General features: G+C 38.0%; 3 protein-coding genes and 1 pseudogene across 7 annotated transcripts; all 4 read right to left on the bottom strand.

Moving 5' to 3' along the window:
• Window positions 1–20,327: 20,327 nt before the first annotated feature.
• SYTL5 (synaptotagmin like 5) lies at window positions 20,328–243,269 on the bottom strand. Of its 5 annotated transcripts, none has more exons than XM_009438939.5 (18): window positions 243,178–243,269; window positions 114,748–115,222; window positions 94,374–94,583; window positions 76,630–76,745; window positions 75,092–75,200; window positions 72,089–72,223; window positions 59,215–59,356; window positions 54,380–54,509; window positions 52,570–52,670; window positions 46,388–46,480; window positions 45,731–45,796; window positions 42,051–42,229; window positions 40,124–40,223; window positions 38,341–38,502; window positions 28,709–28,817; window positions 26,959–27,094; window positions 23,647–23,855; window positions 20,328–22,565 (listed from the first exon to the last, which is right to left on the bottom strand). In XM_009438939.5, the coding sequence occupies exons 2-18, from the start codon at window positions 114,864–114,866 to the stop codon at window positions 22,423–22,425; spliced, it is 2,259 nt and encodes a 752-aa protein (XP_009437214.1). In that variant the 5' UTR covers window positions 114,867–115,222; window positions 243,178–243,269; the 3' UTR covers window positions 20,328–22,422. The 5 variants fall into 5 exon arrangements, with proteins under 5 accessions (XP_009437214.1, XP_009437209.1, XP_009437216.1 ...); XM_009438934.2 differs by lacking the exon at window positions 243,178–243,269 and adding an exon at window positions 242,753–242,980; XM_009438941.2 differs by lacking the exon at window positions 243,178–243,269 and adding an exon at window positions 242,753–242,980 and having other exon boundaries at window positions 75,092–75,197.
• On the bottom strand, window positions 153,570–154,641 carry LOC129138892 (histone H2A-like 3). The gene has a single exon (XM_054677164.1). The coding sequence runs from the start codon at window positions 154,587–154,589 to the stop codon at window positions 153,984–153,986; it is 606 nt and encodes a 201-aa protein (XP_054533139.1). The 5' UTR covers window positions 154,590–154,641; the 3' UTR covers window positions 153,570–153,983.
• Window positions 157,497–158,083, bottom strand: H2AP (H2A.P histone). The gene has a single exon (XM_003317422.4). It carries the CDS (start codon window positions 157,969–157,971, stop codon window positions 157,618–157,620), a length of 354 nt encoding a protein of 117 aa, XP_003317470.2. The 5' UTR covers window positions 157,972–158,083; the 3' UTR covers window positions 157,497–157,617.
• Window positions 202,079–202,633, bottom strand: LOC104003867 (methylsterol monooxygenase 1-like; annotated as a pseudogene).
• Window positions 243,270–258,415: the final 15,146 nt, after the last annotated feature.

Raw genomic sequence — 258,415 nt, 5'->3', positions numbered from 1 at the left:
GGGACAGCACGCTGGTCAAGATTCAAGTGGAGCAGCACAGACGTGGGGTCATCTTTCTATTGAGGGAGCCCCGAACAAAAGGCTCTGGCAATTTTACGGACCCTGGAGTCATGTGGTGGGGTAGGAGTGGAAAAGTCCTGGGCACTGAGGCAGAGTGAAGGAAAGTATCTTCAAATTTTTTCCCTTTTCCTTACCCCATAAGATCTCAGCAGAGGAACCTGAAGACCTCTTGCCCAAGGCCTCAGATAAAGGGCCTAGAAATGAAGGCACAGGGCTAGGAATGTAAATATGTGAAAGAGCATGATTGGCCAGGGGGTCTGAGTCTTTGACTGCAACACCCCACAGAGACTGCCATACGCTGGCTGTGCACCAAGTCTGGTGTGTGGAGGGCAGCTTTCCCAGTGAAGCCTGCCAGGTAAAGTCTTCGTCATCGCCTATGATCAGGCCTGAAAAATCACACATTGGTTTTTAACCAGTAGCCAGACTCCTCAATTCTCCCATGCAAATCTTGAAATTTTTCCTCCATTTTTAGAATATCAGTTTGGTTCACAATCTATTCCTAAACAAAATGACTAAGTGAATGATGTTTCCCACTGGTTTCCCACTGAAAATCTTGCAGAACTTTTCTGTGCACCTTTTGGACCTTATAGAAACAATAGATAAATTCTAACATACAGAGAGTTAACACAGAAAGCAGATTTAACAATTTTGTTTTAATATTAGGCAGGGCGATTGCTGAACTGCCAATAGGTTTACACTCTATTTACAAACATGATTTTGTTCACAGAGCATACTAGAAGCCAGTTTTTGACTTCTGTCTTCTTCAGATGTATCAGAAAGGTCAATGGCATGGCTCATAGAGGAATGTCAAATAGTGACCAATTGGAAACCATGAAAAGTTCAAGAGGGGTGGGAAGAGGGTGAAGGATAAAAGACTACAAATTGGGTTCAGTGTACACTGCTCAGGTGATGGGTGCACCAAAATCTCACAAATCACCACCAAAGAACTTACTCATGTAACCAAATAGCCACCTGTTCTCCAAAAACTTATGGAAATAAAAGAAAAAAGGAAAAGTTCAGGAGATCATTTGTTACAATTAAGCAAGCATATATCTGCCTCTACCTTTGTTAAAGCTCTCTTGCTTTGACAAGTCAGCCTGTGCCCTTTGCCCCATACCCTGAAAGGTTCAAACCTTGAAGATGAGCTGACATTTAAGGAACTACCTGGATTCCTTCAAACCAATTTACCTGATGACTTGGAATATTGCAAGCACTTTTCCCAACAAGATCAACAGACTATTTGAAGATCAATGAATCCACTATGGTATTTTAAAAGTAAATACCCTGCATCAAAATTTGGGGACATTTCTAAAGATTAATTAATAGCCTCTCTCTAGAGAACCGGTTTCCCACTGGAAATCTTGCAGAACTTTTCTATGTACCTTTTGGACCTAATAAAAACAAACAAACAAACAAAAAAACAGTTCCTAATTCTGCTTGCTTACAGTTTGGTACTGCAGAACTTCTACACATGTATGCAGGTTGTAGTATACACACACACACACACACACATATATATATATATACATATATATGTGTATATATATATGTGTGTGTGTATATATATATGTATATATATATGTGTGTGTGTATATATATATGTATATATATATGTGTGTGTGTATATATATATGTATATATATATATGTGTGTGTGTATATATATATATATATATATATATATATATATGTATATATATCCAGATATAGTTGTTGTCTGTGGGAGGTTAGTCCAATAGAAACCATTATTAGAAATCTAGTAGTGAAGGATGAACTAGAAGGTGGAAGAGTCCAGTCCATTCACAGAGAACTGCAGATTTACCTCTACAAACTCTCAACTCTTGAGCTTAGATCATTGGAGTGAGCAGTGAAGGAGACGAAAGGCAGTGCACATTGAAGCAAGGATTAATGCTCAGGATGTTGATACCTATACTATTCCTGCAGTAAAAATTACCCCAAAAATCAGTGTCTTAAAACAACAAACATATTATCTCTCACAATTTCTGTGGGTCAGGGATTTGGGAGCAACTTAGCTGGCCAATTCTGGCTTGGAGTCTCTCTTGAGATTGCTGTCATATCTTGGCTGGGACTGCAGTCAAAGGATTGACTGGGGCTGGAGAATCCGCTTCCACGGTGGCTCACTCACATGACTGGCAAGTTGGTGCTGGTGGTTGGAAGAGATCTCTATTTGTCTCCACATGGATTTCTCCACAGAGTGTTGCATGAATGTTCTCATAACATGGTAGTTGGCTTCCTCTGGTAGAAGTGATCCAAGAAAGGGCAAAGTGGAAGAGGCAATATCTTTTATGACATAGTCTCAAAAGGTACACACTGTTACTTCCACAGTATCCTGTTGGTCCAACAGATCAGCCCTATTCAATGGGGAAGAGGACAACACAATAGGATGGATACTAAGAGGTAAAGATCACTGGGGCCTATTTTGAAGGCTAGCTTCTGCCGGTTCCCATAGCTGCTGACAACTTCTTAACTGGGGACATGGCTATTTATTTATTTATTGGCATAAATTTAGAGGGTACAAGTGCAATTTTGTGACATGGATATGTTGCATAGTGGTGAAGTCTAGGCTTTTGGTATCATTATCACCCAAATAGTGTACACATTATACCCATTAAGTAATTTCTCATTTCTCATCCCCACCCACCCTTACCCTTCTGAAACTCTATTATTACTCCACACTCTATGTCCATGTGTACACATTATTTAGCTTCCACTTATAAGTGAGAACATATAGTATTTGACTTTCAGTTTCTGAGTTAGTTTACTTAATGGCCTCCAGTTCCATCCATGTTGTTGCAAAGGACATGATTTCATTCTTTTTGTTATGGCTGAGTAGTATTCCATTGTGTGTGTGTGTGTGTGTGTGTGTGTGTGTGTGTATCACATTTTCTCTATCCAATCATCTCTTGATGCACACTTAGATTGATTCCATATCTTTGCTCTTGTGAATAGTGCAGCTGTAAACATACAAGTGCAAGTGTCTTTTTGTATAATGATTTCTTTTCCTTTGGGTATATACGCAGGGGTGGGATTTCTGGATCAAATGGTAGTTCTATTTTTAGTTCTTTGAGAAATCTCCATATTGTTTTCCATACAGGTTGGATTAATTTACAATTCCACCAACAATGTATAAGGATTCCCTTCTCTCCACATCCTCGCCAACATCTTTTATTTTTTTGACGTTTTAATAATGAGGGACATGGCTTCTTTATGGTAGAAAACATGGAGTAGTTCTAGAATAAACAAATATAATTGTGGCTTCCCGAATTGGTAGGAAAATTCCCAATTTTACAACTTCTTAGCAGTTCCCTTGGCAGTCCCAGGTGGTTTAGGGACTTTTTTATGGAAGGTCAGCATAAAGTCTATTTTTTTAACCTTCCACTCTAGATAAGAACAATATCCTTTCTCTTTGAACTAGCTTGCGTTGACTCTATTCTCTGTAATTAAGTCCTTAATAATACAGACAGTAAAATTAAAAGCGTAGTCTTGAAACACTGGATTTCTTGGACTTCTCTTCCTTGCAATTCCACAGTTAACAGTGATATCAAGCATCTCTTGAAGACATATCTTATAAGCCATGATAAAATCATTCAGTACAATTGACCATTTTTCTTCAGCAATGCTTAGTCACACAGGTTGAGGAAGAGAGAAGGCATACTGAAAGAGTAATCTGGGGGTAGATGGTTGTGACAAAGGTATGGTGGCAGGACAAGGGGAGGGAGTTGGTTGTAGTATTGAGAAAATGGATTGTGTGATTACACACAAGGACAAGAGTTAGTCTAAAAAGAAACTCGGGAGGCTGAGGCAGGAGAATGGCGTGAACCCGGGAGGTGGAGCTTGCAGTGAGCCAAGATCGCGGCACTGCACTCCAGCCTGGGCGACAGAGCGAGACTCCATCTCAAAAACAAAAACAAAAAACAGTAGTGGCACTGACCTATTCAAAGAATATAGGGAAAGGCTAATGATCCTAATGTGGTTTAAGAGTGAATATAATCAGTATAAAGATACGAGAGATTTGGAAGAGATGAAGAAAATATCATTGAAATTGTGATGTTAGGAAGTTGAATAAATTATCCATATGGGTGATGTGGATACTGGCAGGAGTTAAGGCAAAGGAGATGAGTGAGAGTCAAATTCCAAGGATATATAGAGTGGAGGAGATAACTGTGTATAGATAGGTGACTGTAACGAGAGCATGATGGAAAGTGATATGGTAGATGGCAGGATTCTCAGAGAAGGTCTTTTGCTCAGATTAGGAAAGAATGATCAATTAAGAAGGAGCTGTGGGGAATTGAGCAGATGTTGACATTACCTCTCAACCAAGTGATATTAAAGTATGAAAGAGCAACCTGCTGTAAGAAAAGCGACAAAGAGGAAAACAAGAATTTACTCAAGAATATTTTGAAAAGATGCTAAAGCTATAGGAAGGTGCTATGGTTTGGATATATGACTCCTCTAAGTCTCATGTTGAAATTTGATTCCCAGTGTTGAAAGTGGGGTCTAATGCAAGATGTTTGGGTCATAGGGACACATCCCTCCTGAATGGCTTGGTGCCATCCTGGCAGTAAGGAGTGAGTTGTTCCTCTGTTAGTTCCTGTGAGAATTCTCCTGAGAACTGGTCATCAAAAAGAGCCTCCAACTGCACTCCCCTCTCCCTTGTTTCCTGTCTTGCCATGTGTTCTCTGTACATACCAGGTCCCCTTCACCTTCCTCCACAAGTGGAAGCAGTATGAGGCCCTCATCAGAAGCAGATGCTGGCTCTATGCTTCTTGTACAGCCTGCAGAACCATGAACCAAGTAAACGTAAACCTCTTTTCTTTATAAATTACCCAGCCTCAGCTATTCCTTTGTAGCAACACAAGTGGACTAAGGCAAAAGGTCACTTTACTATGAAATGTGTGTGTGTGTGTGTGTGTGTGTGTGTGTGTGTGTACGGCAATAGTCCAGAGGCATCAAAGTCTGGAAGAGAGTTGGGCAAGGGGACACTCAGAGCAGTATGAGAATGAGACAACAACAAGACCAGTGAGGGAGACAGCTCATGCCTGTAACTGGAGGATTATAGACATCAGAGACATGGATGAACTTGATAGGCTTTGAGGTTTCCATTTTCAGAGGACAATGTTTTAGTGCCAGAACTGACATTCCTTGTGATTCCTGTGTAACCTATCTTAGACAACCGAGACAGGAAGATTCAGGTCCAGTCCCCTACCATGACCAGAACTGACCTTATGGTGGAGGCTGGGCCTGGTTCTTCCTGCCTTGGGGTATCTAGCACAGGTTACACAGGAATCATCATCAACTCCACAAGGAGACAGGACTTCCTAGAGAGTATTTGGCTCTACGTGTGGGCAGGGAAATTCAAAAAGAGCCTGCTGCTGTTGTCAAAAGGCAAGAATATTTTCAGAGGTAACCGAGGTAATATTTTTAAAAATATTCTTTCGTCTTTTGATGGACTCTTAGTTTGATTCCTTATCTTGGCTATTGTGAATAATGCCACAATAAACATGGGAGTGCAGATATGTCTTCAACACACTGATTTTATTAGATTGTAAGACAATTGGCCAGGTGTGGTGGCTCACACCTGTAATCACAGCACTTTCGGAGGTCAAGGTGAGAGGATTGCTTGAGCCCAGGAAATCAAGACCAGCCTGGGCCAACATAGCAGGACTCTGTCTCTATAAAAAATATTTAAAAATTATCTGGGTGTGGAGGCATACACCTGTGGTCCCAGATACTTGGAAGGCTGAGGTGAGAGGATCACTCGAGCCTGGGAGGCTGAGGCTGCAATGAGCTGTAACCACGACACTGCATTCCAGCTTGGGTGACAGAATGAGACCCTGTCTAAAAAAAAAAAAAAAAAAGATTGTGAAACAATTGGATATGTTATGATGGCCTTTGGCCCAACATCAGAACCACCCCGGCAAGAGGATATAAAACCAGACTTGCTGAGTGGATTGTGGGGAAATAGATTTTATAGAACACTGCACAGATGAAGGAGGATATATTGTTCAAGGGTCTGGTATGGCTCTGCTGTCACCCCACAGATGAGAACGTGGCCTTGCTAATCTTAGTTCAAAATGGGAAGACACAGGAATTAAATTTCATTTAATGGCAGACTACCCCATATCATACTAACCTCCCTGCTGATAACAATTATAACTTTGGACAAAATAAAGAAAGAGAAGTTACTGGAACTCTTTGGCACTCAACCAAAAGCAGGCAGAGTCTGAAATAACTATGACCTCGAAAGAATGTAAGCACATTGGGTAACATGCACATTTGGTTGGCTTTTCCCTTGAGGACTTTTCCATTTGCTAGTGTACTGGATGTGGAACTCAAGCAGAAGGCTGTACTCTTACTGGGCTGAGGATTCAGAGGATGAAGGCAGGATGACCAGAGAGTGTGGAAATGGAGGAGATATGTGAAAGGAGAAAGCCAGTGGGTGGGATTTGGGAGGGGGAACCCAAATGTGCATATAAATTGCCCTTAAATCTTTAACTGACCCCTGAGCTGTGCATGCACAGAGTGAGGCTACAAGAAGTCCAGGAGGAAAACAAAATAGCTGAAGGGAAAGACCTGAGCTGAGCAGTGATCTCAGCAGCTGATCTGTGCTGGAGAGATAGTTTGGAGGTCAAATCCTTTCAAGTTAAAGGAGCTCAGTGAACAGGTTGAGCTTCCACTGAAAATTCAGGACTACTCTTCAAAAGTAAAGAACAAGATTCAGGATTAAGTTAAATCAAAGTAGACCTCCTTAACAAAGCCTAAAATCAAGCTTCCACAACACCAAGCTGGGTGAATTAGTAATTTAACTGTCTGCAGAAACAAAAATGTGAACAGCCTAGGTCTATAAAAATTTCCTTAAACCAGCAGTTCTCAAACTTTTGAAGGATTCCAAAGTACTTTTCTTTGTGTGGGTTACATCTCTCAATATTTACCAGGTTAGAAATCAAAACAGAGAAATTTTAAAAATTATATTTCGATGCATTTCAAAAAATAAATTTATTGCATGATGATGTAGATAACATATTTTTGAGAAAATCTAAGTATGTTTTGCAAAACCAAAAAGTAAGATGAGCAGCATTATTTTACATTTTTGCAAGTCTCTTCAAGTCTGGCATAATAGAAGATAGCTAGTTTCTCATATATGCTTTCCTATTCAGTCTCTTGCAATATGTTATTTTGATTGAAATATAAGAAGAAAATCTGGCTTCACAGATATACACACACACACACACACATACACACACGCACATATATGTATTTGGAAAAGGGAGGAGTATTTTAATAGCCTATTTAGATAACTGTGAATATTTTTTTGACACTTCACCAAAAGTCAACAAGTGGTAGTTCCTTAAAGATTAATGGTGATATGAAAACTCTTTGTACTCTGTTGCATTAAAATCCACTGGTCTATCTTGTGCTTTGAAAGTATCTTTTATCTATGCACAATTTTGTAACTCATGCATCCATCATTTAGAAAACACTGGTTCACTGAATCAAGTAGCTCTTCCAAAGATTGATAAATTTTGTTACACAATATTAGAATATCACATTAGTTAATGTCATCACCAATCTTATCAGAAAAGTGTATAAGTATTAGGAAGCTGTCACAGTCACAATGGTAGATACAAGTTTTCAAAAATTCTAATTTTTGCTTCAAAGCTTGAATGTTATCATTGGCAACAAGTACTGCCAATTGTTTTCCCTGAAGTGACAGGCTCACTTTGTTCATTTTTGAAAAAATGTCTGCCAAATTCTCAAGCCTGAATAACCCGTTATTTGTTCTTTAAAATAAAAAGAATGCTGAAAACGCATCATACTTTGGTATGCACAGAAAATATTTAAAACATATGTATTTAGGGTCAAGATTTAATAAGACTATTTTTTACTGCTTCATCAGGGGTATTCTTAAATAAAACTGGTATTTTACTTTTCTTACTATGAAAGCATGAAGATAAAAATATGCACTGCCTTGATTCCTGCCATAGTGCTACAGTTTTGCACAGTGAAAAGAGCAAGTAAGGAAGATAGTTTTGTCCTTGCTAACCCCTTGAAGAAGTTTTAGGACACCCAGGAGTCCAAAGACCAAACATTGTACTGCCTTAAACTGAAGAGCCCCGTTTGTTAATATAATTCTGGAATTGTGATGGAATCTGGAATAGAAAGGAGTGGAAAAAACCCAAAATTTGGCATCTTTCTTAACTCTGGTAGGTCTTGTGGGGACTGTTCCTAATAGCTGTGTGCCTTGTAGAGACCCCACACTTAAGGGAACATTTCTCCACATGTGCTGCATCTGCTCCTGTTCTTTGCAGCTATTTTTCTTTTGATAGGTTCTACATCCTTAGCTAAATTAATCAGAAATGAAGAGCAGGGATGAGCGGACCCTTTTGGTTCATCAAGACTCTAAACTGTGAGGGAGGGAGAGCATCAGGATAATAGCTAATGCATGCGGGGCTTAATACCTAGGTGACGGGTTGATAGGTGAAGCAAACCATCATGGCACACGTTTACCTATGTAACAAACCTGCACGTGCTGCACATGTATCCAAGAACTTAAAATTAAATTTAAAAAAATCTAAACTGTAACACTGCGTTCAAATTATCTCATTTAATCTTCACAAGAAGTCACAAATATTTCATCTCCTCTCAGCTTTACTTGCTTGTTAACAGCATTAAAGCTGGGACTTACAGTAACTGAAGAAGGGACACTGAGGGCTTCTTGTATAGCTGTGTCCTAAGGGTTGCTGCAGTAAGGGGAATGTCTTTGTCAGCAAGACTGCAAGCACGACAACATTGGCCTACCAGCCCTCTCAATACACTTTATGCCTTAACCTTGGATATGCATTCAAATTACTCGGGGAGCTTTAAAAAATACTGATGATTTGGTGCCACACCCAGAGATTATGATATAACTGGTCTAGGTGCAGACAGGACTTGAGGGATTTTAAAAGCTTCCAAGGGGATTCTCATGTGAAGCCAAGGGTGAGAACCACCATTTTGGTCGAGGTGAGAAAGATGCCAGGTATAACCAATGATGGGAATACACCTCCCCCTTTGGAGAAACACTTGTTATTGCTTCTCTGCCTTTGGCCAAGGTTTTTAGTGTTTGCATTACAAAGTTAAACTTATGTTTAACTCATTTAAAATATGGCACTTGTTTCTCCTTAGGACAAAGCCACAGGAATGTTGCAAAGCACCTAGCTTTGTTCATCAGAATCAATTTTACTAATGAATGTGCAGGGTACAGATGCATTTCTGTTACTATGGTGTCATTTCTGAAGATGCTCAACAGCTTAAGGATTTGTTTTTCTGTTTGCTCTATGGCTGCATTGGAGCTTGAAGAAAATTTAATTTCTCTGCATCGTGTTTGAAATGTTGTATTGTCTCTCTCTACATCAGAACAAGTTTCTGTGAAGGATGGTGCTGTGCTTAGGCAGCAGTGCTGTGAGACTAACAAATTGACTTCAAATGGAACTGAAATGCCATTGTTTGGTCACAGATCAAATCTGAATCTTTCTCTCTTGAGTACCTTCCAATGTGTCGCTTAGTTTCATGAAATTCCGTTTGACTCTTGGGCAGGCTAAGTGGATTTCTGATGCCTTCTGAGACTAAGCATGAACTTCCAGGCTTCAAAAGAGGAGTTACTTCTCTCTCTCTTGAAAAACCAGAAAGAGAAGAAATACTTTTATTTCTCAACAAGTGGCAGCAATATAGCACAAATATATGAACTTTGTGAAGGGACTGAGTTCCAAGACCCTCTAGAGCAATGCTCCTCAGAATGTGGTCCTTGTACTAGTTGCTGGTCCCTGCACCATTTATTACTGGTTTACAAGGAGATAAGGAGTTTGCCCAAGACTGGAAATCAACAGTGTCAATAAATTTGTTATTTAGTTCAGCTGATGTTTTTGATTGCAAAACTTTCCATGAAGGAAGCCACACACTGATTTACATTCTGATGCAAGCTCCCTATCTTATCATGGGCCAGCACCTTGAGTAGCATTTCCCTAGAGGAGGGCCAGAGGTGAGACACTTGTTCCTTTGTCTCTATAGACACCAATTAGTAAATTAGAAATTAGGAAAGAAAATGCAATGGAGTTTTTCAAAGGCACAGTAGCTTTTATTCCAGACTGAGTAGTCTCAGTCGTTACTAGTCGAGAGCCCATGCAATTCTGATTAGCAGTTTTGCTAAAGGATTGGTGAGTTATAGACTCTGAGCCTAGACTAAATAATATCTTAGAAATAAAAGTGATAAGAAAAACTGTCTTGATTTTTGGCTACCTTATATTTCTTCCAGTGAACAGAGGCACTACGATTGGAAGACATTTTTTTGGTTTGTTTTTTATTCAAAGACGTTAACATGTACTATGCACATATTAATGTGCCAAGTGCTGGGAATGCTTCTCAAATATGTGAGCAATACAATCTTGGAATTCTATTTTGAGAGGCTGCTTCCTAAAGAACAAGCCTAATATCAATTACTGTATCAATTAGGGTCTCAGCAGGAAACAGATGGAACACTGAAACTGTGGCTGCAACACTGAGGAAAGATTAGTAGAGGGATTATTTATAAAGGTGCAGTCAGAGTCAAGGGAAAACAACAAGGGATGGTGATACTAGCAACAGCTAGGAGCCTTTACCACTAGTAGGCCTGAAAGATTGGAGGGCAGGAGTGGCTCTGTGGCTCTAGCTGCAGGAGAAGGTAACCTAAAAAGAACTATAGCCCTGAATAGAGGAATGTAGCCACTATCACTTGGTGACCCAGCAGGAGGGAGCCAGGCTTGTAACTATACCAGTCTCACTTTCCTCACACCATTCAATCTCCTACTGCTGGCTTTCTTTGTCCAAACCCAACCAAAATCCAGAAGGTAAGAGAGTCACATTGAAGCAAATCATTAAGGTTCACCTCTTAGGCATAAAACAGTGTGAAAAGAGCAAAGAGAAAATATGCAGGAACAGATGTAGAATATCCAGAGCAACATCTTAAAAAATTATAATTGACAACATTTGTTTCTTCCTTTGTGGTATGTAAAGTAAGGCTGCCTCTTACAATCAATGGTGTCAAAGAGTAAATTAATTCTAGCACATGTAAGTTGTCATAGGACTTTAGAGCTTGAGCAGACTTTGAATATCACTTAGTTCAAGTCTCCCATTTTATAGATGAGAAAACTGAGGTTCAGTGAGAGAACTTGTCTTGCTCAAAAGCCACAGCAAGTAGCACAGCTTGGAGAAGGAGCTAGGTTTCTTAACTATCAACTCAGTGTTCTTTATAATACATCATCCTCTTTCAAGTTTGGGTTAACCAAAATGTACTTTTGGGTTAAGCCTCACATTTATCACTGACTTAAGCCAACTTGGTATCCAAATGCTTTTCTCTACAGTTCGTCATCAGCAGCAACACAAATATTGAGTCTTGATTGAAAATAGAAGATACCAGCTAGAAGATGTTTGATTAGTACTATGGAATAAAGCTTTCAGGGACTATTTCCTCAAGTTTAGGGGAGACTGTGTCCAAAGTCAGTTGGTCCTCATTCTATTTAGCAGGTTATCAGAATCGTCTAGAATAAAAAATATTTAGGTCTTTCATTTCAAGGACTCTGAAATAAAGTCAGATTACCTGGCTGAGGGATGTCATCAGGATAACCACAGGAGAAAACACACACACACACACACACGCACACACACACACACACACACAAAGGATGTTAGTAATCAAGCATGTGTGTATGCCGAGAAATAAAAATCAAGGAATAAAAGGGACTCAAAGAAAAGACTGGCAAATGGAAGGATCTTAGGACAATGTTGGCATCAACTACAACTGACAGGTGATAGTCTTAAGTGTCAATATCAATTCTGCCATTTTCTGTACACCAATGCATTCCACAGTTCATTATTCTTGCAAATCAACTAAGGATCTTATTATAATGAGCATTGTGATTTGGTGGGTGTGGGCTGGGGCCCCACATTGTGCATTTCCAACAAGCTCCCAGATTTTGGTAATGCTGTTGGTTCATGAATCCCACTGTAAGAGGCAAGTCTCCAGCTCATGACAAACACAAGGTTTCTAGTTGGGTTGCAGTTTAGTGTAGTGCAAAGAAATTGGGCTTTGGGATCTGAACTGGGAAGCTCCATGTTGGGTGAGGCTGTAGTACATACTATCTTTGAACTTGGGCAAGTTACTTAACCTCTATGAGCCTCTTAGGTCTTTTTAAAAAACAGCCTTAAATTAGGTAACAATTCGTAAAGTACTTGACACATAGTAGATGCTCAATAAATGTCATTTCTGATCCCTTCCCTTGATTTATTGAGGGGAGGGCAAAGGGAGTAATTGTTTCAGAGTTTAGACTTACAGGAAGATAAGTGAGCAAAAACCGAAATGGGAAGGCAGATTCAATAGCTGAGCACCAAGAAGAGTTGTTCAACATCATTCTATTTTTAAAAACAGCAACCAGACACCCATCCAATCTGTGTGTCAATTCAGCAAATGTGCTTTCCTTCAAAGACAAATAAATATAAAGACACGAGGGATAGGTGACATATAATCCATCTTCAAGAACCCAGGAATAAGAAAACCAAATACCATATGTTCTCACTTATAAATGAGAGCTAAACATTGAGTGCACATGGACACAAAGAAAGGAACAACAGACACCAGGGCCTACTTGAGGGTGGAGGGTGGGAGAAGAGAGAGGATCGAAAACCACGTGTCAAATACTATGCTTATTACTGGGATGACAAAATAATCTGTACACCAACCCTGTGGCATGCAATTTACCTATATAACAAACCTTCACGTGTACCCCTGAATGTAAAATAAAAGTTAGAAAAAGAACTCAGAAACAACTCAGAACATGTTAGAGATATTAGGAAAGTAAATTTAATGAAAAAATCCCAATTTGCAGCAAGTTCAGGGTGGCACAAAGCTTTTGTCTGGGATGCATGTTACATACAGAAGCTTAGAAGTAGGCATGTTAAGTATTTAAGTGTTACTACTAATTTTGCAATTAGTAGCATGGTAAGACAAGCAGTTAGTAAATATGGCAAGGCAAGCACACAGGAACAGTTATTTGTGGCCAATAATAACAAAAAAATCTAGCAGGATAAATAAATAAAATAAATAAATAAATAAATAAAAGAAAAATAAACAATTTAAAAAATTGTTACTGTTTCCTCAGAGTTCTTCTGTCTTTTTCTCTATTTAAAAACAAATAAAAATACTATATTTTACACTTAAAATTTAAGAGAGTAGATTTCACATTAAGTCTTCTTACCACAATAAAAAAGAAATGAACTATCAAGCCACAACAAGAGATGGAGGAACCTTAAATGCCATATTGAAAAGTAAAAGAAGCAAATCCAAAAAGGTTACACATTGCATAATTCTAACTATATGATATTCTGAAAAAAGGTAAAACTATGGAGACAGTAAAAAGATTAGTGTTTGCCATGGTTTAAATCACAGGAGATGTTTTGGGCAGTGAAACTACTCTGTGTTACAATGTAATTGTGCATATATGATATTATAAATTTGTCAAAACAAATAGAACTAAAATACAAAGAATGAATCCTAATGTAAAGTATGGTATTTAGTTAATAATAATGTATCAATATGGCTCATCAATTGTAACAAATGTACCACATCAATGCAATATGTTAATAATAGGAGAAACTCAGAGGGAAGGTAGTATGTGGGAACTCTTATACTTTCTGCTCAACTTTTCTGTAAACCTAAACTGCTCTGAGAAATAAACTCTATTAACTAAAAACAAAGAAAAGAGACCAACGTCCTATTAGAACAAGAGTGTAGGAGAGTAAATTGGCAGCTGAAGCAGGTGAATGCCATGACAAAGCAGAAATGAACATACTCACATGTAGGTGACCCACCCTATGGCACAGTTTGGAAAATTATCCCTTATTCCTTTCAAAGAAGAGCCCCCATTCCAATGTTTCAGCGACCCAGTGATTTTAGATGTTCTTAGATATTGAAAATGTGTCTTCCTTCTCCAGCCCACTAAACCTCTGAACTTATCTTCAGGTCCCAGAGAAAAAGTCTCCTCATGACTATTATGTTCAATCCAGGAATGGAGACCTGGTGCATTCAAAGAGCTGGGCCAATACTTGGGCTGATTATGTCGTGCAATTCTCAGATGCTCTGTAAGAATTTGTACGACATATATTTTTAGGTGGGCCTGCCTGGTGGAAGAGATTTGAAAGAAGTCCCCAGTGAAGGCAAATGTCCCTTTTCCCTATGTCCTTCCCAATTCCTGTGTTGCCCAAGGTTGCATGCCCCATTCAGCAAAACAAAGGCCCCACATCTAAACAGATCTGTCTTAGGAGGCAATTTATCAGCCATAAATTGCTCTTCACGCATGAGCTCCTCACCCCATCTATCTATTCAAGCAGACATTATTTCTTCCTGCTAATACCATATTCTTCCTGAGAGGAGCTCTCCACCTCATTACATTTTCAGGGATGTTTAGCACCCTTTATAATTTGGCACCCTGGGAAGCTCCCCAGCAGCCCACTCCTAAGCCTGGCTCTGTGCATTCAGATGCCTTGCAAGCAAGTGACTCTAACAGAACTGGGCTCTGAGGTGAAAGGAAAGAGCTAAAAATGAAGAATAATATTTCCATAAGCCCATGTGGAAAAAAGCATGAAGGACATCTCTTAAGATTCTGGTGTGCATGCCATCAGCCAAGGGACAATGTAAGAAGATATTTAGGTATTATGGAAGACAAATTAATGGAGGTGGCGGGGAAGCTCAAAAATCAAGGCTAAGGAAAAGTCCAGATATCTCTTTCTTCAAATCAACTGAAAGCCAATGATCTCTCTTTTAAAATGTCCATTTATGAATAATAAATACTAAGAAAGGATGGAAACAAATATACATACCCAATCCCCAATCATTTCAACTACGGGTTCAACCTTGAATTGATTGCCATGACTGCTTTGTGATGGAATGGCTTCCTTCCTTGTTTCCAAAGGAGAAAGGTTTAAAAATAAATCTACTTATTGGGACTTATGGATTCCTGTGGATTTGCACAAACGAGCTTCAAGTTTGTAAAGACAAAATGAACTATTGACTAAGTAGAAAAAATGTTTGGAAAGAGAAATCAGAATCCTTCCCCAAAGTAAATGTATCTCACAATAAAGTATAATAATAATAATAAAAAGAAAGAAAAAAAGAGGTAAAAATAAAATATTTAGATTTAAATATCTATCTAGTTCTTTGCCCTCCTATAAGAAGACATCTTTTAGAAAATTCCAATTATTTAAACTTTTGCTTCAATTACTGTAATAAAATATCTGATTTATGTGCTGTATTAATTTCTGTCTCCTTCAGAGAAAAAGGAAATCAGAGACAAATCTTTATGTGTGTCAAAATACTTGAGAGAAAAGTATGATCTACTACCCCATATGAGTGTTTTGGCATTTATAGGCAATACTAACCATATATTCTACTTTAGTTTTCCAAGTATAAAAGAAACCCTCCCCCAGAAAATTTGGATAAATTCTAGTGAGGTAAGTGAGGTACAATTCATTACTCATAGCGACAACAGCAGTTTGCATTTCTATGGAAATTGCTTTGACAGCATGGTAAATTTCCTTCTGTACATAAAGAACATGACTCTACACAACATTATTGTGAGGCTAGCAGGTTTTATCTTCCTGACATAGGGTATAGGGAATGGGCCATAGAAAGCGATGGTCATTACACTGGAAGAGAGTGTTGAAGAAAGGGGAGGAAAGATGGTTTGCTTGCAGGTTCCATAATCTGTGGACCAAGAAACCGACCAATTTTTCTCCCCATGATATTAAACATTTTCTGTAATATTTATTATCTAATCCAATGAAGTATGAAATTTCAGTCTAAAATAAATATATTACTATCACCCACAAGGGGTAACCTAGCATAAAATACAGGTTTTTTTGTGTTTGCTACACCTAAACACTGGAGATCACTTAATTGTACATAGAATGCTTAAGACCTAACCCAGCATCTAGGAAAAGAGGGGCATAAGAAATTATGAACCACAGAGTAATAGAACTAGCTCACCAATAATGACCTTTTTAAAACAATGGATTAGAATTTGCAAAGCATATTTACATATATTACCTTATTTGATATCTTCAGTTACTCCAAAGTAGCCTATTTATTCCAATTTTACAGGCAAATAGACCATAGCCTATAAAGAGTAATTAACTTGACTGAAGTCTCATGGTTGGTAAGTACCCAATTCAAGACTTGAACTAGTATTCTCTGAGTTGAAGGTTAGACTCTTTCCACCCCTTCATGGTTGCCTTGCAATTAATGATCTCTGGGTATACAGAAGATCGACTATTTCAAGATCAAATTCAAGAAGCCATCATGATGTAGAGTTGGTTTGAAGAATAGAGTTGATATAATTTGTCCTCTAATGCAGTGTTTCTCAAACTCTGATCCATTTGTATTAGATTCACCCAAGAAGCTTGATTAAAATGATTGGGATTGCTGGAGATTTTGTTTAGTAGGCTTGGAGCAATGCTCTGGAATAAATGTATTCAATTCATCCTCCAGATGATTCAGATAGTCCTTTGGAATCCTTGATGCAGTGCAATTTTCCTGGCTATTGTTCAAACCTTTCCAAATCTAATTTTTGTTGTACTTTTGCCTGTATGAACATTCCCCTCCTATTTTTCTTCAATTTCAGAGGTCATACATGACACTATCGTAGGAGTAAAACCCTTCTGGTAACTTCTAGAGACAATGTTCACTTTAATGTGAAATGTATACATGGGAGAAAAACAAACATTGATCACAGCCCAAAATGCTACTAGTTCTCACTTTCAGATGCTTCTAGGACTTGATATTTCATTACACTTTGCTTCTAAAGGTGGGGTTTACTCTAATTACTTCCATGGCTTTCTCCTCCCTCACCAAAGGTAAACCTTGGGCTGGGCGCGGTGGCTCATGCCTGTAATCCCAGCACTTTGGGAGGCCGAGACGGGCGAATCACGAGGTCAGGAGATCGAGACCATCCTGGCTAACACGGTGAAACCCCGTCTCTACTAAAAATACCAAAAAAATTAGCCGATCGTGGTGGTGGGCGCCTGTAGTCCCAGCTACTCGGGAGGCTGAGGCAGGAGAATGGTGTGAACCCGGGAGGTGGAGCTTGCAGTGAGCCGAGATCATGCCACTGCACTCCAGCCTGGGCAACAGAGTGAGGCTCGGTCTCAAAAAAAAAAGGTAAACCTTGGAGTAGTAGGTAGTGATGACACTAATATGACTGTGAATCAGGTGGGCTCCATTCATTAATTACCTAAGTACTTAATGATTATTAGCTATACATTTGTGAACATTTCTTAAGGAAAAAGAGGCCGAGAGTATGAAGTTACTTCAAAATATCTTTTTTTATGGTGTTTTCGTGACCTGAAAAATCTACATCCTGTTGAGTCCAGCGACAATAACAACATAAATGAAAGGAGAGCTGATTAACAGAATTAATCTACCACATCCTGTATGTGTTATTTATGTATGCATGGATAAAATCAGCCTTTTGGATTTGTCCATGTCCCTTTCCAACTTGATTTATCTGAGGGAAAAATGAGAGTTGAGATCTTCAAAGAAGGAGTAGGACATTCCATGCAAGGCTGTGGCCTCTTCTTCTGATAAGCTGACATGCGGGGCCGGAAGCATACTTTGTGCTTAGATCTATACTGAGACAAGCCGGGCCCAGCAGTCTAGGGTTGTATCTACAGTACTTGTTGGAAGGTTGCTTTTATAAAAATTAATTTTATTTTTAGTTGATAAATAATAATTGTATATATTTATGGAGTACAATGTGGTGTTTTGATACACATATACACTGTGGAATGAGCAAACCAAGCTAATTGGTATATCCATCACCTCAAATATTTATCATTTCTTTGTGATGAGAACATTTGAAATCCTCTCTTTTAGCTGTTTTGAAATATACATTATTTTTAAGTATAATCATTATGCTGTGTCATTGCACAGCATGGTGACTATAGCAAGGTGGCTTTTAAAAGACCAATCAGTAAACGAATTCAGACATTTTTCTTGATCTATGTGGGCCCCAGTTTCCTTATCTGTTAATTGGGAGTTAGAAATGGTGGTTTCTAAAGATGCCTACAGTCTAATATTCTATGATGTTACATTAGTTTGTTTTTGCTTGTTCCACAAATATTTTTTGATTACCTACTGTGAGCTAAGGACTGGGATATGGCTGTAAAAAACATAAATATTGTCTCTGCCCTTCTGAATCTTACATTCTAGGGACATGGCAGGGAGGAAACAGACACAGACATTAAAGGACTCATTACGTTAATAATTTATTATAATTGTGATGTGAGCACTGAAGGGGAAATAGAGGCAGGCTGCCGTGACCTAGTTCAGTAGAGAGTGATCAGGGAGGGTTTCCCTGAGGAGGTAACATTTTAGACCTGGATGACTAATGGGAATCAAGCTGAAGAAAAGATGGACCAAGAAGACTCCTGGCAAAGGCCATGAGGTGGGATAGAGCCTGGCACAATTGATAAGTAGAAAAATGAATTCTGTGGCTGAAGAGAAGGGGAGGGGAGTCATGGCCTGGGAGAAACTGGCAGTGACCATCTTGTGCAGGGCCATGAGCAGGAATTTATATTTTATTCTCAAGACAATGGGAAGCCATGAGGGTTTTACAGATTGCTCTGGGGATGGACAGATAGATCAATAATGGTAAGCAAGTATAGTCAAATGTGAATGGCAGAGCTGAATTTGGGTGGTGGATATAAGAGTGTTCACTATGAAGTTCTTTCAACTTTTCTGTATATTTGAACATTTTAAAATAACATGCTGAGACAAATCACTCTGGCCACAGTAAGAGGAATGGATTGAGGGAGGACAAAATTGGTGGCATAGACGGCAGCTAAGAGACTGCTGCGATAATCTTGGAGAAGGGTGATAGTGGCTTGGACTAGGATGATGCCGTGGAGACAGTGAGAATTGGACAGGCTCTAGAGATATTTAGGAGGCAGACTCAATATGATTTCCTGATTGATTTTTGCCTCAGGATAAGAAAGAGGCAGAAACCAAAGATCAATACCAGGTGTCTGGTTACTGTTACTGGGTGGATGAAGGTACCAGGTACAGAGATAGGGCATGCTGGTGCAGGAAGACATGGGTGCGAGGGAGACTGTGAAATGAAGAGTACAGTTTTTAATATGTTGAAAATATGAAGTATCCTGGTGGAGATGTCATATGGGCAGTTAGATCTGGGTCTGGGGCTGACAGGAAGGGTCTGGGTTAGAGATGTGAGTTGGAAGTGAAAAGTGTATGAAACCTTGAGAGCACAGTACATGATAATGCCTAGAAGGCTGTATAAAGTGAGGAGAAAAGAACTGAGCACTGAATAATCCAATTTTTAATAGTTTTGTAGAGAATGAGTAAAGACAAAGATGAAGCAGTGACTTGTGAAGCAGAAAATCAGGGTCATGTGATATTATACAAGGCCTTTATTGATGGGCTTTTGGATTGTTTCCAATCTCTTTCAATAAATATCCTTGTATGTACTCATTTCTCATATATGCACTTACCTCTGTAAGAAAAATACTCAGAAGTGGAATGGTTGGGTAAGATTTATACCTCATTTTGAATTTCAAAGTGTTTATTCTTTGAAGGAAAAGTTTGCTTAGAAAAGCCATTAAATATAGATAGCTTGGTTAACCATATTTAATGTGGTAGTGGGTTGGACTGGTTAAATAAATTTGATACATCCCTATAATTTAATATCTTGTAGCCATAAAGAAGAATGAGACAGTCAATATTTTCTGATATGGAAGAGGAGAGAGGAAGACTTAACTTTTCACAATTTTGAATTATTTGAATTCTGTGCCATTCACATGCATTACCTATATTTAAAAATACTGTTTGTAGTTCTAGACCATACTTTTGCCTTTTATTTCCAAGAACAACACCAATAGGTTTCTGATGGATTTTTGCATACTTAAGTTTTGCATTATGGGAATACCTAGTTAGATGTTGGATTTTATGAAACCATGATACAGAGAGTTGCTCTACGTGTGGCAAAGATCTGAACACATAAAGTTCATGCTCTTCTTGAGTTCAAGTTATAAATTTTAAAATTTATTATTTTTTCATATTTATTATTAATGAATAAATCCACTTCGTTGTGTCTATACCAGAGATGTTTCCAGACTTCACCATCACCACCCTCTTACCTCCCCTAAAAATGTAACTGAAGACAGAATGAGTCACATCAAGTCTGAAGACATTTTATTTTTCCTATGTGGGAAGCAATGATGATCTTACACTTTTTGTTTTCTGTTTTTAAGAAGGGCAGCACAAGGATATGTGCAGATTTTCTTTTAAGTACCTTGCTAAGCGACACTAGACTAATAACCATTTTCTAGTATTAGGTGACCTACTTCTGAATAAAATTGAAACTGGATTGCTTATTCCCTTACTAATAATAATACTAAATATATTCTTAAATCAGTTTTCAAAATTCAAGATGAAATCTAGAAATATGGAACAACTAGCAGGAATAAGCCCGAAGATGATTCTAGCTCCGTTACTACTAAAACCTAGTTTCTAAACTTTCGAGGATTTTATATGAACTCGCATGAAAAAATGAGCTCAGAGGAATATGTTCTGGAATATGACTCCAGAACATACCTTGGTCGGGTATGTTCATGCTCAAGTAATCAGACTCTGCTCCAAATTTCTTGACATACGCCCTTTTATCCACCTTAATAAGCATAGCATTATGCCAAGGACTACATTGAAAAAAGAACACTGGCCTACGATTGATAGTCTGGATTTAAGTCCAGATTTAGTCACAGCCTCTATATGGCCTTGGGCAAGTTATCTCAGCTCTCTGAAATTCACATTTGGAATCTGCAAAATGAGCAACTGGGCCTGAGGTTCCTTCTAGCTTTAACTTTCTTTGCATCTAAGTTTCGTAGCTCAAGCATCTGGAATTCCAGGTGAGAGAAGGTATGGTAGATTGAACTGTTGGCCCCAATTCTTCATCCCTTCCTGCATCCTCACTCTTGTCATGGCTTCACTGTGGGCAGTGCATATTTCCCTGCCTCTTCATCTTGGCCATCTGACTTCCTTTGACCAATGAGATATCAGTAGACATGACACAACCAGGGGCTGAAAATGTACCCGAGCAGTGGGGCTCATCTTATTGCACTTCTGCCATCAAGATGCTCTGGCTATCCCTTTGGCTTAAAGAGGATGAGGCATAAGAAGCCCTAGAACCTCAGGCCTATAGCAGGAAGCAGAGGTGCCATAGCCAATCTTCATAACTGTGAGAAAAAGGATGGTCATTTTAAGCCACTGACATTTGGTGTGTTTTTTCATTCAGCATTATTGTGACAATAGTTAACCACTGCAAAAGGAGATAAGAAAAACTCAGTGAAGGAGAAAACAAGGGGGAAGAGAGCAGATGGAGTCTTTGATTCTCTCCCATAACAGGGCAGAAGAGAAACAGAAGTAAAATAGCAGGTAGAGTACCTCCTTTTTCATTAAACTAGTCTCGTCAGTGAACACAATGTGAAAAGGTATATCAATTGACCATTATATCTCATTCCCTTTTAGTTAATGGCTTAGGACATTTTATAAAATAAATGTTTAAAACAGAGCTCTCTTAGGTCATCAGTAGGGTGACCCTACATCCCAATTTTCCCAGGTCAATTCTAATCAACATCAATCATTCTGATGTAGTTATTTAGCTCTCTTTGTTCTAAAAAGTAAACTGATTTAGATGATAAATTCTATAGTAATCATAGAAAGCCCTGTCAATCCATCTTGAAATACTACTTGGTTAATCCACAAGTTTGCTGCAATAACAGGACAATCCCCTTGCTCAAGCAACCATCTCCACCATGCCTTCTTGAGATCATATGGATCCCTAGGGTGAGTAAAAGTTGGCCAGTATCCTTTCTTCTGACTTTTCAAGTGATCTACCTTCTCAGTGGTCCTCTTTCTCTTCAAAGGATTTGAGGAAATCTAAAGTAACTTATAATTAGCAAATGGAGGCTTGTGCCATTTCTTTTATGGTATAAACCATATAAGCCTTTGCACAATTTGCTTGTTGACAGGACAAGTAGTACACTTTCTATCATCCAATCAAGAAGGCCTTGATTGGATGGAAATATATGTTTTTTAGGCACTCAACAAGACCCTAAATGTTCATACTACTGACATCTCTCCCCTCATGTCCCAACACTGTCAGGTGAGAAATGGCAGGGAAGCAGAATCCCAGGTCTCAGTTTGCTAATGGTAGGAAAAGACAGCCAGATAGGTCCTGGTGGCCTCATTCTTGGAGAACTGGTCCCTTTAGAGCCTACATTTTCCCATGCTGGAACGAAGCATGAGTACACCCTCAAAGGGAGTTCCAGGGTTGTTGGCCATCTTCTGCCAAAGGCGCTGCTCTTCCCCCTGAGAGTCCATCCAATCCACGTTCTTCCCATGGCTCACACCTGAAGAGGCGAAATGGGAAAATTATATGTCACACATGAAATGCTTTGCTCTCCTGCAAGGTATCTATCAACTTCTGAGCAGGCCTTTTCACCAGAGTACCTTTTACTGGCTTGTTCTCACTTAGTATATATAGTGAGTGGTGTTAGAATTGAATCAATCAATCATTTCAGTCTGCACTATTCTCTAATGCCTAGGCCATATGAGGCAAATCGGGGTGGCCCTGGTGACTCACTTCCTCCCTACTTTAGCAGAGAGCTGGTTCATCTGGACTGTGCTAACATGACAGAAGAATGGGATGAATTTGGCTCTCTTTTTCTAACAAGGACACTTTTCTGACCTGGGGAGTTTTCCTTTTAGTGGTATAGATATTTTTGGCTCCCCTTAATCTATAAATAAGTAATTATCATAGTGATAGGACCTTCCTCAACAGAAATGTTTACCATGGTGTATGCTGATGGTCTCATCTATGTCTGGCTTAGGCTATGGGATAATGAGAGTTAGGGGAATGCACGTGCTCTACTACTGTAATCCCTCTTCCAATTCACCCTGTTACAGTTGCGTCTTGTGGCACCAGTGGTGGGTTTCCTTGATCTGTTTTTAACAACACTGGTGTTATTTTTATGAAAAAATGATTTCCTTTCAATTCAACCAGTATGAATAATAGCTGCAAGTGCTGGACAGAACTGAGAAGATGATGAAGTAATGTTGGTCTTGAAAGTCGCTCTCCTCCCATCAGAAACCTATGCCGTCTTGGTAATCATCTCCTGAGCCAAATATGAAGCAAGGCCCAAGAAAGTACTTACAATTCACTTAGACTAAGGTGTAAATGCTAGTCTATGAAAGGATTGAATATAAATATGATATCTTCCAATCTTCTAGCCTAAGGATACAAAGTTACTGTAGTTATATTTGTATTTTAACAATGAATAGATCCTTAGCTAAAGGAATGAAGTATTTGTGGTAATTTCAGGATTTAGCTGAAACTATATATATACATCCACTGCACATCACATCTGCAAGAATAGCGCCCCCACCTGGGCCTAGTCACAGACCATCCCTGTGGGTCCCCAAATCCCTCACCACTTCCAGAATTCAAACGAACTCCTCCCAGAAAGATGTTGCTGGAAAAGGCCTCCTTGTCCCAGATAGTAAGTTCTAGGCAAACATTCTTTATATCCTGGGGATGGATGCCACTGAACATGAATGTATGATTCCACTGAGGGTTAACACTCTTTTTTATTACCAGAGTTTTGTGCTTGGTGGCTTTGCTATCATCAGGGAGCAGGTAGCTGCATGAGAAAAAACAATCAAATCATCAATAAGACAGCAGACAGAAAATGTCAGCGTGTACACAAGTGTGATGTGTCTATTTGATTTTCCTTCCCAGGCTTCTATATGCTTAAATCTGGATTTATATAGTGAAATGACTTATTATTTCTTCCCAGTGGGACATTAGTAAAATGCCCTCACTCCCCTTTCTAATCCTATTTTGGTCCTTCCCTCCATCTTGAAAAGAAAATACCTCCTGTAATAGACACTATTGAATGCCTTGCTTCACATCTTTTTGGCCTCCTTGGAGCTGACTTGCAGCCAGGATGGGAAGTTCCTGATATACTTTCAGCTTCCCACCTCAAGTGCTTGTGTCTCTTGATACAAGGAATAAATTCCTCTAATTAAGGAATTTATCTGATATTGTGTTAGCTGGCTCAGCTTATGTGTAGGAAACTCTGGGATTACTTGGAATTTAATACCCCTGGGGCAACTTTTAACTGATGAGTTTGAGAAATTGGTGGATAATTTCCCCATCTTCCCTGTCCCTCAAAGTGACAATCCTAAGGTATATTCCACAGAGTTCCTCACTGCTTCCCTAGTGGAATCAAGCTCCAGTTGCCCACAGTGGTAACCTGCCCATTAACATATGTTTTCATCAACTTCTCTTTCTTCCTCGTTTCATTTTCTCCACTACCTCACTGGTGTTTCCTGAAATCTGTCTTCAAATAAAACGCCTGTATCCTAGGTTTTCTCGACTATGGTCAAAACACTGTATGAGGCTCTAGGTATGTGATAAAAATGGCTGTTTTCCCCCTTCAGGGAGCATACTTCTTTAGAAAAGAAGACATATGTACATATGGAATTAGTACATGGAACAAAAACAAAAAGTGCTACAAGCAAATGACTTTACAATAAAGAAGATACATTAAGTCACTTAAGATTTAATTTCATGTACCAAGCAAAGACTGCTTATTATCTCCTAATATCCATTCTCTCCTTATATTCCTCTAAAAAACTGTGTTTTTATTTGAGCACAGCGTTGCCCAGAATAAAGAGTACATTTCCCAACCTCCCTTGCAGCTGGAATAGCCATGTGACTGAGTTCTGGCCAATGGGATATAAGAAGTAGTGCTTATAAAACTACTTCTTACATTTGGAAAGTGTCCTGTCAGCTGGAATTTGTGTGGGATAGCTGAAACAGGAGCAGCTATCCTAACCCATTAGGTGGATACCATAACGAGATGGAAAAATCCTGGGTCCCTGATAATCATGATGCTTCCATACCTGCACTGGGGACCTTACCTTCAGTCTTTGTTTACATTTAAGAGAGAAAAAAAAACTTGTCTTGTTTAAGCCACTGTTCTTTTGGCTCACAGACCGACCTAATGTTAATGGATATATTTTATATTATTAAACTTTACAGAGGGTCTGTTCTTGCTCCCTCACTGTCTTTTAAAAAAATCTCATGTCTTTTTAGAATCAGCCTAATATTTAAGTATTATTATAGACAGAATTTACCGGAAAGTTATTGGCTTTTGTTTTTCTTTCTAGAACAAAAATACTGTCTTTTATTATTTCTGCTTTATACATTTTCCACAAGATAAAGTGAGTACTGCTCCAGAAGATGTCAAGTACCATTGCAAGGTCACAATGTGGCCACGGGTTGGGAGTCATCTCCTCATTCCAGCAGCAGAAGCTTAAACTGGATGGTAGAGCTAATGACACAAATTGTAACTGCAGTATCCAAAGAAAGCGTTTCTTCTATGCTTAAATCTACTGCAAGGAAGAGTGAAGGGAAGATGTGCCAGGATTCAGGCATACACACTCACCAATGGGGAGGCCCCAGAACTGCTTCTCCCCACTACTGGCTTTACCAAAGTTAGAACATGTGGCCAGGCACGGTGGCTCATGCCTGTAATCCCAGCACTTTGGGAGGCCAAGGCAGGCAGATCACTTGAGGTCAGGAGTTCAAGACCAGCCTGGCCAATGTGGTGAAACCCTGTCTCTACTAAAAATAAAAATAAAAGTAGCTGGGCATGGTGGCACGTACCTGTAATCCCATCTACTCAGGAGACTGAGATATGAGAATCACTTGAACCTGGGAAGCGGAGGTTGCAGTGAGCCGAGATGGCACCACTGCACTCCAGCCTGGGCAACAGAGTGAAACTCTGTCTCAAAACAAAAACAAAAACAAAAACAAACAACAACAACAAATAACATGTGAGAGTGAGCTCAACCCATTTCCTTGTAGGAAAAAATACTCTTTTCCAATACAGCATGCGAAGAGGAACAATATTGCCATCTGACTCAAAGAATGAACCTCATGGTCTGGCATCATGGGAATTTGTTTTACCTTATGTGCTTTACGGAGTTCCATGAGGGCAGGGATAATATGTTATTTTTGAAAGCATAGCACCTGGTGCTTGGCACATGTGCATTTTGTGTTTGTTTGAATGACTGAAAAATAACCTTGCAGTCTTAGTTTCTCAATTTCCAAGAGAAAAATATCCAGTAGTCAGGAATCAAAAGGGATTTGATGTTTGAGTTGCCTAGAGTTAGGCAAAAGTATCCATTTTAAGGGCTGCATTCCCTCAGGAAGCTGCCCTTTGCTCCACAACTTGGGCACAAATGCCTAGCAGGTGGTCTTGGAGCCTCTCCAAAGCACTCGACAGTGAATAAGTCCAGCAAGGATGCTCTGACATCTCTACTTTTTACAATTTCCCCCAAGAGAGAAAAATATCAAGGATCTGATATTTTGGTGATTGTTGCATATTGCCAGGACAAAATGATAATAAAGAACAATATAAATACATTATACATAGGAAATCATACTTTTGTCCACTTTCGATAAATGAATCTTACAGAAAAAAGTTGACTATCTTGAGAGTAAGAGTGATGGGAATTCCTGAAATATGTTGGAAACAGAGTGACAGCTAGAATCAGCAGTTCCCTCAACACTTGTGTTATTTTAGATGTAAGAGCCAGCATGTAAGGGTAGTTCTCACCCATACACTTCTAGTAAACAGAACACGGAAGGCTCACAGCCACCAGTGGCTTGTGGATCACAGATCCTTTCATCTCCTATTAAGTATCATCCAAAAAGAGCTAAAACAAAGTTACCCCTTCACAAAGCTATCAGAAGTGCCTCCTGACTTCACTGCTGTCAAATTCTTTGCCTCTTTGATGAACACTTCTAGTATTCCTCCAGAGATTACAGGTGACTCCTTCTTCTTTCCCTTTTTAAAAGTCTTATTTCCTGTGTCAGCCACCAAAATGAGGGAATGGTGGAGAAAGAGAAAAAAAAAATAGATAAATCATGAGTTCCATTTCAAAATTTACAAAGATCATCTACAAACATATATTTCATTTGCTGACTAAATTGGGCCTTTACATTATTGTATATTTTTATTCATTTAAACATTTTTGTCCCCATTGGATTCCTTCCAGATAGGTCTTTCATTTGTATTTGTTGAAACAAATGAAGAAATAAATTTAAAACTTTAAACACTCCCTTACAAAGCATATCTTTTCACAGGGTATAAAGGCATGGAATGCCTAAGAGTTTCCCGGAGCACCATTCCTGCTCTTAGTGAGAAATAACTATGATGAAGACAATATACATGCACCAAAACTCAAAAAGAGAAAATTCCATAACTCCCTTTGATATTTTAGTCTTACAAATAGTCAGTTTTAGTCAGAGCCAGCTCTAGAGGCTACAGCCCAAACACAGTTACGTTTTAGGGTGAGAGAAATCTCTTTTCCACCTCACTTTTCTTTTCTTATGAAATACATTCAACATGAATGATATAAACCAGTATCACAACCAGCACCTTTATTTAGTATTGTTTTAAGCACCTTACATATATGAACCTGTTTATTCTTCACAACAGCCCTTTGAAGTGAGGAAATTGAGGTCAGGTGATAGTGAGTTACTTGCACAGGGTCACACTGAAAAGAGTAATAGTGAATGGGAGGACAGAGGAGGCTGCCTGCAAGAATTGATGGTAAAAGAAGGGCAAGATAGTTTGGATGTTATCCTCACCCAAATCCCATGTTGAAATGTAATCCCCACTATTGGAGGTGGGGCCTGGTGCGAGGTGATTGGATCATGGGGTGGATTTCTCATGAGTGGTTTTGCACCATCCCCTTGGTGCTGTCCTCATGATAGTGAGTGAATTCCTGTGAGAGCTGGTTGTTTAAAAGTATGTGGCACCTTCTCTCTTTCTCTTGTTCCTGCTCCTGTCATGTGAGACACCTGCTCCACCTTCACCTTCTGCCATAATTGTAAGCTTCCTGAGGCCTCCTCAGACACAGATGCCTGTTTTATGCTTCCTACATAGCCTGCAGAACCATGAGCAAATTAAACCTCTTTTCTTTATACATTACCTAGTCTTGGTATTTCTTATAGCAATGCAAAAACAGCTTAATACAAAGGGGAAGAGAGATTTATAAATTGACTCCATCTGATTTTTTCCTTTAAATCCTGTGTTCTAGATCAACTTCTTCCTCAAGACTCCCTGAATAGCTGTGAATGTCATAAATCCATGGAGCAGTTTCCTATACTTGCCTCCAGCAGCCTGCCTTCCCCCAACCCTGGGGGAAGATCCTATATCTTTGGGACATAAAACAAAACTGACCACCAAGGCTGGTTTCTAAGTATGAATCTTACAAGGATTCCTTGTAAGAGTCCTGCATTCTTCCATATATACGGTATACACATCTCAACTCTCCCCAAAAGACAGTGACACCAAACCCTTTATGTTTTGTTTGTGTAATATGAAAGAAATATAATGCAACCAATCCCTGAGTCCCACTACCACACTTCTAGAAACAGAATGCCATTGATCAAAGTCATTGATTTTTACTCTACCTTGGAGTTGTTCTGGTGGAAGCATCAGGTTCTCTTCTGGGGGAATGTAACGTAAAACAACTGTCAGCTCTCCTTTGTATTGAAGGCCAATATCAGGAGCAAACTCCACCTGGCCAAGGAGAAACAAGTAAATTGAAAGAGTATGGATGATTGGCTTAGTATTGTAGTCCACATTTGAATGTGCAATATTTACTTAGTGGCATAAATGTGACAATCCATTCCCATTTCAACTCTGTTCACTCTCACTGGTTTAAGAGATGACTTAGGTAAGAGAAAAGAAAGGCTGGAAAACTCTATGAAGGCATTTGCATATAACTTTTAACATTTAAGTAAAAGGAATTTGAAAGAAGACATATAACTTATATTTGGCCAGTCAATAGATATTGAGCACCTGTGATGCATTGATGACTGGACCTATCACTGAGTTTACATATATAGTTTGGGATATGAAGAAGCAGGAATAAAAATGCCACTGAAAATACCTCCAGAAATTACTTCTCCCTGTCATCTTTGATGTCTTTTAAGTCTTTCCCAAGTGATCAAGAAGGGAAAAGTAGGCAATAATGCTTGATTCACATGGGGCTGCCAGCCATCAACTGTTAAAAGCAATGTTGGTAATTCATATAATCAAAATTCAACATGGAGAAAGTGGTTCACTCAAACATTGTTGGTGGGAATGTAAAATGGTGGAGTCACTCTGGAAAACAGTTTGTAAGACTAAACATGCAACTACCATCCAACCAGAAATTGCACTCTTGGTCATTTATCCCAGAGAAATGAAAACATTATATCCACACAAAACTTGTATAGGAATATTTGTATCAGCTTTATTTGTAATAGTAAAAACTGGAAACCACATGGATTTCCTTCAACAGGTGAATGGTTAAACACACTGTGGTACATTCATACCATGGAATACTATACATTAATAAAAATGGAATAGACTATTGATAAATGCAACAAGTTGAATCTCTAGAGAATTATACTGAGTGAAAAAAGCCAGTCTTAAAATGACATATACTTTATGATTTCATTTATGTAACATTCTTGAAATGACAAAATTATAGAGATGGAGAACAGATTAGTGGTTGCTAGAAGTTAGGGATGTGAGTAGTGGGAGGGAGTTAGATGTGGTTATAAAAGGTCAACCTGAGGGACATGTGGTATTAGAACTGTTCTGTACCTTGACTGTGGTAGTAGATACACAAACCTATAAAGGTGATAAAATTGCATAGGATGAAATATACACACACATGTGCACACACACACACACACACAAATGAGTACCAAACTGGGAATTCTGAATAAAATTGGTGGATCACATCAATGGCAATATCTTGGTTGTGGCTGGGTGTAGTGGCTCATGCCTGTAATCCCAGCATTTTGGGAGGCCTAGGTGGGAGGATTGCTTGAGCCCAGGAGTTTGAGACCAGCCTGGGCAACACAGTGAGACCCTATCTCTCAACATATATATGTATATGCGTACATATATATATATATATATATATATATATTAGCTGGGCATGGTGGCATGCACCTGTAGTCCCAGCTACTTGGGAGGCTGAGGTGGGAGGATAGCTTGAGCCCAGAAATTTGAGATTATAATGAGCTATGATTGTGCCACAGTACTCCAGCCTGGATGACAGAGTGAGGCCCTGCCTCTAAAAAAATAAGCAAAACCTGGTTTGATATTATAGTACATCTTTGCTATAGGTTACCATTGGGGAAAATCAAGTATTGGGTACATAGGATCTCTTCATATTATTTCTTGTAACTGCATGTAGATTTATAATCATCTCAAAATATAAAGTTTAAATTAAAGAAAGTCAATGTGCACTTGCACCCAGAACCTCTGTTCTATAGGTCTCCCACTTGCCATTGAGTCAACTGAACTTTGAGTTCTTTCACAGGTAGAGCAGGAAAGGCAGTTTACTTTGTCAGGCTTTTCCTTTAGGGATCTGACTTCTGAGTCAAAAGCAGAGAACTGCTCTCTCAGAGAGGGCAGAATGAGAGTTCTGAAACCTAGCTCATTCATAGCCAAGCCAGAGACTGTTCAAGACTTGGCATAAATAAGCAAATAAACAGTAAAAAAAAATTAAAAATACTGAGACTGTTACAAAGAAAAGGAATCCTTGCCTGACTTTCCCTTTTCTTTCCTGCTGGTGGTAGTAAAACTTACTAGTAAGGGTGGGAAAAATGCTTGAAATATTTTATTCAACCTTCTTACCCGGGGCAAAAATGAGATTATATGGTAAAATAGACTATCCATCTAATATTTAATCTGATTATTTTAGATCAGGTTCCTTGTAACTGGACTCTTCTTTTTGTTTTGACAATCTCAGTAAATTTTAGTTTAGGTGACTATCATAAGTAGAAAATTATAATGGATGTTATGACAGATTAAAGATGGTTACCACTTTTTTGGTACCGTCATCAATGAGAGATGGGGTATTTGTGACCTCTCTTTGGGTCTGTGTGGGCTCTGTGATTGCTTTGACTAGTATTATAGAATATGGCAGAAGTGACAATGTGCCAGTTTTGGGGTCCAGGTCTTAAGATTGACAGCTTCTACTTTTCTTTCTTGGAATGGATATTTCTGAATGCTTCCTCTGGGAACTCGTACTAAGAGAGGCTAAAGCCACAGAGAGAAGCCGCATGTAGGTGCTCCAGCTGGCAGGCCTAGCTGAGTTTCCAGCCAGCAGTCAACATCATGTGTAAGACATGGAAGTGAGCCAACTTGAACAATCAATGCAGTTGAGCTTTCAGATGACATCAGCCTCAGTCAACCATCTGGCTGCAGTGGCGCCAGAAACCCTAAGTGAGAACTACCTAGATGAGTCTAGTCGACCCACAGAATCACGAGAGAGAATAAATTCTTGCTGTAAGCCCCGAAGGTTTAAGGTAGTTTGGCATACAGCAACAGTTAACCAGAGCAGGCTCTGTTTGCTTTTTGAGTGAGATCTTCGGGTATGAAAATACGCCAGTAGGAAAAAGTGATATGTGTAGGAATCACATACTAATATATAGTGTGCTACCAGAGATCAAAAACATGCATTACTGGGACTTACCAATGTTCCATTGGTTTTTAGCTTAAAATATACTGTAGACCCCGTATAAATATAGACTTCAAGTCTTATGAAAGGAAAACACAATAATGATGAAGCTTGTAGCATTATAATCACATATAAAAAATTAAAGCAGGGGAGTCATATTGCAGCCTGCACATGTCTAATGTCTTAGGGTATTTTTGATACTTATATTTTGCCAGGAAATTCCTAGGCAACACCCTCTCCTGGCATACCACCATTGTCATTATCCAACCCACTATTACTCAGAAAAAGTTAGCAGAATCCAATCATATTCAATTCAACTCTACCAACACATATGGAATGCTTACATTTTTATAAGGCACTTTGCTAAGTGCTGTGGGGACACAAAAGACAGACCCTGCTTTCAATGAGTTTTCAGTCTATCTAGTAGACATATTTGCAGTAGCAGGATCTGTTAATTCACACTTAGTTAACTGCTGACTCATCAGTTTAATTAGTGTTCTTCATCCCTCGTGAATAGCAGAATCCTTTCTGCAAAGAACATGCATCTGCTCCCATCAGTTCAATTGTATGCACACTGAGAGTCAGCTGCGTTAGTTAGTCCCCTAAGCTCTTTAGGCCAGGCATATTTGTGATTTTAATTATATAGTTTAAAGTCACATAAATTGATGAGTGCAAAAAGACAGCTGCTACTATAACAATTCAGTTGAATAGAAGAACTAAAGATTTGAAAACAAAGTTGCTATTGGATTATATGTGGGCTTGAATCTATAAAAGGTTAGAAAAAATCATACATTTTTTAGAAGAATTTGCATTTTGTTTACTTTGAAAGTATTCTTATGTTCTTGTTTCATTTGAGAAAAACTCAAATTAGAATCTGCTGATGATGATGCATTAGGAGGAGAATTTATGCAAGGAATAATATATGGCAGAATTTTACTTACTGAACGAAATTCAAACAAAATTAATTGCCTCTATATCAGAAGACTTGCAAATGAATGTACATTTATTTGGTTTAAGTTAAAAATAAATGTTTAAGAAATGCATTGGGAAACTATAGTAATCAAAACAGCATGGTACCGGCATAAGAACAGATACATAACACCAATGGAACATAATATAGAGTCCAGAAATAAATTTATGGTCAATTGATTTTCAACAAAAGTGCCAAAAATACACAATGGGGAAAGGACAGTCTCTTTAATAAACAGTATTGGGACAACTGAATATCCACATGCAGAAGAATGAAATTGGACCCTTGTCTCACACCATATACAAAAATCAACTCAAAGTGGATTAAAGACTTAAGCATGAGACCTGAAACTGTAAAACGACTAGGAAAAACATAGGGGAAAAGCTCCACAACATAGGTCTGGGAAATTTTTTTTTGAATATGACCCTAAAAGCACAGGAAACAAAAGCAAAAATAGGCAAATAGGACTGCCTCAAACTGAACTTCTGCAGAGCAAAGAAAACAATCGACAGAGTGAAGAGACAATCTGCAGAATGAGAGAAAATAGTTGCAAATCATACATCTGATATAGTTTAAGTTAAATCATTTAATATTGAAGATACATGAGGAACTCAAGCAATTCAATAGTAAGAAAACAAATAATCCAATTAAATAATGGGGAAAGGATCTTAACAGACATCTCTCAAAAGAAGACATACAAATGTCCAAAAGTGTGTGACAAAATGCTCAACATCGCTAATCACCAGGGAAATGCAAATTAAAATCGCAATGAGCTATTACCTCATACCTGTTAGAACGGCTAATATCAAAAAGACTAAATATAGTAAGTGTTATAGAACTACCATATTTATGACCTAGAAATCCCACTACAAGATATATAGCCAAAGGAATTGAAATAAGTATCTTAAAGAGATCTCTACACTCCCATGCTCATTGCAGCATGATTTACAATAGCCAACATACAGAAACAACCTAATTGTCCATCAATGGATGAAGTGATAAAGAAAATATGGTATATACACACAATGGAATACTATTCAGCCTTAAAAAATAAAATCTTGTCATTTGCATTTGCAACAACATGGATAAATCTGGAGGATATTATGTTAATTAAAATAAGCCAGGCACAGAAAGATGAACACTGCATGACCTCACTTATATCTAAAATAGAGATAAATCTAAAATAGTGGAATCTAAAATAGTTGAATTAATAGAAGCAGAGAGTAGAGTGGTGGTTATCAGGGGCTGGGGGTGGGGAGAACTGGGTAGATGCTGGCCTAACAAAATAAAATGTCAGCTAGATAAGAGGAATAAATTTGAGGAATCTATTTTACAACATGGTGACCATAGTTATTAATAATAACAATGTTTTGTATTCTTGAAAATTGCTGAGAGTAAATTTTATGTGTTCTGACCACAAAAAAGTATGTTATGTGAAGTAATATATATGTTAACTAGATTGATGTAGCCATTCCATAATATATACATATTTAGAAACCATATTTTACATGATAAATATATACAATTTTTATGTGTCAATACAAAATAATTAAAAATAAAAGAAATACATTGTGTGTGTTTGTATGTGGGTGATTTCTGTGACTTTGTCTATTAACTGACCTACTACTGGTTGTAATTTCTGGGGCAAGAGGGTTTCTACTATACAGAAAGTTCAATGTAAGATAAATGGTGACAGTTATTCCAACACAAGTAAAAAGAAACTACTATGGGAAGAGAGAGATTAATCCAGATTGGGATAAAGAGGTGGCTCTTACCTGGTCCTTAAAGGATGGGAGACATGATGACAGATGAAGATGGATTGGGAAGGTTAGTCCAGGTTGAGAAAGCAGTATGAGTAAAATATGATGGGGGTTGTGTAGAATATGTTTAGGGACTGACAGAAAGTCAAATGTGATCAGGGGAGTGTGTACAGGGAGGTAGTAGCAAGGAGGATGGAAATAAGGTGTCAACTCAGGGTTTCCCAGACGATGCTAAGGCACTTATTTAAGTTATAGTATTTTATTAGGAAGGGTACTGGGGAAGGGGGACCGAAAGTGAAGGAGGCTTAAGGATGTGATTTCAGGCAAAGTTCCATGGAGAGTAACTGTTGTTAAGTCCCATAGGGGTACTCTGGAGATGTGACAGATCACACTTCAGAGCTGTTCCAATCAGAGGCAAGAACGTGGGAGTATTGACGTTCCTTAATCCACCAGTCATTGATCAAGGCTCTGCTCACCCCCAGGAGACTTAAATACCCAGGCTATGTTGGCTTTTCTGGCCTGCAAACCAAGCCCTCTCTAGCAGCCCGAAGGCTCCCCTCCTACAATGATTGGCAGGGGTTGGCTGGTGGGAGTGAAAGAAATGGGGAGCCCTGTTTGCAAGAAAATGGGGATGGGTAGAGAACTAACATCTTTGGCTGCTACAGTAGGCTGGGCCATTCAACAGAACACTGAGTGCCAGGGTGAGGGTTAGTATTTATTCAAACCGTATCCAAAAGTAGTAGGGAACCACTGAGACTATCTGAGCATGGATGTGAAATAAGCAGATGACACCCACCACCTCCTGCTTTCTGAAAAAAAGAGAGGTCCACTTTCCATCGGAGTGAGAAAGAGACTCCCAGTGCATCTACAGGTGTAACACAGAGTAAGGAATTACAGACAAAAGTCTGCCAAAAAAAGAGAGAGCCTTTAATCTAGGTATAATTCCAAAGGAACATACATTTACTCTCTACCTGAAGGCAGAATAAGAGAACGTTTCCTTGGAAAACCACGTAAGCTTGCTGTTGATTTTCAGATGTCCTTGTTTTTATAATAGTACACTCTGGGAAGGCATGAAAGGCAATTCATACTGATAAAACCTTGTCTAACTACCTGACATGCCTTTCAGAAGGCTTTACAGCTAATAAATAATCCCATGCCATGAAGTAAAATGGAAGTTATACTGTGAAACTACAGTATGTTTGGCATCTTGAGTTCTTTCTCTGCACCAGCCTCCTCACTGGCTTAGCACTGTAGGATCTAACCCATACAAAGATAAATATTGAGGAACCTTCACTAATAGAGTCAATAAGCAATAAGGCACCATGCCGTTCTGGCACTCCTAGTGCAGAAGTATGTCAGTATTTCTAAATTATTAAGGATTATTAATTCTGATCCCCTATTACTAGGGAAATCAGTATGTGTAACTCATGTTTCACCTTCTCGACTGCATAATCTATGAGAAACGTCAAGTCTCCAAGGCTGCTCATACTACATCTGCAGCTGCTGGAGTGACAATTGCATTGAAATGACTGAGGCAGGAAACTGAAACTGAAGTGCCACTTCACATAGCTGGCTGATAATCAACCACACAGAGCCCAGCTCAGCCTGGGGATGAGCCACTAATGAAGCACAAGGCAGCATATAGAGCATGATAGAGCATGCCTTTGTGCCTGTCCTCCCCATTTATGGAAGACATGATGTCTAAGCACGTTTGCGTCTTCAGCTTTTCTTCTATATAGAACAGAGGAAGCTGGGCAGAGGAAGATGGCAGAGATTAGAGACACTAACTTCTGTTGGGTTCTTCAGAAATAGACTCTAAGGTGAAGATTCTTATGAAGTGATTTATTAAGGAAGTTCTCTCAGAGAGACCAGTAAAGAGGTATGGGAAGCAAGTCTATAGGGACAAGTCTAATCTTGGGCAAAATTCCATGGAAGATAGCTTCCACCTGATGTGGTAGTATATGTAACACTTTGGAGTTTTTCCCACCTTCAGTAAGTGGGCCTTCATACTCCCCCACCTATCAGTTATTGATGAAGGGTTGTCTTGTGGCAGCGGGTATAAAAATTCCCAGGACTTCTGGCTCTCTGCTTACGTAGGCAAAAAGCTACAGTAGCCCGAGGGAAGTCTTCTAAAGAGAGTCTCAGGTGGAGGCTGTTGTGGCAAATCTCCTAACAGACATGGTTAGGAACCTAAGGGTATCTGGCAGAGGACCCATGGTATTCCACAGTGAATGCAATCAGAACTTTTCTACCTTCAGTAGACTCAGAAAGACTTAGAGATGCTTCCCTCTTATGATAGACTGTGAACCACTCATTGACAATGTGGAAGTGATTACTGTGGAAAATGTTGATTTCTAAGCACAAAGGATGCCTAGGAGAGGTCTAGGGGAGCTTAGATATCATTCCAGCAAAGTCCTTCAACTATTTCCAGGAAATTGACTGGAAGGATGCTATTGTTCCCTTCTTCAGAACCAGGGTATATTCTGATTGTCTTAAGCCAGCTAATGCATCTCACCTCCCTGGCCACAGTCAATAGCTTAGAATAGGCAAATGACAGAATTATAATTAGGAGAACCAGGCCCAATGCACTGATTTGGCTGTTGGAGGAGGAGGAACTCTCTTCTCTTCTGAACAGTGTGGTGCAAAGATGAAAGGCTTGCAGCCACTGTAGTCATTAGAGAGGCATGCTTGGAGCTAGTCAGGGAGGGCAACACTGCATGGAACCTGAAAATGAAGCCAATGAAGATAAGAAGAGAGACCAAGAAATTCCAAGACTTTGTTAAGATTTGAACATCTGGATCAAGCCATGCCTAATCACTGCTGGCCAATAATCTCCCTCTATTTTTTGAGCAGTATTAGCTGGAGTTTCTGTCTGTTGTAATACAAGGACTCCCAAGTAACACGTATACTATCTAACACTTATTGAGAGCTTACAATGTTCCCAATAAAATGCTGACAGCCATGCATAGAATGTTTATTCAAGCTTCACCGCAGACCTATAAGCTACATCCAACGATTATATTATAACTGAGGACACTAAGGAATAAAAAGTTAAATAATTTGCCCAAGGTCACATGGGCAGTCATGAAGCCAGGATAGAACCAAGTAAGTCTGATTTGAGTCCACTGTCTTCATCATAATGTGCTTTTGCCTTTCTGTATATAAACAATAATCTTTGGCTGCATAAATGTGACCTTTACTCACCTCCATTTTGGCTTAAAAAGTACTGTAAATGCATAGAGACTCCAGTCACTTAAAGTGAATCCAAGGTACTGTTGGTCTAGATTAGAACATGCTATACAGTATTGGCATTTAATTATCAGCTCTAAGATTTTTTTTCTGAATGTAACTCAAGGCCTGGGTCATGAATCCCAAAAGTAGGAAAGTAAGAAAATCAGATACTTTAGCTACTGGTTATTCCCTCATATAAGCAAAGGCAAGATCACTCCTGTTTGTGGTATGAATTGTGGAGAATGAGAAATAAAGGTAATGTTTGGAGATTGTTCATGCTGTATGAATTTGGTTTCGCCTATGTGAAAATGAAGACTCTCTAATAAGATCATATAATGTGTTGCTTTCAGTTATCCAATGAGACTGTCAAATAATAAAAATTTTTAACAAAAAAATGATTATGTAGCTTTCATTATACAGATGATCTATATTGACAAAGAATTTCCAAAACGGTGGATTTACAACATTTTTATAATATTATTCCAAAATTTGCTGCACTAATTTTTTGCAGATTATCACTTGAAATTTGAAAGTCTTCAAGTTCTTTAGGTCTGTGACATCAATTTCGCTCATAACTTGTCTCATTGCATAACTGACTAATCTGAGAGCATTTCCTACCTTGGGTTGAAGCACAAACCACTCGTCAGTTGGATTTTCAAAGTTCCATGAGTCAAAAGGAATCTCTACTTCCCCGAGGAAGCTATTACGTCCAAATCGATCATAGTGCCAGACTGAGAGCTGCAGAGTTCTTGTTTCCAGCTGGGTATGGCTGATGGTGTACTGCGAATGAGATTTACAACATTACACTCCACAAGGAGGGCTCTATCCAATTCCAGGACAGGTAGAAATTTACTTCCAACATCTTTCAGATCATATGCATCAGTAATATGAACAAAACAAACACAAAGAAAACTCTTTGTTTTTCTTTGTTTCTGCTACAATTGAAGTTCTATGCCATAAACTCATTTTGTGCCAGACTTTGCATTGAAAGATATATACACAAATTATTTGAGGTAGAGATAAACTCCATATACTGCATAAAAAGTGTTAGGTGATGAAGCTTATCCTCTTTCCAGTTTTATTGGTTTTTCATTTTCCTTAATTATTTTTTCATACCTACTTTGTAAGCTCAAGGTTTAATATATAAATTCTCCACCTTCTCTCTTATTTTATTCATAATGAGAATCCCCAAATCCAGAAAAGGATTGACAATGAGAAACTCGCAAACACCAAATTTTATAAAGTCCAGCCTAAGTGCAGAGGTGAAAAGGTGTACATGTATATTAAACAGAAAGAAGATATTGCTGGGCTAGCATTTTTTTTGTTTTTTGTAACAACATCATCCAGGGCCACATGCTCACACACCCTCCAACCTTCTGCTTGTTCTATGCAACCACCATCTGGGACACACTTCACACTGACTGATTCCTGATCTTGGATTAGTGCCTATTCTTGTCCTTGCTGTTACTGTCATAATTAACCTTGGCTCCCTGCTTCCTAAATTTACCCTCTCACTGTGTTTGGGCTCATCTTTCCTATCCTGTTATGGCCATTGAATTTACTCTCTACCTGTATTTATTCATTTTTCAGTTTGTTCTGTCTTAATATTAGTTCCTGCTTCCACACATGCTCCCACTGACACATGCAGGCTTGTGGCTTTCTGCCTTTACCAATTTCCTCCTAAAGTGGACTCTGACACCATCACTCTGGGGCACAAGCCCATAAATTTCCATAGAATTGGCAATAACTTCTGCTTTCCATCCTCCCTGGGTGTTTCTTACCAGGCCAGATTGTTCCATAGCAAGAGAAGGGGTTAATTATGTGAAAGCGCATTGGAAAGAGATTTCTATTTTCTGGATCATTGACCTGGATTGGGCCATATTTTATCTAGGCTACTTTTGCTGAGATTTCTCAAATCTGGCTCTGCATTTTCACTATTCATTAACCACATACCTACATTTGGTCAAATTCTGAAATCCTAACAACAAACAGTATAGACCTATGCTATGTTAGCAGAACAATGAATGCGTGCAAAGTGACTCATTAAGTAGTGTCAAAACTGTGACAAGCTTCTTTTACGGAAGTCAGAAAAAGCACTGTTTGCCCAAAGGTAAAACCGATTTTTTAGCAAGAAGCATCAGCACCGATGCAGTTTGGCTGGATCCTCTCTACTCAAGGTTCAAATTCAGTAGCAGCGTAGACTTAAATAGAGTAAGAGTGTTTTCTTTTTCTCAAAAGATGTTAGAAAAGTCAAGATTGTTATGTTAATTTATTCAAATTCTAATTTTCTAAAACATATACAAGCCTTGACACACAAATAAAATATTCTCTGTAGTTACTTCTAAACCATTGAAGTTGTGAACAGTATCACATGAGTTACTATGAGACCGTATTTATTTACCTTTAGTGTTTCATTGAATTCTGGATTGGTGCCTGTTCTGATTTTGGTCTTACGCTTGTTGTTCCGGGACTTGTCAGGAAGAAGGTATGACTTGACATAACTATAGATAAGAAAATATAAATGTAATTATTGTGAAACATCTATTTGCAAGAAATGTTCAAAGACTTCGCTGTGAATAAAAGGGGCAAAGGGCCAGTGAGCATGAGCAGAAATACCAAAGAGAATTTTGTCTATATAACAGGATACCTTAAAATAGAACACTGGGTCTTCCGTAAGAGAGAAGTGGTAAAGTATAATGATAAAAGAGTGTGGGTTCTGAAGTCAAGCCACCTGGTTTTGAATCACTCCATGCCTCAGAGATTTGGTGACCTCAAGAATTTACTAAATAACCACTCTGTGCCTCAGTTTCTTCATCTGTAAAACTGGGAAAATAACACTGTCTAACTGATGGCCTTGTGAGGATTAAATTAGTTGACACATCCAAGGAGCTACCATATTGTACTACTCAATACATGTAATACACTATTAATATTAATGGTCTCACAAATTTTTCTGGGATTAGATGCTTCTCTATTACTAGTCTTGCCTTCTGATGTCAGAGAGTGGGGTCAATGGTAATGGGTGAGTAAAAGAAAACAGTGAAAAAGGCAAAATAAAAAATAACAACCTGAAGTAGTGATAGCAATTCTACCCAACACTTTAGCTTGAGCTATCTCAGGAGCCTCTTGAAGCAGGGTATCACAGCAGACTCAGAAATGTACAAGATGTGTACAAAGCTGAAATGTATAAGATGCTACCAAAGTTCTACAGAATATCTGTTGAGTTTTAGAAGACCCCTTTCCATGCCACTCAAAATAATTACATTGGTCCTGTAGCCCTCTGAAATATAGCTGAGGAGGCAGGTGGACCAATCTGTAGTCAAAATCCACTCATTTGTCTATCTTAGGGGATTTGGAACCAGGTTCACTGAGTTATTTATTGGACTTAGGTCATCTATTGTGCAGAAAAGAGTTAACATAGTGGGCCTGAGACTACCATTCTTCTAAATGCCTGCTTACAAATTTGGCCCTTGGGTGGCATCTGGCAACTTGGATTTCAGGATTCCCACCATTCCCAGAACTGATAAAAGTGGCTCGTTGTTCCTAAATTGTTTGTACAAACAATATGGCTTATGCTGAATGGGTTCTTTTTCTCCTGAGAGACTGGAAATTTGGTATGTGACCAGCTGAGTTTCTAACAAGCTTCCTTGGCAGACAACATTTCACAGATGTTGTCAGAACTCATCGCCAGTGGAATTAAATGCATCCCATGTGACTCCACTGGGAAAGGACCCTTGCAAAGCTTGAGCCTGATCTCTCCTGGACTTTGCCCCATGTGCCTCTTTGCTGATTATAACTGCGTGCAGAGTCCTAAGTCCTCCTAGTGAATCACTGAACCTGGCAGTGGTCTTAAGAACCCCTGACACACCTTTATATCTAGCTTCTCTCCAGTGTGCAATGGTCCATACCTGCCCTCCCAGGCTGATCTCTAGAATCCTGAGAGCCTCATAATTGCCCTTTTGAGTTGTTTAATTGGGTAACAGCTTGTAATTTTCTCTGGAGGATTTCCCAGAACAAAAATCGACAAGATGCTTTTGTACATCCTGGGTGTGCCAACATGTCAGCATTCTACTTCAAAGAGCTGCCTCTGTGTAAATTGCAAATATGTCAATCCTGAATTATGTTTTAAAAATCAGTTAATCAAAGACACAACCAGTATACATTTGCTTCAGAGAATATTTAAAAGTGTGGTATAGGAGGAACATGACAATCAACTCTCTGAGAAGACTGAATCAAGAAGAATGCTAAGACTCTTTTGAAAAGGAAACACACATACAGACAAAAAAGGCAGTGACTGAAATAGTCTGAGGAACATGCTATGTGCTTACGCATCTGTCCTCTGTTTCTTTTCATCTCCTATGGCCAGATTTCTGCAATTCTTGACAAAAATGTACAGCCCACCAGTTTTGTAGCAGTAGCTGATATGGAGAAGGATTTCACCACTGACTTTCACGTTGCCATAGTCTCCCGTTTCACTGTAAACGCTCATCATGCTGTTAAGGCTGGTCTGGAATAAACAAGATGGAAAAAGGCTTCTAGTGTCATTCTAATGATCTCTTCACAGAATCAACTCATTTCATTCAATTATAGTTCCTGTTCTTTATAATGAGCATGGAAGTCTAGAGTGAGGAAAGAAAACAAGAGTCACTTGTTTGGCTGGTGTTGTATAAAATCCCAGCTGGAGAAAAGACAACAGATCTAGTACCATCAGGAAAAAAGGCAGAAAACTTGCTTAGAGGGGAAGCATTTCCTTCTTGGGTTAGAGAATACCCTTTGCTTACTCACTTCTACTAATGAATACAGGGTAATTGAGGCATTTCAAATCTCACTTCTCGTCCATCTCTGCAGCTTTCTCCATTTTCACTGGTAGACTCAAGTTCAATCTACTATAAGGTGTAGAATACATTGATTGGGACAAAGGATAGCTTATCTCATATACTGTGCTAGCAGGAGCCACATACTGCTTTCTTTGACACCTACATGGAGCATCCCATCAGTCTCCGGGGAGCCATAACTACAGCTTTAACAAGGACATATCAGAAGAACATCACATACCCACAGCTTCCATGATTTCCCTCAACTGAGTAGCTAGCTGTGTGGCTACATGAGTAGTATATGACCATGGCTTTGTAAATCTGTATAAAGTAGCAGCCCACAAAATAAACCACTACACAATAAAATCACACACCAACCAATCAGGAAAATAAATTTTAAAAAAGTCCAAATCTACCAGAATGAATGAGGCTTTTGACAAGACACTAATGACATGAGACAGCTTTTAATTTATAGTAGTCCCCCTTATCCACAGTTTCACTTTCTGTAGTTTCAGCTACCCATGGTCAACTGCGGTTCAAAAATATTAAATGGAAAACTCCAGAAACAAAAAATTCATAAGTTTTAAATTGTATGCTGTTTTGAGTATGTGAAAGGAAAATATCTTGGGCACCCAAAATCACAAAGCTAAAGGAAAAAGTCAAGCTGGGAACTGCTTAGAGCAAACCTGCCTCCCAAACTACTCAAAGTCATCCCCCTGCTCACTGAGATAAGTGCATATCTAACTGCCTCCTTTGGAGAGGCTACTCAGAAACTCAAAAGAATGCAACCATTTGTCTCTTATCTACCTATGACCTGGAAGCCCCCTCCCCACTTCGTGTTGTCACGCCTTTCCAGACCCAACCAGTGTTCATCTTACATATGTTGATTGATGTCTTATGTCTCCCTAAAATGTATAAAACAAAACTGTGCTCTGAGCACCTTGGGCACACGTTGGCAGGACTTCCTGAGGCTGTGTCAGGGGTGCCAGTCCTCAACTGTGGCAAAATAAACTTTCTAAATTAACTGAGACATGCCTCAGAGTTTTGGGGTTCACAAGTAGCATGATGAACTCTCACATCATACTGCTCCATCCCACCCTGGATGTGAAGCCTCCCTTTGTCCAGTTGGACACACTGTAGGAGCCACACTGCAGATGCTACTTGCCCATTAGTCACTTAGTTGTCTCAGTTATCAGATTGACTGTCCTGCTATCACAGAGCTTGTGTTCAACTCATTCTTATTTTACTTAATAATGACTCCACAGTGTAAGAGTAATGATGGTAGTAATTTACATATGTCAAAGAGAAGCCAAAAGTGCTTTCTTTAAGTGAAAATGTGACCTTGGTGTTTCTTGGCTAGGGTTTGGTACTACGCGAGGTTTCAGGCATCCACTGGGGTAGGTGGAATGTATCCTCTGTGGATAAAGGTGACTACTGTAAATGTAATAAAATTATCCTTTGGCACTAGAAATGAAAACTATGTATCTTAGTAACTGTCACAAAAGACCACCTGGAGGTCTTTCGTGGATGACCCAATAGTTTCAAAACCACTTTTCTGTGAACCACTGGGAAGTCAAGACTATGGTAAATACACAGGGACCTTAGACTGTCCTCTTTTTCATAATTTGCTTTTGGTAAAAGCCATTATGTTCCACCAATTTCTGGAAGTAGAGACTGACCAAAGAACAGGATGTGGGTGATGTGGCCACATGTCTTCTAAGCTTCTTCACGGGCAAGAGCAGACCAATAATTCCATAATTATTTGGAAATTACAGCTTAAAGAAAGCCAGTGAGTGACCTAATCTGTCTTTCTTATTCCTAAAACAAAGCAACAGAATTTTCATGTTTAGCAGGTGGCTTTGAGCAGCACCCAGATACCTTTTTAAACTGAAAATGCTTATCTCCTCAGTCTGGGGTGAGGTCTGAGATTTGGCTGTTCTAACAAACTCCTAGGCCTGCAGTTCCGAAACTGTGTATCGAGGTACCACAGAGCACCACAGCAAACTCACAGGGGAATCACAGAAATATTTTAAATTCTCAAGGGAAACACAACAACACCTATCAGACACCATGTAAGCCACTAACTAGTAATTCACAGTGTCAACTTTAAACCACACTTTATTCTTTTCGATGAACTCCTATTTGTCTGAAGCTGAGTTTTTGGCAGTTGCTGCAACAAAAAGCAAGTATTGCATAAAAATCAATGTGAAATGGGAAATGAAAGTAGTGATGTCCAATCAGATTCCAAGATTTGGTAACTGTGTAGTGCTCAATAGGCACACATATCCTATTAGTGGTAAGAAATAGGTGCTATTTAAGGATGAAATAAAAATACTATTTTTCTTTCAATTTCTTTCACTTGTAGCATTTTTTTACAAATGGCTAGTAAGTTGTTAGGATACACTGCTTATTACATTATTTGGGTCTAACTACTTAATAAATGGACTAGTCAGGTGCTACTTTTAGTGTAGGAGTGCCAGGAAAGAATTACTGAGACATTAGGGGCTTTTTGAACTGAGAAAGTTTTGGGGTATCTGTTCCAAGAGATGCAATGTTGCTGGTCCATAGAGAATGCTTTGAGTATCAAAGGTTTCAAGAATAAACCCCAACCTCCTCATGTTACAAATGAGAAAATTCTGGCTCACAAAAATTGTTGGTAGGGCCAAGAAATTAAGCAAGATCTCCAAGTTTCTAGTCTGAGGACTACCCCACCATACCTGATTACCTCCTTATATCACTGATTTGTGTCTATACTAGATCTCTGTAGCCACATTTTCAAAGAAAATCCTCTGTAAGCAGAGGGCCCCTACGGATAGAAGGAAATTTAGGAACCCACAAATATGGAGGCTTGTGAGAAACTAAGACACCTATGGCAATTTTACTACTAACTAAACTATATGCTCTTAACCAACCTAAGGCTGTGATTTAAAATAGTTGTTTACTTCAAAGGTTTTGTTGATAGTTAATCATTTTAGAGCATGTGTCTTTTGAGTGGTGTTCAGATTCCAATGTTTAATGAATTGGAATACTTGGGTTCTGATAATCTCATCAATCTTTTAGAAGATAACCTCTGGTTAATTGTATATAAGTCGGAAAAAGATAAATATGGGACAAATTGCTTAATCATAGTTCCCAGACCATGAAATTTGTGAAGTATGGTTGGAAAGAACAAAAAGGAAAGGTTGAAAACTCACAGTGTCTGAGTCAGCATCAGGCACATTTAGGTAGGTCCACTTCCTGTCAGAACCTGCTTGAGAACTCTTTAGAGAAGTCATCCAAAGATCAAAAGAAAAAAAGCATCAGAGCAACAGAAATCAGAGAAGCCAAGAAAAAGACTTACACACAGTTAGATACAAGGACACAGGGCCTTCCTCTCAAAAAAGGCCTTGAACACTAAAGTAAGAAAGGACTTTATTTTGTAGGCAGTGGGAAGCTATGGATGGGTTTTGAGTAGAAGACAGACCTGATTGGGCATGTGTTTTAGGATAAATGACCGGCAGCAGTCTGGAGGACAGCTGGGAAGTTTAGAGAATGGTGTCAGGGAAATGTGTCAGCAGATAATTGAAAAATAATTTATAGGCTTGAGCTGACTGAGCCTGAACTAGGGAGTGAGGAGATTTTAAAACCTGGGTGAGGACTGTGGAAGAAGGAAGAAATCAGGAGCCTGAGAAAAAACCCACACCAAATTAGACTGAAATGTACTCTGTGGGCAAAGGGCAAGCAGGATCTTACAATGACTTTTAACTCATTATCACACATTTTCCTAAGAACATTCATATCTCCTTTGGAAATGCACAGAAAATCAAAAAGAGGGAAAAGAAACTTTCCACATGTCCTAGTGAACTGCTTACAGTTGATAGGCCACTTGCCAGACTGTGAGTGTTTGTAGATAACTGCGAGGACACTAAGGCATCAATGCTTTCTTCAGTCTCTTCCAAGGAGTCCTAAAAAAGAAAGGGAAAAATCAGTGGGTTGGTTGATTTGTTTTTCTAGAATGTTTTTTCACTTGAAAAACCACTTTCTTTCATAAATATTTGAGAATCAGATAAAAAATTTCTAGAAATCACTCCATTCCTAGGTTTTTCTCTTTTCCTCTCCGGTCAATCTGAATTATACCATCGGAGAAGTGGGCAGGGATAGGGGGTGGAGAGTGGGGTCTCCTTTCTAATGGTGCTTACTTTATTGAAAGAACATGAAATTTGGAATCATACAGACCTGGGTTCAATTCCTACCTCTAAGGTGATTCATGTTGGGCAATGTACTTACGTTACTTTAAAATTAAAAAAAATTTGTGTGTGTGTGCAAACACGCACACACACACTGCCAAGATGGTAAAGCATATCTCAAAAATCTCCCCACTAGGATGAACTAGATACTGGACTCTCATCTCCAATCCCAGATTCTACTTTTCCTTTCCCATTTCTTTTTCTCCTTCATGATAAAATGGCTTTTTTTTTTTTGCCTAGTTATTTAAGTGATGTATTTTCCTAGTAAAATTATTTCAAGCAATATAGATAAATGGAAACTAAAAACTTAGGTCTCTCATTAACATATTAATGATCAAATTTCAATATTTTTGATTATATCATCACATATATATATACACACACACACATACATATATACACATAGATAGATTGTATTATGCATACTGCTTTTTATTATGGGCACTTTTCTTTTTTGCTTCTCCTCTCCTCCTTCCCCTCCTTTCACACCAGGTGAAATTAATATTTAGCATCCTGCTGCACATGTTACATTCCATGTCTTTCTCCTTGTTTATGTGAAAAATCATATAAAAACATACACAAATCTAAGTATAAGTATACATTCATGGGAATTTTTTTAACTATAGTTTTACAAATCAGGATTATGATGTACACTTCTGGTCTTGCTTCAAAAAAAGTCTTTATTATAAGATACAGCATATTAAAAAGTACATAAAACATAGATATATAGTATAATAACAAAATCAAATGATGAAGCAGAAGCTCCCTGTGTATCCTGTCCATATCACAAGCCCCTTCTCCCCTCGGGAATAATTAATATTTTAACTCTTATGGTTAACCACATTCTTGCTTTTATTTATAGTTTAACTGCATAAGCGTATACTCTGAAACAAAATGATTTTGTTTTGCCTGTTTTTGTACTTTGTGTAAATGTAATTAAATGCTATATATTCCTTTGAGTTTTGCTTTTTTTGCTTAATATTGCCTTAAAATTCATCAAAATTGTGGCATATTTTTGTAGCCTGTTCATTTATATTGTCATTTAATATTCCATTGTATGATATCCAAAACTTTATCCATTCTCTTGTTGCTGAATATTTGGGTTATTTTCAGATTTTTTTCTATTGTGACCAACACTGATATGTATATTCTGTGAATATGTATCCTGGCGCATATACACACACCACAGTATACACACAACACAGTATATATGTTCACACACTTGAATATATACCAGTGAGAGGAATTGTCAAGTCAAGGGGTGAACATATCTCCACATGCTTATCTATATCATTTTAAAGATAATGTCAAATTTTCAGAAGTAGTTATACCAATTTACAGTCTAACCAGTAGTGTATGAGAGTTCCCTTTGCTCCACTTCCTTGCCTGCAAACAGATGGTATTGTGAGATATTTTTTCACTTTTGCCAATCCAGTAGATGTTTACAGTCTTCATGATTTTAATTTTCATTTCTCTTATTACTAAGTTGAATACCATTTTGTGATAATCGGCCAACTGGATTTCCTGTTTTGTGAAATACTTGTTCAAAATTTGCTTATTTTTATATTGGTTTATGGTAAGTTGTCACTTAACGTCATCCATAGGTTCTTGAAAACTGTAATTTTAAGTGAAAGGATGTGCAGCAGGTCCTCAAATAATGTCATTTCATTAAAACATTGATGAGGAAAAAAATGGTTTTGTTATATGTCATTTTGCTGAAAGTGGCAGTTTCCAAGAATCTGTTGATGATGTTAAATGAGAACTTATTGTAGCTGTCTTTTTCTCACTGATGAGCCCACAAGATGAGCTGGAATATCTTGTAGAATAGCATCTTGTAAGAAAGTGCTGGCTTCATGGATGAATTCTTCTGAACATCTGAGGAAGAATTAATGCCAATTCCTGTCAAATTCTTCCAAAAATTGAAGAGGAGGGAACACTTCCAAACTAATTTTACGAAGCCAGCATTACTCTGATAGCAAAGTCAGACAAGGATACTACCAAAAAAAGGGAAAATTGCAGGCCAATATCCATGATAAACCATAGATGCAAAAGTCCTCATCAAAATGCTAGCAAACTGAATTCAACAGCACATGAAGAAGCTCATTCAACCTAAGTGGGATTTATCCTTGGAATGCAAGGATGGTTTAACATAAACAAATCAATAGTTGTGATAAACTGCATTAACAGAATGAAGGATAAAACCCATATGATCATCTCAATAGATGCAGAAAAGGCACTTGACAAAATCAACATCTTTTCATACTAAAAACTCAACAAATGAGATAAAGAAAAAATTTACCTCAACATAAAACCATACATGAGAAGCTCTTAGCTAACATTATACCCAACATTGAAAAGCTAAAACCATTTCCTCTAAGATCAGAAACAATACAGTATGCCCACTCTTACCAATTCTACTCCATATAGTGCTGGATGTCCTAGCCAGAGCAATTAAACAGGTAAAAGAAATAAAAGGAATCTAAATTGGAAAGGAAGAAGTAAAATTGTCTGTTTGCAGATGACATGATTTTATATATAGAACACCCTAAAAACTTCAGCAAAAAGCTGCCGAAACTAATAAGCTCTTTAATTCTGAAAAAATGCATCCCTATTATCCGTATTATTTTTTCAAATTGCCCCTTTTCTATATTTTTATGTTTTGCTCTTTCTTGGTATACAATTACCCAGTAGTCATCACATAAAGTACCAGTCTTCATATTTCTTTACTTTCTTTTCAAAAGTGGATATTAAAAAATGCAATCATTCACAAAATAGAAAGCATAGCATAATGAACCCTTATAACTGATTACCTAGTTTTAACAATTATCACTTTTCCAGCTGTTTTCCTTGCTGCTAATTTTTTCTCCCACAACTTTATAGAAGTATGACTTACATACCATAAAATTTACCTATTGTATGCATGTAATTCAGTGATTTTTAGCAAATTTATAGTTGAGCAAACTTCAATATAATCCAGTTTTAGTACATTTTCAACCCAATGAGCTACCACATGCCTGTTTGCAGTCAATCCCTACTTCTTCACTCCCTGGCAACCATTAATCTGCTTTAATTTCCCTATCAATTTTCCTTTCATTGACATTTCATATAAATGTAATTATATGATATGTAGTTTTGCCTGGTTTCTTTCATTTAGCATAATATTTTCAAGGTTCATGCATGTTATAGTATGTGTCAGTACTTCATTTCTTTTTATTTCTGAATAATATATCATTGTATTCCATCTATTCACCAGATATTATTATTTTCTCTTTTTGGCTATTATAACCATTTGCGTGTAAGTCTTTATGTGGACATATGTTTTCATTTCTCTTGGGTAGATACCTAGGATCAAAATTGCTATGTCATATAGTAAATTTATGTTTAACTTTTAAAGAAATTGCCAAACTCTTTTACGGAATGGCTGTAGGTAGCATTTTTCATCACCACTAGCAATGTAGGGGGGTTCCAATTTCTCTGCATCCTCATCAACACTTATTATTATGTCTTTTTAATCACACCCATTCAAGGGGGTGTGAAGTGGTATCTCATTGTGATTTTAATTTTCATTTCTCTGATAACTAATGTTGCTGAACATATTTTAATGCAGCTATTAGGCATTTGTAAATCTTCTTGATTAAATGTCTATCCAAATCTTTTTCCCATTATCTAATATGATTATTTGTCTTTTTAATATTGAATGTAAGGGTTGTAAGAAATATATTCTAGATACAAGTCCTTTAACAAATATATAATTTGAAAATACTTTTCCAGTCTGTGGCTTGACTTTTCACATCTGTAGTGGTGTCTTTTGAAGTGTAAACATTTTTCATTTTGATGAAATTTAATTTACCAGTTTTTTTTTCTTGAATACATGCATCATGCTTTCAGTGCCATATCTAAGAATTCTTTGCCTAACTGAAAGTCATGGAGATTTTCTCCTAGGTTTTCTTTTAGAATTTTATGGTTTCTGTTCTTACATTTAGGTTTATAATCCATTTTGCATTGCTTAATTTCTGCATGGTATATGTTAAGAGTCAAAGTTCTTTTATGTTTTGTGGTATTTGGATATCCTGTTGTCCCAGTATGATTTGTTGAAAAGGTTATTCTTTCCCCACTGAAGTACCAAAAATCAATTGGCCATAAAGTTCTTTTTTTTTTTTTCTGGAATCTCAATTCTATTCCACTGATTGCCAATGCTTATGCCAATACTGTGTTGTACTGATAGCTATAACTGTAGAGTAAGTTTTTAAATCTAGTAGTATAAGTCTTCCAACTTTGCTCTTTAAAATTGATTTTGTTATTCTGGGTCCCATATATTTTCATATAAATGGTAGAATAATAATTTATATTTCTACAAAATTATCCTGCTTGTATTTTGACTGGGCTTGCATTGTCTACAAATTTATTTGGAGAGAATTTCCATCTTAAAAATATTGAATCTTCTAATCCATTAACACAGAATATGTTTCTGCTTATTTATGTCTCCTTTAATTCAGAAATATTTTTGTTAATTTCAATGCACATGTATTACACTTTTAAAAATGAATTTATTCCTTACTTTTGAAAAATATTTTTCATGCTATTATGAATGGAATTATATTCTTAATTTCATTTTCCAATTGATCATTGCTAGTATATATAAATACAGTTGATTTTTGTATATTGATCTTATCTCCTGCAACCTTGCTGAGCTTGTTTATCAGTTCTAGTCATATTTTTGTAGATCCTTTAGTATCTTCTACATACAGAATCATGTCATTTTCTTCTTTAGTATATTGATATAAATTATGCTGACAAATATTCTTATATAGACTCATTCTTCCACCCATACTTAGCATAAAACTTACTTATTGCTATTTTTATTCACTGCTAGATTTTAATTGATATTATATTTAAAGTTTTGCATGTATATTCGTAAACTAGTTTGACTTGTAGTTTTATTTTTCAAACTATTTTAAAAATCAAGTCTGAGTGTCAAGATTATACTGGCTGCATACAATGAATGAAAAGATTTTAATGGTTTTCTAAGATCACGAATAGTTTAATAGTTTAATAATGTTGGAATTAGTAATTCTTTAAAGGTTGAACATGAGTAAACTTTGAAATAATTTAATCTCACTGCCCATCTCTCTTTTGGAGGTAGATTTTAAAGTATTTTCCCAGTTTTTTGTACTATAGAAAATATGATTTCATTTTAGAACTCTAAGTTTCCTAGTGTGCTTTGGAAAAACTATCAATACCATTTTACATTTGTGTTCTATTTCTTCCAAGGAGTCCGTATTTTATTATAGCAATTAGAGAAATCTGAATATCAGAATATTAGACTGGGAAATAACCTTTACAACAATCTAATTTAACTTTCTCATTCTAGAAATGAGTTCACTGAAACATTAATTTTCACATAATTTTGTCTCAGTTTAGAAGTGAATTTATTGGTGGTAACTTGAGATATAGCAATGTTGATATAAATATGTAATCAGATATGTCTAATAATATTTGGCTAAGGAAAATGTTAGGATCTCTCATTTCCCAGGTTTAGATTAAGTGATAAGACTTTAGCCAGAAATTGAAATCTCCAACATGTGTTTTCTTAGACATAACCTTCACTCATTAACATGATTACCCATTATATTTTCTAAGTTATTCTTTCAGTTTTTATGTGTTGACTGTGAAGACTAACAGGAAGAGATGATTGTATATCCTCTCTTTACTCTCAACTCATCATCACCTAAAAGTGTAACCACTTGGAGCAAGATTATGCCCTTATTTCCTCCTCTTCATTATATTTTCTTCCACATCCAACTTACCTTGTCTAAAGCCCCAGGGACAGACTTGCTTCTTATGCTTACAGTATCCTCTGAGTCTTCTGTAAATGACTCACTCAAATCTAACTCAGATCGACTCTGATCTGGAAGGTGGAAAGGAAAAAGAAAGACGTAAGTCAGCCTGTTTTGTGAGAAAATTTCATTTTTTATTCCAAGTGTTTCACCTTTATTTCAATTATTTTTAGGCACAGATCATAAATAGTGCCATGAAAGCAACAGTCGGAGTCAGTAACTTCATGCTGTTTATGATAACATACTTCTATTTTTAATAATATTTTGGTAATTGCCTTGGACCGAATTACACTTAGGTGTTCATGTTTCCTTCTATCACAGGAGGTTAAATGTTCTACTGTAAAATGCTATGTTTTAAGCTGTTTAAGGCAACTGCTTTGCTCCTAGACTTTAAAAAACTCTCTTAGAATGGGCCCTTAAATTTAGAAAAAAAAACATTAACAATTCTTGCTTGCAATATTTAGAGAATTCACTGTGTTTTCAGATTTGACATAAAATGCAAGGCAACCTATTCTAAACTGCCACTTTGAAGTGATATAGCAAGTTCTTTTCACACAAAAATGAGAGGCTATAGATGCAATGAGAGGAAGTTCTATTTCTTAATGGACCAGAACAGTCTTTCATCAGAAGAACATCTTGTTTTCACTTTTTGAAAATATAAGTTACAGAGCAATGCACCTCTTAGTAATGCTTTGGACAGCTTACCAAGTCAGGACAGCTTATTTCCACAAAATAGTTCTATACCAAAGCACTACTGAGATCAATATAGTTACTTATAAATGAGAAAGATTGGAGAGAGTAATCAAGTACTTAAGTTTGAATTGATGAAAAAAATAATGCAGAAGTACTTAGCATAGGCCTGACACAGAGTATGTACTCAATTAACAGGAGCTGTTGAGTAGAAGTAGTAGTAGTAGACCCTATGATGTTGGTTTCTAAACTAGTTTAAAAATTTAATTAACAGGTGAACAGCTTTTTTACTCCTGAGCAAAATGTAGCAATAACCACACACATTTAGAAAATCCTTTGGGAGCTGGCTGGCTAGAAGAGACCCCTCAGTTCAGCAAACAGAATCCTGCCTTAGGCTTTATGCATATATAATCATTAGGTTACAGGTAGCTTTTTAATGTTGAAGACTGCATCATGATTTTTATTCCATGTATGGGACATAAGCTTCAAAATTACGACAAATTTCTCCAAAGAATTTTCTTAGTCATAGGTATTAACATTTCAAAATGAATAATAGCTGCCTCAGAGGACTGTTGTGATAATGAAGTAAAATGACATATTTGAGTGTACCATGCAAATGAAAGGGGTAATTATTAATACTTTAGTGCTGCTTGCAAATAACTTCTTATTTAAACCACAGAATGATTTTCTTTTGTCTATATGTAGGGAACTTCTGACTACTATATCAATTGAACTACCATTTCCTTGAACTCTGAGCAAGCATTCTTATCTGTTATAGCAAATGTATCCTGGAATAACTTATATTTCCTTCATTCAAATATTGATATTCTGATGTAGCACTGAAACTCAGTGATGATACCTGGCAAGAGTATGTACTAAATAAATGGAATTTTCATGAATGTAAGGTGTCCAAAGCTTTACCTGGGTCTATCTTCAAGCAGTTCTTATGGAGTGGCCTACCACCATAGGTCAAAGAAGGGAATGCTTATTTTTTAAAGGATGAAACATCCACTTAATACCACACATAGCAGTCAATTCCATTTGATTTAGTCATTTTAAACAACAAAGTAGGCACATTGTAAATACCCACCTGAGGAGAGAGAGGTTCCAGACACTGCTATGGAAGGTGTGCCAGAAGTGTTTCTGCAGTGACTCTTTGTGAGCTCCTGAGAGGTACCTTCAATAGCAGCCAAATCCATGGAATTTTCAAAACCATACTCCTTCCCACAAAGTAAAAATGAGAAAAAAATTATACTGACTGTAATTTACTATAAAATTCATCTACATAAATATACTTCAGTATAAACACCTTTATATGTATTATTATTTAGGAGGAGCTAATTGACATTTGAAGGACCCTCACCAGGAGTCCATGTAACTTCAAAATTTACCATCAATAATTGCTATCCAAAATCCATTCCAAGAGGTTTGTTAATTAGTGCAAAAGGTATCCGGACAATTTCTCATTCCCCAAATCAATGAGTGTTCTAATATATGATTAATAAGAAAGATTATACAGGTACCCTCAATCTTACATGAGGGATGTATAATAATCTGGCAAGATTCACACTCTCAGAGTAGCACTCAAGCTTAGAACTCTGTTTGGTCCTATTTTGTTCCCTCTTTCAACATACCCTCTCTTCAACCATCCCTTACCTCTTCCACCCCCATTTAACAGAATATCATGTACCTTTTCCATCTAGAAGGCTGGCTGGTCAGAATATGGGTAGTTACATCTATTTTGGAATGACTTTCATGCATGGTACTTACCAACGTTCATAAAAAGATAAAGAGAGAAAACTTCCCAAGCTCACAGGAATAGTTATTTTTTTGTGTGGTGTCTGCTTGTTAATAAATGCTTGTACATGTGGCAGAATTCAGTCTGGGACTTGCTTTTATTGTAACATATGGTAAAGAAAATTCTGTCCCAACTTCGCTCATGACCATAGACCCAACTTTGTCTGTGACCTTTGCCCTGCCATAGACCAAGGCAGGGCTTGACTGCTGCCTCATCCGAAGCTTTCTTGAGTGTTAAAACAACAACTATAACAAATTTTGGACCTTTCCAGAACTGGGCTGAGGTTAAGTGTCCATTCAAATTACATCATGGTATGATAATGATCAAATCTAAAACAGATTTTTCAATTCTCCCTTCTGTAAACAATCAAAAAGTGCCTTTTGAAATCCTAGAGGAAGAATTCCCTCCTTGTTGCCCATATCTTAGACATTCAAGGACACTCTGATGAACTCATTACAGTGAAATGTGGCTTTCACTTGCTTAACATGCTAATTGATTCAGCTTCAATTTAGACTGTTTTTAGTATCTTATTATTCTCCAACACATAATACCTGTAGCTGGAGGTATATAGCTCCTACCTTCCTCTAATTGCCATAAACAAGAAAAGTTTATCAGGAGTGTGACAGAGGTCAAACTGATAAATTAGTTTAGGTCAATTTTCAACACCTCTTCAAAAAGTTGTTCACACATGGAGTCCTCTAATGAAGCAAGACCAAGTTCCTTGGAGGCAATTATGTTAATGGCAAGTTTTCCCACAGGTGATCTGTGAGTGTCATTAGTATTGAGCACTAATAGGCCAATTAATATTGCACTGTCATTAACAAGCAATACATACCCTGGAGGTTCAGGGTGTCAAGCCTAAAATTAATAGGTTGCATCATAGTAGAGGACAGGTTAGAGACTTTCATGCTCTAAAAGTTTTCTGTGATGGTTAGTATTAGGTGTATACTTGATTGGGTTGAGGGATGCCTAGATGGCTGATAAAGTATTATTCTGGGTGCGTCTGTAAGGGTGTTGCTGGAGGAGACTGACATTGGAGTCAGTGGACTGAGAGAGGAAGACCTACTCTCAGTGTGGAGTGGGCAACATCCAATCAGCTGCCAGTGTGGCTAGAACAAAGCACACGAAAGAACAGGGAAAAGCGGCTTGTTTGCTGAGTCTGCTCACTCTTTCTCTTCCCAAGCTGCACCAGACACTTGGCTTCCCCTCCTCCTGCCTTTGGACATCAGACTCCGGGTTCTTCAGCCTTTAGACTCTGTGACTTGCACCAGCAGCCTCCCAGGGGCTCTTGGGCTTTCAGCTTCAGACTAGGGCTGCATTGTCGGCCTCCCTGGTTTTGAGGCATTCAGACTTGGATTGAGCCATCCTACTGTCTTCTCTCTTTCCGCAGCTTGCAGACAGCCTATCGTGGGATGTTGTCTTATAATCGTGTGAGCAAATTCTCCCTAATAAACTCCCTTATATATATCTTATCAGTTCTATCCCTGTGGAGATCCCTGACTAATATATTTTCTTTCATGCTAGAGCAGAAAAGAACATTGAAACAAAGAGATGCTAAGAAATGGGAGAAACTGAGTTGTTACCTTGCTCATCATCTAATGCTATATACTTGCCATCTAATGCTATATACTTCCCTTTTAATGAAAGAGCAAATGTACTTCATAAACTACTGTGCTGTCTTATTTTTATTCAATAGAAAGTACTTCTCTTTGTTTCTTTTTTTTTCTCTCAGAAAAGACCAGCTTAGACCAGCTAGATTGCAAGAATGAGATCAGCATAGGCACTGCCTACGTATATGTATATATACTCTACTAAATTGCAGGGAATTTCTGTTGCAGAGATCTAGGTGCTGTTTAACAAAGAAATACACAAGTAGGGGCTGTTAGTTTTGAGGGTATTAGCACATGAAAAGGGTGATTTCCCTCCTAATAATCTCAAATTGTACTTAGAAAGATAAACCTTGTTGTGAGAATAAACTTGATTAACTTATTGGTCATTGGACTGATTGTCAGCTGCTACCCACTGGGACAACTGTACTAGATGTTAAATTTTTAAAAATACTTCTGTGTCAGTTAATAAACAGCACTACTCCCAGTCCACCTCCCACTTCCCTGTGCTCCCTCTCATCTATAAGCCCAGGTTTCCCCATAATTCAGGTTTAGTGCATGACATAGAAGGGCCCCCAGCATACTGCCCCAGCCTTGTGCCAGTGTCTGTTGTGATTTCTCAACATCCCTGCCAGACTGGTCACTAAGTGGTTTGAATATCATTCCTTTTTAGATTCCAAGAGGTGAGTGTATTCGTCAACTATCCATGCACCTTTCTAGCTATTGAACAGAAATGGCTTGCTGACCTTAGCATAAATATTTATGAAGTTTTAAATATGCCTTTTATCTTCACAACTACAATTTAGACTATAGATGTTTAAATAAATCTATTACTGTTTTTCAGTCTGTCTGAATGCTTTAACGGAATTTGACTACTCGCCACCTCCACTATCTCTTTGTTTCAAAACCCAATCTCTCACATGGGGTATGACAATGGCTTACTGATTGCTTTTCTGGCTTTCACTCTTGTTCTCCTACAGCTGCTTCTCAGCACAGCCCCCAAATCCTGCTTAAAGATAAGGCAGATTGTGTTACTCTTCTGCTCTAAAACCTCCAGTTTCCCCCATCTTAATCAGAGTGAATGCTGACTGCACACAGCACTCTTCAAGGCTCTATCCAGCCCTATGACCTCTTTGGATTCATTTCCTAGTTCACTTTGCCTCATTCATTCACCACAGCTGCATTGGCCTCCTTCCTCTTCCTTGAACATACCCGGTGTGCTCCCACCTCAGGGGCTCCACACTGGCTGTTCTTCTAGAGGCATTAAAAATATTTTAGAAACTGGCTGAGCAAGGGCACTGACCAATCAAGATGGAGGCCAGCTACAAGGAAGTAGAGCAGCCTTCCCTGCATGTACCTGCTGAATATCAGTGCTGTCTCTGCGTGGTGGAACACCTTGCCCCAGAAAACTACATTGCTAATTCTTTCACTTCCTTCAAGTCTTTGCTTGACTAGAGCCTGTCATATAGTAGGTTCTCATTAAATGTTGGTTGAGTCAAATAATTGTTTGTATTGTATGAACTCACTGCTCATATAAAGATTTATCAAATATAGATGCCAGCAATGTGGATGGAGCTTCCTGCTAAATAAAAAAATCTCATAAATGCTAATTCATTCCAAATATAACTTCCAACAGAATATTTAATAAAAGAGAATATTTTTCCCCAAATACTTTTTTCATATTCTCTTTTAAAAGAGAAAACCAGTAGAAAATATAATTGATCACATATATATATATAATGCAATTTAAGCCTTCATTATGTGTTGACCCCTATATTAACAGATGTATAGAAAAGAAAATAAAAATTTCTACTTTAAAAACTAGATAAAAGTTCTACTTTTCCAGATTTAAATCCGTTTGGAAAAATTTGTGCACTCAACCTATGAATATTTTCTCTAAGAAGTAACAGAGAGGATCAAAATCAGAGCCTTCTAAAATGTTTTATATTTATTTAAGCCATATAGCAATTTAAACCTCCATCATACAAGTGCTACCTTTGAACCTGGTCTTTCTCTTCCCTTTTTCATTTTGGGTTTCCTGCCAGGAGCTAAGATGCAGGAGGTTCAGTCCTGATGAAGCTTCTACCTTTCAGCAGCATAAAGAACATGCTCTGATACAAACAGAGTTGAAACCTAGCCATGCTGCAGTGGTGAGGTTGAATTTCAGAGACTGGGTGTCTGATACGGTTTGGCTCTATGTCCCTACCCAAATCTCATCTCAAACTGTAATCCCCACAATCTCCACGTGTCGAGGGAGGGACCTGGTGGCGGATGATTAGTGAGTCATGGGGGAGGCTTCCCCTGTGCTGTTCTCATGATGGTGAGTTCTCACGAGATTTGATGGTTTTATAAGTGTTTGACAGACTCCTTCTGCCATGATTGTAAGTTTCCTGAGGTCTCTGCAGCCATGCAGAACTGTGAGTCAATTAAATCTCTTTTATAAATTACCCAATCTCTGGCAGTTCTTTATAGCAGTGTGAGAATGAACTAATACAGTGTTCATCAGGTTTGTGTACTTACTCTACTGATGACTGAGGTCACAGTTCGTGTGCTTGGGGCTGGTGAACTCTGAGTGCCTGGGGTCACACCATTGCTCCGACTGCTCTTCGGGGTTCTAGGACCAGGTTCCTGGTCATTGAGATCTGATGAGCCAGTGCTTCCCCTAAATGAGAAAGCATATTCTGACTTTAACATGGAAGCAGAGCAGCAACCAAATACACAGGCAGAGTAAAGCTGATGAGGAAACTGATAAGAACATGTGAACCACACTGAGTTCACAAGAGTCACACTGGAACTGCTTAGAAACTATCATGTCACCTTCCTCCTCAAAGGCCCTGAGGGGATCACTAGGTTTGTCCCCATTTGCCCCACAGTAATTAAACTTCACCCCATCTTTCTGATTTTGTTTCCTTCTGCTTACCAGCATTCTCTCAGCCAGTCTGGGTTCCTTACCATTTTCTCAGCTCACCATCTTGACTTCCACCTCCTGAGGCCTTTGCTTACCTTGTCTCCACTTGTTATGCCCTCTTAACCACTCTCTGTCTATACAAATCTTTCTCAGTCTTCAAGGGCAAATGAAGTCCAGCCTTCCCCATCAGGCCTTTCCTGTCAAGCATAAGCCTTGTCAACCTCTGTTCCACTCAATTCCTATTGACTTACGGTCTTTGCCAGACTACTGTATTTAGCATTTGACTGCAAAATGTCTTGTTTGGCTCCCTAATGGATCCACATATGTGAGCTTGGGTGTTTCATTAAACTATGAACTCCTTGGGAACAGAGTCCATGCCATAATTATCATGTATCTCCAGCAGCTTTGTAGTGCCTTAGTACAAAGAAGCCACTCAGTACATATTTAATCAAAGATTAGAAGTTATATTTCATTTCTCTGTGTTGTTTTAGTGTCTAATTCATGGTGCACATTTAATAAATATGGTACAAAAATAATGACATTTGGTAAATGTGCTTGAATCACTTTCATGTGTGCTGAAACTATTCAATTCAATCCAATAACAATAAATGAAAAAGCGGTTCCTGCCCTTGAGGTGTTCACAATTTTCTTATTAAATGAGCTTCATAAGTCAACATAAATTTTGACAAGTCGGAGTTTAAGAGAAGTGTTTGTTCCCATTTTATTCTTTTCCCTCAGTGGGCACAAAATATGCTAAGTGGTAAAATAGGAGCCCTTATGAGTTTTACTCTCTCAGTTACTGTCTTAATGAGTTACAAATGCACATATAATAGTACACATCTTATTGGTAAAGCATACCAGCAGTGGTTAATAGTGATGAGGACTTACGGTTGAGCCAATAAGAGGAAAGGCTAAATAGAATAAAGGAATATTTTTTAAAAGAATGTTTAAATGTGCACATATCATTACTAGAAGATAAATCAGGCAGAAGAATAGGCAATGACCATTGGATAGAACTGTCAACCACAACTCCTAAGTTTTTTCAAAGCTGTGCACCAGAGAAGTCACCAAAACCAAATTTCTTTTGGACCACATTACCAGCTACCACCACCTTCAATAATCATGAATAGCAGTGGCATTTACTTAGTATCTTCTAGGTGTTAGCCATTTTCCATCCCCCAATATCCTTGTAAAATATGTTTTAGAATATTATTTAATATTTTTAAATGAAGAAATTGAGTATTGGAGAGGTTAATTATTCCATACATGTATGCATGTACACAAACACACATGCATACACACACCGACATACCACTATGCTATCATACAGTTAGCATGTGATAAAATCAGCATAAAAACAGTATTGTCAGTCTACCCAAAGCCTGTGACCATTCTAGTTTCTCATACTGCTTACTCATCATTTCACTAAGAACAAATCATTCCAGCCAGGCAGGTTTTGCATTTATAGAATGAACTATCAAACAGAAGATAATCAAAGGAGCAAAGAGCTAGGAATTAGTTTCTTGGGACTTGATTAAGAGAATTATGAAAATTTTCTATGTTACTAAAGAGTGGTTACTAAAGGGTGGCATTTCTTTTTTACTAAACAGTCTCTGCAGAAAGGATCTCTGGCTTCCTCTTTGTAGAGATAGCAGTCTAAGTAAATTACAGTGCTATGAACTCAGCTGAGAAGATGTCTAACACTGTGCCTGTTGATTCTGACAAGAGAGTAAAATTTTGTGATTAAGTAAATTGATACACTTTGGAATTCTAATTTCTTTGGTGATTTTCCTGAACCCTTCTACCTGAAGCATGACATTTCTACATTTGACAACAGTTAGCCCTATTTGTACCCTTCCAAGTATTCTGCTCATCTCAGAGGTCCTACTTAGGAGAGGCATAGAGACTTTCCCATTGATGCTGTACTGTGACCATAGGTTCTCTAGAACAATGTTAACACAGAAATATGTCTCCCTACTGTTTCAGGTAAAATCTCCTTTAAAAAGAAAGGGCAGGGGTCAATCTTGCAGAAATGACCCAAGAAGTTATGAACCAAAGGGACTCATGTGGGTGTTTCTGCTTGTGTGTGTGCGGAAGGTCCTCCCAGAGCCAGGTGGTTTTGAGAAACGCCCCATCATGGATTAGCCTTGCTGAAACCAAAAGTGCTACTTATGTAGAAGCTCTGGCAGAAGTTGATTAATTGTGGTGATGACATTCAAGAAGTTATCCTGTAATAAGGAAAAAATTCTTGTGATTGTAAGTCAGCTACTGCAAATTATCATTGCCAGCAGCATTATCTCAAAAATGACATAGAATTTCACATTTGTCCCTGACATTTACTGTGAGCTTCTCAAAAAATTTTTTCCAGTTGATTAAACTCAAAAAAGGTTTAGTCTAATAAGGCATATTGTCATAAATATTTGTGTGCCAACTCATTTAGAAGGTATGTAAAATATGACATAAAATACACGAATCTTTGCCACTTAAATTGGAAAAGGATAAAAGCTATGTCAAGTCAACATTAAAGTTGTGAAGTGTAAAGGTCAACTAAGAAAAAGCTATTTTTTGATCCAGCTATAATGTTACTCAGATTTAAATAAGAAGTATGATAAATCAGTGCCAACAAACCTTCAAGCTAAAATGTGGTTAAGTAAAAACCGGCAAGAAAGAGATACATTTATCTCATTGTAAAAGGCCCAAATGTGGGGATATGTCACTGTCTGGGAGTTTGGATATTCTGGGTTGCTGAAAGACACATTTTCCAGATTAGGAAAAAGTTTCATTTACTTTACCTTATGAAATATACTTTAAAAGCCTTCTGTTTTGTTATCTCTAATTCCATGGGTAGGGGAAACACATCTGACAGCAATCATTTCAGTATACTCTTACAATGACCCTGTGTGGCAGATGCATCTGAATGTTTGTTCCAAGCTAGGGAATCCAGGAGTGGCCAGCCCTGAGGTTTGTTTCTTACCTATGAAAAACATCTGAGCCCCTGGCCCTTCTCATGGAACACGGGCCATACCGGGGATTGAGGTCCTGAGTTTTGGGTTAAATGAAGGTTTCCAGGTGGAGGTCGCTTAGGGGGAAGGTTTTAAGTGAAAATGCTCTATAAACTGCATTGTTATTTGCAAGCGGTTATGGTTTTCCTGCCCAGCCCACCACTGCTGGACTCTGTCCCCTGTGTGTAAGATGCTAATAAAATTGTATGTCTCGTTTGCTGGCTCTGAGTCTCTTGAACCTGGCAGTTTCCCTATTGAGGTTAATAGGGGTTCAGCACAGCACCATGTTGCTCCAAAATCTTGATAACAGCTTCCCAGATACATCCATTTCTAGACAGAGGATCCAAGGATAGGGGGTAGAGATTACAATGTAATTGCCTTTCTGCTTTACATAAAGGTCTCCTAGGAGTTGTAGCCAGGAAATAATTTCCCAGGATCCAACCTTCCCAGAGTGGCTGATAGTGTTGAGCCTGTTCCCATATGGTTAAATGTGTGCTCTCCTAAGGCAGCACGAACCTGAGAGATCCTAAAACTCACTGGGACAATGAGACTAATGTGCAGTACAACACAGAGACAATGCAAAATATTCTCTCTGAGGTTTATGAGCTTTCCTAACTTCTTATAGTTATTTTGGATCTACAATGAATATGCAGGAAAGATGGCCAAGGAAGGTTGCAGTTAGAAAGTGAGATAAGCCTGCTAAATGGGAAAGAGATAACTAAAAATGAATGTAGCTCAATCTTCTAGTCTTTGGTGATCCCCAAGTGCTGTGTCTTTATTAATAGTCTTATGTGAGATGAGTGGCCCTCATCCTCAGATGCACATTAGAAACTCCTGGGGAGCTATTAAAACTCCCATGTCCAGACTATACTGAGGCTAGTCACATGGGACTCTCTGGGTGTGGCATCTAGGTGCCAGGATGTTTTAAAACTCCCCAGGTGATTCCAATATGAAGCCAAGGCTGAAAACCACTGTGCTAAGCTGTGGATAAAAGTTCATTGATCTCAGACATCTCTCCACCTGCATTGCTCCCTCCGCTTCTACCACTATTTTTTTTTTTAATTCAACAGTACTGACATGAAAAGAGCTAAGCTGTTCTTGTGGTTCAGACTGTGATACACTGAAGGACACTTTGTCTTAGTGAGTGAATGTGTTGCACTAGAAGTCAGCAAACTATGGCTTGTGGACATATTTGGGCCCACCAAATGTTTCTATATACCCGTGTGCTTAGAGTAGTTTTTACATTTTTAAATGGTTGAAAAAAATCAAAAGAAGAATAATATTTTGTGACACATGAACATTATATGAAATTCAAATTTCAGTGCCCGTAAATAAAATTTGATTGGAATTCAGGCAGCCCATTCATTCATGTACTGTCTATACTGCTTCCATGTTCTGAGAGCAAAGTTGAGTAGTTGAGACAGAGATCATATGGACCACAAAGTCAAAAATATTATCTGTACCTTTACAGAAAAGGTTTGTTGATCTCTGTGTGTATGCCAGTTTGGGGAAAAACTCTAAGTATGTTTTTCCTCTGCTCTCACAGTACTACAACAATCATCGATCATCACGGAAGTCTCTGGTGAACAAAGGTGTGGGGTTTTTCCCCACACACCAAGCAGCAGACACCAGCTGGGTGTCCTCTAATTAAATTCTGACACTATCTATTCAAAGAGAGTGTCAGATCCCACAGGGTGAGGACTCAGTCCCCAAGACTGTCCTCCCCCAGACACCAGTCACAAGTCCGGGCTTTTAGAACTTCTGACCAACTGTCTTCAATTTGGGGTTCCCATGACCCCCTCTTTGTGTTTGATTAGCTGGAGTGGCTCACAGAACTCAGGGAAACACATCGACCAGTTTATTATAAAGGCTATTACAAAAGATACAGTTAAAGAGATGCGTAGGGTGAGGTATGGGGATAGGACTGCAGAGTTTCCATGCCCTCCCTGTGCGTACCACCCTCCTGGCACCTCCACATGTGTGGCTATCCAGAAGTTCTCTGAACTCTGTCCTCTTGGATTTTTATGGAGGCTTCATTACATAGGCATGATTGACAACCGTGTAAAAATGTGATTGGACAGAAAGTGCATGATCTAAACCTAGCAAGGCTTGTCTGTTCAGACTTTTCTTGGTTTCTCTGTGTAGCATTCCTTCCTCTAGGTTATGAGGCAGGGTTTCCGGAATGAGGGTCTTTTGAACCATAATCAGGTTAGAGTCCTGCTTTGGCAGGTGAAAGAAGGACAGCAGAAGGTCAGAGAGAGAGTTTATGTTTTCTGAGGCCTAAAGTGACCCAACAGTATAACAAGGACTATGGAAGTTGGGAGGCAGGAACTGTGGATGAAAACCTATATATATATATATTAACACCACAGTGCCTATGCGCACACACACACACACACATAGATGAGTCTATTTAAAAACAAAACTCTTTGGAGAAGCTAATACACCCAAAAGAAGTAAATTTCAGGTATTGGGTGTTTGTGTGTTAAACTTAGGCCCAAGTGAGCCATCATAGGATCACTTCAAAGCAGAATTAGGGAAGCAGAGAGATGAGAAAGACATGGAAATTCCTCAAGCAGCTTCTGTAGCTGCAATGTCCCCTGAAGCCACTGGCCTTCTATGGCTTACTCGCACATATCTTCTTTTTCCTTTTTGGAAAGAGGACAAGAGTAGTATAAGGTAGTGGGCACTCAATGAAATTGTGCCAAACGAATCCTAATGTTAATTATAGAAATAGCTTTATAATTCGACTTAATAAAACAAAAGCTGCTTTGTTTGAGGGTTTTAAAATGTTTAGTGTTTCCTTAATGGATTTGTTCCCTTTAAGAAGACTCCCTCTAAAATGGAGGAGACAGTTACCATGAGGAAGGGACTCCAGCTGGGTATGAAGAAATAGATCTTAAGAACAGGTGGTACTCTCAACGTGATAATATTTTTGTTTTTTAGCATCCCATTAAAATTCTGATCTAATTTCTTATTTCTAAATAATGACCAGAAGCCGTTTTGAGGAGAGAGGCCAGCAGCCATGAAAAGCCTTGGGTCAATTAGAAGTCGGGGGCAAGAAGAAAGCCAACTACCTTCCCCCATAGACACACAAAAAAGGGGAGTGTTTAACAGAACTTAACTTTCAGCAACTAAATGGAACAAATACTTACTCCATACTTAGTAGTTCACAATTGCCAACCTCTTGTTCTGAGTAGGATGTTATATTGCATATAAGAAGATAGGTATTAAGGCATCCAAAGCCAAATACATCCTGGTCCAACTTACCTCTCCATCTCCTCATCTCTTGTACACCACACTTCAATTTTTATACTCTAGAAACTCTGAACAGTTTCTTTTCAGCACACAGTCTACTTTATGTCTATTTTCCTTTGTACTTTTTATTTCCTCTGTGTAGAATGCTCTTCCTATCTTTCTTTACCTGGCCAAGTCCTCCTCATTTCTTAAAAGCTGCTTAGGGATCACCTCAATGAAGCTTACCTGAATCCTTTGGAAGGATAAATGCCTATCTTTGGTTTTCCCATAGCACGCAGAACATCTTTTTAAAATCGTATTACTATATTGTATTTAAATTATTTGTTTAGTTATCCCAGCCTTCCTGCTAAATTGGAAGCTCATAAAAGGGTGGAACAGTATTACTGTCTAAGAACTTCCACATTTACCATCTGGCATATATAGTACTAGGTCAATAATGTTAGCAGAGCTGTGTGTTGAATTCATTTGTATGAATAGAATGCATAGACGACCAAGTCACATATCTCTGCTCTTCAATGATCTGTAGAAGAAGAAAGGCTATCTATTGTATCTTAGCTACCCTGAGAGTGGTAACATGTCACATAATACATATTTAGGTAGCAGTGAGTAAAAGAGCAATTTATTAAATTGGAGGAGGGGAATGTGTTAGATTTAGTTCATAGAAATAGAGCATGCCAAGACAGTGAATCCATGGGAAACAATTGGAGAAACAGACAAAACAGCAAGGAGGAGGCTTCAGGCTTACAATCATTTGATCACAGGAATGAAGCATGGGTGTGGCTGAATTACTGAGCCTCCATACCTTCTCACATTATTGACATTATAATGAGGAAAGTCACACATAATATAAAGTAAACAGAAATCAGGGGCTGAACAGTGGTCTGACAAACTGTGTCTTTGAAGGAGGTCTGAGAGCAGTTTGGGAGGGAGGTTGTAGCAGACTCTCAGTGTCCCTGCCCATTTGCCTTCAGCACTTACCTCTACCCACAGAATCTTGGTTACTGGGAATACCCAGAACTCCCTGCCTGAGGAGTTTTTTGACTCATGGGAGCATGGAGCCCCCGTGAACAGGGCAAGTCGGAAGTGCCAGAGAGTTAGTGCCCTAGAAGCAGCCCTCAATAAATTTTGAACAAAGAGCTGCTGTAAAAATACCCCAGATTCCCTATCTCTTAACTGGATAACTCTGAGGTACATTCAGCACGGTTTTCTAGAATTGGCCAGTGAGATTGAGCTCTAGTTGCCCACAATAACAACTGGCTTAATGACATATCCTTTTTGCCTGCCTTCCCTTCCCTGGCTCATTTCCCCACTCTCCTATCTCTGTTTCCTTAGACCACATCCTGAACATATTACTTACTCTTGAATCCTTATTTCAGGATTGTCTTCCAAAGGAGCCCAAATCAAGTGTATATTTGTGCATATGGTGGGCAAAGGATGAGTTTAGAAAAGGATGGCTTTGAGTTCTAAATAGAAGTTTCTAGCTAAAGTTCTTTTTTTTTTTGCAACTTCAGACTGTGTATCTCCCACTGATAAGGTCACAGCATAACAAAATACTCTGGTGAATTCATGTTTCCTCTCCTGTTTTATCATGTGTCAGTTGCTCCCTGGAATTAAAATTCACTTTTCTCAGGCCACCATGGTTTTGCGAATTGCTTTAGGCTGTTAGCATTTGCTACAGCTTGTGGCTTTGATTGCCCACCCCTCGCTCCTCCTAAGGAGGGCTGAGCTTACCCAAAGGAGATTAAAATGGAAAAAAAGGAATTAGCAGTGACAAAGGAGGGAAAGGCACAGGAAAGAGGTGAAAGTAATTTTCCTTTGGAGAACAATGCTCACAGCCTTTATCCTGTTGAGTCACCGAACGATCATTATAGAATAAAATGTACATACTTTCAGAGATATGCTATACATTTGAACATTTTTTTAAGCCTGGTAAGGAATGGAGTTTGCTAATAGCATTAGCAACTAGCTATGTAATGTTTTATCTAATACACAAAACAGACCATTGTTGACTTTGTGGATGTGGTCCTGACTCAGAGTTAAACACTCCCACCTTGCTATATTCAAATTTCTAGTAAGAGGCTGCCACCTAATTGGCACCTTAATTGCAAAGATGTCAATGAAAATTACATTCAGGACAGGAGAATAATTTTATTTCTGATGAAAAAGAAGGTATCATTTAGTGATAGAATGGGTTTAATAAACTCACTTTACTAAAATAATAGATATGAGGAATGGATGATTCTTTAAATTCATGATAATATCCGAAGTGCCATATTTCCTGGACAGAGAGAGAAAGAGAGAGGGGCAGTGCTTGAAATGAGGACAAGAACTAGCTAAGGGCTGGTTTGAATGGTGTGGTCTCTGCTTTTGGTGGATCACAGCCAAAGCAAAGCAGCTTGTGAAGCTTCACAGAGACTGTGACCATCAGTCCCAGACCCCCTGGAGAGCAATTAGGAATAACTGGATGAAACTGGTGTGCGTGGAGTGGAGGAGTGGGAGGGCAGAAAGATGAGAACCTAGTTGGTTACGAGACCAAACAAGGTCCCACCGTCTGTTCACATTCCATGTAAATATTGCCATATTCTCCAATGACATGATAGAAACGCTACTGAGAAACAGCATCATTCTTCCTCCATTTTTACTGAACAAAATGCATTTTAGGTTCAAAGTTCTAGTTTTACTCTGTTTTTAAAGATAACATTGTTGGCATCTCCCTCAGATTCCTTTTACCAGCTGTGCATGCTCCTCCCTAGATCCTGAGTTCTTTTCTGCTAATGGATGTCACCTGCCACCTTCAGAGACCTTCCCTTTAGCCCTGGAGCTGGAGGCCTAGAAATGCCCTGGAGTTTGTCTCCCCCTCACCCCTATAGAAGAGTTGTCAGATAAAATACAGAACTCGCAGTTAAACTTGAATTTCAGATAAAAAAATTAATTTTAAGTATAAGGATGTCCCAAATATTGCATGAAACATACTTATACTAAAAAACAGTTGTTAGTCTCAACTATATATACCTGGGCATCCTGTATCTTCACTTGCTAAGTCTAGAGACTCTATTCAAGGGAGGCCATGGTCAATGACTGACTGGTATAGGAGTGCAATGGTCCAGCTCCTCAATGTGGAAAAAGCTCAGGGATATAGTTTATGCTCTAGAGTCTCCTACAGGATCAGGCTGAGTCCTCAGACCACACTGGAGCTAGCACCATTGTTTAGCTTCTTCCTCTTCTCTATTCTGTCTCTCCTACTCCCTTCCTGGTTTCTCTTGGAACCACTTGATTAATAATAAATCACTTGCTTATAAATCCTTGTCTAGGGGTCTGTTTCTGGGAGAGCATGACTTAAGTTAGAGATCTTGTAAATCATACCACAGTGACAGCTCATCACAACTTTGTAGGGATTAGAAATCACTACCTTGAATAATATTGTTTATTAACTACAGCTTACATTTATTTTCCTAAAAATATTCTTTGTCTCATGTGTCAAGTCCCTAGCAACTGGTGAACATCCATTTGACAAGCTCTTCTGAGAGGCTGCTAGGGCTTCTTTAATCTATTCATACTTTCCCCTGCTTTGAAACTACTGAAAAGAAAGCCAACTGCACATCTGATAAAACATCATTTACACTCTTATATGATGTGAGCCTTAAAAAGGAATGCCGAAGCCCAGCTGCTCCGTGAAAATACCAATGATCCATGAAAAAATATGCATTGTAAAGGAAAAAGGGGAATTATTAGTAAGCTGGGTCAGGCAATAGACCAAAGAGACTGGGATCTTACAGTCTCTTCAGATGATGGAAGTTAAGAAAAGATGGGCTACCTCCTGCCTCAATTTTCTAAGGACTCATTTTGAAATAATGGAACTCATCTCACTGTGGCAGTCCATTAATGAGTCATCACTGTGATAAATGCACGTTCAAGGGAAAGGACATTTTGCTCTATTGATCTCCTGAGCATCTTTACTCACTTTCTTAGTGGCAAAATATTGTTCTTAACATGCTTAAGCCAAAGCACTCCTGGCTACTTCTGACTATGTGTAAGCCATTTCAGGTATTTACAATTTAAGATAAAGTCTACTTAGGGACTTTCTTTCAGCTTACAAAAAGAACAAGAAGCTCCTGGGTCAATATACCAGTACTTGGTGATGCATGTCCATATGGCTTTATAGTTTTGGTTATTTATGCCTAGTGGTAGATAATACACAAAGAGTAAACTGAGGCAGATAGAGTCCATTACGGTATAAGCACTGATACTGGAGACCATGCTCCTTATTATTCTTGTTGAGTAACTGTAAGACATATAACTTAAAATAGCACAATCTAATTTTGTTAGGCTGGCAGCCTTTTTTTTTCTTTAACAAGGAACATTGGCCGGGTGCGGTGGCTCACGCCTGTAATCCCAGCACTTTGGGAGGCCGAGGCGGGTGGATCATGAGGTCAGGAGATCAAGACTGTCCTGGCTAACACGGTGAAACTCCGTCTCTACTAAAAATACAAAAAATTAGCTGGGCGTGGTGGTGGGCACCTGTAGTTCCAGCTACTCGGGAGGCTGAGGCAGGAGAATGGGGTGAACCCAGGAGGCTGAGGTTGCAGTGAGCCGAGATCGCACCACTGCACTCCAGCCTGGGAGACAGAGCGAGACTCCATCTCAAAAAAAAAAAAAAAAAAAAAAACAAAAACAAGGAACATTGTCTTTCCTCTTTTTGTATATATTGCCTTTCTTAAATGCTAAGCCTTAAGTGTTAGCCAAGGTGGCTCATCCATGGAGTCCCAGGAGGCTGAGCAAAAAGAACACCAAATTAGTTGCTTACTGTCTCTAAATAATTTTGACCACTACTATCTCAGAGTCAGGAGTCCAACTATGAAAAACAAAAATGAGATTTATTTATTCATTTTTTTTTTGAGACAAGGTCTTGCTCAGTCACCCATGCTGGAGTGCAGTGGCATGATCATAGCTCACTGTAACCTCAAATTCCTGGGCTCAAGCAATCTTCCTGCCTTAGCCTTCTAAAGCATTGGGATTATAGACGTGAGCCACTGTGCCCAGCCAAAATGAGATTTTTATAGAAAGTTTTGTGGGACACAGCATGAAGCTACCGCAATGGAAGACAAATGAAACTATTTCAAGGATAAAGGCAACCATAGCTTAACAGTTTGTAATCATAAAAGGGAATATATCAGCATTCTTGAAAGTTTGGGAAATACTGAATACAGTATTAATATTTTGATAATGGGTGATAAATGACTTTACGCTTCCTTGTAATTTTTTTTTTCTGTATGGTTTTACATAAAGTAACGCTTGCTTGTAGGACTGTTACAGGGACAAAAGAAACAGCTATGGAGAGTCACCATGAAAAAATAACCCAATAGTCAAAATAGTGTCCCCTCTAAGGAAATTTTTTGGTCTGCATTCTAAAATGGATTACAGGGAAGAATGCAATTCTGCTTGCATTCTTCCTAACCTAAGGAGAAAAGAAAATCTGCTAGTTGTACTATCTGGCTTGCAGAATTACCCCAGATACAAGCAAACGAAAGGGAGTTAACAATTGGACAAACCAGTGAAATATGAGGGTGGATATTTTTTTCTCATTGCTAGCTTTGATAATACACTAATCATGAAAATAAGTCTTGACTATGCTCCAATAGGATACAGAAAATCACGCCTGATATAAAATGACTATGCTCTGGGCTATCCTTTGTGTTTCTCATTATTTTTCTTGACAAGTGATAGATCTGTGGATAGGACATTCTCAATTGGCTCCACTGATAATCTCCTCCAGTTAGAAGAGGTGGAACTAGAAAGGAAGTGAAATTTATGAAAAAGTCTCTGAGGCAATTCAAATTTAAAATTATTAATAATTTTTTAAAAGCTGCAAGGAATGTATTTGACACTCAGAGGTTTCTTTTTTTCAGGAGCTTAAATAGAAAAAGCTCAAGAAGTCAATGAAAAACATTTACTTGCCCTGTACATTTCCATTTGAACTGCAGCCCCAAGTGCCAGAACATAAAGTTTCATCCCTGCAGGTGACATAGGCAATTCCAATAGCTGTAATTCTAGAAGTAGGGTACGTGCTTTCCATATCAACTAAAAAATATCTTCCTGAATTTTCACATTATGTGTTAGGAGTTCTCCAAGTGGTAATATTTCACAGATACCTAAAATCCCCCTATGAATGGGAATATATCAACATTATCCTCAGGCTACATCATTGCTCAATCTGTATGACTCTTACCTGTCTGAACCAGGAGGTGATTTTAAACTCCGAAAATGTTGACCGTCTAAGTCCAAGCTATAGCTCCGCCCAGTGTCAGTTTTGGGAGTTATGATTTCTCCTCTGGTTGCTGATCTGAACTTGCTAAGAAGAAATCTGAAATTATATATATGTATTTAAAATTAGATAAGAAAGAAAGCATTTAAAAATATCATTTCAAGAATACAATTTCTAGTACTTTTAATAATAAAGGATTCTTCAATAAAGCAGCCTTAGGGCCGAGAGGTTCTGGAGAGTTCCCAGTGCCTCTGCAATACAGTATCAAGGGTGATAATGGGGAAGGTTACGCCATTCTCTCAAGACCGTACCACTTGCTGGTAGGTCACTACTAAGCAAAAGACTGCCTACTCTGAGAACTCAGCACTGTCATCTGAGAAAGAAGATGCATTCCCTGAGTTGGGCCTGTTTGCAGGAATAGTGAGAATAGAGAGTTTGAACTCGCTTTGCTCAGAGAGGGGAGCCAGGATGATCCTCTTGGACAAACTGAGGTAGCTGCTTATTAGACTGCAGCTCCATGAGAGCAGTGACTCTGCCTTTCTTGTTCCTTGACAGATTTCCTGAGCCTAGAATGATGCCTGGCTTATACTAGAATCCAACCAACTCTTCTGGAACGAATGACTAAACTCATCTTTATTATCTTCCATGACATTTATTCTTGTGCCTCATGTTGGATAAAATCTGATTACCTTCCAATTTCACTAAATTATTTGGGGTTTAAGCAGAAACAGCCTTTTAGGAACTTAAAGTCCTGATCCAGGATACCGTGTGCCCAAAACATGGGTGTTTCCAAATGTACTTGAATAAGAAAATCAAAGCTATATTCCTTTTTGTAATGGCATTGGGAGATACACTTCATTTACATTCTACAGTTTTCTAGAGGAAAACATGGATTCCAAAGGTACTGGCACAATCTTAATAGAATCTGCCATGTTGTCCCTGTTTCAAAGACTCCTGGAATAGTGTCATTGTCAAAGCATCTGAAGCTTTAATCTACTGGAAAATTACATTTTTTCTTTGGTGAGAATAGCACTTAATATAATGTCAAGGTATGCTGCTCTGAGAACCACCTCATGCATGTCCTCTACTTAAGGTATCTCCTCTGCCTGGAGTCACTCTTCCTCTGTTTTGTGATCCTGAACCCCATTTATCTCCTCCTCAAATCTCATGTACAATTTGATGTCTTTCTGGATGACTCCTATACTCAACTGGCACTTATTGTCCACCTACTTATTTATATGTACTCAGTAATTTATAACCTTAGGATATCTCTTGTGGTGAACACCCTCCTCTGCTTTAGAAAGGCTTTTAGGAAGCTCACATTGCCATCTTAAATTTTCCTGCAATTCTTTTATACTTAGTAACTTTTCAGGTGTGTACCTTTTCTCCCCAAATAGATGTTATATTCCTTGATGACTGAGAACAATCAGAATCTAAGGCTCAGCCCAGTGCTACAATGGTTTCAATGATTCAGAATTTGCATAATTGATTGTGATGGTGAGTTAGTTACTGTCTCCTATCTCCAAGTCCACTATTCTGTAACCTACTCTATGATGCCTGAGCTGGGGTCTGCAAATGACAACTCCTAGAGGGATTTGTGGGCTCTGAGTTACTTATTCAATCAAGCCACTGATTGTTTTTGATGAGTCAGGTGCCATGCTAGATACTGCAACACAGAAGCAAAGAAACCACTGGTCTACCACTAAAGAAGCTTACAATTAAGTGTGTGCATGTGTGTGTGTGTGTGTGTGTGTGTGTGTTGAGGGGGTGTCAGAGTGCAATATGATTGGTGGTGCAAAGGCACAAAGCATTGTGGGTGACCCAAAGAGTGATAAATGAACTCAAGATGGTAGGAAGGATCAATACGTAGGATAGGATATACAGGATACTCTAGGCTACCTTTCCAACTCATCTCTGCTCATCAATGAAAACATGGTTTGTCATGAGTGCTTGAGTTAGATGACATTTAGATTGTATTCCTACTGACAGCCCAAGATTCTAAAAGAACCCTAGACATTTTGTACAGCCAGATAAAGCTTCTAACACTAATGCCCTCTCACTTTGCATTCTACTGAGAGAATGAAGCAATGCTGTCTGAAAAGGACCATAAAGTTAGCCAGGCATGGTGGCATACAACTTGTAGTACCAGCTACTTGGGAGGCCAAGGCAAGAGGATTGCTTGAGCCCAGGAGTTCAAGGCCAGCTCAGGCAACATAATAAGACCCCATCTCAATAATAATAAAAAAACAGAAAGGACCATAAAATGACTTGGTGCACATTGGAACTCTCACTACTTCAGTCACAAAAACTGGCCAATAGCTGCATGAGAAACAAAAACTGAAAAATGCAGTTTCCTTTTGGTCCTTATAGCCTATATTTTGGGATCCACTTTCCTCCCTTGAAAGAAACTTCTTGCTCCCTTATGTACCTCCCATTCCTATTCTCAGTACTTGACATCCATATTCTGTATTCATTTACTGAACTAAGTTACTGTGGTGGCCAAATGTGACTTTTTTTCTTAAGGAAGCCTGAATTTTAAATAGGGAATATGGTGTTTTAAGCTCAATTAATAAATCTTTATTTTGGATAAAATTATATATCAGCACACAGGTTGGAGGGGAGGAGTATTGACATTGTATAACAGAAATTGTTGTCACCTCTTTATAGACTGACCCTGGCATGAAACTTTCTACTTATAAGTAATGGGAACCATATAGTGCAAGACTGGATATGTCAAATGAAAGGAAAACTCTTCTGTGCTTAGGTCAGACAGGACTTTTATTTACTTGTTGAAAATTATTAAAACTGCATTTCCTGAGGAGAATGATAAGAAAGTGTTACTTTGTTTGAGTCTCTGACCTCCTCTGGGTCATTGAAGTGACATCAAACTTGAAAAATTAAGGAGTCTTCATTTCAGAGGTGTCTGGAATAAAGATCAAAAATTCCCTCAGAAAGACCATGTCTTACCCCTTTCTCTTGGGCCCATCATGGCTGGCCTTCTTCCCAGCAACAGGTGAAGTGTCTGACTTTTCCGCATCCTGGCGGGTTTGCTCTTGGCTCTGTACTTCTTCAGCTCCTCATTAACAAACAATCAGAAGAGAAATTTACATATAAAATGGCCAGAAATGAGAGCAAATTTATATTCAGCTTTCACTTTCCCAGATTAGCTCAGGGCAAGGAAGTCTATAATAATTGGCAATGCCATTCCCATCCCAAGTTTTTCTGTCACACAGTTAGTTCTAATTTGTTGAGTGTTCTAGAGTTAACTGAAGACAAAGATCCTGAACTCATCTGTGGGAGGTTTACTGAGATAACCTTTCTAGGGATGACTGCATCAGCCTTCTGTTGATATTTTTAGAGCAGGGGAACATGGTCTCCTAAGATCTCCAAATCCCTGGAGACTGAGTTCTAGCATGAGGTTGTAGAAATGATGTCCTAATTTCTGGGCATATAAGCCACACTTCCTGGGAGGGTGGGCATCTGTGCAAATATATTGTGACTTGAGGAACTGCCTACATTCTGGAAGGTACTGAGGTTTGAGTGGAAGAAGAGGCCATGGCTGATTGCCTAATTCTAACTGTACTCCACACCATCTCTCTGTAGTATCGGATCTGTGTGACCCATGTGGAAAAGCCTTTCCTTGCTAGTGCCACACCCAGAAGTACCACTGGAATCAGTTCCAAGCCTTCTCGCCATATGTGCCAGACTTAAATACAAGGGCACTTGTCTCCTCTGGATGAAAGACGAGATAAGCCTAGAAACAGGCTGAAAGATGTTTCTTCCGCTTTTACTACACCATATACTAGAAACATGCTCCCAATCACAAGGTTTATTCCATCTTTAATTAACTAAATTGTAATTTGAATGCACCAAAAGGCACTGTCAAGGTAAAGTGTTATTTTCATTTGGTGCCAGTATTCATTCAGTAAGACTATGCATTTCAAGCCATTTAGCATCTCTGGCTCCTTCCCACCAAATGCCATTGACTCACCAGTCATTGTGACAACCAGAAATGCCCCCCTTGCCTTTCCAAATGCTCCCATTTTGAGGGAGGGAGACAAGGTACATATTATCAATCTTTGGTTGAGAACCACTGGATTTAAAAAGTAACATTGAAAGGAAATCGGAAATAAATATTGTTGAAAAATCAAGGATTGCTTTCACAATGTGAATCATTTAATTCATCTGTTTTATGTTACTTTAAGTGTTTAGTAAAATATTGGATGTGCATTCAGAAAGAGAACTGTCTATGATGGAGACAAATGGTTTCTTTGAAAATCTTAGTGGGTGAGATATATGGAAAATCATTGTGAATTTTGTTTTCTACTGACTTCTTCTTGTCTTGTATGAATTACGTATTTAGATTTCATGCTACCAAGTTGTGAAATGCCCTAAGGGATTCAAGAAACTCATTTATGCTGATTAACTACATAACATAGAGAAGTTATTTAGTTAGCCAAATGAGGATGAAAACAGTTGTGAAACCACATAATTGCTTTAATTACCTGGACTTCTTCTTAAAATGGACTGTCGGACAACATCAGTGCCGAGAACATTGACTTGCTTGAAACGTTTTGCCTTTTCTTCAAAAAACCACTCACCAGTTATAATCCTTAGCTGCCTACTCAAGGGAAAAGGGAAGAGCATTGAAATTCAATTATTTAGCCACGTAATTAACTCTCAAAAATCCCTAATAAACTGAAAACAGCAAATTATTTATAAAGTTTATCTCAATCTCTGGAGTATTTTATGGTGATAATAATAGCCAGTATTAATTGAATGTTTACTATCTGCTAGGTACTTGCTAATTGCGGTTCATACTTCATATATTTTTATCCACATAGCAACCTTATGTAAACACTATTATCCTAATGTTATAGATGAGGAAATTGGGACTTAGAGCAATAAAATAATGTGCCTCATATCACACAGCTGGTAAGTAGCAGAGCCAGGATCCCATCCCAATAAGTCTGACCTGGGGCTCAAGTTCTTAACCACTGCATTAGTGGATAAGTGATCTTCAATGCAAGCAATAGGGATCAAGTAAAGGTTTGGAATGAAAAAGAGGTCATGATCAGACTCTGTGATCAGACTCATGATCAGATCTCTGTGATGAAAAGATTCTTTGATATAACATGTACAGTGGGTTAGACTGATGAGAGAATAGGATAAAGAGACAGGTTGGCCATTGTAATAGTCCAGGAGACAGATGATGGCACCCATGCTAGGGCAATGGTAAGACTAAAAGAGGAGTAATAAATTCAGATCATAGGTGGTGGAAGTGCTTGCCTGGATTTGGTAATAAGTTCAATGTTAAAGATGGGAAAGAAGGATCCTTGAATAGTCACACCCATCTTTTAAACCCTACCTGCAATGGCTACATGAAATCACCCCCATCTTCCCTCCTGAAATGCTTATAATCCCCTTCTTTGTCTGTACTTCTCCCATTACTTATAGCGTCCTTCAGTATTATTTCTACCCTCTCATTTCGACTGGGTTGTAAATGCTCTGAGAACTGATTTCTGTCTGCTTCATCTTTTTTTTCCCATAGTACCTACAAGAAAGTCTTTCACAGACCACGATCTCAATTAATGTTTTTCAAATGAATGACTGACTACTCTCCCATAATTTTAACACATTACCCTTCTTTTCATATCCTCATAGTTCTTATTATCATCAGTGAAATGAGGGCAGGGACCTTGGCTGTGTTGTTCACCATTTCTAGGAGCAGTAACTGGCACTCAGAAAATATTTGTGGAATGAATTAGAATACCTGGAATTCAACCTATAGTAGTTATGCTGCTATAAAAGTCCTTTTCTGGCATATCACAAGGATTTTAACAGCTGTAGAAGTCATTCGGTAGACTAAATATATTTCTAATTAAAAATTAAGAAATGGCTTTAGCTGATTAGGTGAGCACTACTGTCCCAAAACCTCTACGGGCATGTTCTGAAAATAGTAAATAGGACTATGTAACTACAGTAAAGGATTTGTGGATAATTCTATTGAAAACTGGAGTTAAAAGGTAGGATTTGGGGTCAAATATTTGAATGCTGAGGTAAAGAGGTGGAATGTCATTCTAGCAGTTTTTCTAAAGTTCAAATTGAATCACATAATCTCTGGCTAAATATATGAAGAAGAGAGAAACCAGAGGTAGGCAGGCAAATTAGAAAGTTAAACAATAAAGAGGATAGAAAATGATGAAGATGCAAATCAGGGTATCATGGAGGTGAGGAGTAAAGGGAAAGACACATACACTTGGCCCACTGAGAATGAGAATCAGTAAGAATTGGTGACATGTCTGATATGGTGGCTGAGGAAAAGCAACTGAGAGTCAAATAGGCATTTCAAGCCCCAGAGTATTATATCCATTTGATTCAGCAACTTATTGGACTTGAAAATCAATAGCTGGATCTCAAATAGAAAAGTCACTCTTGAAAAATATGTCAACCTTCTTCCCCAATTATCCTGAAATCTGCTTGTTCAGCAATTATCCTGAAATCTGCTTCGGAATCTGAGGCAAAGGTAAATTATATATGAAACACCATTCCACTACTGGCAAAAAAGTGAAAATGTTAACCTTGGAGAAAAGTATTCATTGAAAGGTAAGACCATAGTTTGTCTACCATAGATTTACTCCCAAGTGGTTATATTACCTATTGAGAAGCCCAGACTATTGGATAAGCTCCATAACAGTAACTATATAAAATACGCTTATGGAATACGGTCAAATCTAAGATATAACCTACCAAAACCAAAAGCTTGAATGGGTTAAGTTATTTCTGGATACATTTCAAGTGATCTATAGACTTATGTATCACAGTGTTGGAAATCCAGGTGACAATTGTGGTATTCTAAATTCGAAAGATGTCTCCTGTTTCTTGGCTATTCAATCAAACACTAATCCAGGTGCTGATGTGATCAGACATTACAGATGGAATTAGGTTACTAATTAGCTGACCTTAAAATAGTGAGATTATCCTAGCTTATCCACATGGGCCCAAAGCAATCACATAAGCCCTTAAACACAAAGGAAGAAGAGGAAGTCAGTAAAGACAATGCAGAATGGAAAGTCAGATTGCAAATATGAGAAAGATTTTATGTGCTGAGAAAGCTCTGAGGTGTAGAGGTCCACAGGCAATGACTGGAAAGTGAGACCTCTATGAGCTAAGAATGGCTTTCCGTGAACAGTCAACAAGGAAATGAGCACCTCATTTTGACAGCCACAAGGAACTGGATTCTGTCCACAAGAATGAACTTGGAAGTGGATTCTTCCCAGAATCTCTTTATGGAAAAAAGAACTCAACTAGCCAACACCTTGATTTCAGCCTTACAGAACCTGGAGTAGAGAAACGAGTCAAACTCGTTTGAGCTCCAAAACTGTGAAATAATACATTTGCATTGTTTTAAACTGCTAAGCTGTAGTAATAGTTAAGGTAGCAATAGAAAACTACTATGATAAGTTAACATAGAAATATATTTGTTCTAATATTCAACTCAGGAAATTGCATAGGTTGTAAGAAGATGAATAAGGAAAATTCAGAAACAAAAGGGAAAAGGTAGGCCCACTATGGCCCATGGGTCAAATTCACCCCATCATCTATTTTGTACAGCCTGCAAGCTAGAAATGATTGTTACATTTTTAAATGGTTGAAAAAATCAAAATAAAAATACTTAATGACATGTGAAAAGTATATGAAATTCAAATTTCAGGGTCTATAAATAGGGTCTTCTAAAAAATAATTTCAACTTTTATTTTAGATTAATAGGGTACATGTACAGGTTTGTTACGTGGGTATATTGTGTGAGGCTGAGGGTTGGGGTATAAACGATCCCGTCGCCTAGGTACTGAACATAGTATCCAATAGGTAGTTTTTCAACCCTTGCCCCCACCCCCAGGAGTCCACAGGATCTATTGTTGCCATCTTTATCTCCATATGTACCCAATGTTTAGCTCCTACTTATAAGTGAGGACATGCAGTATTAGGTTTTCTATTCCTGCATTAATTCGCTTAGGATAATGGCCTCCAGCTGCATCAATGTTGCTGCAAAAGATATGATTTCATTATTTTTATGGCTGCATAGTATTCCATGTTGTATATGTACCACAATTTCTTGATCCAATCTACTGTTGATGGGCACCTAGGTTAAGTCAATATCTTTGCTTTTGTGAATAGTGTAGCTGTGAATATATAAGTACATGTGCTTTTGTACAATGACTTTTTTCTCCTTTGGGTATATACCCAGTAATGGGATTGCTGGGTTGAATGGTATAATAGTTTTGTTTTTAGTTCTTTGAGAAATCTCCAAACTGTTTTCCACAGTGGCTGAACAAATTTACATTCCCACCAACAATGTATAAGCATTTCCTTTTCTCCACGACCTCACCAGCATCTGTAATTTTTTGACTTTTTAATAATAACCATCTGACTGGTGTGAGATGGTATTTCATTGTGCTTCTGATTTGCATTTCTCTGATGATTAGTGATGAATATTTTTTTCATATGCTTGTTAGCTCCTTGTATATCTTCTTTTGAGATGGGTCTGTTCATGTCCTTTGCCCACTTTTAAATGGGATTATTTGCTTCTTTGCTTGTTAACTTTATTACAGATTATGGATATTAAACATTTGTTGGATGCATAGTTTCCAAATAGTTTCTCCCATTCTGTGGGTTGTCTGTTTGCTCTGTTAGTTTCTTTTGCTGTGTAAAATTTTTTAGATTAACTAGGTCTAATTTGTCAATTTTTGTTTTTATTGTAATTACTTTTGAGGAATTAGTAATAATTATTTGCCAAGGCTGATATTCAAAATGATACTTCCTTGGTTTTCTTCTAGAATTTGTATAGCTTGAGGTCTTACACTTAAATATTTAATCAATCTTGAGTTAATTTTTGTATATAGTGAAAAATAGGGGTCTAGTTTCATTCTTCTGCATGTGGCTAGCCAGTTATTCCAGCACCATTTATTAAATAGGGAGTCCTTTATTCATTGATCATATAAATAAAGTTTTATTGAAAGATATCCATGCTCAATTGTTTATGTGTTGTCTTTGGCTGCTTTTGTGCTACAACTGCAAAGCTGAGTGGTTGCAGCGGTAGACCACATAGCTCTCAAAGCCTAAAATATTTGCTCTCTGGTGTTTTATTAAGAAAAAGAAGAGTTTTTAACTTCTGCAGGAGGCAAAGAGTACACAAAAAGAAATAAGAACAAGGGGGAATACTATAGTTCAGTGACTAAAAATTGCTAAATAGTGGCATGCCAAGGCCTTAGATCTTTTTTTTTTTTTTTTGATATGTTCTTTGGATGTGAGATGGAGTAGATAGCATACTGACAGCAGTTTCATGTGTGACAGAAGAAAGTGGACACATCCAGTCTACGTTCTCCAGGAAATGGGCCTCCATATCACTTTTACCATGCATGCTTAGAGCTGCCAACACCTAACACAAATAAGATCTTCCCAGAATTGTTAGTCATTACCTCTTGCTACCCTTGGAGAATAATAACTATAAGTCTTGTATTTGTTCAACTCAGATAATGCACTTGAGTCATTTGTCATTTCAGAGAAAATATCAGAACAGATTGTTGAGATTATGCCTTTGTCACCCTCTCAGGTGTCACGTCTTGTCAGGAGGCAGACAGAAGGCTTGGTAGAACAGGAAACTAATACTTAGTGAGTGCATATCAGTCACCAAGTAATAGGCTAGTCACTTTATATATGGTATCTCTAATTCTCACTATAAGCAATGAAGTATCTATTACTATTACCAATTTACAGACAAGGAAACTAAAGCTCACATAGGTTAAACAATTTGCCCAAAGTTATAAAGGTATTATGTCAGAGACAGGATTTGTATTGAAATCCCACATGCTTTATATTTGGAAAAATTGTCTGAAGAGAACTCATACTTGTCAGCTATAACAGGGCTTTGAGGAAGGGTGAAAACCTGTAGAGTCCAAGGAATAACAAACATAGCATTGCATATGATTGGCTGTGATTGTGGGGTGTGTGTGTGCGTGTGCATGTTTGTGTGTTGAGGGTGGAGTGGTAAGAATACAGAAGGGGTAAAAGACAAAAGAAAATAAAAATGCCACCCACTATAAAATTTATATCCCTCTCTGTCACGTCAATCTAGTATTTGAAAAACACAAGACTTGACATAGACTTTATGCACTCTAAGTCATACTCTGAAGAATGGGCCTGATTAAAATCACAGTGGGCTATACTTATTTGTGAATAATGATTACTGACAGTTCAGGATTTGTTTTGTCCTGGTTTTCTTTAACACTAAACCTCTGGGACTTTTCAAGCCTTCACTTGGAAGCTTATATGAATGTAAAGTCAAATTAAATTATCTATAGTTTTACAGGGGAAAATAGGTAATCTTATCTTAAAAAAGAATAATGACCAAAAGATTCATTTTGCTCCTTTATTTTCTATTAACTACTGGAGACATCTGCAACAAGATATGCTTATTAGATACTCTGAGATAAGATATTAGTTCCTTTCTATTATTCATAAGGAAACTAATTCAAATTTTTTATACATTTATTAATTACAAAGCATTTTTTTTTTTGAGACAGAATCTCACTCTGTCACCCAGGCTGGAGTGCAGTGGCATGCTCTCAGCTCATTGCAACCTCCACCTTCTAGGTTCAAGCGATTCTCCCGCCTCAGCCTCCCGAGTAGCTGGGACTACAGGCATGCCCCATCACACCCGGCTAATTTTTGTATTTTTAATAGAGATGGGTTTTCACCATGTTGGCCAGGCTGATCTCAAACTCCTGACCTCAAGTGATCCGCCCACCTCTGCCTCCCAAAGTGTTGGGATTACAGGTGTGAGCCACCACGCCCGGCCTGCACAGCAAATATTTATTGCATTTCTACTATGTGTCAGGCCCCGGGCTAAGGCTAAGAATACAGAGGTGAAGAAGACAAACAAGGACCTTGGCCATATGAAGATGCTGGTGTACATTTATTCCTTTCTTCCTTTCCAAGCAGGAAAAGTGAAAAGAAACCCCTAGACACATTATGGTGAAACTATAGAGCACTACAGACAAAGGGAACATCTTAAAAGTAGCCAGGAAGGCAAAAGGAAACCTACAAAAGAACCACAATTAGCATGACAGTTGATTTTTAATAGCAATGATGAAATCCAGAAACCAATGACACATCTTCAAAGTGCTGGGAGAAAATACTATCAATCTAGAATTGCATATCCACAGAAATCACTGTTCACGAATGAGGATGAAATAAAGAAATTTTCAACAAAATGAAAACAGATAATTTATCACCAAATAGATTCTCACTAAAGGAACTTTTAAAGACTATACTTCAGGAGAGGTAAAATAGGTCTGAGGTATAAAAAGAAATGGTGAACAATGAAATTGATAAAATATATAAAAATCTAAACAAACATTGATTTATAAAGAAAAATGAGATGACATAAATTGTTGGATTATACAATAAGAAATGTCTAAAACAAAGGACAAAAATCATGTATCAGCCAGGAAAATAATATTTAGAATTCAAGAATACCAAGTTTCTTTTAGCTATTGATTTGCAAAGTTAAACATAAATGTTATAATTTCCAGGTTAACCACTGAAAATGAAAAAAGCATATAATACGAATACCAGTAGAAAGGATAACATGGGATGAGAAAAATACACTTTAATGAATCTACAGATAAAATAAATAAATGCAAATATTTCAGGAATCACAATGATAATAGAAATAAATGTAAATATTGCAGTAATCAGTGAGTACAGATTAAACTCTATAATTTAAGAAACAATATTATGAGATTAAATGTTAAAAATTACATATAGTATATATATCAGGTATATGTATATACAGCACATATGTAATGTATGTAGCATATAAGTATAACAAGTATTAAAATACATATAACATATACTATATTTTAAAATAATATATATGCCACATAAAAGAGACTCACCTTAAACATACGGACACAGAAAGGTTTAAAGCCAAATGTTGGAAAAACATGTATGCAGCTATTAACCAAAAGAAATTTGATGTAATTGTATTAATAACAGAAAAAATAGCCTTCAAAGCAAAAACATATTTAGAGATGAAGGGAAGCATAAAGAGTACCTCCAAATTAATAAGGAAAAGACCAGCACCTAAAATAAAATTGTGCAATACACATAAATACTCATATCACAGAAAAAGAACCACAAAAAGCTAATAAATATATGAAAAGCTGCTCAACCTCATACTTAAGCAGTAAAATGCAAATTGAAACTATAGGGAGATATTCCTTTATATCTATCGGTTTGGAAAAAATAAAAAATGTTCATGAAGCCAAGTGTTGGTAAGATCATGAAGTAAAGGAAACACTTATACAATGCTAGTGGGGTTTTAATTGTTACAACCACTATAAAAAAGAATTTAACATTATCTTGTCAAGCTGAAAATGCTCATACCGTTTGGTGTGCAATTTCATTCCCAGATGCACAATCTGCCGTAGTCTTCTCAAGCATTTTTGGCAGAGGTCGCAGTAAGAAATACATTTTATGTCACAATTCAGAAAATAAATACACACACGTATAAGTATACACATACACACACACACACACACATATATATATGTATATCTATACTGACACTTTTTACTCCACTTTTTTTTAATGTTAGTTACTACCCACCAATGGGTCATGATCCACAGATTAAAAATCCCACCACTTGTTTTTAATGCTAGTTACTACCTACCAATAGGTCATGATCCACAGATTTAAGAATCCCACCGTTGAGTGTACACACTCATACATGTTTGTCAGGCCATATGTATAAGAATGTCATGGCAGCATTTTTTGGTAAAATTATAAACTGAAACAATCTAAATGTCTGTTGACCAGAAAATAGATGCATTAAGGGAATGTAAAAACAGTGTAGATGAACGTAATGTTATTCACACGAACATGGATGTATTTCACAAACATGTTGTTGAGATAAAAACATCACAAAATAATACAGGTAGTATGATTTCCATTTCCATAATATTCAAAAATACAAAACTAGAAAACATGTTACTTAGAGACACATCCAAATGCAGTAAAACCATAAAGTAAAGCAAGGGAATGAAAAATACAAAACAAGATGTTCTAATTCTTAGACTGGGTAACGAATACACAGGGGCTATTTCTATTATTGTTTAAACCATATGTATTATAGAGTATCTTGGATATGTACTATATTTTTAGATTTAAAAATCTTTCTAGTTTATATAGCTATTAAGGTACCATACTCATAGTGAACACCTCATTCTATACAAGCGTGGAGGCACTTGTATATAATTGATAGTTGATGCAAAATAGCATGTCAAGGGACTAAAAATAGCTTCTTGCCATTCAAGAAATCTTTGGGTAAATGTGGGACTACTCCAATATGAATCTTTCCCTTGTAGCTGCACTATGAAAATTTGCTAAATTAGAAGTGATTTTGAAATGACCTATGTGGCAATTACCAATACTCACTCATCAGGCCAAAGATGACCAGATGCTTGTCCCACCTATGGACAAACATGTTGAGATTTTTGCCCATAATAATGAAAAAAAAAAACTCCACATACCATGAGGAATCATGGAGAGTCTCAGTAAGAGGGCACTTGAAAGGATTTACTATAGGATTTGGGTTTATGTTAGTAATTTTCGGGAGAGTTAGATGGAGCAGGGATTTTCTCTGGATTAAGCGATGTCAGAGAGTGGGGACAATTCTATCATTGGTATCTTGATAAATTTTATTTAGAAGGATGGCAGACTAATGCTAGGCTAAAGCTCTAATTGGTAAGAAAGCAGGAGGTTATTCACATTAGTCAAGAAATGGGGATGTTCGGTAATTTGCGGTTTCAACAGTCACCTTGTTTTCATCTACGCTTAGATAAGATTATAAAGTGTTCTTGTTTTGTTTACTTTATTATTGTTGTAGAATGATCTTGTGGGATTCTGGTACCCTGAGACTGCTTGATGTCCAACAGGATAACAGTATGGCCTACCTGTAAGTGCAAGACCAGCTCTTAACATCAAGGGACTAGGTTTGTCAGTGTGAGCCCAGTTTCCAGATGTCAGGGGCCGTATTTCTCTTTCTTATAACAAAGGTGTATACATCGTCTTCTGCACTCTGTGTATGTTCCATCCATCAGTATTATCTTTTTTGAAATCTATTTTACTGATAAACACTCAATATTTTTCATCTATTTCAGTTATATTTTATCCATTGCAGTAATCATTACCAATCAATCAAAAATAAAAATATCAGGATCTTCCTAATTTAAAAAGACAAAGATTCTCACAAGGACATATAGCACAGTAATATGTTGCAACATAGCATGAATATAAGATCTGCCCATCAATGCCATATTAGAAGTATTTCATGTTTTGGCGGGACACAGTGGCTCACACCTATAATACCAGCACTTTGGAAGACTGAGGTGGGTGGATCACTTGAGGTCAGGAATTTGAGACCAGCCTGGCCAACTCAGTGAAACCCCATCTCTACTAAAAATACAACAAAATTAGCCGGGTGTGGTGGCACATGCCTGTAGTCCCAGCCACTTGGGAAACTGAGGCAGGAGAATCACTTGAACCTGGGAGGCAGAGGCTGTAGTGAGTCGAGATCGTGCCACTGCACTCCGGCTTGGGTGACAGAGCAAGACTCCATCTCAAAAAAAAAGAAAAAAAGAAAAAATATTTCATGTTTTGTTCCAACTCATGTTGCTTTTATGTTTGGGGCCTTTCTGAATTCAATTGGGTACTAATTAGAAAAAATGATCATTATGACTGTCTTTGTGTTGGACTGCAACTGCCTCAGCTAACATAACAATGTGGAATTTTGTAGGTATTATTAAGATAGAAAAATGAATTAACTGGCTGTGTCAAGGTCCCTTTTATCATGTTTTTTATAGAGTTTAAAAACTAGGCTTACAATAGCCAACTTGTTAGAATCAGAAGGGATTGGAGAAAATGTCAGGGCCTGCTCAGCCCATTATAACAGGTAACCTTCCTCTGTCAGTCCTTGCTGTAATCGTTTCAGTGCTAAAGCAATAAAAGCTCTTTACTTTTACCCAATCCAAAGTAAATGACAATAAAGGTCATTTACTTCCAACTGATTAGAGAGTGAGTCACCTTCTGACTCATCTCATCTCTTAGAGGTCAGGGTGGGAATTTCAATTTTATGGTCTATTAAATATAGAGACAGCTCAGTGGGGCTGCAATATTCTCTCACAACAAACAAAGTTTGCTGCCAATAAAATATCATTTATGCTTCCGTTTTGAAAACCACTCCATGAATAGCAAACAAGATACTTCCAATACTGAGAGATAGTTTAAGTCTCTAATATCACACAGACTAACAGTTGCAATGTTGGAGAAGTAATGTACTCTGATTTTCAGCTTTAAAAATGAGAAGTAATTTTGATATATCAAATTAAATACTCATCATGTAAATTTCTAGCTGTCACAGAAGGATATAACTAAAAGACAAGTTGTTGTCATAGAAGGGTTAGAATCACACATTGAAAGAGCTGTTTCTTCCTTAAGACATTTTAATGCATCAAGACAGAAATTTATGAATAAAATAATAAACTCATCTTCCTCCTTATACTGTGTAACCATTGAAGATAGTCCATTTTTTATTCAACTTTGTATCCTTAGTCCCTAGTATACTTAACAGGTTATCAATAAATGTGTTGGAAAGATAGATGGATGGGTTAATGAATGGGTTAATTATATAGGTGGATATTTGGGTCTATTAAATTATTGTTACACCAATAAAATTAGTGCAATTGATTCAGAAGTTCTGTATCAATGCATTAACATGTCCCAAGGAAGACACGGAAGTTTTGATTTGTTATTATTTATTCTTATACCCTCTGACAACAACTTATGTTACATCTTTACGTGACAGTTAGGAATTTATTTTGTTCAGAGGGCAAATGCATTTGGCATGGCTCATTTCTTTTTAATCCCATGCTCCTGACAGAAGAAAACCACAATTGTTCTACATTTGTTCCACTTGCTTAAGCCTGATACACTTTAAGTAGAGGCCAACCATTTATTCATCCATTCAATTGTTCATTTGTTTGTTTATCCATTCATCTATCTGTTCATTTAGCAAGTATTCATTGAGAACCTACTATAGACATTATTTTAGGCACTAGAACTACATCAGTGAACAGTACAGATAAAAACTCCTGCCCTTACATTCTAGTGGAGAAAGAAAAATAATAAGATAAATAAGTAAAATATAGAGCATGTAAGTATTAAGGGAAAAACCACAGGAAAGGGTTATATTAATTTGGGTAGGCTAGCTTCTAAAACAATCTCCAAATTCCACTGACTTATATTAAAAGTTAATTTCTCATTAAAATAACCTAAAGTTAATCTGATAAAATGTAGGAGAGCGGTATGAGTGACTTAGGCCTCTAGTTATCATCCGTACTAACTAGCAGATTAGTTGATGGCAAAATGTGTGAATACACAATCTCCTTGGATCTTGTATTGAAAAGTATACCTCAGTAATTACCTTGTAATGATATTTAGATAGATATATTTAGATAGTGATATTTAGAAGTTAAAGATAAAATTCTTCTCCCGGTACAGAAGCTTGAGATGACTTATAATTGATTGAAGAGTTTTTGAGTCACAGTCCCTGGTTACTGTTGTCTAAGTGAGTGAGGGCCTTGGGTGTAAAGAAGAGGGTGAACAAACATGGAATATAAATGACAAAAATAAATACTAACGATCAAATAGTATTTTATAAATTTAGAGAAATAGTTATTGAGAAATTCCCCCATAAATCCTCAGACTCCATAGTTGAGGACTAGCAAATCAGTCATTAGTTAAAATTCAATTTTCTTCTTCATTGCTCTAAAATGGAAAATCTCATCTTGGCAGAATCTGGTGGGAAAAGAGTTGTGTGAAAAAACAAGCAAACAAACAAACAAACAAAAAACCCCAAAACTTTTAAACTCATCCCAACTCTACTAACACACATCTAACTCTTAGCGTTCTTGTTTACACTATCCATAAAATATAAAACCAATTGCCTCTCTTATCTAACAGGCATGTTATGAGTCTCTGAAGGAGTATTCCCTATGAGTTTATGTGATCCAGAAACAGATCAGCCCTCATGGGGGCCAAGGTCCCAATTTTGAAATTAGTTCAATCCTTGACTTGATTAAGGTAATCTTAAATATGCAAGAGCCTTATCCTAATTCCCTTTCAGAAGAAAAATGTACATTCTCAATAGAGGCATATTATACAGAGTCTCATTAAGTCCTACCATTTCTTCATATATTTTGGCCATCAATAAAAAACCACTAGGTTTATGGGAAGAAAGACATGACCAAAACCACAAGAAACAATAAACAATAGAAATAGTCCCATAGGGGACTCAGATAACAGATCTATAATTTATACATTTTAACATAATTCCAAATAATTACTTCAAGAAATTACAAGAAAAAAATGAGTAGGTCAGCAGACGGTTAGAAAACATAACAGAGGCAAAATGAAAATTCTAAACCTGAAAAACACAGTAACTGAAGTTAAGAATTAAATGGATGTGTTTAATAGCAAATTAGACACAAAGGCAGGACTCATGAACTGAAATATAGGTCAGACAAAATATACAAACTGAGTTTAGAGATGTAAATGGATAACAAATACAGAAGGGAGCATAAAGATATCTAAAAGATGCTGAATATTACTAAGATGCATATCTTGACTACCTGGCATAGAGGAGACAGATAATGGGGGAAAAGAAATATCTAAAGAGATTCCCTGAGAAGTTTTCAAATATGACAAAAGATATTAATGTACAGGTTCAAGATGTTCTAGGAACATCAAAATAGATAAATACAAAGAAAATCAGACATAGGTTTGTTATAGTAACTGTTGAAAACATGACAAAAAGGAGAAAATATTAAAAACATTTTAAAAATATTACCTTCAAAGGAACAATAATATACTGATAGCTGATTTCCTAATAAAAACACTGGAAATCAGAAGCCAATAGAATCTTCAAATTACTGAAAGCTAATAACATCCAACCTAGGATTCAATAAGCAGTGCAAACATATTTGAAAATTAAGAGTGAAATAAAGCCATGCTAAGAAAAAAATTGAGAGTATTCACCACCAGCAAAGCCACACTAAAGGAAATACTAAAGGGTACCCTTTAGGAAGAAGAAAAATTATTCTGATGGAAGCATAGAGATATAGCAAAGAATAAAGAGCAGTGGAAAGGGTAACTCTGTAGTAAATCTAAATATATAAAGCAAATATAATCAGAACTAAAAGGATAAATAGGAAATCCACAATTATTATTGAGAGAGTTTAGCATACCTTTCTCGATATCTGATTGGATATGCAGATTAAAAATCACTAAGTATATGGAAGACTTGGACAATGCAATTAACAAACATCATTGAATAGAGTTATCTAGGATACTCAAATCAGCCACTGCATAATTCCCATATTAAAATATAAGAATCAGTTTCTAATTCACAGCATGCACAAAAAATAAGTTTCAGGTGGATTATAAGTTTAAAGATAAAAGGTAAGACAATAACAATTATAAAACATCACATAGGAGAATATTTTCATGATTTTGGTGTTAGGGAAAGTTTTCTTCAACAGGATTCAGAAAAAAATCCCTCTAGTAATCCAGGAAAAAATTAACAAATGGAACTACTAAAAAGTAGAGATTTCTGTTCATAAAATGATACCATTAAGACAATGGAAAGCCAAGTCAGGAGGTGAGAGAGGATATCTGCAATATAGGTAACCAACATAGCTTGTACGTAGAATATATAAAGAGCTCCTTCAAATCAGTAAAAGATTATGTTGAAATCCATATATTGTTTATTTCATCACTGTTCATCCTCCCAGATCTGGAGAAGGAAGTTTGCTGATGACAGAAAGGACTAAGAAAAATTTATTTATGTGAGATAAAGAATTGAGAATAATTGCTTAAGTAAATCAAAATAACGTATCCAAAGTAAGTAATAAAAGAACTTAAAAGATTCGTTTCTTTAAAACTGTTTATCTAAAGCAATATACAGATTCAATGCATTCTCTGTTAAGATACCAATTACATTTTTCACAGAACTGCAAAAAACAATCTTAAAATTTACATGGAACCACAAAAGACCCAGAATAGCCAAAGCTGTCCTGAGCAAAAAGAAAACTAGAGGAATCACGTTACCTGACTTCAAATTATACCACAGAACTATAATTTCTATGTTTTTATGCTGTATAGCATACACAAATCAGCATGGTACTAGTATAAAAACAGATTCAAAGACCGATGGAACCGAATAAAAAACGAAGAAACATATACATACATCTACAGTGAGCTCATTTTCCACAAAGGTGCCAGAATCATACATTGGGGAAAGGAGAGTCTCTTCAACAAGTGGTGCTGGGATAACTGGATATCCACATGCATAGAATGAAACTAGACCCATATCTCTCACCACATACAAAAATCAAATCAGAGTGGATTAAATACTTAAATCTAAGACCTCAAACTATGAAACTACTATAAGAAAACTTTGCAGAAAAATCTCTAGGACATTGGTCTGGGCAAGCACTTTTTGAGAAATACCCCACAAGCACAGGCAATCAAAGCAAACATGAACAAATAGGATCATATCAAGTTAAAAAGCTTCTGCACAGCAAAGGATACAGTCAACAAAGTGAAGAGACAACTTGCAGAATGGGAGAAAATATTTGCAAAGTACCCATCTGACAAGGGATTAATAATCAGAATATATAAGGAGCTTGAACAACTCTACAAAAAATCTAATAATCTGATTAGGAAGAAATCTAATAATCTGATTAAAATGGGCAAATGAACTGAACAGACATTTCTCAAAAGAAGACATACAAATGGCAAACACGCATATGAAAAGGTGTTCAACAACATTGATCATCAGATAAATGCATGACAAAACTACAATGAGCTATTATCTCACTCCAGTTAGAATGGCTTTTATCCAAAAGACAGGCAATAACAAATGCTGGTGAGAATGTAGAGGAAAAGGAACTCTCACACACTGTTGGTGAAAATGTAAATTAGTACAACTAGGAGAACGGTTTGGAGGTTCCTTAAACTACTAAAAATGGAGCTACCATATGATCTAACAATCCCACTCCTAGGTATATACCCAAAAGAAAAGAAATCAGTATATTGAAGAGATATCTGCACTCCCATGTTTACTGCAGCACTATTCACAATAGCCAAGATTTGGAAGCAACCTAAGTGCTCATCAACAGATAAATGGATGAAGAAAATGTGGTACATATACACAGTGGAGTACTATTCAGCTATAAAAAGGAATGAGATCCAGTCATTTGCAACAACGTGGATGAAAATAGAGGCCATTATATTAAGTGAAATAAGCTAGGCACAGAAAGACAAACTTTACATGTTCTCACTTATTTGTGGGAGCTAAAAATTAAAACAATTTAACTCATGGACATAGAGAGTGGAAGGATGGTTACCAGAGGCTGGGAAGGGTAGTGGGGGTCAAGGGAAGTGGAGATGGCTAACAGGTATAAAAATAGTTGACAGAATAAATAAGATCTAGTACTTGATAGCATAACTGGGTGACTATAGTCAATAATAATTTAATTTTACATTTAAAAATAACTAAAAGAGTATAGTTGGATTGTTTGTAACACAAAGGATAAATTCTTGAGGTAATAGATACTCCATTTACCCTGATGTAATTATTACATATTGCAAGCCTGTATCAAAATATCTCATGTACCCCATAAATATATATACCTGCTATGTATTCACAAAAATTAAAAACTAAAGAAAAGAAAAATAACCCTACTTATCTCAATCCAGTATTAAAACATAGTTTGAATTGCTCTATTCAGGATCACTTTTGTGAAACAGTACAGGGAACATAACATTGGCTAAAAATGTAAGCACTGAATATAGGCGTCTTCAACAGAACAGTAGTCCTCATTTAGAGAAGATGAAAATGAAAGATCACTTCTACTATCTCACTATTTACTTTTCCTCCCAAGACAACCCCTAAACTACTGTAACAGGATGAGTTAACTAGGCAAAAAACAGAACAAAAACCAATGAATTGGATTCACAGGAAAGGTAGATGAACACTCAGCTGCCTTGAGATGAGATTATGAGGCACCTCCCAGAGCAGAGGAGACAGACACTGGGAGGGATAAAACATACCAGTGGATTCAGGGGAAATTTCTCAAAAGGAGGGGAGCAGTAGAGACTGAATCAGACTAAGACTGGTTTAACTGAACTGAGAAAACAATGACTCTTGGCTTTCACCCAAGTTGGCAAAGTGAAATTTGTGCTTACTGCACTCCCACAGGCTAAACAGAGAGGCAAATGGGAAGGTTCTCTCCCTTCATTCTTTCTCAAGGAATGAGAAAGAATTTGGAGGAAATTCGGTTTGGAGGAAATTTGGGAAGTACTCCAGCTTTGCTTGTCAGCTGATGTGCAGAGCAGGCTGAACATGTGAGAATCATATTGCCAGTCACCTCAAATGTCTAAGAATGTCTCAGGGAAATTATCTATGCCCTCTGAGGAGCCACGTGAAGCCAAGAGGGGCCCTGAGACAAGGATGCTCAGGGGAAGTTTTGAAATACAGAAAGAGTGGCCGGGTGCAGTGGCTCATGCCTGTAATCCTAGCACTTTGGGAGGCCAAGGCTGGAGGATCCCTTGAGTCCAGGAGTGCAAGACCAGCCTGGACAACACAGCAAGACCCTGCCATTCAATTAGCTGCGTGTAGTGGTGCATGCCTGTAGTCTCAGCTATTCTGGAGGCTGAGATGAGTGGATCACTTGAGCCCAGGAGGTCGAGGCTTCAGTGAGCCATGATAACAGCCACTACACTCCAGCCAGGGTGAGAGTGAGACCCTGTCCCTAAAATAATAATATTAATAATGATTAAAAAGAAAGAGATATGGTTCAGTGAGGCTTCCAATTTTACAATGCTTTGCAATTTTTAAAAAAATATTCTTTCTGTATCTCTCTCTCTCTCTCTCTCTCACATACACACACACACACACACACCCCAGAGCCCTGCCAAGGCATTGCTAAGCCTGTGATTGGGCTGTAATTTCACCTGCACTCTCTATCCTTAAACTTAAAATACTCTTTTTCTCTTTTGCTTTCCCCACTCCAATCCCTTCAGTCATCAATCTCCACTTTCCATGAAAAATCAAGAAACTCACGCGATTTTGTCACAGACAGTGCACTTCCAGCTGCCATCGGGGCCTGCAACTCGACACTCCCTGCATACCCTCAGTGAGCAAGCCTGACAAGGGTCTCCCCGGTCAAAGATTAGGCCCAGGTTTCTGTGACAGTGAACACAAACTCTGCTGGCCTCTTGTTGAGTTTTCCCACTTCTACGTTTTGCTTCTAAGAGTTCATTTTTCAGCTTCCTGAAAGAAGAGGGGAAAAAAAATCACTTAAAAAAAACAAACAGGAGCAGAGATATCTACAATGTCTAAAACAATGTCTAAAATAGATAGAATATTTGCCTCAAATAAGGCTGCTTTAAACTGGGGACCACCATGCAATCTCACTTAGAATTTTGAAAAGGTGCCTATTTGGTGTCGCTAGTTTCAATTCAAATCTCTTTAATCAAGAGATATTTTCATTTGGAAGGACATTTGAATCAAGGAGTTAGAGCCAAATATTTTCAGGAAATACAATTTCTGCCTCCAGAGGCAACAATCCTTTGATATCAGTAACTGAAAAATAAAATGTTTGTGTTTTACTTTTGAATTTTGACATTCTCTACCAGCACTATTATTTTGCTATTAGTATCTATTCTCATTCTACTGTAACTTCTCTAGGATATCTTTGATACCATAACACTAGAGAGCATGGCCCCAGGTTACAGGCATACACAGTACCTGGTTCTTTACCTGCCTATATATACTACTTGAGGCAGGAGTGTGAAATCAAACTCAGCATCATTGTAGGCACAATCTTCATGCACTTAAGAAAAGTAATAAAGACATTGCCTACCATTTCAGATGAGATCAGGTGCTTTCAGAGTGGTATGGCTGTAGACTGCCTACCATTTCACATCGAAAAGCTTCTGCTTAGCATTTGAAAGTTTCCAACAATTTCTATTAGCCTATGGGCTTTGCTGTTAGACATGCCTATGTTTAAATCCAGGTTCCATCATGAATAAGCTGTCCAGCCTCAGGCAATGATTTACCCACTCAACCCCAGTCTCTTCATTTCTAAAATGAGAGTAAAAATATTCCTTCATGATTGTTTAAAGATTAAATGAGATGATAAATGTAAAGTTCCCAGCATGCTGCTTGATACATAGGTTCCATGTCCCTTCTTTTACTACCTGACATGTGATATATTTATCCTTTAGAAAATTGCTGTTCCAAGTGTGGTCCTTGTTCCAGCAGCATCAGCATCACCTGGGAACGTTTTAGGAATGCAGAATCTCAGGCACTGCCTTAGACCCTGTTGGATCAGAACCTACATTTTAACAAAATTTTCAGGTGATTTGAGTTGGAGAAGCACAGCTTTGGAGATTCAGTCTCAAATTTGGCTATATATTGGAATCACTTTGGAAAGATTTTAAAAATACTGATTCGCAAATCTCACTTCCACAGATTCTAACGTAATTAGCTTTGGATGTGGCCTAGGTAACGGGATTTTTAAAAGCTTCACTGTTTATTCCAATATATTGCCAAATTTGTAAAACACTGCTCCAGAAGACAGGTTCCTTCTCACTTAAATGCTTCACAGACATGTCATTGCTTGGTGCTACTGAGCCAATCTCTTCTTCAACACAGAATGTCTATGTTCTAGGAAAAAAAAATTGAGAATCATCCCACACATTTTATACCATATCTTTTTACATTTGTGGTGTTAAACTTTGTCATGCCCATCTAGACTAGCATCTTCCCAAAGGCAGGAACAAAGGCCTTAGTTTATTGTATATACTGCTCAGGATCCAATTTCATGCTAGGTTATAAAGCAGTTGAATATTTAAAGCTATTTATTATTTCTTTTGATCTTTCAAACTAGCTTGTGAGGTATTATAAGACTCATGTTAAAAATAATAAGCAGTACAGATGGAATCAGGAACCAGGTCATTTATTTCTCAGCCTGATGATAGATTCATAAAAAGAGAATTTTCAAACTGTAGAGCAAAGTTTTTAAAATCTTTGACTTCATGTCTCACTCATTCATCCAACAAGCACTTATAGTACGCCTACACTGTGCTAGGCATTCTGGTATTGAGGAAAAAAATGAGTCTAAACAAAACATCTACTAAGAATTACCATTACCCTTTATGTTAGTTAAGGAGACAAATGACACACCATGACTCATGTGTTGCAACAGGCAGCCATACTAAGCACTTTTAAGTCCCCACCAAGTTTGTGGTAATTTGTTACAGCAGCCACAGGAAATGGATATACCCTCGACTTGGCTTCATTTCTTACAGAGTACATCATTCCTGGGCATAACACATCCAACTCCCTGGGCTTTCAGTTCTTTGACCTGGTCATCTTCTTTGACCTTCCTGTCCATGTGCACCATTCACTCTCATGAAGAAACCCTGGAAGTTGTTATCTCTAGAAATTATATTATATCCAAAATCATGAATTTAAACACTGTTGAAACCATTATTCAGTTCTAATGAGTACATCACTTTCTCATTATCCATCATTTCTCCTCTCAGCCTCACTTCCCCTTGGAGCCAGAACAGAAGGAACCCTGCTTGGGATTGTGCGTCTCCTACCCTATAAACATCCTGGAGGCAGAATATCAGCTCTTTGAACATTCATGTGGATTAAACAGAGTGAGAAGATATCACAGCCTTCTGTTATCAGTTTCATATGGAGAAATGGTAATGATGACAGAAAGGAGACCTCTTTGTCCCATCACCAAATATTTCAAGCAATGAAGCATAACTTTTCTCTTTCCTTTCCTTCAACATAAGCAGGCATAGATCCTTAGTAGGGGAAGAGAAAAGAGAAAAAGAAGTAAAAGAAGAGGAAAAGAAAACCTTTATTCCTTCCCTGTGGCTCACTGCGGTGGCTTGAAGTGCTGTATGAATTTGAGGCATATGGGAAGGAGATTGAAATGGATAATAATTAATAATTTTAAAAATGTCTAAAATAGATGGAATATTTGCCTCAAATAAGACTGCATTAAACTGGAACCACCATGCAATCTCACTTAGAATTTCGAAAAGGTGCCTATTAGGTGTCCCTACTTTCAATTCCCTTCCAATCTACTCTCCATGGAATAATCAATATCATTAGTCAATACTCTTTTAAAATATTTCTTACATCATGTGGTTCCTCTGCTTAAAACCAACCAGTAGTTTTCCTTTATATTTTTAATGTAATTTATACCTCTTTCCCATAGCCTGTAAAGATCTGCCTAATCTGCTCCCTCTTCCCTCTGGTCATCTCCTATCTACAGATAGGAGATAGGATTCAGCAACATAATTCTTCTTAAAGTTTCATAAATATACCAAGTTCTTTCCCACTTCAGGGCCTTTGAACATGCTATTTCTTCAGCTGGGAATGCCTTCCCTCCACATTCCATCACCCAAAACAGTAGTCATTTATCTGTTCACTAAATACTTCCCATTCTCCTTACTTCTGAAAGCAAGTTGGAATTGCGCCTTTCTGCCCTGTTGGCATTAGATGTCATCATGTGACTCACACTGGCCAATGAAATGTGGTAAGTAATCCCAGCTAAAAGCTTTAAAATCAAGGGCAGGGTTCACCACACACCCTTTTCTTTGCATAGAGAATGACAATGTTCCAAATAGTGTCTGCTCTGCAAGTCTGGATCCTGGTCTGAGGATGCCATGAAGTAGAGTCCCCAGACATCCTGTTATGAACATGTGGCATGAGTGAGAAATCTTTGTTGTTTTAAGCCACTAAGAGTTTGGAGCTGCTACTGCAGCATCACTTAACCTATATTGGCTGATAAACATACAACTTAATTCTTAATCTGGCTGGCTCCCACTTATTTTTTTTTTTAATTTTAGTTTTACTGCTGCTTGCCCAGGGAAGGTTTTCTCTGACCACCAAATCTACAACAGCTTCACATTCTTTAATTTTCCTTGTTGCTCTATAGATACATTTATATTAACATATAAATTGCTAACCTATATGTAGTTGAAATTGTAAAGACTGAAAAGATTAACTATCTTGATGGTTGTTGAATGATAGAATCTTTTCATTTCTGTATTCTAGTGATATATTGAATGTTTTTTTCCATCCCATCATCAAAAATGTTCCATGTATTAAAAAGACTTTTTGCTTTATCATCACATAGACACATTTCTTTCAAATCAGGAATTGCTTTCATTAAAATTCTTGTCACATTTGTGTGGCATTATTTTTCTTGTGTTATCTTGTCTGGACCAAATTGTACTGAACACCATTTTACACCAAATAAGACAGGAATTTTAGAATGGAAGCAATTAGCTGCCTTGAAGAGGAAGCCATGAATAAACAGTTTATAAAGTATCTTTAATTCCTTGATGCTTTTAAACAATCTCATCTAGTAGAGCACATCAAGGCCTAAGGGAGATAATGAGCAAGCAAGGATTACACAGTGGCCCAGAGCACAGGGTTCTAAAGTCAGAGTGCCTGGGTTCAAGTTCTGGCTATGCCACTTATTTCCTCTGAGACCTTAAGACAATTATTTAACGTCTCTCTGTCTCAAGACTTAAGGAGACTTAACCTCTTTGTGTCTCAAAATACTTCTGTAAAAACAGCATTACAGTATTGTTATGAGCATTAAGTAAGACAATGTTTGTAAGTGTTTAGCACAGCTTGACACATAATAATTATGGAATAGACAATTCTGGTATGTGTTTCCTAATATCTGTTCTCCCTTTCTTCTTTATTAGTGGAACATCTAGCTATACTCATGGCCACTCAGAATAAAAACTAGATTTCTCAGTATTTCTTGCAGTTAGGTTTTGTCATGATACTAAATGCTGGCCAATGGAGTGTAATCAGAAACGATATACCTTTAGGTCATGCCTTTAATGGAAGAGGGAGAATCCTCTTCCCTTGACCTCTTCTCTTTTTCCAGAAGCTGGGATGAGAACATAGGAATGAACCATCCTGGATCAAGAGCTAAACTCTCAACATGGTGGAGCAACAAAAGATAGGGAGTCCAGACCCCTGCTTTAATGCAGCCCCCATAACAATACCACAAAAGCCACCAGTCAACCCAGACTTTGACGTTAGACAGGAATATGTTCCCATCTTAAGTCATGATTATAATGTGTCTCTGTCACCCGCAGCCAAACCTATTTCCCAAAAAAATACAATAAGAACTCAGGAAATATTAGTTTTTATTCTTTCTTCCACTTGCAGAGATGTTGCTGTCAGGTTTTGCTTCAGCCTCTGATGTAATGCCTGCAAGCTAAGTACTTCTCTAGAACTAGTGTTTCATATTCCATTAAGAGAGCAAGGCCACAGTGACTGACAAAGTCTATTGTCAACAATGACACAAAAATCACTAAAATAATATATGCAGGCAGAATAATGTCACAGCAGCCTGATTCTGATGCCTGCACAGCTTCTTGCACTCCCATCTTTTGTAAGATTCAGAGACAATGCCATCAACACTGCGGTATTTCATATTTGCCTGAGGAAAATTCAAGGCTGACCAGACCTTCTTTCTGTACTCTGAATATAAAAAAAATTATGCTTTCATTTGTGCTGTAGCTTCCACATGCAGTGCCTATCATTAAAACCTATATTTCACAACACTTAGCCACATAATAACAGGCACTTTACTTTACATGTTGATATGGTTTGGCTGCATCCCCACCCAAATCTCATCTTGAATTGTAGCTCCCATAATTCCCAGGTGTTGTGGGAGAGACCTGGTGGGAGATAATCATTTGGTGGGTCTTTCCTGTGCCATTCTCATGATAGTGAGATCTTATGAGATCTGATGGTTTTATAAAGGGGAATTTCCCTGCACAATTTCTCTTCTGTTCTCTGCCACCATGTGACATGTGCCTTTCACCTTCCGCCATGACTGTGAGGCCTCCCCATCCAAGAGGAACTGTGAGTCCACTAAACCTCTTTTTTTTTTTGTAAATTGCCCAGTCTCGGGTATGTCTTTATCAGCAGCATGAAAACAGACTAATAAAGTAAAGTGGTGCCAGTAGAATGGGACACTGCTGAAAAGATACCCAAAAATGTGGAAGCAACTTTGAAACTGGGGAACAGGCAGAGGTCGGAAGAGTTTGGAGGGCTCAGAAGAAGACAGGAAAATGTGGGGAAGTTTGGAACTCCCTAGAGACCTGTTGAATGGCCTTGACCAAAATGATAATGATATGAACAATGAAATCCAAGCTGAGGTGGCCTCGGATGGAGATGAGGAACTTGTTGGGAACTGGAGCAAAGGTGACTCTTGTTATGTTTTTTTTTTGTTTTTGAGATGGAGTTGCACTCTGTCGCCCAGGCTGGAGTGCAGTGGCGTGATCTCAGCTCACTGCAAGCTCCACCTCCCGGGTTCACGCCATTCTCCTGCCTCAGCCTCCCAAGTAGCTGGGACTACAGGTGCCCACCACCACGCCTGGCTAATTTTTTGTATTTTTAGTAGAGAGGGGGTTTCACCATGTTAGCCAGGATGGTCTCGATCTCCTGACCTTGTGATCTGCAAGCCTCAGCCTCCCAAAGTGCTGGGATTACAGGCATGAGCCACCGTGCCTGGCCTCTTGTTATGTTTTAGCAAAGAGACTGGTGGCATTTTTCCCCTGCCCTAGAGATGTGTGGAATTTTGAACTTGAGAGAGATGATTTACAGTATCTGGGGGAAGAAATTTCTAAGCAGCAAAGCATTCAAGAGGTGACTTGGGTGCTGTTAAAAGCATTCAGTTTTAAAAGGGAAACAAAGCATAAAAGCCTGACGATGCAATAGAAAAGAAAATCTCATTTTCTGAGGAGAAATTCATGCTGGCTGCATAAATTTGCATAGGTAGTGAGGAGCCAAATGTAATCACCAAGGCAATGCAGGAAATGTCTCCAAGGCATGTCAGAGACCTTTGCGGCAACCCCTCTTATCACAGGCCTGGAACAAAAAAAGGTTTCATGGGCAGGACCCAGGGTCTCCATGCTGTGTGCAGCCTAGGGACTTGGTGCCCTGCATCTCAGCTGCTCCAGCTGTGGCTGAAAGGGGGCAATGTAGAGCTCAGACCACGGCTTCAGAGGGTGCAAGCCCCAAGCCTTTGCAGCTTCCATGTGGTATTGAACCTGCAAGTGCACAGAAGTCAAGAATTGGGGTTTGGGAACCTTTGCATAGATTTCAGAGGATGTACTGAAATGCCTGGATGCCTAGGCAAAAGTTTGCTGGAGGGGAAGGGCCCTCATGGAGAACCTCAACTAGGGCAGTATGGAAGGGAAATGTGGGGATGGAGCCCCACACAGAGTCCCTACTGGGGCACCACCTAGTGAAGCTGTGAGAAGAGGGCCACTGTCCTCCAGACCGCAGAACGGTAGATCTATTGACAGCTTACACTGTGTGCCTAGGAAAGCCACAGACACTCAACATCAGCCCGTGAAAGCAGCCAGGAGGGAGGCTGTACCCTGCAAAACTACAAGGGTGAAGCTGCCCAAGACCATGGGAACCCACCTCTTGCATCAGCGTGCGTGACCTGGATGTGAGACATGGAGTGAAAGGAGATCATTTTGGAGCTTTAAGATTTGACTGCCCCCCCTGGATTTCAGACTTGCATGGGGCCTATAACCCCTTCATTTTGGTCAGTCTCTCCCATTTGGAATGGCTGTATTTACCTAATGCCTGTACCCCATTGTATCTAGGAAGTAACTAACTTGCTTTTGATTTTACAGGCTCATAGATGGGAGGGACTTGCCTTGTCTCAGATGAGACTTTGGACTGCGGACTTTTGAGTTAATGCTGAAATGAGTTAAGACTTTGGGAGACTGTTGGGAAGGCATGATTGGTTTTGAAATGTGAGGACATGAGATTTGGGAGGGGCAAGAGGCAGAATGATATGGTTTGGCTCTGTCCCCACCCAAGTTTCATCTTGAATTGTAGTTCCCATAATTCCCATGTGTTGTGGGAGGGACCTGGTGGGAAATAATTGAATCATTTGGGTGGGTCTTTCCCATGCTATTCTCATGATAGTGAATAAGTCTCATGAGATCTGATGCTTTTATAAAGGGGATTTTCCCTGCACAAGTTCTCTTCTCCTGTCTGCCACCATGTGAGATGTGCCTCTCACCTTCTGCCTTGATTGTGAGGCCTCCCCAGCCATGTGGAACTGTGAGTCCATTAAACCTTTTTCTTTTGTAAATTGCCCAGTCTTGGGTATGTCTTTATCAGCAGCATGAAAACGAACTAATACACATGTCATACCATTGCTTTGACAACAACCCATGAAAAATACATTATGATTCCCATTTTATAGATAGGAAAGTGGAATCTCCGAGAGGTAACTTGTGGGTCACAGGGCTATTAAATAAGGAGGTCAAGATTCAGACCCTGAATTTTATATTTCAAAATCTGCACTCTTCCCACACACCAGTATCCTCCCACTGGCTCTCAATATATTAAAATATTTTTGCTCAGAAAGGACTCCGTATTTATTCATGACTGTTGTTTCTTTCCTAGCTGTGCAAAGCCATGCTGAGCACACTCAAAGTTAAGCCTCAGTAAACATGGAGGGTTTCTTCCGCCTGCCCAGCTTCTTTCAACATATGGCATCTGCCCAAACTGGATCTTATCACAAAGTCTCTCATGACAAATATTCCCCAAGAGAGTCATTCTTCAACAAGCATGACTCTATCTTAATACATTTTGTATAACTTTTGATTAGTTTTCAAATCAAAGGCTATTAAAAAAAATCACAACTCTCTGAGAACTGGGAAAAAGTTATGCCTGGATAAAAAGCTGCTTAAGAGAAAGTAACAAGAAGAAGGAGTAAAAGAACACTTGTTTGGATAAAGAAGTCTTGTGACTTGTGCCAATTTCATGTTTACAAATAGTCTCAAGGAAAGAGGGCATTGTGAAGTCTTCATATCTGCAGAAGACACTTCCTGGTATTAAAAAGCTTGGCTCATAGGAATATACCGGAAAATCTCACAAAACCATGTCAACTGACAGGCAATTGACAAAAAACAAAACAAAACAAAACAAAACAAAAAACCCAAATCCAAAAAATACTGAAAACAACGGAGCAATAATGCTGAAAAGTAACAGTTTTAGGGAAAATAATTAAAACCACAGAAATACGAGGAAGAACTTAACCAATCCCTTATAACCTAAGAGAATCAATGACTTATTACAGATTTTCCAGAAACATTAAATGTGCTCATATATGCAAAGGGACAATGACTCAAGCATTCATTCTGAATTCTTTTTAAAAAGGACAATGGAGACAAAACAGCAAACATTATCTGTCCCTGTAAAGTCATGATGATGGTGACCTCTGCCAAACTTTGCCTGACTTCTCACCCTTGCTTAGATTCTTCTCCTTTCCTGTGTTGCTTTCCCTACTAGTAGTTTATGGTTTCTCTTTAATAAATCACTTGCACACAAATCATGAGTTCAAGGTCTAACTCTGGGGGAATCCAACCTAAGACAGGGATCTTATAAATTATATGACAAAAACAGCTCGTTACAACTCTAAAGGAGTTAGGAATCACTGCAATTTGATACCTTGCTGTTTATTCACTATAGTCTTATCATAGCAGAAATTTATCTCATACGTAATTAGCAAACCAAGTCTCCCACATGGAACTATCTTAAAATAACTATTGTCTCAATTTCCTGGCCCATTAAGAAACAAGAATGTGTTTTGCTAATCTGAAACCCAAAGAATACCTTGCTCGAGTATTAAAAACATCAGAAAGTCTTGTTATCAATATGATAAATTACTCAGAAAAAAACAGAGACGGAGATAGAATCAGTACAGCAAGAAGTAGGAAAGCTGCATTTCTTTAAAAAACAACCAAGATAAAATGCTGGGCTTCTTAAAATATTTGGTATCACAATGCAATGATAGAATTGACTTGATGGAAGAAAATTGGGCATTCATACAAAAAAACTGATACTTTAGAGAGAACATGTTGCTCATGAAAAATTCTTTAAAACCAATTCTGCTGCTGAATATGGACACATACTAGAGGGTTTCCATTTTAGTTTTTATAAATGTATAACTGAAGTTTATTTCTAGAATGACTCTAAATTGAATTTGTGCAAACTAAATTATTTTAAATGTGGTGGGGAAGGGGTTATATGTTCAGCAAAGGCAGTTATCAGTACTTACTTTTTCCCATTTTACCTTTTTAGGTGATACTTACGGGGATTCACATTTTCATAGATAAAGGTTATTGCAAAACACATTTTGAGCAGTTTCCCTAGTTGTCAGTATCAGTACATGATACAAGAAATGTTGTCACCATTTCTTTGAAATTTGTTGAATATGAATATAAATGTTTCCTTTATGTGTTGTTCTTTCCTTAAATGCTTCACTGAAAACCATCACTGGCAATTAATTACAAACTTTCAGATTCTACGAAAGGAAGGTGAGATTTGTGATAAACAATAAACAATCTGATTCACAAGATGCATGGTCTTAATTGAATCAATTTTCTCAGATTGCCGGTTTTTAAAATTAAGGAAATATTATTCAAAATATGAATCACAATATAAGAGGATTTAAGAATGAGAATGTTCATGGAAATAAGAATAAATAGTTAAGAAACACGTTGCACATTCATGTTATATGGAAAAATCTTATGTTATGAAATCTTATCCAGCCAATAAAAATGTTTACAAATAATTTTTAATTACATGAAAAATGTTCATGAAATAATGCAAAGCAAAAATAAAGAATAAAATTTACATATATAGTATGTATATGTAAATTTCATGCAATTTCCAGCTATATGAAAATATGTATATATATACACATACATACATAAAAGGGACAGGAAGGAAATTCAACACAAATGGAGACTATTTACCTCTGGGAAGTGGAATTCTATGTGAGACTTTAATGTTCATATTATATGGTTATCTAATTTTCTATAATAAGCCCATTGATTCTATAATGAAAATATGTATCAGACAATATTAAATGTTTAAGCAGATTGAGGTTTATGATATTTTATACAGTATGTATATGTAAATTTCATGCAATTTCCAACTATATGAAAATTGCATATATATATGTGTGTATATATACACATAAAAGTGACAGGAAGGAAATTCAACACAAATGGAGACTATTCACCTCTGGAAAGTGGAATTCTATGTGAGACTTTAATGTTCATATTATATGGTTATGTAATTTTCTATAATAAGCCCATTGATTCTATAATGAAAATATGTATCAGAAGATATTAAATGTTTAAGCAGATTGAGGTTTATGGTATTTTAAAAGTTGCAGACATTGATGCCCTTTATAGATCCTAGCACAATACTGAGATTAAAAACTTTAAAAAATTGCTTGCTGTGTAAGAATTTTAATAATTTCTTTGCATTAAATATTTTCATTATGCTTAATTACTCTGCAATAAAAGAACAATTATAAAAATTACGAAATGCATGTTAGCCTAATCTTATTATAAATTTAAATTGGTTAAACCATAACTTCTATTAACATAGGAACATTCTTATAAGATTACTGTTGATATAAAATGGTCACTTGCCTGAAATCTAAAATATTAGTGGTGACATTTTTATTAGTGAAGTTTTCACTTATATCATTTTCTTAGGAATAAAATACCTATTTCTCCAAGGATATAGTTGATATTAGATATTCCCTTATGAGCTGACTTACCTTTGAGGGGATGGGTCTTCTTTACTCCCCCTTCCAGCCCCAACATTCAGCCAGATTCTGGATTACATGGGCTTTATTGTTCTGTTTCTGCAATTTGCATTGAAAGGGAATGGTAGTTTCTTGGGATGTGAGTGCTAATTAACCCCTGCTGCCTAGAGACATGACCTCTATACCAATTCTGGCTAGAGACAATACACAAGGAAGGGAAAGGGTAGTAAAATGGGAATATGGGGAAGAGTAAAAAATATACAGAGGATCCTTGAACAACATGGGTTTGAACTGCCCAGGTTCATCTATACGTGGATTTTTAAAAAATAAACAAAGTTGGATCTCCATAAACTTGAGTTCTGCATTTGCAACCAAATGAAGATTGAAAACACAGTATTTGTGGAATATGAAACCCACATTTACAGTGGGCCAACTCTCCCTATACACAAGTTCCACAAGGCCAACTTTAGCCTTGAGTATGTGTGGCTTTTGGTATACACCCGGGCCCTGAAACCAATCCCCAGCCTATACTGAGTCTCTCTTTATATAGACTCTCTACACTTATAGATATATATGTAGAGAGAAAACCTGTCTCTCTATATATTTCTACATATAGTCTAGGTATTTGAAATAATATATATCTTATATGAATATAATATAAACACGTTAATAATTTGAAATAATATAGATCTCTATATAGAGACATATGTAGATACAGATAATAGATATAGTCTCAGGTAACAATCTTACTTATGACTATGGTGATCTATTATTTCAAACCCCCAAGAAAATGGTCTGAAATAGCTAGAAGAGAATAATTCGAATGTTTCTAGCATAAGGAAAAGATAAATACTTAAGGTGATGGATATCACAACTACACTGATTTGATCTTTACAAATTATATAAATGTATGAAATTATAACATGTACCCTGAAAATATGTACATCTACTATGTGTCAATAAAATAAAATGTAAAAAAATATTAAAAATGATCTGGCAAGTTTATTTATTTGGACAATCCAATGTTTAACATGTCTCTGAATATCAGGTATTTGTGGCCCTGTGCCTATGGTGCACCTTACAAGTAACGCTTCCTTGGAGAAAAATGCTCTAGAATCAAAATTAAAGTTAGTTTCCCTAAATGTAATTATATATTGAAATTGGTAAGGTCTTTGCTAGGAAAACGTCCAAGGTTTAAGGCAGATCTGAATATTTTTGTTCATTTCTCTGTGACTCATTAAGCATTTGAGTTCCATTAGGGAGCCAGTATGTTCATGCTGGGAGTTTCTGTTAATCCATTAAGAAGCTTTGTGGCAATTCTATTAGGATTAAACCAAAGTGTTTACCAAACTAGAAGTCCAGTCCAACAGTTCTCCTGGTGTTTTATGGGGACAATGAGTCTTTAGGCTTTTGAGAAGGTCAAACTAATTTTGCTCTTAGTGGTAGAGTGATAAGATTTGGAAAAACAAACAAATGATCAAACATTTATAGTGTATTAAAAGGGTATTATTGCTTGGCGCTTAGACTCCCTGACTTCCAGGCTGAATGTATAATTCTTGAAATCACTTCAAATCCATTTGAACCAAATATTTAACTTATCTGCAGGATTCCAAATAAGCAATTTGAATACACGCTCCCCTCCTGTTTCTCCTTCCTTCTCTTCTCCTAGCACTGAAATGACAAAATCAGTCACATTAAGAGAAAACCATAAGGTGAATGGCAGTTACTAGGCTGGGGTCTGTGGTCTCTTGGAGATATTAAGTTCTGGCTTATTTAGTGGCGCATTTCAACTGAGCCAGCTTTACACAAGAAACCAAAATACATTTGCTGGCGAGGATGCAGAGGAAAAGGAACTTTCATACACTGTTGGTGAAAATGTAAACTAGTACAACCACTATAGAGAACAGTTTGGCAGTTCCTCAAGAAACTACAAATTGATCTACCATATGATCCAGCAATCCCACTCCTAGGTATATACCCAAAAAAAGGAAGCCAGTATATTGAAGAGATATCTGCACTCCTATGCTTGTTGCAGCACTGTTCACAATAGCCAAGATTTGGAAGCAGCCATCAACAGATGAATGGATAAACAAAACGTGGTACATATACACAATGGTGTACTATTCAGCCATAAAAAAGAGTGTAATCCAGTCATTTGCAACAACATGGATGGACTGGAGATCACTATGTTAAGTGAAATAAGCCTGGTACAGAAAGACAAACTTCGCATGTTCTCACTTATTTGTGGGATTTAAAAATCAAATCAATTGAACTCCTGGACATAGATAGTAGAAGGATGGTTACCAGAGGCTGGAAAGGGTAGTGTGGGGCTCGGGTCGGGGGAGGATGGTTAATGAGTTAAAAAAATAGAAAGTATGAATAAGACCTACTATTTGATAGCACAGTGTGGTGACTATAGTCAATAATAACTTAATAATATATTTTAAAGTAAAGAATTTATTTGGATTATTTGTAACTCAAGGGATAAACACTTGAGAAGATGGATACCCCTTTCTCCATGATGTGTTTGTTTCACATGGCATGCCTGTATCAAAACATCTCATGTATCCCATAAATATATACACCTACTATGTACCCACAAATATTTAAAACTTTTTTTTTTTTTGAGATGGAGTCTCGCTCTGTCGCCCAGGTTGGAGTGCAGTGGTGCGACCTCGGCTCACTGCAACCTCCACCTCCCAGGTTCAAGCGATTCTCCTGCCTCAGCCTCCCAGTAGCTGGGACTACAGGCGCATGCCACCACGCCCGGGTAATTTTTTGTATTTTTAGTAGGGATGGGGTTTTACCGTGTTAGCCAGGATGGTCTCGATCTCCTGACCTCATGATCTGCCCACCTCGGTCTCCCAAAGTGCTGGGATTACAGGCGTGAGCCACCACGCCCGGCCTAAAACATTTTTTAAAAAATAAAAAAAAATTTTTTTGAGAAAAAATTTGTTTAAAAAATTCACTGCTAGAGCTGAATAAAACTTTGATTTGGATAGAAAGGAAGAAAGGAGAAATGTTATGTTGTAAGGCAACCAATAGAGTTTACCACTGAGGCAAGCCCAAGATTAGGTGCCAAAGAAAACATGTGCAGATATGTTTTCCTGTATGGTGGTCAAATGGAAATGATGTACCCTTAGTGAGAATAAAGCTCACAATATACTGCTGAAATGAATATTCACTAATAAGTTGAGGATTTTTAAGTACAGGTCAATACCACAAAGTAGATATTTAACAGTATTTGTTTTTAGGTGTCAGAGATCAAGTAGAGTAAAAATTTGTTAATGAGATTTTTTTGGAGTAGATATTATGACCCACGTACATGTTAGTCTGAGTTCTTTTGAAGTAAATGAAAATCAATCTAAGGTACAAAATCAAAATAATCAACAATGATTTCCATTTTGTGCTTCCAAACTGTCAGTATTTTTATCCATTTGCAATAATTGTTGATAGCTCAATTTTATTTGCAACATTTCTGCTTTTTCTTCATTGCAGTAAAGCCGTCAATAAATTTGAGTGACTTGCTCTCCATAGAGAACCTTAAAAATATTCTTACCCTCTAACAGTGAAAACCTGTGTCTCACTGTCTCCTACCACTCCTTCCTGCTTAGTCTGAAGGAGAAGAATGTATACAAATATATTTCAGCCTCTTGAGTGAACTTAAAATGAAATGGTAGTAGGCAGATGCCTATTCCCCAGCTGATGATTTATGCCTGGAGGTAATTATCAGGCTTGCCATGTGCCTTCTGGGTATGGAGCACCTTTACGAGTCCCCAAAGACCAGTCCCACCTTAATCAATGCCACACTTTAGTGGGCATGTGGACTGTGAAGCACATTTGGGTGTCAGGCCTAAAATATTGATTCAGTACAATTTTTACACTTTCTCCCTCTTCTACATTTTTATCTCAAAGGACAAGCTATTCAAACAAATAAACACACAAACAAACAATAAATCCACTGCCTCCCAAACTCCACTTTACTAACTTTTCAGATAAGTTTATTCTTTGTAATCTTTTTCAGTCTAAAAAAAAATTTGGTTTCCATTTCCTTCTGAAACTGATTAGTACAGTCTGAAGGTGGCTTTGTGGCTCATGGTAAACAGCCAAAACATAGTTGACCTATATTTGCCAATGTGAAAAGTCCTTTTCACATTTCAAAGGCAAGCACAAACGTTCACCTTTTCTGTGAAACCATTGCTTCAGTTTCTATCTTACTTGTAATTAATTACTTCTTCCTTTAGACTCCCCCCAAAATATCCATTTGTACCTCTATAGCATGATGAAAACTATTGTAATAGCTAGCACCAAAGTTTACTGTTGTAATAAAATCTGTTACCCATCTAAATTTCTTGTATTGATGGTTTTGGAGGATATCAAGGAAAAAGGACTAAGTTCTCTGGCCTGGCAAAGAAAAGAGTAAGGAATAGCCATAAGTGGTGAGATGCAAGGGGAGAGGAGAGTTCAACAGAAGCGGGGGTACAGAGTCAGGATGAGCTATACAATTCACAAAAGTGTGGGAACGGGGGCTATAGCCAGCTTTATATAAATTCCTGAGACAGTTAATTATTTGTATCAACTTAACTGGACCACTGGGAGCCCAGATATTTTGTTAAACATTATTTCTGGATGTTTCTGTGAGGGTGTTTCTGTATGAGATTAATATTTGAATTAGTAGACTGAGTAAAGCAGGTTGCCCTCCCCAATATGGATGTACCTCGTCTAACCCGCTGAAGGTCTGACTAGAGTAAAAAGCTGAGTAAGAATGAATTTTCTCTCCCTGTCTTCAGGCTGGGACATCAGTTTTCCCTTGCTACTGACTGCCAGACATGGATTGGAACTTATTGCATCAGCTCTCCTGGTTCTCAGCCTTTGGACTCAGATTCAAATTATACCATCATCTCTCCTAGGTCTGAACTTCTCAGCCTCCATAATCATATGAGCCAATTCTTTATAATAAATATTTTTATCTATCTATCTATCTATCTATCTATCTATCTATCAGAAAAATGTTTGCAGAATTTAATTGCCATGCAGACCTACTGCGCTAAAGTTAAGGTACCCTGAACTGATTTAGGTTGTACTTAAATTCATAATAAAATGGCTATTCAGAGGAGATAAAGGGAGAAAAGCCAACAGAAAGTTATATTATCTGACCAAGATGCTTAATCTTGGGCTTCTTTCTTTAGCTTGTACTTTTTTCTTTACCAGTATGTAAACCACAATGACTGTGATAAAAATTGTTGGGAAGATCATATCTTGTAAATCAAATGAACCAAAATTCTTTATTTTAATGCTCACCTTGCAGACTTATTATATTTCCCCTGAAACGAACTTTACTAAATAGTAGTAGCTTTGGTAATACAAACTTCATAGTGTCTCAGACTGGGTTTTCCAGAAGCGAATTCTGCTATGTAGATTTGTGTGCAAGCGACTTATGTAGTGCTCTCAGGAGAAATCTATAAGGGAGTAAGGGAGGCAGGAGAAGGCAGGGAGAGGGGCTAAGCAAGGGTGTGATTTTTAGGTGAAGTCCAGCCTCAGCATCATCCCACGGGAAGCTCTGGAGCTTAAGTTGCATTGCAGAGTCTGTTCTGCCTTGAGGCAATGGATTTCTGTACCTGTCAACCATTGGCTTTGGGCTACCCAGTTTACACTCAAGTTTACCTGGCACTTGTGTCTCTTTAATCCTATGGGAAACTCCAGTCACCCGAAGGTAATTTTGTACTTCAAGTCCTTAGAATAAAGTGCATGAAAACTAGGAGGTGAGAGGGACTCCAGGGGATCTGAGTAGAGCACTGATAGTGTCTACTGCAACTAGCAAATCAAGGGCACCACAAACCAACTATAGGGCTAATGATTATAACCAACAATTTTTGAGTGCTTACTGTATGCTGGCATTGCTCTAAGCTGTTTGTAATATTAGCTTATTTAATCCTTAGAACAATCTTATGAGGTCACTAATATTATTTCTGTTGTCAAATGGGGAAACTAGATTTATCCATGGAAACATCTTGTCTAAAATGATACAAATATTTCATGCCGAAAGTAAGATTTGAACTCTGGCTGTGTGATTCAACAGCATACACCCTCAACATCATGCCACCCACTTTGGAATGACTTCTGAATACGCCAAGCTGTTAAGAGTGGTGAAGCCTGAGTCATATTACAAGAACTCAGAACAAAATGAGACAACACATCTAATGCAGTTGATGCAGATGGAACAAGGAGACAAGACGTAGCTTTAGAAAATCTCTTTTCTGTAAAAGTATCTCTTGGATTTATAAACAGCCTTTCTTATGCTATTCTCAAAAAAGTTTGAAGAGCCAGGAAACCAATGACTTTATTCTTGATACTCTGTTGTATATTACACCCAATTTAACCGAATTTACTTATAGGGAATAAGGAAAGAAGACTAGGGAAGAAAAATGGAATGAGAAAAAGGAAGAAAGAGTATAATAATAATAATTGTTATTATTATTATTTTTTGAGATGGAGTCTGGCTCTGTCACCCAGGCTGGAGTGCAATGGCACGATCTTGGCTCACTGCAAGCTCCGCCTCCTGGGTTCAAGCGATTCTCCTGCCTCAGCCTCCCGAGTAGCTGGGATTACAGGCGCACACCACTGCGACCCGCTAATTTTTGTAATTTTAGTAGAGACGGGGTTTCGCCATGTTGGCCAGGCTGGTCTCAAACTCCTGACCTCAGGTGGTCCACCCTCCTCAGCCTCCCAAAGTGCTGGGATTACAGACGTGAGCCACTGCGCCCAGCCAACAATTATTAATACAAGTTATTGATAATGACAGAAACAAATATTCAGAACAAAGTCCTATTCATTGTACTTCATTGTCTCTGGGCATCTGGTTATTAAATTGTTTATTCCTATAGAAATAATTTTTTTTGAGACAGAGTCTCACTCTGTCACCAGGCTTGAGTGCAGTGGCGTGATCTTGGCTTACTGCAACCTCCACCTCTGGGGTTCAAGTGATTCTCCTGCCTCAGCCTCCCGAGTAGCTGGGACTACAGGCGTGCACCACCACGCCCTGCTAATTTTTGTATTTTTAGTAGAGACGGGGTTTCATCATGTTGGCTAGGATGGTCTCAATCTCCCCACCTCCTGATCCGCCCACCTCTGCCTCCCAAAGTGCTGGGATTACAGGCGTGAGCCACCACGCCCGGCCAGAAATGATTTTTTTTTTTTTGAGACGGAGTCTGGCTCTGTCGCCCAGGCTGGAGTGCAGTGGCGCAATCTCGGCTCACTGCAAGCTCCGCCTCCCGGGTTCACGCCATTCTCCCGCCTCAGCCTCCTGAGTAGCTGGGACTACAGGCACCCGCCACCACACCCGGCTAATTTTTTGTATTTTTAGTAGAGATGGGGTTTCACCGTGTTAGCCAGGACAGAAATGATTTTAAATTCCCCTTGGAATGTCATCAATTCCTAGTTAATATGTCACCCCCTATAAACAACATAATTTTTTTTGGCAGGGCATTACACAAATTAGTTTACTTTTCATGACTTGACTACTAATGTCAAAAATATTATTCATGATTTCTTTGAAATTATTAACTACATTTTGTTGCCACCTGAATTCTATGCATAGAAAAAGTGCAATAATTTTCATCGAAACTTTTGTTTCTTCAAGATTAGTTGAATATCTTGGAAAAGTGGAAATTAAGCTTCTGGGCTCTTAACTGTGAAATAAACATCAATCAAGAATACTTAAATTATTTCCATTTCTAAAGATCCTAGTGGCTTTGGGCACATTAAAGATTTTTTCAACATGTGAAGATAATCACATGATAAGTTTTCTCCTCAGGTAAAATAAACATAAGCTTCTGATTGTAGCTTGGGGAGCCATACAAGACACAAAACCTACACATTGCATAGTTGGCAGTGACTGAGGAAGGAACACTATTTCTGCTCCTTTTTTTCTGGGGTGAGGTGTAATGACCAAATATATTTTAAAACAAAGACAGTACAGGCAGCAGCCAATCACAGTGGATTTTGCAAATGATCAGAACAATGATGTGACCAATTAGAGCAGGCGACGCAACCAATCAGAATTGATGCTGGCTGAAATATTAAGTGAAGTCATACCGGGGAAACCAGCTAAATATGAGCTCTGCCTACAGTGGATATGAAATTCAACTGTGCCCACATCATTCAACTTTCTTCACAAGAAACTTATTTTTAAAAATTCAAGTGGTTTCTGGGGTATGATGGGAAATTTTTACTCTCCAGGTCCCTTTCTTCTCGCAGCTGTGCTGGAGGCAAATCCCCAGTAAGACTGATCTGATAATGGCATTACAAATAAATAATAGCTAACATTTATTGAACACTTAGGTGACAGGCACTACATATGTATAAACTTCCTTAATCTTTACAACAACCCTATAAGGTGGATACTGTTATTATCTTTGTTTTACCGATGAGGAAACCAAGGCATAGGGAAGTTGAGTAGCTTGCTCAAAGTCACACGACTAATACTTGCCAGAGCTGGTTCAAACTTGGGTAGTCCTTCCTCTTAATTAAAAATTATGACTTTATTAGCAAATTAAGTGTTCTCATCAATACCACTTTATTAGCTAAATTCCATTTTCATGTCTGGCTAAATGGTGAAATGCCAAAGTTTTCCGATATTTGGGCTACTGCTGAGAACTCATGAAGTTTCTAACTGACATCTGTCCCCATTGTGGTTGCACTTGGCCCATTTCTGATCTAAATTGCTTCAAACAAACAGAAAGCAGTCAAGGAGGACTGAAAAAATAAAAAGAATACTACCTTATTCTCTTGTCCTCCACTTTTTTCAAATATTCATCTCTCTTTAGGACACCCAGGATCATTTCCTTCTCATGATCTAATAAAAATGACAGATTGATGAACTCTGAGTTCTTAGACATGGTATTTCAGCAGCAGCTCTGAGTAGCAGTGGTTGAATCTTCAAGAAGGTGAATTGATATCTACAACTAAGATTCCCCCAACCAATTCAGAATCACTCAGTTGTTTGGTGTAAAGTGTGATTTTTACAAGGTCTCTGCAGAATTGCGTATGGTAGTTAAGTATTCTTTCAGACTATACGTAGAACAGCCTCCACTGGGATTACACTCCAAGAAAGTCATTATTGTTTTAACTGAAAAATGTCTCCAAAGCCTTTGCTGTGGTATACAGTCAGGCAGCAGCTGAATTTAACTAACGATGCTCAACTTCAATTCTTCAGAACAGGAATCAGATCCGCTGGGACAGAATGCAGAAAACACTAAGACGGTGGAGAAAAAAAGAGGAGAGAAAAATTTAATTAGGCTATTTTTCCCATAGCACTTGTAAAACTGCCTAATTTTTGAAATTTTGTTGTATCTAACTCAAAAAACTATTTTTTAAAACAGTAAACATGCATTTATTAAATCTTTATTTAGTGTTTTTTTTAACCAGGAAATGTTATTTGTATTTAGTTGATTCCTGGTTCTCTATGCAAATTCAGTTTTCTCCATTATAATTAGCTTCCTCCGCCAGCTGCATCACATCGCCACTCTTGCAGCTGACTGATGGGTGAATTGGGTCACCACTTTGGGACACTAAGTGCACAATCTGGACTGCCCATAACAGGTCAGGGACTTTAACTGGCTCCCTCCTTCTTTCTTCTAGGCCCACAGCATAAAAAGCCCTGCTGTTGAGACAAATATGAACCTCTGCTACATGCATCAACCTAAATAGATCTCACAAACACTGCTGAATAAAAAAAATTAAGTTACAGGCTGGGTGTGGTGGCTCACATCTGTAATCCCAACATTTTGGGAGGCCAGGGTGGGAGGATCTCTTGAGGCCAGGAGTTTCAGACTAGCCTGGGCAACGTAGTGAGACCCATGTCTCTACAAAAAATTTAAAAATTAGCTGGGCATGGTGGCAGATACCTGTAGTCCCAGGTACTTGGAAGGCTAAGGCAGGAGGTAATCACTTGAGCCTAGGACTGTAGTGAGCTTTGAGATTGCACCACTGCCCTATAGCCTGGGCAAAAGAGTGAGACCCTGTCTCTTAAAAAAAAAATTACGTTACGGAAGAATTCATGAAAAACGATAGCATATACATATATACATATATATGTGAAGTATATAACTTGCAAATATATATATAATTTAGAAACACATACATTCATAGTATAAATATAGGCAAATTAGGAAATTCAAGATCATGATTACCTCTGGTGGACACAGGTATTCAATTACAGAAGAGAACACAGCGGCTTCAATGCATTGGGTAATGTTTTGCTCTCAAAATGAGTGTTTATATCTCATGATGTACATGGTTGTTTGTGAATTATTCTAGGTATGTACTGTATATTGTAAAATGGATGTTTTAAAACTACCCCTTTGTCAACATAAGAAGCTCACCAGGCCCTGACTCTCATCCTAACTCTTGAGCACATTCTTTCATTGGTTTGTTACCTGGATTCTCTCTCTAAAGCTGCTTAAGAATGATGACTTCTTGGGTAATCTACCTGATTTTTGTGATTGGGCATCATCCCATGATACTGTCCCTTAGCTTTCCCCAAGATCTATGAACTACAATTTACCTGCAGGTTACACTTGGTATGCTTGCCTCTAGTAAGGCTCCCAGGAATAACTACATACATACTTAAAGGCTGCTTTGGGGCCTCCCAGTAACCATGAGGTCAGGCTGACCCCAAAATCTCAGGAGATCTGAAAGGAGAGGATCTTGTCCAGAGCTTCCTCGACTTCCACAAACCCCTATGTGTTTGTTCTATACAGTGTGCACCAAACCAGAACTTTGCTGAAATGACTCAGAAATGAACTGCTTCCTACAGACAAAGAGCCAGCCCCCTCTTAGGAAGCTGTTCAGGTTAGTGCATATTCTCTGGATTTACTCCAGGTCTTCCCTCCATCTTGAAAGCTCTAGAGGCAACAAGGCCCAGAGTGCTCCAAGTTTGAAAAGAACAGGAAGCAATAAGGTTAGGACAAACAGGGCTTTTCAGAAAGGTTAATTGTTTTTTGCATCACTGTCAACTGCAGTCTCCGCAGAGAAAGAACACAGTTGTTTTTTTCAACCCCTTGTGTATCTCATCTGGTATTGTGATGAAATGGAAAAAAAATTGAAAACTCAGTGAATGACTATGTTATCATTACACCCAGGGTTCATTGAAGACATATTTTGTGTTTGAAATGTCAGACTTAGACTTTACTTTGTGAATATTTTATAGAATCATATTCAGAAATTATTCAAGGGGTTGGTAGCTATAAAAATGCTTGACCTGAAGCTTATAGCTATCCCTGCCTTGGGCTATAAATACAAATCTTCTCTCTAAAAATCCAAGAGTCTGCCCTGTGAGGAGGATGAAGGGAGGGAAGTAACACCATGGGTAGCACATGAAGGTGACAGAGAAGACGAGAGATCAAGTGAGAATATAAGAGAAATAAAATTGCCCTGTGAGAGTTTAATTAAGAAAATTAGTCCTAAATGAATTTTTATTCATCTGTACCTGGACCAACAGACTAATATTATCTTAACTGGTGTGTAAATGGGTGGCTAAGGAGATCAGAAGTCGCCAAAACTCTATCAAGTTTTGATTAATCGGAAAAAGGAATTGTGAGGCTAGTCTTAAGCTGTAGTAAAATCTGTACTTTGTGCTATAAATTTGTCTTTCTGTGTTGTTCTATAATGGAGAAGGGTACCTTAAGATAGAACACAGGCTTAGGACTCCTGTAAGCCCGCTGTTCAAGCCAGCCCAGCAAACTGGTCAGTTACAAACTTTGCTGCAGGTCCCTAAAAAAAACAAAAACAAAAAAACTGGATAAAGTTTCCCTCTCATCTTATTTTATTTCCTTGAGAGCTTGACCTTATAACTATGTGGCAGTACTTTCTCTTGGTCTCCACCTTCCGGAGAGCAGGAACTTTGGAATTCATGGTTAGCCCTAAAAATTACCTTGAGAAGTTAAAAGCCTTTGCAAGTTCAAAATTGGCTGCTCTAAGCTCCTTCTGGGAAGGGCAATGGAAACTGCCCAATGCTGTAGCTCAGCATCAAAGGCTTCACCATTTTACAACGGTGGCCCAGCTTCAATTCCAGGATTAGGGAATGAGTCTTTTCTAGTTTGATATCTGTGTGACCTTTGCCATTTGTAGATTCTCTTCCCCACCCATGATGAACAACTTCCGGCTTCCCTTCTGGAATTTTTCCTTTCTTTGAGCACCTGGGAGGTTACCTTTGGTAAAGTTCAGAAGACAGGAATATTGGCCATTTGGCCTGGCTAAAGTTCGGTAATAAGAGATTTAAAAGGACTTTTTAAAAAGAGCGCTATGGTTAAAATTTAGCTTATTTAAAGCGGATATTCAAGCTCTAACAGCATGAGACTCCTTGGGAAAAACAGAGGAGGCACCACAGACTGGGTTTTGGGAAAAACTTGTTTTCCTCATGGAACTCCAGGAATTGGAAATGGATAGATTCCTTTAAAAATCTAAGGTTCTATTCTGTTTTGCATTGCATTATCCAACGTTTTTCACTTTTGGGGGGTCAGAAATTGCTTAGTATTATGAGAGAACTTTGTTGTGTAATAACTAGGTAGGAAATATACTTTTGGGGAAGGCTAATGGCAGTTATTGGGGGAATATGTGGCTTTTTGCATGTTTAGATCAGAGAAGCATGCTGTTGGCAACCTAGAAGGTTAAAAAAAAGTCCCCACCCACCGCTGAGAGATAAGACTCCTATGGAGATGGGCTGATTCCCTCTTTTTGGGATCCAGGATCTGGCATAAAAATGGGATCCTTAATTTTGTATATCTGTTTTGCCTTCCAGCTTTGCCTGCAAGTTAAGCCCTAGAAACTGCATGCCTTAAAGACAAACTTAGAAACTGGCAAATGAAAAGTCTTACAACTACTGAATCTTCCTCTGTATGTGTATTTATATGTGTTGTGTGTGTGTGTGATATTTTTAAAAACTTTAATTAGTTTAAAAATAAGAGCTTAAATCAAATATTTTGTCAGAAAAGTAAAAAGTGTAATGCCTTTTAGTACACATGACTTAAGTAATCTTTGGAAAGTAAAAACAGTTTTAAAGATTATTGATAAAATAAAGACATTTGGTCTAAATTTTACAGGTCAGATATTAAGCTTACTAAATGCTTTAAGGTCATAAACTGCTTGTTTGACTTTTGAAAATTGTTCAATTTACCTACTTTAGAGCATTAGATTCTAGATAAGACCTGGGGACATGTGATGTTAGCCATGCCCCCTAGCTATGCTGGAAGAAGTCAAATCTTATCTGTTGTCTTAGGTGCCACACCTGGTACATAATTAAAATCGCTTACTAACCAGGTTTTTCACCAAAAGTAAAAATTGCTAAAAGCTAACATTGTAATAGGTTATTGAGACAACTGAAGAAACAGTTTTACATGCAAGGTGTGTAAAGAAACTGAAATGCGTTTTTGGTAAAATATTATAAGAAGTCATAGGAATATGGACTTTTTTTTGCCTAAAAGTTTAAAGGATTGTTTGAAGTTAGATAGGATATGCTTGAAGGTTTGAGTGAGTTGGGAAAGGCTTGTGACAAACTAATCTTTTAAAAGAAATTCTGTGTGTGAACATATTGGCTAAAGTTAAAGGGGTATTATTCAGTTCTTCCATGAATTGAACATTGGAATATAAGCACAACAGGTTTTTCTTAGAGCACTAATCTACTTTTTAACATAAATTTGTAAAGAGTTATAAAAGGTATAAGAATCTTACCTTATGGTCAAATATTAAAATTGGTTAGATGTATCTATAAAGTTTTATTAAGGATAGGGTTTAACATTAGTAGTACACTAATATAAAAATGACGTTTGGCTTATTTGGTATAAAAATCATACAGGAAACATTGTCAACATTGCCACCGAGGTAATCAAATTGCTTTGTCAATCATATCTTTTGACTGTGACTGCCCTAAGACATTTTGTCATCCACCAACAGTTGTTGTCTTATTTTAATCCTATTTAAAAGGTGGTTTATAGTCAGCTAAAGGACTTTAACAGGTGTTCTTGAATGCAGGTTTCTGATAACATTGGGGATTATGACATTAGAATAAAGAAAAAAACTTTCAGGACTCTCATGAAAAGCTGAAATGTTAATAAATATCAAGCAGGACAGGAGTTAACTGCATGGATTGAGCTAATAGAAGACCAAAGTGATCTTTTTGACTTTTTGCTTAAAACGTTGCTGATCCTTTGTTTTGTTTTTCAGAGACAAGAAAACTCTTCTTTTGAGCTATTTACAGCTTTTAACAGTTGAGTAAAGTGTACTCTTGTGAACAAAATTTGAGGCATATTTGTTTCTCTCTACCTGACTTCTCCAGAATTGGAACCTATTTGTGAGTATTCTTAACTTATGGCAATATAGTTATTTGCATAAGCACAATAAGAATCTGTTTTCTTTTGCAACAGGACACAATTGGAGAAACTGGTTATTTTACCAAGGCTTTGACTGGAATGATGCATTTTCCTTTAAGGAATCAAACTTGACTTGTAGAGCCAATAAAAGCCCCTTGGGAAAACTGGCCTTATATCTTGTCTACACATTGCCTGTACAGGGTTTCTGACTTGTGGTAAGTAAAGAATATCACTTTCTAATAGGTCCAGGAGCTGAAAGTTATCTTGGGACCTCAAGAGGAGAAGAATTGGCTGGGCGCAGTGGCTCATGCCTGTAATCCCAACACTTTGGGAGGCTGAGGTGGGCAGATCACGAGGTCAGGAGTTTGAAACCAGCCTGGCGAACATAGTGAAACCCCCATCTCTACTAAAAATACAAAAAATTAGCAAGGCATGGGGGCAGGCACCTATAATTCCAGCTACTCAGGAAGCTGAGGCAGGAGAATCACTTGAACCCGGGAGGCAGAGGTTGCAGTGAGCCGAGATTTTGCCATTGCACTCCAGCTTGGGCAACAAGAGTGAAACTCCATCTCAAAAAAAAAAAAAAAGAAGAAGAATTTATTCATAGGTATTTGAGGATATAAACCCATGGCTGGGCTTGGCTTTAAAAAAAAGGTCTTATTTGAGATTTCTTATGGAACAGAGTTCCATCAAAGCCAATTTAAAAAGCCTATGTGAAAAATAATTATTCTTGCTGCACTTTATACAAATAATCAGCCTAAGTATAAGACTAAGGATTATTTTGCAATCAAATTGGTCTTACCATGATTTGTCTTTAATACAAATGGAAAACTAGACAGAGAAAAATTGTGTTTCTAGAAGTATGGTACTTCTGTTATTAAATTCTAGTCTTATCAGTTGTTTTTTGTTGTTGTTGTCGTTTTTTTTCCTGCAATTTAGACTGACCCTGCTTATTCCTGTTAACCAATTCGTGATGTCTGACTGCATCTCAAAAGAAACAAAAGGGCTGTGTAATGTAAAAATATGGTTCAATATTATAATTCTGGGAACATATTGGAATTGGCTAGTGACTCCATATCAGCTTGTTTCCAACAGTTGCCCAGTTCATGGAAAGCCTTCTAATTTAGTTTACTTGGGATAATTTTGCTTATTTTGCTTTACTGTTGTGGAATATATTGCAGTTGTACTCTTTGTGTAATAATGCAAAATAAGTTTACTGAAAATTTTCTTAAATTGAACACTTACTAATCTTCCAGATATCACCTTTTGTCAGAACTCAAGAGTTATGAATGGCCCTCACTGTAATGACACTTTCCAACTGAGCTCCTCTCTACTCTGAATACAAGAGACCCTAATAGTTAGGCAGGAATATCATCACCCCTGTTCAGCATGAAGAAGTTACAAAAGATGGATCTTCATTCCTCTGCAACCCTTAGGATTAAGGATTCTCTTGTAAAAGGGAAGGGGAAAATGTCAGAGGTGTTTGAACCAAGCAATGCCATCTTAAATAGGAGCTGGGTAAAATGAGGCTGAAACCTACTGGGCTGCATTCCCAGAGGGTTAAGTATTCTAAGTCACAGGATGAGACAGGAGGTCAGCACAAGGTACAGGTCATAAAGACCTTGTTGATAAAACTGAAGTGAAGAAGCTGCAAAACCAAGATGGTGACAAGAGTGACCTCTGGTCATCCTCATTGCTACACTCCCACCAGTGGCATGACAGTTTACAGATGCCATGGCAACATTAGAAAGTTACCCTGTATGATCTAAAAAGGGGAGGCATGAATAATCCACCCCTTGTTTAGCATATAATCAAGAAATAAGCATAAAAATGGACAACCAACAGCCCTTGGGGCTGCTCGGCCTATGGAGTAGCCATTCTTTTATTCCTTTACTTTCTTAATAAACTTGTTTTCACTTTACTCTATGGACTCACCCCCAATTCCTTCTTGTGTGAGATCCAGGAACCCACTCTTGGGATCTGGATCGGGACCCCTTTCCAGTAACAGTTGGCTAAGGAGATCAGAAGTAGGCAAAACTCTATCAAGAAAATCAGGATGTTTTCTCCAGAAGGCAGCACTGAACTATGATTATAAATTTAGTAAGATAGAATGCAGTTGATGATAATGCAGTCCTTCTGGAGAAATACAGGGTGAAGAAAAGGAGACAGTGAACCAAGGCATAGACAAGGAAGATCTAAGGAGCTAGGTGATGTCAGTGCCCATCCAGACTCCAACTAGAGAAAGGGAATGAAAATGAAAATAGTTGTTTGTTCCCTGTAGCGCATGTTCCATGCTAGGTGATGGAGCCTCATTCTGAGAAATTTTCATGCCACGAATCACTCAAATCATACAGCTAATTACCCTTGCTCAATCTCACTTCCTTCCAGACACTTTTGATTATAAGTTGGCTTCCCATAGAGCTCTCCCTTCAGGAGTGAATGTTCTGGTCCTGTCTATGGAGTTCTCCATATTTGGTTTAGTTTGAACCCATGTCAGATCTGTTTGCTGTGTGCTAACCAAATCAAATTTTTCAGCCTTTGCACTGAAGACCAGCATCTGGACTGCAATGACTTCACCTGAGGATATATCATCATTGCGTGTCTCTTTTCAGCGATTTCATACCTCACCTGGAGAATCCCTTACCCATTACACATTTTAATCAAGTAGAGAAAAAAATGAGCAATTGATCCTCATTCTTTTAGTTAAATGGGGCTAGTAAACACTAGTCAGATTAGGAGGGTGAAATTCATTTTTCTTTTATTGTTCAATTCCTAACTTAAACAGATCTCTCTCTTTAAATATAGATGTAGATTTTTTCCCTCTGTGGCCAGTAACTTTGTTGAACTATGCTAAGCTGTTTAGAAAGATGGCAAGATGCTTTGTATGTCATTCTATTGCCTTTCAGCATAGATAACTTTGGACACGTCATTAACTTCTGATTATCAAAAAGATGTGGTAGTCAAATACTCTCATAGCATCACAAAGGGACATAAGTTTAAAAAGCATCTATTTTGAGTAACACACACTTAAAAATAATAGGGGCCGATATTTGAATCAAAGGAAAGGGTATATCTGAATATATCTCATTACTGTGTACTTGAAATGCAGCTTTAAATATAGAATGTTTCTGAGAGTGCTCTTAGGATGAAATTAATAGAAATAAAGTTAATTTCCTGTTTGACTGTCACCATGTGACAACACAAATTAGATGAATTTTCAGCACACTTACAGAGATGTTTAGGATGCTTAGAATACAAGCTAAATCACATACGCAAAATACCCTTGAGGATGCCTTTCAAATAGAGGAGCAGTCATCCTGCAAGGCAGCTGTGATTGGATTACCACAAGCACAGCAGTCCACAAGACTGTCAAAAGGTAAGAACTGTCATGCTGTGGATAGAGAAAAAAGTAGTACTTTTACAACGAACCCCAAACTGAATGACTCAAAGAGAGATGCTATGGAATTACAGGAATTTCTTTGCAACAGAGCTGTTTCTTCTCACACGGGCAATTCTGTGTGGTACATTATATGGGAGTGCCATAGTCAAGATTTTTTTTTTAATTTCACAATGATATTGATTCTTCAAATAACAGTAGAGAGGCTAACAGTGCCATCAACTTCATACCAATACTTCAAGAGCAGTATCCTCAGAATGCTCCAAGTAATAACCACTAACACTTATTCAACTAATCCTTATGACTTCCTAATGAAACAAATTGCTATTATTCCTATTTTATAGATGAGAAAACTGAGGCACAGAGATGTTAAGTAACTTGCCCAAGGTCAACTGGTAAGTAATTCAGAATAGTTTGGTTTCAGGGACCCTGCTTGTAACCACTACATTTGAGGCCACACAGTGACTTCATGGAACAACCGTATCCCATGAGATGTTGTTAGATATTATATGGAATTGTTAACAGTGCAGTATTAGTCCATTTTCATACTGCTATGAAGAAATACCTGAAACTGGGTAATTTATTAAAAAAAAAGAGCTTTAATGGACTCACATTTCCATATGGCTGGGGTGGGGGTCCTCACAATCATGGTGGAAGGCAAAGGAGGAACAAAGGCACGTCTTACATGGTGGCAGGCAAAAGAGCGAGTGCAGGGTAACTGCCCTTTATTAAACCATCATATCTCGTGAGACTTATTCACTATCACCAGAACAGCATGGGAAAACCCGTCCCCATGATTCCATGATTCAATTACCTCCCACCAGGTCCCTCCCACAACACGTGGGGATTGTGGGAGCTACAATTCAAGAGATTAGGGTGGGGACACAGCCAAACCATATCAAGTGATGTAGTTCAACAAAAAATTTGGATATGTAGAGTTAAACCAAGTTAAATATTTTTTTTTTCTACAGAACTTCTCAGAGTCTTTAATGTCCACTGTGAATTTTCACAGAGCTCTCAGTTTGGAAAAAGGTATTAGGTTGGTGCAAAACTAATTGCAGTTTTTGCCATTACTTTTAATGGTAAAAACTGCAATTTCTTTTACACCAACCTAATATTTAAGATCACTGTTTATTTTCTTGGCATTGTGTATTTTGATATTTTTAAAGAGAAGACTACTTCTACCTTTAAAAATGCTGGCTAAGAGAAAGCCTTAATAAAAATTTCAAAAGAGAAAGATTTGAAAAATAAGTTATAAGATAAAGTTTGTAATAGTCTAAAGTTAGAAACTGTTAGAATCTATTAGAGTTAGAAGCTCTCGAAGCTGGAAAAGAGAGCAATACCGATGTTCAATTTTAAAATGAGGCATGTAAAATAAATATATTGACATGGAAAATATCTAAGTTATATTGCGAGCTGAAAATAGACAAGATAATTATCTCATAATGTTTTTTAATGCAAATGCTTTTAAAACAATGCAGTAGATATATGCATGTACATAATAAATGTAAATGCATAATAAAAGGCACAGGATAATACATATTGATCATGAATCAGGTTGCATATGAAGATGAGAGTTGGATTGTTAGGGGTCAGAGAAGGGATGAAAAGGGACTTATTTCCATATTGTTTATTATTTTGGATGTATTCATGTAACCATATATTATGTCTTTAAAAAATTTTCAAGAACCAATAAGGTGTGGTGACTGACTAGAGTAAGAAGCCAAAGAAAGAAAGAGGCCAAAAATATGTTAAGAATTGAATCCTAGAAGAAAACAATAGGGAAGATGGAGAATGTGCTGGCTTTTGTGGGAAATAATGGATTTGGGTTTCAGACATGCTGTGAATTAGGTGACACCACCGTGGTTCATCAGCATCATAGTTTTGTGCCTCCAATCTGGCTCTTCTATATGCAATTCCAAAATACAAATTGATAATTGTTGCTCTTATACTGAATACCCTTTGATGTCTTCCCTTTGCTCTTTAAGAGTTCAAGTTGTTTAATATGGTTTACAAAACCCTTCATGATTTGTCCCTTGCTGACCTCTCTCTCTCGTATCTATCCTCTAACCACACTCAAAAGTTCATTCCTCTAAAAAAGCCATAATCTTCCTCACCTCCAGATCTTCCTATTTGTAAGACTCTGCCTGGGATACTTCCCCCATTTCTCCATCTCCTAATTCCTAAGTATCCACAGGGATCTACTTAAATGGCTGACTCCTAGTTTAGCTTAGCTATCTATGATAAACTGAATAATGGCTCCCAGAGAAGTCCACATCCTTATCCCCAGAACCTGTGAATATGTTACCTTAGATGGCAAAACTTTGCAGATGTGATTACGTGAAAGGTCTTGAGATAAAGAGATTAGCCTGGATTAGATGGGTGATCCCAATGTAATCACAATGATCCTTACAAGAGGGAGGTAGTAGAGTTAAAGTCAGAAAAGCAGGTGTGACGACATAAGCAGAGGCTGAGGTGATGGGCTTTGAAGTTGGAGGAACAGCCACAAGCCAAGGAATGCAGATGGCCTCTAGAAGCTGGAAAAGACAAGGAAACAGATTCTCCTGCAGGCTCCAGAAGAAATGCAACCCTGCTAACACCATGATTTTAGTCTCCCAAGACTCATTTTGGACTTTTAACCTTCAGAACTCTAAGATAATACATTGTATTGTTTTAAGACAATATGTTTGTGGTGATTGGCTACAGCAGCAATTGGAAACTCATAGTATCTATCCAATACATTTTCATACTTCTCTTACAGTAACACTGTATCAGTTGGGATAGGCTAATACAGCGTTATTCAAAGTTTGGGTTGCAAACCAGTGCAGGTCTGTAAACTTACTGGTTTGCAATTATATAAGTAAAGAAATTAAGAATAAGCATTTAGAAATTTTTATAGTAATTTGACAGAGTAATTTTAAATCTGTTGAATCTAATGAAAATTTGTACTTGCATGTTTATGTATTTCATGTCTCATTTATCTGCTAATTTACTTAAATTGTATTTTGCAAAAATACTATTCTATCCAGGTTGAAAATAAAAGTAACAAACAACCTGATCCTTCATCACAGACATTTTGAGCAGTACTGGGGTAGACTATGTTGTGACATAAATAACTCGCAAATTGCAACAGCTTGTAACAGCACAGGTTTATTTCATATTTCTTGGCCATGCTATATATCCCTCAAGAATCCAGGCTGTTTAGGGAGCTACCATCTTGAACACTGCCAATTGCCACACCAGAGGGAAAAAAGAGTTCTGAAAGGTTTCATAGTAGGAATTAAATGTCCTGGCCTGGAAGTGAAAAACATTATTTCTACTTACAACTCCTTAAACAGAACTGATGGTCACTTAGCCCTACCCAATTACAAGGGGACCAGTAAATGGTATCCTGCCATCTGCCTACAAGAGGAAGAAATCGTAAATATTTGGTGAACAATGCTAAGGACTATGCCAAGCACTCATCATGCTGATTTAAAATGCTGATTTTAACCAACATGCATTGGTTTTCCCTGCTAATGTCTAAGCTCTGTGGGATATCTCGTTTTGTCTTGATCAGCCCTGTATTCCTAACACCTCACAACTCTTGGCACCATAGTAGGTATTTGAAAATATTGCCAAATGAATAAATTTATGAATTAAATGCAAAATAAGACATTTGAGAAGTGATGCCTAAAATGAAAATTGGAATATAGCCCCTCACCACAGGGCCTGACAAGCAAAACTAAAGACTCCTCAAAGGGCTTCTGCAATACTTGTATACATCCCATTATTTGCAGTAGAGATTCATAAACATTGTTGGGAACAGTTGATCCCTTAGATAATCAGTGACAACTATAGGCTCTCTACCTCAAAAATATACATGTACATTCTAATGACAAAGGGAGGCAATTTCAGGGGTTTATAAACTGTGGTCACCCAAGGGCTTATGGTCCACAGGGTAAGCACTGCTAATACAACATCTTCAGAATAAAAGACTGACTTTGTGTACCCTCTCAAAGTTGGTGTTGGAGAAAGTGTGGGGTAGAGGAAAGGGTGTGGGCTTTGGAAACTAATGGAATTAAAATTCTACTCCCTGAGATAATAACATAGATGTGCTACTTTGTCTTTGCATCTCAGTTTATTCATCTGTTAAATGGGCATATTAATATCTACTTCCTGGGTTTGAAGAATATATCATTTGAATATTAAAATGAGTTAATGTATAAAAAGTGTCTAGCACAATGCCTGGCACATAACAGATGCTCAGAAAATTTAGACCCCTCCATCGTTTCTATTCTCAACGAAGTTAAGCAATACGTCATTAAAATGCATCAGTCCAACACAAACCTCCATTCCCTTTGATTCACAAAATACCCAGAGGTCTCTGGCTTCCTAGACTTTCTATTAAGAATTTATAAATCTTAGCAATTCCTTAGAAACATCATAATTTTTAATTAATACCATTATTAATAATACTAATAGTCTTTTTATATGTGATGGCATGCTTGAAGGCTCACAATACAAAGGCAGTGAAAAAAACTCAGGATACAAAATTACTTATGCAGTATGGTCCCAATTATATTAAAAGAAATATATATATATATATATATATATATATGCACACACATATATGTATTATAGAAGAAAGAATGAGAAAAAATAAGCCAAAATATTAAGTCTATTTCTGGATAGTTATAAATGTATTTTAATATCTTCTTTATAATTTTCTTTATATGTTTTTACAATGAATACATGTTACATATAAAATCAGTTAAAAAAATACAGCAAATGGCATTTCTGTCAAAAATATCTTATAGCCATATTACCTCTGCTTCATATGTCATGATACACAATGCATATATCCACTGATTATCAATAATTATCATGCTAGGCTACAACACAGGCAAAGAACAGTATGAGTGTCATATAGCTTTGAAGTTAATACATCTAGTTCCTAAAGTGATGTTTAATTCAAAAAGACATGTTTGGTCTGAAGAAAATATAAAACCAAAGAACAGATAGAATGAGTTATAGAGCATATAAATGTTCGTGCAGTAAACATGCATAGAATCATGTGTCAGAAACTATGTTGGGCCAGGCATTGTGGCTCAGGTCTGTAATCCCAGCTCTTTGGGAGGCCGAAGCGGGCGGATCACCTGAGCTCAGGAGTTCGAAACCAGCCTGGGCAATATAATGAGCTCTCATCTCTGCTATAAATAAAAAGTTAGTTGGGCATGGTGACACACACCTGTAGTCCCAGCTACTTGGGAGGCTGAGGCACCTGGGCTGAGGCACCCTCCACCTGGGAGGTGGAGGGTGCAGTGAGCCAAGAACACGCCACTGCACTCCAGCCTGGGCGACAGAGTGAGACTTTGTCTCAAACAAACAAACAAACAAATAAAAAACAAAAAAAGAAACTGTGCTGGATCTGGGGGATACATTCATGAAGAATGCATAGGTTCTGTTTTCAAGGGGCTTCTCTATTTTCTATTATTTTCTAGTGGAGACAAGCATAAACATAAAATCACAGTTTCATAAATCCCAATTTTGGCTTTGAGAACACAAAGGAAAAAACAATTAGGAAGAAAAAAGTGGTCATTCTAGGTTGTAAAGACAGCAAATGTGAAAAAGTCATAAGAACACACAACTAGTCCTGAAGAAATAGTGACTAACTCCAGGTCTGGGGTCTGGGTTAATATTGGAAAGCTAAGAGAAAGGGGGATGTCAGAGTGGGAGGAATTTGGCATCCAAACGAAGAATATGGACTTTATCCAGTGTTTTTCAAACTGTATCTTCAGGAATGTTTTCTTAGGAAACACAGCGAAAGAGGCTGAGTGGCCAAGCCTGTGGCGCCGACGACTGCTTCAAACAGAGCAGCTCCGTTTTCATCTGTTCTATAAGTTAGATTTCCTGGTAGGATTTCATTTGAAGAAATAATTCCATGACCTTAAGAAGCCTGAAAACTGTTCTCATGCCATCAAGCTGTTGAAGCTTTAAAGCCAAGGAACAGCACAATCATATTTGAATTTTTTATTTGTTTTTTGAAAGACCAGCACTCAGTGATTGGATGAAAGACAGGGGAAAGGTCAGGTAGACAAAATGAGGAGGCTCTTGCAGAAGTGCCAGGGAGAGATTAGGAACTAAAGCTGTGTAGTGGGAAGGGAAATAAGAGTCACTTTTGAGACGTTTTAGAATAATCTCAATAAGATCCAGTGACCTCCTCGATGTGGGTGGTATGGAAGAGAAAAGAGAATGACTCTGAGGTTTCCAGCATGGGGAACTGCAAAGGTTTTTAAATTTTAGTGTGCATAAGAATACCTAAGTATATTGTTAAAAATAGATTTCTGGGTGTCTATCTCCAGAGAGCCTGATTCAGTAACACGGGCGTAAAGCCTAGAAATGTTGATGATAATACTGTTCACAGTGATGGAGAGTACAAGACAAAAAATGTTGAAAGAGAAAAAAATAATAGTTAATTGCAATTTACATATGTTGAGTTCCGGATACTTATGGTGCAACAACAAAGGTACTTATGATGCAACAACAAAGACCTGTCCAGAAAGGCATTTAGAATAGGAAACTTCCCATAAACTGTTTATAGCTTATCAGATGTCTATACTAGAGGTATTTAATTGGGAATCATTGGTGCCTCGATGGTGGATGGTGGTTGATGCTGTGCAAGCAGGTGAGATTACCAGGAAGAGAAGTGAAAGGGGCAAAAGATAGAATCATGAGAAGCAACAATATTTAAAGAATGGACAGAGTGTGGCAGGCTAGGTCTCACTAACGCAGGCCTCCATAACAACTGTTTCAGCACTGACTGAGTGGTGAAGTTAAATATTAAAAGCTGATAGAGCCAGTGCCCTTATACAAAGACTGGACGGTAACAAAAGCCCACCAAGAGTTTTGCCCAGGCCTTTCCTGGGCCTTGAAGTATGGCAAGATAATGAAGGAATTCTTAACAGGACCCATTTAGGATAAAACAAACTTTATTGTGGGTCTGAAGAAGCGCCCCAGACCTCCACAAACAAGTTTATTGGGGGTCTGAAGGAACTCCCCAGACCTCCATGATTTAGCAGGAGACAAGATAAGGGTAATCACCCCCGGCACCTGGACCCATTTAGATTAAGTAAATTTACTGAGGCTCCAGAGGAAGGTCTTTAGGAGTCAGATCTTAGTTATAGAATAGAAGAAGTAAATCACTTCTGTCTTTAGATGAATGCACACTTACATGTAGACATATAGCTTAGAAGGTATATAAGCTCTTTGTCAAAAATATCTCCAGACCAACTCAAAATTACAAAGTCGAAAAACTTTGTAATTTTGAGTTGGTCTGGAGATATTTTTCAGCCGTACCCGGTTACAGAAATAAACTTCCTTCTTTCCCAGCTTATCTGAATCTCGTTATCGGGCCATGAGAATAAGCAGCCTGATCTTCGGTTTGGTCCAGGGACAAGAGGAATAAATGAGATGATGAAAGAGACTGAAGAGGGATGATCAACAGAATGGGAGGAGCAGTTAGTTAAGTCTAATGAACTGGGAGTCAAGTATATCACACAGAGTCAATGACGTAGGTCATTGCTAAGTTCAGATTTCAACTAAACAATCAAGTAAACTGTTAACAACACCTCCAGCTGCAAGAAGTACCACACTAAATCCAGAATCTCTGAAAAATGCACCATATCAATACATTTGGCCTAATCCAGTGTTATATTACATCTTCCTTGGCCTAACATTCTAGGTTTCTAATGATATAAATTAGTAAATCCTGGAATTATTTTGGTGCATAATCTAATTCCATCCAGGTCAGACTTTATACTTGTTCCCCTGGAGCATGCTGAAAGCTGAACACAGTTGCGGGCCTTGTAGCAATGGGCATTGGTTGGAAGAAGGAAGTGGGTTTTGAGAATGGGCAACCTCTCGCATCAAACAACAACAACAACAACAACAAAATTGGCTGAAAAATCAACCATTAGTTAGGAGATCTAAAGTCATAGACTAAGACATAAGGAAAAAATAGTTCAAGATGGATGTCTAAGAGGATGCTCTGCAGTAGAGGCTTATGGTGCAGGAGACCACCTGAAGCCTGGAGAATTTTGAAGTCATGCATATTCAGGCATTAACATAGCATAGATCATTTTTGCAGCATTCAAAGTGAGTTAGTGTTGGAAAATAAGCAGAAATGCCTTCATACATATGAAATGCATGGTCAGACAGCTCTTGAAAGTTCAATGTTCTGAACAAACACCTTAATGTAAGTAGCTTGAAGGTGAGTGTAAGAAGATAAAATATTCTACCTGTACGTTTGGTGAACCATCATCCAAACCCAATTAACCAAGCTCTCTATATGGATTGCAGACTACTCTTAGGGAATCTTGCTTCCAAGATCATAGAGACATGACCTAACTGAAAATGCATGAAGGTCTTTTGTGGACACCCACCCATGCTATCACCCAGGAGAGCAGCTTGAAGCTCTAGGGAGATGTATTTTTAAACTAAAAGTGAAGTTGACCCTCATCTGCCCAGATCTCTCCTCTAGAGGAGGAGTTATACATAAATATAGCCAGCTTGCTGCCCCTCATACTTGGTTAGGATTCCTATAAGTCTGATTGATAATGTCATGTCTGCCACATGTAGCAAGGAGCTGTAGAGAGTAAGATGAACAACATTTCTGCTCCTTAAAGGTGGCTTTCCCCCATGGTCTATATTAGAGGTTGGCAAACTTTTTCTATTAAGGAACAATTAGTAAATATTTTAGACTTTTTGCACCAAGAGCCAAAACCATAGCTATTTTGAGGATAAGTATGCATCAATCAAGAAAATAAATGTCTGCCAATATTTTACCGATGACATTAAAAATATAACAATAATAATTGAGTGCAGTTATGTCGTAGCATAGATCTACTAAAGAGAAGAATGGAATTTTAGGGCACATAACATCTAACTTAAAGTGAGCATTCCTATCATTAAAATTAATGATAGTAGGCCTAGAGCATTCCAGAGCTACCGAATTTGAATCTAAATTTTAACAAGGTCCCCCTGTGATTTGTACCTTAAAGTTCAAGGCCATTCTGGTCTAGAGTTTCTTAATACTTTTTTGGCTTATATTTTTATCACTTTAGAGAAGATAGTGAAAGCTGTGGATCCTAGAAAAAGTTCACAAATCATTTGAAGTTCATTCAAGACTTCTACAAGGTCTGTGGCTTTGAGATTAAGACCCCAGGGATTCTGTGGACATGCCCGCCCAGAGCGAAAGTGTTCTGAAATTAGATTGTGGTGATGGCTAAACGCACTGTGAATAGACTAAAAAAAAAAAATTGAATTGTACACTTCAAATGGGTGAATTGTATAGTATGTACATTATATCTCACAAAAGCTGCTTTTCAAAAAAACAGAATCTCTTGAGTTTGTGTTCCATGGATTTTTTTTAACGTCCTATGGGGTTCCAATGGACACCTCAAGTGGAGAATTGCAAAGAGTCAAGTTTTGGAGTCAGGAAGCTCTGCGTTCAAATCCTAGCTTTGGCAATTACTATGTTACAGAAACTAAGTTACTTAACCTCTCTGAACCTTGGTTTCTTTTCATACAGGGTGGAGATAATAATAGTACTAACTTCACGGGGTTTTGAGGAGGATCAAAAGGAACTTCTAATGCAAAATTCCTGGAAGATTCCTTGTCACACGCACTTTTTCATGTGAAATGGTGGGATTCCTCAGATATCAAATGCAAAGCCAAAAATAATTACATGCTTCGCATTATTCAAGTCGTAATTAATCACACATGTCATATTATCCATGTTGTACTATATTTTCCACTTAAATGTATATTTCCTGCTCCATTATTATACTTGCCTTAATGCTTTTTCCTTATGAGTCATGGTAATAATGATAGTGAACACTCAGCACTTATATACAAGTTTCAGGCCCTGTTATGAATTCTTGATTTACATATATGAACAGTTCAATCTTTACATTGTGAAAGGAAAATAAATCTCTGGACCCCAAAATCACTAAGCCGAAGGGAAAAGTCAAGCTGGGAACTGCACTGGGCAAACCTGCCTCCCATTCTATTCCTAAATAAGATACCTACAAAGATAAAAAAGCTACATACCTCCCTCACAATTTTTCTCACAGGGAAATTTCTTGTGGACAAAGGACAGGGAGAACTCAAAGTCATCCCTCTGTCACAGAAGACAAATGTGTATCTGATTGCTTCCTTTGCCCTGTTTTTTCACTAAGCCAGACTAAGGCATAAGTGACTATTCCTGTAAATTGTGCTTATCAAAATATCAAAAGAATGCAACCATTTGTCTCCTATCTACCTGTGACCTGGAAGCCCCCTCCCTGCTTAGAGTTGTCCCGCCTTTCTTGACTGAACCAATGTTCATCTTACCTATACTGATTGATGTCTCACGGCTCCCTAAAATGTATAAAACCAAGCTGTGTCCCAATCACCTTGGGCACATGTCGTCAGGACCTCCTGAGGCTGTATCACGGGCACATCCATAATCTTGGCAAAATAAACTTTGTAAATTGATTGAGACCTGTCTCAGATACCTTTTGGTTTACAATATCAATTATTTGATTTAGATACTTTCACTATTCCCGTATTACAGGTAGGAAAACCAAGGCAGAGGGAGGTTAAGTAACTTGTCCAGTGTTACACAGCTTGTAAGTGGTGAAGCTGGATTCTGACTAAGGGGTCTGACTCTATTGACTGTGCTCTTGACCACTATAATATACTGTAGAATTAAATATACATACATATAACATATATGTACACACACAACAATATTATATATAACATAATATACAACATAACACACAGGTGTGTGTGTGTGTTTAATTTTGTATTGGTCAAATTTATACCAGTGCCCAGCACTCCTGCTTTGGAGGGTACACACTTGTACATACCAAAAGAGTTTTATTATATGACAGTGTAGAGAGGATGTAGGATATGACATCAGAGCAGATTGCCCTGACTAAAGAAAGAAATAAAAGCTGAAACAGTAGTCAGAGTGTGGAGAGGGTAGAGAGGAAAATGAGATTGGGGAGGTCCTGATGCTACCTGGCTCCTGTGAGCAGGAACAGGGGGAGCTAAGCTAGGAGAGGAGGAGTTGGTGGTGGTTGAGGGACTAGGAGGACTGAGGGGGCCAGTAGATCTAGGGGCCTTGAGTAATGATGAGGGGCCCAAAGAATGCAGTGTCCCCTTAAGAAAAGATCATGGAGAGGAAACCAATCAGTGAGATGCTGGAGATGGGGTGAGGTCAGTGACAGGTTCGCAGATACCAGTATAGATTGAGTGAGCCTGAGAATCAGGAAGAAAGGTAAAAATTGGTGCAGCAGGAAAAAATACCCCAGGAAGATGCCTTTGGAAGTTACTTAAGCTGACCAAAGTGACTCTGGTACAAAGCAGGAACTCTGGTTTAAATCTTGGCTCTAAAATTTCTGAGAAACATGACTGAACCTCTGTATGCCTTGGTTACATAGAAAACACTTGAATAGTTCTTGAGTCACGGTAAATCCTCAGAAAGTGTGAGCCTTTGGCATTATCATTAGGGGCAGTACTGAACCTACATTTCATGTTTGCTGACCCAGGTTCAACATTTTTCCCAGTATAAGCAGTGAAAGATTATCACTAGATGTTATTCTCACTGTTCAGGAACCTACTCTTTAGGTCTGAGTTGAGCCAATATTTAGTTATATCCTATTGTGCTTAAGTATAAAGCCATACATATGACTATTATTCACAAGAACAATAAGAGTCAGATGGGAATTCACTTGAAAGAAAATCAATAGCTGTTTGGTTGTTGTGTATAACTGATTTAGAAATAACCTTCCTGTGTTTGGAGCTCAAACTCTGTAACAGTCAACAAAAATAATTAGATGGCAGCTGTGAGTAGTTCAAAGCAAATTAAATTCTTCCTTCTTGAACATGGCTAATGCAAACAGGACATCCCAATCTATATTTTTTCCATATTAATGTCTGGACTTCCTTGTATTTAAGATCAATAGTATTCTCCCTGTGCTGGTCTCTCAATTAGTGGGAATTGATTCTTCATCACAAAATGGTTTTTTAGTACATATCTAGTTCTAGTCAAAATATGCAACTTAAAAATTATACATTTGTTTGTGGCCACAGACATCTTTGGATATACCATTATCTGTTGAAAGTTGGGAAAAATGCCTATTTTGCAATAGGCTCTTACTGCTTTGTTTGAAAACTGATCTTTGATATAATGTCACTTGATTTAATGAAATCAATTTCAAAAATTTTAATCATATACTGATTTTAATGTAACTTCACACCAGGGAGAGAAGACTATTGTTGTACATAAATAGCTCTTAGGGGGATATATTAATGGATTTGTCTATACTCTGCTATTTGTATTAAGTAAACCTGTTTGATATGATCACTCTTGTTCTGTGTTTACAAAGTGGGCTGTTGCTGAACTTTCGTTTTTATAATCCAGATAAAAGTATATTTGGATTTAAAGTTTATATTTGAATCTGGAACATCATTATCTGATGGCTTCTTTCCAAGTTTGGTTTCTCTATTGCACACCCCCACCTCCCACCCCAACTCAACTATATTTTCTGGTAAAGTCTACCACTTCCATTCTTAGTAAACATTATCAATGTTAAATGGTTGTTTAAATTATATTATTTGGTCTTGAGGATTTTACTTGCTTTAGAATGATATGTATCTTAGAGTTGTTTTGTATTCATTTTCTTGGTTTCTTTCCAAGTCCTGATATTCTCTCGGAAATATTTTTTGACTGCACAACACCAAAACAAAAATGCTGCTGAAGTCTATTTACATGAACCAGACGTGTTCTTATTCATTTAAATGAATCAGACATGTTCTTATTCATTTAAATGAATCAGACATGTTCTTATTGTAGGAACAGAGTGTTTCCTGGCATTCTGTTAGAAATATTAAATCAAATTAGCCTGGATAAGTCGACTGTTACAAAAATTGGAAACTGCTAAATTAAACTTTAACAAGAGTTACAAATGGCACTGGGCCTTCTTGGAAATGAAAAAAAGTTATTAAGTGTTCGGTGAAGGTAAATTTGATTTTAATATTCTTATTCAGTGAAGAAGAAAATGAACTAAAAGCCTATTAAGTTATTTTTGTAGCTAACGCTTAGAGAAAACTAAAAAAAAAAAAAAATCCCACTAAACTACGGTGAGAGAACATTTAAATGAACAAGAAGTAGTTAAAATAGGAAATAGAAAACAAACATAGCAACTCCAAAAATTGAGCCTGAACTTTTGAAATAGTTAGCAAAGACAAAGATGGAAACTCACAGATACCCTAGAAAATATCCTCACGGGTAGCAGCAGCAGTTAAGTACATGGGTACAACATCAGTTAACTACAGGGCAAAACAGTATAATATACTCTCTTTTTTTTTTTTTTTTTTGAGACGGAGTCTCGCTCTTTTGCCCAGGCTGGAGTGCAGTGGCGCGATCTCGGCTCACTGCAAACTCCGCCTCCTGGGTTCACGCCATTCTCCTGCCTCAGTCTCCCGAGTAGCTGGGACTATAGGCGGCAGCCACCGCGCCCGGCTAATTTTTTGTATTTTTTTTAGTAGAGACGGGGTTTCACCATGTTAGCCAGGATGGTCTCGATCTCCTGACCTCGTGATCCACCCGCCTCGGCCTCCCAAAGTGCTGGGATTACAGGCGTGAGCCACCGCGCCCGGCCAGCAGTATAACATACTCTCTAGGAAACAGAGAGCATCAGTATTTGAGGCCTTTGTTTGATGCTCAAATACAGAATAATGGATGAGAAAAACCAGACTCTTCTTGCACAGCATTACTGGACATTGGATTACTTAGTATAAATCTTATGTAAGTAATTTTTATCAATTATGAAAAATATCAAACATTTATTACCACTTGTCAAGGAAAACTGGAGATGCAACATGTAACAGGAGTCTAGGACTCCAGAGCATGCCCTTTTAACCAGATTCTAAAACACAGAGTTGCTGATATGATAGCACTCAGTGCTTGAGAAAATTGCCTCTGGTGCTGGGCTGCTTGGATTTGAAATCTGGTCCAATTACCAATTAACCTCTATGATCCTCAGTTTATTCTTACGTAAATGGTAGTGGCGATGATGTTGATGATGATGATGTTCATCTCATGAGGTTCTTGTGAAGATTAAATGAGTTAAAAAATTTAAGGCACTTAGAACAACCCTTAGAATATTCTAAGTATTATTATTATTTTTCTTTCTGACATGAAACAATCAAACAAACTAATCTCCAAGTGTATTAGTAAAAATACACACTTTGGGCAATAATCCTATAAATTGTGAGGAATGACATTTCTAAGGGCCCTTGTCCTCTGAAATGCAATAAGCATATGACTGTTAAAGAGACGGATTTCTAGAATATAGAGGACAGTTGAGTCAGCTTTCTCAACATTTGGACATTTATTTGGATACTGACATTTTGATTCCATGATATACTGACATATTTCACAACACAAAAGGGCAATCTAACATTTGTTCTTCTTTAACAAAAAGAAAATGTGTCTGAAAGACTGTTATCCCCATTTTTGTGCCCCGAATGGTCGCTCAGAACGTTCATACCTCCATCGTTTGCTCAGTTCTGCCCCAAATGGCAAGATCATTCTTTTTTTTATCTGAATCATGAGGGATTCATCTAGGTATATGTGTCCAGTCTGTAGCTCTGTGCTTGCATCCTTGCTGTACCTAATCTCCATCTGGTGGCTCAGTTCTAATACCTGGCTTTCACCTCGTAACCACACTTAGCCTCATAGGCCCCTACCACCTCTTCCACATTTGCAGAGCACTTGCTATGAGCTAGGCACTATTTTAAGTATTTTACATTTACTAAACGTTCTAATCCTACAACACTCTTATCAGTAGAAACTATTGTTATCCCCAATTGACAGTGAGGAAACTCAGCAACAGGAAAGCTAACTAAGTTTTCTCAATTTCATGCAGCTGGTAAGTAGCAGAGCTGAGATTCAAACTCAGGTCATCTGACCGCAGAGTCAACACTCTCAACCCCTGCACAATATGATTTCAATAGTTAAGACCTGGGGTTTTGGTCTCTGCTCCTGAGTTATTCTTCCAGCAACAAATCTTACTTTAATATCTATATAGTTCTTCATAGTTCAAAATGATTTCATCTCCATGACTATATTTGTTCCTGTGGCCACTATATGAGATAGAATGAGTCTGAGGAAACTGTGGTTCACAGAGAGTGCACAGGGGGCAGTGAATGGTAGAATCAAAACTTAAACCTGGCTCTTTGGCTATGTTCTTTTCACTACCCCAATGATTCTGGGGCTTAGAAAAAGAAGATATCCATGAGGTGTGGACTTTCTGATGGAGATGGGGCCTGACCAAAACCTTGAATTGTAGGTAGCTTTTAGACTGAGGGAAAAAAGGATGAGAAAATAGAGAATAAAAGAAAAAAATAACAGAAAAGGGAGATGAGAAAGGATGGCTTCTAGATACATTATAATTAAAGAAATGAATGGACTTGGTAGTGGTTTGGATATTGAGAGCAAAGGAAAAGTTAGAAGCAAAATTGACTCCAAGATTTCAAATGTGAGAAACCAAGAGATCATTAATGCCATTCACAGAAACAAATGAAATGAAAGGGGAAGTGGTTTGACATAAAAGCTGTGAGTTTGGCTACAATCATGATCAATGTCGAGTGACCCTTGGACATACAAGTGGGAAAATGTATAGCAGATGGAAAAGATAAGATGTGGAAATGGAAGTCTTGGAGGTATCCACTTAGAGGTGATATTTAAAACTAAGGGTTGATAAGAAGTTATAGAGAAAGGCAAAACGTAATAGGTTATAGGCTAAATAAATGCTAAACCTTTGAGGGAAACCCAAACTTAAGGAAGAGAAAAGGAAAAATAGACAAGAAGGGAAGTGGTAGAAAAGTAGTTGAATAAATAGGATAGAGTCATGGACAAGAAGGAAAGAGAAAATTTAAGAAGTAGGAATTGATCATGTGTGTCACATAGAGCCAAGGGGATGAATAAAATGAGAATTTGGAAAAGTATTCCTTATAGCCCTTATCACACTTGTAATGAATTATTTGGGTGAGTTAACACCCTTCCTAACTAGACTGGAGATATATAAAGGCAGACTTAAGTGTTCCCTACTGTAACTTCAGTGCTCAGCAATGCCTGATGCATAGCTGTCACTAAATAAATATTTATTGAATGGATGAATGAACACATAAATAAATGAATGTACTTGAATTTCCTAGCAGCACTACAGGTGACCCTTGGAAGTACAGTGTCAATAAAGTGATGAAGATTGATTTTATGTCATAGGGGAATTTGAAAGAAAGATTTTAAAAGAGAAAGTGAGGCAGTAGGGTATGTTTTATTAATCACTTCTTAGAGAAATGTTTTTGTTAAAAGGAGAGAGAGACCAGATCAAGTGAATTTTTTATCCTAGTACACTACATGTTTATTATATTTTGTTCCTCTAGGAGCTCCTCCCTATTTTAGATAATCTTTCAGAACCTAAGGTAGCCACAGCGGTTGCTAACTCTGCAAGTAACAGAAGCACCATCTGCTTTTTTGCTGTCTTCAGTAAAATCAAAAGTCCATGGGCTAAGCAAGATGGAAGATGTAGAGAAACAGAGGTCAAAGGAAATGATGATACTCCCCACAGAAAGAGATAACCAGGAATGGAACGAGGTTGGAGAGAAGTTTTGTGAAATCATGGAAAATGTGTGAATGTATATAGAGGGGTGAGAGAGAAAGAGGATGAGAGACCACAGACAAGTAAGATATGAATGTACAAAAGCATATTTACAAGTAGATTTTAAGTAGAATGTATTAAAGATGATTAGCTAAGTGCTTACGCAGGATGGCAAAATAGTCATAAGATACATCATCATATAATAGAGCTTAAGTAAAACGAACTGCTCATTTTACATATTAAAGCTACATTTCCTTTTCCTTCCCTTAACATACTAAATAATAATAAGGAAGTAATTTCAACAAAAATACTAAATGGGCCTCCAAAAGAAAAGAGGTAGAAGCTCAATAATTTTATTCACTAAACCTATCAGAAGACTTTAACAAATCTGAATAAATAGAAGGATAACATAGCTAATACCCAAACTTAAAATAGCAAAGAATTTCAGGAAATCATAAATACATAGAAAAAGCATGATTCAACAACTAAAAGAGCAGTAAGACATTTTCTCAGTTATTAGTTGCCCACATGTAAATATGCATGTATATGTGGGTATGTACATATATATACTGAGGGATGCAAGGACCAATTTAAGGATTTCACTAGAGTCCAAACAAATGGCTTCATGCATTTAAGACCTAGGGTATGAATTGTAACACTTTTGTGTGTAAGCTGTTCTCCAAATAACATATAAACAACTTATTACAAAATGAAAAAATTATATACTTAATTCCTGTGTTTAAAATACTTTTTAAGGAGGCTACTACTGAAGTAGTACTTCTAAATGCATTATTACATGTAAACAATATTTTATACTATTTTGAATGCTATAAATATATAACTCCTGTTTTCTCCAGGCATATGCTTTTCTCCAGGCATACACATATACTTGGAGCAAAGAGAAGTTATATATTAATAGTTGTAAAATTACATTTTTCATTTAAATGAGGAAGACAGTATTGGTAATTAAAACAATCTACATTAAGGAGAAATTTTTTAAACCCTGATGCATCTTTTCAGAGTATATTAATGTTCACAGTTAATATCGCATTTCTGTAAGCTGTTACAGTATCATATTCATGTTGAAATTATTCCAGGTTTTTCAGACTTTATTAATCCTTCTACTGAATTTATATCCATACTGGATATTTGTCCATATCAAAAATGGAACTGAATGTAAAAACAATTAAATAATTCCAAATGAAACATCTAAATTTTCTAATAAATGAAAGAAATTCAGAGCAAAAGGACAATCTATGTTATATAGAGATGTGAGAGGTTTATATAGAGAGGTGTGAGAGATTTATAGCAAAATGATGCAACACTTCTGCTGTGAATTTGATTTTTTTATGTCACTAGAATGCATATTTGTTCCTGGAGGCATTCACTCTTCAGTAGAACCTAGTGCAATGCTTCACTTCATAGATAGAATCAAGTGTTAATAACAAAAAGATACTTATATTTCTCTCCTCAATCCATTAAACTCATAGCTACCAATGGCCAAAATGTCCCTTCTGTACATATTTCTCCCTTTTTTACTGTAAAATACAATATCAAATGGTGGAAGGAGCTGTTTTCTTCCTGACCAGCAAATCCCACTACTCCCCCACCACACACAAAATACAGAAATTAAGAAATCAGATATCACACTGGAGATCCCTAAACGCATTAGTCTTACCTTAATCTGAAGGTTAGAATGTTTTTATGGGCTTATTTTTCTCTCAAACACACAAACTGTAGAATGCTGGACTACTTGACCCTTGTGAACTACTTGGAGCAGGAACTTGAAAAACCAGCCTCTCATATTCCCACAATCTATTTACACATTGAACACACCCAGTAGCACAGAGTAATGTTTATCTGTTGCAGACAGCTATTCCAAGAAGAAGGCAGTATCTCTAAAGCTGAGCTTTCAAAAAGGAATGTCTCTGTTGATCAGCAGGGGAAAGGTAACAGGTTTCATCTAAAGCACATTTTAAACATTTTTTGACATGAGGTATTTTTTACACCAGTGTTTTAAAGGTGATTCACTCTTTTAATATTCTTCTACCCCTGAAAATCTCTATTCTTAAAAAACCTGGGAGAAATGTGATAACAATGAACACATATGTGCCAGGCACTGTTGTAAGTGCTTTACATATATCCTCTCCAATAATTCTCCAAATGTATTAGGTATATAATATTATTATCCCCATATTACAAATGAACAAACTAAGTAGTCTGCCCACAGTCACCCAGTTAGTAAGTACTGGAGTCAAAAGTTAAATCCAGGCACTCCATAACCATAGTCCAGGTATCTAATCATAGCACTGTGCTATGTATGTATGACTTTTAGAAGACAAATGTGTAACAGTATGTGATTGCTCAGCTGAACATTAGAGAATGAGTGAGGTTTTCTCAGTGCTTGTATGGTACTGAATCTTTAGTTGAAGTAAGAGAAATTTTTGTTAAGATCACTTCTGCCAAGGTGATTACCCATTTATGTTACCATAGCCAGGTCCCTTTTAGCTACAGTGGGGAACCCCAAAGGTGGTGTCCTGGAGAATCGAAAACGTGAGTCTAGCTTGAAGTACCAAGAGAGTTATTACTTTCTTATGTTAAAAAACTCATACAAAAGAAGTCAATACAACACCTTTAAAAAGTTTAGAGATACATGTTTTGTTCCATTTTTTTCAGATTGGATGATTACTTTTGATCTCTCTTCAAGCTCATTTGATGCTAGCCATCTCCAAACTAATGTGAGCCCATCTAGTGTGTTATTAATTTCAGTTACTATAATTTTTTAAGCTCTAAAATTTCCATGTGGTTATTTTTATAGTTTCCATTTCTCTGCTGAAATTCACTATCTGTACATTTATAAAGATCATATTTTCCTTTCATTCTTTGAACCTATTTTCTGTTTGTTCTTTGAATACATAATAATTGATTTAGTCTTTTTCTATGAAGTTTAACAACTGGACATTTTTGGGTCTGTTTCTATTGATTTTATGACAATAGGTGATATTTTCTTGTTTCTTTGCATGTTGAATTTTTTTATTGCATATTGGACAATGGGGATCATATAGTGTAAAGACTCTGCTATCTCCCTCTGAGGAGTATTAATATTTGTTCTATTAATATTGGCATTTCCATAGAATTGGTTTGGTTTTGCTAATGTAGTTATGCAGAAAGTCGAAGGTCCTTTCCAAGCCTGATGAATTTGGGAGATCAACCTACAAATTCTGTCTCCCCTGCAGATCTTGTAAGGGCTGAGTTTTAGGATTTTTTATTTGTAATTTTTATGGAAAAATAGTAGGTGTATATATTTATGAGTTACAGAGATATTTTGATACAGGCTTGCAATATATAAAGATCACATCAGGGTAAATGGGGTATCCATAGCCTCAAGCAATTATCCTTTGTGTTACAAACAATACAATCGTACTGTCTTCATTATTTTAAAATGCACAATTAAATTATTATTTTTACTATAGTCACCCTGTTGTACTAAGAAATACTATGTCTTATTCATTCTTTCTATTTTTGTACCCATTAATCCTCCCTACTTCCCCCCAGCACCTCACTACCCTTCCCAGCCTCTGGTAACCATATTTCTACTCTCTATCTCCATGAGTTCAATTATTTTCATTTTCAGCTCCCACAAGTAAGTGAGAATATGCAAATTTTTTTTTCTGTGTCTGGCTTATTTGACTTAACATAATGACCTTCAGTTCCATCCATGTTGTTGCAAACAACAGAATCTCATTCTTCTTTATAGATGGTAGCACTCTATTGTGTATATGTACCACAGTTTCTTTATCCATTCATCTGTTGATGGACATTTATATTGCTTCCAAATTTTGTCTATTGTAAATAGTGCTGCAGTAAACATGGGAGTGCAGATATCTCTTGAATATACTGATTTCCTTTCTTTTGGGTATATACTCAGGATTGGGATTGCTGGATCATATGGTAGCTCTATTTTGAATTTTTTGAGGAACCTACAAACGGTTCTCCATGCGATTGTACTATTTAAATCTAAGACCTCAAACTATGAAACAACAAAAAGAAAACATTGGGAAACCTCTCTAGCACATTTGACTGGGCAAGGATTTATTGAGTAATACCCCACAAGCACAGGCAACCAAAACAAACAGTGACAAATGGGATCACATCAAGTTAAGAAGCTCCTGCATAGCAAGGAAACAATCAACAAAGTGAAGAGCCAACCTACAGAGCAGGAGAAAATATTTGCAAACTACCAATCTGACAAGGGATTAATAACCAGAATATATAAGGAGCTCGAATAACTCTATAGGGAAAAATATAATGATCTGATTTAAAAACTGGCAGGGGATCTCAATAGACATTTCTCAAAAGAAGACATACAAATGGCAAAAAGGCATATGAAAAGGTGCTAAATATCAGTGATCATCAGAGAAATGCAAATCAAAACTACAATGAGATGTCATCTTACTCCAGTTAAAATGGCTTATACCCAAAAGAGAAGCAATAACAAATGCTGGTGAGGATTTGGAGAAAAGGGAACACTTGTACACTGTTGGTGTGAATACAAATTAGTACAACCACTCTAGAGAACAGTTTGAAGGTTCCTTTAAAAACTCAAAGTATGAACTTAAAGTAGTTTTTTCCAATTCTGTGAAGAAAGTCATTGGTAGCTTGATGGGGATGGCATTGAATCTATAAATTACCTTGGGCAATATGGACATTTTCACGATATATATTCTTCCTACCCATGAGCATGGAATGTTCTTCCATTTGTTTGTATCCTCTTTTATTTCATTGAGCAGTGGTTTGTAGTTCTCCTTGAAGAGGTCCTTCACATCCCTTGTAAGTTGGATTCCTAGGTATTTTATTCTCTTTGAAGAAGTTGTGAATGGGAGTTCACTCAGGATTTGGCTCTCTGTTTGTCTGTTATTGGTGTATAAAAATGCTTGTGATTTTTGTACATTGATTTTGTATCCTGAGACTTTGCTGAAGTTGCCTATCAGCTTAAGGAGATTGCCAAGTCAATCCTAAGCCAAAAGAACAACACTGGAGGTATCACGCTACCTGACTTCAAACTATACTACAAGGCTACAGTAACCAAAACAGCATGGTACTGGTACCAAAACAGACATATAGACCAATGGAACAGAACAGAGCCCTCAGAAATAATACCGCATATCTACAACTATCTGATCTTTGACAAACCTGACAAAAACAAGAAATGGGGAAAGGATTCCCTATTTGATAAATGGTGCTGGGAAAACTGGATAGCCATATGTAGAAAGCTGAAACTGGATCCCTTCCTTGCACCTTATACAAAAATTAATTCAAGATGGATTAAAGACTTAAATGTTAGACCTAAAACCATAAAAACCCTAGAAGAAAACCTAGGCAATACCATTCAGGACATAGGCATGTGCAAGGACTTCATGTCTAAAACACCAAAAGCAATGGCAACAAAAGCCAAAATTGACAAATGGGATCTCATTAAACTAAAGAGTTTCTGCACAGCAGAAGAAACTACCATCAGAGTGAACGGGCAACCTACAGAATGGGAGAAAATTTTTGCAATCTACTCATCCGACAAAGGGCTAATATCCAGAATCTACAATGAACTCAAACAAATTTACAAGAAAAAAAACAAACAACGCCATCAAAAAGTGGGCAAAGGATATGAGCAGACATGTCTCAAAAGAAGACATTTATGCAGCCAAAAGACAGATGAAAAAATGCTCATCATCATTGGCCATCACAGAAATGCAAATCAAAACCACAATGAGATACCATCTCACACCAGTTAGAATGGCGATCATCCAAAAGTCAGGAAACAACAGGTGCTGGAGAGGATGTGGAGAAATAGGAACACTTTTACACTGTTGGTGGGACTGTAAACTAGTTCAACCATTGTGGAAGTCAGTGTGGAGATTCCTCAGGGATCTAGAGTAGAAATACCATTTGACCCAGCCATCCCATTACTGGATATATACCCAAAGGATTATAAATCATGCTGCTATAAAGACACATGCACATGTATGTTTATTGCAGCACTATTCACAATAGCAAAGACTTGGAACCAACCCAAATGTCCAACAATGTTAGACTGGATTAAGAAAATGTGGCACATATACACCATGGAATACTATGCAGCCATAAAAACCAATGAGTTGATGTCCTTTGTAGGGACATGGATGAAGCTGGAAACCATCATTCTCAGCAAACTATTGCAAGGACAAAAAACCAAACACCGCATGTTCTCACTCATAGGTGGGAATTGAACAATGAGAACACATGGACACAGGAAGGGGAACATCACACTCTGGGGACTGTTATGGGGTGGGGGGAGGGGGGAGGGATAGCATTAGGAGATATACCTAATGTTAAATGAAGAGTTAATGGGTGCAGCACACCAGCATGGCACATGTATACATATGTAACAAACCTGCACATTGTGCACATGTACCCTAAAACTTAAAGTATAGTAAAAAATATATATATTAAAAAAAACTCAAAATAGAGCTACTATATGATCCAACAATCCCACTGCTGGGTATATAACTAAAAGAAAGGAAATCAGTATATCCAAGAGATATCTGCACTCCCATATTTATTGCAGCACCATTTATAATAGACAAGATTTGAAAACAACCTATATGTCCATCAACAGATGGATAGAGAAAATGTGGTACATATACACAATGGAGCACTACCAAGCCATAAAGAAGAATGAAATCCTATCATTTGCAACAACATGGAAGAAACTGGAGGTCATTATGTTAAGTGAAATAGGCCAGGCACAGAAAGACAAATTTCACATGTTCTCACATATTTGTGGGAACTAAAAATTGAAATATTTGAACTCATGGGAACAGAGGGTAGAAGGATGTTTACCAGAGGCCAGGAAGGGTAGTAGGGTGCTGGTGGGGAAGTTGGGAGGGTTAATGGGTGCAAAAAATAGAAAGAATAAATAAGACATTAATTCTTTCTAGTTTTTCTATGCTAGTATTTGCTAGCACAACAGTGACTATAGTCCAAAATAATTTAATTGTACATTTTAAATTAACAAAGAAACTATAACTGGATTGTTTATAACACAAAGGATAAATGCTTGAGGTCATGGATACCCCATTTACCCTGATGTGATGATTACGTATTGAAGACCTACATCAAAATATCTCATGTTGATATGGGAGGAGGGCAGGGAAGTGCTGGGTAGGGGAGGGTGTGGTCTGTGGCTAGGGCTCCACCCCTGGGCCTGTGACCAGGGACCTAGTTGAGGACAGACATTTTTTCCTGCCCAAATGTTGCATTTCCCAAGACCACGCTGGCCCACCACACCCCTATCCTGTGCTTATAAAAACCCCAAGACCTTCGCGGGCAGAGAAACAAGCAGCTGGACATCAAGAGGAGCACGCTGGCAGAGCGCACCGACAGGCACTGGCAGATGCTGGCAGGTTGGCAGGCCATTGACCAGCAAAACAATGCGGAGTTCGGTTGGGGCGGTCGGAGAAGAGCCCCGCCACTGAGCGGGCCTGGATCCAGGGGAAAACCACGTTCCCACTCCATCTCCCTTCTGGCTTCGCTATCTGCTGAGAGCTACTTCCACTCAATAAAACCTCGCACTCGTTCTCCAAGCCCATGTGTGATCCAATTCTTCCAGTACACCAAGGCAAGAAACCCTGGGATACAGAAAGCCCTCTGTCCTTGCGATAAGGCAGTGGGTCTAATTGAGCTGACTAACACGAGCTACCTACAGATGGCTAAACTGAAAGAGCATACTGTAACACATGCCTACTGAGGCTTCATCTGTAAACATTCACCTTTAGATACCGCCATGGGGTCAGAGCCACACAACCTACCAGTCTGCATGCTCCCGCTAGGGGTTTGAGCAGCAGGGCACTGAAGAAGTGAGCCACACGCCCATCACATGCCCTGTGAGGGGGACAAGGGAACTTTTCCCGTTTCTATGTAACCCATAAATACATACACCTACTATGTACCCATAAAATTTTTCAAAAAATAGACTTTTGGGCATGGGCTCATCATATCACCCCATAACCACATTTAAGACAATGTCAGTGGATAGAGTCAGAATTTCCAGAACACCTTAACTGAGAAGCATTGGTGTTCACAACACAGTTACACAACGTCCAGTGGAACAAGACCTAGGTTTTCGAAGTCTAAGGACCTGCATTATAAAATCAGCCCTTTTCTCCCAACCTGTCTGGGCTTCCCCAAATAAAACACAAGTGAAAGTTCTCGAGAGTGAGTTGTTAAGTGAGAGTGTTGTCAAGACTCACTATCAAGAATGAGACCTCACAAGTTCTTGTGAGTGCTTTCCTAGAAATCCAAGCGACCCCAACATCTTGGCATTGAACACATGAGCTTCACTTTCCCAGAAGAGAACATTAAGCACCTTCTATCTTGAGCGCTATTTCTAAGGATAAAGGAGAGGAAAGAGCTTCAACAACAGGTGGGATGACCAGCTCTCATCCCTGCTTTGACCTTGAAAGAGCTGATTATCATCTTTGGGCCACAGTGACCTCAGCTGTAAAATGGAGACCTTAGAAAAAAGTCTGGTCCCCTTTTACCCATTTTCAGTAGAGATTCTTTCTTAGGAAAAGAGCATAGTCTGATAACTGTATACCTCTAGAAGACCTTTGAAATAATTTTTCCAACCTCATTTTACAGCCACAGAAGCTGATGGTCCCCCAAGTAAATTCTACTGAGGGGACCAGAAGTCAGCTCTTCTGCCCCTCCTTTCACTATTTTCCCCTTTCTTGTCATGAAGACTCCCCTTCACAGTTGAGCTGACGAATTATTTTCATCCTACATTTCAGAATGCAAATAACTCCCAACCACGGTATGTAACCTGCCTCCTTGATGCTAACTGGTTTCATTTACTAGAGTTTGCTTTAATAAGTTAGAGATATTTCCCTACAGTTATTCTAGAACATTAAGAGGATCAAATCTTCTACTCTCATAAAGTCCTTTGGAAGACACACATTAAGAAAATGCCAAATGCAGATTCTATTTATTGCCCTTCATTACATTTAAAATCATACTCCTAAAATAATAGAATACAATAAATTCACCATTCCAGTGTTACACACACTGTGATTTTAGAAACAGTGTACGGCTACAAAGTTTTTATTACTGATTGGCTGCAACAGGTACAGGAATTGAATACCACCATTCAGGATCCTTTATAGAAATCTGTCTTTGTCACACATTTAAGTGAGTGAAGTCATCTTATTGGACAGGGTGTATACCAGTCTGACTGTTGTTAAACTCCAGTGATGATTCAATGGTGAGCCATACAGTAGTCATGCACAATAGGACCACATATCATCTCTAAATTAAATAGAACATGAAAAATAGAAAATAGTGGCTTTACACCATAAATAGTCTGAGGAGTGCTGCACTGCACTATAGTAATTAGAGAAGGAATCCTTCTGAACATTAGAGTTGGAGATTTAAATTACAGTGAGAATAATGAACTCATCTATATAAGCCAGACAGGTACTTTAAGGAAAGGGATGAGTCAGTAATAGGATACAATAGGGAAGAGTAAGTGTTATGGGATCTTTAGGGTGTCGTTTTTCTGGCCAGAAATCTCTGTGGCAGGTGGCACCTTTGTCTGAGTTGTGCTCGGTCCTGCTGGGCTCGCTGTGCCCACTCAGCCTGACAGGCTGTGCTTGGCTCATGTTACCGGCCTGGGTCCCACACCTGTCAAGGGGGAGTAAGGTGTGGAACGGCAAGGGGTGTGTGAGGAAGCGTGGGGTTCAGCCACTGCACACAGTCAGACATGCCAGCTGCTGCAACAGGGCAGGCAGGCAGCTCCAGATGCCAGAATAGGTGCCGGCTCTCTGTGAGGCTGCCACTGGACCAGGCACACGACAAGCAGCTTCCACAGCTGGCAACGGGAAACATGGTGGCACCTGGAAGTTTGGAGATGCCAGTGAACCACAGAGCCCCAAAGAGGGAGTGACAGCCCTTGCTCAAGTAGTTCTCAGGTCTGGGCTCCCCGAAGGGCCAAAACTCTTCTCTCTTTCTCTTTGCCTGCAACATGGCGAGCAAGGGGCATGTTTCAACCTGTTTGTGTTAAAGCTCTTTTAGCCCCACCATTTGACGGGTCCTGAGTTCTTGTCTTGTGACCAGGAAGAATGAGGTAAACCGACAAGTGGAGGGTGAGAAAGATGAAGGGGAGCTTTACTGAGCAATAGAATAGCTTAGTCTCCCACAGGGGGCAGCTCCTTTCTGCAGCAAGGGTGTCCTGATGAGTGTTCAGCTCCTAGCAGAGAGGAGACCTTGGAGTGGGAAGCTCCTCTCTGTAGGCAGGTCTTCCTGTCATCTTCCCAGCTGTCAGCAGAGAGGAGGACTTGGGGTGGCTAGCTCCTCTCTGCAGCTGGTGGTCCCAACATTTGTTCAGCTCTGGCTGAGTCCTCTGGCTTTTAAGGGCCTCAGAGGGGAGGAAGCGTATGCTGACTGGTCCACGGGTGGCCATGGGTGGGCCCAGATAAAGCACAACACATTCCTGCTCCAGTCTGTAGGACTGCAGTCCAGCCCCCAGCTTTCAGGCCCTTCCTGGCCTGAACTTGGGGCCTCACTGTGGACCTTCCACCTAGGAACCTGTCTGCCTCCTGCTGCCGTTCATGGCACCCAGGCTGTAGGTGCCAGGGGATATCTGCAGGCCAGCACTGAGCTGTCCTTGGCCCCCCATTGTCTCCCTTCCTAAGCTTGTCAGAGCCCAAAGTCTGGAGGGGGCTAAGGCAGCAGGGAACTGGTGTGTCAGCACTGCCCCAAGCATGTGCACACCTGACCTGGCTGTGACAGCACCTGGGATCGGCCCTGACTTTGCTTTGAGATTGGAGTGGGCACTGACAGCAGGGAGAGCCAAGCAGGGGGAGCAGACATTTCCAAGAGGGTAGGGATGCCTGGGTCTGCAGCCGCGATTTGGATGGCTGCAGCTGTGTCCAGGAGGGCAGGACTCCTGCCTGCTCCATGGAGTGGGAGGCCTGGGTCCACAACCACCGCTCGGGCAGCTGCGGCTGCAACCGGGGAGCTACTGCCACACCAATTTGAAAGGGACAGGGCTCCCACTTGTCCCCAGCTCCCACCAGCTCCACAAAGTGTGCAGCCCTGGTCATGGCTCCCTGCTGCAGCTGGCATGATGGCAACGGCCACCCCAGATGGGCCACCACTGCCATCATGAGGAATGTAGAAAACTAAATATCTCATCTTAATGGGGTAGCAGCTAATTATTTCTATCTAACTGTAGCCACATATATACCGAGACATTTTGATTTTCTAAGGAAACCCAGAAATTGAGATTTTCAGATGAAAGATCTAGATTTTGCAATGTTGGCAACAAAATAATTTTCCTTAAAAACAGCATTGTAGTTCTAATGATCTCATCTGCTGTCCAGATTAGGTATGTGAGCTGCCACTTTGTAATCTGAGGATTAGGAAAATGATGTGTTAGATGTTGATAGAAGTACCTCTCTTTCTAGACTCCTATTTTGGGAGTAACGGAGGTACTCTCTAAGGAGTCAGTCCATCTCCCATAGGCTACATCATGTAGGATCTATCACATAAAGGGAACAGGAGACCTGAGCCTTCAAAATGCTTTGCTTCCCAAAAGATGCTCTAGGTGGGAGACCAGCCTGATAACCAGGCCTTGCGTTAAAGCCAACAAAAAGTTGCCTTTACCCTCCAAGTCTCCTGCCCTCAGGCTTGACTCTGGGGCTTGTCTATCTTCACACATGAAGTTTTCTGCAGTCTTGACCTGAGTCTGGCACCAGCCTGCCCTGACACTGCTTGTGATCCCTGGCCTGGTTGGCAGCCACAGTCACCCCGGCCTCTGTCCTTGCCCACTTGGGCATTAGTTTTCACACTCCCAATAGGACACTGGCCACCAGTGCTGTCCTGACCACAGGATACAGGCCAGAGAGACTCCTTCCTCACCTTTCCCTCCCTCCTGTTAGAAATGCACAAAAGGCCTAAATATGGGTGGGCTCATGCCTTCCCAATAACAGTGATTCTCTCTGCCTCCCCACCTCCCCTGAGTGTAGAATTCCTTGCATGTGTGGAAGCGGGATCTGGCAGGGTGATGCATTAGTCTGAAGCTATGCTGGCTGTGGCCCCCCACGATTCCTCTGAAACCCACGAGCACAGCTGAGCACAATTCTTAAAGGGATAGCAGTGCCTCCTGCTGACTCTCCCATGCCCCTTGACTCTGCAGAGAGCTTGCAACAGGGGCTCATCCAAGGTCAACCTCCAAACTCCACCTCAGGCATGAAACAAAGTCTGAAAGAGCCCAGAAGCCCGGGTCCTTACAAGGTCAGAGTGACCGTTAGTGTTGACGACTGCATAAACTGTAAGGTGACCACCTGACTACACAGAGGGACTCACCTGCCATGGGCCACCCACCTACTATGGCTTCTCCTGCCTTGAATGAAGTCCTCAGATGTGCATTCCAGTGTATCCAGGACATTATATCTAGTTCTACAATAAGCCACAGCCATAAGCAACATCAACAGCTTTTAAACACCAGACAGCTATTTAATCAACATGTCAAGATCTGAGGAAAATGATCAGTTCACTGCCATTACCCATCCTAGAGGGACTCACTTGAATGGAGGACGCTGGACTAGCAGGAACACATACCCTGAAAACAAAGATGTTTCACTTTGGCAAGTGGAGAGGGCGCTGTTGTCACCATGATGTGATCAGCTGAAGGAGACTCCCTTCCTGCAGATGCTGGAGAGAGGCCTGCTTGCTGCTCAAATGCACAGAGGAGAAAGTGACGATCTGGGCTAAGGCTAGGAATGCTCTATAGCTCTCCATAAGGAATCATCCAGTGGTGGGGTGGGTATCTTCACAATGAGTTGCCTGGGAATATAAGGTTCAGTGGAAATCATGTGGCAAGAAAGGCTTCTGGGATTCAGACAAGCATATCTCCCAAATAGCCCTAAGGACAATCCCAAAACAATCTCCATGTAAATCCCCTGTCCCATGAAGTTCATGCCAGCCCGTGTGCCCTCTTTCCACCCACCTCTGTGGCCACCGCCCTCTGATTTCAGACCTTTGCTATCCTGAATAAAGCCTCCCGCACCTCAGTCAGAGTCTGCAGCTCCACCCCAGGCCCCAGCATCAGGCTGGGAATTCAACAAGCCTCGGAGGACCCCAGCCAACTCCCTGGCCTCACAAGGTCTTCCTGTTCAGAGACAATGAGGAAGTCTCGGTGTCTTTATCCCAGCCAGTTCCTCCCCACAGGGCCGGCGCCCTCACTGTCACCATTGGAAACTGCCCCCTCTAAATCACTGATTCAAACACTCCACACTGGCCACCCCTTCCCCCGCTTCAGCTCTCTGGGGATAGCTTCTCCTTGATGTCTCACAGACACCTCCAACCCAAAGCAACGGAAACGGAGACGAGTCAGGAGCACTGTCATGCATTTACACAGTTTAATAGCTTGGGCAGATGGAAGCAACCTGGGGTCTTTCATCTATGGGAATTTTGGCATCTGGAGGAGGTTGCTGATGAAGTCCCGCATGGCTCCGAAACTCAGGAATCCTTCCTCCTCCTTCTTCTCCTCCTCCTCCTCCTTCCCCCCATCACCACCAGCACCACCATCTCCTCCTCCTTCTCCTCCTCCTCCTCTTCCTCCTCAGATTGGGGCATTTCTTCTACTTGAGAGTGGGTGTCATCTTCCAACTCCAAGATCCATCTGAGCTGCTCATCCTTTTGCAGTGCCCTCTTCACGTGTTCTGGGGTGATGCACAGCCTGCAGCTGTTCTTGACCTCCTTGCCCACCTTTTCCAGGATGTTGGCTGTCAGATACTCGAGAACACCAGCCAGGAAAACAGGTGTGGTTGAGCTCAGGTGCCAGGCATGCTGACTTTCTCGCAGGCAGCGTTCCAAGTGGCTGACAGGAAACTGCAGCTCTGCTCTTCTGGAATGGGAAAGGCGTTGTCTCCTAGGCCTACAGAACATTTTGTTTCCAGCCATGAGGAATTGCTGGGTTTTGCCCCAATTGGCACAGCTTGATTTTCCTGCTGGCCTGAGCCTCTCAAGGTACCAGTGCTTATTGCCACCCACTGTATCCCTATGCTCCAGCCCCTCATTGGTCAGGGAGTTGCCTTTGTGACAACCTCCACTTTTTGATGTCATTGGTGTCCACTGGGCTCTGATCAGGCCTCAGCCTAGAAAAGCCTATGAGAGGAACCTGATCACCCTAGCAACTGGAACTTCCTTTTGAGAGGGACCTGGTTGCCCCAGTAACCGGAGCTTCTTTTTGAAAGGAACCTGGTCGCCCTAGTAACTGGAGCTTCTTTTTGAGAGGAACCTGGTCACCCTAGCAACTGGAACTTCTTTTTGAGAGGAACCTGGTTGCCCTAGTAACTGGAACTTCTTTTTGAGAGGAACCTGGTTGCCCTAGTAACTGGAACTTCTTTTTGAGAGGAACCTGGTCACCCCAGTAACTGGAACTTCTTTTTGAGAGGAACCTGGTTGCCCTAGTAGCTGGAACTTCTTTTTAAGGAAAAGCTCATTTTCTATTTAACATTTTAGCAAAAAATTGTGTCAATGAAAGTATTGTCCTGTCTTTAGGACACCACTCCAGGTTCTTTAAGTTTAGCCTTGCATTGTCTGTGAGCTAATTTACATTCCCTCTAGAATCTGTAAGTCACTTACAGACATGTTCACTGCCTTGCTCCCAATTTTGCCTCCATGTATACATTTACTTAAACATTCATGATCAATGTTCCTATGTTTATTCTTTGAATTCCCTTTTGAATGGCTTATAATATCCGCCAATTTCCTCACGAGTTAATCGATTGTTTCAACGCATTTCCATATCATAGGTGTTTGAGTGTTATGATGTTACTCTGTTGGAAAATACCTTTTACCTGTTTTTAAAGGTCACAGTGTTATACCCAGTGGATTCATCTATCAGAGCTAGGCAAACTTGGTGACAGAGATGTGTGCTTCATGCTTGGTTAAACCCAGGAATGTCTTTGCTTGCCTCATCTAGGTGACTCCAAAGCCCAAATAAGTCTTTGTTCATTGTGTTTTTCTAATTTTAGTTTCAACATTTAATTTTTATTTCAATATTTTTCTCTACTAATTCTGTATTTTGTTGTTGTTGTTGTTCATTGACATTAGGTAAGTTATTTTCATTGTTGACCAAATGGTTGGGAATTCAGTTTTAGGATCCAACCATCTGGAGAGCTGTGTAAATGAGTTAATGATTCATAGAAATACAGTCTCTGTTGTGTAAAAGACAACAGAAAATCTGGTTTGACAGTCTTTTGTCCATTTGTCTATTTATAGCTCAAATCAATTAAGAATTTTATACTCTCTTAGAGGAGAACAGTTTTTTTTTATATATATTTGGATCAGAGAACTTTACTGTTTCTATTTACACTTGACTCACGGTTGAAATTGTAGAACTGAAGCTATAAGCTCTATTTCTCTGTGCCTATATGTCTATGTGCTTGTAATTCTGAAATAGCTCCACCTCTGATTGTGTGATTATGTAAAGTTTTCCTACCTCTGGATAGTATTGACGTGTTCGATTATAAAGTCTCTTTTGCTTACATAAATTAAATATTCCCAAATTCCTCCTGTCTCTCCACAGGGCTCAGCAGGATGTGGTTCTCACAGCCAGTGGCCTAAGTCCCCAATGGTCACCTGAGAACCAGGACCACTGCACCTTGGGGAAGCCTGCCTACAGGTCTGCTGTTAGGGAAGGAAGGAGATGCAACTGTTTATTAAGGGGGACCCTGTGCATGCACTGTGTGGAACAGCAGTTTACAGGCACAAGTGGACTCAATCTTGGGAAAACCCACAGATGGAGAGACTTTTACTACCCCCATTTTACACATGAGGAGGACTGCTCAGAGGGAGTAATTGAAGGTCTAATATCACATGTCCAGGAAGTGGTGAACTGGGATCTGAAACCCAGGCCCGCAGCTCCCATTGTTGGAGCCGGCTGTGCAGCCTCTGACCAACCCTCTGTGAAAGGCCAGCAGGCAGCAGACTGTGGCTCCCAAGGACCCAAGGAAGAGGTGGAAACCTAAAATGTGGGCACTCACAGGCAAGGGGACAGATTGCTACAACACTTGATGTGACACCTCTTTTAAACTTAGCACAGAGCAGGAAGTTTTGAAAAGGATTGCACGTGCTTTAGAGGCCGCCACTTGGGACAGAATTATTTCTATACCTCTTAAAACATGGATTGAGTCACTAATAATCCTTTGGTGCTCTATGCAATATATGGTAATTATAATGAGTAAGTATTCAATTTAAAAATGAAATTGTTAATCGTGTTTTAAATGAAATACATTTATAATTAAGCTGATTCATTAATAATTAACAACCATTAAGAACTTCTTGAATTGCCCATCTTAGGCCAGATCATAAATTTTATATATTCTTTTGATTTATTTTACCAGTGTCCTGAAGAGAGGACAAAAAGATATATTCACAGCACTAGCTAATAATCCCTGTCTCAAATCCGCTTTCATAATAAGGCAGGGCATAAAGAAATAAGAAATGAAATCCAGCAGCCCATCATTTCTTTTTTGCATTTTTCATGATGGTTTCTCCTTCACTCCTCAATCTCCATGTAAAGCCCCTGTCCCATGAACTTCATGCCAGCCAGTGTGCCCCTCTCCACCCACCCCTGTGGCCACCGCCCTCTGACTTCAGACCTTTGCTATCCTGAATAAAGCCTCCTGCACCTCAGTCAGAGTCTGCAGCTCCACCCCAGGCCCCAGCATCAGGCTGGGAATTCAACAAGCCTCAGAGGCCCCCAGCCAACTCCCTGGCCTCACAAGGCCTTCCTGTTCAGAGACAATGAGGAAGTCTCGGTGTCTTTATCCCAGCCAGTTCCTCCCCACAGGGCCGGCGCCCTCACTGTCACCATTGGAAACTGCCCCCTCTAAATCACTGATTCAAACACTACACTGGCCACCCCTTCCCCCCCCTTCAGCTCTCTGGGGATAGCTTCCCCTTGATGTCTTACAGACACCTACAACCCAAAGCGACAGAAACTGAGAGGAGTCAGAAACATACTCATGGATTTACATACTTTAATAGCACTTGTTGATGACAACAGCAGATATTCCTCAGCTGTGACACATTTTTGCCCTGGCTAAGCCTGTGAGGTTCCCTTCAAGGCTCTGGGACCCAGTCTTCAGTCATTCTTCCTGGATTTGGGCATCTCATCAAACAAAAAGCGAGTCACATCACTCTCAGCGCTGTGGGGCTCACGGTTGTTGTCCACTTCTCTCTCCCTATCTTGTGAAGTGTTGCGCATACTGCCATTGTTGCTGGCCTCCAAGCCTACCCGCTCCATGATGTAGTCAGCAAGGCAATCGAGCAAGGTAAGGAGGGTATTTATTGTGGAGGAACTCTGGCTTTGGACGTCTTGTTCATCTTGCACAACGCGGTCCACGAAGCTCATAGGGACCTGTAGCTCATTTCTAGAAGGGTCTTGAGTCTGGTTGTTATTTGTAGACGAGTTCTTACAGTTCTTTTTCTCTGACATGATGTTTGCTGGGTTTGGCTCTCATCAGCTCTGCTTGATTCTCTAGCTCAAGTAGGTCTCTGAGGACACTAGTGCTTAGTCCTGCCTATTGTATCCCTCTGCTCCAGGCCCTGATTGGTCAGGGAGCTAGCTGCCTTTGTGACATCCCTAGACTTTGTGATTTCATTGGTGTCCACTGGTCCCTTATCAGACCTCAGCCTAGAAATGACTATGACGCTGATCTAGTCACGCTAATGACTGAACCTTGATTTTGAGGGAACTATAACTCTCTACCTGATTTTGACATTATAAAAATAAATGTGTGCTTCAGTGGAAAACTTTGCTCTGTCTTTAGGACACCACTGCAGGTTATCTGATTCCAGCCTTACATTATCTGTGAAGTCTTTTATAGCCTTTTGTTAGTTGTAGGCTGCTGATACATGTACAGCGTATTCTTTAGTAGAGGTTCGGTTGTTCTTCACCTTATGAAACCAGTTTCGCCTCCATTTACACAATCATTTAATATTACTGATGAATATTCCCATATCAACTCTTTGGTTTCCCTTTTGAAGCAGTCATAACATCTTTTTCTTTTAGCATGTGTTCATTTCATATCTGTATGAGTGTCATGATTTTACCCTATTTGAAAAATATATTTTAGTCATTTTTCAATTAATAATAAGATGCTCAGCTGGGCGCAGTGGCTCACTCCTGTAATCCCAGCACTGTGGGAGGCAGAGGCGGGTGGATCACAAGGTCAGGAGATCGAGACCACAGTTAAACCCCGTCTCTACTAAAAACAAAAATAAAAAAAATTAGCCGGGCATGGTGGCGGGCGCCTGTAGTCCCAGCTACTTGGGAGGCTGAGGCCAGAGAATGGTGTGAACCCGGGAAGCGGAGTTTGCAGTGAGCCGAGATCGTGCCACCACGCTCCAGCCTGGGAGACAGAGCTGGACTCGGTCTCAAAAATAATAATAATAATAATAAGATGTTCAATAAGTTTACCTGTCAGTGCCAGGTAAACAGTTGATAGAGAAGTGCATCTTGTGCTCAGTTTAAGCCCAGATGTGTATTTCTTGTCCCTCCTAGGTGAAGCCAAAGCACTAAGAGATGTTTCTTTTCTATTATTTAATTTTCCTCTCTACTAATTCTGTGTTTTCCCTTTGACTTTGGTTCATTTACAGCCAATAACTTTGCCATTCCACAAGGGAAAAAGTGGAAAGAAAAAGGAGTCTCAAATCCAAACATTTTCAAAATCCAACCATTAGGTTTCAAGGCCTGAGAATATTCTAAGGCTTGAGGCTCCTCCCTTTGATGACTCTGATCCTATGACTTCACCTGGGGTCATAAATCTGCCCTCTGGCCTCTAGGTTCTGCCCTCAGTCATTGTTCCTTTATTTTGAATGGTAGCATATGTTTACAGCTGAGTAGTTTTATCAGCCTGCTTCCTCCTGTCAAATTTTGAGAGTCCTGTAGACTTCTTTCATTTCTTCCTCTATTTGTCCCTTTCAGTCTAAGCTGGCATTGTTTCTGCTGATATAACATTGTCAAAACCTTACAGGTCTTTTATGTATGTCATGGGGATTCATGCCATTAGACAAGAGGCTTCTTCAAGATCCCTCATAGAAAATCCCATCTCTATTCCTTGCTTATTCTGAGAAGCACACCCCATATCTCTTCAAAACACCATCTATGTGATTGAATACTTTGATCTTTTGATCCCTTAAAGGCACTAACAAAAGGATGTCTAGCCACGCCCTTGATTTTATCTCTGGAGGATGATTTTGTGGCAATGAATTTCCTAATTTTGCTGTCTTTTGCAATCTGGATAGGCTGAAAATTTCTCATATCATTGAATTCTGGTTTCTTTTTGCTTAACAGTTCTTCCCTCAATTTATGTCTTTCCTCTGGCATTTTACTATAAACAGCAATAAAAAACAGGCCATTCCTTTAATCCTTTGCATGAAAATCTGCTCAGCTAAATATTCAAGTTCATTGCTTACAAGTCCTGCTTTCCACATAATTGTAGAGCACAATTCAGGTAGGATTTCTGATGCTATATAACACAAACTCCCTTTTCCGATATTATGTTACTAATTTCTTTCTAAGCATTCACCAGCAACGCCTTTGACATTTTATTTCTATCAATAGTTTGTTTATGATAATTTAGGTGTTCTCTAAGACAATATAGACTTTCTCTACTGTGTTCCTCATGTCTGAGCTCTCACCAGGAACACTTTGAACATTCATATTTCTATTAATGATCTGTTCAACATAACCTAAGGTTGTTATATAATGCTCCTGAAAATTATTCCAGTCTATAGCTATTATCCAGTTGCAAAGCCACTTCCACATTTTTAGATATTTCTTATAGCAGCAACCCACTTCCAGGGACCAAACATTGTGATAGATCCCTATGGCTGCTCTAATGAATTGCCATACATTTGGTAGCTTTAAAATACACGCATTTAGTATCTTACAAACCTGGAGGTGAGAAGTTCAAAATCAGTTTCACTAGGCTGAAAATAAGGTGTCAACATTGCCATACTCCCTCTGGGGACTCTAGAGGAGGGTCTGTTTCCTTGACTTTCCCAGCTCCTAGAGCTGCATTCCTTATCTCATGGGCCCCTTCCTTCCTATTTACAGCCAGCAGCATAGCATTTTTCTTCAGTAGTCACATTTCCTTCTTCTGTGTCAAATTTGCCTCTGCCTCACTCTTTTATGAACTTGTGTGATTGACCTTAGGTTCTATCAGATAATACAGAATAATCTCCCATCTTCCACAATCATCTTTGTGAATTCTCTTTTTCCATATAAGGCAACATTCATAAGTGCAAGGGGTTAGGATCGAAGTATCTTTGGGGACCATTACTCGGCCTACCACAGGAGTTATTCCCAGGAAACTCTGGCAGGGAAGAGAGGAATTGAGACAGAGAAGGAAAGGAAGCAAACAAAGTATTCGTTATCAAGCAGCTAATGTCACTGTAAAACTTTAGAGAACGCTGTAGTAAACACATCTTCCGGGGGCAGATGATGTCCCACTGTTCTGGACTGTCATATTATTGAGCACAGTGGGCTCTGATGACCTAATGAAAGGTCTCACACAAAGAAATAAAGGTTCTGACATTTGAAAGTCAGGCAAATATCTACTTAAATGGTATGAGCTGTTGGAGTATGGACAGGGCACTGACAGCATCTTCTATACCCAGAAATGTTTGTATACCCTCTTAATAAAGCCTTTCCTTTTCTTCTTACCTCATGCCTGCTGTTTCATCCTTTCATGTAGCTACCTGGCATCAGACACTGAGGTAGATGCTGGATATTCAATGTTAAGCAAACTAGGCATTATCTATCTCATCCTTATGAAACATCCAGTCTAGTAGGAAAGACAGATGTTAAAACAAACACCCAAACAAATATGTATTTCAAATTTATTGTGCATGATCAAAAGCAGAGTTTATAAACTTTAGCACTATGGACATTTTGGACTGAATAATTCTTTGTTTTGTGGCATAAAGGCTGTTCCTGGTAAAAAAGGACAGCAGTACCTTGGCCCCTATCCACTAGATAGTAGCATCTTCCAGTTGTGATGTCAAAAAGTAGCCAGAGGACAAAATTATTCTCAATTGATAATCACTTATTCACATTTAAAATGTTATTTTAAATGTTATTTTAAGGATGTAATTTACATAGGGTTATGGAGGAATGTTGAAATGACACTGAACCTTAGAACTGTCACAAGAATAAGGAATGAGTCAGAGAAGTGGTAAGATAAATAACATTCCATGGACAAATCCCCATACTAGCAAAGTATTTGGCATGTTTTAAATGAAAGCTAGTAAGTATGCTGAACCTGAGTGCAAAAAATGAGAGTGTAAATGATGAGTTAATGGGTGCAGCACACCAACATGGCGCATGTATACATATGTAACAAACCTGCATGTTGTGCACATGTACCCTAGAACTTAAAGTATAATAATAAAAAAAGATTTAAAACTCTTATGAGTTATAATAGTAATAGAAACCTGCTTACTGCTCCCTTGTTTGCTACCTGTACTTCTTCAAATGATAAAAAGCTTCATCACTACCTTAGTTCACCAAAATGCTTCAGCACAAGTGTACTATATGAATCACTATTGATCTGTCTTGCAAGAAGACATGGGTAGTGAGAATAAAAGTGAGAACTTCCACTATTGAATGAGGTTCTCAAAGCGGGGGAATAAGGGAGGAGACCACCCCTCATATTGTCTTATGCCCAATTTCTGCCTCCAAAGAAAGAAGAAGTAAAAACTAAAAGGCAGAAATGAAATCCACAAGCAGACAGCCCGGTGCCACACCCTGGGCCTGGTAGTTAAAGATCAACCCCTGACCTAATCGGTTATGTTATCTAAAGATTACAGACATTGCATAGAAAAGCACTGTGAAAATCCCTGTCCTGTTCTGTTCTGTTCTGTTCTAATTACCGGTACATGCAGCCCCAAGTCACATACCCCGTGCTTGGTCAGTCAATCACGACCCTCTCATGTGGACCCCCTTAGAGTCATGAGCCCTTAAAAGGGACAGGAATTTCTCACTCGGGGAGCTCAGTTGTTGGAGACGTGAGTCTTGCCGAAGCTCCTGGCTGAATAAAGCCCTTCCTTCTTTAAAAAAAAAAAATAGTGTCCTTTGAAACACAAAAGTTTTTATTTTGATAAAAATAAAGTCCGATTTATCTATTCTTTTCATTTGATGCCTGTGTTTTTTCACATATAAGAATCGATTGCCCAAAAAGAGGTCATGAAGATTTTTTTCCTATGTTTTTTCCAAAAGTTTTATGGTTTTAACTTTTTCATTTAGTTCTTTGATTCATTTTGAGTTAATTTTTTTATATAGTCTAAGGTAAGGGTCCAATTTCTTTCTTTTGCATGTGGCTATGCAGTTATACCAGCACAATTTGTTTGATAGTGCTCTTCCTTCCCCATTGAATGGTCAAAAATCATCTGACTATAGATGTATGGGTTTATTTCTGGACTCTCAATTTGATTCCACTAATCCATTTGTCTATGTTTACACCAGTTCCAATGTCTTGATTACTGTTGCTTTGTAATACATTTTAAATAAGGAAATGTAAGTTATTCAATTTTGTTTTTTAATATTTTTTTAATTAGTCTGAGTCCCTTGAAATTTCATATGAATTTTACATTCCACTTGTGAATTTCTAAAAAAGAAATAAACTGGGATTCTGATAGGGATGGATTATGTTAAATCTGTAGGTAAATTTGGGGAATATTGCCAATCTGACAATATTAAATCTTCTAATCCATGAAAATGATATGTTTTTCCATTTATTTAAATGTTTACTTTTGCAACAATATGTTGTAGTTTTCAGAGTATAGTCTTTGCCCTTCTTTTGTGATATTTATTCCTAAATATTTTATTATTTTAGGTTGCATTATAATTATTTTTCTTAATTTCCTTTTCAGGTTGTTCATTGGAAGTGTATAGAAAGACAATTGATATTTTTGTTTTTAACATTTTTTCTTTGTTTACATTTATGCTCGTAACTCAGACAATTGATTTTTATATATTGATCTTGTATCCCATAAACCTTGCTGAACTCATTTACTAGTTCTAATAGACTTTTAGTGGATTCTTTAGGATATTCTATATATAAGATAATGTTATTCATGAATAGAGTTAATTTTACTTCTTCCTTTCTAAACTAGATGGCTTTTACTTGTTTCTTTGCTTAACTACCCTGGGTAGAACCCATAGTACAATATTGAGTAGAAGTGGTTAGAGCAGACATCCTGTTTTGTTCCTCATCTTAGGGGAAAACATTCAGTCTTTCACTATTAAGTATGATGTTGGCTGTAGGTTTTTCATAGATACCCTTTATCAAGTTGAGGAAGTTCCTTTCTATTTCTAGCTTGTTGAATATTTTTTATCTTGAAATGGTTTTGGATTTTGTCAAATTATTTTTCTAAATCAATTGAGACTATTATATGTTTTTTCTATTGACGTAGTGTGTTTCATTAATTGATTTTGGGGTGTTAAACCAACTTGGCCTTGCTAGGATAAATCCCACTTGGTCATGGTGTACAATTCTTTTTATATGTTGCTGGATTCAAGTTCCTATTATTTTCTTGAAGGTTTTTGTACCCATATTCTTAAGATATATGGTCTGTAGTTTTCCTTTCTTGTGATGTCTTTATCTGGCTTTGGTATCTGGGCAATGCTGGCATCATAGGATGATTTAGGAAGTTAGCCCTCCTTTTCCATTATTTTGTAAGAGTTTGTGAAGAATTAGTATTAATTGTTCTCTAAATATTTGGTAGCATTCACCAATGAAGCCATTTGGGCCTGGGCTTTTCTTGGTAGGTAGTTTTTTGATTACTAATTCAATCTATTTATTTCTTAGAAGAAGTCTATTCAGATTATCTATTTCTTCTTGAGTCAGTTTCAGTAGTTTATGCCTTTCTAGTAATCTGTCCATTTTATCTAAGTTATCTAATTTATTGGAATAAAATTGTTCATGGCCTTTCCTTATGATAATTTTTATTTCTGCCATGTCAGTAGTAATATTCCCTTTTCATTACTGATTCCAGCAATATGAATTCTCTCTTTTTTATTGTCTAGCTAAAAGTTTGTCAAATTTGTCATCTTTTCCAAGAACAAGCTTTTAGTTTCTTTAATTTTCTCTATTTTTTTGAATTCACTATTTTATTAATTTCTGCTCCGGTCTGTATTATTTCCTTTCTTCTGCTAGCTTTGAGTTTAGTTTGCCCTTCTTTTTTCAGTCTCTTAGGTGGAAGGTTAATTTATTGATTTGAGATCCTCTTTCCTTTTAAATATACATCTGTGTTTACATCTATACATTTCCCTCTAACCACTGCTTTAGCTGCATCTCATAAGTTTAGGTATGTGATGTTTATATTTTCATTCATCCCTAATTATTTTCTAATTTTCATTTTGGTTTCTTCTTCCACCCATTGTTTTTTAGGAGTGTGTCATTTACTTTCCACAGATTTGTGGGTTTCCTACATTTCTTTCTGTTATTTGTTTGTAGTTTCACTCCATTGTGGAAAGAAAAAACAGTGGACATTTTTTCTATCCTTTTATATTTAATGAGGTTTATTTTATGGCCTAGCACATGGTCTATTCAGAATGTTGTGTGTGCACTTGAGAAAAATAAACATCCTACTTTGTTGGGTAGAGTGTTGTATGCAAGCCTAATAGGTCTAGTTGGTTTGTGGTGTTCAAATATCCTCTTTATTGTTTATGTTCTACCTACTTCTCTCCATTACTGGAAGTGTGGTATTGAGTCTCTATTATTGTTAAATTGTCTATTTATTGCTTCATATGTTTTGGTGCTCTGTTGTATAGATGATCATTATTGTTATATCTTCCCGGTGGGTTGACCCTTTTATCATTTGAAAATGTCCCTCTTTATCTCTAGTAGCATTTTTTATTTTAATATATGTTTTCTATGACATTAATATAGCCACTCCAGCTTTCTTGTGGTTATTTGCACGATTATGTTTTGCCATTGTTTTACTTACAATCAATTTTTGTCTTTGAATCTAAAGTATGTTTTCTATAGACAACACACGTTGGATCTTGTTTTTTAATTCAGCCTGACAAACTGCCTTTTATTTGGACTGTTTAATCCATTTGCATTTGATGCTATTACTAATATAGTTAGATTTACCTCTGCCATTTTACTTTTTGTTTTTTATAGCTTACATGTCCTTTTTGTTCCTATATTGCTGCTTTACTGCTTCCTTTTGCATTAAATGAATATTTTCTACTGTAGAATTTTCTTTATTTTTTCACTATATTTTCTTGAGTTATTTCCTTAGTCATTTCTTTAGGGCTTATCATATGTTAACTTATCAGAAACTGAATTCCATTGAGATACGGAGACATTATTTCTATATAGTTCTATTTATTTCCCCATTTTTATGGTCTTATTATTATATATTAAATCTATAAATTCCACAATCCCAGCAATACATTGACATAATTATTATTTTATATATTTTATGTATTGGAAAGAAGCTGAGAGAAAAAGAGCAAACATATACTTATAGCTTTTGTTATATGAACCTTCTTATTTCTCATTTATGGCTCTCTTCATTTGTTTCTGTGGATTTCAGCTATCATCTGGAGTCACTTCCTTAACCCAATATGGCTTTTCTCCCACCCATCCCCTTTTGTGGTATTATTGGAAAAATAGATTACATTTCTATATACTACATGTATGACATACATTATTTACATATTGCTTTATACAATTGCTTTTTAAATCAGTTAAGAGAAGATAGGAAAAAATACATGTATACTCTCTTTCATAATTACATAATTACCTTTACCAGTGCTCTGTTTATCTTACTTATTTAGTCATTATTTGCATAGATGTGAATTACTATCTGGGATCATTTGTTTTCAGCCTGAAGAACTTTCTTTAATTTTTTTAAATTCTTTTTTTCTTTCTGCTCCTCAAATTGGGCGATCTCAGTTGACAAATCATAAAGTTCATGGGTTCTTTCTTCTGCCATTCAAATATACTAGTCAGCCCTCTATTGAACTTTACATTTCAGTTATTATAACTCTCAAATCCAGAATTTCAATTTGGTTCCTTTTTATGATTTCTATCTCTTTATTAGTAAACTCTATTTGATGTGGCATTTTCATATCTTCCTTTACTTCTTTAATCACAGTTTCCATTAGTCCTTTGAAGATATTTATAATTACAACTTTAAAGTCCTTGTCTGTTACATCACATGTCTTGTTGCCCTCACGGGCAGCTTCTGTTGCCTGCTTTTTTCTGGTATATGGATTATACTTTCCTGTTTCTTTGAATGTCTTACAATTTTGTGTTGGAAATCAGAAATTTTAGATAATATGTTGTGACAACTCTGGGTATTGGTCCCCTCTAAGTACTTACTGTTTTCTGCCTGTTTGTTTAGTGACTGGTTAGATTATTTTAGTGAAGTGTAGTTCAACCCACTCTCCCTCTCTTGCAGTATAAAACCTTTGATGCTGCTCCTCATGAGGTGCAGACTTGGGAATGACCATAGTTACCCTGGGATGACATTGGTTTGGGCAGAGCTCTCTTTTTCTCTTTCCCTGATCACATCCAGCCATTAAATTCCACTAATTACTGGCTGATTGTTCTGTTGCTTCTAACATAGGGCATAAATTGCTCCATAGACTGATCCAATCTAGTCTGGGCTCTCTTGACAGGTTAGTTACCTAGGTCAATGTTTAAAATTTGCTCTCAGGCTGGGCGCGGTGGCTCATGCCTATAATCCCAGCACTTTTGGAGGCTGAGGCAGTTGGATCGTTTGAGCTCAGGAGTTTGAGAGCAGCCTGGGAAACATGGAGAAACCCCATCTCCACAAAAAAATACAAAAATTAGCTAGGCATGGTGGCATGCACCTGTAGTCCCAGCTGCTCAGGAGGCTGAGGAGGGAGGATTGTTTGGGCCCAGGAGGTTGAGGCTGCATTAAGCTGTGATCGCGCCACTGCACTCTAGCCTAGATGACCTTCTCTCAAAAATAAAACAAAAATAAAATTTGTTCTGTCCCCAGTAGGGCTCCTCACAGCTGTCCTTTTCCAAGCTCCTCTCCAGCAAAGCAGTCGGCTTACAGTTTTGTCTATATCTCTGATTAATTTAGCAATCTACTCTCAACTGTCTTTTAAAACAACTTCCACTGTTTTTGAGAATGCCATTAGGCTTGAATTCCTCCACTTCCTCTTGCAAATAAAGTCAGTTCCTTTGGAAGAGATTCACGGTTCTATCTTTTATGGCCTGCTTCTCCTCCGGGGAATAATCTCTATACCTTGGCTCTCAAGCTGGGAATGGAGATAATGGCACATTATTCTCTGAGTGACATCCCTGTCATAGGAGCTGAACACTTCTGAACATAGGTAGTAACATTAGTTCTTCTCAGCTTGCCTCTCTCCATGTGGATCACACATGGATTAGAATCTATGCAGAGATGATCAGGTCCCAGTATACTCAATGTTGCCACACCTAAGGTAGAGATTCCATCCTATATACTGGAGGCTAGGATGAAGAAGCAAGCCCCCACTTCTTGGTCACTCTTGTCCAGAACTTAGCCTTAGCAACAGGTAGCTGCGGGCAGGTTAAAAAATGCTGAAGTCCTGAACTTCTCTTAAAGGTAGCCCTTGGAATGGAAACTGGAGGGAGAGGGAACCCTGTGTTCTTTGCTGTACCAGTCCTAAGTGGAGTTTCCATTTCACTAAGTTTGAAGGGGAGAAGAATAGGCTGGGTCTTAGTTCAAATACCATAGACTTTTGCTATTCTCACCAATTTTAATAGATTTTCTTAAATATTTATTCACTTGCTATACGCCTTTAGGATCATTTCTAGAGATTTTAAGTGGTTGAGTTTGCAGAGCATCTCACACTGTTATACTGAAAGTAGAATTCTGGTTGTTTTTTGATTTACTAAGGCTTGCCAGTTTATTACGCAGCATTATTGGGGCAATAGATAACTGTTGCACACTACCTAATTGTGGAACCACTAGAACCCCAGGCTCCCAGTACTTCGTGGGGAATCCAGAGTATTTCCTCTATTGGCGATTGAAACCACCATATGGATTTAGTGCATGAAAACACTTCTATGATACATAATCCAGTGGTCTGAAAAACACTTCATTATGTAATTTCCAAAAGTGACAAATTAAGTCATGTTGGAAGAATTTTACTTATAGATAGGTGCAAAGGAAGTTTAATTCTTTAGGCAGTAAGAAATGGCATCATTCTCAGCAAACTCGCAAGAACAAAAAACCAAACACCGCATGTTCTCACTCATAGGTGGGAGTTGAACAATGAGAACACATGGACACAGGAAGGGGAATATCACACACTGGGGCCTGTCGTGGGGTAGGGGGAGGAGGGATAGCATTAGGAGATATACCTAATGTAAATGATGAGTTAATGGGTGCAGCACACCAACATGGCACATGTATACATATGTAACAAACCTGCACATTGTGCACATGTACCCTAGAACTTAAAGTATAATAAAAAAAGAAAAGAAAAGAAAATTTAAAAAAAGAAATGGTCAAGCATTTACTCTATTACAGAGAAAAAGTACTCTCACAATTCAGTGGCAAGCAAACACAAGACTGAAGATCTGTCTTCAGTTAGGAGGAGCCATCACTCCATTTGAAAACATTTCATGAAAGCTGAACTTGCAGAGTGAGATCTTCCCTCAGACATTTTGCCAGAATGAGAGGGAAAGTGGAGAGTGGTTATTATCACATCTAAAAACCTCCTTACTTTAATTCCAGAGTCAGAAAGATAGTCTATCTAGTATGCTTTATTCATAATACAAACTGTGAAAGAAAAAAATAAAAACTCTGAACCCAATTCACTATCCAAAAGGAAAAAAATTAAGCTGAAGGCTGAGTCATGCAAGAAACTGTCTTTCCTTTTGTTCAGAAGCAGATAGCTAGAGATTAAAGATTTAATATCCCCACAGCGGCTACACTATGTTCACCTTATCTTATGTAAAGTGAGATGAATACATAATTAACCTTTCCCCTACCTGCTCCTTTTCTCTTGCAACATGTGGATTCAGTAATGTGACTATAACCTCCTTCTTTCCCCTCCTGCCCACTTTTCCCGTTTAAATATTGAAGCCCTCAAAATCATCTTTGGAGAAAGGCACAGACCACAGACTGTTTGTGTAATTTCATGTTTTTTCTTCTGGACATTTCCTTATCTTTGGCAAAATAAACTTCTAAATTGATGGAGACCTGTCTCACACACTCTTTGGTTACAAAACAAAATGTCAAAATCACTGTATGTATTTCACTGCAAAAATTTCACTTACAATTTGTGTTCATAATAGATTAAATTAAATATTAAGTTAAATAATATATTAAGTTAAAATCATTATGTTATAATACGGAATGTACTGCACAATCTCAGCTTTAAAATGTTTACCCTTCCTTCTTCTCCTGAACCTCCATTTTCAGCTCACCTTCTCCCCTTTATAGCCAGTAAATGTACTCAAGATCCTTAAAGACCCAAATAAAACATTTTTTTCATCTTTGAAGCTTTTTCTCAGTTTTCTAGGTTATTTTGTTCTCATATTTGGGCTCCAATGGTACTCTCTAAAAGATAATACACCAAAATGGTATTAGTTATCACTTCTGCATGGAAGGTCATTTGTATTTTCCTCTTTCTACTTGTCTATATTTCATAATTGTTTATATAAAACATGAATTGCTTTTGTAATAGGGAAAGAAACAATAAAATTTCCGTAGAAAATGAAAATTAAATCATGCTCAATTGAGATTCACAGAGGGGCTTATTTGTAAGCATTATGATGTGTGACCAGGTTATGTGATCACATAAGTTGATCTGGGAAAAGATAGAGCCTGGAACTACTGTGGTTCATTTCTCAAAAGACAAGGTGGCTCTAAGCCGTTTCAATCACATGTTGAAAACTGAAATAATAACTTGTCTCCCCCTCACCACCTGTCTTTCCTCCCATATATCCTATCATTAGTTGTCATTTTTTCTCCAGTTGCCCAATCAGATCTCAAAGTCATCTAATAGCCTCTCTCACTCATTATGGGCACCAACTCTCAATTCTTTCTTAGAAATATTCCCCAAACCATCCTCGTTGTCAGTGTGATAGTTCAGGACCTCATTTTCGTTTGCCCAGGTATTTGCCACGACCTCCTGCTGGTTTCTCTGGTCCATTCTCATCCTTTTCCAGGTTATTTTCTCACTATTACTGGGTTCTTTTTGGTTTTGATTTGAATTTTCAAAAATGTGATTGCACTAGTGAAATAAAGAGACTGACTCCATGTTTTAAATGTTTGATTTCTGATAGCTGTAAAGCCACACTCCGTTTTCTTCTTCTATCCTACAAGTGATCAAGCTAACAATAAAGTCTAGGTGTTCTCTCCTTTGGTGCCAGTGGAAAATTCAAACCGCCACCAGCCCCTTCCTGTGCATGGGAACCACCCTGGCCTTACTCACTAACCACCATAAAACTTCAAGCCATTTTTACTGCTTGTGAGTCACCCTACTCTTCCTAGAAAGCCTTATTATGTGAGTAAGAAATCTTCATACCCTCTTCGTGTGTGTGTGTGTGTGTGTGTGTGTGTGTGTGTGTGTGATCATTGGTCCCCATACCGAAATCAAATTTGGGTGGTTGTTCATCCTGTATCTTTAAGGTGGACACAACAGTATTTCCCTAACATTCAGTCCCTTCTACCCCAAAAAGTAGAGTACAAAATACATCTCATATGACTCTTCACCATTTCTCCCTATCCTACCTCCCTTGCATCATTCCTCATTTCCTCCTCCCCACACAAACCAATATTTAACCCCCTGACCATTCATTTCCAGAACATTCTATGCTCTGTCACAATTGCTGAGTGTATATCTCCTGTTTCCTTTACCTGGAACACCTTTCATACTTCCACTTCCCTCTTCCCTTTCCTACCCCCAAGCCACCTTCTTTCTCCTTGATGTCTACAAAATGTTTTTTTCCATCCCTAGTACTGAGTAGGATGGCTTCTCCTCCTAAAGTCTCCACTAATTTCTCTAGGCAGATATTTTCTCTTCTTTTCCTGGCCTATAACAATATTGAAATCATTGTTCTTGCATGCTTACAGGTCTCTCTCCCTCTGCAAGAATCTGAGCTTTTCGATGGTAGGGACCTTCCTTTTTTCATCTACTGTGCTTGATTTCTAGCACATTCTTATGAATATAATCAGTGCTAAATAATATTGGTTGAGTAAATAAATAATTTTTTCAAAGTAAAGTCAAATTCTTATTAAGAGTAAAGTGATGTTAGTAAACAAAAGATTGTGAGTTCTTTGAGATAGAGAAGGATTTTTCTCTTTTTTGAGGTGGAGTCTTGCTATGTTGCCCAGGTTGGAGTGCAGTGGTGCAATCTCTGCTCACTGCAAACTGCCTCCTGGGTTCAAGCGATTCTCCTGCCTTAGCCTCCCGAGTAGCTGGGACTACAGGTGTGCACCACCACACCTAGCTCTTTTTTTTTTTTTTTTTTTTTTGTATTTTTAGTAGAGACAGGGCCTCACCATGTTGGCAAGGCTGGTCAGCGATCTGCTCACCTTGGCCTTCCAAAGTGCTGGGATTACAGGCGTGAGCCACCATGCCTGGCCAGGACTTTTCTTTATTTGTCTCTAGTGTTAGATGAAAATAAATTTTAAGAAATTGTTGCATGGCTAATAAAACAATTATAAAATATTTAAAATCTAGCTACTAAAGGCTTTCACTTTTATGAGTGTCAAGGTGAGATGAGTTCATTATTATTCCCAGAATATACACACTTCATCGTCATGGAGTGAGATTCTTTCAGGACTCATGATGCTTCTCTGTTAAACTTGATCACCATAGAAGAAGCAATGTGGCCTCTGTGGCTTAATAATCATGAGAAAAATCAGCTAACAGAAGTGAAAATGACTCATGTGTCTCATTCTCCCCTCCCATGAAAACAAATTTGGAAAATTATGGGTCACAGTGTTTTCTTCTGTTTTCCCTAGTCTGCTTATGCAAGAGTTAAGAAAACCTTCTCACCATGTGATGGTAAATATTTACATCTTTCCTTGATAACAGTTGAAGTCTGTAGTCACTAACTTTATCTAAGAACATACCATGTGCAACATTTTGTCAACTTAGATGACATCCTTAAAGATAAGCATATTCCAACAAGAAAAATTGTATCTTGGATCACATTTCATTCAGTTATTCAACAAATGTTAACTGAGCATCTATTATGCATCTCTATCACAGCACTGAATCCACTGTATCCTGCTTATCTATTTACAGGTTTCTCACCCCCTGCAAGTTTTTGAGCTTTGGAGGGCAGAGGCCACTCTACTTTTATATAGTACCCACTACTATGCACTGAGTTGGCACATTCATCCAGTGCTGAAGAAGATTTAGTTTCATGACCTTATAAAATGTACCGATATCTAAAGCCTGGAAATCCTGAAAACAACAGGATCATATAAATATAAACTTATATATTGAGGTTCACATCCTAAGTATGTATAAGAAAGAGAACCAGCTTAAGAGTATTCTACTTCATATGAAAATATACGAGCAAATGTTTTCGTAGTCCGAAGTCTCAGTGAGATGTGCTAATAGGTTTATACAATTGCTAAGAAAAACACAAAAGGTCAAATTCCTGACTGCTTCCACAGCTTCTATACTCCACCCACTCTGTGACCATGGGAGGATTGGTGCCATGATAAATCCATGGACACCAACTTTCATCAGGTTCAAAAGCCTGCATGACAATCATGGCAACCAATATACATGTTCCCTAGAGGATCCCTTTGCCCACTCCTAACTAGTATATATTTTTTAACCTCATCACTCTCTTCAAACCATGTTTTTCCTCATTTTCTATCTCATTATTGAAGTTGCTGTCAATGCTTTCAAATATTTCCTCAGTCCCTGCCGCTCCAGTACATGCTGACTTCACCCTACTGTAAACACCCATACCTCTCAACTAAAATCTTTTATCTCAGCTGGCCTGGGGAGGACTGGAAGTCGTGGAAAGCTAATGTCCCTGGGAGGAGCTCTCAGCCAATGACAGGTGGAAGTTGGAGAAGAAATATTCCAGTTCCCTTGCTTCTAAAATGGGGTAATTCTGATGTATGTTCTGCTCTGTTTCCCAGCATTTCCCAGCAAGACTGAGCCACAGTTGGCCAAAGCGGAAACCTGCTACATAGTACACATTTTATTGGCTTACTTCTCCTACCTGTCTAACTTCCTAAATAAATCTAATGGTGATTTTTGGAATTAACACCCAAATAAACTATGTTCACACAAACCCTGTCTCAGTATTAGCTTCTGAGGGTACAATGCTAAGACATTCTCTTTCAGCAAAAGCACTAACCTTCTATTACACAGAAAGAGCAATGACCCCACCCCTATCCCAGGGATGATCTATAACCCTGGTGATCCAGTTACAAACTTAATTAAATCCACACACATACTTCCCTTCTGCCCTTCACCTTCAGTGGAAGAGTTGCCTATTCTTTTACTTAAGAATAACCCAACAATCTGTTATCTGGATTCATTAGTCTTGAAACTTTTTGTAACATTTCATTTTGAAGTGATTTCAGATTTATAGAAAATCTGCAAAATTGCAAATAGTTCTCGTATTCAAACAGGACTCCCAAATGTTAACACTTTACCACATTTGCTTCATCATTCTGTTTCTCATTGTTTTATAAAATTATTGTTGTAGTAAAAATCACTTAACATAAATTTGCCATTTTAAAGTGCACAATTCTGTGGCCTTTAGTACATTTACAATATTGTACAACCATCACTACTACCTAAGTCTAGGACCTTTTCATCATCCCAAAAGGAAGCTCACTACCCAAACAATCATTTCCCATACCTACCTTCACCCAGCCCATGGCAACCATTAGTTTTGTTTCTCTCTATTTACCTACTGAGAATATTTCATATATATAAAGTCATATAATATGTGATTTTTGTTGACTGGCTTTATTCACTTACGATAATGTTTTCAAGGTTCATTCATGTTGCAGTACGTATCAGCACTCCATTCCTTTTTATGACAGAATATATTTCATTGTATGGATGGTAACACATTTTGTTATCCATTCATTAGCTGATAGACATTTATTTAGCAAATTTTCAGTCTACAATACAGTATTATTAACTATAGTTGCCATACTGTACATTATATCTCTAGACTTATAAATCCTATATAACTGCAACTTTGTACCATTTGGCCAACATCTCCCTGTTTCTCCTACCCACCAACCCCTGGTAGCTACCATTTTACTCTGTTTCTATGTATTTGACTTGTTTAGATTCTACATATAAGTGAAATTATTCAGTATTCTTCTTGCTGTTTTTGGCTTATTTCACTTAGCATGGTGTCCTTATTTTTAAGTCTTTAAACAAGCACAATTGGGTGGATCACCTGAGTTCAGGAGTTCAAGAGCAGCCTGGCCAACTTGGTGAAACCTTATCTCTACTACAAATATTTTTTTTAAAAAAATAGCCAGCCATGGTGGTGGGTGCCTGTAATCCCAGCTACTCGGGAGGCTGAGGCAGGAGAATCACTTGAACCCGGGAGGCAGAGGTTGCAGTGAGCCGAGATCGCACCACTTGCACTCCAGCCTGGGCAACAGGGGGAGACTCTGTCTCAAGAAAAAAAAAAAAAAAAAAAAAAAAAAAGGTGTTTTATATTGCTCCTCTGGTACTAGCAAGCTGCACCAGGTATGTGGGTTGCTGTTTTTATGATACTCACCACTGAGCTGGTGGGAGTGGGGAATGGGAAGTGAGGAGTTAAATCATCAGAGTTCTCTTAACAAACTTCAGCAGCTTCTTTCATTAAACATTCCCCTAGTCGTTGTAAGTTTGGGATTATATTCTAGAGTTCTGAAAAAGTTGATTCTGACCACTTTTGCTTAATTTTTCTTTTAGTGGAAGAACAGGGTTTTGGAGTGCGCTACTCCAATAATTTGGTGACCTTTTCTGATGATGCATTTGAGGACTACGCTCTGATTTCTTTTCTTATCCAAATTCCTACCTAAGGGGTCGAGGGAGTCATGCCCTACAAACCATAAATTCTCATTTGTGACTTACTTTTCAATCTGACTCTGGCATAACATTATGAGACAATGAAAAAAATATTTAACCCCAAAATATATTTCCTTGCCAGACCTTGAAATTCCCCTGCAAAGTCTATTGTAAGAAAAACCCACATTCTATAGAGAAGCCCCTTCCCCCTTTGTTTTCCTTCCTTTCTTTCTCGATCCAGGAGATAATCAACTAAGAGCAAGGCAACCTTTTAAGTGCAATAGGAAACAATTTACAACATGCTGTCTCTGAAGTCTGCTATCTGAGAGATTCCTCTGCACAATAAAACTTGGTCTCCACAGTACTTTATCTTTAACCTGAACATTCCTTTCTATGGATCCCAGGTCTTTAGACAAACTCAACCAATTGTCAACCAGAAAATGTTTAAATTTACCTATAGCCTGGAAGCCCCCGCTTCGAGTTGTCCCGCCTTTCTGAACCAAACCAATGTATTTCTTAAATGTATTTGACTGATGTCTCGTGCCTTCCTAAAATATGTAAAACCAAGCTGTACCCCAAAGACCTGGGGCACATGTTCTCAGGAGCTCCTGAGGGTTGTGTCACAGGCCATGGTCACTCATATTTGGCTCAGAATAAATCTCTTAAAATATTTTACAGAGTTTGACTCTTTTCGTCAACAATAATCTGGCTCCCAAAACATGTGGGGCCTCAGAGAAGACTCAGGACCCCGAAGGAGTTGCCCGAAACCGGAGCTAACGTATCAGCAGGGGTCCATTGAAGCCCCACCGCGTTGGAGCTTCTCCTCCAGTGGAACTGGTGAGTCCTCTGAGTCCTGGACCTCCCTTTGGTTGATGGTCCTTGATTTATTCTGAGTTGGTTTTCTCCTAGGAAGTTGTTGTTTAAGGATCCTAATTCTAGTTCAGAGATGCATTCTAAAGGGAATTCTCTATTGCTTTTTCTACTAAAATTTATCCTATTCCGGTTTGTCTGTGTGCATTTGTGTGAGGAACTGAGCTGTTGTTTTCCTAGATAAATGAGAGACTGAGTTTTTCATCTCTGAAGAGAAAGAGCATTTGCTCCTCCCAGCTGAAAGGTGCCCTTGGGTGACCGGGAGCCTCATGGGAGTGTCTGGGGGGTTGACTCCCCGAGATGTGCAGCGGCCCTGCAGGGAAATCCCCAATAAAAATCAATTTAAAAAAATGGCTCGTCCAGGAAACGCATAGAATTGCTCATTACCCAGCGTTTTGAGCCCTTTCAGAGGTCATAGACCTCTGGAGAGAGAAACTGAGACACGTAAGAGGGCAGAAACACTCAGTGGTGACAAACTGTAGAGTCCTGCCCGCAAACAGCACACATGGATCCCACAAACAGCACACGTGGATCCACCACACAAGAACCTAGGGCACAGCTCAGTTCCTCCTTTAAGAAAAAAAAAAAAAACCGGAATAAAGAGAAAACAAGGAGAATGACCCCCTTCTGGGCGCTTCATAGGTTTTATCACACCTGTACTTGCCAGATTTATATAAAATGGAAGTAATATGGTCTTTGTGCACATTTACATTAAGGAAAAAGAGTCCTAAGGTTGACCTGCAAACTATAGAGCTCTTGGGTTCTATTTTATTTTCTGCCTGCTTTAAATCTGCTGTTACTTTTCAACTGAGATAAAAACCACTGCCATCTAACAGTGGTTTTTTGTTGTTGTTGTTATTGTTGTTGTTGTTGTTTTGCAAACTGGCAAAGTTGTATTTGTCTCATGGCTAAAGTACTGAAGTAATAGCTATGGGAACTTTGCGTGTGTGTGTATATTTAAAGGCCTTTATAATAGACTTCTATAATTTTATGTTCAATTGGCAATTGAATCCTTTTTAATTTCCCTCTAGCACACCAGACTTTCTCTTCTTACCTTATGATGTAAACTTTGCTATCTGATTTTCACCTGAGTTGCTTTTAATACACAAATGTAAGGCTATTTAGCTGACAACTGCCTGGGGTAAGATTTTTAAAACATGAAAAAAAAAAAAGAAGGTCTTTATAAGTCTATGCAATGTGCTTATATTGGCATACTTAATACGTCTATATATTTATGTGTATGTACACAACATCTTCAATACTAAAAATATGTAAAGAGCTCTAATTAATTGGCTTTAAAAAGTGCTCAAATCAGATACTTAGAAAAAAAGGAAGACTAGTCAAATGCTTTTTCAAGCTCATGTGACTTAAGTGAAATCTTTACTAAATAAGGTGGCGTTAAAATTATTGGTAAAATAATATCAGCAATGTCTTTAGAATTGTTAACATTATGTTTGCATCTATTAATCAAGTAGCTTCATGTTTATTCCTGCAGAATACTATAAGATTTGCCATAAGGGTTATAAACTATAAAACCCAGCCTAAGACAGAATGATCTTTGCTTGTATATGCTTATGAAATATGGTTGGCTTAAATGAAAACAGCTAAATACTCAGCTATTGGTATAAATACCCTTAAAACTAACCATAAGTTTTATTACTTAAGTAGATACCTGAAACTCACAGCTATAAGAATGGTTAATAGAAAAATAATTTTAAATATTGGCTATCACAGTTTTTGTAAATCATCTAGGTAAACTACTAAATTAATCAGGTAAACGTAACAGGATAAATGCTTTTAAACAAACTTGTCATAATTTAGGATCTAAGGTTATTAATTGGTATTAAATGGGCAATTCTAATTTCAGAATTACAGGAAAACCTTTTTTAAAAAAATATTCTTATTAAAGGTAAAATATCTTTGTCTAATTCAAGGCTTATTTAAGGGTTATGTAAAAAACAAGGTAAAGGAATCAGAAAATAAGAGATGTAAAGAAAGTTAAAGATATAAAGAGGTATTTTTGGTTAAAAAAAAAAAAAAAGGTAAAAAAAAGTAATTTTATATAGGAAAGAATCTTGTGTGGTAAATTTTTGCCCTAAAATAAAAATGACGGGGTTGTACAAGAAAGAGGGATGTTTAAGACAAAACAGTCTAAACATGTTGTGAATGAACTACATAAGTCATAGTAAGGTCAGCAAAATGAATTTTTAAAGGGGTTGTATAATTCAGTTGGCTATAATTAAAATGAAATCATATGATATTTCTAGAGATGGGTCTTTAATATTAAAAGGAAATGCACTAATACAAAACTAAATAATTGGTTAAAACAAAATTTTATTACAAATACTGACTTATTTTTAATGCAAGAAGTTTTTAAACTTTTAAATTCTATAATCTGTTTCTTTAACATTCTTCAGATTGATATCTTAAAAGTGCCACTCTTTCTCTTTTGAAAAGGCCAGGCTGGGCACCTTGGCTCACACCTGTAATCCCAGCACACTGGGAGGCCAAGGCTGGTGGATCACCTGAGATCAGGAGTTTGAGACCAGGCTAGCCAACATGGTGAAATCCTGTATCTACTAAAAATACAAAAATTAGCCGGCTGTAGTGGTGGGTGCCTGTGATCCCACCTACTCAGGAGGCTGAGGCTTGGAGAATCTCTTGAACCCAGGAGGTGAAGGTTGCAGTAAGCCAAGATCTCACCACTGCACTCCAGCCTGGGCGACAGAGCAAGACTCGGTCAAAAAAAAAAAAAAAAAAAAAACGGAAAGGCCTTGAATGATGGCTCTTTCCTTTCCTCTACCTTTTGTTGGCTCCTGTAACTTTTACTAATTATCTAAGTAAGGGAGAAAAATTGTTTTTGATAACAGGCAAATTAAGTATCTTTTGAACATGCCTTTTATTCTGCATGCCTGTTATATCTCGATCTTTATATGTGTCATGTGGAAGTGATGTTTCACTTCAAAACTACATGTGAGAGCTCTAATCAAGTAACTTAAAAAATGTAAGTGCTTATTAGATTGGTAAAAGCTAGCGCAGATGTCTTCTAATTTACATAACCTTGGTAATTTTTTGGTAAAAATTAATTTGGTAAATTTAATCTGAAAACTCTCCAGTAATTTAAAAATCTTAAAGTCCTGTTTAAACCCTTGGATTTTTTTCCCCCATTAGAAATTTAGGTTACTAAAAAGTTAAAATAGGAGAAGCATAAAATATGCTTTTGTTCAAGTTTTATAAACAAAAGGATGTCAATTCTCAAAAAAGTAAGTTTTTTTGCTTAAAGATCTATTTAAAAGTTGCTTTATAATAAAGGAACTTATACGGATAAAACTAAATAAATTTTAAAAAGAACAAGCCAGGGCAACAAAACTCTGAGCCCTATGGTTACCAAGAAAATAGTCGATATGAGGGAAGGGCAAAACCAATTAACTATTTAAAATCAAAGGGTGTAATATAAAGAAATTGTTCCATTTTGTAGATTGGTATAATTCGGCTTCTTTAAAGAAACTTTACTATAGTGGATTGTAAAAATAACCACTTTAAGAACAAAATTCTTAATTTTAAATGCTACAGATTTTAAAAGCTTGTTTGGATTAATTAGTACAGGACCAACAGCTCATTACTGAACAATCACTAATGCACAGGGGGTTATTCCTGAGAAAGCAATCAGCCTAGTGGGCCAGATAATGCCATTAAAAGGTCTATTTGCCCTAAGAAGGGGACTGCCCAACTCTCTCTATAAAATACCAAGTGAAGTACCCCAGATGAAACCGTTAATATATTTCATACACAAGCCATGTTGGACTAGATTTATGATAACTGTGATATCCTCCCACCTAATATGTCTATTATCTGGGTCATGGTAAATTTGGGGGTTAAGGGGGCCCTTTTTACATGGGTGCCCCTCCCACAGAATCATAGGACTATTTAAGAAGCCTTATCAAATCTGCTATCCTCATAGGTCTTACAGACCCAACCCCCTTTCAAACCCTTTTCACCAGAAAAGGTAAAATGGTCTGGGGGTAAAAGGCTTCCTGGGATCAGAACATAAAAACATACAGGTTAATAGAATTATAACAGGTGTAAGATGTTTAAACAAGCTTTATGTAAGGTAGCTGTAACCCCTTTTACCTAAATGTCTTATGAAAATGGGTACTGTATCTAACTGGGGGATGTTTTCCCCTTTCTAGTACTATGAAACTAAAACCATGTAAGGAAAATGAAGACACAGGAAAATATATTCCAGAACAAGGAACAGGATAAATTTCCAGAAACCCTAATGGTATGGAGATATTTGATTTACCTTACAGAGAAATCAAAATAACCATCATAAAGATGCTCAAGGAGGTCAAGAGAAGAATGCATAAATAAAGTGAGAATTTCAACAGAGAAAATATAAGAAGTACCAAACAGAAATCTGGAAGCTGAAGAATGCAATAAATAACTGAACTGAAAAATTCACTAGAGAGGTTCAATTGCAGACTAGATCAAGCAGAAGAAAGGATGAGCAAAATCAGGTGCAGTGACTCATGCCTATAATCCTAGCACTTTGGGAGGCCAAAGAAGGAAGACTGCTTGAAGCCAGGAGCGTGAGAAAGGATCAGTAAACTCAAACACAGGTTATTGGAAATTAACAAGTCGGAGTAGCAAAAAGAAGAAAGAATGAAAAGAAGTGAATAAAACTTAAGAGACTTATGAGACAACATAAAGCAAACCAACATATGCATTATGTGAGCATCAGAAAGAAAAAAGATATAGAAAGGGACAGAAAGAGTATTCAAATAAATAATATCAAAAACTTCATAAATCTTGGAAAGGGAATGGACATCCAGATCCAGAAAGCCCAATAAATGCCAAATAAGATGAACCCAGAAAATCTACACTAAGATATATTATAATCAATTATCAAAAGTTAAAGTCAAAGAGAGCATTTTGAAAGTAGCAAAAGAACAGTGACCTGGCATGTATAAGGGAAATTCAATTAGAGTATCAGAGGATTTATCAGCAAAAATTTTGCATACCAGAAAGGAGTGTAATAATATAATAAAAGTACTAAAAGAGGCCAGGCATGGTGGCTCACGCCTGTAATCCCAGCACTTTGGGAGGCCGAGGTGGGCAGATCATTTGAGGTCAGGAGTTTGAGACCAGCCTGGCCAACATGGTAAAACCCCGTCTCTACTAAAAATACAAAAATTAGCCAGTCATGGTGGCGGGTGCCTGTAGTCCCAGGTACTTGGGAAGCTGAGGCAGGAGAATCACTTGAACTTGGGAGGCAGAGGTCGCCGTGAGCGGAGTTCGCATCACTGCACTCCAGCCTGGGCGACAGAGCAAGACTCCATCTCCAGAAAACAACAACAACAAAAACCCCTTTGTCAACCATAACAGCAAAACTATTCTTCAAAAGTGAGGAAAGATAAAGATGCTCCTAAACAAACAAAAGCTTCAGGAGTTCATTAACACTAGACATGCCTTACAAAAAAATGCAGAAATTGAAATAAAAGGTTGCTAAACAGCAAAACGAAAGCATACAGAAGCATAAAATTCGATGGTCAAGGTAAATATATAGGCAAATTCAGAATATTATAATACTGTAATGCTGGTGGGTAAATCACTTTTAACCATATTATATAACTTAAAAGACAAAAGTATTAAAAGTAACTATAAAATACATTCATGGAGCTGGGCGCGGTGGCTCATGCCTGTAATCCCAGCACTTTGGGAGGCCAAGGCAGGCGGATCACAAGGTCAGGAGTTCGAGACCAGGCTGGCCAATATGGTGAAACCCTGTCTCCACTAAAAATACAAAAATTAACCAGACGTGGTGGCGTGCATCTGTAGTCCCAGCTACTCAGGAGGCTGAGGCAGGAGAATCGCTTGATCCTGGGAGGCGGAGGTTGCAGTGAGCCGAGATCGTGCCACTGCACTCCAGCCTGGGTGACAGAGTGAGACTCTGTCTCAAAAAAAAAAAAGAAAAAGAAAAAGAAAAACGCAAACTGTGAGATTAATAACAATGTGTGAAGCAGAAGTAAAAATGCAGTTTTTGTACGTGATATACATTTCATCTGCTTAAAATAGACTCCTATAAGACATTTTAAATATGTCTTATGATAACCACAAGAAAATAACTATAGAAGATAAACAAAAATAAGAGAGACAGAGAGAGACAGAAAGGAATCAAAGCGGATCAATACAAAAATCTATGAAACACAAAGGAAAACTGCAAGAGAAGAAAAAAGGGAGAAAAGAACTAAAAGACAGACAGAAATTGATTGACAAAATGGCAATAATAAATGATTCCCTAAGAAAAATTGCTTTAAATGTAAGTGAATTAAACTCCCCAATAATAAGGCATTGAGTGGCTGAATGGATAAAAAAATAAGATCCAACTATACATTGTCCACAATAGACTCATTTTAGGTTTAAGTATACAAATAGGTTGAAAGTGAAAGATTGGAAAAAGATATTCTGTGCAAATGGTAATCAAGAGAGGAACAGTAGCTATACTTATATCAGACAAAATAGTAAGTCATAAACTGTCACAAGAGACAAAAAGGACATTATATAATGATAATAGTGCCAATGCAACAGAAATATATAACTATAAATATATATGCACCCAACATCAGAGCTCCTAAATATAAAAATCAAATATTCACATAACTGAAAGGAAAAATAGACAGCAATACAATAATAGTAGGCGATTCAATACTCAATTTCCAATAATGGATAGAATATCCAAACGAAAAAATCAATATCATAAGAGTAGACTTGAACAACAGTATAGAACAAATGGACCTAACAGTCATATACAGAATATTCCACCCCAAAGTAATAAGTACACATTCTTCTAAAGCACACAGAGAAAAATTTCAATATAGATCACGTTAGGTCACAAAAACAAACTTCAATAAATTTAAGAAGATTGAAATTATACCAAATATCTTTTCTAACCATAATGGAATGAAACTAGCAATCAATAGCAAAAGAAAAACTGGAAAATTTATAAATGTGTGGAAGCTAAATAACACACTTTTGAATAACAAATGGATCAAAGAAGAATCAAAAGGGAAATTTAAAAATATCTTGATGTCCACAGAGGAGGTCTACAGAAAAAAATAAAATAAAAATATCTTGAGACAAATGAAAACAAAAATACAATATGCCAAACTATATGGGGTCCAGCAAAAGCAGTACTAGAAGTAAAGTCTGCAGCAATAAATTCCTATATTAAAAATGATGAAAGGTTTCTCGAAAACAACCTAAATTTACACCTCGAGGAACTAGAAAAGAATAAACTGAGACAAATGTTAGAAGAAAGAAGGAAATAAAAGTTAGAGAACAAATAAAATTGAGTATCGAAAAACAATAGAAAAAATGAAATTTAGAGTTTTTATGAAAAGATAAAATTCACAAGCCTTTAGCTAGAATAACTAAGAAAAAAGAGAGAAGACTGAAATAAATAAAATTAGAAATTAAAGAGGAGACATGACAACCCCTGCCACAAAATCAGAAGGGACATAAGAGATTACCTTACCCAATTTTACACAAACTGGATAAACTAGAAGGATAATTTTTTTAGAAACATACAAATTACCAAAACTGGATCATGAAAAATAGAAAATCATAACATATATATATATATAATGATAACGAGAATGAATCAGTAATCAAAAATATTCTGACAATGACAAGAAGCCCAGGACCAGATGTCTTCACTGATGAATTCTACCAAACATTTGAAGAAGAATTCAAACCAATAATTCTCAAAGTCTTCTGAAAAATTGAAGAGGAAGGAACATTAACCAACTAATTTTATGAGGCCAGCATTAACCTGATAACCAAAACCAAAGATACCTAAAGGAAAGAAAATTACAGGCCAATATTCCTGAAGAATATAGATGCAAAAATCCTGAACAAAATATTATCAAGCAGAATTCAATAGCACATTAAAAGAATCACGTACCATTACCAAGTGAGATTTATCCCTGGGATATAAGGATGGTTCAACATATGCAAATCAATAAATGTGATACACACCACATACCTAAGTCTGTGCAAGCTGTTATAACAAAAGAACATAAGCTGGTTGGCTTATAAACAACAGAAATTTATTTCTCACAGTTCTAGAGGGTGAGAAATTCAAGATCAAGGCCCAGGCAGATTTTTTGTCTAGTGAAGATCTGCTCTCTGGATCATAGATGGTGTCTTCTATCTGTGTCTTTGCATAATGGAAGGGGCAAGGGAGCTCTTTGGGTCCTCTTTTGTAAGGGCACTAACCCCATTCCTAAGAGCTCTGCCCTCATGACCTAATTGCTTCCCAAAGGCCCTATCTTCTGATACTATCATATTGGGGATTAAGTTTCAACATAGAAATAGGGGGAGTCACACAAACATTCAGAGCATAGCACTGCATTGACAGAATAAAGGATAAAAATCACATGATCGTCTCAACAGATGTAATAAAAAAAGCATTTGACAAAATGTAATACCCCATATCATGATAAAAACACTCAACAAACTAGGAATAAGGATAAATTACCTCAACATAATAAACAAAACTAACATCACATTCAATAATAAAAAACTGAAGGCTTTTCTTCTAAGATTAGGAGCAAGGCAAGAATGCCCACTCTCACAACTTCTATTCAACATAGTACTGGAATCCTAGCAAAAGCAATTAGGCAAGGAAAATAAATAAAAGGCATTCAAATAGGAAAGAAAGATATAAAATCTCTTTGCCGGTAACATGATCTTCCGTGTAGAAAACCCTAAATACTCCAGAATAAACAGAACTAATTTAAAAATTAGTAAAGTTTAAAAATACAAAATCAAGGCCGAGTATGGTGGCTCACACCTTAATCCCAGCACTTTGGGAAGCCAGGGCAGGCGGATCATGAGGTCAGGAGACCAACACCAGCCTGACCAATATGGTGAAACCCCGTCTCTACTAAAAATACAAAAAATTAGCCGGGCGTGTTGGCACATGCCTGTAGTCCCAGCTATTCAGGAGGCTGAGGCAGGCGAATCACTTGAACCCAAGAGGCAGAGGTTGCAGTGAGCTGAGATCGCGCCACTGCACTCCAGCCTGGGAGATAGAGTGAGACTCCGTCTCAAAAAAAAAAAAAAAAACCCACAAAAACAAAAACAAAATCAACATACAAGGATTTGTTGTATATTAATATACCAACCATATATTTTCTGAAAAGGAAATTAAGAAAACAATCCCATTTACAATAGCATCAAGGTGAATAAAATACTTAGAAATAAACTTAAGTTTTAAATAAACATTTAAAATACTTAAAATACTAAGAAATAAAAAACTTATACACCAAAAAATACAAAACACAGATGAAGAAATTAAAGGAAACACAAATAAATGGAAAGACATGTCATGTTAATGGATTGAAAGAGTGAATATTGTTAAAATGTCCATATTACCTGCTATGGTTTGAATGTGTCCCCAAAATTTCATGTGTTGGAAATTTAATCCCCAATTTTGTATGTTGATAGTATTTGGAGGTGGCGCCTTTGGGACGTAATTAGGACTAGATAAGGTCATTAAAGTGGAGCCTCCCTGATTGTACTGGAGGCTTTATTAAAAGAGGAAGAGGGGTAATCAAAACCACAATGAGATACCATCTCGCACCAGTTAGAATGGTGATCATTAAAAAGTCAGGAAACAACAGGTGCTGGAGAGGATGTGGAGAAATAGGAACACTTTTACACTGTTGATAGGACTGTAAACCAGTTCAACCATTGTGGAAGACAGTGTAGTGATTCCTCAAGGATCTAGAACTAGAAATACCATTTGACCCAGCCATCCCATTACTGGGTATACACCCAAAGGATTATAAATCATGCTGCTATAAAGACACATGCACACGTATGTTTATTGTGGCACTATTCACAATAGCAAAGACTTGGAACCAACCCAAATGTCCATCAATGATAGACTGGATTAAGAAAATGTGGCACATATACACCATGGAATACTATGCAGCCATAAAAAAGATGAGTTCATGTCCTTTGTAGGGACATGGATGAAGTTGGAAACCATCATTCTCAGCAAACTATCGCAGGGACAAAAAAAAACAAACACCGCATGTTCTCACTCATAGGTGGGAAATGAACAATGAGAACACTTGGACACAGGAAGGGGAACATCACACACCGGGGCCTGTCGTGGGGTGGGGGGAGCGGGGAGGGATAGCATTAGGAGATATACCTAATGTAAATGACGAGTTAATGGGTGCAGCACACCAACATGGCACATGTATACATATGTAACAAACCTGCACGTTGTGCACATGTACCCTAGAACTTAAAGTATAATTTAAAAAAAATGCTTGGGACAAGAAAAAAAAAAGTAGGAGACAAATCATTTCAATTATTCTTTTGCATTGATTGTTTTATGTTTATGAATCCATAGAAACCTCATTTCAGAGGCATTTGCTGCACTTGAGACTTGAGCTTGGTTTGTAGCTTTGAAATTAAATTGGCAAGTATGTAACTTCAAAAAAAAGTATACATCACTTGTAATATGCATTAGAAAGATTAAGTGAGTTAAAGTGTTACTCTTAAGATTAAGAGATCAAGACAAATTGCTTTGATTTTGTAATGTACATCATACAGTAACATATAAAAAATAAATAAGTACCATCAATATTATACAAATATATGATTTACAATATCCCCATTATAGCAAGACAAATAATGCAGTCATAAAATAAAATGTCTTTTAGGCATTTATTATGCAAAGCATGTAAATTATTGTTCTCATTATGACATAAGAATAATACTCTTTTGTTGACAAAAGATATATTGTGTTAGCTCAAGGTCCAATGAAGAGCTTCCAGGAAGTTCAAAAGTAAAATCTGGCCATGTTTGCTATACGCTAAATAGAACAGCAACAACCTCTGCTATCCCTTAAGCATAAACTATCCCTTTACATAAACTTAAGTAAATGGCTTGTTACAAATAAAAATAAATAACAATTTAGAAACTAGTTAACAAAGAAAAAAAAAAGAGGAAGAGAGGTAACACACATTTGCCCTCTTGTCACATGATGCTTTTTGCCATGTTATGATGAAGCAAAAAGGACCTTGCCAGATGTTGATGCCATGCTCTTGGACTTCTCAGACTCCAGAACCATGAACTAAATAAACTTCTTTTCTTTATAAATTACCCAGTCTGGTATTCTGCCATAGCAATGGAAAATGCACTTAAGGTAGAAAATTGGCAACAAGAAGTGAGGCCATTGCTATAACAGAGATCTGAAAATATGGAAACAGCTTTGGAATTGGGTGATGGGTAGAGGCTGTAAGAATCTGGAGGAGGCCGGGCGCGGTGGCTCACACCTGTAATCCCAGCACTTTGGGAGGCCGAGGCGGGTGGATCATGAGGTCAGGAGATCGAGACCATGGTGAAACCCCGTCTCTACTAAAAATACAAAAAAATTAGCTGGGCGTGGTGGCAGGCACCTGTAGTCCCAGCTACTCAGGAGGCTGAGGCAGGAGAATGGCGTGAACCCGGGAGGTGGAGCTTGCAGTGAGCCGAGATTGCGCCACTGCACTCCAGCCTGGGCGACAGAGTGAGACTCTGTCTCAAAAAATAAATAAATAAATAAATAAATAAATAAATAAATAAATATAATCTGGAGGAACAGACTAGGAAAAAAAAAATACCTGCATTGCCATAAATGGTGCATTAACAGTGACTCTGGTGAGGGCTCAGAAAAAGGAGAAGACCAGAGAAATTCTAAAACATTTTAGAGATTGCTTAAGTGGCCTTGACCAAAATATTGATAAAAATACGGACAGTAAAAGCCACTCTAATGAGGTATCATATGGAACTAAAGAAACTGGAGAAAAGGCCATTCTTGTTATAAAGTAGCAAAAATCTTGGCTGAACTATGTTCATGGTTGAATGCTTTATGGAAGGCAGAATTTAAGAGTGATGAACTGGAATAGCTTGTGGAACATATACGAAAGCAGCAAAGCATTCAGGATGTTTCAAGGCTACTTTTAACAGCTTATAGTAAAACAAAAGAGGAAAGAGAATATTTGAAGAGAGAATTTGTAATTAAAATGAAAGCAGAGTGAAATGATTTTGGACATGTGGTAGAGAATGAAAGAGCATTTTCAGCACAGGAAACCAAGGGTGTGACTAAGTGATCAATTGATAAGGAGATTAGTATGGATAAAACAAAGCCAGAGACTATCGGGACATCAGGAGAAAAACTCTTGGAGATCTTTGAGTCTTCCCCTCCCATTACAGGCTCAGAGCTCTGGGAGGGTAGAATGGTTTTGAGGGATGGGCCACTGGCCAGGGCTGCCTTGGGTCTCTGTTCCTTGCATTCTGGTGCAGCACTCCTCATCATAACAGCTGTGGCCCAAGATGCTCCAGGTGCAACTTGACCTACCACTCTAAACGGTACGAGACATAAACTTTGGCAGCATCCATGAAGTGCTAATTCTGGAGATGTGCAGAATGTAAGAGCTGTGGGAACATCCTTCACCCAGATTTCAAAGGATGGCATGAACAGCCTGGAGGCCCAGGCAGAGAGTTGTCACAGGGTAGAGCCACAGCAGAGAGCCGCTACAAGGGCAATGCTGAGCAGAAATGTAAGGTCAGTTGTTGGGATTCACTCAGGATGGTGGCAGAAATATTAAAGGGACATATTAGGGAAAGTTATAGGGAATAGTCACAAACCGTTTGGAAGGCCGAAAGCTTACATAGCTTGTAATAATTGAACAGACTGAAGGCAGCCGGTTCTTACATTAGAGAATTAGGTCATAAGGTAAATACTAGGGACAACAGAGTCTTCCTCATTTAAGTCTGTTTACCCTACCTCCAATAACTAACCTTTGAGCCAGATGGCCCTCATGGGGGAAGGTTGACCAAGGATATTGCCCCCTAATGGTATTTACTTTAAACCGCGGTACCTGAGCTTTAATCATTAGTAGAACTACTCTCTTAACCATGTTAATTATCCACAAGTGCGTTTACTCAAAGCTTCTGTTGTTAATTCTGTACTAAATAAATGCCTGGAGTGCGAGCTGCTCAGGGCCGGCCGCAATGACAAACCTCTCTTGGTGGGCAGGTGGTCGGACACTCAGCAGGACTGGCAAAACAGAATATCTGTGTGTCAGTGTACGTTTTATTCATCCGTCGTTTAGGTCAGGGTCTGCGGGCAGATCCCCATAGCTAATGCCCTCTTGTGAGGAGCCACACCTCAGTCAGTGCTAGAGCTGTCACAGAGAGTCCCCACTAGGGCAATGCCTAGTGGAGCTGCAGGGGAAGGACTACCCACAAGAATTCAGAATTGTAGATCTACAAGTATTCAGTCCCCTTGGGAGAACTGCAGGCATAAGACTCCAACCTGTATAAACTGCTGCATGGGCTGAGCACAGCAAAGCCACAGGGATGGAACTGCCCAAGGCTTTGAAGATTCCAACCCCCCCTCCCACGCCAGTACATTCCAGAGATGGCACATGGAGTGAAAGATCATTCTAAGCTTTAAGGTTTAATGTTGTTTCCCTGTTGGGGTTTCGACGTGCTAAGACCAGCTACTTATTTTTTCTTGCTTATTTTCTCCATCTTTAATAGGAATGACTATCCTGTGCTTAGCATTGCATTTTGCAAATACATAGCTTGTTTTGATCTCACGGGCTTGCAGCTGGCAAGGAAATTGCACATTTTGAGTCTCATCTATATCTGATTCAGATGAGACTCTGGACTTTGGACTTCTGAGTTGATCCTGAAACAAGTTACGACTCTGGAGCTACTGGAATGGAATTAATACATTTTGCATGTGAAAAGAAAATAAAATTTGGGGGCCAGGGGCAGAATGCTATGGTTCGATGGTGTCCCCTAAATGTCGTGTGTGTGTTGGAAACTTAATCCCCAAATCCATATGTTAATGGGATTTGGAGATGGGGTCTTTGAAAGGTAATTAGAATTAAATAAGGTCATCAAGCTAGGGCCCCCGTGATGGTACTGGAGGCTCTATGAGAAGAGGAAGAGTGATCTGAGCTGACACACTCTTCCCTCTTGCCATAAGATGTCCTCCACCATATTATGACACAGCCAGAAGGCCATTAGCAGATGCTGGTACCATGCTCTCAGACTTCCTAACCTCTAGAACTATGGGGTAAATAAACTTTATAAATTACACAGTCTGGGGTTTTTTTGTTTTTGTTTTTTTTGAGATGGAGTCTCATTCTGTTGCCCAGGTTGTAGTGCAGTGGCACGATCTCAGCTCACTGCAACCTTCGCCTCCCAGGCTCAAGCAATTATCCTGCCCCAGCCTCCTGAGTAGCTGGGATTACAGGTGCCCACTACTCCACCTGGCTAATTTTTGTATTTTTAGTAGATCCGAGGTTTCACCATGTTGGCCAGGCTGGTCTCGATCTCTCGACCTCAAGTGATCTGCCTGCATTGGCCTCCCAAAGTGCTGGGATTACAGGCGTGAGCCACCACGCCCAGTCACAGTCTATGGTATTCTGTGATAGCAACAGAAAATTGACTAAGAGTTGATATTGTTAAAATACCTATATTACCTAAAGCAATCTACAGATTCAGTGAAATTTCTATCAAAATTCAAATGGCATTATTTACAGAAATAGAAAAAATCCTAAAATCATATGGAACCACAAAATACCCAGAATAGCCAAAACAATCTTGTTAAAAAAAAGTTAGAGCCATCATACTTCACTATTTCAAAATGTATTACAAAACTACAGTAACCCAGTAGTATGATACTGGCATAAAGACAGACCTATACAACCAATGGAACAGAATGGAAAGCCCAGAATTAAACCCATACATGTAGTCAACAGACCTTCACCAAGGGTGCCAAGAACACTCAACTGGGAAACAGTCCTCTCAGTAAATGATGCTGGGAAGATTGGACATTCACTTGCAAAAGTATGAAATTCTACCCATGCCATACACCACACACAAAAATTCACTAAAAATGAGTTAAAGACTTAAGTGTAAGACCTGAACTTTAAAACTCTTAGCAGAAAACACAGCAGGGAAAGCTTCATAATGTTGGTTCTTGGCAATGATTTCTTGGCTGTAGCCTCAAAAGCACAGGCAACAAAAGCAAAAAATAGACAAAGGGGACTATATCAAACCAAAAAGCTTCTACACAGAAAAGGAAACAACAGATAAAAGGCAACCTACAGAATGAGAAAAAAAATTGCGAACTATGTATCTGATAAGGGGCGAATATACAAATATATAAAGGTTTCCTACAGCTCAATAGCAGAAAAACAAATAACCAAATTTAAAAAGTGAGCAAAAACTGTGAATCGACATTTCTCCCAACAAGACATACGAATGGCCATGAGGCATATAAAAAGATGTTCAGCATCACTAATAATCAGGGAAATGTAAATCAAAACCACAATGAGATATCACCTCATACCTCTTAGAATGGCTACGATAAAAAGGAAAGATATCAAGTGTTGGTGAAGATGTGATGAAATTGCAACCCTGGTACAGTGTTAGTGGGACTGTAGAATGGTGGATCTGCTATAAAAAACAATACGGAGGTTCCTCAGAAAATTTAAAATAGAATTACCAAATGATCCAGCAATCCCACTTCTGGGTATTTACTGGTATTAAATAGAAATATGGATCCCGAAGGCATATCTGCGCTCCCATGCTCATAGCAGCATTATTCACAATAGCCATGATATGTAAACAACCTAAATGTCCAACTAGAGATAAATAGATAAAAAATACGGTATATAAATACAATTGAATATTATTCATTATTTAAAAAATCATGAAATCCTGCCACATGAGATAACATAGATGAACTTTGTGGACGTTATGCTAAGTGGAATAAGCCAGTTATAGAAGAACAAATAATGCATTATTTTACTTATATAAAGTATCTGAAATAGTGAAATCACAGAAGCAGAAAGTAGAGTGGCAGTTGCCAGGGACTGGCAGGGGGAAATGGGCACTTGCTATTCAATCGGTACAAAGTTTCACTTATGCAAGATGATTAAGTTCTAGAAATCTGCTGTACAACGTTGTGCCTATAGTAAATAACACTTCATTGTACATTTAAAAATTTGTAGAGAGGGTAGATCTCATGTTAAATGTTCTCACCAAAATAAAAATGAACTAAATTAATTATCTAATTAATTAAATGACTTGATTTAAGTACAGATTTTTCAGTAAAGTGCCCCAAATTACACTGAGCATAGACAAGAACCAGCAACTAGGCAAAGTGAAGTACAAGTATAGATGTAGAATTCTAAAATCTCTGGCCACAATAGTTTCTGCTTTTGCATCTTAAACTGAGACTATATGCTAAATAATTGTTTAGCTTGGAATTGCAAGATTAGTTCATGTAGTTACATTTTGTATCTTTCCCACACAGTTCAACCAGTAGAGTTGGCTTAGGAGAATCAATACAATATGGATGTTTGTATACGGGTGTGTTCAATTTCAACTTGGTCCACCATGGAAAACAGGCCATAAGTAAATGACTAAGGTCTGCATTTGTCTCCTGTTCCTCTCATGATCACTTTGTGGTGATGCCTAAGAAGCCCCAGATGATACAAATGCTCAGGTTGGAAGCTTGGGACTCAGTCTAGGAGTAGGAGTGAGGGAGTCCTTACCAAAGCCCAACATGGAACTTGAATCCTGAGGTAGGAAATAGCTATTGAGCCAATTCACAGAGTCCTTTAGGGAAAGATAATCATAAATTTAATTACTTAAAACCTAGAACTTTCTTTACATTTCCCGGCCAGTGTATTGCTACATAAGGGTGAGTCTCAACTAAAAAGATGTGAGCATTTTCCCCAGTCAGAAAAGGCTGTCGTCTCTTAACCTTAAGAACAAAAATAAGTAAAAAATGTTCATCTAATTATATGTTTCTAGCATAACACAATACAGACGATGTTGGCAGATAATTCCAGTCTTTTACCTCACTCATTTTGCAAACACAGTAAAACAAAGTAAATAGTTTGAGTCATCATCTTTGGACTCTTAAAATCTATTACATAAATTGAAAGAAGCATAAATAATTTAGATATTTTTAAACAAACTTACATATAATAGGCAACCAATTTAAACCATTCCTCTAAGTTCCCTGGAAAGAGACCAATGTGTAATCATCAGTTTTTAAATAATCCATGCTGTGGTACCAAATGAATATAAATGTAATGTTAAAAAATTTGATCAATAAATTATAATCTCATTTATTATTTATAAAACACTTTTTGCCACATCCTCTCTGATTTTTTTATAGCCACATTGTGAGGTATACAAGAAGGGACCATAACCCTAATTTTACAGATATGAGAAAACTCATTTGCCCTGGATCTCGTATCTCGTTAGTGGTAAAAAGATCCAGTGTTCTTTACCGTATGCTGCAAAATATTTCCTGCTATTGATAAGACTTTGTTGCAATGACCTCTAAGAATTTTGGTATCATTAAATAAAAGTTATATAAAAGTTGTTCTATTTTTGATAATATTTTTTCTTCATATGGCATACTGGAATTGAAACTTAGAGACCTGAAATTATGTTCTGATTATGTTAACTCACCATAGCTTCATAGTGACACCAAAAGAGCTTTGCACACGATGTTGCTATATGTCCATTTGTGTGTGTATGTGTGTGCGTACGTGTGTGGTGAAAGATGGGGAGGAAAGTTATAACTATCAGAAATATAATACAACATAAAACACAATTAAATCAGTTTTGCAAATTGTGAAACATCTGTTATGTTTTGATTTACTCCAGCATGGTCCAAGAGTTATAAACTTCTCATCACAACAGAAATTGAAAGCAAAGGTCAATTAGAAATGTTATTTCATAGAGAGGTCTACCATTACCATGTCAGAATGCCAGAAATAAGTAAAGTTCCCTTCTTGTTCTTGCTTACTTATCTTTAAGACCTTGTATTTGCCTCTAAAGCTGTATGTTTCCTTGAGGAGAGCATCTTGTCCCCATTTACGTGAACTCATCAAAGCACCAACCCTAGATCAATTTGCCTTCTTCATGCCCATATCCAGGACAGCTAGAGAAAAATCACACAGCCCTACAGACTGGGTGAGAAGACAAACTCGTGGTCCACAAATTAGCTAAGCCTAATCACCTGTGAATTCTTTTCCTTACCTTCAGTCAGTTCCTGAAGCCAGTGCCCTCAATGACTTTTCAATGCTCTTCTGAAATTACTCAGGCCCTGATGCCCTCCCTCTTAGCCTTGGCTCTCTCAATATACTGCCCTTCCATTAACTTACTGATGTCCACACTTAGCTGTACCTCATCATAGGTTCAGAGGACTAGATGTCCTTTTCCCTTTTCAAATCTACATTCTTTCATTTTTTTGTCCTAAATCTCATCTCCTCAGACTTGCTCCATGATCTTGTTCCAACAAGCATTCTCTTTTTTTCTTTAACTTGAATATCTCAAGTTTCACTGATTCCTTTATCTCAGCCTATAAACAAATGTAAAATACATACGCATTGCCCTTCATGTAGTCTACTGTACAGTTTGTCTCGTCTTCATATTTATTATAATAAATTTATTAAAATGCTTATCTGTACTTGCTGCATCCAAACCACCTCTCAGTCACTTCTCAAGTTACTGTAATCTGACTTTTACCCCCACTGCTCTCCTGCATCTTCACTAATGTGGGGGTCCCCAACTCTCTAGCCATGGTGATTAGTAGAGGGATGGGCATGTGACTTATACCTGACCAATTAGAGTCTTCCCTCAGGTTTATTTTGTATTTTGAGATAACAAGGAAAAAACTCCTTCTTTTTTCTGGTTTTGGAGCTAATAGAATATGAATCTGGAACTGCCTAAGATCATGACTCTAGCCTCAAAGAGTCACTTAGCTTAAAAACAAAACAAAACAAAAAAACAGAGAGTCTGAGGGAAAAAAAGATGGTGTTAAAATTTCTAACTTTAGTCATACTCAAAGCCAGCTCTGACCCTGAGTGTTCTCATATGATTATTTTGTCCATTAAATTCTACTCTTTGGCTTAAATCAAATTCTTATTTGTTGACTTTTCCTTCTCAAGTTCCTCATCTGTCATCTACTCCAGCAACATCTTCTCATTCTATTATATTCATTTCATCCTGCATATGCTTCCTTTGATGATTTCAACCAGACTCATGCTTTCAAACTTTAAACTATGAATGATAACTCCCAAGTCTATATCACCAGACCAGTTCTCTCCACTGAATTTCATACTCAAATATCAACATTATACTAAACAATTTCACTTTTTAAAATTAATTTATTTATTTTTTAGACAGAGTCTTTCTCTGATGCTCAATAACTTCACTTTGATTACCCAAAGGCAACTCACTCCAGAGTGAATATAAACTCGTTTTCCTGAGGTCAGTCCCAAGACATGTTTACCCTGGTGGTTCTGGCGTAATTATTAATAGCACTCTTTCACATTCTCTGAAGTGCCCTGGTTTTGACGATAAAATTCTTTGTCACTCTCTCTCAGACTCAATGTTTCCTACACTGAACCCACTATCCTTCTTTCCATATGTCAGTCAGTCAAATTGGAAGCCTAGAGTCATCCTTGACTCTTTCCCCTAAATCTGTCCTCCATGTTATAACAATGTCCAGGCCTTGAATACTTCTTGAATCTACCATTTTCTCTCTTTTCCAGCTGCCACTGCTCTGGACTTTTACCATCTTTGAAATAGCCTCTTAACCTCCAGTCTTCTTCCCCTCAAATCTATCACTCACAATAACAATAAGGGTGTTGAATTATTGGCCCAAATTCTTCATCCCTCCTAGTGTCCATCCTCTTAGTGTCCTCTCCAGAAAGCAATCCCTGGCCCTCTCCTTACCCCAGTTACCTTTGCTAATGACATTGAAGTTCCTTCCACTAGAGATGGAGTATACTTCCCTACCCTTTGACTTTGGGCTTATCCACGTGATTTGCTTTGGTCAGTATAACCACAGGTGTAACTCAAGTAGGAGTTTGGCAACTTCAGTTCTTGTGCTTTTGACCTTGTCATGGAAAGAACATTTCTTGGCTAGCCCATAAGTCTAATAAAGACAAGAGTAAGGTCAGCAAAAATTGGACCCTGTCTACCATCTGGAGCTAAGTGCAGACAAACCCAGGGCTAGACAAACCCAAGTGCAGAACAGTTAACTCCCAATCAAGTAGCAGAAGGGTGAAGAAGAATAAATTATTGTTGTTTTAAGCCAGTTAATTTTCCTGTACTTTTTAATGGAACAATAGCTTATTGACATAACTCCCCTCTCTATTTTAGTTAGTAATACTGAATTCACCCAAAAGAGAAGCCTAAAGATATCCTTGATTTTCCCTCCTCACCCTGACCTTTACATTCCAACAATTCCTAGATCTTACAAATCTATATTCCAAACATTTCTTGAATTCAGAGCCCCCTCTGTATTTCTTTTGCCACTGCTCTGATTCAAACCCTCATATCTTTGATCCTGGATTACTGCAATAGATTTGCCTGGTCTCCTTGTGTCTAGCCCATCCTCCTCAAGAATATGATCCATGTATCCACCAAAGGACCTTTCTCTAAGGAAATTTGACCATTTCTCCCCATTGTATTCCTTCTCCACTTTGCTAAAACTTCTTTAATGGGTTTCCACCATCCACAGAATAAAGTCTAACTTCCAAGCAAGACCCTCACGGTCTGGCCCTAGCTAACTCTTTAGACTCATCCCTCACCACTCCTGCCTTACAATTTTTACTGTAGCAACACTGCTTGTAGTTCCTCAAAACCTCTCCAGAAAGCAATCCCTGGGCCTCTCCTTAACCCAGTTTATGGTTTTCTCCTCCTTGCTCCTCACAATTTGCTGTACATATTTATATGTACTTACCACAGTATAATGACCTATCAGTCTATCTCTCCTACTGTCTTTCTGAGGTGAGACTGTCTTACTCATGCTTTAATTGGAATCTGCCACCCTAGGGCAGAACCTGACACATACGGCATGCTTAGTAAATATTTAGTGAGTAAATGAATGAATGACTGATTTTTTAAAAAAAACTCATAAAACATATTCTTACTGTTTATGAAAATGCTTTTGATATTTTCTGTTCCTAACCCCAAATAATATATTTTTCTTGCTATTAATACATGTGATTCAAAAAATCACCATTGAAATCAATTCACTTATTTACCGAGGATCTTTTAACAAATCTAATGTTAGTAATATGAAAGCAAGATAATGGAGTTTAGCATTTATTTCCACATAGAAACAGATATTTAGTAAGAATTTAATAGAACAGGGCTTCTTAGTCAGATGGCACTTTTCTTTGGTATATAATAGTGAACTAAACTTTGAAAAAAAATTCTTTTACTTTATGGATCCATAACTTTTTTTTTTATTCCTCGTAAGTCTTTCTGCCCTTCAGATCAGATCAATTTACACATATTCCAATTTCTTCCATGATTATTGTTCTACTCAGGCTCTTCAGTCAATTTCGGTAATTGCTATAAAAGTAAAATTGTATTACATGTTGGATGGATAACACCCATCATGTGCTGCACTGATTAACAATTGAAAAACTTCAGTATACTTTAAAATGAACACATATCAAGGTATGTTTCCAAACATCTTTACACTTTCATAGCCTGAAAAGCTCTCAGAAAAAGAACTTATTTAATTTGGTCAAAAATCAATATTTGGTGTATTTTCAATTACTGTCTTTTATAATAAAACTGTTAATGAATAATATTTTCTATGACAACCAACTGAATATACATCATACATTAAAGGTAATTTCAACCAATATTAAAGCCACCAAAAAAGCAATACGCTGGTTTGAGTTTCTTAAATAGGAAAGCATTGCATACTTCTCGGTTATAAACAGAATTCCAAGTACAGGTTCTGAAGACTGAAAGCATATATCAAACCTTCGGAAAAGTAAAAGTAAATAAAGATATATTCTGCTTTACAGTTATTATTTCTGAAAGGTAGTAAGTTATCAAATATATATATTTGATATATTTCACATATATCAACTTATATTTCACATATAAGTTATCAAATGGTATTTGAAAATCTTCCTACCTAAAACAGCTCTTCTGAAAATACTTTCAGCAAATAATTATTTCATAAAATATATATGCACAATAGAGCAATATCTTTTAGATATACATTTATTAGGTTTCCTCTAAGTGAGAAATACTGTAGAGTAGAGGAACAGGTGCCAACAGAAAGGGTCCCAGAAGCATATATACCATATCTAAGAGCAAGAGGATGTTTAAATACATAATTTATATTTCCTTAAGTAGGAAAACAGGTGAAAGGCAGTGACTCAATCTATTGAGAGAAAATCTTTCAAACTTCTTGAAGTTCCAATTTGATCATGATGGCATTCCTCAAAGATTTAAATAGGTATTGATTAAAGACTTCATAAAATACGGAAAAGGGCTGGGAGCATGAATAGTCCAAAACAACAAAGGATACAAATCACTCACATTTAAAAATTTTTTGCAACAGGTATTCTTTTCTAATGATGTGTACCTTAGACCAGTCAAGAAATTGATTTCCATGTCCTAAGCATTCAAACCACTGTCTATATGACAGGAGAGATCTAGAGTGGAATTAATAATTTGTCATGGTTCACATGCAATTATAATGTTAAACAGCATATAATTACAAATTAAACACAACTTTTTTTAAATGTTGTACCCAGGATCAACTGGGCACCCAGGTGCAACTAAAAGGGCAAAACATGTACTCTACATTTCCTTTTATTTTCCCTAACAAGTGTATATTTTCCTTTTTTGTCTTCCTTGGTGCCAAATAAGCTTCCCTCATTATGGTGAACATTATTTATTTTTTCCTTTTTTCATGTTCTACCCTCTAACCACAATCAAAATGTACCTGTTCTTCTCAGATCTTGTGAGGTGTAAGAAATTAAGCTGATTAAGGTGGAAGCACTAATGGCATGATAGCTTACTCTTTCCAGATTTAATCAATGAGGAATGCTTTGGGCAGCAAGCAATAGCAATATGAATAACAACAACAATAATAAACAAACTGCAATGATATAAACCATTGGAGGTACCTCAATGTCAGGTTGGTTTGGTGGCTCACCCATGTCATGAAGGACATAGGCTTTTTCTGCTGTTATGTTTGACCATCCTTAGCACATGGGATTTTGTTCTTTGAATGGTTGCTTCATGGTTTCAAGATGCTTTTCCTAGCTCCAAGTATCACAATAACAAAGTAGCATTTAAAGGCAGGAATTCATAGAAATTAGACTGAGACAAGCCATTTATGTACCTTGTTCCTTTTATTAGAAAGTACAAACTTTCCATGAAGCCCCATAATAACTTCCCTTATATCTCTTTGGCAGGGGAGAATAGGAAAGTGAGTCTCAGGTTTTTTCAGCCTCCATGGTAGAGGTGGACAAGAGAAGAAATGGGTTGGAAACGATTTTTAGATTCCAATGTGAATGGCTACCATATCAGATAACATGACTGAAATTGAATAGGAACCTTTAGAGTTTACATACAGAAAAGAAATAGCAACAAATTGAGGCTCAGTTTGTTTTAAAATCTCTCCCCCCTAGATATCTGTATTCCTATGTTCACTGCAGCATTATTCACAATAGCCAAAATAAGTGTCTGTCAATGGATGAATGAATTTTAAAAATGTGGTACATAAACAAAATGGAATACTATTCAGCCATAAAAAAGAAGGAAATCCTGTCATTTGTGACAATATGGAGGAACCTGGAGAACATTATGTTAAGTGACATAAGCCAGGCCTAGAAAGGCAAACATCCATGATCTCACTTATATGTGGAATCTAAAACAGTTGAACATAGAAAGTAGCTTGGTAGTTACCAGAGGCTGAGGCGGGGAGGTGGTGGCAGATGGGGAAAGTGGCAATGTATACATATATCAAATCATCAAGTTGTATACTCTAAATATATATAAAAATATATGTAAATATATAAATTCTAACCATCATCTATACTTCAATAAAGTTGCAAAAAATAATTTAAGCAAAAATTATGTAAATGATTTCATAATATAATATATAATTTTATAATAACATATAATAATATTCCTTGAAATGATATATGCTTTTTTATTTTTAAAAATAAAACATAAAACTAATGCTTAGAAAATTGATTCCAGTGATGCTTTTGGACTTTAAATTCTAGAACAACTAATATTCCTAGTAAATAAAAGCAGCTCATGTTATACCTCTTGTTGTCATTAACCTTTACTACTCTGTTATATAAGGTTCCCTGTCATTATTGTCCATTAGACTGCTTGGTAATAGGATAAACTTGGGAGGAATTATGCAGGATCTAAATGAAATAAGTGTAAGAAAATAAGAAAAAAAGATCCTGACCATTCTGAAGCCTCCCGGAGTAGAATTTGCCCACTTAAGAAATATTCTCATACTGAAACAACGAAGCTATGAAGAAGATTTGGAACTCTGTGTATTTGGGCTTAAATTGACTGAGTCATTTGGTACTTTGGTTTTGTTTGGAAATGTATAAAAACATCAGGAAAAGAAATATGAAATGGAGTTGGGGAGGCACAGGAGAAAATGTTTTCAAATTAAGATGTTAACAAATAATCAAATAGTTCATCTTATTTAATCTCACAAAAATCCTTCAAGGTGGCTATTATTAGCCTCACTTAATGTGAGGAAACTGAATATGGAAAAAAATAACTAGCTTAGCCAAACTTACAAAGTGGGAAAATTAGGATCTACACCAAAGTCTGTCTGCCAAATCTATGCAGTTTCTATTTCTTCTACCCAACAGAGAAAGAGTGGCCAGAACACAGTGCCCAAAAAGATGTAAATCTTAGCTAAAATGATATCAGTTTTCTGATGGTGTATTAGTCCATTTTCACACTGCTATAAAGAAGTACCTGAGACTGTGTAATTTATAAAGGAAAGAGGTTTACATGACTCACAGTTCCGCATGGCTGGGGAGGCATCAGGAAACTTACAATCATGGCAGAGGGTGAAGGGGAAGCAAGGCATGTCTTACATGGTGGCAGGAGAGAGAGAGAGAGCAAAGAAAGCCACATCCTTTTAAACCATCAGTTCTTGTGAGAACTCACTCACTATCACGAGAACAGCATGAGGGAAACTTCCGCCATGATCCAATCACCTCCCACCATGTCCCTCCTCCGACACGTGGGGATTACAATTTGAGGTGAGATTTTGGTAGGGACACAGAGCCAAACCATATCAGATGGAAATAGGAAATGTCTTACGATGCACAGGAATGTTCACAAAGCAATCACTGAATGAAGCTGATTGACCAGAGACTATCAAGAAAAGGGTGAGCCTTGTAATATGAAGACAATCAATTTGGCCCCTCAGAAGTGAGGGAGAAATAAGGGACAGTGAATGAAAGAGGAAAGTTTAAGGAGAGGAGGAAATGAGGGAGAGAAGAAAGTGAGGCAAGAGAGAGAGTAAGGCAATGAGGTGATGAAGAGGGGACCAGTTTTGCAGGAAATACTTATTATCCGTGTATTCCTACATATACAGAATCTGTGTGTAAAGTAGAAAAAGTCTCCACTAGGAAGATAATTAGAGGTTATTAATATTCCTTTTATCACTTAGCAACCAAGACACATGCTTATTTCTGCTCCCCAGAAGCAATGTTAGCTACTAGTTTCAATTCAGGAAAATGTATATCTTCAGAAAGGTTTATATGAGATATTTATTCAGCTTTTTCTCAAACTTCTTCATATTTTCACTATAAACATTAAACTGAAAGTGTGTTCGAAAAATTGTATTCCACCATGAAAATGTAGAAGCATACTTTCTGATGAAGTTTATGTGGTGTAAATCATGATGCTGAGAACCAGCATAGAAAAGGATGAGATTTAAAGGTTTGAGAGGAATATCATAACCACGATGGGCATCAATAGTTTCTATCAAATAAATTGTCACCCATGTCCAAAGAAGAATTAATTACATGGTAACACAAAAGCATGATTCCAATGAAAAATCCAGTTCCAAGAATTAGAATTTCCAAAGGATGTGCATATTCAGCTTCTATTCCAAATGGAGCTTGAAACTCATGATGAATTTTATGAATCTATTTACATATTCTTTTTGTGGTAAAGGAATCTATGCAGGCTTAGAAATAGTGCCAAGTAGTATCAAAGACTGTAGTATAGCCAAAGCACCTTACCAAAAGCATATACCATTTTGTCATTCTTTTTCAATCATAAAGAATATTGAAATACTCTGTAAAATAATAGGTTCCACACATAAAAGCAGCTGGATATAAAAGTGATTAAAGAGAAGTAATTTAAAGCACTTCCATTGGTTTTCCTATGTCTCTGGTTTATATTTTTCAATGTTATTCTTTTTAATGCAAGGTATAAATTGAAATAGGAACCCAGGTAAAAAGAACAAGAAATAAAAGTTTTCATGAACAATAGCAGATCCCCATGTTGCAATCTAGAACATTGCATAATTATTAACATACAATTCCAAGCATTTTAAAATGGTTCTTGCAGAGGACTGTCAGGTAAAAGTGAATCTACATACTCCACAGCTACAAATGCTGAACTACAGATGCTGGCACTTTCATTTGTTGCCATTTCTCAAATCTCTGCATAGAGCCTTCTAATTCTGGATAGTCATAAGGTGACTGTAGCCATGATTTTTGATGCTTCTGATTTTGTCATTCCACCTGTTTTAGCCAACTCTCATTTACTCATGAGTAAATCATACCTAATAAATTTCTAAAACTCAAACTGACTTCTAACAACAGACTTGCTGATGCGAACTCAGGAAGTACAAATTTGTTTACTGTTAAGATTAAGTAAACATACCACAACAGGATGCAGATGGAATTTTAAGGCCCAATTTGAAGACACGCTCTAAGTTCATTGAGTCTTCAGTGAGCCACCAACAGTGGAGATCAGGTCTATTGGAAGGTGCCAGGACAGTGTCACCCTTATCATCAACCAACACCACCCTGCTTTCCCATCAAGACTGGAGAACTATGCAGAAGGTGGAAAAGTCACCAGTCTTTTGGGCGCTGTTCATGGAGACTGATTATTCCCTCCCATCCCACTGAGGAGAAAATAATTTTCTGAAATAAAATGATTATTTCCAGGAATACAAAGTAAGATGAGAGTCATGAAATCTGACTAAGATGTCATAAAGTTAGTATCAAATCTTTGGGAAAGGGGTGTTGACACAGTTGGGGGACAGTTAACTGAAAAAAATAAAACCACATCATATTTTTCTTGTTACTGAATTAAAAACCCTCAACAAACTTGCTCCATGAAAGCTGAAAAGGTAAATTCTAAAATCATATAATTCACAGTTATCTCAATTTATAATTCTTGTAAAAATAGAATTACTATACCTATATCTCTGCTTTGCTTCAGATTGTATTCTCAAGAACACAGTACAATTTATTGAAACAATAACATATATGTAAAGTTAAGAGTAGTTGCAGAATGCAAAAGCTTTGCTTTGAAATCAGTCTACCATCTATTTAATTATTAGTATAGGAAGTTGTACCAGCTTTGGAAGTTAGTTTAATTTGGGTTCCCCCAAAAGTAGACCCTGAGGCAAGGACTTGGAGGCAGGTAAGTATTTATGAGGTAATCCCAGGATGCAAAAGTGAGAGATAGAGAAAGTGAGACAGAGAAAGGAAGAAAAAATCAAATGTATTCTACTTCTATAGAAAAATGAGACTCAGTCTCCTTAAGGATACTGTGAAGAACTGCACACAATGCTCTTCAAAATTATACCATCAAAGGTAGGAGTGGCTGGGGCATTATTCTACCTACTCCTACTCACCATTGGCTAAGGATTGTCTCTGGAGGTGTTAACTTACTTTCAGTTGTGCCTGCATTCATGGAATGACCCTCCATTTTTTGCCCCACTGCCCACTTGGCATGGGTCTCTGGCAAGTGCAGGGGCCTCATCTCCACAAGTGAATGGAAATCAAGTTCCCAAGGGGTTGGGGCAGTTTTGTGGTATGTCACAAATTCCTGCTATAGAGGTTTAAGTGATTTCTGCCTTCTTCATGGAATCACCTGCTAATGTAATAGATTTCTTTAAGTATATTATCAATTACACAGGCATTTTAAGATAAAAAACATACTCATCAATTATTGCCAAATGTCAAATCTCAATCAAAATGACCCCCAGACTCTTTTCCCAGAAAAAAAAAAATCTTTTTCAACAGGTACAGCATTTCCAAAACAGACCAGACCTGTGATAGACTTTTAAATATTAAGAATACATAGGATGGTGAGTAAGAAGATTTGGTTATAGCTTAGCCTAGGGCCATAAACAATCCATAAATAAACATGAAACGACTATGCTCCAAAATTCCTCAGCTATGTCAGGCCATGGGAAGTTCCTTTCTCAGGCTTCCACCTGAGAGGCTTCTGCTTGACATATAAGGAGCATTTATAGTAAACTGAATTTTGATAAAAAGCTCCAGAAAAGCAGGGAACAATTGTTTATGAAAATCATCTAGATTAGTGTGTTCAGAACTGTGCCGATGAGGCCATGGGAGAGAAAAAAATAAAGGGGTAGGTCTGGACTCCTCCCTTGCTTCAGCAGGAGCCATGGTGAATTTTTGTTTGTTTTGTTTAGGCTTTTGCTTCAGCTTGAAAGACACAGAACAAATTCTCTCAATTTACAAATGAAACACAGGCTGGGAGCCATTAAGTGGCTTGTTAAAGACCACACTGCCAGACAGAAGCAGAGCTAAAACGAGGAATCTGACTTCTAAGTAACAAAGACTCCCTCCTTTAACCTAGTTCCAACCTTGGGCTCCCGTCTTTGTCCCTGTAGAATCAAGTATAAGCAAGAATGGGGCTAAGTTAGTTTACTGAAAATCCCCCACACTTTGTATAATCAAATTTCTCATCCCCCATCCTCGATATCAAATCACCCTGGCCAGCCTTCAGCAGGAGTTATGTTGAGTTGGTCTAGTAAGAGTCACCCTTACCCTGAGGTTTCCTTTTAGTAATTTTCCACCCACTGACCCTCAACCTGCTCCTTGGTTGTAAATCCCCACTTGGCCTTATTGGAGTCAGAGTTAAGCCCAGTCTCCTTCTCCCATTTCAAGACCTCATTGCAGTGGTTCCTCTACCTATAGCCAATAGTCTCCCCAAATAAAGCCTTCATTACCATCTTTAGCAAGAGTCCTTAAACATTTTCTTCTTTAACATAAGCCAGCAATGCACTTCCTAATTCACCTTAGTTTTCCTTTCCAAACCTGTGTCAATTCACAAAAATACTCTCAGCAGTAAGCCTCCCTATGGTCTTCCCTTTAACAAATGTAGTGAGAATTTAAAATGGTACTTAAAACAATACTGACTATGGTCACTTCATCCTCTCTAGGGGAATGATTCAAATCTTCTCAGAGGTAGATAGCTCTTTTGTTTAGAAAAATACTTTGATGATGGGCCTTGACTGACTTGTTCATAGAGAAATATGAGGACCCTTGCTCAAAGTTTAAATGAATGAGAGCCAAATTACACCATGAAACAGAGTAAGAGAGACTAAGGTGGCCAGAAGGGAGGCCAGCAAGAAGGGAGGAAGGGATGAAAGCAGGGGACAGAAAGAGGAAGATGCAAAGATATAAGCAATATGGAGGCCTGAGGAGAAATTCTCTGTGATCGGGCATAGCTAAAGAACTGAGAACATGGTGGCATGATATTCTGTTGTAAGTTTGTGGTACTGGGCTGGGTTGTCACCATTTTTTCCCTTCCCTGTTATTTCCAAGATTTAGAAATCGGCCACACACAAAAGCCATATGTTAGTTTTATTTGAAAAAAAGGAGAAGTGAAGCACGGCAATGGGGAAGAGGATAGGAGAGCCCAGAACGGATAGAGAAGACCTGGAATTAAGCAGATGAGCTGGTGTTCAAGAGCTTAGCAGAGAATGGTGCTATACCATAAACCAGCCCAGGACAACGTAAGCCATCTGCGGGGAGTTCTTAGAGATAAGGGGGTGGAGGGCAAGGATAAGTGCCATTTGATTTGAACATCCTCCCACTAACTCTTCTCGTCAGTCAAAGTCATTTCCTGCCCATAATGCATTGAAGAACTATGACAGAAGAATAGGACAGAGTGTGTGAAAATTGCTCCAACTTTCAGGTACTTGTCAGGAGAAGCAGCACGTAATACTTGACATGACTCATTTAAGTAGGAGATGACAGCAGGTAAAATTAACAGGAATCTGAAGTGATCTGCTATTTCCCTTAAAGAAATATATGATCACAAATGAAAAAATGCCATAAAATTCACATATGTACTTTATTTAAAATGTTGACATACAGGAAAAATGTACTAATGAAAGAATTTGTGCTTATGTTTATGAAAGGCCTATTATTATAAATATTATTTGTAGAATAAAACTCATTAACTCAATTAGATTCACAAATAATACAATAGAATTTTTCTGAATTATTAGAAAATTTATACCACTAACGACTTTTAATGGTAGTTTAGGCCTACCAAAATGGTTAACCTTGACAGCAAGAAAATCAAAATCACAGTAAGGGAATGGCTAAGATAAAATATAAATGAAAAGTTTTTTTTCCCTACAAGTTATTTCAAGTAATTGACTTCCATGGGTAGGAGGCATAAGTAAAAATAGATTTTAGAAAATTATTCTATGAAAAGAACACGTGATCAAATCCTAAAATGCTTCAGTCCTTGATGTGGCTCAATGTCTTTAGTACAGTGGCTCTCACAGTGTAGTCCCTGGCCAGCAGGATAAGCATCACATGGGAACTTGCTGGAAATGCAAAGTCACGTCTTAGAGATACATAATTTGACAGTCAAAGAAGTTGGGGTGTTTTTATCCATCAACTTCCCATCAGTCATTGGTTAAAGGCTACTTCTGGGGACCTTATCCTAGACACAAGGAGAGCTTGCCTCTTTGACCACAGGGGAAAAAAAGCCCTCAGACAGAGAGTAATAGTAGCAGCTTTTTGCAGCAAGCAGTCTTTTGCATGTCCGGGTGAACACAGAAGGGATGGTAGGGCACCAGCAGCCTCTGCTATGGTCTCTGAACTTCATATGTTAAAGATCTAGGCTTTATAAACCTCAATCATCATTATTATGTTAATGTCAATGATGAATTACACGGTCAGAAAGGGGTAAGGGGTCTCAGGAAATACACTCCAAAATTGTAATCAGCCACTTTACATTTCTTTCTGGGATTGTCCCTGCACAAGCTGGATGTGGTGGGGAGCGGGTCCCAGATACGGCTGTGCAATGAATCCAGTAAGCATGACTTTCTGGCAGGGAATCCCTGAAGTCGATGCATTTTACTTGTCCTTATGACACTTACATTTAATAATCCAGTGATTCTAAATCTCTATTTAATTGTCATTGTAAGGCATGATATATTGTATGCCTGATTTAAAACAAACAGAAACTCCAATTGATTCAGTCAACAAATGCATCTAATTCTACCACTGATTCATAGTAACCACATAAATTGCCAGTAGGAACAGGAAAATCCCTCTATAGTAAGCCCTAGTTAGGCAACATCCTTCCCTAAAGCTTATTTCTAGAAATAGTCATGAAGAGTGAAAACAACTGCCTCCAAGAATGATTTCTTTCACTGGACTCTGTCATTTACCCTCTACTGGGTTCTAATCAGGTTTTCCAAATAAGTCTCCTGGAAATATCCCATTGCAGCATATCAGATAATTTACCCCAGAGTCAACACAAAATTTAATCAGAAGACAGTAAAATAAACACAGTGGTCATATTTATTTATTACTGACTTCCAATAAATTTTACAGGCCCAGTTCATACACCTAGATTGATTTTCATGCAAAAGATAACATCCTTGCACAAATTATATACATATATATATATATACATACACACCTATCCCTAACTGAAAATACTTGTCTGTATACTAAACATGTATACCTAGTAAAAGAGAGAGAACCAATGTGGGAAACGAGATCACTGGGAACCCTTGATTTTTTTTTTTTTTTTTTTTTTAGATGGAGTCTTGCTCTGTCGCCCAGGCTGGAGTGCAGTGGCGCGATCTTGGCTCACTGCAAGTTCCGTCTCCCATGGGAACCCTTGATTTTAATGGTCACCTTGATATTAATGATCCAGTGGCTAAATCCAGCCTATAGGAGTGTTTTGTTTGTCTTGTCTATTATGTTTCATTTGTATGAAAAAGGAACAAGCATTTACATATGGGGGAATTCAAATAAAATAATCCATGTTTCTGCTTCCTCTTTCAAGAATCAGGATCAGGCAACACTGGTCTCAGAATCTGTGTGGCAACAAAAGGCAGAGGTTGGAGAATGGCTCTCTCCTTAAGATAGGGTGGACACAGCCAGGTGAGGTGGCTCACACCTATAATGCCAGCATTTTGGGAGGCTGAGGCGGGCGGATCACCTGAGGTCAAGAGTTCGAGACCTGCCTGGCCAACATGGTGAAACCTCATCTCTACTAAAAATACAAAAAAAATTAGCTGGGCATGGTGGCGCACGCCTGTAGTCCCAGCTATTCAAGGAGGCTGAGGCAGGAGAATCGCTTGAACCTGGCAGGCAGAGTTTGCAGCGAGCCAAGATTGCGCCACTGCACTCCAGCCTGGGCAACAGAGGGAGACTCTATCTCAAAACAAAACAAGACAAAAAGATAGGGCAGACACACCCAATTTATCATAGTTATCACCATTTCCTTATTGTCTACCTGCCTTGCCTCTAGGGGTATTGAGTTCGTAACCCATTGTAAATAGAATTTTAGACACAGTTTTGGAAATGTAGCACATCTTACCTTTTACACAGATGCCTCAGATGTAGGAAATTTTCATTTGGAATACAAGCTTCTGTATCTTGACTAATTGCATTAATGTGTATAATTGATGGCGCTCAGCCAGTGCACCTAGGATGACAATGAATAGCACATAAAATATTCTAAGATAGCCTTTCCATTTCCCATTGTAATTATTAGCAATACTCTCCAGGTCTCATCTTAAGCCAGGCCCTGCCGCTGCCCTATACAGGTCTTCCTCTAGATAATTTCTACCGCAGCACCAGCACAGCAGAGGAAGGATAGAAGAATAAAGATAAAGCTAAAACATAGAAAGAAGTTAAGCCTAGGTATAAATTTGTGACTAAAAGAATAATCTGCTTGTAAGGAAACTGATCTTCTTCTTGTGGAATGGGTTATCTTTCTTTTTTTTTCTTTTTTTTTTAGAAGGAGTTTTGCTTGTTGCCTAGGCTGGAGTGCAATGGTGCGATCTCAGCTCACCGCAACTTCTGCCTTCCAAGTTCAAGTGATTCTCCTGCCTCAGCCTCCCGAGTAGCTGAGATTACAAGCGCCTGCCACCACGCCCAGCTAGTTTTTTGGGTATTTTTAGTAGAGACGTGGTTTCTCCATGTTGGTCAGTCTGGTCTCAAACTCCCGACCTCAGGTGATCTGCCTGCCTCGGCCTCCCAAAGTGCTGGGATTACAGGTGTGAGCCACCGCTCCTGGCCATTTTTCAAACAATCTCAACAACTTTGTTTCAAAAATTTTTGTATTAATGCAGGCTCATTTGAATAGGTGCAGTACCTAGTAAATGAACTGTTTGAAAGTTCAACCCTTCATTTGGATGAAAGGACAATTGCCAGAAGGTCTGTCTTAGTATTTCACAGCAACTAATCATATCTAACCTTTGAAAAATTCCAAGCTTAGCTGATAAAAGGGAAAAAGCTCAAGTGAGGGTTGTGCTCAGTCTAAAGCATTTTGGCATTACAATGGGATAGGAATACATATTTAAAACAGGGGCAAGGGAGGAGGCTGAAGAGGGAAGGAAGGAGGAAAGGAGTGAGGGGTGAGAGAGAGAAAGAGAGACAGAGAGAGAGAATATGACAAAATGACACAATGAATGGCAGAAATGGAAAATTCTTATTTTGTGGGTTAGGGATCATCCTCAGCTCTTTGTATCTTTAAGTTTCTTTTCCATTCAAACCAAAGTTTTAAAGCATGTGACTTTATGAACAACAAGGAGATATAGTATAAAGAAATGAAAAATTCAATGCAAATAAGCATTTGCTTAAGTATTTTAAAGCCAGCCACAAGTTGATTCATGTCAAGGTGCAAGGTTAGGCTGCTACTATTAGAGAGATGCAGCATCTGAGAGCAGAAAGATTTTCTACTTTAGTGGGGCTACAGAATGACTAACAATTTGATAGTTATCACCAGTGCCTGACAAAGGGTTATTTTCAATGCGGGAAGATTGGACAATAAAGGACAACCATAGATAAGTTTCTCTATTCATTTTCTGAAAACTTTCCAAAACTGTACATTCAAAAATCTCCCTGGACAAGCCCTTTAAATTCTACAGGCTCAGTGAAAATACATCTTATCATTATCTGCTGCAGTAAAAATAAAGTTGAAATTGTGCACATATATCATGTACTCATTTCTCACATATTCCCCCAATCATCTACGTAGTAATATTTTCTTAGTTCATATATCCTCCAGCCAGGATTACAGCCCAACCCCCTTCCATAATGAAACATAATGTTTTGAAGCAATAATAAAACCTGTATCACATATGCAACAATCATTAAATCCATAGACTTTCTGTCTGTGTTGGGGAAATCCCTGAATTTGCAATGCCCATCGCTTGTCATAGACATCTTCATGTTTGCTTTATATACAACATCTGTGTAGCTCACTCATGTGATCATGGGAAGAAGAAAGATAAGAATTAATGGGGATTCCACATTGGTACTCTGTTGATCCACTGTATTAGTTTGCCATGGATGTGTAACAAATTACCATAAACTAAGCAGTTTGTAAGAACACTCATTTAGTACCTCACAGTTGTGTAGGCCATAATTCTGGGTGGACGTGGCTAGATTTTCTGCTGAGTTTCACAAGATGTTGGCTGGCTGAGCTCTTTTCAAGAGGCTATGGGGGAGAATCTGCTTCAACCTAAAGTTCATTTAAGTTGTTGGCAGACTTCATTTCTTGCAGTTGTAGGACTGAGGTCCCCCTTCCTTTTCTGACTGGCAGCTGACAGCCTCCCTCAGCTTGTAGAGGCCATCCACAGTTTTCATGTGGTCCCCTTCATCTTCAAAGCTAGGAATGGTGGTGAATCAAAGCCGCCTTGCGTTTTGAATGTCTCTGACATTCCCGTCTGCCCTCTTCTTCTGCCAGCAGTTGGAGAAAATTCTCTACTTTAAGGGCCCATGTGTTTAGATTAGGCTACTCGATACCCTGATAGCTTACCTTTACAACTGTGTTATGAAGTAACACAGCTGTAACAAGACTCAATGTATGAGTCAAGACTCAATCACAAATTTCATACCCAATTACATTCACAGGTCCTGGGGATTGGGACCTGGAATCATGGGGAGAATTTCTAGAAAATGTACCTACCACATCTATCAACGTACTTTTTTTTTTTTTTTTTGAGGCAGAGTCTTGCTCTGTTGCCCAGGCTGGAGTGCAGTGGCATGATCTCGGTTCACTGCAACCTTCGCCTCCCGGGTTCAAGCAATTCTCCTGCCTCAGCCTCCCAAGTACCTGAGATTACAGTCACTTGCCACTACGCCCAGCTAATTTTTGTATTTTTTTTTTTTAAGAGAGACAGGGTTTCTCCATGTTGGCCAGGCTGGTCTCGAACTCCCAACCTCAGGTGATCTGCTCTCCTCTGCCTCCCAAAGTGTTGGGATTACAGGTGTGAGCCACTGCACCTAGTCCGTTTTGATATATACTGTCCCCTTGTGGGAACAATTTATGAGTATGACATGGACTGTATCAACTGTTGGGTGAATAACCGCATTCTAAATGTTCAGTGAAGGAAGCCTCAGCTTCCTGGTTGACCATAAGAATTTGCCTCTAGAAGTCGGAGGTGAGTAAATCACCTACAGTCCTCAATAGCTGGCTATCAATACATTATATCTAGACCTCTAGGGGAAGGCAGGCTTATATATAAAAGATGAAAAACCTAGATAAAAGGATACTTTCTTTTTAAAATTATATGAGCTGTATCATATGAACTCCTCAGCCTCCTCAGCCTTTGGATGCTAATGTGAAGTCTTAATAAATGATCTTGAGATTTGAGGGATAATCAGTCCATTAATTTCTATAACAGATATCTAAATGAGAGTTACTAGAACAAGATAACGTGAATACTAAACATAGTGTAATTTTTCTAGTGCATGTGGCAGATTATATTTTCTAAAGATGGCCACAACAATATCTCCCATCACATATGTTTTTCTGTCAATTTTTGCTTCATGTGTTTTGATGTTCTCTTCGTGGGTGCATATATGTTTATAATTTTCATATCTTCTTGTTGGATTGACACTGTTATATTATTAAATGTATTCCTTTATCTCTAGCAACAATTTTGTCTTAAAGTCTATTTTGTCTGATATTAGAATAGCCTCTCCAGCTCTCTTTTGATTACTATTTGCATGGTATATCTTTTTCCATTTTTAACTTTCGACATATTTGTGACTTTGAATCTAAAGTATGTCTCTTGTGGCCAGGATACAGTTGTATCATTTTTAAAAATCCGTTATGCTGTTTAATTCACTTATATTTAATGCGATTACTCGTCAAGCAGGATTTGTGTCTGCCATTTTGAAATTTATTTTTTATATGCCTTATGCCTTTTTGTTCTTTTAGTCATCCGTTATTGCCTTATTTTGTGTTAAAAAGATACTTTCTGGTGTACCTTTTAATTCTCTTGTCATTTCTTTTACTGTATTTTTTTAAGATATTTTCTTAGTAGTTGCCCTGGCAATGACAATTAACATCTTAACTTAAAACAAACTGGCTCAAATTCATGCCAATTTAATTACAACATAATACAAAAAACACTGCTCCAATTTATCTCCATTCTATGCACCCTTATTTGTGTAGATATTGTCATAAAAATTAAAGCATTAAACATTGCATGCCCATCAATACAGACATACAATTATTGCCTTATGAAATTGCCTTTTAAATCAAAGAGGAGAAAAAACAGTTAAAAAGAAAAAATAAATTTATGCTGTACTTTATATATGTTTAACTATGTAGTTATCTTTACCTGGGTTCTTTATATCTTTACATGGTTTTGAGTAGCAGTTTGGTGTCCTTTCATTTTAGCCTGAAAGACTCTCTAATTTTTCCTGTTGGACAGGTCTGCTAGTGACAAATTCTGTCTGTTTTTATTTATCCGGAATGCCTTAAATTCTCCTTCACTTTTGAATGATAGTTTTGATAGATATAGAAGTCTTAGTGTCTTAGTTGACAGTCTCTTTCTTTTAGCACTTCAAATATATCAACACTTTGCCTTCTGTCCTCCTTGGTTTGTGATAAGAAACCTGCTGCTAATCTTATTGGAGATTCCTGATCTGTGATGATATTGCTGCTTTCGAGGGTTTCTCTTCATGATGACAGTTTGATTATTGTTTGTCTAAATGTAGATCTCTTTGAGTTTATCCAACTTGGAATTCATAGGGATTCTCGAATGTGTAGATTCATATCTTTTATTGAATTTGTGAAGTTTTTGGCCATTTTATTTTGAAGCATTCGGCCAGGCGCTGTGGCTCACGCCTGTAATCCCAACACTTAGGGAGGCCAAGGCAGGTGGATCACTTGAGGTCAGGAGTTTGAGACCAGCCTGGCCAACATGGTGAAACCCCACCTCTACTAAAAATACAAAAATTAACAGGGTGTGGTGGCGGGTGCCTGTAGTCCCAGCAACTTGGGAGGTTGAGGCAGGAGAATCACTTGAACCCAGGAGGCGGAGGTTGCATAAGCCAAGATCGTGCCACTGCACTCCAGCCTGGGCAACAGATCAAGACTCCATCTCAAAAAAAAAAGAAAAGAAAAGAAATATTATTTCTGCTGTCTTTTCTCTCTCTTCTCCTATTAGGACTCCCATTATGAATATGCTAGTATGCCTGCTGGTGTCCCACAGGTCTCTTAGGCTATGTTTTTCTTTTTTTTTTTCTGCTCCTCAGATTAGATTATCTCAATCAGTCTATTATCAAGTCCACTGATTCTTTCTTCTGCTTGCCAAAATCTGTTGAACACCTCGACTGAAAGTTTTATTTCAGTTATTGAACTTTTCAACTTGCAAGTTTCTTTTTAAATACTTTATCTCTTTATTGATGTTCTGTTCTGTACTTGTAAGACATTGTTCTATGCTTTTCCTTAGTTCTTTAGATGTGGTTTCCTTCAGCTCTTTATAAAATAGCTGATTTCAAGTCAGTAACCTCAGCAACTGGGCTTCCTCAAAGATAGTTTCTATTGACTCATTTTTCCTGTGGATACGCCATAGTTTCTTGTTCTTTTGCATGCCTCGTAATTTAAAAGTGGACATTTAAAATAATATAATGTGGTAACTCTGGAAATCAATTTCTCCTACCTCCCCAGGGTTTCTTGATTGCTTAGTGACTTTTCTAAACTAATTCAGTGAAATCTGTATTTCTTGTCATGTGTGGCCAGTGGAGTCTCTACTCTGTTAGCTAATGATTAGATTGAGATTTCCTTACATGTCTGAAACCAATAAGTCTCCTAGTCTTTGTTGAGGGTCTCTGAGTGCATGTTGAGGCACCCCCTCAACACTCAGGCAGAGAGTTTACAACTCCACCTTAGCCTTTACTTCCTATTTGCAGAGCACCTTGAGGTTAGTCAGACATAAAAAGTTAGAGACTTCTCAGGTTTTTCTTGAGCATGCAAAGAGCCCTATATATGTGCATGGCCCTCCAGATTTCCAGGAACATGTTACAATTTTTGAAGCCCCCATGGACATTTCATTTTCCAGTTATTCCATTTAAGTTTTTTGTTTAGCCTATTGTCTACCTCAATTGCAATCTATCTACCACCTCAGGCAGCTTCAAGGTTCAACAATTGCCTCTGTTGTTTTTGACAAATTCTCTGAAGAAAAAGCTTTACATACTGAGCAAGCTCCAAGTCAGGTAAAATAAAGACAGCTTTGAGAGTGATGTCTTTCAGGGAACCACAGACAGGTCAAACAATGATAATTCTCTGGAATGTTGCAGAGTGCTTCAACTCTGTTCTACCCTTTCCGGTGGCTGTCAGGATGCTGGTTTTCACTGATTGTAGGCTATTGGTTTTTTTAAGGCTACCATGGGGCTGAAGAGAGGGGGATGGGAATATGGAAAGTTAAAATGCCAGAAATTTTTGCAGTTCTTAATGAGTTTTAGCCATTGTTCTCGAATAAATGCTCCCCAGATTAGCGCAACCCTTTGGTTAATTTCCAGAGTTCTGAAAATGTTGATTCTGACCATTTTTCAGTGTTCTTATTATTTTTATGTAGGAGTGAATTTTCAGAGGTCCTTACTCTGCCATTTTCACTCAATGTGACATTGACACTGCACCATTAAAAAGTGGAGTCTATATCGCCACCTCCTTTAAATCTGTGCAGGCCTTGTGAGTGCTTTGACCAACTGAGTCAGTGGAAGTAATGCTACTCCAGTTCCACTTGTAGGCCATAACTGCCCTGGCAACTCCTACTTTCTGCCTCTTGGAAGCCAGCCATCCTGTAAGAAGGTTAACTACCCCGAGACCATCATGCTGTGAGAATCTCAAGCTACACGTAGAGGCTCTGAAGAATGATACAACATGTAGAGAGTGAGAGATCAAAGAGCACTAAGGTACTAGGCATGTGGGTTAAAAAATTCTTCTTGGAAGCTAACCTCGCAGTCCCATCTTTTCTAGCTCATACAATCTGAACCAGAAATTTGTCGTGCTGAGCCCTTCTCAAATTCTTTGCCCACAAAATTGTGAACAAAATAAAATAATTATTTTTAGCCACTAGTTTTTGAGGTGGTTGTTATGTGACAATGTAGCCAAAATGGTAGATAATTAAAGCCAGAAACAGGAGATTCTGCTCTGATGAAAACCAGAGTCATTGTGACTGCCATTACTGCTATTCCAGCACCCTCAGTGGGTACCTTTATCATTAAGCCTTTGAAAATTGTTTATTTGTTCTTCTTTTCAATTGATTTATAAAAGGAATGCTACCATAATTCCTCCTAAATATTCCTTTATTCTCTCTCCTCAACTCTAATGTCTTGACTCATCATGGGGTTTTTGGAGAGACAGAAGTCAATTTCAGTTTTGAAGACATGAAAATGTTTACCCATCTCTTTAAAGATGGCTCCCCCTCCATTTTACCCCAACCCTACATTTCCTATGTTACACCATCATCATTCTCCACAGTGACAGCAATCCCAGTAAATAATGTCTCCTCGCTCCTTCTCTGGGACTCAGCTGTTTACTGCTCCATGCCCCTCGATATGTGCATCATACAGACTTCGTGTGGACAGTACGAGGATTCCTAAGTCCTTGCACAGTTTTTTAATTCAGAAATAATCAGTATTGTTGCTTTATTTTTTTAATTCTTAAAATTTACTTTTAAAAATAATATTCAATTACTAAAACAACATTTAACAAGCTAGCTTTCCTTTAAGTCTTTAAGACCAGTTTGCAAATCCTATTATTCTATTTATATACACACTAAATTTTAACAGTCACTGACTAGAAAACCTTTAATTAATATTTAGTCAACTCAAATTGAGCAGACTGAACTCCTTAAACTATTAGCCACTGACTAGAAAACCTTTAATTAATATTTAGTCAACCCAAATTGAGCAGACTGAACTCCTCAAACTATTAGCCCTGTTTATAATTCAGTTAATTAATTTACAGGATTTGAATTACATTCATAAATTTATTATATTAAAATTTCTCTTTAAGTATTTCAAAGCCATGACCTAAAACCAAAGCTTTATTCAGTCATTCAGCAAATTTTGGAGCACCTACTATATATCAAGCTCCTTTATAAGTGTTCTGGATACAGCAGCAAGCAAAACAAAATGCTTGCCTTTGTGGAGACTGTATTTGTGTGGGTAAAATAGGTAATAAACAAGTATATGGTATCATTCCAGATACTGATAAATGCTCTATAGAAGAGAAGGTAAAGTGATATAGTCACTTTTTATTGAATGGTCAGGGAAAGCCTTTTAGAAGGGCTAACATTTCAGAAGAGTACCAAATAAGATATTTTCACAAAACTTAATGCTAGAAAATCTAAAAATTCAACTTGAGACCTAGTGAACCTGAACTTCTCTTAGGCCTTCAGGACTGTTTGCTAACTTAGTAAATTTATCTCACACTTTCCAAATATCATTCAAAAGACTAAAATCAATGACAAAATCTTACATTTGGAATTGGAATCATAATCTAAGTCTTGCATATTCTCTAACATGCCAAATTCTCTCTGATATTGCAAAACCATTAAATACCAAATGTATACAGTATTACAATGATTATGAAAACCTATCCCAAAATTTAATTCTAAGCTTATTTTTAAAACTTTAGTATGAAGGTTAGAATGATTGAAATAATGACATAAATTCTTTACCCTTCCCTGTATCCATGCGGTTTGCCAATTGACTGCAGTTCCTCCTATCAAGAGACAATATATTTTCCTACCCCTTGATTCTGAGTCCAGGCACATGTCTTATTTTGGAAAATGTGATGTTAACAAACATGAGACAACTAGAGGCTTGAAAAAGTACTTGTTCTCTTTTTCCTCTATCATTGCCATGAGACCATACCTGGGCTATCCTGCTGGAGGATGAGGGACACATGGAGGAAATTTGAGTTGCATCACAGAGATTTTGTGGTTGTTACACAGCATTATAGTAGAGAGAGATAACTGATGCAAACCCTGTGTTTGTTCTTCATGCTCCATGGGTAGAAAAGAAACTTAACAACTAAGACACAATGTTTTCATTTCAAGGGAGTTGAGCATTTTGTGCGAAATTAGTCAGGATGAGTTGCACCTGCAAAAGTAGCTGACCAAGGAAAAATGTATTTCCCCTGATGTAAAAGTCTAGAGAAAGGCAGTCAGATTGGTACAGCAGTTTCATCATGTCAAGGACCCAGGCTCCTTCTATCTTGTTGCTCTAGTATAGGTCAGCTCATTGCCAATGATGACTACTCCAGTTCTAGCCATCTTATCTATACTCCAGCCACAAAGAAGGGAAAAAAGGGAAAGAATAAAGATAGGCTTTTTCTCTCTTCAGAGATAGCTTCTGGATGTTGTACATCACTTCTTATATCCCTTTGACAAAAACATATTCATATGGTCAAACTTGGCTATAAAGAAGGCTAGGAAATATAATCTTGATTCTGAGCACACATGTGCCCAGCTAAAAATCTGGGGTTCTATTAAAATAAAAAAGTAAATTATAATATTTAAGGATAACCAGCTGTCTCAACATTGCAATCTCAATGCTTAAGCAAACTGGAATTACCAACTAGTTAAACCAGGGTTACCATCTCAGCGGACGGGTCAGGTTGTCAGGACACAGAATCTACTAGGGTAAGGCCCTAAATAGGTGCCCTTACCCTTTTATACATTTGCTATGAAAACAAGAGACTCTCTATCTTTTTGAGAGGGATTGGTCTTTGTTGGTTTCAGGTTTTACCCTAAAGTTAATGGTTCCATTTGACTTAACTAGAAGTCGACCCCGAATTCCAATTAATTTTCAGCTAACTTCCTTCAGTTAACCTCTGTGCAGCCTGACTGAATTCTGAATTCTTATTATATTTTTTTCTTTTTAGAAGGATGAAAACCAAATCAGTTATAGTTTTCATGTCTCTCATTCATAACCCTAAAGTCATCTAATAACATATTTGTCAAAGTGCTTTACGTAAGCGACTCTGGCATTCCAGCTTTCTGAGATCTCTCTTTTGATTTAGCAAAAGGAAATAATTTCCTCAAATGCTTCTGAGGTTTCCCAAAGGTGGCCATTTGTCTCAGATCAGGCTAGGATCACCTCTTCAATCCTCCCCAGACCACCCCTATCCATTTTGTAACTACCCCTCCCTTTTGTTTTCCTCTGCATGGTACCTTCTTCACTTCTACTTATCTCAACAATAGTTGATGCAAAGCATAATACAGCCTTGCCCATCTTTTACCAAAGCAAAATAAACAATAGGCTATTATTTTAAAAACTTTATTGAAGCTTTGTGGTAAACAGAGGGTAATTTAAACACTAATCTGGAAAGATTTAAAACCTGTTCTGAGTTTTCTAGAGCCCACAGGTCTTACTCATTCCCAGAGGTCTCATATTGACCCCCTTCCTCTTTAGCCACTCAGCATGCCATCCTGTTGCTGAGAAGAAAAGCCCTTATCTCCTCAGATTAGTGACCTCTGTCTTGTACTCTCTCGCAAACTCTTGGGCCTACAACACACTCCCTTTAAGGAAGAAAAAACAGGAGAAAAGCCCATTAATAGCACAATAATCCTCCAGAGATGTAGTCTTACTCCAAAGAAAACAACATTTTACATTTTTATGCATTGTAAGATCTGGGCTTTGCCTCTGCATAACTAAGAGATGCATTAAAATATTATTTTTCTTGTGTACACAAAAGCTCAGGTATCCCAGTGATAAATTCTGTCTTCACCTTGGGAGTTACAAGCACAAACTCCAAGGTAGCTTTTTAAAAATAGCAACTTTTAGTCCTGCTTTAGATATTCTAAAGCACATATGACTAATTAGGCAGACTGATAATAATTTACCATGTTAGCTTACCACTTAAATTCCACCTTCCGGATAAGAAATAAGATGGCTTACCAAAAAGTCACTACCACTTGACTAAGATAAAGAAAAAATAAAATTTAATGAGAAATGGAAAAATAATTGTGCCAGTAATCAGGGATGAGTTATTATAATAAGGACTAAATTTGATTTTGGACTTCTTAGAAGACAAAATCAAAAGGCATGAGGGTTTGTCCAGTTGATTAACCTGATGTCTTATACAATCCTATGATGTGGTGAATGGTTGTTTTAGATTCTGTTGGGTAGATCCACAGAGAAGTGGGGCTAGAACCCACAGCTACTGTGTAAGGCAGGAGTTGGTAAACAGTTTGTGTAGTTGGCCAGAGAGTAAATATTTTAGGCTTTGCAGGGCTTTGTGGTCTCTGTGGCAGTCACTCAACTTGGTAAGTGTAAGACAAAGGTACCCATAGACAATCTGTAACTGAATGGATGTGGCTATATTCTAATACAAAAACATGTGGTGATCCAGGCTTGGCTCACAAAGCAGTAGCTTGCTGACCCCAGGTGTGAGGGTATGTATTAGGTAAGGGACTGCAGTGAATGGATGAGAAAGCTCCTTCTCTGGAAAGGGGGACTAGTTAGGTTGAATGTGTGAGATATTTATTTTGTAACCGTTTTCTTAATGGCAACCACTTAAATAGTATAAGGTGCAGGACCCCCAAAACTTAATACAGCCCCCATGCATGGGCAGTGAACAAGTAGATACAAATGTGGAAATGTCATGAAATCAGGGAATGATTCTGGACAGGTATATATGTAATGCCTTCACTTCCTCTTTGCAATTCATGTAAAATGTTTAAGTAATAAAATCAAATTTTCTTTTCCATATCAACTCACACAAGGTTTGAGCCAGACTTGTATAACCTCACCATTTCCATTGTGTTTTCTTTGAAACTACTTCTGAAAGTATTTTAAAGTTATCTTGGGGATTAGCCATATTTTCAGGCCATTTTTTCACTTCCAAGAAAAGTTATGGTGGCTTGACTGATGCTATAGAGTAGAATTCAGGGGAAGTACATGATAAGACAGAAGGGGTATCTGTGAATTCTGTCAGTTTTTTTGTTTTGTTTTGTTTTGTTTTGTTTTGTTTTTGAGACAGAGTTTTGTTCTGTCACCCAGGCTGGAGTGCAATGGCACAATCTTGGCTCACTGCAACCTCCACCTCCTGGGTTAAAGCAATTCTCCTGCCAGCCTCCCGAGTAGCTGGGACTACAGGTGCGCACCACCACACTCAGCTAATTTTTTTTTGTATTTTCAGTAGAGACGAGGCTTCACTATGTTGGCCAGGATGGTCTTGATCTCCTGACCTTGTGATCCACCCGCCTCGACCTCCCAAAGTTCTGGGATTACAGGAGTGAGCCACCACACCTAGCCCTGCCAGTTTTTAAAAGTTGCATACCACCATCTCCTCCACACACCTTCAAACAAGTATTTTATCAGCCGGAGCTGCCTTTGTTTACCGGCTTTAGTCTCTCATAAGAATCCCTTTGTTCTCGAAAGTATCTTGATTTGGTTTAAGGTAATCTTACATTAAACTCTTCCCCCAACCAGAGAGCCTTAAACAAAACACTAAAACTAAGATGCAAGCTGGGAACCATGATTATGGATTTGCTGCTGTGTAGCCCAAATGCATGGAAGACTTTCTTGAATATTTGAGGAATGGAATGGCATAATTAACTTTTAGGTTGATTGAAATACATCTTTTAAAGTTTTCCAGTATGTAGACATATCCGTCAGAAGGATTCCATATGGATTTGCATTTATTTATGTGAAAAAATGCTATCAGAGCCTTTTGTTCACCCCCCAATCATGCTATCTTTTTGTAGGTAAAGAAGATTCAATACAGGCTTACTGCAAGCAGAGAGAATGGTTTGTTCTTTCTGAATTATCTACAAGAAAGAGAACATTTCCCGGAAAGGCAATCCTCCATAAGTGGTAGATCTGTCTCTATAAGTTATATCAAATACTGGCACCTACTGGTGAAAATATGACAGAGCAACTATCACACACAAACCACTGAGTCAGAGAGAAAAAAGAAATGAAGATTAGAAATTTAAAATATGAAATCATGGATACCCCTGAGAGAAATAAATTATCACAGTTGAGAGAGAATGATAAAGTTCATGGAGGGAAAGAGATTCTGGAGACCGGTAGCCCACATGAAAATTTTTTAAAAAATAGCTAAGAGATGACCATTACTAACAGACATGATGCAGTTGTAAAGGCTCAGTATCCAATATAGCAGTGACTACCACTTCACTTGTCAAAAGTTTTCTATTTATTACTAAAACCAATAGAAAAATCCTAAATTTTATTTGATTAAAATTTTACTTAATTCCTGCAATCATTCATTTAAAAAATATTTATTGAGCACACTGACTACATTTTAAACACTATTCTAGGCTCCAGGAACACAGCAGTGTAATGACAAAGCCCCTGCTCTTGTGAAACATGTTCTATTGGGGAGGGGGGTCAGCCAGTAAAAAAAAAAAGTAAATAATAACTAGAATACATAAGGAACTTAAACAACTCAATATCAAAAAACAATCTTATTGTAAAATGGGCAAATGATCTGAAAAGACGTTTCTCAAAAGTAGATATACAAATAGCAAACAGGTATATGAAAAATGCTCAACATCACTAATCGTCAGGGAAGTGCAAATCAAAACCAAAACAGTATGGAGATTCCTCTAAGAACTAAAAGTAAAACTACCATTTGATCCAGCTACCATTTGATCCACTACTGGGTATCTACCCAGAGGAAAATAAGTCATTATACGAAAAAGATACATGCACAGGCATGTTTATAGCATCACAATTCACAATTGCAAAAATATGGAACCAGCCCAAATGCCCATCAATCAACGAGTGGATAAAGAAATTGTGGTACATATATATATGATGGAATACTACTCAGCCATAAAAAGGAAATAATTAATGGCATTCACAGAAAACTCGATGAAACTGGAGACTATTATTCTAAGTGAAGTAATTCAGGAATGGAAAACCAAATATCATATGTTCTCACTCATAAGTAGGAGCTAAGTTATGAGGACACAAAGGCATAAGAATGATATAATTGACTTTGGGGACTTGAGGGAAAGGGAAGAGGGGGGTGAGGGATAAAAGACTACACATTGGGTTCAGTGTATACTGCTTGGCTGATGGGTGCACCAAAACCTCACAAATCACCACTAAAGAACCTACTCATGTAACCAAATACCACCTGTTCCCCAAAAACCTATGGAAATAAAAAAATTAAAACCAAAACAAAAATGAGATACAATCTCATCCCAGTTAGAATGGCTATTATTAAAAAGAGTAATTTTAAAATGCTGGCAGGATGCAGAGAAAAAGGGAACACTATACACTGTTGGTGGGAATGGAAACTAGCAGAGCTGCTACAGAAAACAGTAAACAGCTTCCTCCAAACAATAAAAATAGAACTATCATATGCTCCAGCAATCCCAGTGTTGGTAATATTTCCAAAATAAAGGAAATCTGTATATCAAAACGACATCTGCACTCCCATGTTTATTGCAGCACTATCCACAATGGCCAAGTTATGGAATCAACCCAAGTGTCCATCAATGGATAAATGAATAAAGAAAATGTGGTATATATACACAATAGAATACTATTTGGCCATAAAAAGATTAGAAAAGATTAAAAATTTAAATGAAATTCTGTCATTTACATCAACATGAATGGAACTGAAAGTCATCACGTTAAGTGAAATAAGCCAGAAGACAAACAGCACATATTTTCACACATATATGGGAACTATAAAAGTGAATCTCATGGAGATAAAAGGTAGAATGGTGGTATCAGAGGTTGGGAAGTGTAGGGGGAGGGGGAATGAGAGATTGCTTAAGGGATACAAACAGACATTTAGATAAAAAAAAAATAAGTTCCAGCATTTGATAGTACAGTAGGGAAATTCTAGTTAACAATAGTTTATTATGTATTTCAAAACAGCAAGAGAAGATTTGTAATGTTCCCAACACAAAGAAAAGACAAATAGTTTAGGTGATGGATATCCCAATTACCCTGATTTGATCATTACACATTGTATACAGGTATCAAAATACCACATGTACTCCTTTTGGGTACATGTACAACTTTTGGGGTATATGTATAACTAATATTTATCAACAAAAATTAATAGAAACAATAAATATGTAATATTTCAGATATGTGGTAGGGAAAAATGAAGTAAAAAAGAGGTTAGGAGTACTCTTGCTATTTTATATAGGGCAGTCAGGGAAAGCTTCATGATAAAGTAACTTACAAGTATTTCATAAAATTTTTATGCCTTCAGATTGGAAGATGTAACTTCTTACTTCTTCTATAAGCTATACAATAAGTATTCACGCATTAAGGTATTTACATCTATTTGGTCAGTTTATGGAGCAATGGGAAAAGAGAAGCCACCTTCCAGGTACCTACTATGTGCCACACACTTTATATACTATATATGTTATCTCATTTAATCCTCATTATCAACCTCTGAAGTATTAGTAAGCTTGCTGTATAAATGGGGACACTAAAGTTCAGTGAAAATAAGTGAATAACCCAAGACCATATAGTCGTTAAGTATCAGAGGTAGGATTTGAACCCATGACTGATGGGATTCAAAGTCGTGAAGCTAAAGCTGGATGCCCTACGTAGCTACTGGAAAGTGCCAGTCAGAGAAATTATACTGCCTTGCATACCAAGTGATGTAAATTTACTTTTTATCTAGACTTACCTTAGGGCATGCAGAACTTTCTACCTTGTATTTATTTATATTGTGTCAATTTTCCCCAAGAGGTTATATAAGCTTTATGAGAGTGGCATCTGTGTCTGAATCATCTTCGGTGTCTGGTAGAGTGTCAGAACCTTGGCGGGAACCTCTTAAACATATGCCTAAATACTTAACTGAATGAAATAAACCCAGAAGCTTAGAATTAAGTCACTAACTATTAAGTCTTTCCTCAAATAACACCAATGTTTTTTGAACAACACACTAGGGAAAAGTCTTATGGTAACTAAGAATGTCACCTGCTTCTACCAAGGTAATTAATATAGAGTTAAATCATAAGCACTTAAATCAAATTAGAAACAGGATTTGCAGGTGAAATTCACAATATTGACTAAGTGGGTTTCAGTGTTCTTTGAAGCAAAGTCTTAATTGTTGTTGTTGGTAGTGATGTTTTTCTAACACAAGGAGCCCCTCCTACTGCTAAGCACATGAGTTCCATGACCTTTAACCTTTGGAGTTAAACCTTTTGAGAATATATCTGAGAATTGTATATATATGCACAGATATATATATATGTATATATATGCCATTCTTTATATATATATAAAGTTTATATTTGTTATAGATTCCACAGTCATATTTCCCCTTTGTAAACCATTGGACTAGAGGATCAAAAATGCTTTTTGAACCTGTAGTCATTTTTACTCTTCAGAGTAATAAATGAAACAGTACTTCTTTCATTCTTGGAAACACTACTTAAGGGCATCTTTGTAACCAAGCAGGTGAGAGATTACTACACACTCAAGACTAAACTAGTGGAGAAACCATGAACAGATTCTGTAGAATAATGTAGAACAGTGTCTTTGTTATGCCCAGGGTCAATTTGTAAACAGCTTTTGCTTCTTCTGGCATAGAGGAAAAGAAAGATTTGAGGATATGAAAAGAATGACTCTTACAGCAGGGGAATAAGTGGACATCCGCAACATGGCTGCAGGCCAAGAGATAAGGAGAGTAAAGACAGTGTGCCTCCCTGCCAAAGGGCAGGGCCAATGGACAGAAAGCACAATATATCTGATACCAAGTTTTAAATTTCCTTTCTGCATTGTAAATCCCTGGTATTATCTTCAAGCCTTAAACAAGACAACTTTCTGTTAGCTGGGTTTTGAGAAAGAGGCTGTTTTCCACAGTTTGGGGATGAAATGGGTCAGAGAGAGGTAGTAGTATCATGGAGAACCAGTTACTAGGAAGCAAGGGTGACTGAAAGAAAAGCTGTTATGTATGTGATACTAAGTGAGGGGACAAGAGAAAATTCATGTTAAGCTTGTGACACACGTAAAAATACCCAGGGTTCCTCAATCTTACTGGGAGAGGAAAGTGACCCCCAACATTCTCAAATAATCATGTTCCTAGTTTATATTAAAGGGAGAGGTAATGCAGCCCTTCCACCAATCTCTAAGGACTGAAGAACTAGACACATTTGAATTATACTATAGTGGTGCCTTTGTTTTCAAGGATAATAAAGGGCATTGCCAAAAGGCACATGTAAGAGCAAATGTATACATATGGAAAATTCATTGAGTAGTCTCAGGTCATGGCACAAAATGAAAAGATAATTTGTATTTAAATAGTTCATAAAGTATATCCACATTTTCCCTAGACTAATATTTACTTACTTTATTACTTCAAACTATCCCTTTAAAAATGGATCATCAACTGGAAGTCATAATAATTTTGTTTTATTGCTTGCCATATGGGATTTTCTCCCGAATATTTGGACATTGTAACTGCAGACAATTTGAGAATCTTTACCTCGGAGGCTCTCCATCCAACGCCATTTTAAGAGAAGGGAAGTGACATTGCCACAAATATCCCTGATGTTCGTCTCCTCTATAAAATCCCCATGCTTAAACCCTCACAGGAAGAACTTCCAAAAGAGAAACCAATGTTTTTGTACACCCAATACTTCTGGGCAATTTTCAAAATTTGATTTTCTGATGTTTGAGATGGTGATGAAGTAGTAGGGAGAGGGAGAGGTGTAGCTAATGTGCTTCAAAGTGGATGTCTCAGCTATAAAACCACAAAAGCCAAAATAGGATTATCGTTCCTCCAATGAATAAGCAATGAATAGCATCAGGAAACAAGCAACGGTCATAAAATAATGAATCAAATCCTAAATTGGTAGCATTTCGTTGTCAGTGTGACTCACTCCTTTTCCGTCCAACTCATCCTTTCATTAACAAAAGAAACAAAGTCACTGATCATCTAGACTTCTTGAGTATCCAATTTTTTCACTATTACTGTTCCCTCTTATATTTACAGACCTGTTTATTTAATCCAATGAGGTGGAGGCAAAGAGCTTTACACTGTGCTTTGTTGTAAGGAAGCATAGATGGCTAGAGAAACAGGGAAATATTGTGGTATAGAAATAGTAGTTAATACTTATTTAGTATTTACTAAGTGCCAGATAAAAGAGGTAAAGTAACATACCCATATTATAACTGGTAAGTGGCAATAGCAGAATTCCAACCACTGTACTTTACTTAGTGTGAATTCACATCCTGAATCTGCATTTACTTATAGACCAGATTTGATCTTAATGACGTGAATAATTCTGAAGTACTGTATTTTGCAGCCTTGAGGGAATATCATATACTAAATTCCTAATCATTTGTTTCTTCCACCAAGAGGATGTTGTGGGATTCTTGGTAGCACAATGAGAATAACAGAAGAGGTTCCCGGATCTGTAATTTCTTCCGTTTACTTAAACTTTCTGACCCAAGAAACTCTGAGGTTTCAAGGATCATCTAATGGAATACCTGGGCATCAGGAAAGACAGTTTCATATAGGAGTTAACAGCACAGACCTGGGAGCCGTAATGTCTTGGTTTGAATCTTGGCTCCTCCACTTAATAGCTTGAGATAATACGTTACTTAACTTCTCCATGACAGTTTCCATATCTCCAAATTGGAATAATAATGGCACTTACTCTTAGGGTTGTTGTGGCGATTAAACAATAGAATCAGTCAAGCGCATAGGTCAAGGGCCACACTGCTTTGGCACCTCATGCACAGAAAGCACAAGGAGAAAATAGAGATGAAAGACCAATACAGAGCCCTTTCCTCTCTATTACTGGAGGGAAGCAGTAAAATAATCATGTGACCTTTGTAAGAAAGGGATCATGTGACCCTTTTAAGAATAAGAATGAAGTCAGTAGTCAGGTGGGCCTGTGAAGGAAGCTCCAGGTAAATGCAAGGAATTTTGCTCCTTAAACATTGTGGTTTTTGTGCTAGATGTTCTAGGCATCATATTCCATCAACTGAGGATTTATTGTATCCATATGGCACTGATGTAGGGAATGGGAATACACAGAATTGCAAATCGGTCTATCCTCCAGAAACTAACATTTTAGCTATGAGTAGACATATTGGGGGCACAGAAGGGCTAGCCTAGATGCTAGATATAAACATGGTAGAAGTTCAGAGAAGAGAATGGTGGGCAAAGGCTGAGCAAACCACGAGAATTCTGGATTTATGGCTAAGTTTTATCTTGATCTCATCCAGGCAGATCATAGATGCCAAGAGAGAGCCAGGGAGGTCCTCTAGGCATGGCAAAGGGTACAGAAAAAATATAGAAATGCATATGATATCACTAGAGTCCAGTAGTTCTACCAATTGGCTGGAGGAGACGATTCTACAGGGAGAGGAGTAGTGGGAGCTGCAGTGAGAGGTGTAGGAGGAAAAGCTACCTCCACAGATTTGACTCCATCTGTGGAGGTAGATTTTCCATGGCCTGAAGTCTTGATGCCAGTTTGGCACCTTGGTGAGCAGAAGTTTCAGACCTCGTCCCAAATATTTTTGGTAAAATACAAGGTAAACTACTTCAGGAAATAACAATAATAATGAGTGGTTATCACAAATTCCCAGTGAGCTGAATGGACTATTATTTCTTATTCAGATTTTTTCATTGATTACAAAGGATATTAAACCTACTGATTGAATGCGCAAATCCACATGGGCCAAATAGCATCCTGGCAACATCAGAATATCTTTTGATCCTCCCAGTAAATGCTCTGGTCATGTTCCACTGTTGGGAATGTTCACAGACCATATACTCTTCAGAAGCATATATATATTCCAGTGGATTTTCTCCTACTTTTACTGGTAACCAGTCAAGGATTCAGATATTATCTATACAGATACGAGGTATACTTAATTTCTCACCCAGATTAATTTAAAAGCACCCCTTAAAATACTGCCCAAATGTAATTCTTTTCCGTGCTTTTAGTGTCAACAACAGCATGGCTTTGCCTATTAAGTTAAAACACAAAAAGGTTACAAAAATGTTTCAGCAAATATTTAGCTAGAACAAGGTCTTCAGAAGAAAAATAGAGGAGAACAAATAAAGGTTTCATGTGGCCAATATTACAAGTGGCACTTTACAAATAAATACATCTATATCCAAAGCCTTTTCGTTTTGTGGAAATGTCTTCTATCAATCAGTTAATGACATGTGTCCCAGACCAGACACTGCAGACAACCATTCTAGCTTGTGGTGGGAGTAGGGTTAAAGAGCAAGGGTGAGTTTACAATGTATCAGCCTAATATGATCACCTTTTAGGTATTTAGGATACTTAGATCAAAGGGAATTGGCATATGAATATGGGGCAGACAGAGATTTATTTCTTCCTTTATATTCTCCCTATATAAGAATATACAATATACTTCTCTAAGTGTTTTTACTATAACCTTTTTACTCAGCTTTAGAGAAAGTGAAATGAGGTCAAACTCCTTGTTTATAGTGTCCAACGTAATTAGAATAAAGTGTTGTTTCACCTGGCTACTCACTTTGCCAAATGCCAAGGGAGGAAAAACAAGGAGTACCCCTAGTCATTAATATCAGAATGAAACTGCTTTTCTAGAGCTAAAACTGCCATGTCAAGTTCGGTGTAGAGTAGTCAAAGGGTCCAGGGGTCCTCCCCTCGGGATTCTAAGTCCTGTCAACACCCTGACCATCTCTATGCAGAGATAGAAGAAACTCAGGGGATCGGGAAGTTGAGTTCTTTTGTCTATGCCTCCATGGCTGATACTGGAGAATGACTCACACTTTCTCCAAACCCCTTCTAGCAGGCCTTCTTGTACTGCAGATGCTAGAAAGCTAAACACACACACACACACACTCACTCACACTTTCCAGACTCCCTTGCAGCTAGAGTTCTAATTGTGGTTTATAATCTAGTAGTCAGATGCATCCACAGGATGACTGGAATGAGAATGTGAACTTTGTGCTGGATGTCAGTGATTCTTGCAAGCAGTGAGTTCAAGGCATTCAGTTCATTTGGAGCGCGCTGGTGAAGGTTCTAATAGCTATTCTCCAGAATGACAGATGCTGAGCACCATGAGGCAGTGGGGGCAAAGTGTTCGCTAGAAACATCCTGCAGTGTGATTACTGGTACTTCTGGCCATGTAGCATCCAAACCATGTTCTCTGCCTCTCCCAGAAATTCCTTGAAGTACCATCCTCAGTTATTTGTTGCCATAAAATGATGCACAAAAACCCTATAATTTCAGTGACATACAAAAATAAGCATTTAGTTATCCCATAAATCTGCAGAGTTCAGATGGCCTGGCTTTGGCTGATTTTGGCTGGGTTTGCTAATATATCTATAGTCAGCTGCAATTCAGCTTGCCTAAATGCCTGGAGATCAAGTGGCTGTTAGACAATCCAAGATAGCTTCAGCTTGGGTAACTTTCATGACTTGGCTCTGTACCACATGTCTCTCACCCTCCAGCAGGCTAGCTTTGGCTCTTGTCATCTTCCTGAAGTTGACAGAGGAACAAAAACAGAAGTAGAAGTGTGCACATGCTTTTTCAAGCCTCTATGTGCTTCATATCCACTAACATCTCCTTCACCAAAGCAAGTCACATAGTCAACCTCAGAATCAAGGGACATATAGATGTTATCCTTAGTGAGAGAAACTACAAAGTCACATGTCCAAAAGACAAGATTAGGGATGGAGACAATTGGGGCCATAAAAATCATACCACCTAATACCTTCAAATAAACTCTTCTGCTTAAACTGGGCAGAGGGGATTTAGTTGTTTTCAACTAAAAAACTTAAGTAATATACCCACACTGCTTGATCATCAGGGGTTGAAACTCACAATCGTGGGAAAACTACACCAGAAAAAAATCTTGGAAAAGTGAATTGTTTGCCAAGCAAATGTAGTAACTGAATTAAGAATTCTATGATTGACCTCATAATCTTTGGTTTGCTCCTGCCCTCCCCTTTCTTATTTCCTTTTGTTGCCCTGCTGTCCCTTTCCTGGCCTTTTTCCTTAGAGTATAAAGAAGCAGAATGATAGCTATTTGCTAATAAATGCATTGAAAACGTCTGAAAAAAACATCAGTAACAGTTAACAGGAGTTGCCGCTGAAGAGGGATATAAAAACATGAAAAGGTGGAAAGTAATTTTCACTGTGTGCTCTTTTATGTTTGAATTTTTTAATGTTACTGAATTATTCTTTTGGTGAAAAATTAGACAAAAAATTAGATAAGGAAATGGAAAGAGATAGATGAATAGACCAATAGTGAAACAAATTCTGTATGTAGCTATTGGTTTTACTTTTTTCTGTGCTTAGGAACTATAGGGCTAGCCATAGTTTGTGACAGAAATTCATGCCACTGGCCAAAAATAAGATTGGAGTTGTTTAGCTAAAAATTCATTACCATGAATCCATACAAATACAAATAAATTATTGAATAAATAAACACATAAATGAAGGAAGGAAGAGACAAATCTTAAAGGGCAGAAAAATTCTAAATAATTTTTGTAAATACCTTCAAGGAGGTGGAACATAATTCCTGATTCCTTAAATATGGGCATGCAGTATGGAAAGGGAGAAAAAAATGTGACTTTATGGTGGAGAAATATGACAGTCACTACTTCAGCCAGGTGATCAAGGTCAACATCAACAATGATAAGTTATGTTGATAGTATATACCCTTTATATGATGTTATGAGAATGGCACTCCTCCCAAAAATACAGAACCCCAGTCTAATCAGTAAAAAATATCAGACAAATCCCAGTTATGGACTTCCTACGAAATGTCCAACCAGTACTCTTTAAAACTGACAAGATCATCATAAACAAAGAAAATCTGAAAAAATGTTACAGCCAAAAGGAGCCTAAGGAGACATGAAGACTGCATGGGATCCTGGAACAGAATAAGGACATTAGGTAAAAATTCCGAAAATCTGAATAAAACATGAGCCTTAGTTAATGATGATGTATCAGTATTGCTTCATCAGCTGTAGCAAATGTGCCATACTGATGTAAGATTTTAATAGGGTAAACTGGATATAGGTATATGTAACTCTCTACTATCTTCAAAATTTTTCTGCAAACCAAAACTGTTCTAAAAATAAAGTTTATTAAAAATCCATTACTAATTCTGAAAAAATAATTAAAATCAATCAATCAGTCATTCAACCAGTAGGTATTGTAGAAGATACAAGTAGCACTATCTAAACACCTAATCAGACTCATACAAACAGAAACTTCAAACTTGGAGCCAGGTGTTTGTGTAGCTCAGAAAACAGCCATCACAAGATCTATATAGCTCAGTAGTGAGCCCATTTGAAAGCAGCTATGGTATGAATAAATAACTATACCTGATCTGCATAATAAGTGTACAGTACTAGCTTTCCTGTATGCTTGAGCAGTCTTTTAATTTATGGAGAAGTCAGGAAAATGCTTCTTTTTCCTTATGTATTAAGATTGTGCTATCCCTGAAAGTAAGTGTTTTTAGTGGAAGGTTAGGAGGGGTGCGTGGGCTCAGCTCATTACAGCTCACCGCAGTGTAAAGGTCTTAAATGAAACAAGACTCAGCTTGCCAAAGCCCACCTTATGCTGTTGTGTGGGAGCCATTAGGGAGTTATTCTAAAGAGGGCAACTCTTAGTGGAGAAGGAAGACTGATGAATCCAAGAGCAAGATCAGATCCTTTGAGAAGGAGGCAGGAGTTCCTAACGGAAGTATGGAGACTTGTCTGCAGAAAATTGAAAAGTAAAGTCCTCTTATGGCACACAGTAGAGTAGATGCTCAATAAATGGTAGCTATTATTATTATTAAAAAAAAAGATCTGTGAGGTAAGAATGGAAACTGAGATGGCTCTCCTACCCTCCATGAAAGGTTAGAGGTAACTGCTTTCTCTGTGGGCTGTGGGTTAGGTAATATTTGGTATTCAGTTTAAAATTATTTCCCACATCTGTTGTAGTTTCCTTTGCTTTGCTTAGAGCAAGTTTCTCAATCTGGGGTCCACGAACCCCCAAGAATATATCAGTAGAATTTAAAGAGTCCATGAACTTGGATGGGAAAAAAAATGACATCCTTATGTTCACTAATCTTTATCTGACATTTAATATTTCCTGCAAGTATGAATGTAAGCAACAAACCACAGTAGTATTAGCAGTACCCGTGACTGTCACCAAAGAAGCATATTTTTCATATCATATTACAGTTATTGTAGATATCATGTAATATGTTTCATAATCATTACTACTTTAAAATTTAGGTCATTAGATCCACCGTTAGAGCTTGTTGCTTAATAACTTAATTAAAAAGTACATAGATTACTATACCACACAATTGCTTTTAATTTCTGATAACTGTATTTCAATACAATTTGCTTCCTTTGTAATCCAGTGAGTTTGAGTTTATGTATTTAAGCCACCATTCTGATAAGGAGGTCACCGACTTCATCAAAGTTTCCAGGGCACAAATGATTTAAAGATTACAAATCCTGGCCCAAAATTCAAAAATCCGGTACAGTTTTACTGCTTTGTTTGGTGGCATTGTTAAGGAAAGCAAGGAGTAGGTTTGGAAGTATAAAGAAAAAGGTCATGTCAACTGCCTCCCTACTCACTACCATTTTACCCAACACACGCCTGTGCACGTGCACGCACGCACACACACACACGAAACAAGGAGGAATGTAGCCCCTGTGTGCTGTGCTGAGACAGCAGTAAAATGAGAGGTGGATTGTGCACAGCAAAGAGCAATGGGCAGCTTCAGGACATATAGAAGAATCACAGGCAAATGGACACAGGCGCAGAGAGGACACAACAAACTGTGTTTTTCTAAATATACTAGAGGATGTGACCCTGAAGGGCCGTAAGAAAAACGGAATCTTGTACCCTGCCATTCTAGTTGATTACAATATACTTAACAACACAAAAGAAAAAAATACATTACATGATGAGAAACATTGACTCTGAGAGCCATTAGTTTAGAATGAGGGCTAGAGGAGGCTTTTCACTGAGGCTGTCCTTTGTTAGTACAGCATCTTTGTTGGTGATGGTTTCATTTCTTTAAATTATTACATAAAATCTGATGTATATAAAAGAATCTGTATCAATTTAAATAAGTTATAAAGAGTAATACTAAATGAGCCTTTATGAACCCATCACCGCATTCAAGACCCAGAACATCATCAATGTTAGTACCTCTACTATCTGCTCCTACCTTATCCCATCTCTGTCTCCCCAGTACTATTCTGAATTTTGGGTTCACCTTGCTTTAGGATCTATCATGTGTGTATGATTCCTAAGAATGTGTTGTGTAGTATTGCTTTTTTTTGGGCTTTATAAAAACGATACCCAACTGCATGAAGTTTTTGGTGATTTTGTTAATAATATGCATCTGTGTTCTTGCATAGAGAAATGGTTAATTCATTTTTACTCTGTTGAAATAATAATTAATACCAAATTTATTTATCATTTTTCCATCAATGGACAATTAGATTATTTCAGAATTTTTGTATTATGAACCATGTTGCTATGGCCATTCCTAAGGAGAGTTCCTGCTTCACATGTAGGAGAATTTGTCTAGGTGATATACCTAGAAATAAAGTTGCTAGGTCATAGGGTATGCAAAATGTTCAACTTCACAAGACAGTACTAAATTTTCTTTTCCAGAATGGTACCAATTTGTACTCCTATCAATAAAGTATGAGTTCCTATTGATCCACATTCATACAATAGTTGGAATTATCAGATCTCATGATGTATTTTCATCTTTGTACACCAAAGATCGTATTTTGCCTCATCATAGAAGGGACATAAAAATGTCAGCAAGTGCTAAAAAGTTTTGTCAGCATAGCTTGCTTCAAGGTTACACAGAAGGTTATACAGAGGCTGAAACAAGGGTTTCAATGTAGGTAGTTTGTTTGGGGAAGTGATACTAGGGAATAGAAGTAGGAAATTCGGGAAAGGAAAAGAAGAGAGAAAACCAATACGGGAGTGTATTTTTGAGTTGGTCACAACTGTAAACAACTAGGGCGTAATCCTACTTAGTTAGACCCTCTGAGAATCTCTTGGAAACAAACACTATTAAAATGCAATTGAGAATTATCAGGCCAAGGATGGAGGAGGGACTATTTATCTTAGGTTCCCATCTCACATTAGTCAAGGGTTGGCTCTTGGGCCTTTAACTCCCTCACATTCCATAACACACATGTGTGGGTACAAGAGTGTTCCAACAGGCCTTCCTGTTGAAACATCAAAGAAGTCCTGGAGTGAGAAGTGAGATATTTGCTGTGAGGCTAAGGCAAGGCACTCTCTGGTTTTACCCACATAAAGCTGGTTAATGGACTAACGGCTTAATTAAATGGTAGGCTATAAGGCTGTGCAGTGAGGCACAAAAGATGTCCAATAGACATAGCTAGTAAGTGGCAGAGATGAAACTCAAACACATGTATCTATCACAGATCAAATATTAGGTACTTGGTACATAGCATGAAAACACTGTCCACTGCCTACCAATAGCCAACTCTACCTTTCATCTCTGCTGACAGAATGCCAATTGGTTTCAATAGCAGACAAAGATCTCTGTGGTAGAGCTGGCACAGTAGCTCCATGGTGCCACCACAGGCCCAGATTTCTTCTACCTTTCTGTTCCAGCATCTTTAATGCTAGCTTACATCCAGTCAGTCACTCCATGGTCCAAGATGGCTCCAGGCATCATGCCTGCATTCAAGACTAACAGCAGGAGGAAGAAGGGGGAGGTACAAAAGGGCCCTCCTCCCAGCCAAGTCAAATCCCTTTAAGCAGGCTTCCTAGAAGTACCACACAACACAATTACCTCTCACTGGTGGAACTCAGTCATAGGTTCACACCTTGATACAAGGGATGCCAGGAAATAGAAACTATTTGCTAGATACATCATTACCAGTAATAAAACTGGTATTCTGCCACTAAGGGAGAAGGTGGGAATAGATATTGCATGGCAACTCAAAGTCCCTGCCACAATAGTCATTTGATTTAGAGCAGGTTTTTAATATACATATATCAGTCTTCTTATTTGTAAAATGGAAATTAACATGACTACCTCACAAAGTTGTTATAAGGAAAAATAAGATAATATAAATAAAATTGCACAGTGCCTGGTATGCAGAAAATACTTAATAAATGCTAGCTGGTATTAATTCACTTCGATGAGTCATCAGCATCAGGGCCTAGCTTTGAGCCAACCCCCAGATAACTGATCTTTATCAGTGTCCCTGCATTTATTAGGTTTGAGGGTGTTGGGTGCTGACTCACACCCACAACACTCATAAGTGTTTAAAGCTAGAGTGGCGGCTTAGTAATTTACAATGGGAGATATAACTGTCAGGGAGACCAGACACTCTGACCAGGTTATTCTCACCCTGAAGGCAATGAACATGTGGCATCCTAAGGCTGACTGCTGAGCATGAAGTCAGGAGAAACAGAATTAATTATACAGTTCAGATCTTTAATGGCATTGGGCTTGTTGTATCCATCTCCACAATTGGGCTTCTGTTATCTGGTGGTCAGAAGCTCAGGCTAGAAACATGACAGGTAACCTCTTCCCATTGACAGTGCTGGGAGGTGCATTACTGGAAAAATTCACCAAGAATGTGGAACATGTGGGAAAGCTATGAGGGTAAACTCAAAACAGTTATGGCATAGTACATCTATTCTTAATAGAAGCCCTATACATCTGGCATAACTTTGGAAAAGTTGTAAGTAAGGGAAATACTTTAGCAAGACCCATTCTTTAGATAATAGGCCCAGAGTAAATGGGGCAGCTAGAAACCTGATTACATCTTTGTTTAAAATACTTATTGGATTACAAGTTGAATACCTTTTTAAGTTTAAAATAGAAATATTTTCACTGTTTCATATGGAGATATAAATAGAGCTTTAAGAACAATTTAAAATAACATAAAATGCTTTAAATTAAGCAAATAGAAAATCATAACCTATGTGTATACAATATACATGTACGTATATGTATGTGTGTGTATATATATCACCTATATATAGCACATATATATATATCAAATTTTCTAATAACAGTAACAAAATGTGAATTTTACTGATTTAATTCTATGAAGTCAGGTAAAATATTTTCTTCATATCCAATAATTTTGGGGAGGGGATACTCTTTGATGTAGCTCACTGTTGGTCTCGTGTAGAAACAACTGTGTGATTAAATTAGAAATAATTTAAAATTAATGTTTTAGGGGGGAAATTTGCAATGCCCCGTGAAATCTCTAGAATGGTTAATCCTTTAAAAATCGCATATGAGAAGTATGCAACCAATCTCATAAAATCAGCTTTGAGCTTCTAGAAGAGCAAGCTGCAAAATAGCTCTATGATTGGAGAACAAACATGAATAGAGACTAATGGGCTGATGTGTAGCCTCTGTATTTATTCACTTCTATTTGTATGAGATTAAAAGAAATCCCAATACAGCATTTTCTCCCACTTTCTCATCCTTCGTCCTATTAACAGAAAAAGTAATTATGCTTGGCAAAAAGAAAAATGTAATGCTGGCCGGGCACAGTAGCTCAAACCTGTAATCCCAGCACTTTGGGAGGCCGAGGCAGGCAGATCACTTGAGGTCAGGAGTTCAAGACCAGCCTGGCCAACATACTGAAACCTCGTCTCTCCTAAAAATATTTTTTAAAAAAATTAGCTGGGTATGGTGGCAGACACCTGTAATCCCAACTACTCGGAAGGCTGAGGCAGGAGAATCACTTGAACCTGGGAGGCAGAGGTTGCAGTGAGCTGAGATGGCGCCACTGCACTCCATCCCGGGCAACAGAGTGAGACTCTGTCCAAAAAAAAAAAAAAAAAAAAAAAAAGTAATGCTATCAGCAATTAGAATTACAAACTTCACATACAATGATGTATGTAATGACCCTGACTCATCCAATACCATAAAGTCTCAAAATGTCAGAGATACATGGTTTGCAATGTATCATTCCTACACCAGCAGCATCAACATCATCCAGGAACTTGTTAGAAAGGCAAATTCTTGGGCTCTACCCCGACACCTATGGAATCAGAAATTCTGGGGCTGGATCATAACAATCTGCTTTTAACAATTTCTCCAGGTGATTCCGATGTCCATTAAAGTTTGAGAACCACTCATATAGACAGAACCATGCCACTTCAAGTATGATCTGTAAACTGGTAACACTGAAATCACTAGGGGCTTGTTAGAACTGCAGAATCTCAGACCCCACCTAGACTTATTGGATTAGAATCTAAATTTTAATAAGGCCTCCAGGTGACTGGTGCGCACATTAAAGCTTGAGAAATGTCGTACTTGTCCAATGGTTTCTTTCATGGGCTGAATTGTGTCTCCCCCAAATTCACATGTTGAAGTCCCAGCCTTCAGGGGCTCTAAATATAACTATTTGGAGATAAGGCCTTTGCGAGGTAATCAAGTTAAAATTAGGTCTTTAGACTAGGCCCTGACACAATATATGACCAGCATCCTTATAAGAAGAGATTAGGACACAGACATTCACAGAGAAAAGACCGTAGTAAAGATACAGGGGGAAGATGGTCAGGTGCAAGTGAAGGAGAGAGGCCTCAGGATCAACCAACCCTTGATCTTGGACTTCCTGCCTCCAGAACTGTGAGAAGAAACATTTCTGTTGCTTAAATCACCCAGTCTGTGGTCCTTTGAATGGCAGCCCTAGCAAACTAATATAGTTTCCAAACTCAGGCACATGTTGGAGTCATCTAGGGAGTTTTTAAAATATTGATACCTGGGTTCCATTCCCAGAGGTTCCAATTTAAGTGGTCTGAGGATCAGCTCATAAATCTTGATTTTAAAAACCTCTCCAGCCAGGCATGGTGATTCAGGCTTGTAATCCCAGCACTTTGGGAGGCTGAGGCGGGTGGATCACCTGAGGTCAGGAATTGGAGACCAGCCTGGCTAACATGGTGAAACCCCGTCTCTACTAAAAATACAAAAATCAGCCGCGTGTGGTGGCAGGTGCCTGTAATCCCAGCTACTCGGGAGGCTGGAGCAGGAGAATCGCTTGAACCTGGGAGGCAGAGGTTGCAGTGAGCTGAGATCACGCCATTGCACTCCAGCCTGGGCAACAACAGTGAGACTCCATCTCAAAAAAAAAATAAAAACAGAAAACAAACAAACAAAAAAACCTCCCCAGGTAATTTTTAATGTGCAACAAAGTTTGAATACCACTGCTAATCTACTCCAGGGGTGTCCATTCTTTTGGATTACCTGGGCCACACTGGAAGAAGAATTGTCTTGGGCCACACATAAAATACACTAACACTAATGATAGCTGATGAGCTGAAAAAAAAATCGAAAAAAAATCTCATAATGTTTTAAGAAAGTTTACAAATTTGTGTTGAGCCACATTCAAAGCTGTCATGGGCTGCATGTGGCCTGCAAGCCACAGGTTGGACAAGCTTGATCTACTCCATTCTTTTCATTGATGAGAAATCTAAGACAATTGTAATTGTTAAATTTCAATCTCTTGATACTTGCTTATCTGATCTCCCACCATGATGTCCAAAAACTACCTTCTGTAAGTATTTGAGAGAATATTCTACTGGAAAAGAGAAAGTTAAATCAAAGCTGGCAATAATATACACTCTTTTCGTGCTTCAACTTTTTAAGTTTTAGTGTGTGTGTGTGCTAGGGACCATTTTGAACTATGTGTGTGTGTGGGGGGGGGCGGTAGTACATCTTCCCCAGTACAGGTATAGAGAAGGTCCCCAAAGATAATCTGTTGAACCAAGTTGTCAGTGCCACTACCTCTCCCTAAGGTTCTTCTTTTCCCTCTTGTTAAGTTTCCCTCCAGGCTCATAGGATCCAAATTAAAGACATTCAGATGCTGTAAACCAGCCTTCCAAGGCATTGGCAGCAAACCACTCATCAGTTTTTTTTTCCTCACTAAATCCTTTCCCATGTCCCTGTGAGGTTTTGAAGCTCCCAAACTCAACACTCCACTCAAAGGACAACTATTTACTGAATATTTACTCTTTTCCAGGAACTCGAGGGTTTGATCCATACTTAATAGAAACCCTATGAGATTACACACACACACACACACACACACACACACACACACACAGGCAAGGTGCAGTCTCTAAAAGTTAGCACACTCCATAAAAGTGATTTGGCACCCTTAAAATACCATATACCCATGTGGAGAGGGGAAATCTGCTCTAAATGTGTGCTTTTGCTACATTGATTAATATTTAGTATTTTACTTGGCCCGAACATTGATACGATCACAGGTTCAAAAAGACTTATTTTCTTGACAGTCTAGAAGACTTTCTGGTCAGTTCCCCAAATACATCACCTACCTGCCTCTCCCTGGCTGCCTTTCCACTATAGAAGCTGAAAAAACTGATACTTTCCCAGTCTCCTTTGCCACTAAGGGCAGCTATGTGCCCCAGATATTGCCAATGAGATAAAAGTAGGATTCTGTTAGATAAATTTGGGGAAGGATATTTTTTCTCTGATGAGAAAGTTGCATGAGGAAAAATACTCTGACCTTTTCCACCCCGTTTCCTGTCATTGAACATGGGATTAGGACCGAGTGTCTTGAGCTGTTAGAGCCATCTTGAAGCCATGAGGGTAAGACACTGACTCAGAACCCTGATATTGTTGGGTCACTGTATCAACTCCAGTTATCACCTACTGTCAGCCTTCTCTATTTTCTTTGTTGTTTTTTTTTTCTTTAGAGACAGGGTCTTACCCTGTCACCCAAACTAGAATGTAGTGGTGCAATCATAGCTCATTGCAGCTTTAAAATCCTGGGCTCAAGGGATCCTCCCACCTCAGCCTCCTGTGTAGCTGGGACAACAGGCACATACTACTGCGCCCAGCTAAACTTCTGTAGTATTACAAGCCATGTTTAGTTGGCTTTTCTGTTACTTTCAGCAAAAAAAAAATAAATAAAAATAAAAAATTAAATATTAAAGTTCACAACAATATATAGATTTTTTCAAATATAGAAAACTCTCATTTATTTAGAACACAGTGTATTCTGAGGATCCACACTTTGAGTACCATTGAATTAAATGACTTATCTTTTAGGAGTGAAGAGAAAGAACGCGCAGGTGGATTTCAAGGAATGGTAAACCTAATCTGGACTGCCAAATTATTTTATTCATTCTTTTTTTTTCAACAGACCTTACTTTACTAGGCTCCAGGGATACAAAGATTAATAAGGCATTACCCTTGCTTCCAAATAAATTTTATTACTCTAAGCAAGATGGATATGTAAACCTAGAATCATAAGGTGGTAAGAGCTAAGATAGAAGTATGTAGAGTAGAGGAGTTATGTTATCAGAGAAGTGGGAAGCTTAACGGCTCCCCGGGGACGACATTGGAAGAGGATCATGGAAGCTTCCACTCAACTCTAAAAAATTATTCCTGTGATCTGACTAAACATGTAAGGTTTTATTAATTTTATTTCAAGGAGGGGTCTTTTCTATAATTATAGGTTATAAAACAAATGACAATTCAAGAAAGTTCGGGGACTAATCAACTGCCAGAAAAGATACCCCATCCATTTTTCTCTCCCACAAAGCAAGACAAAAACATGGTTTTGTGTGTGCATTTTGGGGTGGGGGAGGCAGGCATATCAGCAGGGTTGTTTTCTGGAATAGAATACTTCTGTGTTGTGAATTAAGACCACTTGTTAACATTGCATCAAACCAAACAATTTGATGGTAAAGCAATCAGTTATCAATATGAACCACAAATTCATGCATTCTGGGAGATGCTCTCCTCTGCTCCTTTTAAGCAAAAATAACAATAATTAGTATTTACTTAATAGTCACAGAAACATTTTGCATTTAATGATAGAGAAAGGGGAAACATCTCCCCGCCACCACCACCAAAATGATTTTTCTAAAAGAGGTTAACAGAAGGAGCTCCCTAACCTTAGAGGAGAAACTAACACGTAGTTTTGCACTGTTAAATCCTTATAAGAAACAGAATAGGTCCTCACTGGTTGTCTTGCAAGGGAATAATAGGCTTTGGAGCATATCTGAAAATAGAGAAAATAAAACCAGCAATAGTCTTCTAAAATTTTCCTGGAATACGATACTTTGAAAATAAAACATTCAATAGTGTCCTTCAATGAATTGTTTCAACATTGTGGCATTCACATTAATTGTGCCTCCGGAACATTTCGATTCAGTCAGTGATAACGAGATAGATATGCAACAACTGCAGTTACCTTAAGCGCTGGCATGTCCTGGGCTGGAGAGGGTTGTTCCAAGATCCCAACTCAGGCTACAGTAAAACATCTGCTACCTCGCAGAGAATGAAGAAGCCACTCTGGCAAAGGATCCCAGCTAAGCCCTCTGGCTCTCCTGTCCCCACCTCTAAGAATTACACCGGAGGAAAATGGGGGGGAGGAGGGAAATACACGAAACAAATAAAACATTCCTAGCTCCATAAACGCCGCATTCGGACATGTGAAGGTACCCGGTAAATTAAGAATATGGCCCCAGAGTTTTGTTTATCTGGGGTCTGAGCATAGATTTTATATTCTCTGTTGCGTTTTTTAAATCTAACTTTCTGTCTCCAATGGAGAGAGCCAGAGGGAGGAAGCAAAGGCAGACAGACACAGGCTGGAAGACCCCCTCCCCGCGAGTCCCCCAAACAGTAAGCATCAGAAGACGAGAAACTTGCCTGGCCCTCACCTAGACGGAGAGGCAGCTGGTCCAGCCTCAGTAGGGGGTCAGCCTGCTGGGATGAGTCGCTGAAGCTGGAGCTGAAATGCAGACCCCAGGCGGGAGGCAAAGTCCCGCTCCTAACCCAGGGGAGCAGAGTGACTCACGCGCTTGGCGTCCGCCTCTCGGCGCTGTGCGCCCCTCTCCCTCCCCACCCCCAGCAAGTACCAGGACCTAGTGCCTCGAGAGACGCGGTCTCCAGGCGCCCCATCCACGGGGCTCACAGCCGGATGCCCCCAGGCGGCGGCGCCAGAGTCGCGCCAGGCACAGCCCGCCCCTCAAGGCAGCCGCCCGCTGCCAAGGGGTGAAAGCCTCCTTCGTGGATCTCCCTCTTCTCGGCTCCCCGCCACCCCAGGACCCCATGACCCCGGGCTGACCATTTGAGCTCAACACACCTTTCATATACTACCTGGACGCCGCTTTGCAAAGTCCCTCCTGCAGGCTGTGCCAAACGGGCTTCAGGATGCACAGCCAGCCCCAGGACTTAACAACCGGTCTGCAAAGACCCCACCCCCGCCATCCTTGGTCTCCACCTTGTGGTGGCTCCGGAAGCCTCTCAGCCCAGAAACAGGTGCAGCTGGCTCCTCAAGATCCCAGGCGTATCCTTTTCCATAGGTCTTTCCTTTCCTCGGACCCTACCTTGCAGGAACTGTCACCCCCCACGCCCCCTCCACACACACACACCATGGCCCATCTGACACATCCACCTGCAAGGTGGATATGGCTATGCCCAAACCTCCCACAGTTTGTACCTACACCAGGAGTACCCCTACTGCTCACCACAGCCAAGGCACAAGTTACTCCCATCTCATCTCCTAGGAGCCCCCTTCCTTGTGGAGGAGGCTGCAAGTCTCTCCTCTCTCATATCCCCCCTGGGTCTTGGAAAAGTACTGTGGGGAATGATGGGACCCTGGTGCCAGGGGTCACCTTCCTAATCTGACATGGAGTAAGAAAAGCCAAGGCTCCACCCAAACTGGTTTTGGTGGCAGTGCTTCGTTGGGACGGTCAAGATGTCCTGGGGTGCCAGGACTTAGAAGAGTTAATAGCTTCAGCAAACATGGCATGGGAATTCTGACTCACGACCTGGTGTGTTCTGGTAAAGGTCAACTTGTTCTGCTAGGAGGAGGGGTAGGGGTGATGAGCCCTCAGTCCTGCCTTCACCATATCAAAACTGGAAGGAAGAAAATGTATAAAAAGAGTTCCTTTAGCCCTGGCAAGGGCGAGGGATTATAGAGTTCAGAGAGAAAGAAACAAGAATAGGGAAGGGGTGGGCCATTTTCTCAACTTGAGGACAGCATTTTAGCTGTCAGACTTCTTATAACTCTGGTAAAGGATGGGGGTCCAATTTCAAAAAGTGGGCAATATCCCCTAACACTTGCCCTGTGTTGTCATCCCATTGCTTTCTTATACCATTATAAACTGAGATCTCCCCCATAATTGGATGCGTAGGGAATATAAGTTACTCATTTCAATGTACTAATAACCCAGCACATGACCTAACACATAGTGGAAAATAAAGCTTTATTGAAAGCTCAGAAGTCTACTATCCAGGACCTTCCTCCCCCTGTCTCTGGCTCCCACCTCTACTTTCCATCTTTTTCCATTTCTTTACCTTTACTTTTCTTGCTTGTCTATACCTACTTCCCTGAATAATACCAGCCTTCAGTTTTTCTACCTCTATTTTCTAATTTTATAAGGCAGTGTTTCATTTCCTATTTTATTTGTTCTCTTTTTCTAAAGTCCCCCCAACTCTGCATTCTCTCCCAATGCCCTATTTTCAAGTTTAATTTTAATGAAGTGCCTTTCCTCAAACCCTACCTTGCAGGAAATATCACTCCCCCACCACCACCCCACACACACCTCTTTTTTGTTTGTTTTAAGGTTGGATCAAAATTCTTACCTATCAAAAATCTTACATTCCCCAGAGAGTGAGTGTGTGTGTGTGTGCGTGTGTGCCTCCAAGACAATGTGTCTTCTCGCGCAAAGCAATCAGCCATATATTACCAAAGCCATATCTTCATTAATTCATTCAACTCACATTTACTGTGCACCTAATGCATACTAGACATTGTGTTAGGTCCTAGGTTTATAGAAATGGATAAGGCAATGTGACTACCATCAAGAATGCCACAGACTGAGGGGTGGGGGAAGGGGAAGAGCCGATAATAAAGCAAAGTTACATAACAATGCTGTAAGAGAAATGTGTACAAAGGTGCTGTGGGAATAAGAAGGAAGCTCACAGTACTTCATGGAGGAGGCAGGAGGTGGTCAGGAAACATTTTATCAGAAGACGGCAATTGAACTGAGTCTTGAAAAACAATTAGGAGTTTTCCAGGAAGACAAGAAGGGAGAAATATATACAAGATGAGTAATTTACTTTGAATTTTATTATTATTTTTTTTTATTATACTTTAAGTTTTAGGGTACATGTGCACAATGTGCAGGTTTGTTACATATGTATACATGTGCCATGTTGGTGTGCTGCACCCATTAACTCGTCATTTAACATTAGATATATCTCCTAATGCTATCCCTCCCCCCTCCCCCCACCCCACAACAGGCCCCAGTGTGTGATGTTCCCCTTCCTGTGTCCATGTGTTCTCATTGTTCAATTCCCACCTATGAGTGAGAACATGCAGTGTTTGGTTTTTTGCCCTTGCAATAGTTTGCTGAGAATGATGGTTTCCAGCTTCATCCATGTCCCTACAAAGGACATGAACTCATCCTTTTTTATGGCTGCATAGTATTCCATGGTGTATATGTGCCACATTTTCTTAATCCAGTCTATCATTGTTGGATATTTGGGTTGGTTCCAAGTCTTTGCTATTGTGAATAGTGCCGCAATAAACATACATGTGCATGTGTCTTTATAGCAGCATGATTTATAATCCTTTGGGTATATACCCAGTAATGGGATGGCGGGGTCGAATGGTATTTCTAGTTCTAGATCCCTGAGGAATCGCCACACTGACTTCCACAATGGTTGAACTAGTTTACAGTCCCACCAACAGTGTAAAAGTGTTCCTATTTCTCCACATCCTCTCCAGCACCTGTTGTTTCCTGACTTTTGAATGATTGCCATTCTAACTGGTGTGAGATGGTATCTCATTGTGGTTTTGATTTGCATTTCTCTGATGGCCAGTGATGGTGAGCATTTTTTCGTGTGTTTTTTGGCTGCATAAATGAATTTTAATTTGAGTCTCCTTTCCCTTGTAATGGCATCATTATTAAGGCAGATGGTGTGTAACATTGTTCCAGAGTTAAAAGAGTTCTCTTTCCTGATAGCTCCAGGGACAATTCTTGGTTCTACTTGGATCATGTGTCCATCCCTGAAACAATTACCATGGCCAAGTAGGTAGTATATTCTGATTGGCTGGCCTGGGTCATGTGCCCACTCCTGGGTTTTTGTTCTTTTTTTTGTTTTTGTTTTTGTTTTTTGGCGGGGGGGAGAGAAACATAAATATAAATACCTTTCGGTTCCTGCCAGGAAAGATGTGAACAAAAGTAGCATGTCAATTATATGTATACAAGCATTTCTGACATAAAATGACATACTCGACTGAAAAATCTCTCATTTTTCAAAATCACACACTAAAACTAACAAAGCATAAGAGTTAAGGCAGATCACTCAAAACTTATGTACCTTTATAAGCAGAGCATTAACAATTTTTTAAAAATAATATATCAGGTGATGACTTGTGCACAGCTCAGACACACAGCTTGTTATGGCTAGAGGCCACCTCAGTAGATATTAAACATGCAAGAAACCAATAGAGAGGAAATTCTACTTGAGAGAGCTGAGACAATGCAGATGGAAGTGGAAGTCTAAGACAGAAAGGCTGCTATTAAGGTGGGCACAGGAAGAAGTACACTCAGCCTGAGGCAAGAATCATGCAAGGCTGAGGGTCTACTTCCTTGGAGAGGAAGCCCTGGGTGTAGAACCTCACTTTTAATTTTAAAACATAAATAAACCTAAAAGGGCTTTTGACACTGCAGCAGCCAAATTGAGGGATTTTTCCTTTCATGCTGAAGGTTAAAATTCTACTTCAACCCAACGTCCACATGGTATTGACATTCTTCCCCTATTTCCTATTACATATATACTATTTGTTATAGATAATGAGTTATAGCAGAAGATATTGTGTATATTTGTTTATTACCTATCAAATATTTATCAGGCCCATGTAGTCTAATCTAGTCTCATGCTTTAAAATTCTAATTATTTGCTAATGACTCCCAAATTTATGCCTCTGGACTGGTTATTTCTCCTGAACTCCAGATACTTATCAAGCAACCTGTTGAGCAACCTGCTCAACATCCTTACCTGAATGGCAATAGGAATCTCAAACTTCCCTTATACAATACTCAACTCTTTCATTTGTTGCCTATTCTAGACATTTTACACAAATGGAATTATAAAATATGTGGGCCTTTGTGTGTGGCTTCTTTCACTGAGCATAATGTTTTCAAGGTCATCCATGTTGTAGCATGCATCAGAACTTCATTCCTTCTTATGATTGAATAATATGGGCCTACTTCTTAGAGAAGAACTTCAGTTTGGGAGTGTAGAGGAGAGACAGGAAGGATCTCTGAGAAAAGCTGCAGAGCGATGGCTTAATGGAGGTTGTGTTTTCCGGTTAGATAGTTGTCCCTCATATGAATCCTGTGCTTGCCTTGCATCCTGTGAGAGCCTCAGGCCCAGCTGCAGGCTTGTCTGCTGGCAGGGTAGTGTCAGCAGTCCTGGCTTTTTGCTTAATGACAACGCTGCATCAATGCCTCTTCCTGCAATTGCTTCTACAACAGCTTCTATGAGGTAAGATCTTTGGGATGCCCTGATCCCCTGAGGGAGATTCATGGCAGAGCACCTGGGGTCTGGTTCCATCTGCTCCCAAGGTAAGATGAACTTGGATCCATGGGATAGTCCCAAGGGATCCCCTCAAAATCAGTGGTTAGACAATGGTGGAGTCATTCAGTCAACATGTGGTTTGTGATAGTCCTCTCTATTTATACAATAAATCTTTGTGAAGCACCCACTTTGGCACCAGGATGCTAAGCTGTGCTGAGGAGTCAGTCATCCTGTGGTCCTGCACTAAGTGCTCCTTCCAGTCTCAATACTTCTGTAATTCTCTTCTTTCAAAGGAACTTGCAAACCCTGATAGATCAAAAAGAGAAAAGTTACTTTCTTTGCCTCCCCTAACTGATGATCTCCTGGGGAAGATTACACAGAGTAGGGGCTCTGAAGCCCCCTCCACACACAAAAAAACAAAATCCCAGGAGTGGGCACATGACCCAGGCCAGCCAATAAGAATACACTACCTGCCTGGCCATGGTAATTGTTTCAGAGATGGACACATGATCCAAGCAGAACCAATCAGAATTATCCCTGGAGCTTTCAGGAAAGAGAATTCTTAACTCTGGAGCAAAGTTATACACCATCTGCCTTAAAAATGATGCCATTACATGTAAAAGGAGATGCAAATTAGAATTCAAAGTGAATTATTCATCTTCTATATATTTCTCCCTTCTTGTCTTCCTGGAAAACTCCTAGTTGTTTTTCAAGACTCAGTTTAATTGTCATCTTCTGGTGAAATGTTTCCTGACTGCCTCCTTCAAAAGTCATGTATTACTGAGGTCTTCTTTTACTACTTTATTTTGAATGGCAACTCTCCCACCTTATCCCTTATTCCTGCTTAATTTTTCCAATTGTCCTTATCACTATCTGACATACTAAATATCATATTCATTTATGTCTTTATTTTCTGTCTCCCACTTGTAGAATATAAACTATGAAAGTATGAATTCTGTTTTATTCAATGCTGTATCCCCAATGCCTAGAACACTATCTGGCCTGTGGTAGGCACTAAGGAAATATTTGAGTGCATATTTGCCTACTGTGCACCAGGCACTGTTCTAGGCATTATGAATAGGACAGTAAATAAAAGAGGTAAGCCCCTCCCTCACCATTGTGTGTGTGTGTGTGTGTGTGTGTGTCTTTGTGTGTGACCAATCCCCAAATATTAACTTATAGAAAGCAAGACTTGTTTCAGTTTCATTCAGCCTATTCTGTATGGACAAGCACAACTCTTATGCTTAGGAGAACAAATACTGAATATGATATAATGAAGATTTGCTTACATATTTACCTATATTTGCAAATTATATAAATTCTCTCTGAAGTGTTGCTTGTTTTTTTTAAATTTGAAAAGCCCATATAATCATTATCTGATTCAATTCAACCCTTTCTTCATTGGTAGATAGTTCTATAACATCTTGGCATTAAACCATTACAAGCTGACTGTAAATCTGTTTTGTTATGGAAATATTTCATTCTTATAGGTACCCAATATATTAAAAAAAGGTCTCACAAGTAAAATTACAATGAAGCTGCATGACACTAAAATAACACGATCATAATTGTGAAGTAGCACACCAGTGTCATGGGGCAGCACATAATTAAATGGCAAATGAAATAGGGAGAGAGGATGTGTTGTGAACTCAGACATGGACAAATAAATGGTGACTGGAGTGTCTGGTTCTAAGGATTAGGCATTTTGCATTTTGCATTTTCAGTGAGCATTTTCAGCTCACTGAATCTAGCACCTTCAGGGTTGGGTGTTAACAGATTGGAACAAAGCACTTAAATTTCTGAGCCTAAGTTTCCTAATCAGTTAAGTGAGCATGATAATACCTACCTTATCTTTTAGGGCTGTTAGAAGAAATATCAAAGATTTATGTAGGCTGGGCATGGTAGCTCAAGCCTGAGCCTCATTAGCTCAGCTAATCAGGAGGCTGAGGCAAGAGGATGCTTGAGCTGAGGAGTTCAGGGCTGCAATGAGCTATGATTGCGCCACTGCACTGTACCCTGGGCGACCTAATAAGGCCCGTCTCTAAAATAACAATAATAATAAAGATTAATAATAATAAATGATGTATAATAGATTAATGCTTTTTCTTTATTACTGGGAATAATTGAATTTTTCTACAAATAATACTTCTTATATTTTCTTCCTTGGTATGTTATAAGATTCTTATTCAAAATTCTACGTTGTCTCAAGTATTCTTACTGCAAACCAAAGTTTTAATGAATGTGATTTTGTGGATACTTAGTACTTTTCAATATATCGATACACAAGTATTTTTAAGTACCTACTAAGTGCTGGGTCCTGAAAGAATGTGGGCTCTTAGGTGAGATTGCCCAGGATTGAGTCTCCACTCCACTATTTATTAGCCATGTCCCATCTCTGGTTTCTGATTCCTCATCTGTAAAAAAGGGAAATAATCAGAGTAATTATTCACAGAATTCTCATGAAGTTTTAAATAAGATAATCTACATAAGTACTTAGCACAGTGCTTGACACATTATAATCATTGAATGAATGCCTAGCTGTTATTATCTTGTCCTATAAGTATAGCTGCATAGAGGAAGGATATAAAATAAATGGAAAGAATTATTCCTGTCTCTAAGAAATTAATAATCTATTTCAGAAGAAAAGGACTATATTAAAGAACTAGAGAGAAATCACAAGATAATTATATTAGTTAAGCGTTTTTATTTGCAAGCAACAGAAATTAACTTTGCTTTATTTAAGAAAAAAAGATTGAGTGCTGGAACAAATTCATTTTAATGATTCAGGAGGGTTCCACAGACTCAAAAAACAAGTTCAACCATCAAGCCTTGACAAGGACAAGAAGCAAGTCAGCTCCTGAAATTTGGCAACTAGAACAAAGTATGAATTCTATGGCCCCCTGAGTTCAGGCAGTGCTAAAGTCTGAATGTTTGTGTCCCCCCACATTCATATGTTGAAACCTAATACCCCATGTGATAATATTAGGAGGTGGGGCAATTGGGAGGTGATTAGGCTATGAGGGTGGAGCCCTCTTGAATGGGATCAGTACCTTACAAAAGAGACCCTAGAAAGTTGCCTTGCCCCTTCCCCCACGTGAGGACACAACTTGAAGGCACTATCTCTGAGGAAGAAGGCCCTTGCCAGAGACCAGATTTTTTTTTTTGAGACAGAGTTTCACTTTGTTGTCCAGGCTGCAGTGCAGTGGCGGGTGATCTTGGCTCACTGCAACCTCTGCCTCCCGGGTTCAAGCAATTCTCTTGCCTCAGCCTCCTGAGTAGCTGAGATTACGGGTACCCACCTCCACATCCAGTTGATTTTTTCTATTTTAGTGGAGATGGGGTTTCACCATCTTGCCCAGGCTGGTCTCAAACTCCTGAGCTCAGGCAATCTGCCTGTCTTGGCCTCCCAAAGTGTTAGGATTACAGGCGTGAGCCACCGTGCCCGGCCTCCAGACACCAAATTTGGCAGCACCTTGACTTTGCAGCCTCCAGAACTGTGAACAATAAATTCCTGTTGTTTATAAGTTACCCAGTTTATAGTACTTATGGTGTAGCAGCCTGAGCAGGCTATGACAGCCAGTAAGGTGACTTCAGCTCCAACATCTCCCAGTCTCTGGGGCTCTGTGTCTCAAGTTTCACAGTTTCAGGAGGGAGAAACTGATCGGTTCAGCTCATGTCAGTTTTTAACTTCCATGTTGATTAATTGTCATACTCTCACATGAGACATGTATTTGGCCCCTTGTTAACTCTCTGCCCTCTGCCCTCATTTTTTTTTTTTTTTGAGATGGAGTCTGGCTCTGTTGTCCAGGCTGGAGTGCAGTGGCATGATCTCAGCTCACTGCAACCTCCGCTTCCCGGATTCAAGTGATTCTTCTGCCTCAGCCTTCCAAATAGCTGGGACTACAGGTGTCTGACACCACGCCCGGATAATTTTTGTATTTTTAGTAGAGATGGGGTTTCGCCATATTGGCCAGGCTGGTCTCGAACTCCTGACCTTGTGATCTGCCCACCTCGGCCTCACAAAGTGCTGGGATTATGGACATGAGCCACCGCACCCGGCCCTCTGCCCTCATCTTTTATAGTGCTCCAGCACTCTGACTTCTTTGCTTTCCTTCAAAAAGAGCCAGACATGCTATGGCTCAGGAAATTTCCACTTGCCATTCCTTTTGCCTACCATGTTCTTCTCTTAAATAACCACATGAATTACTTAAATCTCCTTCAAATGTTTGTTCAAATGTATCTTCTCAACAAGGCCTTCCCTGACAAAGTTATTTAAAATTTCAACAGCCCCTCCTCTACACACATGCATACACATATACACTTCTACTTCCTCCTTCTGTGCTCTATTTTTCTCTGCAGTAATTATAACATTCAGTACCAGTTAGCTATTACTGAGTAATAAAACATCACAAACTTAATGGCTTAAAACAACATTTTATTCAGCTCATTATTCTGTGGGTTGGCTGGGCAATTCTTCTAGACTGGACTGGCTCAGCTCATCTTTTCTGGGTTTGCTCATGCACTGATAGTCAGCTGGGAGGTCAGCTGGTGACAAGATGATCCAGAATGGCCTCATTCACATTTCTAGTGTTTGGCGGGCTGTCAGCTGGAGACCTCTGTTTTCTTCTATGCAGCATTCTCATCTTCCAGGAGGCTTCCTTGGATTCATTCACATGGTCATCTCAGCATTTCAAGAGCAGTAATACAGTAAGCCCCAGTGAACCAGCACTTTTCAAACCTCTGCTTGTGCTTATGTCTTATTTGCTAAAGTCTTTTTGGCCAAAGTGAGTCACACAGCCAGCTCAGTTTTAATGAGTTGAGAAAATAGACTCCAATTCTTGGTGAGAAGAGCTGCAAAGACATGCTGCAAGGAAACATGATAAACAGATGTGCAAAGAGGGATAAGAAGAATTTGTGGCCATATTTGCAAGCTACCACACCTTCTAGCATACCATGTAATTTACTTATTTATTTTGCATATTGAAAAAAGACTCTCCATTCATTTGTGAAACCAGGACACAAGAATAACACTGGTTGAGAGGGATTTGTGTAGAAGAATCAGTTTCAGTTATTTTGCTCACACTGAAGAAAAGATGACTGTTTATGTGAGAAGGTTTCCTTCCAATCAACCCATCAATTGCTACATTTGTATGTTACAGCATCTGTGCAGTCTTTTAGCTGTTTTAATAGAACAATGTATTAACTACCCTAGTAATTGCACAGACAAAATCACCATCCCACATGAACATTTAAATGAATGCAAATCAACCTAATGGCCTCTCCTAGAGGGAGCATAATCATGCAAAAAACATTTGTACTAACTGATGCTATATATGCAAATGAGATTTTAATTTTGATACACTTTCACATGGACCTAGCTTCAATTCAATGCAAATCCACTTGTAATATATCATTAAAGCTGAATCAGTCTATTTTCTAATGTGCTTAATATTGATATAGACAATGAAGTTTAATTTTTAGAATATCAGGTGTTCTATTCTGCACATTACTTAACCACCTCCGAGAGAGAACATTATTTTAAGGATGGGGACATAATGTCTTGCCTTCCTACGTTTTTTTCTTTTCTTTTCCCTAACCATCCTCCACCATCCCACTTTTCTCAATGTTGCCCTATAATTTTGTTTGTTAAGATAATTTTAAGAGTTCAAAATGGCATTACTCTTTTGCAATTTACACTTGACCTCAGAAGAAGGAAGGAAGGAAGGAGAGAGGAGAGAGAACGAAAAGAAAAGAAAGAGAGAGAGAGAGGGAGGGAGGGAGGGAGGGAGGGAAGGAAGGAAGGAAGGAAGGAAGGAAGGAAGGAAGGAAGGAAGAGAAAAACTAATCGAACACTTACTCTGTGCCAGACACTAAAACCCTAGACTAATCCTATGAGGTAGATATTATTGTCCCCAGCTTACAGCTAAGGAAAGAAAGGCACAAAGAAGTTAAGTAATTTACCAAAGATCATACAATTATTAAATGGTATATCTAGCTTTGAACTTAACTCTTTGAGCAGAGCTTTTTGAGGATGTAATTAACAACCACTCCTGGAAGTATTTTGCATTTCTGATAAAAATGTTTGAGCGTTTTTCTAATAGATGTTTAGATTTACAGCTCTGTCAGGATTCTCCAGAGAAACAGAGTCAAAGGTGATAGACATAGATGTAGACATAGACATAGGTAAAGAGAGAGAGATTGATTTATTACAGGAATTGGCTCACACAATTATAGAGGCTGAGAAGTCTCATGATCTGCCCTTTGCAAGCTGGAGCACCAGGAAAGCTGGTGGTATAACTCAGTCAGAATCCAAAGGACTGAAAACAAGTGGGGATGGGCTCAGTAAAGAGGGAGTAGTGATGCAGACACAAGCAGGAGTGTCACTAATCGGGCAAGAGAAGATGGATGCATGTCTCAGCTCAAACAGGGAGGAAATTCACCCTTCCTCCACCTTTTTGTTCTATTCAGGCCTTCAATGTATTTGCTGATGCCCACCCACATTGGTGAGAGCAAGCTTCCCTACTCAGTCTACCAATTCAAATTGCTAATCTCTTCCAGAAAACTCACATACACTTGCAGAAATAAAGTTTTACCAATTGTCTGGTCATCCCTTAGACCAGTGAAATAGACTCATAAAATCAGCCATCACAAGACCTGTCTGGGAAGTTAAATCTATGCTCACAATGCATTAACGACTCAGCCAGTCATTTTTTGGTTTGGATTCCAGAACCAGACCTTCTTTCTATTATCCAGTTTAACATTAGTATCTAGCCATACTCTCATCTTATTTAAAAAATATATTCTACTGGCACTCCAATGCATTGCTTGGTGGAGTGTAAATATGTACACTTCCACTCCTTTGGAAAACTGTTTGGCAGTATTTCCAAATGCTAATTTATACAAACTCAATGACCCAACAATTCTACTCCTGAGTATATACCCAAAAGAAATTAGTGCATGTTCTGCCAAAAGCTTTAAACAATAAGGATCACAGATGCTTTAATTATAATAGCCAAACACTGGAAGCAACTCTAATGTCCAACAACAGGTAAATAGACAAGTAAACTGTGATATAGTCATAAATATACATACACAGTAACTGAAAGGAATGAACTACTGCTACATGCAAAAGCATGGATGATGCTCACAGACATTTTTTTGTAGGGCAAGAGGAGACTAGGCACAAAAGAGGACATATAGTGTAATATCATTTATATGAAGTTCAAGAAAAGGCAAAACTTGTAAATGGTTACCTGGGTAAGATAAAGTAGTACTGATTGGGAAGTGGCACAAGGGAGCAACTTGGGGAGATGGGAATGTTCTCTACCATAACCTGAATTGTGAATTGTGGTTACATAGGTTTAAAAATTTATCAAGCAATTAAGATTAACATACTTAATTATATATTATATATACTAATCTCTATATAATATATAGATTATATATACTAATCTCTATATAATCTATAGTTTATATATAATCTATAGTTTATATATAGATTATATATAATCTATAGTTTATATATAATCTATAGTTTATATATAGTTTATATATAATGTATAGTTTATATATAATCTATAGTTTATATATAGATTATATATAATCTATAGATTATATATAATCTATATATAAACTATAGATTATATATAATCTATATATAAACTATAGATTATATATAAACTATATATAAACTATAGATTATATATAAACTATAGATTATATATAATCTATATATTATATAGAGATTAGTATATATAATCTATATATTATATAGAGATTAGTATATATAATCTATATATTATATAGAGATTAGTATATATAATCTATATATTATATAGAGATTAGTATATATAATCTATATATTATATAGAGATTAGTATATATAATCTATATATTATATAGAGATTAGTATATATAATCTATATATTATATAGAGATTAGTATATATAATATATATATTATATAGAGATTAGTATATATAATATATAATTATCTATAGATTATATATAGATTATATATATAGATTATATATAATCTATAAATATTATATATAATATATATTATATATAATTATATATAGATTGTATATATATCTATAGATAATATATAGATTATATATAGATTGTATATAAGATCTATAGATAATCTATAGATTATATATTATCTATAGATTATCTATAGATTATACATTATCTATAGATTATACATTATCTATAGATAATCTATAGATTATATACACAATCTATAGATTATCTATAGATTATATATACAATCTATAGATTATAGATTATATATACAATCTATAGATTATAGATTATATATACAATCTATAGATTATAGATTATATATACTAACTATATATTATATATAGATTATATATACAATCTATGTATTATATATAGATGATATATACTATATATAGTATATGTCAAAGGTTTTATTCAAACTTATATATACTATATAGTGTAGTATGTTATATATACATATATAGTATAGAGTGTGGTATGTTATATATACATATATAGTACAGAGTGTGGTATGTTATATATACGTATATAGTACAGAGTGTGGTATGTTATATATACGTATATAGTACAGAGTGTGGTATGTTATATATACGTATATAGTACAGAGTGTGGTATGTTATATATACATATATAGTATAGTGTGGGATGTTATATATACATATATAGTATATAGTATAGTATGTTATATATGCATATATAGTATATGTGTATATATTATACATACATATATTGTATATATACATGTATATCTGTATATACAATTATATACATATATACTAATACATGCATATACGCTAATATATACTAATATATGCATATTGCTAGTATATACATATGTACTAATACATGTATATATGCTAATATATGCATATATGCTAATATGTATATATGCTAATATATACGTATATGCTAATATATGTACATATGCTAATATATGTATATATGCTAATATATACATATATACCTATATATGTATATAGAAATATATGTACATATGCTAATATATACATATAGGCTAATACATGCATATATACTAATATATGTATATATACTGATATATGTATATATGCTAATATATGTGTATATGCTAATATATGCATACATGCTAATATATGTATATATACTAATATATGCATACATGCTAATATAGACATATATACTAATATATGCATATATGCTAATACATACATATATACTAATATATGTATATATGCTAATATACAGGATTATTCTTAACTTTCTTGAAGTATTATATATATTATATATCAATAAATAAATAAAACCTTTGACATATACTAGAAATCAATTTGTCTGAGAAGTTGCTTTAATATGTGTTTGGCTCCAATGTCGTGTGCTTTACATTCACTGGATAAAATTATGCCCCTTTACTGTTATCTATCTAGCCAGAAGGCAGCCTATTATTTACTGCTCTACTTAAAAGCCTTCTTTATCCCAGGTATACCTATGGCTTGTATTACATTTATCTCTCAGGTTAGTAGTTGACCTATTTATTCATGCACTGTTAGCCCATTACCCAGTAATCTCTCTGTTTCACGTGTCTTTGTTTTCCCAGAGTTCCTGCCTCAGTGCAAAGCCAACTAAGGAACTTCAATATAGTTTTTGAATTAAACCACAGAATAAGTTGCTTTACATATTTCATCCACATCTAGTTTTCCAAGGAGATGAACAATTTGGGGCAGAAGTAGGATGCAAGCTTTTTTCCCTAAGAATTCCTTGCTCCCAGATTTGCTTTTCCATACATCTATCAGAGATGCCCAGAGAATGTAAGGTTATTGTAAAAAGAGAGTTGCAAAGCATTGCCAAGAGGCCTACAGAAGATAAAGAGAACCATGTTTGTTTCTTTATAAGTATACCTATGATATTTGCCTGAAAACACAAACACTCATATGAAATCCTTTGGATAATTCATACACACATACACACATACACACACGCACATATGTATGGGTGTATATCAGCTTTATTGAGATATAATTTACATAACACGCAATTCACCCATTTAAAGTGTACAATTCAATAGTAGTATATTCACAGAGTTGTACAGCCATCACCACAATCAATTTTACAATATTTTCATCACCCCAGAAAGAAACCCTGTAACTATCAGCAGTTACCTCTCATTTTTCCAATCCTCCAGCCTTAGGCAAGCACTAATCTACTTTCTACCTCTACCGAGTTGCCTATTCTGGACATTTTACATATATCGAATCAACAATGTGTGATCTTTTGTCATTGGCTTCCTTCACTTAGCATGCTGTCAAGGTTCATATATGCTGTAGCATGTATTCATACTTAGTTCGTTTATTTTGTTGAGTAATATTTCATTGTATGGACATTGCACATTTTATTTATACATTAATGAATTGATGGACATTTTGGTTGTTTCCCATTTTTGACTATTTTGAATAATGCTCCTATGAACACTCATGTATCAGCTTTTGTGCGGACATTTGTTTTCATTTTTCTTGGATATATACTGAGGAGTGAAATTGATGGATCATATGGTACTCTATGTTTAAACTATAAGGCTCCCATTTCTCCACCTCCTCATCAACATTCATTATTATCTACTTTTTACGTTTTTATTTTATTATTTTGTAGAGACAGGTTTTGCTTTGTTGCCCAGCTGGTCTTGAATTCCTGGTTTCAAGTGATCCTCCTGTCTTGGCCTCCCAAAGTACTGGGATTACAGATATAGGCCACTACACCTAGCCTGTTTTTTAAAATTATTATTATAGC

This window comes from Pan troglodytes, chromosome X (assembly GCF_028858775.2).
Source record: "Pan troglodytes isolate AG18354 chromosome X, NHGRI_mPanTro3-v2.0_pri, whole genome shotgun sequence".
In the NCBI taxonomy this organism is placed as follows: Eukaryota; Metazoa; Chordata; class Mammalia; order Primates; family Hominidae; genus Pan; species Pan troglodytes.
The sequence above is the reverse complement of the archived record's forward strand: the minus strand, read 5'-3'. Positions and strand labels throughout refer to the sequence as shown.

Excerpts from the sequence above, each read along its gene's own strand:
- SYTL5 (XM_009438939.5), bottom strand. The coding sequence starts at position 114,866 with ATGTCTAAGAACTCAGAGTTCATCAATCTGTCATTTTTATTAGATCAT. Across the intron at positions 54,510-59,214 it reads TGACCTCAGTCATCAGTAGA|GAGTATGGTTTTGAAAATTC; the intron begins GTAAGTACACAA and ends CTTTGTGGGAAG. Across the intron at positions 23,856-26,958 it reads TCTGATAGCTTTGTGAAGGG|CTACCTGCTCCCTGATGATA; the intron begins GTAACTTTGTTT and ends TTTCTCATGCAG.
- LOC129138892 (XM_054677164.1), bottom strand. The coding sequence starts at position 154,589 with ATGACATCAAAAAGTGGAGGTTGTCACAAAGGCAACTCCCTGACCAAT.
- H2AP (XM_003317422.4), bottom strand. The coding sequence starts at position 157,971 with ATGTCAGAGAAAAAGAACTGTAAGAACTCGTCTACAAATAACAACCAG.